This window comes from Trachurus japonicus, chromosome 3 (assembly GCF_045865225.1).
Source record: "Trachurus japonicus isolate A0001 chromosome 3, Traja_1.0".
Classification (NCBI taxonomy): Eukaryota; Metazoa; Chordata; class Actinopteri; order Carangiformes; family Carangidae; genus Trachurus; species Trachurus japonicus.
This window is the reverse complement of record NC_140909.1, coordinates 14,674,674-14,961,196: the sequence shown is the minus strand read 5'-3', so window position 1 is coordinate 14,961,196 and position 286,523 is coordinate 14,674,674. Positions and strand designations below refer to the sequence as shown.

The window sequence follows — 286,523 nt, the reverse complement described above, 5'->3', positions numbered from 1 at the left end:
TTTATACCCTGAGAAATAAAGAATATTTGGTTTAATACAGGCTGTGTTTTGTTGATTTTGGGGCTTGGTGCTCAGTGGTGGGAGTGGGAATGTGTGTGTGTGTGTGTGTGTGTGTGTGTGTGTGTGTGTGTGTGTGTGTGTGTGTGTGTGTGTGTGTGTGTGTGTGTGTGTGTGTGTGTGTGTGTGTGTTGTGTTTGTGTGTGTGTGTGTGTGTGTGTGTGTGTTTGTTTGAATTTAACCAATAGACGTATGTAGCCTTGTACTTTGTCCGTGATGTGACAAAACCAACAAGCTTTCAATGAGGATGTTTTTCAGTATCATACTTGTGTATTTTTGTGTTTATCTAACGTGATTTCATGAATTTCACCAGAGAGGAGAAGTCTGACTCTAAATAATCACCAGCAACGTGTTGCAGGTAAAACAGACGGTTGGATGTTTGGTTTCAGGCCAACATATGCCTTTTTTTTTTTTTTTTTTTTTTTTTTACATGGGCGCCAAATTGGACGTGTTTTTTCATGTTGTTGTGGCTGAAGTCATGTTTTGGAACTGCACAGCGCACTTTGTGATAACCAAGTGCAACAACCATGCTGTGCTCAGCTGATGCACATCAAGAGACTGCGGATAAGATGTGAGCAATGTTTGGGGGCATGGACACACACACACACTCAAACTAACACACACACACACACATACAGCGCCCACAGAAAGTCATGAAGCTTCACACTGTATCATTGTAAACAGACTCTCTGCCGCTTCCAGGCCCTCATGGTTATGCAAGAGCTTTATTTTGAAGGCCGTCATGTGACATTTGGTTAGTGGCATGTCTCTGGTTCTGGAGGCAGCATCTGCAAGAGACAGAGAGAGAGAGGGAGAGAGAGAGAGGTGAGTGAGTGAATGAGTCCCAGCTCTAACTTTGTGCAGGAAACAAACTGTTTTGCTCCGTCCGTTAGTTAATCAACTCCTCTGTGACTTATGCAGCGCCAGGTCCTGTGTGATGACATGATTCTCCTCCATGAGTGGGCTGGACGACGATGACTAATATAAATCTTGGCTTATCCTCCAAGAATGCAATAATCTTGAATTCAATTCTGCTGGGAAAAGACACCAGGAAGACTGTAAATGTTTTTAAATGTGCAGCTACCGCGAGGGATTAGTATCTCAGGATCCAAGAAGAAAAGCGATTATAGGCACAAAAATGTAATTAAATGCCAAAAATAACTTGGAGGAAACATCAGGGGAACTGATTAGAAGTAAAGTTAGAGGGGAAGACAGAGACTTGAATACACGATACACTTGGCTGATTATAGACACAGATGAAATTAATCAGAAAAGTGGGAAACTCGACAAAGACAGGAAGTAAAACAAAAAGTGTGAAATAAAACAGGAAAAAGTCCATATAAATTAATTCAAGAAAATTAAACAGGCTAATATAAACAAAGTCACTGGGGCAGATCATGACAGACTCTAGTCAGCAGATTTCCAGATTTGATGTAATGCTTTTTATTTGTGATCCAAACCTCACAAGGCCTGTAACATCTGATTATGTAATAACAGCATATAATGAAATATTGACCCACAAATGTAATATAAAGCTCCCCTGGATGGGTTTTAAATCTCACTGGCCTGTTAATGACCCATGTCATAACACTTTGAGACGGTGCAGATGTTGAAAACCTTTATCAGCTGTAAACACATGTAGCACAGGGATGAAAGTTGACTGTTTAAGACGTCTGGTTTTCTGTTGCTGCCAACATCATAATGTAAAATTAGTCCCTAAATGCAGTTCCAGTTTAAGTTTGTCATAAATTCACATTGTAACATGAGATATTGCCTAACTTTTTCTTATGTTGAAGTTTAATCAAACACAGTTAATCAGACAATTGTTTTCTTTTTCTTATGGTGCTAATTTACAGTGTAAAAGAGCATGTATTAAAAAAAACACACACACAGAATAGCTCCTTGTTGATTACGCACTAAAGAAAAGCTACCAGTCCTCACGGTACTGGTCTGAAGTTCAGGTCTAGATCATCCTATGATTTCATATCCCCTCTCCTTAATGACTCAGTGTGTGTGTGTGTGTGTGTGTGTGTGTGTGCAGTTGTCCCTCTCAAACAGGCTGGACTTTCCAAGTTGGTTTTAGGGTCAATATTACAGTCAGGTCTCGGTCTGTGGTTTCAGGCTTTCAGCTATGGAGCTAGGGAAGGTCATTTGTCAGCGAGTGTCCTCATAAAGATAGAAGTACAAATGTGTGTGTGTGTGTGTGTGTGTGTGTGTGTGTGTGTGTGCCTTACATAACGTGATGTATGAGGGGCCGGAGTGACATCAGTGCTGACTCTTAATGAGCAGAGTGGAAACACAATCTCCACTCTCCTAACAAGCTATAACCCCAATCACTGCCTGTGTGGACAGCTGCTCTCTCTCTCTCTCTCTCTCTCTCTGTGAAGAAAAGCACGTTGGACAGAGAGACAGATGGGGAGAAGGAGAAGGAGGAGGAGGAGAGAAAAAAACACTAACAGATAAATAATCTTATGGAAAGAGACAGAGTGACAGTTAAAAGCAGAACCGAAACACGTTAAACACCTCCTGCAGCCTTAACCAGACAGGAGGATGGGCTGATTCAGACATTTACAGAAGGAAATGATCTGGAGCTGTAATATGCATCCACAGATCCCACACATTTAACACCAATCAAAGTGAGATGCTCTTCTTCTTTACATTGACACACTCTGAAGTCCATAATAACCACCACCTGCCCAGATCAGCAGCCCGTCTGACTGTGATATGAAAACAAATAGAGTACACTGGAAACTTTATTGACCTAGTGAAGCTGTGTCTTCTTCAATCCTTGCTCTCAAACTCTATTTCCTCCTTGCCTGATCACCCTGTTTGTTTTTCTGTACTTTCCTGGTAAACATGCTCTCTCCTTCCCAGTCTCTCTTTCTCTCATCTTCCTCCACCACTGCCCATTAGGCTGAAATTTACAAGGCTTAGCTACTTGTTACAGGTTGACTAGTTAGCAGTGTGAATGTCACCCATTTGTGATCTTCCTATTATAATGAATCTAGGGGAAACAGTATGTGACTGCCAGATTTCCAGAGATGGACAGAGTACTCGACCCCAGTACTTGAGTAAGAGTACAAATACTACTGGTCAAAATTTACTCTGTTACAAGTAAAAGTAGCTCAGTTGACATGTTACTCGAGTAAGAGTAAAAAAGCACTTGCTCTTAAAGGTACTTAAGTATCCAATAGTACATACATTTACTTTAAGTAAAAGTAAGAGTAAGAGTAAATTTCTTATTTTTCACATCAATGAATTACTATATATTTTTTTCTAAATTAATTTAAGGACCTTTTAACTCTTGTTTCTGAGAATTAACTCTTTGAAACCACCTGCAGTGATGTGCTTTGCTTTCCTTCTTTGACAAACACAGCTTGTGTCCAATAGTATTTTAGAAAAAAAAAAGAAACAAAAGAGAGCAGACCTGAAAGTAATGAGTAGTTTTCAGCCTTCCTAGAAATGATCTCGAATAAAAGTGAAAATATTTGTCTTGGAAATGTATTCAAGTAAGTACCAAAGAAATCTAATACTCAAGTAAAGTACAAATCCTCTGGATATGTACTCAAGTAAATTTACTCCGTTACTGTCGACCACTGCAGATTTCTATATACCAGAATCCTTTCACCCTTCCTCTCTGTTTGTTGTTGTACATCTCATGTTGGGATGAGGTGTGTGGATGTTTGTGTGTGTGTGTGTGTTTGTGCTCTCTTGGCCAATACATGTGTGGTCATAGGTCATCCACGTGTCATGTGGCATTTAGACAGTTGAGAAACAGTGTGACACATACAGTACAGTTCACACCCCCGCAACTCCCTCTTCTCTTCTCCTCTGCACATGCATCTCTCCTCTCTCCTGTGGACTGCTAACAACAGCTGACCACTGCGTTTACATAAGCGCACTGCTGCTGATAACACCACATACTGTACATCACGGTCAAGACGCAGTAGGCTACGTGTTCACAGCTTGATCACATCCATGCATAGTGAACAGCACGCCAGTATTTCGATGTGCTAAAAGGAATGAGTTATAGCGTTAAATCTCTCTTGTGCTGATAATATGGAAAACTCCCCTGTGACTGTACTCGGATCTCTTATTACGTGATTTCATAGCCTATAATAAATTTCACTTATTCAAAATGAGTCCTGTGAGAAACTTTTGGTGAGGATCTTCATTTTGGAGAGGACGGTCGGTGTCCATTTGTTTCTTGGATAATAACTTTATCTGATTTAATTAGTAAGAGTTTGTGTGGGTTTTACTGGAAAAAGCTCTATAATCTCCTCACACAGCCAGTCTCTCAGTCTGCAGCAGCAGCAGCTGACACCGGAGCCGATTCACCACAGAGATGGAAATGTGTTAGATTAAAGCTTCAGTCATCACACCGTGTTAAAATAATGGTGAAAGATAAAGATTCAGATTATTAGTGCTAATAAACTATTGTTATCATACATGTTTCTTCTTCTTTTTCTTCTTCCATGTCGCATTTCCATTAGCTCCTTCCACTTTTTTTTAATGCATTTTAGGTTCAGCTTTGACAATGGCTGCATTTTTCTTGATAAATTTGACCAAAATCAAGTTCCTCAAAAAAGAAATTAGGGGGCAGAGTCAATCCAGTTGAGTTTATGATGAAGAATATTTCTTACGAAGGAAACTACTTATTGACCGTTAAACATGGCATTGACTGAAAGAGGAAAGAGACACAGCTGAACCACTAGGGCTCCAGTCTGACCTTGGTTTAATTTTAAACCTGGATTAATTAATTTTAAACTTTTCACTTTCAATTTCACTAAACTCTACTTTGAGTGTATCTTAGATTGAATGGGCTCTATGCACAGCACTACTACTTGCAGCTCCTTTATTTCCTGTTTTACATTATTGGACATTAATCCAGGTGTGTCTGACCATTGTGACTACTCAGACACACCCGGATTAATCAGTTTGTCCAATAATGTAGTTGCCTTAAGTTCAGGAGGTAGTGGGGCTGTGCATAGAGCCCACTGAACCTTGTTGGTGCTATCCAGCCTCAATGTGCTATAAAGGCAGGAGAGTGAGAGAACTGTCAATCAAATAGTGTGTGTCTTTCTTGCCCATCACGCGGTCCTCAGAGGCAGTGCAGTCGGCCAACATGAGGCTGTGCATTGGTTTTTTTTTTAATTATATTTTTTCATTTTAAACCACAGCCAGGACAGGAACTCAGATCACCAAATCTTATGTAATACAGCACTTCATATCACAGTCATTCAATCCCAAATGGGCCTGGTTCCCTCACAAAACAAACAAAACAAACAAACAAACAACAAAACAACAACAACCAGTCATATACCCTTCAAACACACAGACAATGACAACAAAACAAAACAAACAAGCACCAGCAGCGAAACATAACTAAAATAAAATCAAAAATCGAAAAAAAAAATCAAAAAAGGTGGTTACCCACACACAATACAACATAACAATAACACATATCATTACACACTGATCATGCCATCTCCACTATGCCCTATATTGGCCCAAGACACTCCAAAATCAAAATCAATATGAGATTGCCAAATTTTTAAAAAGTCTGAGGATCTGTTTTTACTCCTGTAATATATACTATCTAAAGTACGATAGCTTGAAAGTTCATTCCACCAATGGACTGTTGATGGGGGTTCAGATGCCTTCCACTTCAAGGTTATACACTTCCTGGCTGCCAACATGGCAAGGTCTATGTACCTGCACTGATGTTTATTCTATTTATCAGATGTATTAGTTCCCAAAAGACACAAACGAGATGACAATGGAATGGACACACATAAACACGGAGATAATAACTGAATGACAGAATTAAAAAAAAAATAAAGTGAGTCACATGACCAAAACATATGTGCATTGGTTTTAAAGGTGAGAGTAAGATTTACAAACAGCTGATGAAAGTCGGTAAAACAACAAGTCGACGCTCTCTCTCATGGCCGAGGAGCACAGGTGTGAGTGATTACACTAACGACCACTCAGGCCAGTGAAGTGACGCAGTGAGTCTGCAACGGGGCAAAAGCACAAAGCACAAAGCAGGACCTGAATCACCCACATAAAATGCACCCATCATCAACTTTATTAATTACACCTGTGCTTTTTTCCACCACCAGCCCCTTGTAGTTGTGTTAATGATGTCCAGAGGTTGGACAAAAACATCACACAATGACAGGATGGCTCATCGTAAAGGCGTCATTTATCATGATAATACAGGCTACATTAAGTCCTGCATTGTTTTTACGACCTTATAAACTAAAACCTTCAAGGAATTCGACCTAAAAAACAAAACAAAACCAAAACCCTTCATTACACAGTTTTTTTTTTGACACCATTACACTGGGCTACTCTGCTCATTTCACTGAGGAGGATGGTTGGTGGCAGCTGAGCCAGTCCAGCTTCTTTGAAACCTAATATACGACTTCAGTGAGTGACCCGACTGTGGAAGAAAGCCCCGTCCTCACAACTTAAAACACTCCTGGTTACACACACTGACCCACATATTAGTGATACCTGGAAAAAAGTTGTGTTTAATATCATCCCACCGAGTGATGGACAAGTTGACTCGTAAGACCAAGACTGACGGAGGATGCAGAGAGTGAACATGAATCTAATTACACACTGAATACACACTAAACAAATAGAAAAGACACTGAGCAAACACACACACACACACACACACACACACACACACACACACACACACACACACACACACACACACACACACACACACACACACGCAAATAGACACTTCTGGGAAACAGAGATTAGTAACTGATATTGAGAGGTGGGAGACAGCAGCCTCCCTCTGTGGCCTCTTAAACCAGATGTAACCAGCTGGCACACACACACACACACACACACACACACACACACACACACACACACACACACACACACACACACACACACACACACACACACACACACACACACACACACACAGAGAGTTCCCAGTCAGCAGGCTCGTGGCCAGAACTTTTGTCCTTTTCTCGACTGGGTGAGTCGGCACATAATGGCGTGAGACTCAGAGAGAGAGAGAGAGGGAGGGAGGGTTTCGTCTTTTTAGGAGTTCAAAGACACTTCTTCAATGCATCTCTGTAGCCAGTGAATCTCAGTTCCTTGAAGGTCTTTAACTGTTCAGCTTGTATTAACTTCAACTCGTGTCACAGCTCAGGTCGGCTGCTTGGATACAACTTCTGAACCTTTTACTTTTAAAACTATACCGACACAGAAAACCAAGTGAATGTACAAAAAAAGCAACCAGAAACAAAAGTCTGTCTGAAATGCAGGGAAAGTGAGAGCACTGTTGAAAACAGGACGACATGTAGCCTATGGGTTTGATTGTGTGTTGTAAGAGACAGAGGTGAGTAAATGTGTTTGTTTACGTAAACTGGATCAGTCAGTGGGGGAGAGAGGGGGAGGTTGAACAAGTAACTGAGTCAAGTTGTCTGTTCAAAAACCCTGGACTGTTTGTAAAATTACGCTCCCTTTCCTAAAGAGGAGCTACTGCAGTGCCCACAATCGGTACATTGATTCAGTAATGTGCTGGAAATTCGCTCTGAAAATAAAAATATTGAGGGATTTTCTGAGGGTGAGTTTCTCCGATGAATTAGAGATTCAATCTGTCGTCCACATTCGTGAAGATCAAAATATAAACAACTATTTTCCATCCATGATCTAAAGGCGGTGAATCCTAAAGGCTTTGGTGATCATCTGACTTCTTCTGCCCCACAGCACAACCACGAGCCACCCGCACGTCTGCAACTCTCAGTGAAATCTCTCATTTCACTGTTTGTCTGAATTGACTTGAAACATGAAATTCGAGATATTCTACATTTAATTTAATGCAAATTTATGAGTGTTACACCAGATAAAATAGACTGATAAATACTGTTAGTTACAGGTGTCTCTGACGTTCAGGGAGTTGTTTGAACTTCCCTTTCATTATCACATCTCTCCTGTTTCCATAGTCTCATCATTACCAATCATAACACATTCAGAAAACATAGCATAAGTTTTTTTTTTTTTAAATGTAATCATAATAATCAACAATGATGCCAGACCAACAGTCATGTATTTTAGATGGGCGTTCATATGGTCGAGTTGTGCTGCATACAGTATGGACCACAGGCCTGCTGCTGCTGTTACTAATGTGGAGGTTTTCAGCCCAGTCACATGATGATACAGCTGTGGGCAGAGGCAAGTTTTTTTTTCAATCACAAGATCTTTCAAGAATGCTCAAAGATATCTATTTCCAGTGACAAAATACTTATTTATTTATTTATTTGTTTTTACGTCACCACAGTCAGTGTGGTAAGGTGAGCTCTTGTTGCAGCGTTTTATAGCTACGTTTCGAGATCATGTCCCACAGTGGACAAAGCTTTGGTTTAACACTGGATTACGGCAGGAAGAAACGGTCCATCGTGCAATAATACATGTGACAACTGAACAACAGCTCTTTCACTGACAGAGCGCAGACATGTAGGTGACAGGAAGCACTATCTCTGTCCATAACAATGCCTCGCACGCTCTCAGGCGGGACATCAAATGTCCTCATCACAGTGTCAAATTAAATAGTATTCAGCATCCAGATGTAATAGTAAACAAGACTACTAACTCTGCTGTATATTCAGGACATTTCAGGACCGTTACTGCAGATTATGAAGAGAAAGTATATTTTCAGGGGGGGAAGTGGAGAATAGAAACTGGCGTCTGTTTTTTCTCTGCGACCCCGTGACCTACTCCATGACTAACTAAATAAAGGAGATATAGAGGAACATGGATGAGAGAGAAAATCCAAGACAGGATCATGTGTCAACAAGATTAAAAGAATGGCAGGAAAGAAAACACTTAAAGAGAAAAAGGAAAGAAGTGTGACAGACCAGACGATTATTTCGATTTTTTTCCTCCTTCCTTCAGTCAAAACTAACATTAAACTGACATGACACATCGCGCTTTAAAGTGAACTCCATCTTCTTAGTGTGAAATTCTCACCTCTTATACAGACTTCAATGTGCCACTGAAAAGCGTTATTTTAGTCATCATGTAGAGACTTTACATCTGAGTCAGAGTCCACTTATTTACGGTTCACAGCTCAATATCTTCTCCTGTTATACTTTGTTAAAACGTGGTTAAACACACTGCTGTCACCTCAGTCCTCACATGTGGGAGTGTGAGTTGTTTTTTGCACACATTATAGCACTTTGACACTTTAAATGTGTCATTGCTGTGACCTCTCATGACTCCAAGTTGAACCACAAAACACACATGGTTTTATACTCATAAAATAGATTTTAGGTGGATTCCTATCACTTTAAAATCCATTAAGCTGAGCTTGGAAGACTGAAAGCATCATTTTAAAAGGCGCATATTCCTTATGTAACACAGCTTCAAAAAACTTGTCAACATTTGACTGCTCAAAAAAAAAAAAAAAACTGATGACAATTTAAAATAGCAACAGCATCTATTTCTGTTACTGCTACTGTATTGATGGCAGGAGAGATCACACAGTACTGTGACTTACTGTTGAAGTGAGGGAGAGGAATTTAGGGAAAAAGAAGATGAAGGAAAAATGGACAAAATGGAGAGGGAGAGGAGAGATAATGATCCATTCTTGTGGGAAAAAAGAGCAAGTACGTAGAATAAACACAGACACAGTGTGTTGGGCAGAGCCAGAGAGGAGGTGAATGTGTCGCTGTGAAAGAATGAAAGTAGAGAGAGGGCGAAAAAAAACTGTTGGTGATGTAAGAGCAACAGTATGTCCGCTGATCAGACAGCTGCTTGTTTCCACTTTCCTCTTATCTCTAACCGCACCCTGTGAGTGCATGTGTGTGTTTGTGTGTGTATCTGTGTGTGCAGGTGTGTTTGTGGATGATCAGGTGTGAGTGTATATTTCAGGTCTAGGAATGTGCTGCCCTGATGAACCCTGTTGTTGTTTATATTTAGTGAGGTGCAGACTCTTCTCCAGTTCACTTTATATTATTATCATGTACAGTAGGGCTATCACATTTCCACCGGGGTGGCTGGCGGCGTGACGGTGGTGGTGGTACAGCGTTCAGCACCGTCACCTTGCAGCAGCCCCAGACCCCGGGGCCTTTGTGGGTCTTTCCAGCTTCCTCTGACGGACCAGAGACGTGCACATTAGGAACATGGGTGACTTTTAAAGAGCAAATCATGCAAATCACGATTTAGGAAATTCCGGTAACACTTTATTTTAAGGGGTCCTTGTTCCTGTGTATCTACCTAATTAATTACAGTGTAATTACCTATGTAACCGTATGTAATAACATGTACTTACATTGTAAATACATAGTGTATTTTGGTGTATTTACAGGTCCTTGTTACACTTGTAATAAGAAATGCCAAAGTGGCCTCTCTCTGCACAAGCATTTCTTATTACAAGTGTAACAAGGACCTGTAAGTACACCAAAATACACTATGTATTTACAATGTAAGTACATGTTATTACATACGGTTACATAGGTAATTACACTGTAATTAATTAGGTAGATACACAGGAACAAGGACCCCTTAAAATAAAGTGTTACCGAAATTCCTGTGTAATTACTGTGTTAATTCTGTGTAATAACAAATGCACATGGCCACATTGTCTCCCGCCCTCTGAGGGGGACTGGGGCATTACACACTTGTCTGTCCAACTGGATGATGTGTTTGTGTTGAGATATACAGTAACTGAAATGTTCAGCTACTCATTACAGCAAATACTTTTCACATCTATTCTTTAGATTAATAGATTTTTAGCAATATAAGAGACATGATTGGGATTCAATCTGTCACTCTCCATATCCAAAGTCAATGGCATCACGACCCGCTGACCTGATGACTATGGACTCCTCTGACTCTCCACGTAGCTGAAACCTGCAATCTTTGTGTTTTGTTTTTTATATTTTTTTAAAACAACTCTCATTGGTAATATTTGTCCCACAATGTCCCATATAAAAATTGTCTTTGTCCCACATTTGTTTTTTGGGATAGGGGTCACCCTGTGAGTCGCCTATAGCTGACGACATCATGCTGATTCACGGTGTAGCCTCTGAAGTCAAATCTCAGGTTAAACTTTGCTTTGATTTTGCCTCTGAGAAGGGAGACAAAATAAAGAAATGGCAGCATTTCTTAACCACGGACATGTGACGACTTTGTCATGTCACAGTTCAAAAGCAAGAATTGAAAAATAAATGCATAATACAGTAACACTTAGTTAATAAGTAAAATATTTCTTAAAGAAAAAGCATTTTCAATTTCTTCAATAACAAGTATTGGCAAAACTATGTAACCTGAATCATTAAAATTGAGAAAAAATGTCTGAAAAGGGATCTATGTTTATATATATACTGTATGTATAGCTAATGCAGGGCAGAATAATCATAATGTGGACGGTCTCCCAAAGTGAGGTGAGGGTAAAAGCTACATGGTGGGATACAGGAAGAGGAAAAGAGAGACTGAGACACGACAAAGTGATCAGGAAACAGAGAGGACAGATCAGAGGACAGAGGAGGCAAGGGGGTAGGAAGTGGAGTGAAGAGGAGGAAGGAAGTTGGAGTGGGTGTCAGAGTAAAAATGGCAAGCAGGGCACAAGAGAGGTGAAAAGGAGAAGAGGGAAAGAAAGAAAGAAGGATGTGGGGAATTTCCCTGTTTTCCTATAACAACAACTATCAGGTTATCTAAGATGCTTAACCTGATGCTGATGAAGCAAACACACACACACACACACACACACACACACACACACACACACACACATGAAGATGCCAGAGTCAGCTGTTCTTCTGCTGGCAGGATGTTTCAGCATGTCAGATCCAGAAACATCCACTGTGTGTGTGTGTGTGTGTGTGTGTGTGTGTGTGTGTGTGTGTGTGTGTGTACAGGTGCGTTTGTCTGGTCCTCGATTCTTCAAAACCTGAAGTGTGTATGGCTTAAAGTTTAGAGGTTTTTGACGTGTGGTTATGACGATGATTTGGTTTACGTGAGTGAAATCCATCATGTCCTGACGAGTGACCTCTTTTCTCGTTAACACAACAATGGCTGCAACGCTTAACAATCAGGAAACGTTGACCTGTGGCAGAGAAACACACACACCAATAGTCCATCAATGACAGAATATCATAACGACATCAACGTCTGTGTCTAAACCTGCCTCCTGTCTTTCTCTATCATGTCTTTTATTACAACTACCAATGCTGCTGCTATGATAACATTAGTTAGAGGAATGCAGTGTAGAGGTATGCAACTCTGCAAAAGACCTTGTAATAAACTATTTCTGTTCTCAGCCCGTATTTAAACAGACATTGTGTGACCACAGGAGTGTGTGTGCGTGTGTGTGTGTGTGTATGTGTGGGACTTTGCTGAACCCTCTGCAATGTGAGGGCAACGGAGCCAATGCAGTTTTCGGGTGCAAGAGGCACAGGATATCAAAAAAGACTGTGCGAGTCGTGATGAATGCTCACTGTGTCTAACTACAACCTGCTATTGTGGTCTAGCTTTCTATATAAGACCTGCTGGCTAGACGACACACACACACACACACACACACACACACACACACACACACACACACACACACACACACACACACACACACACACACACACACACACACACACACACACACACACACACACACACACACGCTGTTCTATATGTACAATTGCAGTCTGGTTGGACTCCTGTGGTTCTACTCCGCTGCCATTCGTCAAGTTTAAGAGACTGGAGACAGAAGCAACTCCCCCCAACACAAACAGCTGGACAAGGCCACTATTGAGCTACATAGTAGTGGCCTTTTAGAAACATTTTTTTTTCCATACAGTTACTGCAGTGAAAAATCTGCCAGGAACAGCTTCCGTAGTATTTGAGAAATATGCAAACATAACGTCCATGAAAATCTAAATGTTGTATGTAGGTCATAAATGTGGCTTCCTCTACCTCAGATAGTAATCTGACCTCAAACAGAACAGAGTAGTTTTATTTATGATAATCATAAGTCCAAGGACAAAACAGTCGTGTTCACACACACAGACGCACGGTGAGTTTTGGCCTTTATTTCTGTCTCTTTGAGCACGAAAACCAACGGTCGGTCTGACAAACTTTGCTCATACTTAACTGTGTCCACACACACACACACACACTGAAACCACTAATCTACACTATGAGAACAAAAAACATCCTGCCTGTTAAAGACAGACAGAAAATGTGTGTATTCTGGTGTGTGTGTGTGTCTGTGATGACATTTTTAGATTCCAAGGACAGTGTGTGTTTCCTCTCGTGCTTTCTATTGTTCCTGCAGCAGCAGTGATCCTCAGGGAACAGACAGAGCAGCCACCAGGACCGTGGAGCAGCGGGCGGCCAATGGCGGGGCAGGACAGAGAGGCCCCCGGGGCTGATGGGAGCTAAGGTCTATCTGTCCTCTTTTACTTTGCGGGTTTCCATGGAGATTTAAAGTATAACTAAGTCATTACCTCTTCATGGGATGCATTGTGATCATCTGCCATGAAGGGCAAACGGCTTTTCACAAGACAACAGGAGGAGTTTGCACTGTTGTACTGTCCAGTCTGGTTGAAGGTGTGAGAGTCCACTGGCGGCACCGTGGTCGGGATCAGACCCTCCCGACTTCCAGCTCTTTAAGACACACGACAGACAACATCTCCCTGCTTTTGGGATCATGATAACACAATAGATCAGAAGCTCAGTGAAGCGGCCACAAGCATTTCTGCTGCCATCTACAGGAACATCTGTGGTGGCTGCATCACTTGAGACGTCTCAACAGCTCTGCTCAGTGATTGCTCTGCCAATTTCAAACAGCACAGCGCCACCGTGAGGTTCACATGATGAGTGGCGTTGAGTGAAATAATTTCACAGTTACTAAATGCATGATCCTTAAATCTCTCCAGCTTCCTCCCACTGTCCAAAGACATGCAGACGAAGACGTGGTGACATGTCCACTAGGGTGTAGGCCTACACATGTCAGATGCGATTAGCTCCAGTGCCCCCATGGATGAATGGATGGTCCTTTAATTTGGTCCATGGTCCATGTCCATTCCCCCGGGTCCAGACTGAACTTGGTAAGTCTGCCTTTTGCTACGATGCAGCTGCCTCCTAGAATGATCTTCAACTCCTCTACCCTATGGACATTACAAAAACATAATGTCAAACCTCCCCACCACAGTCTGTAATTGTTTTAAATTCTTAAATTTTACCGTTTGCAACTGTGTCCCACCCTAATTATGGTTTATTATTTGTGATTTGTCCTAATTGTGCATATGCTTGTATACGTGCTTTTGATTTGAATTCTGTTGTGATCTCAACATCGCAAACGAGGGCAAAACCTCAATGTCCTTTTTGAGAATAAAGGTTTTAATAAATTTGCTATAACATTTAATAATAAGCTCCCAGACTTTTCATCTATTTCTAATATCCAAAAAAAGGACAGTAGCTTATGTTTAAACCCGTGATTAGCCAGATTCCTCTGATTTTCAAAAAATAAAAGCACCCGTTTGAATGTACAAAGTGAACAATACCTCCCAATGGAAAGAGACCCTCAGAAACATGAGTGTTTCTTCCATCAGAGGTGTTCAGTCTTTGTGGAGATGTCTTTTGTTGAACAGATGAACATCACCAGGCTGATTTGCTGTGTGGCCCCTCAAGTCAAATCAAATTTCAGCTTTGATTTGCAACATATTTTGTCCTTGAAAAAAGTGAAAAAAGTAGCAGGCAGCATTTCTTAACCACGAACATGATGTGACAACTTGCTCATGCGACATTACAAAAGTCACAATGGAAAAATATATGCATTACTTAACACAACTTTTTTTTAGGGAAAAATACCTGAGAAATGTTTTGGTCACTTGAGTTTCACAATAAAAGACTTCTCAAACCTTTGTGAATAAAAGCTGACATTGTGGTGGTTGTTTTTAAAGAAACACACAGGAATACCGTTTATCTCCTTATTTAAAAAAATGTATTGTATGTACTTACATACTGGTGTCAAAAGAGTATGCACCAAAATGTCACATTGACTCACAATTACAAAGAAAAAGCCTTTTCTTTTTCTTCAATTACAAGTATTGAAAAAACTATGTACAGAAAAAAGGGCATGGTGACGAGATAGATCACTAGAAACAAACTTACAGTCACACAAGATGGTTTTAAACAAGGTTGCTGCAAGTAAAGAAAATAATCCTCTAAACAGTTACATTGTCTTGGTGCTCTGAACTTCAAATTGTATTTCCACTCAAAAAAAATTACCTTGTGCATCCTCTCCACAGTCCAGTGTCGGGGCGTTTTTTCAGGGTGTGCTCACAAAAAGGTTTTTTTTTTCTCTCTTTTAAAAACTGCCAGAGGACTGATTCATCAAAAATGAAAAATATGACAATCTGAGTGGAAATACTTTTTAAATAAAACACATGGTCAAGAGATAAAGACCTTTCAATGGAGACCTGGGGGACAGACAGGGAAAGTAAACGGGATGGAGGAAGATGAGAGTCCTGAAGACGAGCTGCACGTGGATTGCCAGCCCAGGGCTTCGATCAACACCTCCGTCTGGGTGGACATACGGCGAGAGACACGCGTTGCTTGCCTCCGTTTCCCTGCTATCATCTCCTAAAGATGAAAAGTACACTCGTTCCCAAAACCCTGGCATCTTTTCAGAATCTGGAAATTTACAGATGTTTATCAAGACAAGACACAAAGCAGGAATTAAAAGAAAGGCAGGATCATGGTGAAGTATTTAGGGGGGGGGGGGTGTTGGGACCAACAAGACTAAAAAAAAGAAAACATCCTCACTTCTCAATGGCTGCTATTGAGAAAAAAAAGGCAAAGTAGAGGGACTGGAGTAGTACCCTTATATCATTCAGGTCCTCTCTGTTGAAGTGTGACTTTAACAAACACCAGAGAGGAGTCTGAAACAGGGCATCAACACATTCAGTGCAACACTAGACTAGCATCTGCAGTCTCACGGCATCATAAGGTTTCAGTCTGGGCGACCGATGACGGTTGAATCCTGTCATTCAAGATGTGTTTCCTGATGTTACCTTTACGCAATGCCAAGTTGGACAGTCACAGATACAAGTAGAGTGATGAGCATGCCAGTGAGTGTTGAGTCTACCTGCTCTGAATTTTAAAAAAGTTTAACCGTTACCAGCTTCTTTCCAATGAGACCAAACAAAACAAAAACAAACAAAAAAAAAACAACAACTGGAGGGGCAGTTAAAGTGAGAATCCACCTTAAACAGAGGTCAAAAACTATACCGATGACCACAGATCAGCTGATCTTTGAGCATATGTATAGCATTTACATTTTCTGTCTGAGGGCGAACTGATGTTTGTGAGGTAAGGAATTAATTTTGAACAGAACGCGTCTCTGGGCGAATCTGGGGTAGACTGGGACCGGCTGCTCCCCCTGCGACAGTTTCTCTTTTCCTTTAGTCACTTTTAGCCTTTTTGCTGTTTCCGTTCTCCTCTGGCTCGCCCCCCTCGGCCCCTTCCGGATGCTTCCTCTTCTTTGTGTCGTCCGACTGAGACGAGGACAGGTGTGGCCGGAAGGTGATGATGATGCAGGTCATGTTATCACACCCTGTCCCGTCTCCAGATGTGTCGGGAGCCAAGCAGTGGTCCACCAGCTGTGAGGAGGGAGCACATGGGAGTTGGGATTAAAAAGGCAGCAAACTGTGGAAAATGTCTGGGAGTGAACAGATGATGCAGTGATTACACATTATTGTAAAGTGACTAATACTTTGGAAAGGACCAAGCTTTCAGTCTTTGAAACTGCCCCGTGCCACTCGCAGAAAAGAAAATGGGAACAGGGAATGGGAGAGGATAACCACACACCGAACACGCTTCTACAACAGCTTTTTCCCTGCCACAGTGAGACTCATAGCAAATGCAAAATAAATACAACTGTTACACCACGGACATCTCTGACACTTTTGCGTTTTAAATGGACCTTACATACATTTAAATTTCTGTGTATATAATATATTTTATATATATAAACTTTTTCTGTGTGTTTTATTAATTTCTTAAATGTCATTTATCTATGTTAGTTATTGATGTTTTCTTTGTCTTTTTTGCCTTGACTAATTCCTTTAAAATTCTTTTAAAACTTCTTAACTCTTTTTACTCAGTCTGGCTCCTGGGCGACTCCGCACAAAAATTCATATTGTACCCAGCTTGTCTGTGCAGAAAATGGCAAAATAAAGTTCTTAAATCTATAATCGAGATATAGATCATTTCTTTCTGGGGTCACTGAATGTAAACTACACTACGTTAGTTGTGGTATGTTCTGATTCTTGTGCTCTGGATCCAGCTGCAGTTTCAGTGTCTCACCTCTTCCACTATAGACGAGAGGGGTCTGGCCTGGCCACTCTGGTCTGGTTTGATCCTCTCAGAGATAAAGTCCACAACCTCCTGACTGCTTAACACATTCCTGCACACACACATGGAGACACAGGTTATCAAGAGTGATAAATCAAAGAGGAAAAAAACACAACTTCAAGCTTATAAAGTGTCAAATGATTTCCCAAGATTAAGACAATTAAGAGCTGAAAACATTTGATTAAATTCTTGTGAAACTGTCCATCAGATAATATAAATAATGTCAAATGGGAAGTGAAGAGAATAGCTCTGCTTTTGGTAAAGCAAGTACCAAACAACAAGAAGTTCAACCTGATAAACAGGGAAACTTTGATGCTGATCACCTAAAAGCTAGTGTTAATTTCGTTAACGAAAACTATGACGAAATATATTCGTCAACAAACTTTTTTTTCACTGACGAAGACGAGACGATGACAAGATGGCACCGTCGTCATGCCACTGTGACGGTTACCAACATGTAATATTGTTGATGAAAAAAGACAGCACCGTCCTTACAGGTGACGCACATGCAGACGTCCGTGTAGGAGTTTATCGTCTGACCTTCCTTCACGGGGACTGCACTGCATAACTGGCACATACTTTGGGCTAAGAAGCCGACCCTTATAATTTTTTGCTGTGAAATATGACTGAAGGCACACGTGGAAGTCTGCACGTGTCGACACGCCCCCATGAGTTGATGACATAAGGAGATAATTAAAAAATTAATTACTATTGACTATTAATTGGTCAAAGTTCTTGTAACGGTTTAACAGATAATGTGCATCCCTACTATGCTGTTGAGAACGACATGCCATGTTGAGATGTGTAATTTAATCAGTCAGTGGCTCAAATATAAATTAGCAAATCAGTACATCTTCCATGTCAGGATGCATATATCAGCAGTTTTCATTGTTTGTTTCATTGTAGTTGTTTTCTTTGACTAATACAAGACTAAAATGCTTAGACTTTTAGTCGACTAAAACTTGACTGAATAAAAACAGGATGGGGTAGACTAAATATGACCAAAACTAACAAGGACATTTGATAGCTGCCAAAATTAACACTACTAAAAGCAGCTTGATTGTTTCAAATATCAAAACTACCTGCAGTTAGTAGCCGTCTGTGTGAAAAAGAACTTATGATTCCCTTTGGAAAATGAAATGCGAGGCCACCATTACTCACCAGATGCCGTCACAGGCGATGACCATGAAGTCGTTGTCGTCATTTAGCGTCAGAACTTTGACGTCCGGCATCGCAGAGATCATCTGCTCCTCTGGGGGCAGAGCCTTGTTCCTCTTATAGAAGTGGTCGCCTGAGATAAACAAACGACATTAGTTTTATTCATGCTGCTTCTCTCAGGACTCATCTAAAGATCGTGCATGGGTTCGGTCGTACCAATGGCCCTGGAGAGGTTCAGTCCACCGTTGACCCGTCCGTCCATGGTCACTTTTCCTCCGGCGTTTTTGATGCGAGCTAGCTCCACCTCGTCCTCTGGCTTGTGGTCGTATGACATGTCCACAGCTTTGCCTACGGGAACGCAAGAAAGAATTTCATATAATGCGACAGCTTTCATTGAAATATACGACACTACACATGAAAACAAACACTGGGATTAAATAGAGAGAAAAATGAGGTCTTCAGGATAAAAACAAACAAACTACATATAAGGTAAGGGGACAGAGAAGAGGAGTTCTGTGCACCATGATATATCAACCTGCTGGGGCTGTAAAAATAGCAGGAAAAGCAAACATACAATGATGTGACTTGATTGCAACAGGGCTCACAGACTCCAACTGAAGTTCTTAAATCATATTTAATATACATGTCACAACAGCACATGCATCACAAAAGGTAAACAATGTTTCGGACTTACCGCGTTCAGACACCACGCAGCGAGAGTCTCCAGCGTTGGCCACGATCAGCTGCTTCCCTCGGATCAGAGCCACGACAGCTGTGGTGCCGCTGTCCGAGCCAGGCTGTTAAAATGTGACAACATTGTTTAAATTTCACGACGGCTTTCACCAACAAAATAAATCAAAGCTTGAAGGCATTTTTCAGCCAATTAAAAAAAGGGCAGCCATTAAAACCTCTTCTATTTACATAAACTCATCACAAGTCATTACGTTTGGCTTCTGCAGCTGTGCAGCTGTCCAACTCGTTGGAGAACCGTTTGTTGGATTCATAGCTTGCAATTACAACTGTGCTCTTGAAAAGGCCAACGACAGACAGTGACTGCTCACTCGGCCAATCTGCGGCACTGAAAAGAAACATTTCTGGTTGTTTCTTTTAGCCCCGTGGGGAAACAAAATAATGGTTCATAATGACTAATGAACATTTGCATAATAACGTCTAATTTATGACAAGTCTGTTCAAGCACTTGCAAATGATGAGTGGATAATAATAATAACTTTATGTTCGCTATGAATTTCTTGCATCAGGAATAATGTTCAGTGTTCAGAGCCAAGACTGCAGCGATGAATCGACAGCCTTGAGAACAGAAAGTGTGATTAATCACCGTATTGGGGAGGGAGGTAACGCACACCAACGGTTCATTTGGGAGATGCTAATCACTGAAAGTGTAAACTGAAAATAAATAAGTCTAGCACACTCTTGGCTCCGTATCTTTTAATATGAAAATGACGTTTCGGTACCGGATTAACTGCAGAACATTGGTTTGTTCTTCCCCCTCTCGAGCTGACATGGCCACTAAATGACTGGAACGACCATTACATAAATATTTTTGAACAACTCTCTACAATCCAGCGATTAAAGCAGAAGTAAGTGATATATTTGTGTTAATATAAGTCTTAAATAGTTATATCTTCCGACAGCAATCACTTACATAGAGTGTTTGGACTGAAACACGGGTCTGTCAGTCCCTCTGCTCTGCTCTGAGCCGAGGAGAAAACATTTATCGTATCCTACAGTTTTTATCCAATGAGGAGAGAGAACGGCATGCAGGGCTGTGTGTGCAGCCAAGGGACGCCGTGAATGTGGCGACGTAGGGACGATGACTGTTACGGTGCGTTCAAGGAAACTCATATTTTTCCGACCGTGAAGTCGTACCGTTCGATCTGGTACGACTTCACGGGTCAGAAGTTACGAGTGGCCGTTATAGTGACTTTCACCGGTAAAACAGGTCGGAAAAACACGAGTGGGTTGCCTGGAACGCTACTAAGTCGTAAGTTGTGACTTGAAGCTGTAATTTACGATTTCAAAAGCCGGCCTGGAACGCAGCATTAGCGAAAACGACCGGACCACTTACTTCTGCTTTAACTCAGCTAATCAATTATAGATATTCAGCACAAAAAAAACAAACATGCAACATATGACTGTGCAATGAGGCCTAATATGTTGACTGTACTACATGTAGTTGGTGTTTATACTGTACACACCTCCTCCTTGCCATCCATCCCAGGTAGACACATTTCCTCCTCTTCTTCATCCTCTGAGTCTTCCTCTCCTTCCTCTGTATCCTCCTCTTCTTCCATCTCACTGCTGTCCCCCTCTTCCTCTTCACTGCCATCCTAATAAAAAACAAAACAAACAACAGTTATTACATTGTTTTTCAAAGACACTGAGCTTTCACCGTCATGGATAAATCTATTTTACTCTCCTACTCTCACCTCCTCATCACTGACCTCCTCTTCTTCTCCCTCCTCAGACTCCTCGCTGTCATCGAAGAACCTGGACTTTGAGTCTCCGGCAGCCTTGGAGGACAAGGAGGAGCAGGAAGGACCAGCGTCTCCCTCTGCCTTGCCGGCCTTTTCTTCTCCGTTGGAGCTTCCCGACTCTCCACAGTCCGCGGCTGTCAGGGACAAGAGGGGCAAACAAGAGGGAGAGAAGAAAAAGAAGAGAAGGACCAATAAGGAGAGGGTATTTAGTAGGTGCTCAAATTTTGTGAAGTCACAAGTTCCACACCATCATCATTCATCCATCCATGATCGTTTTATTTTCACTCATTGTTTCCATATTGTAGAACTACATTAATGTAACTCTTTCCATCTCATGTGTTAGCAGAAACAAATGAGTCCCAGCTCTGTACCTGCACCGGCGCTGCCTTCACCTCCTCCTATTCTCCGACAGGCTCTCAGCTTAGACCCACACGCTGCCGCTCCTTCGGCGCCCTTCACCTTCCCGTTGCTCTCCTCCTCCACCTCTCCATTCACTCCCTCTTTCTTCGGTCCTTCCCCACCTTCTCCTTTGTCTCCTGAGGCCTCAGCGTGTTGGCAGGCGGCCTTCTTAGCAGCTGCACTAAGAACAAAAAACAAATAGAAAATAAAGGGGTCAAAAACCTGAGTGTTTGACATGTCGATCCTATCATGAAAAATGACAGAGTCCCAGCAAAGATAGGCGTCTGGTGTGATGGATATGGACGATTTTCACTAAATTCAAACATACATTATCACATACGATCAACAAAATGACCAAAAGTTTTAAGTAAAAAAGGTGTGGTTTGGTTTTCTCATCACTTCCTTTAAGTGATATGAATCCGGTTGCAACAGGTTGGTGTAACAGGATGTTAAACAAGGAGATGATCAATGGACTATAAAACATTTTTTCATCTCAGAGGTTGGACTTACACAAGATGCACTTTCACTGCAAAAGTAACATTTTCAGGAAACTGATGAGACCATTTTTATTAGATGTTTGTTTTCAAGTGCTTCTAGTTTGTCTCCCTATGAGAAAAAAAAATATTGGACAAGAGTTTGCTGATCTACCTGAGGGCAGAAGCATGTTTGACAGCATTGCGGTTCTGGCCGTAGCGCACCAGCAGCTCCTCTATGGTCATTGTAGCCTCCTCGTGGAGCAAAGCTGCCTCCTCTGTTTCCACTGGAAGAAAAACACAAACATGGAGTTACCCTGAAGCAGTTCTTGATCCACTTCAGTGACATTTTCTTGTTGTTTCCTCTGTGGTATGAGGTCATTATTAGTGTTTATAAGAATGCTTTGCAGTCCCTCTAGGATTTTTGTAAGATGTGGCAGCAGGACCCTAAACCTGAAGGTTATTGTGTCTACTCACAGTCATCCTCCTCTGCCACCTTTTCAGCAGGTGGCTCCTCCGTGGGTCGTCCAGCAATCTGCACCAGCTCTTTGATGACATCTTCTGTGGTCATTCTGGTGTCGATGGCCAAGAAGGCGTCCTCCAGTGCCTGGAAACCACATGCGAAAAGGTGTTCTCAGCAAAAGTCAAGTGTCACAAGGCAATACTGGGTTTAAAAGTGATAACAATCATGTTGGAGATCACATCAAAGTACAACTGCAACAATTAATCGAACAATTATCGATTATTAAATTAATCGTCAACTATTTTGATAGTCGAATAATCGGTTTGAGTAGTTTTTGAAGGGAAAAAGAAGTCAAAATTCTCTGATTTCAGCTTCTTAAATGTGAATATTTCTGGTTTCTTTGTTACTTTACGACACTATACTGAGTATCTCTAGGGTTTGTGTACAAAACAAGACATTTGAGGACATAATTTTGTGGTTTGGAAAACACTGATTGATATTTTTTAACATTTTATTGACCAAACAACTAATCGATTAATCGTTTAAATAAGCGACAGATTAATCGATAATGAAAATAATCATAAATTGCAGCCCTACATCAAAGAGAGCTCAGAGTGATAAAGTGACATAATCCTCTGCTCTGTCAGAGTAGTTGAAGATGAGTAGGCCAGATTGTGGCTTCCACGGTGTTTCACCTTTTGCAGTTTGCCATCTTTGTAGGTCTTCTGCTCCTTGATGATGTCAGGAAGGTACTTTGAACAGTACAGAGCCACCTCTTCACCTAAACGGGAACAGCAGGTAATATAAATTCTCAGGATAGGTGTGTAGTATTCAGAGAGGTGTGTAAACAAACTATAAAGTGAGGAGACACTTCACAAATATGGGTGTGTTGTGCTCCTAAAATAAAAAAGGAACAAACATTTCCGTCTCTGCGTGGCGTTTGTGTGGGCAGTACGTGTTGTACACCATCAACGTTAGGAACGGTGTTTAGCAAACAAATGCTGTAAATGGTGCAATATATACTGCACTAACTATAAATAGAGGACTCAGTTTGTAAAGTGTGTATGTTACCTCCATGTCCGTCATACACAGCAAACATGGCAGTCTCCTCATCAAAGTCTAGGATACAATTGTGAGCATCCTGTGGTCCAAAAAAGAAACAGAAAAATATGCATATTAAAATACAGACAGCATTTACCAATTGGTACAGTAGCACAGAAATCAAAGTCCCTCTTCTGGTGAGAAGAGAGAACCTGTATATTCAGGAAAAGCAAGTGGGAGGGGATAAGATGAGAGAAATAATACATCCATCCAATCACTGTCATACAATATAAATACATACTGGGCAAATAACGTTGGCAAACATCAACGTTTCTGCTCTCTAGCTGCAGAAAAGCCTTGTGTCATCATCACTGCACACACCGATGTTCACGTCTTTGGATTTGATTACTGGCATGCAATCACTTGACAACCAATTTAACCATTGTTTTACTGGTGGTATCTGATTAGAAATACATCTACTCAACGCATGTGATTTGTTTCCTCAAAGGTGGTTTAATAAAATTAGATAGAGGGCAGTGTTGTTGTTTTTTTTCCAAATGCTGCCAGCTGCAGTGAAGGACTATTTTCACAAGTGAAGAGACAAGAATCTCAGAGCAGACAACAATTACAGGCTCTTGGCTGCTGTGAGGAAGTGATTACAATGTAACTCAGCATGCAAGGAGCAGCCCTGTGGTTGAATTATGGATTTCAAGTCATCGCTGCAGCTGATGCTGGTTTGGTCGGACTCTCAGTGTAACTCTGGAGACTCAATCACCGCCTGCAATCAAGCAGACGCCTATTACGCCTCATCCGACCATTTATAACTCTAAACTCCTTTTTTCTCCCCTCGCAGGGTTCAGGACACTGAGCGGCAACATGGCTCATCTTTGATCCGGCCCCTCATTTTCCGCTCACCTCCATGGAAACACGCCAGCCCTGCATGGCAGAGATGCCGTAGCTCATGTTGGTGTTGCCGCCATCGGAAGAGGTCTTGGTCGTGTTAGGCTGCGACAGATAAGCCCCCATGGTTGTGTCGGTTTCTATGGCTTTTTACACCTGGAGAAAAAGGGACGACACGGTGGAAACATCACATATTTTATAGCTTCACACGAAGACACAAATACAAGCTAAAACACTGGCGGTGCGTTACTTCGGCTGCGTTCATCATGTCTGGCTAGTTACGGTTGCTAGCTAGCTAACGCTAGCGTCACCACAACAAAAAAAAGTATACGTATCAGCAGCTAGCTAACATCCCCGAGCTAACAGCAGCAAACCCGGCTAAACTTCGAGCCTTTAGTAACCTCTGCCCCCCCTCCCCTCCCCAACCGGGCAAAACGGCCGCGCAGTTGCACAAACAGCACCCGCTCGCCGCCCACAGTGGGTTTACCTATAGTGGTGGAGTAAGGATGAACTCGTAAACGGGGTCCCGAAGAGAGAGATTCACATATGAATGACCACACGTGTGGAAGAAGGAGCCGCTATCAACACAGACCAGGCGAGGAAAAAGGCAGCAGCCGAGGAGGAAGTTAGCGCGCCCGCGCCTGCGCACTTCGTCGCGACGAGGAGGCGTGCCCGCGGCGTGCGTCTGACGTCAGAGCGTCAACGGTTTTTAAACGAGCGGCGGAGAGGGAACGTTCTGAAGAACAGACGAAGCCCAACGGAAACAAACGGTGGTGCAAAAATACTCAGGTATTTTACTTATAAAACAGATCGTGACGAAATTAACATTATGTAGAATCACATGAAGCCACTGCCAATGATTATTATTGTTATCAGATATTTATTCAACACGGATGTCCCAGCATGAACTCCTCAACACAGTTCTATAACTGTTGACAGATCTATCCTACTTTAATTATAATTTTAGTGCGGTAACATATTAGAAGACGTAGTTGAATCAGAGTAGGTCATTATTTTTACTCTATTGTGTCATTTATTATTGATCAATATTGTTTATTCGTCCTGGAGCGGTGCAGTCGGACTCCCTCCGTACCAGGAGGTGGCGCTAACGCTGCGTCTGGTTACGTCCATTACGTCACAAGAGGAGGAGGAAGAAGAGACGTCAGAGATTCAACATGGCGCGGGAAACCCGGGAAGAAAACGAAATGGATGTAGTTGAACAGGGCGACGCAGGGATGGACAGTCCGCCTCCGTCGACGTTAAAGCTGTACGAGGCGCAGTTTTTCGGTTTTACGCCGCAGACCTGCATGTTGCGGGTCTACAGCGCCTTCCAGGACTGTCTGTGCGACATTTTACCCGTCGTGGAGAAGGTGTGTGTGCGGCAGCTGAGTAAAGGCGGGGCGGACGGAGCCGACGAGCTGCTGCGGGCCCGGGCCAGAGAGTGCAGCCAGAAGCTGCAACACTTTCTGGAAGAGCGGTTCAAGCAGCTGGCGGAGCGGATGGAGGCCCTGCTGATGGACCGCTGCTTCACCGTGCCGCCAAACGTCCTGCTGCCCGACGACCAGTCACACAGGAACTGCCCACAAGACTTACAGGTGGGTGGGGGAGGAAGAGAGGGGGCTGTAGTCCACTGGGACAGGCTACTGTTCAATTCATGTGTTTAAATGCTCCTATGTTGTCTTTAAACCAGGAGTCTTCAACGTTTTTCAGGCCAAGGACCCCCAAACTGATGGAGAGATAGAGCAGGGACCCTGCCCCACTGTATACAATTGTGTTTTTAAACATACAGTACCATGTTATTGTGCATTCAATACTAAACTGTTCACATAATACACAGGATCATATTCAAGTTTTATTTTAAACTTGTACAGTGAGTAAGGTGGTCGTGCTGTTTATAAACAGACCTGTGAATGATACCAAGGCCAATATCAACAATTGTCTGTCAATTGCATGGTAATCATGCAGACAAGCTATTCAAATGGAAGTTTTTATTTCAAATATGAATGGAAACTCTCCTATTGTCATAATCTCTATAGTAGGGGTAGGTTCATTACCTTTAATTATCGGTGCATGTTGTTTTGAGATCCGCAGGGGAAAGACGAGAGCTGCTCAGCGAACACAATGGAGGTGAACAGTACAGGTCATCTGTCCCTCATCAAACTCATCAAATGCACAATCCAGCAACTCAAAAACGGTCTCATGGAGAAGTTGTGACCTGCACATTCACCACCCTATGAAATAATAATGTATAAAAATTATGTAACATTACGACACGACATAGCCTATATGAAGTTACCACCCTCATGTATAAACAAGTCTGAACATTACATTATATTACGGTTTATACCCTGTTTATACCCCACATGGATGTAAAAACCTACCCCATAATTACTATATTGTGCTGTACATTGGTTTTGCAACTAATTTTGTTAAGTTAATCTGCAGGTGGCTCTTACAATACACCACCCTGTTTGTATCTGTTGTTAACTTGTTGTTAATAATAATTTGATTGTGTACAGTTTTCTCACGTCTGCACAGTTTGTCATGGAGAACAGTGCAGTAGTAATGTATCTGTGTGTGATTTGACTGTCCCCCGTCCAGGAGGTGCTGAGGCTGGAGTCGTCCATGGCCGACCTCCGGAGTGCGTATGAAGCAGAGGTTTGTGCCAGACAGGCCCTGCTCGCCGAACTGGAGGAGCAGAAGGAGGTGCAGAAGCAGCTGGATGGGGTGATGGCGTGGGTCAGCGAGCTGCAGGCCGCCTGGGTGAAAGAAGGTAACGGCAACTTCCACGAAAGTTTCAGACTGGCGATGGAGTCGGTAAAGAAACTGCAGAAGGCCGTCCGAGAGGTTTACAGCAAAGCGCCTCACTGAACTAACGCTGTGGGAACTCTGCAACAGAGTGAACTCAGACTATCCTCGTGTTTCCAGGAGTGAGTTTTCATCACCAGCTCTCGCCCCCCCCGGGAGCATTTTGCTTTTAATGCAGTGACAGTGATAAAGAAACAGGAAAGTTGGAGAGAGAGAGAGAGACTGGAGCTGGACGCCACGAGTAGGACTCCAACTGAAGCGTGTGCTTTTATGACTTTATGAAGGTAATGATTTAATCCCAATAAACTTTAGTTACCTAAAGACTCAACAGCAAAATCTGCAAACATGAATTACGCTTAACCATAGTATCTATTCTACAGTAATGTAAATGTAAATAATAACAGATAAATGTTTTTCTTTGTCCATTTAACTGATTTATTTGTGATACCCGAGCGCTGTTTGTCACACATAACACCTCCTCATCTTCTTCCCTTCGCTGTGTGGACACGATGTCGGATCTCTGCATTAGACAGTCGATGCAGTTCAGCACCATAAAGTGTTGCCTCAAAAACACAACTTCATTCTCCAAATAACCATATTTTTTAACTTAAAGGCGGTGACATCTGTTTCATTGTCATTTCACTGGACTGCATTAATAAGTTGTTATGGTGTTCATGAATGTGTCCACTGCTTAGGTTTAAATAAAATACAGTGATAAACACCAGAGGGCGCCCTGTGCATGTTCATACCACTAACACAGTCGAGTGATGGACTTCACATTTAATGTCTAAATAAGCAGGAGCACAAGAAACATTTAAATCAATAAAACGTGATGAATAACACTGGGAGATTTTGCAGTTACCTCTAATTATTATAATATTAACCAGTTGGGTGGCCACACTAGACTCAGTATTGATCATTTCACTTAATAGAAAAGGGGGGAAAATACATTTGATGGTTCCAGTTGTCAATTGTGAATATTTGATACTTTACTTTAACATACAGTATATAGTGGTAAACTGAATATCATTGGATTTTTGTATGGCTGTTTGGGATAAAACAAGATATTTGAAGATATTACATTGGGCTGTGGGATATCATTAATGGCATTTTATACTATTTTACGGACACAAATGATTAATTTTTAGTTGACATGCCATGTACACATCACATAATGAATACCTCTAAATTCTCCATTTTTAATTTCAGCATTACATTTTATGTTTAGTGTGTATGAGATGTGCCATTTAGAAACTGGCCAAGAGACGCTCTGTCATCACCAGTAGGGGGCAGCAGATGCATGTCATGCTCATTTTAATGTGTGACATGCTGCAGGACCTGTGTGCAGGACTCATTTGTATTTGTCATCAGTTACACACTGTTATTTCCCTGCTGTTTCATCTGTTAAATCTGTTTTTCTCCTTCTTATAATCCAAATGATGCCTCTAGATTTCCACAGCTTCATAAATCAGATCGCTCGGGGCAATAAATAATTTTGAGAATAATACTTATGTGTTTTGTGATATGATGCCTTGCAGAACGTCCTCCCAGCGTTAATATGAACGCCACAGAGCAACTGCAGCAGAATAACAGGGTGGAGTGATAATTGCTAGGTAATGTCTCCAGATGTAATGATAATAATTTGTTTCGGAAAGTCTTTGACTGGAGTGCATTTGTTTTACTCATAAGACTCAGATCTGGGGTCAGGCTGTGCCAACATGGTGAAGGAGGGAAATATAATCTAATGGTGAGGAATCAAAGGACACTGCTGAAACTGCCTGAACTCTGGAGCAAGTGAAAAGTGAGTTGCAATCAATATTAAATCTAATGAAGGGTAAGAACTGAAGAGCTGAAGTCAGCCTGTGGTTATAGAATATACAACATGACAGTGAAACTGATCCATAAAGTAAAGTACCGTTAGTTTTATGTGCAAGTTTTAATGTTAATCTCCCGGTAGCTGAAGCTGTGAGTGAGTGGTTCTGCTGATGTCAGATTTACAGCCACAACAACAACAACTGAGCTGAAAGAAAGTGCATAAACAATAACAACAGGTCCAGTGTAAACAGTCAACATTTGTTTTAGCATTCCTCAAATCTGTGTGTGTGTGTGTGTGTGATTGACCTGAGGGATGATCCGTCCAGATGGAGAGGTGTGAGAACTATACCTGCTTGCTTCAGTGTGTTTTTATCTGGTCATTAGACCTGTGTGTCTTCAGCTGGGAACATAAATGATGGTAAGTACAGGAAGTGACTGCATTTTGCTTAGAGCATTTTCTTTTTTTTCTTTTTTTTGTGATGAAAATGGGGGGAAAAAACATAAAAATCCTCTCCAATCAACGTTGAATTCAGTTTCAAACAGAATTTGTTTTGTTTTATGCTGTTTTGAAATGAGCTAAAAGGATAAAAGCATTTTATATGTATCATATTTCTTATTTTTCTTGGCTTGGCAGTATCATTTACAAACCTAATCCTGAAGCACCGGTCTGCGGTTTCCATGACAGCACTGTTTTTTACACACGAGGCTTCAAGATGGTGAGTGTTGAATATCCTGCGTTACGCTATCACATTGTTGTGTCTCTCCATGTTTGTAACAATCTTGCCACAAATTAAGAACAGAAGTTAAAGAGTAACACAAAGCGATAAATAAATAAAAGGCCTGATAAAGAAGTGAATTGTTTTGAGGGAAGTTCTGCCGCGTCGACCATCGACACATACTCATTTTCATCCTCAAACTTGGCCTCAAACTGTTGGTTTAACCAGTGTGAGGCATCCTGTCGACTGGTTTTTACTGTAAGTGGATGTGATGAGAACAAAAGGGAGATTACAAAATATTTTCTCTGTTGAGTGGCACCAGTTTGTCTGCTGATCGTGACCCGTGGCGTTGGGAGTAAGTTACGAGTCCGGGAGTCGCAGCAGGTACAACACGGAGGAAACTCTCCACCCGTCACTGTGGGTATTTGGCACCTTGACTTTAAAACCTCCAAGCGTGTTGTCACTTTCTGCTCAGACCCTCCTCCTGTGTTTGTGCAGTAACAAAGTGTGTGTCGGTGTGAACACAGCTGTCCTGAAGGAGACGTACATTTTAAACTACCATCCTACATTTGTTGTAGTCTAAACGCCTGTCTCACTGCCTATAAAAGATGTTATCATCAGACACTACAGGACACAGCTGTATGCAGCTGGCTGAGTATATGTCTGGAGTGGAGGGAGAAAATGATGTGAAGGGAGAAGAAGTGTCTGATCAGCAGGAGGGAGACGGAGAGGGAGCCAAACAAGTGTCAGTGACAGCGTTTAAAAAGTGAAAGTGTTTGTATTTGAGGGGAGGAAGGGGGAGACGAAACAGAGACAGAGGTTCGTGGAGGAGAGTCTCCAGCTTTCACGCTGCTGTCCTAAACAGCTTTGGCACCGAGGCTTCATCCACACTAAGCTGGCGAGCTGAAAGTACTATTTACACGTGAAAACAACATGTATCCATGTTGGCTTTTTCAGGTTGTCGTCGTCTGTCCACAGTAAAACACCACAACAAAAGGAAAAACGTCTTAATCTCTCCTTCTTCCTCTTGTTTCAGTCGACAAACCCTCACATCTGGTTGAGTTTGTTCTTCCCTTTCGCTCTCTTCACATCCATCAGATAAAACCTCAACGTAAGTTCTCGTTCACATGTTCTTCTGCTTCTCTTTTCCAGGTTCTGCTGATTAATTTTGCCTTTGTCTGTAATCTGTAGATATCACCCTGGCCTCTGGATTTTTATTTCATTTTTCTTCAATAGACTAAAGGAATAAATAATATCTGATCCTTAAACAGTGAGTCCAGTTAGACATTATGACTCAAAGTCGTCTTACACAATTTTCTTGTGAATCCAGATGACAGCAGCAGCTGTACTGTGTAATCAGCTTGATCTATTTTAAAATGGATGATCACAACAGAGACAGTCACAAGTTTCATTACTGAATCACAGTCTGATTTGGCTTCAATGTATCTAACTATTTCTCATGAAACGCACTTTACTCAGTGTGTCCATTTTCTTGCTGTTCCCAGAACTTTCTGGAAGCACGTTTCACAACATTTCTCAGTGGATGTAGTTTGTTAAGTTGTGTATAGATGTGTGTAGTTCATTTGTAACATAATAAGACCTTTACATAATGCTTTTCCAGTATTGTCTCCTGTCCTCACCAAAATAAGATTTTTACTGTTCATAAAGTTTGGATGTTTCGAGTGTCAGTGCTGCTTTAATGTGGATCCAACAGTGTGAGGATGAGTGGATCTATACGTGCTGGTGTGTGAAAGTAGGAGTGTGTGTTTAGTGTGTAGTTGTGTGAGCTCATGTGTGTACCTGTCAGAATTTGTGACCACTTGTATATAGTGTGCGAGCGTGTGAATCTATATGTGAGTGAAGACAGCATATGGACAGTGCCCTCCCTTCCTGTTGGGAGGGGAACAACGTGAGTCTCTGTGAACCGCAGCTTGACCTACCGACCTCTTAGGATCACACACACACAAAGAGAGAGAGAGACACACACACACACACACACACACACACACATATATATGAGCCCAGATACCTACACACACATACGTAGATATCGCCTACATCCACTCTCAGGCAGCCAGCTGTCCTCACTGATGGACTGTCCCACACAGAGGACAGAGGAGGTGAGAGTGGCAGTCAGGCAGACAGACAGGCTTGTTTTCTCAGGCTGGATTTCACTCTGACTTTTTTAAGGCCACGTGTCACCCAGCAGGGAAACCAACACACAGCAGCAGCAGCGGCGGTGGTGGTGGTGGTGGTGGACCCTCTTTTTCCCAGTGCAGACATTTCTTCCAACTGTGACATCATGAATTAGGAAACACGAACACGTCCTCACCTTGAACAGCTGGGAGCTGTTTTATCCCGCAGTGAAGCAAACAGTGGTTACCGAAATCGTAAAAATCTGACCTCCTCGCGTCAGTAATGTGTTCTGGCCTCGGCCCTCGTGAGGTTTCTGTCTGAAAGAGCATTTTAAACAGATTTACAACAGGTTTTTTCAGCTGCCTTTCCTCAGGGTGTGACAACACAGTGTCATTGAACTGTGTTACTTTCAGGAATTAGTTTGGTTCTTCAGTCTGGACAGGCTCTGAACCGTTGTCGTGTGCTGCTGGTTTTGGTACTTTTGGTCTAGTGCGTCATCCTACGTCTCTGTTGCCAGGAATAAGACACGAGGAAGCAGCAGTAAAGGAAACTGCACCAAAAATGTTTTTATTACTTTTGTTTTTTAAAGGGATAGTTCATCATAGGTCATAGCAGTAGGTTCGTTACCTTTAATTGTCGGTGCAAGCTGTTTTTAGAACGGCGGAGCAGAGCCGCGAGCTGCTCAGAGCTACGTTACGGAGGCTAATGGGATTTCTTGGTTTCCCTCATCAAACTCATCAAATACACAATCCAACAACTTCAAAACGCTGTCGTGGACAAGTTGTGACCTGCACATTCACCACGCTATGAGATATCCTACTAATGGAGCGCTACGATTTCGAGGTAAATACAAGTCTGCTTGCTGAAAAACTGCCCCCGATGGGAAAGGGCATCAGCCGTTTTGTATGAATTTAGCCAACCTCAAAAACAACTCTGTCTCGTAACATTTCGTTATTATCTCATAGCGTGATGAATGTGCAGGTCACAACTTGTCCATGGCAGCGTTTTGGAGTTGTTGGATTGCGTATTTGATGAGTTTGATGAGGGAAACCAAGAAATCCCATTAGCCTCCGTAGCGTAGCTCCGCTGTTCTAGAAATAGCTTGCACCGACAATTAAAGGTAACGAAGCTACTGCTAAGACTAGAGTGATTAGGGCAATAGGCCAATTTGCCAACATGTTGAACTATCCCTTTAATATTTAACTTTCAGTTTCTTTAGCTTCTGCTCTTTGCTCTTGTGATTATTGATGTTGATTCTAACTATCCAGCTTGTTTACTTCACATACGTCACAGTTTTAAAAGTAAGTCAGTTAAATAATGTTGCATGTGCTGGAGATTGTTACCAATCTCGTCAGACAGAGCACACATCCCTACTGGGCGTGTGCAGGACGACATGTCACTCAACAACTTTGTGAAATCTCTACCGAGCAGGTTTCTGTTGTTTTAGTGGCATTGTTGGTTGTTTACAGACCAAACATTAAAAACACTTAAAATGCCAGGAAGTCAAGATTCTCCAAAAACAGGTCAAATGCTAAAACCTCAGCATTTTTGTATGCCGTCCACTTTGAGGAAGAAATTGTTGCTCAAAAACAGCAGTTTAACGGGTACAGAGAGACAAGAAAAAGGTTTTTAAGATTTCAGATTTAGCTACAGTAGTATGGAAATGATACATTTACAACTGGCTCGCTCTGCATGCCGCGGGCACTGGATCTGCTTTGGTATCATGGTGTTTGAATAACAGCTGGTCATCATGTAGCCAACTGTTAAGTAGCCTGCACTTCATTTCTTTTCTTTTATCCCCACGCTGCAGCTAAAGACATGATGTATGTCATATTGAACACACTGTGTGTTAATGTAATATGAAGTGGTTTGAAGAAATTTAAAGGGATAGTTCAACGTTTTGGCAAGTTGGCCTATTGCCATAATCCCTATAGTTTTAGCAGTAGGTTTGTTACCTTTAATTGTCGGTGCAAGCTATTTCTAGAATGGCGGAGCAGAGCCGCAAGCTGCTCAGAGCTACGCTATGGAGGCTAATGGGATTTATTGGTTTCCCTCATCAAGCTCATCAAATACACAATCCAACAACTCCAAAACGCTCTGGTGGACAAGTTGTGACCTGCACATTCACCACGCTATGAGATAGTTGTTTTCGTCAGATGCAGAGACTGCTTGCCCAAAAACTGCCACCGACGGCAACGCCCTATACTCCTAAAACTATAGGGATTATGGCAATGGGCCAACTTGCCAAAATGTTGAACTATCCCTTTAACATCTAACTAAATGAAACAAGAGCATATGAGGAAAATGTGTGAATATGAACTGGTCCTGTAACACCTGACACCCCGCACTGACCCCCAGGTGTCCCATGGCCGGTGCACCTCCTTCAGTCTTCCTCTAAATGCCTCGTCGAGGGGAAAATCAAAAGGAGGACGGGATGAACGGAGCCGTCCTGCACCAGACGACGAGGAGAACGACGAGAAAAGAGATGAGGTGAGAGGAGAGGAGAAGAAAAGATGTGAAGAGGAGCAGAGCAGCAGCTGGCAGGTGTCAGGAGTCACAAAGGACCATCTGTCCATCCGGTACTACACACACACACACACACACGCTACATTAAACTTTCCTCCTCACAACAACATGCCTCGACGCAGCCGCTTACCCTCATTTCTCCTCGTTTGTCGGTTTTCACAGATTTCATCTTTCATCTTCATTCAAGTTTGTTTTCACAGTTCATTTCTCTTCCCTGACTGTTTGCTATAGCTCATCGTGTCAGCTGCCTGTTTACAGTTAAATACACACTTTGGAGCTCCAGTCTTGTATATTTATTTTCGGCTTAACGTCCTCCACAGGTCTCCACCCCATCAGAGTCCAGTGTGTGTGTGTGTGTGGCATGTTGTTCCTACTTTGAACTCGGCAAACTCAAGTTCCTTAGCTGCTCACCAACACAGGCCTACATACAGGCACGCACACACACACACACACACACTGTGCTGACCCCCCGACCTTTCACCTCGAACAATCCTCCTCTTGGGAGCTGTTAAAAGTGTCAGGGCAGTGGGACGACACTGCTCTCTGAGGACAAGAGCTGACAGAGGAGTGTGAGAGCAACATGTGAACTGGACATGGGGCAACGTTTTTATCTCTGCTTTCTAGTGACTTCACTTCTCACGGCCAAAACTAACAAAGGAAGTATGTGGACATTCAAACATCACACCCAGATGTGATTGATGATGAACATCTCATTCAAAAACCATTAATATTAATTTGATCCTTTCACAGCTTCTACTTTTTTTTTTTTCCAGGTTGAGATTTCTGAATCTGGCTGCAGCTACTTGTTAAAGGATTGAACTGGCAAATAAAACCTGGTTTTCACAACAGCAATGACCCCCCACAACCACTTCTGTTTTAAACATATATGATCCAATTGTTTTTTTCATCTGTTTTGTTTATGTCCTTGAAGAAATAGATCAGTTGCATTGGCGTTTTGCCATACAGTATAACCTATTGACAATTATTGGCTTTCCTATCTGGTCTCTACTGTATGTGTGATATTTGTATTAGACTTTATGTTAAATTAGCTTTCAGGTTGAATGACTGGCAAAGTGAATGCTGATCTACCTCTACTGGCCCAGGGCCGTGTCGTTTTGAGCTGTAATCCAACCATAAGACAATGGATGAGGCACTGGTTATGCTGGTCTTCTATAATAATGTAATACATGTTTATGTCTTCTGAACCGAGGGCCGCAACGAGGCTCGTGCTGCAGTCAGCGCTGAAATCTGTTGTTAGTCTCGGACGGGTCATCTGGATCTCCTTCACACCCACTAACACACACACACACACTCTCTCTTCTTCCTAAAACAACTCTTCTAATTCATTCTCCCTCTCTCTTCCTCCACCCCCTTCCTTCCCCGTCCAGCAGACAGAGGGCGGATGCTGGCAAACACTTCCTCTCTCCACGAAGTTACTTCCTGTCTCTGGGAATCCATTTCCTGCTCGGACCTACTACTGCAGCACTTAGAGCATTCCTCAGGAGTTTCACCATCACACGGCATGTGCACACACACACACACACACACACACACACACACACACATACTTGCACTTGATGACTGTTCCTTATGTTTGACGCTGTGTGATGTGTGATTGTGTTTGACACAGTCGTTAGTGTGTGTGTGTGTGTAATATAGTTTAACACTGAGACAATTTTTAGGTGACAAACATAATTTCATTTCACATTGCATTGTCCATAGGTAGTTTTTTTTTCTCGGTCTTTCCAGATAAAAAGAAAATGAGACTTGGAAAAACACCAATGGAAAAAAAAGTGACTAGGTTGAAAAACAAAGTGTGAGTAATAAAATGAGGAGAAAGAGTGAAGATAAGGACACTAAGACTGAAAAATAAAGAGTTCTTCAGGAAACAGACATGATTTCCTGCAGTGTTACAGTAACACCACGAGCCTGTATGACACATGGGACAGAACACACACACACACACACACACACACACACACACACGTTTCTAATCAGTTGCAACATTATCTAGACTTAGGAGAGGAAATGTTTATATTTGTCTAAAAGGTTGGACCACAAGTCGAAATCACACACACACACACACACACACACACACACACACACACACACAGATGCTTGTGCAGGATGTATATTGCAAAATACAGAAAATATGAATAAGTTAATATTTCTGATTATAAAACTCTACGAAAAACAAGATGTCTCCCGCTAGACTCCACTTTTCTGTGTCTTCTAGTTTCCCCGTCAGTCATGTGATACCACACATCCAGCCCGTCTGAACAGTTGCACATAAACTCAAATTTGATACCAGAAAATGAGAAATTTGAAAAACAAATGAATGTGATAACAACTAAAAACATTAAGATTAAGATTAAGATTAAGATTATACTTTATTATCAGATCACTCTGAAATTTGTCTTGCGTCCCATGACGTCCAAAGTTTCACATAAATAATAACAAAATACAAAAAACATACATGATCAATTACTGATCAAAAATCTGTTATCTACAAATCTACATATACAGTGGTTCAGGTCTTTACAAAGATAGAATAAAGAAAAACATCTTTTCTGCTGAATCTGTCTGCAGATCAACTTACAAATACTAAACAGCTGTAAAACAGGCAAGTTGTTCAAGTTTGGCAAGTTTTTGCTAAGCCATCAATAAAAATTACTTGTGAGGCTATTTTCTAAATTTCTGATAAAAAACAAAGGACACATGCACAGTTAATCATAGTGTGATGGATTTGAATGTTTTACTGAAACTATAAATCTAAATATTAACAACACAGCAGAACAAACTTTGATAGAGTGAAGATGTGACAAGACCAAACTATTGTATGCTGTGCACAGAAGAAAAAAAAAACCCTAAAAATATCAAATGCATGTGTGAAAATGGGAAAAAGAAGCTGTTTATATCAAGTGGAACAATTTGCACAAGCCAAGACTTGTACAGGACGATGATTAAATGTCAAAACACCACAGATATTTTCTTAGATGCAGTTGACACTTAGGTTTTCCTGTGTGTGTTTCCCCACTCTGATTAGCTCCCTGTTTTCCAGGTCACTGGGTTAACTCTGTGTAGGCCAATGGTAAAGTGTATTAACCATACGCTATAGTGTCTGTCTTGCCATTATATATCCCAAAATGCTATGATCTTATCCATGACGGAGGTGAGTGTATTCAGCTCCGACCAACAAGCGGAGAAGTGTAACATCAGAGTATTTGTGTGCGTGTGTGTGTGTGTGAGGAAACACTCCCTACACAGGAAGGTCTGTTTGGTCTTTTCAGGTTGTACGGCTGCTGGTGTGTTTGTTCATTGTTGGTCCAGCCTCCTCTCTCCCATCTGCTGCTACTCATTAGCATGGAAACAGGACCGAGAGCGTTTTCACACATACACACACTGGCCATTAATCAACAAGTCAGACCAGGGTCCATTCCCACACATACACGCCACACAGATGAAAACAAAGACCACGCACACAGACACAGACACAGTGCCCTAATCACAGAAACATCCCAGAGCACACTTTACTGGGTCCTCCTCCCCACCACACCTGTCATCTTGGCGGATCAGACCTGGCAACCCCAAATTTTTTTGCCTTTCAAATCTGGTCGACCTAGTAATGTCTCCTGCGCTTTTTTATTTCACAAGTGACGACTGTTCCCTCGTGGCACAGTCAGTGAACACAGGGAGATTGTTCCCATCAGCTGTTCTCTTTTTTTTTTTTTTTTTTTTGTCTTCATGGGATGAATTGGCAAGTATTATTGTGTGAATTTGCTGTCTAATTTGTCTGGCCGTCATGAATGGGCATATTGAAGAGAAGAGTGTATTCCCATGAACTTGTATAAATGTCAGCGGTGTGTATAGGCCAACCAGCAAACCATGTCGCAGAAGGCAAAGACAAAGCCAAATAGCCTCCATGTTGGAAAGTTCAAATTTGTTCTGACCCTAAATTTGAGGAGAAAAAAAAACAGAATACACATTAAGTGGATTTGTGTGTGAATATTAAGTTGTAGTAGATTTTAAATATATTAGGAGAGTAAAAAACAAAACAAAACAAAAACAAACTAGAGCTTGTGATGTGATTTATTGCATCTGAGGTGAATAATAAGATCTGATTATAATAATGATATAATGATGATATATGATGATGATGGTGACTCCTGGAGTCCAGTCACTTACCATATAATGGATTTTAATCCGACTCACTATTGTTACTTTTACTTCATCTGAGCTCTTCAGTCTTCATGTCATTAAACAATTAAACTGTCACAGCAGTTCATTCATTACACAGACTGTGTTGGAGCCGTTACGGGTGTGAAATGATCGATTATCATTACTCAAAATGTTCCCCCAAAAAAGACCCAACATCACAAACTCACGTTATGTGCCCATGAAAAAATACTGATTACACAGCTACAAAATAAGAAAATCTAAAACTTGCAGGGAACTTTATGCACAAGGTTGTTAAAGTTAAGTTAATAATGCAGCCATACATATGAACAAAAAACACGCATTTTCAATATTGTATGAATCTCATTCACATATTGAAATAAGGCAAGGCAAGGCAAGGAAGGTTTATTTGTATAGCACATTTCTGTAACAAGACAACTCAAGGTGCTTTACATATTAGCAAAATGAGAACATAAAAAGCAAACATTAAGTCGAGTTGAGTTGAATTGAGATTACTTTATTTATCCCATTATTTAAAAACAGACAAGAGAAAGAATTAAAACAGGTATAAAAAGAAGTAAAACAGAAAGGGAGACGGAACAACTAAAGCATAGTAAAAAAGATATAAAATAACAGAATAATGAGCACATAGAAAATACATGCAGATAAAAAACATATGCCTTAGTCAGAGTTTTGATGCTTTCTGGCACAGATCCACTCACCCTGTTGACGTCTGCTGGTTGTAAAGTCACCAGCGGGATGTACGCCGCTCTTCAGAGAGCAGCACTGTCTGCCTGCACGTCATTTAGGCCGTAAATCATTTTCATAACCAGACACATCATTACACCTTTTACAGTAACGTCTCCTTGTGCTTTAACATGGAGGCATCTGCTCGTCCCATGTTTCTCCACTCGTTTATTTCAGTCTTTTCCTTTAAAGTAATGTCTTGCACATCTGACTGCGAATGATGGAAATCAAAAGTTTGGAGGGTCAAGAGGAGATCTGAAGGGGAAGATTGAGGTTGTGTTGTCAAAGGCAGGTAAAACTGTTGGATCTTTTCACCTGCTGCTAAAGAGCTGAAGACAGATACGGAGAGAGGAGAGACATCTGCTTTCTCAGTATCAACCTCTCTCTCTCTTTCTTTCTCTCTCTCTCTCTCCCCTCCTGTGTGTCCTCTGTGGCAACATCTGCTTCCTCCGCTGCTCTTTCCCATCATGCAGTGGGCGTGTCCTTTGTGTTGCCCCCCAACTTCATTGTTCTAGCCAATCATTGTCCTTGCCAAGCTGTTCCCACGATGCACCAGTAATGACCAGAAGGCGCTGATGGTTGCTGGTGTCTCTGAAGGAATGGCTGCCTTTACAACTGCTTTAACCCCCAGGGAGAAACCACAATAAACAAAATAAAAACAAAAACAATGCTGCTAGAGTGAGAAATGAGACACATGTTGTTGTTGTTGTTGTTTTTTAATCGCCTTTGCACCTTAAGCGACTCCCCAGAAAACTGTAATGTAATGAATAATACATGTAGACTGGCGATAGAAAAGGAAAGAGAAAGTTAATATAGTCATGTTTTTGGGGATATGAACAGAGTCGGAGGAGAGAAACAATCAGGCAAAGAGGAAGAAAGAGGTGGAGAGGAGCGAGTGAAAGAGAGATGGAGCTCTGGGAAAAGATCAGAGCCTGGTCCCTGGGGAGCTGCAACAGATGAAGTAGCTGAATAAGCTGTCTGTCATTGTGTGACTCGGGCTGCTGTGGTCACTTTGTTTGTTCAAACTCAACAATGGAGATGGCTGAGAGAGAAATCTCTGTTTTCCCACAAGATTTAGCCCCAAAAATCACTAGTCAGTGATGCTGTGTGTGTGTGTGTGTGTGTGTGTGTGTGTGTGTGTGTGTGTGTGTGTGTGTGTGTGTGTGTGTGTGTGTGTGTGTGTGTGAGAGAGAGAGAGAGAGAGAGACACACACACACAAATTGAGATGCTAATTAAAGGTGTAAAGTCTGTGAGTCACTGTTATGATGCTTTGTTGTGACTGGGACTGCAAATTAGCAAAAAAAAAGGGTTAAATGAAGATGTGAGGAGAAGAAATGACTTCAAATTTACACCCGCTCGTTACACAAAAACATACTATTGTTACTTCTAAAGGCCGTAGTGCACATACACATACACACGCACAGCTTACATCTATATTACATCAGCGAGTGGCATTGGAACAAATCCAGATGTTCAGAATCAGGTTTCCCACAATATGAGAGACAGAAGGAAGAGAAAAAAATCTTACTGAGTTGTGTGAGCCATACACACAGACCTCAATGTGTTACATGTTTTAATATAGATGCTGCTGCTGCAGACACTGTGAACATGATTACAGTATTGTAAGCCTCCACTGACTCTGTTCCACTGGTTCGGCCAAAAAGTAAAGGGAGACTATGAAACTTTGAAATGTGCAAAAAGTATATTCCAGGTGAATTATGTTCAATTTCCAAGCAATGAAAATAATCCACCACTTTGATTTCATCCCCCAAATCTTTCTTTCAGAGTCAGACCAGATGTGCCAGTTGGAAAACACTATCAAATGCATCCATCAGCGACAAGGTGTGGACAGTTTCTGACACATGAAGCAGCAAAGATAACAGAGACATGCTCGGTAGCGGTGGATAATAACGGTGAGTCCCACTACCTACGTATCATTATCTATCGCTAAATCACACAAACTGCCCATTGTCTATTGTGGCCATGGTTATGTAAACATGAATGATAGACGTCAGTTTCCATCTCAGTGTGTCAGCAGCAGAGCTGAGCTACATAAAAGCAGCCGGTTGACTGTATTTTCCATAATGTGAGGAGATGATGTGACTGTAACGTGACTGGATCATTGGTCCTGTTGAGACCAGTTGTTCACAAATTGTAATCTGGATCAAACTTATCCAGATTATTATCCAGACTTGTTTTGCCAACCAATGATCACGTAATCTGTTTAACCTTTATCACAGTTGTTCAAAGCACAGTTGGATTGGATCAGTCTGATCCAGACACAAACTTTTCAAATAGATTTTTTGTATTTAAAGTTATCCCAATACGAAAAAGTTTTGAACAACACAAAATGAGGGTTTGATCCAGATTAAACCCAAGATTGGATCACGTGATCTAATCCAATCTCAGAATCCGTTTTTAGTTTTGAACAACCCATTTTCAACATTTGATTCAATCCATTAAATCCGATCCGATCAGATTACCTTTGAACAACTGGGCCCAGGTGTTAACATCTGTCTCAGTTGATCTGATCACAAGTGAACAGTCCTGAGTGCAGGCTTGAACCCAACTAAGACCACATCTGGAGGTTTTAACCATTTCCCACTGAAGGCCAACAATTCACCTTAAGTCCTCTGTCACAGTCTGATCAGTTTCATAATGACCCGAAAATATTTTACTCAAATGCCTCAAACGACGGAGCTGTGGACAATGGACCCATCTGTCACAGTCAGACCGGTTTAAATTCAGACATGTTTACTAGAATATACAGTGGAGAAGTGAGATCTGATGTGTAACGTCAGGTCTGCGCATAGGGCCGACATGTCGGACTCCCCTGCTGAGGAAAGACCCTTCCCTGTTGCCACTCAGTCATCAGTCAATGTAAATGTAGCTCCTGGCAACTTTCAGCTCGCACTGCTGCCGGTTCACATGTGTCAGCACTTTCTAACTACCAGTCGGGGCCACAGAGGCCACTGGTGCCACTGCTTAGCAGAAGTTACATAATCTTACTTTAAACAAAAATTATCCTCACACAAGTCGCTTAGATGATTTTGGAAAATGGATGTTTTTTAACTTTACATTTGAAGATTGATTTCAAATGCAGTTAAATGCTTCCAGGTACCAACTCGTGGGAAAATGTACATTAAACACTGTTGGAAAAAAACCCCCAAAAAACACATGAGGAGGTGGGAAATAACTTGCAACTTGGAGGCGGCTAGACCCAAACTGCAGACACTGTGGTCCGTTAGGGGCACGTTAACCTGTAGGTCATGAGGGTGCTCCAGTTTGTCCAGTTTCAACCGCTCTCAGCGATGTGTGTGTGTGTGTGTGTGTGTGTGTGTGTGTGTGTGTGTGTGTGACAGGTGACCAGAGTGTGGACAAAGGAAGGGTCAGTGGCCAAGTGTGAGCTCCTTTCTTTCCCTCTTGTTGTCCTCTTCCCAGCAGTCTCTCTCTCTCTCTCTCTCTCTCTCTCTCTCTCTCTCTCTCTCTCTCTCTCTCTCTCTCTTTCACACACACACACACACACACACACACACTGACGTGCATGCTTACACACATGAACACACACTGACACACACATATACATTCAAACAAATCTGTGAGAGGAGAGGAGACGAGCGTATGAATGGACAGATTAATCAGATTATAGCAGAGACACACTTAAACAGCCTGTTCTCTGGATTAGACACGGTCCTGCCTACTCCCTGTCAGAATAAAAAGTGTGTGAGCGGAGAGAGGGGTGGGGGGAGATTGGGGGGGAGAGAGAAAAAGAGACAATATATTTTCATTATACACTCTAAAGGCATACTTAGACTTGGTGTATTTTGTTTTTTATTCCCTTTTTTGACACGTTTTCTCTCTGTGTTATATTGTGCACCCTCAATCCTGTATCATATGTGAATCAAAACAAAAATGTTCAAGGCTATTATAGCTCCATATCAAAAAAAGAAAAACAAGCCCTGTGAAGAATATATTTTCATTATACACTCTAAAGGCATACTTAGACTTGGTGTATTTTGGTTTTTACTCCCTTTTTTTGACACTGTTTCTCCATGTTATATTGTGCACCCTCAATCCTGTATCATATGTGAATCAAAACAAAATGTTCAAGGCTATTACAGCTCCATATCAAAAAAGAAAAAAAACAAGCCCTGTGAAGAATATGTGACTGATTTAAAATACACTCCCCTAATATTTTACCATGAAGAAGTTTCGATTTCCCCCTCAGAAGTTCAAAGAGCGCTGTTCTTTATGTGCAGCGGGGCAGCATATGGCAGCCAGTGACCAGGGCTTTGTCTGACTATTGACACCAGAGAGATGCAGAGAGGGAGGATGCGAGTGTGTGCGACTGTTCGGGGGCCGGAGGACAGCCTGACGACAACAAAGGACCAGCTTTAAGCCTGTCTCCTGTGATTTTCCAACTCAGCGAAAAGCTATTGTGGCCCCTGAAAAAAAGTTAAGTTAAAAAGCTTAGCATGGTATGTGCTAACAACTGCCTGCCGCTTGTGTAATACAAACAAATACTTTTTGAGCAGCGACAGTCGCAGTCTTTGGAAGGGCGACCGTCGCTGTGTCTACAAGCGTCAGGTCAGGTCACTGCTACGACCTGTTGCTGCGCGAAGGCACAGAGCTGCTCATACATAATGTCTGTGTCTGTGTCTGTATCTGAACCAACACGTTCACTACACTTTCTTTCCTTTTTCCCCTTCATCATTTGACACAAACTTCAGTCTGTGTGGCCGTGACCATGACTCGTGTGTGTGTTTGTGTGTCCTTGTGTGTGCGTTCTCCATGTTGACACTTAATACAGTTTGTCCTCTGTAATTGTAGTAAATTTCTGATCATTTGTCATCCAGTTGTTAGTGTGTGTGTTTATATGAGACTGCAAACCATATGAGCTCCTTTGATGACTACTTCTACACTCCCAGTGGTCGCTAACACACACACACACACACACACACACACACAGAGTAGTCAGGCAGGGGCAACCGGGACTAAATCCAGACTGGTGGTTTCTCTCTCCAGCTATAAATACCCCTCTGCTTAAAACAAGATCACACACACACACACACACACACACACACACACACACACACACACACACACACACACACACACACAAAAGCACTGATACTCATGTAACAAGAGAAAAAAACACAAACGTATGAAGACACAGACTCGTATAAATACGCACATATGCAGTCATGCACTTAAAGACACACTTATTCTCTCTCTCTCTCTCTCTCTCTCTAACACACACACACACACACACACACACAAATACTCACACACAAAAGAGATGGCTCCGGCCTCAGAGGAGGCTAGCTAAGCGGTCTATGATTATGGGGTGTGTCTTTGTCTCATTTAGTGGTTCCACAAGGAGACAGTCTTCTGCTGTGTCAGACGAACTCACACACTCACATACACATGCAAATACCAACACACCATCACTTAGCGACAACAAATCCCTGAGATTGAATTGGCCTTTAGAGGAACTTCACTTGTAAAAATGGTCATGTGTAAGAACACATCCAGCCCTCACCTCTAAATAAAGATACAGCATTAGCTAGATATAAACTCCTATTACTGTGTGATGAATCCACTGCCAGTATCACACCACACAGGATGAGCTATTTTTCCTATTCAACAAAAAAACAACAACATATAAATATAAAATCACTCAACACCAGATGTTCCATATTTCATTCCTCTTTTATTTTGGAAAAATATTGCGCTGTTTTCCAGTAATAAAAATGACAGGCTCTGTACATACGACTCTTCTCTTAAATACAACACAGTCACAGTGGTCTCAAGTGCCTAACACATACATGCATACATACATACTTACATACATACATTATCTGCCAAATAAAAACAATCCAACTTAAATTATAACAGGTTTAACAAAAAAACATCACAACAAAATGGAACACAAATAATTACATAATTAAATTAAAAGAATACATCTTTCTTTAGATAACAAATAAAATAAAAACAAATGATCCTAACCAATGGCAGGTAGGGGTGATGGTGTCCTTCTATTGGCTAATAGTGGAAGACTGGGAGTGAAGGGGAGAGGAGTGGGCAGTGCATACATCTGACACCACATAAAGACACACACTCATACACACACACCTCCATAGTGCAATGAGGTCTTGGCAGTTAAGACTAGTCTGTTACAGCTCGGCTCACAATGAAACACGACAGCGTCATCAGAGGTTGGCGCGGCTTTGCACCAAGACAAATTTGGTGATTTTGAGTTGCTGCAACATTGTTGCAACGTAAATTTCACCTAATCTGTTTTTTATAAACAAATAAGGAGCAAATTAAGTTTTGATACAGAACAGAAATTACAGATTAATCCGTGTTTAACTTCATTCATGTTTTGTTTTGATTTGTTTCATTTTGTCTCCCTTTCTTTGCCCTCTAATGCTGAAAGTGTTTCCTGAGTTGCCCTGCCCAAAACATTGCCCTGTGTATCACAACCTTCAGGGGTCAGAGGCCAGTATGGCCCAACTGGATCCATGTTGGATCGATGTGCAGTCACTACTGGAGTCTACAGTTCTCTATTTCCTGCTGAGAGCCAGCTCAGCCAACACCGTCTCTGTCAGTGCTGCAGAGTTAAAGATGTGTAGTTGGTGTAGAAGTCCTGCTGTTTTATCTATTCATTTACTTATTGTGAGGAAAACTCCCAATTGTAAAATTAATTATTAGCTGCTGCAGTTCAAATGTACTTCTAACACTGTTTCAACTCCACCTTCTGCTCTGCAGCACTGCACAGAACATGAACTGTCCAATATCCATGACACTGCATTGTAAAACCACAGCACATAACAGTACTACAACAGTACTTGAAAAGTTCTCAGTACTCCAAAGGTACTACACTGTTCATTCAATCAGTACTCCACGGTACTACAATATCATCGAAGTCAATACTCCACTGTTTTATCGAGAGAGAAGAGTTCATCCTGGCGCGAGCAGTAAACCATCCAGTACTGCACCAGACGTGGAACAAGCTCTTCCGTCAGTTCTCCTCCGTCGTCAGTCGTCGTCCGACTGCACCGGCGCTCGTTCAGCACCGTTTTCTGTACAACTTTTGTACAACTTGCTGGCACTGTCTTTTGGCACTTCGTCCACAGCACTGAGTCAGAGTTAGACCATCATCCAATGAGGATAAAAAAAAAATGTCCAGCAGGATTCATCATCTGTGTACTTCATTAGTACTAAGTCCTCGCCAGTCGGTACTGACTCTGTGCTGGCTCGGCAGCACCTTGGCTCAAAGTCCTCCGGTTAAATCCCAGGGAACAGCAGCAAACAGCAGGAGTAGAACCTCCCGGAGACAAGCTGAGCTCTACTGCTCAGGGCTGGTGTGTGTGTGGGCCGCCCTCAACCAGAGGAAACTGGTCCCATCTCGATCTGGTCTGGACTGGTATCATACCTTTAATACGGAAAGAAAAACATCAGGATTTAGTGTGATTTTAAGGTTAAGTGCTGACGGGTGTAAACGTTTATTATCCATGTAGACAAATCTATTTTTTGTGTGTACTCACCTCTGTAGCAATGATACATTCATCCTTCTGGTCCGACATGACGTAAACGGACTGGTATTTGGTGTCGTTGGTACACTGGTACCTGCTGTCGCTAGGACATTGGTATTCAGCATCGCTGGTTGATTGGTATTTAAAATCGCTCGCTGCGTGATAGTTCAGGTCGCTGGATGACTGGTACTTTGCATCGCTGCAGCTCGGCGACTCTTCCACTTGTTTCTTTTCTGATGCATCACTGCGGCAACAAAGAACAACACGGACTTAGCGACGCCATCCTTCACACAACAAATACCACACCTACTAGATGGACATTTGGGAATCAGGTTAGTAGTCTCATATTTTGAACAGTTATGTACCTGTTTTGTCTCTTCCTGTGGCTTTCCTCTGAGTCGCACTCATCCAGCATTTCACATTTGACCTCTGGCTCCTCTTGTTCCTCCTCTTTGCACAGCAGCAGCTCCTCCGGCCGCAGCTCGTGGACCAGGTTGTACTCCACGCTGGGATAGCGAGTCTTAAAGCCGTTCTTCTCCGATCCGTTGAGCCCGCTGATCCCGCTGAGACCGCCCAGTGACCCGCCGAGGTCCGAGTGGTAATCGGCCTTCTTGTTGGTGTTTTTAATCGACATTGTCATCCCGGCGCCCAGCTCCTTGTCGCTGCGGAGACAATTGTTCGTGGTCGTCAGGTTGTTCATGGTCTCCCGGCTGTCGCTGTGGACGCTGTCGCCGTGGTGACCCTGCCGCTCCTGCAGCTTGACGCGAACGTACACCACCAGCACCGAGCAGCCGATCAGGATCACGAGGACGAGGAAGACGCCGGCGCACACGGCCGTCCACGGGAATCTGTTGTCGTCGTCCTCTTCGTCATCAGCGTCCCCGTTTCCCGAGGGAGAATAGCGGCGGTCCGGTCCATCCACAACCGGCTGATGCCCCGCTTTGTGTGGCAGCAGGAACTGACAGTTGTGACCGCCGTAGCCGGGCACGCAGGCGCACATGTAACGGCCGCTGCGCTCGTGGCAGGTGGCTCCGTTCTGGCATGGGTTGTGGTGGCAGCGGGAGATGGGGGAGCTGCAGTTTTTACCGGTATAGCCTGTAGAGGGAGCAGAGTTTTTAGAGTCTAGAAACAAAACTAATATCGGCTTTAAAAACAAAACTATTTGATAATAATAATAATAATAATAATAAAGAGAGATCTGGTCTGTGCTGTGATACCTGGAGGGCAGGTGCAGGTGTAGCCGTTCGCTCCCTCCTGACACGTCCCACCGTTCTCACACGGGAAGGAGAGACAGAACCCAGAGATGCTGCCGGTGTCTTCACAGTTGGGACCAGAAAACCCCTCGAGACACTGGCAGAGGTAGGAGTTCACCAGGTCCACACATTCTGCACCTGCAGAGAGGAAGAAGACGAAGAAAACGAGTATTAGTCTCCAGATATTTCACTTCTTGGCTCAGGTGAAGGTAAAACGTGTAAACCAATAGTTAAGACAGACAACGTACCGTTTTTACAGGGGTTGGAGGAGCAGTGGTCGATTTTCTTCTCACAGTTGAAGCCAGCGTATCCCATCGGGCACTGACAGAAGTAGCCGCCTTCAGGGTTGTCGACACAGCGGCCGGCGTTGAAGCAAGGCCCGTCCGCACAGGTGTTGGCGCTCAACTCGCAGTTGTTGCCATAAAAACCAGGTGGGCAGGTGCACTTGTAGCCATCGTCAATATCCTGTATTGGGGAAATCAAATGGTCACACAGATGCTCGTTGCCACGAATCAAACGCTTTGATTTCGTGATGAATACACAACTACTCACAGCGCAGCTTCCTCCGTTACGACACGGGTTTCCAGAACATTCATTGACCTGGATCTCACAGCTGGCGCCCGTGTATCCCGGCAGACAGGAGCAGGTGTAGCTGCCCTGGCCGGTGTTGGTGCAGGTGGCTCCGTTCAGGCAGGGCTTATGGTGCGTACAGTAGTTCAGATCTGGAAACATCAAGAATAAAAATACAATTTGTGAGCAATGAGAAAATATAAATATGAAACAAAGGCGGCTGAGTGAGTCCTAATAAAAAAAAAGAGTAGTAAATCTCTCAGTGCACTCACCCTGGTTGCAGAAAAGCCCGCCCCATCCCTCCTGGCAGTTACATTGCCAGGGCTGTTGGCAGGTGCCATGGAGGCAGCCAGGGTAACGGATACAGTCGTCACAGTAACGCCCACTGAAACCCACACGACACCTGGGAACACAACGTTCATTAGATACGTTTAACAACCGGACAAGGAACACAATGATCAAGGGGGGAAAAAAGGGGGGGGGGTTTTCTGAATGAAAATGTCACAATGATCTTTTTTCTTTCTTTTTTTTAAAGCAGCTCCCAGATGTTAAGTTACTTACTTGCACTCTCCTGGTTTATCACAGAAGCCGTGTTCCTCATCACAGCCAGGAAGACAGATCGCTGCAGGGAGAAAACAAACAGCGACAGGTGAATTATGAGAAATACAGTGTTGGAAACATGTTTACTCTCCATCAGTATCCCCATTCATACAGTGGCTTTTCAAACTGCCTGTCTGTCTGCTCAGTCTGTTTACCAGATGTTTACCTGTCTGTCTACAGTATCGTCTCTTCCTTGCTCTAGTTTTACTCTGTCACTTTTCTTTTATCGTCTGCGTCCACTCTGGCTGCCCAAGTGGGAGAGGAGAGGATAAAACCTTGAGGGGAATCGAGGGTCATCGGGTCGCTCCTGACATATATCGGTTTCTTTAATACCGGAAAAGTTACTGGAAATGTTGCGGCTGAGCTCGAGCGGCCCACAGGGGGCTACGACAGCTTTGGTCACCAAACGGGGAGGGGGGGGGGACCAGCCAACAAGCCCTCTTCTTCTTCTTTAACATGGTTGCTCTCCAACACAAAAGCGTCCCACACAAAGCCTCCTTTCTCCCCTTGACTATGGGTCAGAAGTCCCTTTTCTCACCCTTGCCCCCCCTCCCCCCTCTCTGATCCACCTCTCCTCCCTTCCTCTTCAATCCACCTATCCCCTCTCGTCTCCTCATCTCTTCTTGCTCTCCTCTTCCACACTCTCCTTTCCCTCCTCTGTTCCTCCCGTCTCTCTCTCTCCTCACTACCCCCCTCCTCCTCCTCCTCCTCCTCCTCCTCCTCCTCCTCACTCCCCCTCCTCCTCCTCTACCTCCTCCTCCTCCTCCCCCCAGGGCCAGCTGGTCTGTGTGGAGCAAACCACCAGACAGCTGCTCCATTGTCTCCTCTCACCGAGCAGCTGCCCCCTCCACAACAATACACAACCCTGCTTGGCCAATCACCAGCCCGAGCCGCAACAATACAGGACCCCCACTTGGCCAATCGGGGAGGAGGTTTGGGGCGAGGAGGCCCCAGTGGTCTAATGGAAGGCACGCGGCGTGTGAATTACTGAGGAGCCAGTGCGGCTCATTAGAAAGGAGGCCTCTGGTGCTATGGGATAACTAACTGACGCCTGTTGCACACGGGCCCCGCATTAGGAGGTGGAAAAAGTCCCCAAACAATAACGATGGGCGAGTGACTGTTGAGGAAATTAACTGTGAAAAGTAGTTTTAGAAACTTATTAGAAAGTCTTTGCCTCATCACCGTTAATCTAGGGCGCTCTACAGTCGACAGTAAGATGATGATGCTCTTTTAAAAAGCATTTGCTCACTCACTAATATAAAGCATGTGTGGAGGAAGTATTCGCTCTGTGTAAACATCAGCATCTACTGCTGCTGCTGCTTTTCTTTTGGCTCATCTACTCCACCAGCAGGAGTTTGGTGAATTCAAGTGAAGGTGAAGCACTGTTTTCTCTCCTCCACTTATTCCACCTGTGTGATAGCTACTGCTGGGTTAAAAATCAAACCCACTTACGTTCAGTGCAGTACTGTCCCTTCCAGCCAGAGTTGCATATGATCTCTCCACGCTCGCCACAGGTGAAGTGGCCGAATGCGTCGTCTCGTGGCCGACAGAAGACGGAGCAGCCGTCGCCGTAGTAGTGCTCGTCGCACAGGAAGCGGTAAGAGTAACGCAGCTCCGTCCTGCCGGCCGTCTGCATGTCCTTGGACCACTCCTCTCCCACGGTGAGGTGGCGCTGAGTGGTGATCCTGCTGATCAGGTGCTCTGGGTTGTCTGTGGAGGCGAGGGAGGGATGCAGGTTGTTATTGATCAGATGTTATTGCTGAATGCTAAGCAACAAGTTAGGAGCACACCACCCTATTGATGATATGATCAGTTGTGTTATTTATGTTAAAAACAATATTCAAATCTTTTTCTAATCCATGGTTAATGGTTCAAAGATAAACAAAGTGCTGGATGCTGCCATATGAATTAAAACAACCCTTACACTGTGAACCATGCACTTTCATTGAAGAAATAATTGGAGTGATTCAGCAATAAAAACATAAAAAAAATCTTTGAAGTGACAGTGATTTTCTTTTATCTCTAACAGGAGCACATACACAAGCACGATCTCGTGCTTCCAGTTAGTCATCATTAGTGGTAGTGATAAGAGAATGGCATGGAGATAAGAACAGCAAATATCACACCACTGGGCCAAAACACAAGTGGCACCTGCAAAAACCATGGGTGGCCTTTTCCAGGTGTGATGCTGAAGAGACCTGACATTCATAAACCATTAAGACTGTCTCTGAATGAAATAATCACAAACAAGCTTTACTCCAGACAGAGGCTGTTTGGTTTCTTCAGCATCTCACGGATGTTTCACATATAATAATTTGATCAAACACAATGATGACAGCAAGTGCTTTTAATTTAAGGTCATAGCATTTCTTAGAATAGAAAACACATAAAACATGCGTCTGACTGTGTGGAAAAAGGTGCTACTGAAAGAACACAGGGCCACTATTGGCCTTATGTCCTGTCTTTGAATTACACTGCTGCCTTCTCTGGCTGCCACCCACCTGTTGCCAGGTCGTCCAGGGAGTCAGTGTGCAGAGCTTCAATGATTAGTGAAAACGTCCCCTGAGGAGAGAGAAAGAGAGAAAGAGAGAGAGTCAACAGCTGCTTGGCCTGGAGGCCTCCCTCCCTCCGCACAGAGGCAGAGGACCATTAAGGCCTCCCAATAAACTTCACAACCTAATTCCCGTGTTGATTAGGGGCCTAATAAGGGCCACTACCTGCTCCCTTTTCACACCCCTGCTACTATCACACTCTGACACCGCCGTAAAACCAAACGAGGCGGAATTTCACGCTGCGCTGCCAATGATGTGCCAACTCAGAGGATGTTAAATTTCCCACCACGCCTGGTCGGAGGAGAGAAGCGTTTGGTGAAAACACCCCCCACCACACACACACACACACACACACACACACACACACACCCCTCCTCCTCCTCCTCCCTCCACACACACACACACACATACACCCTCCTCCTCCCCTCCCCGTTTTATCCCACCAAAGAGCACAGAAATACTACAATAGCCCCTCTCACACACTGCTGACAAAGACCCTCACAAGTGTTGAGTTTGGGAGCATCTGTTGCGTTTTGCACTCTTCAAAGCTGATATGTCCCACTGGAGCAAGACTCTTAATAACTTCACAGTCTGCCCATGGTTTTCATTACTCCCTCACAATGTGACACAAATTCTAATATAGACCCATGACAGAAATATTGCACTAAAAAAAAACTACACATTAAGTAAAAAATTTTTTAAAAAAGTTGCGTAAAGTTGATGCCCATAGGTTAAATGCAAAAAAATAAATAAATAAATAACACTTTACAGATTAGTATCAGTAAGTGGTGATTAACTGCTGATGAGATGATATCAATAGGCTACTCACTGGCCACGTGAAGCCGAAGGGGAAGCGGACCGGGTTGGTGAAGGTGTCCGCGTTGGTCTCCGGCACCTGGAAGGAGTTGGAGCCGAGGACGGGAGTCACAGCTCCGCCGTAGGTGCAGGGAGGCTCGGGGGAGACGTTGGCCTGGTAGTGCTTCAGACAGATCCGAAAGAAAGTCTTGCACTCGCACTGCTGGTGTCCCTGCGGATGAGCGGAGCCTCCGGAGCAGCAGTTGCCGTTCCCCGTCACCCCTTTCTTGTTGAGAAACTCCTGCAGCTTCAGCTCAAACACCCCGGAGCACAAAACCTACAGAGGTCAACACACAAACACAAACACAACACAGTCAGTCCGGTGCGTCGGAGACAGGTAAAATCAGGTTGTTGAAGAAGAAAAATGTTTAAAATATGTTTAAAACCTATGCAGGCAAACACTCTGCTTTTTTTTCCCACCCTTCTATTTAAAAATATATATCATGAGTTATCAACATTGCACCTACCTGGCAGGTGAGCAGGGAGAGGGTGACAACCAGGAGCAGAGACAGGCGTCCCATTGTGTTGACAGCCCTTCAGCAAGCAGTGAAAGCTCCACAGGTCCGAGTAGCCCGGCTCAAACACTCATGGAGAAAAGTTTTTTAAAAGCTTTCCGATAAGTCACAGTCAAGGTGACGGAAGGAAGGAAGGAAGGAAGGAAGATGAAGGGAAACTTTTCCTTTGGTGCGTCTGTCTTCTTCTGCCTCTCTACTTTCCCATAGGAGGCACGAGTTTTTGGCAGAAAGGGCAAAACAAAAAAATAAATAAAAGTTTTACAGTGTAAATAATCCTTTAGCAGAAGGATCCTCCTGCAGAAGCGTGAATGAAATCCCCGATGGAAATACAATATTAATTCCAATCAGTCGGTGCAGCAGGAGAAAGAGGCAGCTCTCGATGGCCTTGTTTATTTTTCCACTTGATTGATAATGATATGCTGATCCTGAACACAGAAAACAAGTCTCCGTCTCTCTCTGCCTCTCTCTCTCTCTATATAACAGTGTGTTTGTCTGATGGGTCTCCTGCCCTGCACAGGGTTTTATACCGGGCCAGCAGGCGAAGGGTAATAAGATGCAAATGAGCCTCTGCTCCTCTTCTTCCCCTCCCTCCACCACCACCACAAGTCCGCCCCGGGGCCATCACAAAGAAAGGGGAGGGGGGCAGAGGGGGAGAGGAGAGAGAGAGGAGGGGGGTGGGGGGGCACACACACAACTTTTTCTAAACCCGCCCCCACTCCTCTCTTTCTCTCTCAAAGGGACAGACCAAATGGCTACTGAGCTGTTAAATGTGCAACAACCCCTTGCTTCCCCTGATGCCTCCCTCCCTCCCTCCACAACAACACAACACAACAACACACAGGGGCCCATTTACATTCCGACAAATTCTTTAACCAAATCCTCCGCATCGCACCATCAAGTGATTTATATGGGCAGCAGCCAGTCCAGAGGGTGGCTTCACATATCTATGGGGTTATGCTAAAGCCCCTGCTCGTCCCATGGTCCCTGCAGGAGCAGCCAGCCGGCCGGCCGGCCAGCCGTCCCAACTGCGCTACAACGACCATCTGCTCCGCCGCATTCCTATGGTGTTACCCCTGCCGTGGCTTCCACATGTTCACACCCCCGAAACGAGCCGATCTGTTCACATTAGACCTTATCTTCATTTCTTGGATTATAAATTAGGCTGCAACTTTTCACTTGCGCACTGGTCATATGTAGCTATAGGCTACTGTTTCCCCATGTTACATTATACGTGGTAGGTTGTGATGGTATTCAGATTTTCTGATTTAATGTAAAATAAATAAATAAATAAATAAATAAATAAAAGGCACAATATATAGCCTAACTAACTTAATAACATCACTTCCGATTTAACCTAGCCTACTGTCCAATTTGCTCCATATAGCAGCGCAAAATTAAGTTGTGGCAACCACTTTCCAATTTGACTCATATAAAATTATATTTTTAATCCCTTTATACAGAGCCCAGTTTTATGTGTCCCTGAGAAAATCTCAACCAATTGTGGTTTAGATGTGCACACACACACACACACACACACACACACACACACACACACACACACACACACACACACACACACACACACACACACACACACACACACTGGCTGCAGGCCAACACACCTAAACCGTTTTCACCGCATGCCTGCGTGTATTTCCCTTACTTGCTTTTTGGTTCAGGCTGTAAAAAAAAGACTCGGTGGTGTGTCACTCGCGTGGCTGTCATTAAGAGACTTTGTGAGGAGAGGGAGGGGGGAGGAGGAGGAGAAGGAGGAGGAGGAGGAGGAGGAAGGGAGTGTGTGTGTGTGTGTGTGTGTGTGTGGGGGGGGGCATAGAGGGAGTAAAGTTTTTTTTTCCTTTGTGCTTTCAGCTGTATGGTAATTGGGCCGGCAGCACCTGCTCTCCCACAATAATACATCACCAGAGAGAGAGAGAGAGAGAGAGAGAGAGAGAGAGAGAGAGCAGGACCAGTTGCATAAACAATTATCTTACTATATGTTTGATAATAAAAATATCACACGTAGCATAATGCAGAGCCTATACAGTCAAGAGAGATAAAACACCATAGGCCTCGACTATGGGAACGTAACATATGGACTGACTGTCTAATTTACATAACTGTGTGTGTCAACAGAGAGAAGTAGTGGAAGAATTCTCACTCGTTGGCACCATGCTGTTGTTATGACATATCTATCTATCTATCTATCTATCTATCTATCTATCTATCTATCTATCTATCTATCTATCTATCTATCTATCTATCTATCTATCTATCTATCTATCTATCTATCTATCTATCTATCTATCTATCTATCTATCTATCTATCTATCTATCTATCAGAGCTGCCAGCTGACTGGGTTTTGGTGTAACCTGGTGTCACTCAACTCAACTTTCACAACACCCCCCTGCCACAGTGATGCTGGACGAGCCTCAATCTCCTCTCTCTTTTTTTCTGATTGATCTCTTTATTAATGTCGTGGAGCAGGTATAGCACAGCCCTGCGAAGAGCGAGCGAGCAGCTAAACCACAGATTTCTAATGTTTACACATGTGAGCACAAGAGCGTGCAGCATTGTGTGTGTGTGTGTGTGTGTGTGTGTGTGTGTGTGTGTGTGTGTGTGTGTGTGTGTGTGCATGTGTTTGGGGGGGTGGGAGGGGCTCTCGGGATCTATTTTGATGTTCTGCTTCATGCTGTCTCCAACACACATCACACAAGGCCCCTTATTCACACTCCACATCTAACTCACCTTCATTCAGATGTGAACCAGGACCAGTCCATCATGTCACACATGTCACACACGGTGCTGCGAGAGAGCTGGTCCTGCCCATCATGCCTAAGTTTGATCTGTGCCTATATACCCTGGTTATAATTCCCCCTGGGTCAGTGTGTAGATAAATGAGAGGCCTATGTCTAATGTGGTTGCGTGTCCATGATATGCTCTTTACACCCCTTGAGGCTGATTGAAGGGCCTTTAACCTTAAGCTTTAACACTATTATCCTTGCCTGCCACATTCTTTCCAGATACCCGTATGTGTGTTTAGCTATAGGACGCTGCTCCGAGCTGCTCATTTCATTTAACCAGTTGATTTCAGCCCCCCCCCCCCCCATCTCAAAATAGCCTACAATGCTCCTATGTGGCGTGGCGTAAAATCCCTCTCTTGAAGCCCTTTATTTACACTCATCCCGACTTTCAGAGGTCCAGGGTGCTCTTTCTCTCCCTCCCTGTATTAGGCCAATATACTATCAGTCATTCATCACCATGACGTGGCACACATTTTCCGATTACGCCAGCAAACCGTGACTGAAAAGCATGATGGGTAGATGGAAAGTGACCCCCCCCCCCCCTCACCCCCCAGCCCTAAGTTGACCAGCATCAAGACGACATTTTCCCCCAAAACATAATTTATGCCACATTTTCTAATTGTGTCTTAAGGAAACTGCAGGAACTCCTCCCTTCTCATCCTTCTTTGTGCGTGCGTGGCGTGCGTGTGTTTGTGTGTGTGTGTGTGCGCGCGCGCACGTGTGTACGTATGAGGTTAAAAAATTGTTTAACTGGAGGTCGATTGTTTAACTGAAGTGCTTTCCTATTCTCTCTCTCTCTCTCTCACTCCGTGTGTGTGTTTGTGTGTAACTGCGTGCGCGCGCATGTGGGTCCGCGCGTGTGTGTGTGTGTGTGTGTGTGTGTGTGAGAGAGAGAGAGAGAGAGAGAGAGAGAGCAGGAGCTCTGTGACACGCAGGGGGACAACAAAGGAAGAGGTCTCGCGCCCCGCCGCCCATTCATCCCTTTCTCTCGCGGAGTAATTCCCATTGATTCTTATTGAACGGCGAGTCGCGAGCCCCTCGGGGGAGAGCCGTGTGATTTGTGAAGGGTCGCGAGGACAAGGCACGCCCCTCCTCGAGCCCGGCCATCTGCTCACCAAACACCACAGCACCAACCAACCAACCAACCAACAACCAAATGGCTTCCCTCGCCTCTAACTCTCTATAAACTATCCTCATTTCTCTCTTCACTTCCTTTATCTTCTCCTTCCCAACTCTGCCAACCTCTTCCTCACATCTCTCCTTCTTCTCTCCACCTGTAACTCCTTCATTCCTCCCTCCATCCTTGGAGTTACAGGCCAAATGCCTCTAGAGGTGAAGCTACTAGTGGGACTTTGGGCCAAATCACAGTGGAGGCATGCAATGGGTATGAGGTGGCCATATGGCCTCTCTGTGTTTGTGTGTGTGTGTGTGCGTGCCAAGAAATGGATGGATGGCCGTCGTGGGAACCTCCACATCATTGCCATCACACCAAACACACACACACACACACACACTGTTGCACATAGCATGGCAGAATTGGGTCTGGTCAGTTATAGGAAGTTCACAGGGGACTCAGATGTAACTCCTTCTGCACGGGGTTCAAACACGCACAACATGAACACTGGCTTTAATTAAAACAAGGGCTGACCGAGACAATGTGAGCCAAGGCTGACAGGCTTCAAAGATAGATAGATAGATAGATAGATAGTATCATCTGTATTATTATATTATCTGTTTATTTATTTATATTCTATGTGTTATTTTACCATTTTTGTAATGCTTTGGCAATATTGTAGCTAATGACAGTCATGCCAATAAAGCTTGTGAAATTGAATAGATAGATAGATAGATAGATAGATAGATAGATAGATAGATAGATAGATAGATAGATAGATAGATAGATAGATAGATAGATAGATAGATAGACAGACACTCTTTCCTGTGCTGATTATAATAATAACAGCAGAGGCGTGTGGGTGAAGAAACACGACACTCCAGTGACCCCTCCCTCTCTGAGCCGATAAGACCTGAGGCCGCTACCTACCATCCCATTAAGGTATGTAGCAACTAATAACACCTGCTGGCCCGAGTGTGTGCCCACACATTTAAATTACACCTGCAATATAAATATATACTGTATATATATACACTGTATGACACCTGGGCATGTTTGAGTCTCTTTAACTTAAACATTTATCATCACATGTTTTGTAGGCGGTGATGTTTAACATCTGCCTGTTCTTTAGTGTCTTATTTTCTTTGTGTTGCTAAATATCTCTGGATGCTGGATTGTTGGCCGGACTAAAAAAAGAAGAAGCTATTTTAAGTGATCATCTTGTGATTTAGGAAATTATAATATAGCCTAATATAATTATTTGATAATGAAAATAATGGTCAGTTTACAGCCTGATTATTGAGTGGAAACCCAGTTGAATTCCTGCACAGATCCATCTAATGAAAAGTTTTGTGTATCACGTCACATGTTTCATTGCAGTTTGAAACACTTGGTATTTTTTGACTATGATGAATGAAGGTTTGTGATGATGACCCAGCTTTTAAATTCTGACATGACGACTGTACTATTTCTCATTTTGCTTCACCATGATACAGTATTTTGAAGTTTGATTTGGGCTTTAAAACAAGCAAATAAAGCCAGCAAGCAAACAAACAAACAAAAACCTCTTTGCATTTTGAACAAATCACACACTCCCTGCTCCCTGAGCTCCTTGCCCTGTGGCCTCCAGGGGTCCTTGGCCTTTAGTTTGAGAACCAGTGGCCTCCAGCAGCAGGATTAGCCAGACCAGCTGCCCAGAGAGACCCTGGGCCCTGGACGCTGACACCAGGCCTGACCCCAGGGTGGCTACTATCAGGGACACTGAGGGGATCTGGGCAGCATTTGGTGTGTAAATGCGAGTGTGTGTATGTGTATGTGTGTGTGTGTGTGTGTGTGTGTGTGTGTGTGTGTGTGTTGTTCATTCAGTTGGACAACTGTTGAGCCAGTACAGATTTGGGCAGCGGTGCTCTTTGTATGCGTGTGTGCGTGCTTGTATGGTCAATTCTTTCCGGGGGTTAACTGCTGATCCAGTACAAATGGGAGGTGTTGGGGGGTAGGGCTCAGGGCAGTCGTGTGCTCCTGGAACATCTGCCTCAGTTTCTCCTGAGTCAAGCTTTGGTCAGGAGTGGGGAGGAGGAGGAGGAGAGGGAGGCAGCAGCAGCATGGGGGAGGAACTCAAAGAGGAGGACGAGTCAGTGTAGGAGGAGGAGGAGGAAGTTGAAAAGAGCCAAAGTGAATAGGCAACAGGCCCAAACACTGACAACTACAAATGGGATGCAGGATTATGTAAGTCCTGTCTCAGGGGCTGGGTATTGTGTTCACATATAGAAGATAAAGGCATGAAGGCATTGTATAGGTAAACATGTGCACATCCAGGTTTGTGTGCATGGTGTGTATGTTTGAGTGTGTGTAGCAAAAAGAGCAGGATCCAGAAACTGGTTCAGATCAGTCAATTAAGGTAAGTACAAAAAAACAACCATTCAAATGAAGATCAATAAAAACCTATGAAGTATATTCTATCAGAACAATCATGACAATATATTTTCCATTAGCTACCCGCCATTACAAACCCAATGAAAGGTTCTCCATATACTGATAGAGATACCCTCTCTGTCTTCAAACCAGCGCTAGATTGATTAAAACCAAATTATCAATTAGTCAATCAATAATCTGTTAGCAATTTGATAACTGGTCAAAGTTTTGTAACAAAAAACACAAAATCCATTACTACAGCGTTTCACATGTGACCATTTTCAGATTGACTTACTTTTCTATTGTGTGTTTTTGACTGTTGGGTCATTCAAACCAGAAAATGCACATGTAGAAAATAAAAAAGTAGAAAAACTAAGAGGAATCTAACAGGATAACTTCAAACTGTTCAAAGACAGCAAGTTATATATCAGGTTATCATGATCAATAACCTTGAATGGAGTAGCTTGAGTAGATACACAATCTGTGTTTTTCTCTGTAGGTCATTCAATCTGACCATCAGATCAGGCCAGCAACACAGATCTAGTTTGAAGAGGAGAGGGTAGAGCAGCTGTGGATTCAACATCTGGACATGTCCACGGCCTTGTTTCACCAAATCGTCCTCAGAAGAAGAAACAAAGTCATTTTAGCTGTTGGCATTTCAGAGAAAGGGCCCTGAAATAGTTCTGAGCCTGTGGTGTTCATAGATCCAGTGGTCATAACTTTTCACTGCAATCATGGAGGACAGATTTATAACACAGCTCCTCCCGTTTTGAAGATCAGTTGACCGGGAGGGTTGGATTGTCCCTCCAGTCCACAGAGCATCTGGCTGAGGAACGACAGATGCTGACAGCTGGACTGACAGCCAGCATATGTCCCTTTTCTTTATTCCTGCTCCACTCAGACAATAGCGCTGAAGGGACGGGGGTGCTTTGTGTTAAGAAGGTATAGACCTAATAGCTTGTGACTCCAGAGAAGAGCCCCCATTCTCCAGGAGAGCCTGGAGAGCAATTAGCCTGTGTCTGATCCTAGCCTGGAGAGTTATTATGGGAGGACTGAGTCCACGGAAACTTCAATCATCCATTCTTATTCATGGGTGTTTGTTTTTTTCAGTCACAGCAGTATCAGAACTGTGATGACCCGAATTAAACATCCTATTGGTGTTCTGTGCAAGCTATTGCATAAGTAGAAAGGAAATAAATTATTGTCTTTAAATACAGTTTTGAGGCTCATTGTCATGTTTCCAATGTAAGTTTTACACAGTTTAAGGTCCAGAAAAGTGATTAAAAAAAAAGAGAGAATAAAAATATTTCAGATTTTGTTTAATATGAATTGAAAAAAACAAAACAACATGAGGCACAACAACACTACCGTTACCTGAAGCTAAATGTATTTAAATACAGTTGTAGCCGCAGTTTTATGTTTTGTACACATCTCCCAACACTCAGATAGCTGCTCCATGCGCCGAGCACGTGTGCTTTGTTTTGCAACGTAATGACGCCACGCGTAGGGTACAGGAAGTAATTTGCATTTCCACCAACACATTCAGCACATGAAATGCTGCCCCTTGTTCCAAGATTTTAAAGTAAGTCCCGCACATTAAAGCGATTTTAGTGGGGGTAAATGTAAGATTTTTTGCAGATATAACTTGGTATGACACGAGGTTGTTTGGGAGGAGCGTAAAACTTCAAAAACGCTTTGTTTATCGTCTGGAAGCTAAGCTAACGGTTAGCATTCAGGTCCAGGCTGAATGGCCAGGCGAGATGCTGCAAAGTGTTTGTCCTGCAGCGATATGAGGTGGAAACAGGCTCGTCCATAACAATACAGGAAGTTACCAACACTTTCCAATAAACTGGTATGAATGTAATTATCTTCGCTAAGTTACCTCAGAGGTTCACGGTGAAGCCACTTTTCACTCTCTGTCCCTGTGCTTTCTTATCTGAAGAGATGGGTGTAAAAGGTCTCCAGTCCTTCCTGGAGCACTGCTGTCCTGAGGCGTGTGTGACTGTGAACCTCAGAGACATGGCCATGCAACATGCTGCCAGGAGCACAACCACAGATACCAGCACAGGTTAGAGAGAACTTCTACCACCATTTTGGTTTCTTTATACCAGTTTCCACTGCATGCAATATTCGACTTCCACACATCACATGCATGCATTTGTTGAGTGTGTGAGTCTGCTCTGTTACATTTTTCGCTCTTTGTGCAGGTCCCACGCTTGTTGTAGATGGTATGGCCTGTTTGTGCCACTGGTACTCGTGCAAGGACTGGATATGTGGGGGGCAGTGGAAGGAGTATGTGGACGTCCTGAAGAACTGGGTTGGGGCATTTACCTCTGCAGGGATCAGACTAGTCTTCTTCTTCGATGGAGTGGTGGAAGAGAAGAAGAGACATGAGTGGGTAAGGGGGAAAAACACTGTAAACCTCAGGTGTTTGTATATTTGAATACTGGGTAATATGTTTCCTCAATCATCCTCTTCTGTCTGCAGGTGAAGAGGAGACGCAGGGTGAATGGGGAGATTTCAAAAATATTTTATTACATAAAGGTGCACGGAGAGCAGCCTGGTAGAGAGTCCTTTTGCCTTCCCTCTGGTCTGGCGACATTCACACCTTTTGCTCTGAAGTAAGCATTTATTAAAAACAAAAAGCCCTCCTGTGGATAATCAACAGTGCATACAATCATTAGCAAGTTATTTTGTACTTAAAAGACTTTACCTATGATTCTTGTTCATGGTGTTTATAGCAGAGTTACTGTGTCTCTTGTTCTTTGATTTTATTTTCTTAAATATCGTCCTCCCTTGTTTTCAGGTCACTGGATCAGGAAGTGTTTTGCTCAGTGCAAGAGGCTGACTATGAGATTGCCAGCTATGCCCGTCAGCATGGCTGCATGGGAATACTGGGACAAGACTCAGACTTCATGATATATGACAGGTTTGTTAAGATGATGATGTTATTGTGCTAAGTAAAGACCAAGAGTCTCTCTATTTCTGCATCAGAACCACAGGATGTAAAAAATCATATTGAATGTGACCAGTCAAATTATTTAAAGTGGTTTTAATTAAGTCATTTAAAGATACTTAGACATTTCATACATTTCATAATATATGAAGCAATTTGAAAATAGTGTGTTTGATATCAACACATTTGTTTTTTTTTGTTTTTTTTAAAGTGTTCCCTACTTGTCAGTGGCAAAGCTGCGGATCAGCAGCCTCACCACTGTCATGTATGACCAACAGAGGTTCTGTCGAGCCACAGGATTGGCTGTTTCCCAGCTACCATTGCTGGCGTGTCTCCTAGGTAACGATGTGGTGTCAGAGGACAAGATGCAAAACATCAGGAATAATGCTATGGCAACATACAGGTGTTTGGGCTTTTACTTTTGGTGTTTTCACTGTTTAGTATTTCCTCTAATTCACAAATATTGTTTTTTTCTTCCAAATAAATACCAGCACCCTGTCATAATAGTTTTGAATGTTTTTTGTTTTGTTTTTTGGAAAAAAATGCATGGAATAAGTTTGTGTTTCAGACTTTAAACAATGATTTTTCTGCAGAGAAAGAAAAACATCTTGTTTTAGTGTCTGACAGCGAGCCAACTTTGCCAGAGTTCAGATGAGGACATTACATGACAACCCTGTTTTATTGTTTCCCAGGAAACACAATCCTGCACCACGCTCTGGAGCTTCTCGGGGACACATGGTCCTGGCTGTGTCCCAGCTTGTGAGCTCTTTGTGGGGTAGACAGGCAGACGATATTGATATTGAATATATCCTTCAGTCTCTGAAGCTGTCAGCGCCTCACAGAGAGCTGCTCAAGAGGGGGATCAGCTCCTACTCTCTACCTGGACAGGCGGATCTTCAGCGAGGTGACATCTCTGCATATCTTTCCAAACCTGCCTTTGAGAAATATGTTAGTCCAGAAATATTAAAGGTTTGTTATATTTCACACACATACACATTGTGCATCCTGTAGAAGTTTCTTAACCTCTGAGAGTACTAAATACCAGACTGACTAAATATTGTTTACCATGTGGTTTCCCCAGGCATGCAGAGAGAAGCACGTTGCAGCAGAGGGTTTCATGGTTCATAGTGTTGTTTGTGAAGGAGTCACTGAATGTAGCAATACTTTGGAGGATGAAGAGGACGCTGAGCTGCTGCCTCAGGCCCTGCTCTACAAACCCTGCAGACAGCACGTTTATGGACTGCTGCTCGGGCACGATGGTAGGACAGTAAAAGTGTGCATATGCATGTGCCGCCACACACATTTTACATAATAAACACACACATTTGCAGAGAAGGTTCACAGTCAGTCACATAAAAGCAACGACTAGCCAACATGCAGGCTGTGCACATACACAGATACATACACGGGTACACACACCGTACTCGAAATACATGCTCTGCTGTCGAGTTTTTTGCTTTTGCTCTCTGGTGTCATGTGTATGCTGAAGTTTAAAAATAAAAACAAATGTGTTTTTTATTCTCTGCAGACGGTGGTGTGAAGTCAAGCCAAGTCTTATTTTGACCGTTTTGTGTTTTTTTCAGGCAGCAGTGTTGACACTCCAGCAATTAAGGAATGGTTTGTGTACCCTGGAAACCCTCTGAAGGACGCTGACACGGTCCACCCTGTCCCACTCGGCCTCCCAAGTACCGTACCTGCTGGTTTCTCAATAACTTTCTATCTCTCTTCTACTTTTTCTTTTGTTTTGTTTTTTACAGGAATTGACTTTACTTTACAATGCCCAGGAAGCAAACAAGCAACAAAATGAGTCATGTGGTTGTAAAATTGCCTCTGAGAAATCAGTGGCTCTGAAAAGATGCTATTTGTTGGCAAATATATTGACATCAAGCTTAATGGTATTAATACCTAGACGTTTGTTTTAACATATATATATATATTTGCAGGTGATCGTCCCAGTCTGGACTTGCTGTGGTTCGGCACTGGTCCTAATGTTTCTGCCCTTCGTCTGACATCCTTCCTTACAATTTTCGACTGCGAGGAGTTCTCTGAGCTCCATGGAGAGATTGAAGCCTCGCTGCTGGCTGCTCTCTGCCTGGTCACTTACATAGTCCTGAAGGTAAGGCCAGCTTCTTGTTCTATGTTTGATTTGTCAGAGGCTACAAACAACCTAGCCAGATGAAAGAAAGAAAAAACAAAACCAAATTCAAATCAGTGTCTAGATGGGTTATTTTCTAACTGAGATCGAATGAATTAAACAGGAAAAGATGGAAACACTTTGTCTGACTACATATAATCCCCCAGTTTAGGAAAACTGAAACCCTAAATGGAAGATTTATGCATACAGAATAATGATTTCATTATTGGACAAAGCCGTATATCATGAATCAGCCAATATTTACATGTATAGGAACAATCAACAATGGAAAATGTGATTTATTTTACTTCATTGTGATTGAAAAAACGTGTAAATGATATTCTCTGATGTTATACTAATATTTCTTCCACTTTTAAAACCTTCTCTTGAATCACGTTGGGTGTTCTGTTTGCCAAAAAACATGAAAACATCATTAGTGATGGGAGCTTTGAAAATGATGACGTCTCCACTGTGATTGATTGGTCTCTTGGTTTTCATTGGTGTGGGCTGCATGTTTGGCTTCGTCTTTAATGAAGCAGTTGAACACAATAGAGTTCAGTTTGTATTGAGGTATTTCAGCCAAGATAATGTCAGTAATCGGGTAATACAGCTACACCTGGTGATTTATGTAAACAGAAAATGAAAGACCAAACGTATTTGGTGACAAGTAAACACACAAGTCGGCTTTTGATTGGGGATTTACATCTATAAAACATATACAACAATTATTTTTGCTCTTTTGTCAACTTGTGATGTGAAGTCAAACAGAGCTTGTTGACGGTCTGTCTTGTGTGTTTTGTCATGGCTTGATGGTAGCCATTATCACCCACCGAGGGCCCAGTTTAGCCCCAGACACTGGTCTTTGTAACTTAAGCTCTTATGTCAGCAAGAGGTCTGATAAGCACCCAAGGGCTTTGAATATTTCAAGACAAATCTTAATTCACCCCAGTTCTCCTCTGTTCTCATTTTGCGTTGTAAAATTTTAACTATAAACACATGTGCTGTTTGTAATCCCATTGTGATACTGTGTTTTCAAATTTGAATTGATGGTCGTTTTCTCTAGTATGTGAAAAAGAAGCAGAGAATTATGTTTTTTGTTTTGTACTTTGTGCATTGACGTCATCTGAAGGAGCCGTAACACAACAGAGATCACCTGGATGAAGCTGCATGCGTCACTTTGCGGGAGATTAACAAAAAAACTACTGCAGACTCATGAATTAGCTCTGTAGCAAAGTTTAATTTAATTTCAAGTTAAATTTGAAGTAGAAAGCATAAAGGAAAAACACAAATCCAGAGACAGACATAGATAGGATCAGCAAAGTTTGAACAAACTAGCTAATTAAGGTTTTACAAGATCATTTTACCCATCACGCTCTATGCAGACGGAGAGAATCGAACACTTGACACACAAAGATCAGCAGATAGATGTAGATTTTTGTCCGACAGAGACAAGTATACGGTCATTTCAGTGGACGAGGGACCAAGGAACAGTCGGAGGAGCAGCTTGTTAGATGGACCGTTAGACGAGTAGACAATCAAAGCTGGGACAGACAACAGTAGCTGTTGTTGTCTGATCACTGCTGCATTCACATTCCCCCGTCACTCTTCTGTTTAAATAGCTTCAGGGTTTGTTTGTTTTGAACACACAACTGGGCAGCCTTGTTTTTGTATTCAGCATTGTTTCTTTCTGTGTTGAATTGTTGCATAGAGAGCAGACAAAACAAACTGACCCACGCAGAAGACACACTGGGATGTGATTGAATTGGCTAACCGTGTATTTTCTGCGGTGTGAATGTGTGTACATGTATGTGTGTGTGTGTGTTTGTGGATGCGTTTGTGTTTATGGTGTATTCAGGTGCAGACTTTGTCTCAAGAGGACGTGGATGCTTACCTGAGTCAGAGTGTCTGTCTGAGCATTAAGTCCCATCAGGAGCTTCAGCAGATTAAGGTCAGTCACAAGCAAATATACGCAAACGACACCATTCATGATCCAGGTTTTTTTTTTGTCATTTTCATAGAAAAAAGAAAAAACAAACAGCTAAATTTTCAGATTTTTGCCCCAATGTTGTGTCTCTCAGTGCAGCCAAACATGTGTTGTGTTGTGTTTCCTGCAAGAGGACAATGTTCTCTGCAGTTTACAGTAAACAAAGTCCTCTTGTGGCAAACACTGCTCACAAAATGTTTCCAGTAATAGAAAGTCAGGAAAAAATTAGGAGACAACACAAGCACACTACTGATTGAGCATCTTCACACAAAACAAACAAACTAACAAAACCCAAAACAACAACGGTGAACTGTAGTGTGGTTGATTTGTTTTGTAAATGTTGTTTTTCTTCAATCCGATTTTCACGTTTTCCCTCTTAGAAGTTCAATTGTTCTCAATTATTAAAGCTGAATTAATTAGAACATGAATGAACTTTACACGAAAGTAAAGCTAATGGAGAAATCAAGTGTTTCATTACAGATTATTGTAGTAAGTGGTCGTATAAATTCAGATTAATAGGACTACAAGAGAGAACATTTTTCTATAAAATTGGTGTCATTTTTGACGACGTGACGGTTAATTGATGAGCTGTGTCATTTTCACTTGATCAAAAAATAGTTCAAAATAGCCCTAGAACCTAATTGGATTTTTTATATGATTAAAAAAAGCTCATGTCTGATCATACTGTCACCTCACAGCAGCAGGATCTGACGCAACTTGAAGGCAAAAACACTGAACTTATTCATTTCCTGTTTCTCAGATGTGAGGATTTGATTTTATACATTTATTTTAGCCATTTTAAATATGCTTTAAATTTGCATATATCACTTTTTTGTTGCCAGCTTTGGCTTTGTGAACCTGCAATGAGCGCTGTTGTTTTTTTTTTTTAACCATTTCCTGCTGAATGAGTGTTGAACAATAATTTCAATAACACTGATTGATTGATTGATCCTGAAGGTAATCATATTTGACTCTCCAGTCTAGACAGCGCTGTGTTTGAAACCAGAGAGGCTACTTGTCATGTGTGACTTTTGAGCTCCCAGACTGTCAGCTGTGCTTTTCCATTCTCTGGGAAAACGACCAGGCTGTTTGCTGCCTTGTTGTAGCCCCATTTATTTTTACTGCTTAATTACCATACTTATGTCTAGTAATTTGTATTTTTGCTGCTCGTCTGTTTTCTACACAATAATTAGGGCTGGGCGTTGATTTGAATATGCTGTCTGAGTGAAGTTCAGAGCTGCAGGAGGGGGTTAACTGGTGGTGACTAGTATGGATTAACCACACACACACTCACACACACACACACACACACACTCACACACACACACACACACAATCACAGACACACAAGACACGTTTTGATTGTGTGTGCACAATTTACAGAAAGCTACAATTTAACACAAGAGTGACATGCTGCTCTCACCTCAACACATCACACGGCAACACAGCCTGTCTGTCCTGGCTAACGTTCACCACATGGAGCTATTTACACACATCTCCCTGCTGGACACAAGCACACACACACACACACACACACACACACACACACACACTTCTGTCTTTGTCTCTCTCTGTCTTTGTGTGTTCTCATGTTCTTCTTCTTTTTTACTCTCAAGCACTTTCTCTTCTTTCTCGGCCTCTGCTCACCTTTCTCTCTCTCTCTCTCTCTCTCTGTCTCTTTTCTCTCTGTCTTTGTGTCGGTGTGTTTGTGTTCGCTCTCAGGCTTTTGTGTCTCTGTCCAGTGGTTCATTGTTTCTGAAGGTGAAGCTGTGTTTGACTGGAAGCAGGTGGCAGGCATGGCTGTGTGTGCGCGTGTGTGTGCGTGTGTGTGCATACACGTAATCCCTGTTATCAATGCTATCTGCTAGAGGACAGGTGAGAGCAGAAAACAGACGCACACACACAGAGCATCTGCCTGCTGTTAAAGTTGCTGTCCTTTTCTCAGCCTCTTCATCATCTCCTTTTTGTCTTTATTGTCCTTCTCCAGTTTCTTCTTCCCTTTTCTCTCCTTTCTTCACCAGCAGACAACAGCTCCTTTATCATCATATGAATCCACTGTTAAAAAAGACGTGTGTCTGATTCATTACATTAATATCGTCATGCTGATATTGTGTGTTAAATATCTTGATAAATGTATGTATTAGATGTATCGAAATTACTACTTCAGAATTAATTTAAGAAACATCATTCATTTCATGTTCTCAGTGTGTCTTTATTCAAAATGCCTTAACTTTTATCACATATAATTTATATAGGGAAAAGTCACAAAATGCAAAATTTTACTTTCAAATCAATATGAAATTAGTTGCAATGATCAAAGGTGTTTCACTGTCACATACGGTTGTCAGATGAATGGACAGATAGAGTGGCTGCTGGCTGCCAGTGAGCACAGGGAAGCAGAGCAAGGTGACGGTGAAGTGGGTGGTCCGAGTCGTATATAATTGTCTGATCTGTGTGTCGAGATTGGACAGATAAGGTTGTCCAAATTGAGGTTGGGAAGAGGGGCAATTATTTAAGCAACTGTGAGGGGAAATTTTAAGGACTTTCTTCCGGGTGGTGACACTAATTGAAAAAGCAGATGGCTCTTCACAGCAGCGGTGTCTGAATGACGCTGCAGGCCAGGAGGAGACGTGTGGCGTTTAGACTGAGGTTGTTATTGATTCCTCAGCCGCTGGACAGCCAGTAAGTGAAGACAAATGAAGATCCACATTTTGTAATCGTAAAAATAGAAATTAAAGCAGCTATTATTGCAATTATTAATCATGCTAGACAGTGAGATCTGTCTCCAGACACTTGAGTGGCAGGCTGTGTGGTCTGTTGTTGTGTGGGGTTGAGGATCTGTTATTTGGTTTGTTAAACGTTGAGCTGAAGGAATTTACGGTCGTGTCTTGTAAAGTCATTTGTGATCGGACTCGGAGGATCCACTGCAGCTGCCGAGTCATGGCTCCGTCCTTTCGCAGAATGAATGGACTGAAATATTTGGCTTCTTTATAAAGACACCGACCAAATAAAAACAGTTTTTCTTCCTCTGCTCTCAGCTGCCCTTCCTCTCCAGCCGTGCGGTGCAGCTGGGATCTCTCTATGTCCGAGGACTGAGCCACCTGCTGGGTGCTAACTGCGCCAGCGGCTGCCCGCTGCCCAGCGCTGCCCTGATGCCTTGGCACAGCTTCGACGGACGGCTGTTCCACTCAAAATACCTGCTGGCACATAGTGGGGCGGAGAAAACTGTGCTGCTGGACAGCGACGTGAGTGGAGACAGGAAAACAAAAAGGGGAATGTGCATGTGTGTGTGTGTGTAAGCTGCATCTGACAGAGATTTGAGGAGATACCTTTTTTATATTAATGCTTTTTTATTTCCTCTGTCCAGTCATCCTGCCTGTCCCTGTTTCTCCTCTTGAGAGAGAGACTTATAGAAACCTGCAGGAAGAGAGGCAGAGTCCTGCAGTCCAGACCCAGACCCAGTGCACCAGAGCAAGGCCATAAAACCACACCGGGACCTGGGTACAGAGACAGACACGGAGGTGAGACATCATATCTTGTTAGGCATATAGGAGACCTTTCAAACACTTCAGACCTCTGATTTTTAACAGATTTTCCCAGTGCAAAGGATCACTGTCTGTTTGTTAGAGCCGGTGGGCTGATCTCTGTCTGTAAATATGTTGCTGGTGATAACTAAAACAAGTAAAAATGACAGTAAACTACAAAAAAGCTCTCAATGCATGAAATGAAAGTAAAAAGTTAATGCTGAAAAAATGTTTTCATAACCTTAGGTTTGTAGAGATGTTGTAGTTTATGCTCTGTCCTCCTTCACTCTGACTCAACATTCACTTATGTTGTTTTCATGTGGCGTAATCACACAGCCTGGACTCTATGGAAAAATACTTTTTGATCTTGAGACCATCCTGGTTAAATAAAGGTCAGCGAGAGAAAAACGTTTCAAACCTGAATTAAGAAATGTTATTGTGTTTCTGGGGCGTCCTGGTGGCCTGGTGGTTTAGAGGCACGCCACTTAACCACAGTATTCTCCGTGCAAATCCGATGCAGGACCTTAGTCGCATGTCACGTCCCTCGTCCTCTTCCCTCTGTTTCTATATCCACACTGTCAACTTTCCAACGAAGAAGTAAAATTGTTATAAAACGTGATATTATGGTGTTTATATTACTGTAAAGCCCCCAGTAGTTTGGAGCTAGACGTTGTGTCTAATCGCCGTCCAAAGAACACAGACATGAACCGGCCTCCAGAGTCTGAGTCGCTGGAGCTCAGACAGAAAACAGTTTGGCTTCTGGAGCCAAACAGAGAAGCAGCGTTTTAATCTGATAGTTGATCTGTGGTTGTAGTTCTCTGGTGCCCCACACAGAACCACATTACCCAGAGGGCCATGCTGTAATGAGGTCCATGTGTGCTGCGGCCTTAATGCATAACGCAAGCGTGCGTGCACACACACAAATGCACACAAGTGCACGCTTGGGTCCGAGACTTGCTTTGTCAGTGCACTAGTAATAGTAGGTTTCTGTTTATAGGCTGAGAGAGCTCTATTTTAAGACACACAACAAGACTAACTGATTACAGGCTTCTCTCTACTGTCTCCCCCCTCTCCCTGCTCCCCTTCCCCTCAGTTGTTTCTCTCCGTTTCACTCTTCATCCTTTCAGTTTTTTCCCTCCTCTCCTCACTCTTTCTCTGATTCCTTTCCTCAGTTATCGCTGTTGTTTTCCTTCTAGTTTTCGAGACATCTGTCCAACACATTCACCCTCTTGTGCTCCCACTGGTTCATTTTGCAGAAATGTTAATGTGGCCTGTCTGTGTGATGCTCTTTACTGTAATGTGTGGACATGGGGCCAAGTCCGGCTCCCTGTCAGTACAGGAGTCGAGTCGACTGTAATTTACGCGCTCCGTCCCACTCAGTAGTCAATCTCAGAAGACGACTCAGCAGTAGCCTATGAAATTTGAACCCGTCGTTTCTATTCAACCCTGCGACTTATAAACCTTTTGCGACCGTTTCTCTGCGTGCCATGTTGGCGCAGAGTCTCCAATTTGCGCCGAACTGTCTGCTCTTTGCCCAAGTCAACCGCTGTGGGTCTCATGAGGATGTTTCTGGTTTTATAGATGGAAGGCTATACACTCTTTATACCTCAGTGTTTCATTTCTGCTAGACGCAGACACCAATCATTACTACAGAACTGTGGGGATGTGAGTGAGTGTGTATGTGTGTGTGTGAGAGAGAGAGAGAAAGAGGAGGGGTGGGGGGAATGTGTGTGCGTGAGAGTAGTGGTGGCGCTATGTGGTATCGTTGAGGGCCCGGTTTGGTTTTTGTTTGGAATCAGGCCTGATGTTTAGTCTCCTCAGCAAATATCTCCTCTGCCCGCCTGCCCTCGCAATTACACTCCAGCAGTGGATCCAGTGTAGCCGCTTCACCACGTCTCTAAAGCCTATTTTTGGTTTAAAAAAGACAAAAAGTAAATGAAAAACAACCTCATTTTCACATTGGCTCACATTTGCTTTGTGAGAGTACTTAATCTGTGCATGTGAATTTTCAATAACATGTTTCTAATGTCGAAATAACATATTTTTAAATAACATATAATCTTGAATCTCTTTGAATTCATTTGCCTCTTTCTTTTGGTTTTACTCTGAATTTAAATCAGAGAAACTTTTCCAAAAGAACTAACAACCACTAAAATAGACCTTTAAAAAGTTTTGGTACTTGTGGCCTGCCTGACACATTGTTCACTTATGCGTGGCATGCTTTCATGTCCTTTTTTCTGCAGTTTCACACTCTGGCAGCGGGTTGATGATAGCAAACTACCGCTCCCTTTTGGCAAGGGCTAAAATTGGATTTGATGTTTTATTACCAGCACTTTGTAATTGGCTAAAAAATCTGCCACATCTGTCAGCGTATGTGAAAAGCACGTTAAAAGCTTGAAGAGAAGATAGATCATAATGGTTGGTAAAAATGAGCAGGGACATGTTTTCAGAAAGTCAATCATTTTTATCATCCATAACAGAACAAATGTTACCCACTGTGAAGTTTGGAAAAATCCTCCACGGATGGAAAAATCACAAAATCCTATTGCAGTCTACTGTGTTTTCAGTCAGTACGTTTAAATGACACGTGAAAAAACTGAATTATGCCTTAATCCGACTATAACTGGACAACTGAAGTGCATGTAAATGTGTTAGTCTGACTAACTAAAGTTCTCCAACTCCGATTAAGACACCCAGATAATGTGATTGGAAATCGATTTTCTTCAGCATGTATGAATTTATTAAGCTTATTAATAAGTTGTTTATATTCAGTTTTTTACTCGGGGACAGAAAACTCAACAGGACAGGTGGCTGTATTAACCTGCGACGCATATCGCCACCTGAGGAGGCAGACACCATCAGTTATTTGATTTTCTCTGTTGCATGTAAACTGGGACAAGGACAGAAGTCCGATTAGACGCCAAAATCGAATATGAGCATAGCTTGATTAAGCTGTGCATGTAAATGTACTGTGTGATTTGAATGTTATAGTAGTATTGGCTCTGTTTCCTATCTTCAGGTTGGTCGTCGGGTGGCGGTGAGAACTGGAGGGAGACGGGAGAGGTGACAGGAGGTCCACAACACGGAGGGGGATGGAGGGAGAGAAGAGACGGTGGTGAATATCAAAACAGAGAGAGCCAGAGGGAGAGAGGACGACACAGAGGTGGACGGAGAGGAGGCCGACATTTTCATCCTCGTTTCTGTCCTGACTGGCAGAGTGGAGGCCCAGCGAACATGAACCCTCCTCCTGAGCAGCCCAGAAGTCAGTCGTACCACAGAGGGAGATACCAACTGGCTCCCAGGTAACACCGGCATCAAAACCAAAAATGACTTCCCTCTCCTTCTCGGCCGTGTCCTCTGTTCTTATCTGTTCTATAATATCATGTTTCCTCCTCTCCTCTGCTGTCAGATGGTCTCAGCCTCCTGCACCAGGAACATAACTCGACCCTGAACGGAGGGGAGAGGAGCGGAGGATTAGAGGGGAGGACTTGAGGCGTTAAGAGGATGGTAAAGTCGTGATGAAAGGAGAGAGGGAATCAAATTTCTCTGAGCAAACTGATTAGCGAATTACCCGTCAGGAATGTTTGTCTAAAGGATGCAGTAGGTAGAAAAATGGGGATCAAGAGGAGTCAAAAGGGGAGATCGGAAGATACTTACAATAATTTGCCAATTTAAATTAAGGGGGAAAAAAACAACAAAACTCTTTGTGGTGTATTTTAATGCCAATCACAAATGATCTCAGGGAAACCTGCCTGCGTGAAGTTGACAGAAAGTCAACAGCACAAAGGAGAAGTCACCAAACAAACACAGGCATGAGCCACTTCAAACATGAACTGAGAAGTGGATTAATGGTTAATCCTCAATCCTGTTTTTACCTCTTATCTTTGACAATAAAAGGGCAAAGATCTTAAAATCTGTGTGTATCCAGTGCCATAATCCTGTCGGTGGTTTTCACCAGAGAAGCAGTAATCAGCCGGTATCGGCTTTCGGCTGAAAGAGGACATCAAAGAAAAGCGTCATAGATTTATAAACTTTTATAATCTGGAGTCATTTGTATCAACTCAAAAACAAAGTTGGGCAACTGGTTTCTGTTTTTCACACACACAAGAATGTCAGCTGTCTCATTACTGATGGAGAGAGACGGATATATTTTAAACTATTTTACTGTGAATGTCTTGATTACTGAGGAGGACTGTGCACTCACCCTGTACCAAGAAGCTGCAGCGTTGGTGCAGAGGTGTTTGTTGCCATTATTAGATTTTTATCAAATGGTGCCACATGTTTTTTAGTTGAAATTTGGCTGACTCTCTTCCTGTGGCACTATGGACGTTGTAAAACCCACCAGAGGAAAAGGATGCAGAGAAAGTTCCTCTGTGTGTGTGTGTGTGTGTGTGTGTGTGTGTGTGTGTTTCTTTCCACTGTTCAGTTCAGCTCCACTCATCACTCTGACAGGTGCTATAAACTGTAAGAGTAACAATTATGGTAATAGTAACAAGAATAACAACGAAAATATAACTTCATTTATATGCACATTTTACACATAAGGCTGCATAGCACAGATACATGACTGTTAAAACACCTTAAAGCAGTGTTTTTCAACCTTGGGGTCGGGACCTCACGTGGCGTCGCCTGAAGTGTCTAGTAATTGATTTAAGAAAATTACAGAAAAATATTTTTTTAACTAATTATTATTCTTTTTAAAGTTATGATTAAAAACACCACACACAATCTTAAACAACTGTATTCTATACTTTCACTTTCTCGAATATAAATCAAGTTCAAATAAAATGCAGCATATAAAATTATCTGAGCTGGCACATCTTGATTGACGTGCAATCGCGGGGTCGCCTGAAATTTGTGATGTCAAAATGGGGTCACAAGCCAAAAAAGGTTGGGAGCCACTGCCTTAAAGAAACTGTGGATGAGTTTAAATACAGTTAAGGTTTAAAAATGATTTTCTTTGGGTGCTCGCCGGATCGATTCCCGTCTGTGACGAACTGTACTGCGTGTCATTTCCCCAATACTTCCCTGTCATTTTCACTATCCTGGCAATTAATAAATAATTAAATGGTTGGGTTTTGTATGTTCAACATTTAGTCCTCATGCTAATGTTTTGAGTTTCGTGGGTTAAAGTGGTGAGAAGTTGGGCATCTCAAAGACTCGGTTGTATGTAAAACGTTTTCCAGTGGGATGTGACTGAACTGTCCTCTCGCTGTCTCTCCTCTCAGTGCCATGGCAGCAGAAGAAACTGTGTATATGTGTGTGTGTGTGTGTAAAAGTAACTGTGGTGAGTGGAGAGGGTGTGGGTGAATATGTGAGGAGAGGGGACAAGGGTGGGCCGCACAGCACACACACACACACATAACGTGGGTCCAGTCGCCCCTTTGAGATAATAACAATAACAGGAGGAGGGATGTGATTTCTGTGGTGAGGAGGAAGCGAGGGATGGAAGGTTAAAAAGGGAGGAAGAAGGGGGGAAAAAAAGAAAATGGAAGAGGGAAACGAAGGAGAGTGTAATAAGGGAGAGAGGAGAAGTAAACATTAAGAAGAGGAAAGTGAGGGAGACGGAGGAAACGCCAGAGAGGTGGAGGAAGACTAAGAATAGAGAAAACAACAGAAAACAGGAAGAGAGGGGAGAGAGTGGAGAAAAGAGACTAAGTGAATTTAGAGGAGACAGTTTGAATAAAGTCGGTAGTCTTGCCTCCGCCACAGGAAACCCTGTTGGCTGCCCAGCGGATCAGCTTTGTGTGTGTGTGTGTGTGTGTGTGTAGGTCTGGGCGTGGTCCCTCCAGCAGCAGCAGGGCGACAGACAGTCAAACCCCCTCTCCAGGCCTCCGCTCCGCTCCGTCCTCCGTGGGATTGGCTCAGGCCTCTTTCCTCTCTGGTGGCTGTCATTCAACAGGCTGTCTCTGCTCCACTCTGTCTCACACTAACTTAGTCTCTGCGTCTTATCTGAAGTCTCTGAGGCTGAAGTCATCAAGCCAGGCTGCAGGCACCCATTTGTGTGTGACCCAAAATGCAACGGTCGGATTTGAGTGAAACGCTTGCGGTGCCCGGCCAGCGGCGGCCACGGCGGGCAGCACCTACACTGATCCTGGAAGGCGACCACAAAACCACTTTGATAAACTTTAGCTCAAGAAAACAGCCACTTTGCAGCAGAGTTTCATTCTGTTACTACACTTAGCTTTGCACAGGCAACATGATATTACTGTATAGAGGCTGTGTCCTCGGTATTTTGTTATTTTTATGTTGTTTAACATTCAAAGTTAAAGGGATAGTTCACCCAAAATTCAAATTTCACTCATTATCTACTCACCCTCATGTCGACTAAGGGCTGAGTTACAGTGGGGCTCGGCGCAGCACTGCATGTCCATATGACGGTTGCGAATGGGCCTCACTTTTCTTCGTCCAAAAAACATCCAAATACCCCCATAGTGCTCGACTGTAATCCCTCTTGTATTGAAGCCCCAACATGAGAAATTGTTCCGAAAAAAATTAAATAAGTCTATATTTCAAGTTTGTTTGTAGCGGAAGCTCCCAGTGTCTCAGTTCACTGCTCTTCCTGTGACACCAAGTTCACGGCTCCGCAAATCGCGCGAGATTCCGGCAGAGCAACACGGGAGCTTCCGCTACAAACAAGCTTGAAATATAGACTTATTTAATTTTTTCGGAACAATTTCTCATGTTGGGGCTTCAATACAAGAGGGACATTACAGACGAGCGCTATAGAGGTATTTGGATGTTTTTTGGTGTGTCTTTTTGGACGAAGAAAAGTGAGCTCCGTTTGCTACCATCATATGGACATGCAGTGCTGCACGGAGCCCCGCTGTAACTCAGAGAAGGCACGGAGGACTCTGAAACTTCTCCCAACCCTTAGTCGACATGAGGGTGAGTAGATAATGAGTGACATTTGAATTCTGGGTGAACTATCCCTTTAAACATTTTTTTTATAATGAGCATCAGCACAGATGAGATTTTATAGCGAATGTCTTGAATCTTGACAAACTACCATCTGACTATCAACACAATAACTGATGTGTTATGATAATAGGTTTTGAATTTGGGATAGGATAAACTGAACACCATAATCAGGTCAAAAATATAATTTGTCCAACACTTTGGTGTATGATTAAGTATTTATTCTAATTAGCACTCTAAGATTGTGAACATGCTAAACATCACACCTGATGAACATGTAGCATGTTGACATTATATTGTCATTATATTGTGAGCGTGCTTACGTTAGCATTCAGCCCAAGGCACCACTTTGCCACAGAGCCACTCACATGACTATAATCTGTTAGTATGAGATGTTTATCCAATTTAAGTATAGTATTTTTGGGGGGGAAATGTAATTAGCTCAACCGCAGCACCACTTGTTGAGCAAACTGGCAACAAACCTGAAGTTACAGGGGGTAATGTATAGTGTATAGATGATAATGTTCTGCTAAGTTAACAAGTACCCAGAGATACAGTGTTGTCGTGCACATTGTGTCAGTTTTTTTCATATACAGAGTCACTGGCAGGGACACAGATGGGAAATTGGTTTCAATTTTATTACAAATAAATCTTGTAGCTTGTTTCTTTATGAACGTTTTTATACAGTTAAACTGTTGTTGCGTTCAGGCAGCGAAGCAAAGAAGAAGGCCTGTTTGTTTTCTTGGTTGTGTGTGTCTCTGTGCGTGTGTGTCTCTGTGTGTGTGTGTGTGTGTGTGTGTGTTTGCGCACACAAAGAAAGAATCTTGGCGACAGAAGCGGCTCTGTTATTTTGTAGTTGTTTTAGTCGATTTTACAGAGGCATGCACCAAAGTGACACAGGCGTCCAAAAATACACAGAGCCATAGTGGCCAAATATAACCCTTGTGTATTTACAGCAGAGTCTATAAATATAAACGTCTTTCTTTAGCGGAGGCCAAAACACAGAGGGAACAACTCCCAGACTGCAATATGTGTGTGTGTGTGTGTGAGAGAGAGAGTAACCAATCATGGCGTGCTCCAGACTGCTGCCTAATAGCATGTAGTTAGTGGAATTGGACAGAGAGAGAGGAGGTGATGGATAAAAAGGTAATGGAAAAGGAGGAAAAACTTAACAAATACCAACATTTGTGTTTCTTACTGAAATACTAGAAACAGACTTGTATTTTATGATATTTGTTTTCCTTATAATAGGTTTATACATTCAACAAATGCACATTTACAGCATCATATATATACAGTCTGAATGGAGAGAGTGTAAGTATGTTTATAGAAAGCTCCATTATGAATAGTTTCTACCCTCAATGTAGTTTTAATGAGTCCGTCAGCCTTGAAAGTGTTTGGTTCTCCCCCATAAAGACCTTTAATGTGTTTTACTGTCTCGACAGAAGGGACAGTTTTCAATGATGAGATCTTCATTCTCCAAACAATAACTCATCCACTGAACATGTGTGAGAAGATTGGTAACACTTAGCGAGCCTGGCTCTGTTTTAAAACTCTTCAAAACATGCCCACCAGCGCCTCTGTCGCTCACTAATTAGCTTGTTGTATGTGGTTTGTTTTGTCAGTGCACATTGTTTCATCTGTCTCCACTGTATTTTCCAGTTTACTTGGTGTGGTGGAGCTGGAAGAATCAATCAGAGCCTCTACTTGAGCAGAAAGCACAAATACATTTATACAAAAATAGTATTTATGTTCAAGTAGGCTATACATACTTAAATTAAAAGGACTGGTCCTATACTTGTTTCACGGATCGTACTGAATGATTTGTCATCATCAGTTGTTTTTTGGATTCGGTCCTAATTTAGAAATCCTGTCTAACCACAGAGCCGTGAGGTTTTTTTTCATACAACAGCAAAAAAAAAAAAAGGCTGAAGTGTGTAAGTGTGCTTCATGTCGACCTCAGCGCTCCCAGCCAGTGTGTCTGCTGCTCCCTCCACTCCTCCTCCCTTCTTTATCTCCGTTCACCTCCATCCATCCATCCCTTCCTCACTCCTTTTTGCTTTTTCGCATATCTCCCTCTCTTTCTCTCCCCTCCACAGCCCCCTCCTCCTCTCTCTCTCTCTCTCTCTCTCTCTCTCTCTCTCTCTTCCTCCCTCCTCCTTTACTCTCTCTGTCTGTCCTTGAATGAATGCTCTCTGACTAGTGGAACATATGCTGCTGGTTGTTCAATACCCTCCCTCTGAGCGGGGGCGCATCCATGCGAGTGTGTGTGCGTGTGTGTGCACGTGTGTGTGTGTGTGTGTGTGTGTGTGTGTGTGTGAATGAGACAGAGTGCCGTTAGTGTGTGTTTGTGTGTCTGTCCCTGTGTGAATGTGTGTGTGTGTGTGTGTGTTCATTGAAACATATGCCTCCTGTTGCACATCGGCCATCTGTTCCTTGAATGGACTGATGGAGTGCTGCTGTAACCATGGCAATAGGCCATTCTGTCAAATAGCCCGTCAAACAACCCCTGGCTCTGTGTGTGTGTGTGTGTGTGTGTGTGTGTGTGTGTGTGTGTGTGTATGTGTGTTTGTATGTGTTTATGTTTAGGAATTGACTGGCAGAGTGGAGGAATTCCCACATGTTGATGAAATGAGGTTGACCTTCCAGGACGACCTGCTCCTACGTTATCCCACTTCTCCTTTGGTCTCCATTCACACTGGTTGGTTTTTTTTTTGTTTTTTTTTATACTGTAGCTCACTGAAGGACATTGTCACCAGGAGACCTGGAAACTCAACCAGACCATTTACAAACCAAGAAGAAACCATTGTAAGATTTAATCAGCTAACAATACACAGTGTATAAGCTGTGTTTAAACTTACAATACAATAAGGAGTGAAAAAGAAGTTCTTAGTTTGTGAGAAACTTCGTTGTTTCACTTTTTTTTCTCCACATCTTTCACAGAGATTTTTCTTTGTTCTTTGGTTTGTTTATGACCTTTTTATGACTTTTTTCATCCCGTGTATAAATCTATTCAGATATTTATTGGTCTGAGAGGAGCCTAACAAAACAAAAGTTTCCTTTAGCCTACTCTTTACAAATGTTGACACATTTTTTCATTTAACTATTTTGGATTTTTAAATAGCGTTAATAACAAATTAGGATGTTGGAAAGTCTTATTCACATTTATTTGAATCCTCCTCCTTTTTTTGAATAGCTATAAAATGTATCCATAATACACACATGCACATACACACACACACAGATAAAGACACACACTCAAACAGCAGCAGGGCAACAGTGAAAATGAATATTGAGTTTCAACTGTCTCTAACCACTGGCCTATTCATCTGCACCCTCAGTCAGACCATTCAGCAGCCCCACCCTCACACACACACACACACTGGCCCCACCTACCCACTACACACACATACACACACCCTGCTCCACCCAGTGCAGTGGTCTGCTGGCCATATGTCAGCCCATATCCTCTGAGACACCTCTCGTGGGACCCCCACTTCTTTTGTAAAAGCGTGTGTGTGTGTGTGTGTGTGTGTGTGTGTGTTTGCTATCTCCTTTCATTATCCCCCATCTCTCTCCACTGTATTCAGTAAAACAAGCGTTAGTCCAGTTGTAAACATGATATCTGTGTGTCAGTATTTTTCAGTTCTTCGTTCTCTGTTGAAAACAAAAGCTATTTTCTGCCGTGACATCCAGAAGTAACTAATGTGCTTTAATTTGAACCTGCTGAAACCAGTGACGGGTCCCTGTGGCTTGTTTGCCTGTGGGACATTATAGTGACACTGATTTCCTGAGACATGACATTAAACTCTTGCTTTCAGCAAGTTTTCATGGTGGCGTCTGTGTCTGTGTTGGTCTTTTGTCTGTAGACGCATGAACATAAAAAACATTATCAATACTCACAAAGTTAAACTGATCTCCGATGATGGCAAAAATGACAACATTTTAAAGCTCTAAATTATTTGAAAACAATCTTAAAAATGATCTAAAACCTATAATTTACCAGTCTCAAACTTTAAGAAGTACTTTTGAACAATCACTGTATTTATTGGTGTATCGTTTTACTATTGTGTTTAAAGGATACAGCTGGAATTACTCATTATTTTTTAGTATTGACGCTCCATCTTTTTGGGCAGTCCTACTAAATTACAAATACAAACCATAGTTTCATTTCTTAGAAAGGTTCAGTTCTTTCCTCAGACCGCTGGACACTGCAGGTTTAAGCAAATGTGCCTGAAGCAATAGGAGAAATTAAGGACCCATAAGATTAAAAAATAAATTAGGCACATTTAGTGCTGTAAACACCAATAAATATCGGTGATATTTCTCTCCTTCCTGTTTTTACCAGAAAGACATAAACATGTGGAATCAGATAGCACGCTGATATTGTTTCCTAAAGACAAAATATGTGCATGTTTTGATCTTTTAATGGGAGTTTGACAAAAAAAAAAGATAGTAATGAGCCTCACCAAACACGGCAGCATGGTCCAGTCTCATCCATGTTGTAATAGTGGGAACTAACTCTTTTTTTAATATATATATATCTCATCTTAGATACTTCTCAAAGAACCCCTTAAATCATTTAATCAACTTTTTGTCTTCCTCATCAATAGCTTTTAATCCAAATCACTGCTGCTGCTTACACATATAGTTGTTGTTTTCCCCTAGACGATGGAGTTGGGATGTACAATTAATCTTTGGTTGACAAATGTTCCAAAAATCAGTTTTAAGTATATACTACTCCACACGAAGCTAATAAACTATGTTTGTAGTTTTGTGCATGTGCCAGTCGTGTGAAGCTTAAATTACCCACTCCTAACCTGTGTATTTATTGAAAATTAGGACTTTCAGGCTCCGGTCAGTGTCTGTGTATGAGCAGAGAAACCCCCTCACGAACAACAGCATGCATGAGACTCACTGCTGTGTTGTGCTTGTTTGGCAGCTGAGGCTCATTCCATGTTGTGGTGTTTTGTGTTTGAACTCAAATTATTATCTTGGTTTAATGTCAACCACGTGAAATCTTTCCGATTTTGATGGTCTCTCACCACTGTCTCCACTATCTAGTAACTCAGACATGCCTTAAATATACCATTACACTTTCCATCGGTCAAACCTCTGTTGTTGTAGTGTTGTTGTAGTATTAATGCCCATTGAGAAGAGCGGCCTCGTGTTTTTCTGATCCCACAAAGACAAGAGACGATTGTTTGATGAAGCCTTCGACTCAATACAGTGAACCAGACCAAACTGACTGTCTGCTTTCACTTGTCAACAGCAGGGGAAAACAAATAGATGTTTTCAAATTATTATGTGTCATGAAATGTCCATGCCTGTGTGCTTCGCAGTCCATCTGACTGTTGTGTGCCTGTTGTGTGTGTGTGGTTACCAGTAAATATTGTGGTTTAGGAGGATAATACACAAAAGACGAGGCTGATTTCTGGATTAAGTGTTAAGAGTCAGTTCAGATTTTGAACAAATAATTGGTTAATCAATCAACAAATATTAATACAGGGCTCTTACGGATCCTTAAAAAGTCTTAAAAGGCATTGAATTCATTAATCTAAAAACAAGGCCTTAATTGGCATTAAAATGTCTTAAATCAATTTTTCAAAAGTCTTAAAAATGTTAACACATGTTAAGTGGGATTTTATGGTTGTAATTAGTCTCAAATCTCAAAATAATTGGTAGCATTCCGACATAGAGAAGTTTTAGTGGCGGCCGTCAACACTAAATTTCTCACCGCCACCAGCTCCCGAGTCAGTGTTTTTTTTTTTTTTCCTGACTTTTTATGCATTTATTTTGAAAGGACAGCTGGAAAGAGACACAATCCAATGTTCATGTAGCAGTCACTTTACCTTGGATCACATAGGAAAGTGGGTAAAATTGTCCCTAACCCTATGTAATTGATGTGGTGTTTTTTTTTTTTTCTGCATTTGTGTTTATTGTGAAGTCGGTCTTAAATTTCATTTCAAGTGGCTTTAAAAAAGTCTTAAAAAGTCTTAAATTTAACTTGGCTTAAGCTGTAGGAACCCTGTAATATGTAACAATTTTATTAATCAGTATTGGTTATTCTTTAAGAAAAAAATGGTGCTGCTCCCAAGAAAACCACTGGACCATACGCAGCACAACAATACCTGTCGGTGTCTGCAGCCTCACCGTCGTCTCTCTGCAGCTGATCTGATTGTGAGGCTTTTGGTTTTTTGTTTCCTGGCTCTGACTTGAGCTGTTGTGAAGTTACCTCTGTTGACAGATAAAGAAAAACATGCACAAGCAGACACAATATATCTCTGTGCATGTAGGGGGTTGGTGGGTGGGGGGTGGGAGGGGGGGGGGGCAATTTTGTGTAACAATAGGAAATATTTAGCAAATGCAGCATTATTGACCACCAGTATTGTCAACTAGCTTATGGTTAACCAAGACATCTCTCTGTATGTAGCATGCAATCTGGAGTTGTGCAGCACATCTGGTTGTGTATGTATGGCAGCCTCAGACTTTGCTGTTTATCTTTTTTACCTAATCTATTCAGGTCTTTCTTTGTTTTGTTTGCTCTTTTCTGAAATCACTCATGTCACTTTTTTTTCTCTTTGCGCTTCTCCTCATCCTCTTTTTGCTTTGATGCCTCTCTTCTGTCCATATTAAGCAGATGTGTGTGGTGTTTAGAGGAATTTAGTGCAGTCATACACTCCCTGCAGAGACATCTATGCTCCCTCCTTTCAATGATAAATATTCATGTCTTTGGTTCTGCTTTGAGCAAAAAGGTTTTAGATTTTAGATCACTGGGTCAAGAACAGCATGTTTGTCAGTGTGTACCTGTCTGTAGTCGTTATTGGCTGACTGAAGACACAAGATCTTCCTGCAAGCCTGCACACACACAACCAAAACCATACACACAAACACTCAGATGGTGCAGTCCGATCCCGATTGTATTTTAATTTTAACTCGGTGGTTTTACCTGTTGATACTCTTTAAACACAGAGCCACAGCAGTGCGTGCAGTGTGCATTGAAACAGTGAGTGTTCCCATCTGCAGCTACTTTGTGTTCACCTTAATGACGAAAAAAACTTTAAAACATTCATTGTTTTGTCTCTCACTGTGAGACAGTCATCTTCACAATCAACAAATATTAATCTTATGAATCAATATTGGTTATTCTTTAAGAAAAAACTGGTGCTGCTCCTCGGAAAACCACTGGACCATACACGACAACGCAACACAACAATAATGTGCCACTACATAACTCGTGATACTTTTACCTATTGGTCTGTCTGCAGCTACACTGTAGTCACACACACACACACACACACACAACCACAACCATACACACAAACACTCAGATGGTGCAGTCCGATCCTGATTGTATTTTAATGTTAACTCGGTGGTTCTACCTGTTATGGTGATACTCTTTAAACACAGAGCCACAGAAGTGCGTGCAGTGTGCATTGAAACAGTGAGTGCTCCCATCTGCAGCTATTTTGTGTTCATCTTAATGATGAAAAAAACATTCATTGTTTTGTCTCTCATTGTGCGACAGTCATCTTCACAGATGTCTGTGGGTTTTTTGGGGGGGGCTCCCACAATTGTATTTCATAATGTATGCAAGCAAGTAAGAGTGGTGGGTAGTATCGTTTGGCTTTGGTGGAAAAATATGTAACTGAATCAATCAAGCATTGTATACTGATAGCACCAGTATCAAACATAAAAGTCATTTTAAAACATTGGCACTGTAACATGTAATAAGAGTTTATGATATATTCAAAGTAGGTTTATCAGGTCAGTTGAAGAAACCCATAACTGCACTGCAAATGACATAGAATAAAAGTCCCACAAGTAGAAATATGCACGAACCAGTAAAACTTTTATTTTTCCACATCTGCTCTCTGGTTTACTGTCAGTAGCTGTCCACGTTTCCCTCTCTGCTTATCAGAATCAAAAATTAGGAATAGTTGTGTAATATTTGCGTTTCCTTTAGAGAGAGGATTGGTGCCATGCTCGTACTTGTAATCAGTAAGTAGCCTATAGCCTTCATAGCCGCTTCATAGACCTGGAATCAACAAATGATATATAACATGCCAATCAGTGAGATTAGGATGTACAGGTTAGGCCGACTAGATTTTATTTTCTTTGGACAGATTCTGACTAGCTGTTTCCATCCAGTTTCAAATCATTATGCTAAAATAACCTGTGTCACATATTGAATTTCATAGTGCACCGACTCAAAAGTAAATGCTAATAAATAAGAACGTTAAAAAAAGACACTTGAAAGAAAGAGATATAAAAAAAGACACAAACAACAACAATAGATTTAAAAGAGCAACGATACAGTTGGCTCAATTTTCTGGCTCATACTGCTACACTGCTAATAAAGTGCAGAGGTTTGAGGTAGGTGTTAACCAGAGCTGCTGCCGTCCCATAACCTTTATCAAGTTGCCATTAATAAGTGTACTTCCCATATTTGAATTCAGCTACATTTTCACACAGAAATTCGGTCTATGTGAAATAACCATTGCACACCAAGTAAGCCCATACACTGTACTGTACAAGAACATGAAGTCTGGTCGCTTTTCTGCTGTTTTGCTAACCCTGGTCCTGGCCATGTGCATTTGTTTACAACGAAGCCGGTGAGAAATCAATCAATAGAGTGGTAGATAATGTTATATAAGATTTTACAACATGTATATTTGTGTAGTTTAAGGGACACATTTGTTTTGCACAGAGTCAAGAGCTTGGCGGCCCTGATCTTACAAGGTTGGTTTTCAGCCAAATGATGCAACAAGTGACACGCACTGGAAGGCAGAGAGCCTCCGTTCTCCCTCGTAACAAGCTAAGACGTTTATTAAACCATCATAATTACTCCAAAGCGGTTTAATTAAGTTAAAAATGTAGCATAGTTAAGCTACAAATCCTGCATAGTTCCTCTTTAACTATTGCACTTCGCTAATGCATTTTCATTCAGTTTGTTGTTATTGCAGACATGCCAGTGTTTGATTTTGTTTTTAGACACCCAAAAGATCAGAGGATCAGCAGCACACATGGGTTTGGTTTTGCTGTGGATTCTCCCTTTAAGTAGATCATCAGTTGGATCTTCATGCCGTCCCCCCTGCTGCTGGAAACTACCGTGCCTGTTCCACTTCTCAATGGCATTCTTGTGTTAATGCATGAATCATGACACTTTGACTGTGCTCCTCTTTCTTCCTTTCCCTCGCTCTCATTCATATCTCTCTGTCCCTCTCCCTCTCCCTCACCCTCCGTCTCTCGGTAACGGTTTAACCATCCACAGATGACTTGCTTTTGGGACTTCCTCTGAAGTGCTGATGGGTCACACGCATGACGACCAGGTTAACAAGCAGGCAGGTTGGGGAGGTTGGGGATAGAGGGTCATGGTCAAAGGTCAGGATAACAGGGAAATCCCAGAGCTCAATGCAGGGACACTCGTCCTCCTGTGGGGAGATTTCTTCAGAAAACCTGCTTTGATGTGAAGCTCCTATAGAGCACTTTTTCTCCAACAGGTGACAAAGATCTGTTGTTACATATCCTGCTTCCTTTTTTGCCTTACAGTCTTTGTTAGCAATAGGTTCATTTAAATCTACTGTTACAGTGCAACGAGGCCACAGCTCATGATGCAGGGATGCAGCTGTTTACGAGAAAGACTCCATAAGGTGTGGTCGGTAATGTACAGATGATATATCGTATCTGTTTCTTGTAGATTTATGTGTTTCTCAAGTGAAATGATAAAATGCACAGCAGATAATCATAGATTTTTGTTTTGCATTAGTCTGAATCTTGAAGATAATCATCTCTAAGATCTATAAGTGGAAGAAAGATTAACACATATTCAATGGTGACCTTATCTTGGTTTACCTGGACATGTCAGTTTTTACACAAAACTTTAACTGTTTATAGATTTATGTCTGAGAAATTCTGCTTCCTGTGCATGTTGCAACTGAGACGAGACTTGTTTGAAGTGTAGGTTATTTGAGCACACTTCAAAACTTGACAATCTAAATTAGTCATTAAACACAACTTGTTCTTAAATCGACTGTGAAAATGTGAATGAATGGAAAAGCAGCGGTTTAAATGACAATTTAAAGGCCGTCACACCACAGTGGCGTCTTCCTCTCTATAAATCAGAGTCGTGGCTATAAATGCCCGACTGGAAACACTTTGATCACTGGGGAAAAAAATGAGTGAGAGAGAATGAGAAAGAGAGAGAGAGAGAGAGAGAGAGGGAGGGAGGATGTCTGCATTTCTCTGGTGAGGTGAACCCCAGGTGTTACCGGGTCATCTTTTTCCAACTGGACACATGAGCATGTTTGGGTGAATTTAGAGCGTAAGTAAAAAAAGTTGACAAATTGAACAGAACTCCTTGGAAACCTGTCATCTTACCAACACAAAAAACAAACAAAAACCTATATTTATATTGGGACAAATATATAATGTGGCCACCTTCAAACGCACAAACTCATTACACACTGTCGCTGTAGTGGGGGAGCAGCAAGTCAGGAAAAAATGCTGATAGCTGCTCAGCAGGTACGTGTCACCTCATCCTGCTCTTTGATAAGCACAGACACTTCCCTTTAGCATGGGACTGACAAACACACACACAAGCACACACACACATGCACTTTTTTGTGTGGCAGTGACAGTCCACAACAAGATGAGGGTCCGAAGAGATTTTATCTGTCCTGTCACACATTTATTAACCTCTGAAGGCCGTGTCAAAATGAACTTATAAAAAATACATGATTAGTAAAACTGCACAGAAACAAAAGCTCAAGTTCGTTAACAGGTTGAATGTCGCCAATTGATCAGAAACGGGGGGAAACAAAACATGAATGTGTGATCATTGTTTTTGTCTCAAAATGTTTCCTGTGTGTGCAAAAGAGAAAGTGTGTGTTAAAAGGAGAACAAGTAAATGAAAGGGGCAAAATGAGTCAGCGTTGTCATTGTCACACCTAGAGGATGAGTAAGATGATGGGCGAAGCACAAGAAAGGAAGGGAGAAGTCTCACAGAAGCCTTAAATAGTACAAATGAGTCTCAGTCTCTCTTTAGCATGTATTCGTCAAAAGGAACAGGATGTGTGTGTGTGTGTCTGTGTGTGTGTGTGTCGATGTGTGAGAGAGAGGCAGCGAGAGACTTTACAGGATCAGCACACTGGCAGTATAGAGCTTTGTCATCCCCCTGCTGTTTCAGCCGTCTACCTGCCTCCAGAGCTCCTGACCTCTTCCAAGTTGTCCACATCATTATCACACATTTAGTTGTGGTCGTACTGTCGGTGTTGTTCACACAAGGCACTTGTCACTTTGGTCAACTTTAGGACTGAAATGATGTGAGATATTGCACTTTAGAGCAGTGGTTCTCAACTGGTGGGTCGGGACCCAAAAGTGGGTCGCGGACCCGTTCTGGATGGGTCGCGGACAGCTGGTCAAAAAAGTAAATAACATTTAATGCACATCTGATGTTGGACATGGTCTTTTATTTTGAAAAATAACTTATTTTGAAAGGCATGCATCACGTGAACACATGCAGTTGTAATGGTCCTCCTCACTTTCTTATTATTTGCTCCATTTGCTCTGAATGCAAGGATATCCGTTTCTTATTACTGTGGCCTGGATGCAGTGAAAATACCTTGTTTTGTGGGTCTTTATTTTGTGCAATTTGATATTTATTCACTTTTGTGAATATGCTCTGAATGCAGAGATGCATTAGAAGTCAAATATATCGTTTTGTGCAGTTTGATCTTTTTTTATTCACTTCCGTACATGCAGTTGTCATGGTCCTCCTCAGTTTCATTCATGTGCTCTGAAATGCACTTTGCTCAATAAAAAGAAAAATGAGTTTTTAAAGCCTTTAAAAAAAAAATTATTGGTTTGAATTCTATAAAAGTGGGTAGCGACTTAATGACCATGGGAAAATGTGGGTCCCAGAATGAGACTAGTTGAGAACCCCTGCTTTAGAGGACGGTTGAATGTGATGGTGCACACAGCAGAAACCCTACTGGGATGCTGCAGCTCTCTCAGTGGGCATGTGCGTGTGTGTGATGGTGTTTGATCAAAGCTGTCACGCAAACTAGGTTCCGCAGCCGACTGGAAAAATGTCTCAAACAACAGTGAAACAATATGAGAATAAACCACACGACTGAAAACGGTCACATTTTTCCTGCCTCACTGTAAATCACTGTAAAAGGAAAAGTCACATGTCTACAGCAGGACACCAGTTTGACACAACAACGGCTGTCATGACAGTGGAGGGATCATTCCAGTGGTTTCTCATGCTGAAGCCCATAAGTCTCACACAATTTTCCAAAGCATACCATAAGCTTCAAGGCTGATTCCCTATATCTTTTTGAAGATATTTGAAACCTGACTGGCATGGGTAATCCACCACAGAGAGTATTTTATCCTTTTTTTTTTAGTAATCTCTATTAATGTATTAAATCTCTATGATTATTAAAAGTTACATTGCTGTTGCAGGGTAATACAGTCCTTTTCCAGTGCATTTGAGGACACTCTTGTCATCCAACATATGTGTTTAATATATGCTGTATAGCGTTTTAATGCGAGAGAGGGACAAATTCATATTAACCCTTAAAACAGCAATATAAAACCTATTTTTGTGTTTCATCAGATTTCACATGCTGGAGTTGCAATGATTGCTTCACAACTATGTTATTCAATAGTATTTCAGTGAAGGTATTAAAATAGGACAAAAGAAAGTTGTCTACAAACTCATTGTTCACTTAAAGCAGAAGTAAGCGATCCGGTCGTTTTGGCTAATGCTGCGTTCCAGGTAGGCTTTTGAAACCGTAAATTACAGCTTCAAGTCACAACTTACGACTTTGTAGCGTTCCAGGCAACCCACTCGTGTTTTTCCGACCTGTTTTACCTGTGAAAGTGCACTATAACTGCCACTCATAACTTCCGACCCGTGCGAAGATCGAACTGGTACGACTTCACAGGTCGGAAAAACACGAGTTACGAGTTTCCTTGAACGCACCATAACAGTCCTCGTCCCTACGTCACCACATTCAGGCGCGTCCCTTGGCTGCACACACAGCCCTGCATGCCGTTCTCTCTCCTCATTGGATAAAAACTGTAGGATACGATAAATGTTTTCTCTTCGGCTCAGAGCAGAGCAGAGTGACTGAGAGACCCGTGTTTCAGACCAAACACTCTATGTAAGTGATTGCTGTCGGAAGATATAACTATTTAAGACTTATATTAACACAAATATATCACTTACTTCTGCTTTAATTCAAGAAAGTTTTACTGGATGTATGACATGCTTTGAAAATGGTTGATGTAGGCTATAATTAAACGGGCTAAAGTCAGTGCTATGGCCACAGATCTCAGTATGAATGTGAGTGTGCATGCGCGCGTGTGTATTAGGATTACTAACAGGATCATCTCCTACCGTCAATGAGGTGTGAACCCCAGACTTCTCACGCCCCTACCACCGCTGCTGCCACCCCCTTAACACCAGCCCAGGTGTCAAAGCCCCCACTGAGGTGACACTTATCACTGGTCTGGGAAAGAGCAGCTCTGCAACAACACACACACACGCACGCACACACACACACACAGACACACAAACACTCAGATACCAGAGGACGTCTTGGGTTGGAAAATGTCTCTCCCTCTCACCAGATATTAAGGTCTATAGATTATCAGGTCTGGACAAGTACGATAAAAAGACTCACTACAGCAACTGGTTAAAGAACAGTCTTTTTGATTTTCCAACTCTATTAAACTGTCCATTCAAAGATTTTGCCCTTGCACTATTCGCACTAGCTGGCTCAGCATGGCCTCGTACATATAAATAGATAGATATTTTATTGATCCCAAGATGGGAAGTTACAGTGATGACCACAGACAGACACTCACTCGCCCAGAGATTTATCTATGACTACCTGACTGCTGTCTGTTTTTAGGCTGTGTATCTCGCACTGTTCGCCCTCCTCCTTTCCTCTGAAGATAAATATGTCACTCGCACTACAGAGGATGTGTGTCTTGTGTGTGTGTGTGGCTGAGAGAGAAAGTGTGTGCCGTCAATTTGGGATGTTGAGTCTCCCACTGTGGGGCAGATAACGCAGCAGACAGACAAACTGATGAGCATTAAGAACCCAAAAACCTATTCATTTTCATCAGGATTACATCAGAGATTAGTTAAAACATACTTTTCCCCATTGGGCACAGCAGGAACTACTTTGTTATTATAAACTCAATGAAAACATTTAGGTTTATTTTGCAATGAAATACTTCAACAGGACAAACATGTGAGGAGCCGGAGCAGCACAACATAAACAGCTCTGGAGGACAGTAGCCAAATGGTTGCAGAGGTGACCCTGTGACCAGAGGGTCAGTGGTTCAAATTCCTGGACCGCCTGGCAGGGAAAGTGACTGAAACACAACAACTGTCATCAAGACGACGGCATGGAGCAAAGATCCCAATACTCAGTCAGTGCAGTGGATCAGGCCACTTAACAACAGCAGTAAACTGAACTTGGTTTCTACCAGATGCTGCAAAGAGCCTTTCTCCTCCAGTGTTTTGAATTGAATTGAATTGAAATTTGTTTATTTCGGTCATACAACACCAACATCAAAATCAACCATTTTGTGTGAACAGTTTAGCCAAAACATATTATACACAATTGCAACCATACACACACACACACAAAAAAAAGAAAATATCATACAGTGACCGAAAAGGGAATAGGCTGAAGCCCAAGGCTTATATTTGCCTATCCTTTACACTCTATGAAATTAAATTACCTAGAATGTCAACAGTCCAAAATAATAAGATGAAAATAATCATTACTGTATTTTATAATTTTTTCATTATTTCACATTTCAAGGCTTTCTTAAAACTCAACAAAGAACTACATGTCTTCAACTCATCACTGAGCTTATTCCACATTTTAACTCCTAAGACTGAAACACATTTGTATTTTATATTAGTTCTCACTTTACACATTTCAAAAATCAATAACCCTCTTAAATTATAGTTTCCTTTTCTTAATTTAAATAACTGAAGGATACAAGCTGGAAGGCTGTTGTTCTTTACTCGAAAAATGATTTCCATTGTCTTTAGGAACACAATATCTGAAAATTTTAATGCATTAGATCTTAAAAATAGTGGGTTGGTAGGTTCACAATAGCACTTCTCACTTAAACTGTAAGTCACTAGAAGTAAGCTGGATCGTTTTTGTGCAAATTAAACAACTGATATGTGGAAGATGGCAACTAGAAGTTATACAGTTGCAATAGTGAGAATGAGAATCAGTGTAAAATAATATCTTCATGTCAATATTCAAACATACAAGTCAATATAATGTGAAAATATTTGCAGAACTTTAAACCCCACTGATGTGTTGTTTCTCAGTGAAGATTTCCATTTACTGTTTTGTTTTGTTGAGCTGGGCTTCTGCTCAAGTCTCTGTGGCTCCCTCTAGGTAACTGTGTGCACACGTTAGCTTGTCGCTTGTGGGTTTGTTTTGGAGTCAACTTTGTGCCCTCCTGCCTGCAAGATGTAGCCTTGTATCATCTTAGAAACACTCACTACAACAGATGACGCTTAGTATTTCTATTAGATAACCTCAGCTAATATATTTCATTAGGATTCAGTGTGCCTCTTGACGCCCTGCATCACTTCCAAGTGTAATAAAAATGTTTCAGTTATTGTTTTATCCCATGTCCTTATAAACACTATACTTTTCTGTCCACCTGACAAACTGAAATCTGGGTAACCCTTTATTTTACAGGCTGATAATGTCATGAAATGGCCAAGAAATAACAATTAATTGGATAGTAATGTCAAGAAATAGCCTCGAAATAACGGTCAATTTCAAAAAGATTACACATGCTTTTCATGCTTTTAATTTTTTGGGAAAGGCCAGAATTATTCTCCACCAAGTCCTTACAATTGACCGTTATTTCTGGGCTATTTCTACACAATCAAGTGTTATTTCTTGGCTATTTCTTGACATTATCACCTAATTAGCGGCCTGTATCTGCAGTTTTCATTTTCTGACTGCTATTTTTGTGATAAACTCTTAAAAGTGACTGCAGCACCTTCAGAATGATAGAGGCTCAGCTGCTCCCTTGCTCCATTATAGGCACTCTCCTTAGTAAGCTCTCATTTGGTCACATAAAGCACAGTATTTTGATTACAAAATCAAACAAACACATCAACAGGCATTCCCACTGTGATTGTGGCTCCATATAAAGTAATGTTGAACATGTGTATTTAACCCCCCTAAGCATTTTGGACAACAATGGAAGTGGCTGTTTCTTTGTCAACAATCACAACAACTGTTTATCAGTTGTTGTGATTGTGTATATTATTAGTGTTGCCATTTTTAAATGAAGGTGTCTTGACTATTTGGATCCCAGTAACAACAGGTTGCTGCTTCTTGTTGAACCTATGTGGGCAGTCTAGACGGCCGTGCTGTAATTGCCTGTGCGGTCACATGTGACATCCCTATGATAATAGCTGCTGTCCTTATAATTGCTATTATCCATTCTGCTGCCCCTGTAATCTGTGCCGTCCTACATGACCAGTCTTCCAGGTGACACTCAGCCACCAACAGAGACGAAGCTTGAAGTGTCACAACTTGGCAGCCTTCACATGTAAATGATACAGTGATGTAAGTATTCATCACACCTGCCTCGAGTCTTCATGTGGTTACCATTGAAAAACTATTCAAATTAGCACTCTTTTAAATTCTGGCCTTTGATAATCATATGTTATCCTGAACCCAAAGAACCGAATACCAGTGAAAACGGCAGCATAAGTATCTAAATGTGTAACACTATGATTAGTGCAAGAAAATGTTGCTTCATAATTGGTTAACACAACTTTGCATAACGTAAGTGGTATATCAAATCAAATCCACTCATGTTTTTCACAAGAGGGACATTACAGGCAGCAGCTTACACACAGAATAAACCACAAAACGGCACGTTACACTCTAATGATTTACTGTGATGTTTTTTCGAGCAATTTTTCGGGGATAATTTCTTTACTTATACAAAACATACACTTAAGAAGCCATCTGCCACCTGACAGCAATTACGTTAATTATGAAGTTTGTACCATAACCAGCACTTCTAGTGTATGTTTACCATTTCTGTGTTTCAGTAGCATAGATGAGAATATTTTTAAACCCAAATGACACATACAGGGAGGGAAGGAAAGAATAAAATACTATATAATCCCAAAACATCATGGACAATGCAAGCCAAACACACACAGCCACACATGTGATTTCTAGTCCCATTTCTGTGTTTTTTAAGAAGCTCATCAAAATTATTTCTATGTTAAGCTCCCACATGACTAAGGCATCCTGTTCTGTTAAACCAGCTCAACTACTCAGAGTCACTGAGACGTCAATGGGTAAGAAGAGGTGGAAAGAGGAGCAAATACGCCACCTAGTGCATGCAGACAAAAAAACAAAAAATACCACTGCAGAGAAGCATAAGTGGTATCTATCCAATGCCTAACTGATATAGGTGGCTTGTCTCTGTTATTACCTCATGTGTGTGTTGAATTTCTATCATTGCATCTTCAGTTAGGCTACTCAGTTCATTGCATCATCATGACTGAGTGCTATAAGTTTTGCAAGCCCAAATATATACAGTATATATTTGTTATCTCTTCTCTGCAGGATTCACTTTTAAGACTCATGACCTTATTTGATATTATAGCCTCTAAAATAAAATTTAATCCACAGATTGGAGTTTAAAAGATACAACTGAAATCCAGTGGAGATGTTGTGGCTGGGAATTTATCAAGTAGCCCTGCATTATTTATTCATGTATGCATCTTACTTCCTATACAGTAATTAGGTACATCATGGACAGAATAAAATCAACTAATTAGTCAACACAACCTATACTTCTATATTTACAAGTATACTTGTATATATATTTGTAAATTAATGTGTGTCATTAAAAGTCTTTTTTTTTTAAGAAAAGTTTGAGTAAAATATATTCTATTATAACATTAATTATTTCCAGTCCAGACACAGTGTCTTGAAGCCTATTCAATCTGTCAATGAAAATCAAAAACACAACTTTTATTTTGAAAACATGGAGCCCCGCACTTCCTTCTGCCGAGCTCAACCTGACGCGGAAGACGAACCGTGGTCGTCGGATGCCGACGAAAGGACTTCGCGGTGAAGTGAAAATAAAGAAAACAGAAATGAACACAATGGAAAAGAAACTGGCCGACCTGATACGGGAACACCCGAATCTGTACGACCAGTCGCGGCGGGATTACAAAGACACCCTGAAGGGACATCTGTCGTGGAAAGAGATCGCCGTCGCCATGGAGAAGCCGGAGGAAGAGGTGCGCGTGAAGTGGAAAAATTTGCGCGATAAGTTCTGTAAAGCGAAGAAGCGAATGGCGAAGAGAAGCGGCCCTCTGCTGGACGACGAGGAGAACCAGCCGGAGAGGCCGCCGGTCCCGGTGCTCTTCCACCAGCTGGCCTGGCTCAGCGACTTTGTCAAACCCCGAGTGGAGCCCGGGATGGTGGGAGACACAAACGAGGTGTGTGTGCTTGTTCACCGCTCTGCCATTTATTCACGTATTTGTGCAGTGTTGACGCCGTTGTTGTTGTTGTTTTAATAGCTTTAGCAGCTAATATCTAACTACTGATCACTTATTTTGGCCGACGGAATCACGGCTACTGCTACAACAGGTTAACTACACTTACACACGTATAACATAGCTGTGAGTGTGTAGTTACACATCCGTAACGCAAACTAGATGCATGTTTTAACCATTTTAGCACAAGCTAACCGTATGAAAAGTCCGTTACTACCTGGTTACTACCGCTCAGCACTTCCGGGTGTAGTTTTTCAAAATAAGAGCACCGATTGTAATTTAACGTCAGGTGGAACAACACTATACGCTGTGTTTATCTCATAGACTGTCTACGCAGGACTTCACAAAGTAAAGTAATATGATTTTACCTCTTCTAAGGTTAATAATCATCAACTATTTTACATTTTATAATAAAATGTAAAATATAAGAGCCTTGATGTTTTACCAGATTGGTCCTTGTACCTTTAGACATTGGGCTTTTTGATTTTTCTGCAAATGCTGGACGACAGACAAATGAATTTCCCTTTGGAGATGAATAAAGTAATTCGTATTTGTACATAAATGCTGTACTATGGTAGACCTACACATGATTTCACTTATTTGGCTCATTAGTTCAAATCTGAGGATAGTTCATTTTCATTAAGTGCCTTTAGGAAGTAATTCCAGTGAACGAGCCTCTATGATACTGGGAATACCATCTTTAGATAGGATGTTTTAATTTGATTTTTATCTGTTTGTTGCGAGCATGACTGCTTGTGCTCTGTAATGGACAAAATATATTGTACCTAAAGTATCCTAACGTGCCTTTCATAGTTCTGTAGTGGAATTAATTCTCTCATAAGCTAAATTTTATACATTAGTTAGAAGCTAATATTTGCAGATAAATCATTTAAGGTTGAAAATGTGTGTAAAAATCATCAAAACAGTTTATTTTCATCTGTACATTTGCAGAAAAAACTGTTTAGATCTTAGTAGGAGGTTCTTGGACTCTGTCAGGCTGTGATCCACATGAGATGTTTTCACGCCACACAGGTAGCTGGAAGTGGTGACGACGTGGAGCGGGATCAAGACAAAGATGAGAAGGAGCACCACGGTCCTCTGCCTGTCGTTAGCACCAGTTTTCCTGCTTTGGAGTGCTGTCCAACCAACCTGAGGAGGATGGGGCTTTCTCTGAAACGTAAAAGGCAAGCTATCACAGACACTGAGATAACCTCTGCAGACGCCCTCACCAGCGTCAGAGACGAGGATGAACTGTTCCTGCTCAGCCTTCTGCCCTCGCTGAAGAGGCTGACCATGAAAAAAAGGATGGAGGTGCGGATAAAATTCCAGCAGGTTCTTTATACTGCAGAGTTTGAGGACTAACAAGAAAAATGGACATTTTTGGATGGATGGGTGGGTTTTGTTTGCCATATTTACAATACATGATTCATACTTGTAAAACTTCTAAACAGACTTGTTTCATAGTAGCTATGAAACTACAATAAACATAATTATTTTTTAATAATTTACACATATTCAGTGACATAATGAAATAATTTACAACTGCCCCATAATAACTGCCTCTTGTTTGAAGCTAATAGTGTTCATTCATTTAATTTTTGAGGCAATATGTTGTGATATTGTTATATTTAGACTGTAACAGTATCACTGCATTGTGTTGTTAAGGGTTAGGGTTAAGGTTGGGCTGGATAAAATATGTGTGTATATCTGTTTACTTTGCAACAACAGCACGGCACCATCTCTCATTACCTGAAGTTTAACTTTTCAAATTCTAACGTAACATTTTAAATGACTGACTTCAGCAGTTTTCTTGAACTTTTAAGAAACTATTGTGTCCAAAACCTATTTTTTCCAGACGGTTCATTTCAAATACATTTTGTACATTAGACAAAGTTCACACACACACACACACACACAGCATAAGCAGCTCTCCTTTATCTTTCTGTTGTCAGTTTATGTTTGACAATAAATATTCTCCTGCAAAAAAGTTTTGCTTCCTATCATTTTTCCTAGTTTATATATTTCCAAAATAATAGTCACTGACACTAAATTGTGTTGGTGTTACACCTTATAGTCGCAGTCTGTGAACCAGATGTACATGAATGCTTATTCCATTCACAATTTGGCACCTGCTGTTTCTCCCACATTGACTGGCAAATATTTAAAGGGATAGTTCACCCTAGAATGATATTTCGCTCATTATCTACTCACCCTCATGTTGACTAAGGGCTGGAAGAAGTTTCAGATTCCTCCGTCCCTTCTCTGAGTTACAGGGGGTCTTGGCGTAGCAGTGCATGTCCATATAACGGTTGCAAAGGGACACCGGAGCTCTTCGTAAAAAAACACACACAAAAAAACATCCAAATACCTCCATGATGCTCGTATGTAATGTCCGTCTTGTGCTGAAGCCCCAAATTGCGTAATTGTCCCGAAAAAAATTAAATAAGTCTATATTTTAAGCTTGTTTGTAGCGGAAGCTTCTCGAAGCTCCTCTTCCTGGTCCGTCCAAATCTCGCGTGATTCGCAGTAACCGCACTGACGCATGCTGACGCCGGCGCAAATCACGCGAGATTTGGACGGACCAGGAAGAGGAGCTTCGAGAAGCTTCCGCTACAAACAAGCTTAAAATATAGACTTATTTAATTTTTTTCGGGACAATTACGCAATTTGGGGCTTCAGCACAAGACGGACATTACATACGAGCATCATGGAGGTATTTGGATGTTTTTTTGTGTGTGTTTTTTTACGAAGAGCTCCGATGTCCCTTTGCAACCGTTATATGGACATGCACTGCTATGCCGAGACCCCCTGTAACTCAGAGAAGCCACGGAGGAATCTGAAACTTCTTCCAGCCCTTAGTCAACATGAGGGTGAGTAGATAATGAGCGAAATATCATTCTAGGGTGAACTATCCCTTTAATAATGGAAAACAACAAAATTTAAACTCATTTATCTTTTGTTCAGCTGTTGATTGGTTTACAAAAGTGATGTTAGAAACACTGGAGAAAACAGGGAATCTATTTTCAGGTTTAAAAAAAAAAAATTGTTGTGTTTTATATTATTAATGCAACTCTACAAAAATCTTTTTTGTCTTTGATATTGTTGCTCCCGTTTATAGCAAAGTAATGGAAGAATCAACCTCATCTTTTGTTTCACTGAGAGTAATTTCTAGCTGCAGAGATATTATTTCATTCTCTTAGCTGCAAAGTCATTCACTTCCACACAAACACACACGCGCACACACCCCAGTCTCTTTTCTGTCTCAACAATGTCCTCCCTCTCTGTTCAATCCTCAGCCAGGGATTGGCTGGTGAGAGCCTTGCCCTCCTCTCTTCTGTTCTGCTTTCAGAAAAAAAACACACCATTGAGCAACATTTGTATGTTTTCATTCATATCTTCATGTGTTTCATTCACATGTTCTGTGATGTGTGGGCGTGTATGAGCACTCTCCTCCTGCTGTGTTTTCTTTCTACTGCCTCCCCCCATCCTCTCCTCTCCTCTCCTCTCCTCTCCTCTCCTCTCCTCTCCTCTCCTCTCCTCTCCCTTCAAGCCCCCTCCCTCCTCTCCCTTCTCTCTTCTCCTCTTTTTGCTGCGTTACACCCAAACCCCTCCCCCTCTCCCAGGCTCTTTGCTCTCTTGTCATTGGGTGCTGTGTGGGGTGATGGTTGTGGTTTCTGTCGGTGATGTCTCCAGAGCGTGTTACCGGCTTATTGCTTCAGAACTGAATGTAGCCACCTCGCAGTAGCTCTGCTAGATAGATAGATAGATAGATAAACAAATAGGTAGACAGATGGATAGATTGATAGAAATGTGAAAGGGAATACTAGGAAGGTATCTCTTTTCTATGTGTGTTCATTGCTGCAGTAGATGTAATAGTACCCTTTGAAGTGCCTATGATGGGACAACTGGGATTCTGCTACCTGTAGCTGCTACAACTGGACTGGGATCGACACAAACCCTCTGCTTGGCCAGTTTTCACCGAGTCATCGCCGACAATCCATCACAAGACCAGAGCACAGACTTGTCCTGTTTTGAACCAGACTGGTGACTGCTGACAATCTGCATAACCACGAATCATCACTGTGCTTCTTGCTTAGGTAAGATAATAAGATACGATAACTGTATGATAACATACATGTTAATGCACCTTAGAGATGATGGTGTGAAACATGTAGTTGATGTTATTATAGCTGGCAGAAGTATACTGTATGCACAACACATGTTATAATGATCCTACTATGTTTGTCTTTGCTTACAATTAATATTTTATCTCCTCTGATAGCTCCTTTTCTCTTATGCTAACCAAAAGAATAATGTTATATGTGATTCAATAAAACTGTGAACATAGCACCACTCTGACTCCAGCACTGCTGCAGAATGAAAGGCTGGATACTACGATGAAACAGCATCACGCCCTTATTGGTGGAGAGAGGCTCCATTGAGAGATACTGATTGGTTGGTCTAGCAGTCAGTCACGTGGAAGGGCGTGCTCCCACAGATGGTCATATGGTACAAACATACCACCCTGGAAGTGCTGTTGTTGAGGAGTGTGTTTGTTTAGGTGTGGTTCAAAGAAGAAAGAGCGGAGACGGAGGGTTGGAGGAGAGATGGATGAAAGACGAGAGAGAAGATGAGGAACAGACTTTTGAGTCATGAAATCTGATAAATTCACTGGCTGCATGTCTCAGATTATAAAGAGACATTGCCATGGGGATACATCTTTCATCTTCTTCTTCATTTTTTTTCTTCTTTACATCAGGATGAAAGCATTACATTAATTACAGCACTATTGGTGACTTTTGACATGTGGCACATTGTTAATGATCGCTGGCTACAGGTAAAACATATGTCAAAGATAAAACAGGTAGCATGGTAAAAAAAAAGAAAAAGAAAAAAGAAACTCAAATATCAGGGTTCAGGCCAACAGGAAAACAAATACTGATAAAGTAAAGCAGCAGCCTGAATCTTGAATTCTCTGCTGACTGGACACAGCCGTCCAGAGGATTAACTGAAAGTGGTCATATGACCCTGGTCAGCCCAGAGCTATTAGAGAGAGAGAAAGAGAGAGAGAGAGCGTAAGTCGAGCAGAGGGAGAGAAGTACAAGTAGAGAAGCTACAAAAGACTAAAGAAAAGCAATAGTTGTAGTAATGCGGTGTAATGTAGGGTCTGTGTTGCGACAGCTCGTCTCGCTCTGTGTTGTTATTATGGATCTAACGTTGTACAGTCGCTGTGGTTGGAGGCCTTTACATCCATACTGTGGTGAGGTGGAGGCCCAGAAATAAGGTAAAATGAGTTCTGGTTTAAAAAGAAATTAGAAATCAGACCAGTTTTGGTGGGGATGCTACAAGATTCATTAGAGTAGTAGAATATGCTGGTTTATGATAGTGATCATCTGTCTCTTACAGTCTCCACTGTGTCTTATTCTCTCCCAGGTGTCCCTGTCCAGCTCAACAGTGGACCATCACAGCCTGAGGCTGAACCAAAGCAAACTGGAATCAAACTGGTGAATCTGAAATTTGAAGGAAACTTGACTGTATAACACCGGTTCAACAAGGACAAGGAGTGGGCCACTTCAGGGCTCAGGGATCTGCTTGATCTTCTAAACTCCTTTGCAACTTGGCAGTGAACAGAGGAGAGCGGCATTATCATGTACTCCCCTCAGAGTCTTCACCGCTGGGGCATCACACACAGTGAGAGCATGGAGCGGTTAGCCTACAGTCAAGGTGGGTGGATAATAACGACTAAGCTAATCTGTTTTATTGTGATAGTGTAACCTGGTTTCATAGTGTCCCTTATAACAGATAACAGCTTTCCCATGGCCACTCTCTATTTTAAACTTTATAGATATTCACTAATGTATGTGCTTCTCTTATAGGCCCAGGGTCAATGATAATCAATGGGCAGCACCAATGATTAAAGAAAGTGTCCTGCTTATTCTATCACTCTGCAGATTAAATGGCAAATTGATTAATTGAGAGCATTGTTGTAAGATTGATTGATAATTAAATCAATTATTTACAGCCCTGAAATTAACGTAATATGCTTGTTTCTATGAAACCTTTATCATGTTTACATAGCCCACTCAGCCTGTCTGTCTACTTCCTGCTCTTCACTGCTGCCTGTGTGGGTGTTTATTAACTCCACTGCATCTAAAGTCTTCTTAATTCTGTTTTGCATAAATAGTTTCCTCTGTGGTTTCAACATGTTACACTCTACAGCAAAGAGAGCCTTAGCCCTGACAGTGGAAATATTGAGGTTGTGGGTCCAAATTTCCACAGCAGATACCCACCAACCTAATAACCTATGAACAAGCCACCAACCAGAGCCTGAAAATGCACATCCTCTCCCCAAATGTTGTTTCAAAGCTCAGTCTTAACACTGCCAAGTATGTAACAGTTACAGATACTAAATAAAATACCAATTTTGGCCCTAGAACTGTTTAATTGTAACATGTGTAAAACAAATATATTTGAAATTCATATTTTAAACATGCTATTACAGCCATAGGTTGTTGAGAAATATTTGTTTTATTCTTAAATAATAATAATAATAATAAAAAAATTAAAACCATCATATTCAAAGAACACGTTTAAAACTAATATATGTAACATGAAATTATGATACTTTGGTTTAAACTTTAAAGATTTCCCATGTAACTTGCTATTATGCCTATTATGTATAGTCTTTAGTAATAGCCTTTAGTTATCTGCTTACTACTACCAGAGACGTTCTAATATTGAAGGACTTTGCTACTACACTATAAAGTCAAAGTCAGCTTTATTGTCATTTCTACAATAGGCTATGTACAGGAGGACATATAGAGGATCGAAACTGCGTTTCTCACCAACCCTCGGACAGACAATAAACATTTAAAACAATCTACAAATTTAAAATACAAATCTAGATAGGGGCATATGAACTAAACTGGAAAGAAAATAAAACAAAGAAAAAAGTAGAAGGCACAATAGCAGCAATACACGTGCAAATTAATAACACTAGTGTAAGTTTTTGAATTTATTATTTTTTTCCTTTAAAAAAATAATTATGGACTGGTTAAAGTGTACAGTATGTGTGCATGTATAGTTCAGAGTTCAATGTTGATGGGGCAGAGAGGGGAGGGGAGTTTATATACCCGTAGTAGCCTACATATAAAAGCTTAATGGGTGAGTAAGCTGTTGCCGTCACGCTTTGTAAGATTATAAAATGATTTATTGTAATGATTTGTTATAATCTTAGTTAGATAAATCACTATAGAGGAAGTCAAAAACACACTCCCCTGAGCTGTATCGCTGTGGTGCAGCAGTTCTCTCCTCCACCAGCAGGGGGCGGTAGGTCCAAAACTCAGCAGTCACCAAAAATCATTACGTAGTGCTGCTGCCTTTGTGTGTCTTGTGAGCCTCCCTCCCTCCCCTCCTGACAGCGCCCCTCCCTCCGGAGGGTGCAGCGGGACCATCGGGAGCCAACCCTCGGTCTGGTCTCTGGTCTGGTCCGCTCCGCTGGCTGTAAACAAATCTCCACCACACCGCAATGTACGGAGGAAAAGAGCCGTTTGTCGCGCTGTCGCTGTCGCCGTCGCCCGGGCCAACGGTAACCATGTAGACGGCACGAGTGGCTCTGACTGCTGGTTGATTTCTGACACTGTAGCTGGACTTGTCATTGGTTCAACACGGCGGTATTATTACAGGTATTTTTTTTTTTTTTTACGCTGCGGTTGTCACAATGGTCGCCGGGGTGAAGTGCACATCACAGCTAGCTCGTTGACGGTTAGCAAGCCGTGTAAAATCGGTCTGTTTTGTCGCACCTAGCCGCCGCCGCCGCCGCCACCACCGCTGCGCTATCTACGGATTTTTTTTAATTTTCTCCCAGCGGTACGTGAACATGACATCGGCCGCAGAGCACGACCTGGCTCTGTCTGAAGCGGACGGCAGCAAGGAGAAAGCACAGGTGTTTGGGATCCTGAGGCTGCAGGAGGACAAATCTGCTGCTGCTGCTGCTGCTGCTGCTGCTGGAGATAAAGCTAACAGTAGCAGCACAGTGAGAGGAGGAGGAGGAGGAGGAGGAGGTGGAAGTGGTGGAGGAGGAGACGGGCGATGGCAGGCTCCAATTTTTGCTTTAGCCAGAAAAGCATCCGAGACCATTTCAGGGAGCATTCACGTCCTGCCCAAAGTGTCGGAGCACAGAACCTCTCTACCAGGGGACTGGACCGTCCAAGGTTAGAGTTTGGTTTGTGCAATGTGTGTGTGTGTGTGTGTGCGTGCTGATGACACCCAATGTGTGATTGTTTTAGGGACAGATGCTCACATGTGACCTCTGCCCTTTTGCTTATCAGCCTCACCTCACCACACAGAGTGACATGTTCAGGAACAATCAATCAAACAGTCAGCTGATAATGAGAGAGGGTAGCTACAGCCATGGTTTCAGCTGGGGTGGAGGATGTAACAGTGTAACATAACATTACTTGTCCATTGTCTGTGTGTGGCCAATTGATTTTTTTATGGTGCATCCTCATCTGCCTGTGCTGCTGCTCTATTAGACTGAAACACAACTTTACTGCCTGAAGCATCACATGCTGCACTGATGCAAATGTTATAATTGGTTTGTTGTTCCTTGTGTGTTTGTGTGTGTGTGTGTTCTTGGTGATAATCCTGTGAAGCCAGTAAGTGTGTGTTGCAAATCTAAAGAGCTCTGTTGTGAGACTGTCAGTGTCTGCCCATCAGCTAGCATCTCTCTCTTTGTCACCCCCCCACACTCGCAACTATTTTTAGTGTCAGACTCCTTTCAAGTGTACATCACAGACTGGCATTTGAAATAGGATTGAAATGATTAGCCAACTGTGATGAGTGACTCAATCCATTTGAATGTTTTATTAAACATAAACACCACCTATTATCTCGTCCCAGCTATTCAAATGTGCGTATTTTGTTTGTTTTAATCATTTTAATATAATTAAAAAATAGATTTGTTTTGGATGGTGAGCCAACACATACCACATGTTTTTTTTAAATTATAAGTTTTACATCAACATAACTCAGCTTGTATCTCATCATTCACTGGATAATTTTAATGCCCCCAATGAGATGAAATTAGTTTAAATTAAGAATTACATTAAATCTTACATTACAACATTCAGCTTCATGGTGTCAGATGCTTTAGTATAATGATTTATCATAAGGTTCACTTGAAGTATTATATAGGAGAAGTCACACAAAGAAACAGGTTGTGTGTTGCTCCAGGGCACTTAACAGTCATGCACCTCCCAAGAAATGTGTTGACCTGTTGATTTGTCAGCTGCCTCCAGGCTGACATACAGGGCAATTAAAGCTCTTCCACATTGCTAGGAAACATTAAACATTAACCCGGACGTTCATGTGCAGAACATGTAAAAAGCCTGTCTCTGTAGGACTTTACAATCTCTGGCCCTGGAGATTCCCTATAGTCGAACCTATATGCATATGATGTCTTTATTTATTTATGACAGTTCAAAAGCTATTATTGCTATAGTTGTCGCAGCAGTATTGATGTGTTGTGTTTGCTACCACAAGGCATAATTATGTTATTATGTCATCTCAAGAGCTGCAGGCAAGACACATATTTAGAAATGTGTGAACCAAGTGTCAAATTCATTATTTGTAGACTAATTAATATCCAGGTTTAGAAGAGTGATTATACTTCCTTCACAGATTTATTATATAAATCCACAGCTGTTGATGTGCAGGGCGGATTCTGCCCTCGCTGCATTGGCTTTACATTTATTATACCTCCCTATTGTAAATATGTTTAATGAAATACAAGAGTTAATAAAGTGATAATGATATTTCCATATATTTTAATGTTCATCTTTGGCTTTTTTCCTGCAGCCATGCGAGACCCCATGACCATGGAGCGAGCCAACCTTCTAAACATGGCCAAGCTGAGTATTAAAGGACTGATTGAATCGGCTCTGAGCTTCGGACGGACACTGGACTCGGACTACCCACCTCTTCAGCAGTTCTTTGTTGTCATGGAGCACTGTCTCAAACATGGTCTCAGAGGTAATGTGCAGAGAACACCTACTTTAAATGACGTGGCTGTATCTGCAACCCCCTTTCCAAACAGCAGAAGAGTGCGTGTTTGCCTTCACCATATGTGTATCTGACTCTTTTCCTCTCTCTGTGCTCTTTCTTCAGTGAAGAAGTCCTTTCTGGGCTTTAACAAGTCTCTGTGGGGTCCTCTGGAGCTGGTGGAGAAACTGTGTCCTGAAGCAGCGGAGATCTCAGCTTCTGTACGAGACCTGCCTGGACTGAAGTAAGGAAAACATTACTACACATACTACTAAACCTAACGTACTAGTGGAAGAACATGAGCCACAACAACACCACATGCCCAAGTAACATGATAATGTAACCTGAGTGGGATGGAGGAAGTACCTGAGCATGGTTTACTTTCACTTCAGCTTTCCTCTACCTGCCGCCTCACTTCTCTCTTTTCCATATTTATCTTCTTCTTTTATCACGCTTTTTTTTACTAACCCTACTAAAAACAGATATAAACAAATTTTCCAGTGATGTAAAAGTTGAAACTCTTTGATATTTTGCAGCGCTTGTGACCTTTTCTCAGTATAACCTGCTGTGGTGGTCAACATAACATCAAAAACCCCTCACCGCTGCATCCTACATTAATATTCAAGTTGTCCTCTAGTGGCTGCAGTAAGGCTCCCACTCATTCATGCACATGATACATATTAGACTCGCTTTGTTATTCAGGTATCAGTCACAACATAGCAGAGCTTCCAGGCAGGGAATCAAGTGTGTAGCAAAATGGGGAAGAGTTGTGGTGTTTTAGACGGAGAACAGAGTCTGTTTCCTCTGGTGGTGCTGAGTCAGACCAACAGATGTGTAGCAGAGCAGCATTTTTTTCAGACTCAAAGGTTAGTGACAGGCCAGTGCACACTGCATTTCTTCTCTAAAATATCGTTACGCAACATCAACACAGTTGCAGTCATATCAGTGACAATGAGGGTGGAAGTCCTGAAAGGAATGAGCCCAGACAAGTATAGATTATATTAAACATTCAGGCAAGTGGAAAATCTCTTTTGAAAAGGTTATGGTTACAAATTGAATTTATAAATTGAAAGAATTTGAGATGGCGGCGGGCGGCTTGGTGGTGCAGTGGTTAGCGCTGTCGCCTCTCAGGAGTTTCCACGTTCTCCCTGGAAATGTATGAGTTCTCCTCAGGTTCTCCGGCTTCCTCTCACAGTCCAAACACAGACACACACACTCCAGGATGAGAACGTGTCTATCAGTGTGTACCCCACTCCTCACCACATATCAGCTGGGATTGGCCCCCTGCTGTGTCCCTGCACAGAAAAGCAGCATAGCCGATGGATGGATGTTTTGTTATGAAATTCAGACTTTGTCACTGTCTCGCTCAGTTACAGAGAAAGGAACAACAAAGGAAAAACCTCAGACTGATTACTTGTATTGATGTGTGTTTGTGTTTGCGCCTGTGTGTTGTCCAGGACGCCTTTAGGGAGAGCCAGGGCGTGGTTGCGTCTGGCGCTCATGCAGAAACGGCTGGCTGACTATCTGCGACTGCTCATCACCAGAAAAGACCTGCTCAGGTACAACACACACACACGTCACACACACAAACAAGATGTGTATCAGTAGATTTTGAGTTGTAGAATATGTATGTATGTTATGTTTTTGAGAACAAACCCTGGTAGGATAATCTTGTGTATCTTCCTCCACAGTGATTTTTATGAGAATTCAGCGCTGATGCTCGAGGAGGAGGGGGCTGTGATCGTGGGCCTGCTGGTGGGCCTTAATGTCATTGACGCCAACTTGTGTGTCAAAGGCGAGGACTTAGACTCTCAGGTAAACACCTTCCTGAAACACATTACATCATTTGATTAAAATAACCCATCTTATTCTGGGTATGCTACTGCTATCTAGATTAATCCAATCTGATGATGTGGTGTGTAAACAGCTGGTTTGCATTCTTCTGTCAATTCAGATCTCACTATGATTGGATCTAATCGGCTTGTGCCACGTTAACCAGTACTATATTCACGTCTTGTTACTCTACTTCCTGTTCATTGAAATGAAACTGCTCTCAGTCCGGTGTTCAAAAGCAGAAATATTTGTCTGTTTCGTCACATTATCCTGGCATTGGCAGCTGGAGAGCAGATGCTGTGGTGTCATGTTTCTACTCCATGGGTGGAGACTTTGTCCTGAGTGCAAACACGTTGTCTCGCAGTCAACCGCCCTTCACACCTGACTGCATGTGGCAGAGTTAGCTGCAGTAGTAGTAGTGAAGTCATGAGGAGGAGGAGGTGCTTGTTTAGATTAGGTCGTGTCCTGAGCATTAGGTGAGGATTTAAACCTTTGAGAGTTACTGGATCATTTTGATGCCAAATGCCTTCGGATTCTTGAAGATAAATATTTCAGTATCATCAATATTTCTTGATGTATTGATGCATGGTTATACTGATTTCTCTGTACATTTGTAGTTAACTGAAATTATTTCCCCTTAATGCATTAACATGGGTTTTGCTTGTTTCGTCTGTGTTTGTACACACACTTTTTATTTCTTAAGGTCGGGGTGATTGACTTCTCCATGTACTTGAAAAACGACATTGACGATTACAGGAGTGAGGAGAGGTATGATCCGTCATTGTCTCTCCACTTTATCTGAAACACTGGGTCTTTTTGGTTTCATACTGTAAATGTGATGCCGAGCTCTGTTTTATGTCTGTTTCCATGGCAACAGGAATAGCCAGATAGCATCCATCTTGGATCAGAAGAACTATGTAGAGGAGCTGAATCGACAACTCAAGTAAGACATTTGAGTTAAATTGAAAACAGACCTGTCCGTAGGTCTTTCTCCAGAATGGAAACAACAGTGTAACACACTTTTACACTATGTTCCAGGACTTTTTAAGGTCCTAGGTTGTATTCTGTATACGGTATTCTAGTTTATGTGTAGCCTACCTCACACGTTGCTTTATGTCAGATTATGATTCCTTGAATCAGAAGCAGAGGACTGAAAGTTGGACTGAATGTTAAAATAGGTCCAGTCAGTTTTGCTTTGAACCAGTCTGGCGGTTTCAGACATGCAGCTCTGGCTCATCGTTTCCTTCAGTCACATTTCCTCTTTTTCCAGTTTTCCTCTTCTCACAAACTTTGTATTGTCCTCAAGTGAACTTGGATTAATCTGCTGCCCCAAAATGGATCTTGAGATTTAGTGAATCCTTACTGCTGTGAGACAGAAATCAACTTTTTCAGCAATTAGAAAGGTTATTGTAAGCAGACCTCAAAATACCTTCACTCTGAACATGTTAACATTTACATATGAATTTTGGCATGATCAAATTCATTGAGATTAAATGTAATTAATATATTTGTGTGTGTTTTCTAGCTCCACAGTCCATGGTCTTCAGGGCAGAGTTGACAATTTGGAAAAGTCCAACTCTAAACTCATAGAGGAGGTGAGACTCACACTTGAGATATTTCTGTATCAGTGTAAAGATGAAAGTCAGCACTGTAACTTTAAGTCATTGTTTTATATGAAATCTAAACTGTGTGCTTGTGTACAGAGCAAAACCTTTAACTATCCAAACTGTTTCCCACTGTGTCACACAGCTTTACGTCATAACTGAAATGCATTTGTCATGTTGAACTAGCCAGTGAAGGATCACGATATAAGTTGGATTCACCTACTCTTGCTGGCATGATTAACCATCTGACTTTGTTATTGTGTGTTTCTGCATGTATGACTGAGCAGTTAGCCATAGCCAAGAACAACATCATCAAACTACAGGAAGAAAACCAGCAGCTGAGGAGTGAGAACAGTCTCATCCTGCTGAAGGCACAACAACATTTAGAGGTACACAGACAAACACACACACACTGCTGATTTAAAACTGAAAATTAGACCCAGCTTGGACAACAACCTTATAAAACTGATACATGACGCTGCTGAACTGTTGTCTTCTCCAGGTCACCCAAGGCGACGTGTCAGCAGAGAGAGACACATACAAACAGTCTAGTCAAGGTTTGGATGAGATGTACAACGAGGCCCAGAGACAGCTGAAGGAGGAGTGCCAGCTCAGACAGGTCACACTACAGCTGCTTTTTTATAGAAATGAGTGTGATGTACATGCTGACTGCTTAATAACATATATAAATATACAGTATATGTGTATATTTGGTTTATTTTTTAGGACGTGGAGAATGAGTTGGTGGTCCAGGTGTCAATGAAGCAAGAAATGGAGTTGGCCATGAAACTCCTGGAGAAGGATATTCATGAAAAACAGGTAATCAGACATCACTCTGTCCTTCTTGACCACTGGTTTATTTACAGAGACCAAAACAAAGGAGTTCAAAGTAACATTGTTAATGACGAGGCTTGAATCAGTAACATTTCAGACGTATTTACACACAAGCACTTTGAGATTGCTTAAATGTAAAGTGCATTATAAATAAAATTGATTATTATTTATTATTATTACAAACATTTCAAGAAGGTGATCCTAATAATGATGCTGGTGGAAGCTGATGATAACAAGTCCTTTGGGTGCACAGACTAAAAGTACAGCACCTGCCTGCACTTGCTCACGTGGTGCAGTAACAGCGTGCAGGCTCAGGCTCTTGTGCCCATCTTTTTGGCAGCTCTGCCAGCGTTTGGCCTCTTATGACAAAAATGTGAACTCTGCAACATAAACACCACCAGCTGGCACTTGTAGCCAAGCTGTGAGAGACAGGAGCTGCCATGATGGCTTCATTACGGCCGCTTTACCAGGTGGATTCTGGGATCATTAAAACGATACCAACGGGTGAATGAGCTGTCAGACCTGGGGATGTCAGCGTCGTTATCGTGGGAATATTTGTGTCATATGTTGCTACATGTGTTCTGTCCTATTTTTATTTCAGCTTGAAATATAAAATATGAAAACACAATATGCGTATGTAGCGCTGATTTCCAACTTGTACACACATAATTTATCAATAAGGGGATAAATGTATAAATGAAGAAATCCGTGTGATAAATGGATAAAGATATGAATGATAGAAAAGCATGAGGTCATTTCACATTAGTCTGTGTAACTCCTGTGGGAAACCACAAGCAGTCGTATGACAATGGAAACAGAAGGGCGCTAGGGCCACAACACGACTGAAACCTTTTGCTTTTGATTAACAGGACACACTGATCGGACTGAGACAGCAACTGGACGAAGTCAAAGCCATCAATGTAGAAATGTACCAGAAAATGCAGGTACAGGTACAGATAACACAAGCAATGCACTCATCAGTTTCTCACCATGTGTAGTAGAAATGTTCTATTCATTTTCATTACACTTATGACAGCCAGTAACTCTCATTTCATAGTCGTCTGATGAGGAGATGAAGAAGAAGAATGATGTGATCAGCCGTCTGGAGGAGAAGACCAATCAGATCACTGCCACCATGAAGCAGCTGGAGCAAAGGTGAGACAAACTGTCTGTGAAGGGACAGCTTCAGCACAGTAACACTAATCAAAACAGCTAAAATGACTTTGTCCCACATGTCGCCTCATGCATCCAGCAGTCCAAACCAGACTCTCTATTACGTTTAAATCCTTGAAACACTGTATTTCTTTGATTTCCTGAAAATACTCAATGCAGTGCACCTTTGGCAAAATAAGTTTTATTACCTGGAAACCATTAAACCTGCATTGACGATAACAAAATTGTGCTTTTCAGATTAAACCACCATGTTAAAAAACAGGTTTTATTTTTCTAGTAGAATTTGATCTGATTTTATGGTTGTTGTTTTTTTCTTATTTCTATATTGCAGCATGTCTAGTGAGAGTCCTGTGTGGTCTAGGTTGTAGCTGTTGTAGAGGGAAACACATGTGGGGAAAAAAGGATTTTAGCTGCCTTTCCTTTGCTGGTGCTCAGGCTTTCCCCTTGGAAACAAGTTAGGAGACGGAAAACCTTGTTGCCTCCTGTCAGGACTTATTCCTGCGCTACAGTGGATAAAATAAGTATTTGATCCCCTGCTGATTTTTGCCCTTATTTCACTTCACCAAATGTAAATTAATTTATAACCTTCATATGATGATTTTATTTCTGGATGTTTTGTTGATATTCTGTCTCTTTCTGTTAAAATAAATTTGCCATAAAAACTAAATTACATTTCTTTGAGGGGGAGCAAACTTACAAAATCAGCAGGGGATCAAATACTTATTTTCCCCACTGTACTGTATGTGACATCATCTTTTACCTACAGTACATTGCAATGAGAGATGTGATTGTCAAGTGTCTTTCGTGATCTGTTTAGTCACTTGATGAACAATAGTCGCAGTCCTTGTTGTGAACTAACAAATTTGAGGTGATGGCAGATGGATTCAGAAACTGTTCAAACACTTTTGATAAGTTTGCTTTTTTTGTCATCTTGGGTAAGAGCGTAGATTTGTCAGATCTATCAAATTGTCAGTTTTATTCATTTGTTCAACAGAATACTTCTTTATTCAATACAATAATGCGCAAGTAGTAAAGCGATCTGAATACAAAGATACAAAGGTTTGCATTTACCCTGCAGATTTAGTTTTTATCGAGTCTATGAAAAAAATAGCACAAATTAGGTTGAAGTCTCTCTTCCGGCGCAGGCCTTTGCAGGGTGTCACCTCCACCTACATCATAACATTGTTAAGATTTAATATATTTCAGTGAAATAAAATATTAACCTTCAGGGAACAAGCAGACATGCTGTTTCATGCAGCACTGAGTGAAGCTCTTATTTCGGCCGTCACCTACTAACTTCAAGATGAGATATGTCAGGATTTGCTCAACAGTTTCCTTGTGGGAATCCCTGCAGTCCTTAATTCACCATGTCAGTGAAGACACTGCAGATATTTTCATGCATGCTCAGTTCTCCCAGTCGGTGTGTAAGTGCTCCATATCTGCATCAGTCGTCCTAAGATCTGCGGGTTCATCGATCGCCTATGATCCCTCCTCACCCCATCGTCTCCCAGTCAATTCAGTCCATCCCTCCCCTCCCCAGTCCCATTGGTTTGAATCTTTCCCATCCTATTTGTGATTGGCTGTGTATGTTTGTTGCTGCTCTACAGGTTTGAGTAGGCTGCTAGGATACAGACCCTGGTTACACTTGCTATTTTCAATGTGGGTTTTGTGCTGTTGTGGCTGAAAAATCTAATGAAGAAGTGAAAACCGCTCTGATCAGAGTCGCTGTTTAAAACCAGATTAATAAACTCCCCTCTCAAAAGTTTAAGGTGCCATTGAGGTTAGAGAGATCAAACCGTGGATGGCTACTGTTGTGAGAGAAGAGCTTTCTCTCCAGGCTTAACTCTCATGTGGACTGTAAAGCTCTGTGCACATTTCACCAGTTTTTGCCTGCTGTAGTTGTATTCATTTATCCGACCACATTACCTTCCTCTGCATCTCCTCCCCACCTCTAATCATCACTCATACACTTACTGTGAAAGGAAATACTGCATATCCAGACTGGAGAAATCTGATCACAGAGTGTATCTGGCAGTGTGAAATCAGATTTTGATGTTTTAATGCCTTTCATTTACACTTCCTGCTGTGCTTGTGATGTTGAAAGTCACTTAAAGTGTTTAGTGTAACCGGGGCCAAGTAGAATACTGATGTATTGACATCCTTTCTTCCTTCCTTCCTTTCTTTCCTCCTTCTTTCCTCCCGGTGCGTCTCTTTTATACCATCCATCCAATCATCCGTCCATTTTGCTCCCTTTGAAACCTCCATGTTTTGCTTATTTTCCTGATTTTTTTTATCCCTGCTCCTCTGTGCAGTGATAAGGACCTACTAAGTCAGACCAGAACGCTTGCTATGTCATTTGTTAAGTGTGCCAGCACAGACACGGAGCACCAGTACAAGCTAGTCAAGGACATCTCCTTCTGAGGACAGACATATGCACATATATGTACACACATGCAGACACATGATTGCTTATGAATGAATGAACAAATGGACTCAACTTAAAGGAACATTCCTGTTTTTTTGCACATAATATTCAGATGGTTTAATGGCCTGAGTGCAGGCACAGAATCAGGTGAAACTGGAACGCATCGTTTTGGTAATTTAGTTACCGAGACTAGATCATCATCAGCAGAGTGCTGGGATTCCTGCAGACCACCACAACATGTTTCACGGTCTTCAATGAAATTGCATTCGCACAGCTTTAACAGTCGAGTTTGTGCTAAATGAGGATTCATCCTGTCAGTCTCGCACTTAGCATCATCGAAAGCTGTGTTGAGCCGGTCAGAGAACTGTCTGAATATTACCTCAGTTAAACTTTTAATAGGAACTGAAAGAAAAAAAAGATTTTAAATTAACCACACTACTTTATCTATTCACTCACATGCTCAGGCATGCACACACACACACCGACATACACATGCTACACATTCTTCCTGTCTCTGGTAGTCAGTTTATATGCAGTATCACTGACAGTAAGAAAAACTGACTGTTTGGGCTCTGAATTGTAATTAACAAGTCGCCACATTGAGTTAGAATGAGTACAGTGAGCTGTGCCACTCATGTCACAACTTCTAAGTGGTTTTATCTGGTGATCGTTGGAGCCGCTGCTTGACAGAGATGAGTCACTGTAGTGTTTTACAGAAGGGACTGCACAAAAGTTACTGGGGAGAGGTGGTTTACACACGCTGTCTTTGTGCTGGCACAGAGCAGAACACATTGCCGCATGGGTGAACTGGTCTCCTGCTTTTAGGAACTTCCTTCCTCCCGAAGAATCTTTGTCCAGTCCCTCAGTGGCGTCCTCCTTATTGCGTTTGTGCTTTGCTGTCTGTCAGATGGGGGCATTTTGCTTTTAACCTTACTGCAGCCGACACTGTTCAGCTTGAAGTGAGAAACCCATCATACAACCTAGATAAGATGTTTCTACAGCTGCCTGCATTTCATCACAGTCAGTCGGTGGTGTCGGCTACAGATGAGAGTTCAGACAGGAGCGTTGCCACCTCTGCTTTTAATTTGTTGCCAGTTTGCCAGCTCTGCATGTATTGCACCTCCTGGCCTGCTTCTGACCGGCTGTGATGACCCTCGCTGTGCCTGAAATCTGTCCCTCATCCACTCACTCAGTCACTACTTTCTAGATAATATACATTGAATAGTTTACTCAATGGTGAAACAGTAAATTGAGATTTTGGGCGCTCAAAAACCACAAGTTTGTGTCATATCTTGTGTATCACATTATAAGATTATAAAAAAAAACAAATATTCAGGCAGTACATAGAGGATACGTTCTATATATTTGAACAGAGGGTGTATTAGTGCACTGTACCTTTTTAAAAAAGGAAGTGATTTCAGACACAGCTTGTCTGTTTCTTGCTCCTTGTCCTCCTGAATATTCACCTGCGCTGAAAATTGTACGGTTCAGTCAAGTGTTGTAGATGTAAAAAGCTCAGTGGGACCAGCAGCTTCAGCTAAATTCATGTGCTTTGTTTCTGCAGAACAGACAGCTAAGCCCAGTGTAAAGACTTGTAGTTCCACAGCTGTAAAACCTCTGGAGCTTCTGTCAAGGGACCCTGAATGTGTTGTTGTGTCTCGTATTGGCATATTTATTGACCTAAGTGATGAATCAGGAAGTAGTCATTCTACCTATTCTAACTCTATGTTCATAGTACTGTAACTCCTCTGGGTTTGTAGAAGAATTAAAACTCGGTACCGCTGTTGAAAAAAACTCACAACTACTGTCTTTTACCACCGTGACAAATAAAGTTAGATGTTTTGAACGTGGTGTGCTTGAGTTCTTGGCCTTGTTAAGAATGGATTTCTGTTTCATATGGTGTTGTAAACGACAACACAGTGATGCTGTGCTCCCGTTCCCTCTGTCTGAGTGCTCTAATTCAGTCAGTTATTCTCTTTGTTTCTTGTCAGTTAAGTTACTTTAAAAGCAGTTGTTTTATCGTGTGTCTTTATTTTGGGCTCGTCATCCCTTTGTCTTCTTTACTGAGCTCTGTTTTGTTCACCTCGTGTCCCTGCACTCCAGTGAAAATTGCAATGCCGTCCCTCTTCATTCACCCTCAGCCATACCTCCTTCATCCTACCCCGCTAGAAACCTTAGTTCTTAACCTCCCTCCTCGCCCGTTATTGTCCTTCCCATGTTCCTCTGTTCTTTTCTGCCTCATCCTACACCCCCCCCACCACACCCTCACCCCCAGTTTTTTCTCTCCATGGTCCTGAGTTTGTCCCTGGTTATAATGGTGCAGATTACAGGAGGCAGAGAGGCACCGCACCTCGGCCGAGGAGGGAACCAGACGCTTCAAGTTGGACTTTGCCAACAAGGCCGACAGTCTGCAGCGGCAGATCGAACACAGAGAGAGACAACTGTAAGAGAAACACCTCCAAAGACAGACTGACTATCAGCCTCACACACACACACACACACACACACACACACACACACACACACACACACACACACACACACACACAACACTTAATTTAGAGAACCAGTGCAGCATGGTAAAACAGCTGTTCATGTTAATGCTCTTCTCTTTAGTACTCGAAATTGTTGTGGCCTGAAGTCATGAAATAATTAAAACAGTTAAAAACATATCAGAAGTTGTTTACTTGATTGCTCAGGCGACTTCCCCCTCACACAGCTCTTGTTGATTGTGAATTTAAAAAGCAAGACAAACATTTGAATGCAAATATAAATTAGTGTGCTCTAACATGATCTATTACTCTCCTGTTCTCCCGTTGCGTTTGTTTGTGTTGCTCTTGTAGCCAGCAGCTGGAGACGGACCTGAAGATTGAAAGGGAGTGGAGGCACACGTTACAAAACGACCTGGACAGAGAGAGGGAGACGGTATCTCAGCTCAGCACAGAGGCGCTGCAGATCAATGGACTAAAGAAGGTAAGAAGGGAGAAAGGGGGAAACACACTGTACATGACATTAGACCTGATGTGATTCATGTCCTGTCTTGCTTTAATGTTTTTAGGAGTTCCATCGTCTCCAGGACGAAAACATTCAGCTGAAGACGATTTGTGAAGACCAAGAACAAGCCCTCGAGGAACTGGGCTCCAAACTCAGCGAGTATGTTTAAATTAATTATCATTGTGCTGTTTTTACAGACAGTTATGAAGCTGGTAGTTAGACATATATGTTCAAGGTAGGAGTATTACAAATGTAAATTGTTATGTATTCTTTGTTAAAAAAAACAAAATGTATATTATAACTATGATTAAAGTCTTTACTTTGTTTTTGCACATTTTAGTTCATTTACAACATATCACATATATTTTACATTCACCAACTTGCTGTTTTTTCTAATTCCTGTACTGACCCATTTTATTTTGATATCAGATCCAAAATGAAGATTGAAGATATCAAAGAAGCCAACAAAGCTCTTCAGGTAAAGCAGCAACCAAATAAAGAGATGAAAATATTAAAAGAAACTGTAGCTGCACCTTGGTCACGTGTCAGTATCAGTGAGTGTTGATTTTCTGTGATTTTCTTTGTGGTGTTGTTTCAGGGGGGTCAGGTTTGGTTGAAGGACAAGGACGCCAGCCACTGCAAGCTTTGTGAGAAGGAGTTTTCCATCTCAAGACGAAAGGTCAGTTTTACAGATCTGTATGTCCACTTTAAAAATCCCTCAATCACAACTGGAGGCTCCATGTTTGCTGCTGAGATAGCAATCCACAGTCAGTCTCGACATATCTAAATGTCATGTGAATGTGAACAGTTGGGCAGTTTTTCCTTATTTACTTGGAAAAAATAACATGTTAAAGAGCATAATTAATTAATGGTTATTAATTGTCATTAATGTGACTGTTTGAGCACCACTTACCTGGGATTAGGGTGAATTTTGGTAAGTGGGAGGAAGCATTTAAGAACAGAAAGATTAAAGAAAACAGACAATGGTGTCATTTGCTTCTGTAATACAAACACAAACCACTAATGTTTGCGTCCTGTGTCCGTCTCCAGCACCACTGCAGGAACTGTGGGGAGATTTTCTGTAACAGTTGCTCGGACAATGAGCTTCCTCTGCCCGCCTCACCAAAACCAGTCAGGGTCTGCGACACCTGCCACGCCCTCCTCCTCCAGCGCTGCTCGTCCAATCCAACGTGAGCGAGTCCCACACATCCGTCGGGACTGCCTCAAAGTGTTAAAGGACTACACTCGTAAAAGCCCTCCCCCTCAGTCCTGTGTAAGACACATTCCCTAATCTATCTTTGCTGCTAGGAACGGACCACGTGCATGAACATGAAGGCCACTTGATCAGTCTGATTAAAGAAGGTTGAAGAAGGAAGGATCTCACAGAGCCAATCACCTCACAGTCGTTTATACGTCAGGTCCGCCTTTGTTTGACATCACTACTTTGTCTGCACACAACCTGCTGTGCACAACATCCAATCAGTCCACTATACAGGACAACATTTATTACTTGATAACAGATGAGTGGGAGTCCTTGGTCCACTTTAGTGTCATAAACAATCATGTCATGTGTACAAATGCGCACTGGCCTGTCTCAGATAAAAATAACAATTTTTCCCCTAAATTTTCCAAAATTCAGTATATGCCCAACACAAGACAAGAAAGCTAAAACTTAATAAAGGAAACATTGTGACTGGTGGTCACATTAAAAAAAGGAACAGGCTAACAGTGAACTGAAAGTGAAACTGCACTGCCTGTGATTCACACTGCTGCAGATTAATGCAGATGTTTTTCTTAGCCAAACCCACAGTGTTGTGTTATAACAGTGTATGCATCATGCCTCAAACTGTGTACATTAAGTGTATAACCAAACAGATGTGCGTATATCATTTCTACAAACGGTATAGTGGCCTTGTTACAGTTCAGTCTGACTCTGAAGTAGAGTGACACAGACTGTAAGGCAACATTAGCACAGGCACAAAAGACTGAAGATGAACTCAACGGGTTCAATACAACTGTATAAACTGACAAACTGGACATATTCTGTTTAGTTTAGATCAGAAATGTGCCACACAGGGAAATATGTCTCTGTTTTTTGTTCATGTTTGAGGTACAGTTGTTTCACAGAAGCAAGATGAATATATTTTATATGGGTCATCATCAAAGGTCTCAGTACATTAAATCCTGCAGGTCAGATCTCCACCTTCAAACTATGAACTTTGCAATGCAGCATGTATCTGCAAACTAATTCAGTCATTACTCCAAACAGGTTTAGCTCTGCTGACACCCGACCTACACTAGTTCCTCATGAAACTTTCAAAGGAACTGAAATTTGTTTGTCTTCTTCTTTTCCTTTTTCCTTTACGGCGGTGTTGGTGCTATTTGTGCCTGTGTGAATGCAACAAATATCCCAAACTAGGGCTTCTCACGGTGCCAAATGAACCCTGTATTTCTACAGAGAGGATTTCTGTACAGACAAAAGCAGCCTAAAATAATGGCCCGAGATATTTCAAAGTAGCAACACTAGCTTATACTAGCCAAGCAAGCAGTCTAGATTAAAGGCACATTTCACTGTTTGAGACACTAAGGCAGCAGATGCTGCCGAAAGGACCAAGAGAAGCAACAGAAAACATCATTAAATCAAAGTCAGTGTCAAACTGACTCTTGTTGGTGATACAACATGAACACTTCACTGGCTAGTCAGCGGTTGTTCAGAATAGACTTGAGTGTTACACGCTGCTGACAACACATCCACTTGTTTGTAAGGCAGAATGTTTAAACACTTTCTGATACTATATTTCCTGTAATATAGATTAATTTGAAAGTATTTATATTAGATTTTGTGTTTTATGAATATGGATTTTTTTTTTTTTTTACTTTCTGAAGTCCAGGGAACTTGTTGGAGATTTCCCTGTTAATTAGAAGTTAGGGGAAATCTGTGCAGATGATGATGCTGAGAAAGAACCACATTTTCCTGCTGCCCCCAAAACTGAGAGGGAAGGCATGAAAATTTGAAGCGTTTTTAATTTTTTTTTTAAAATCAAGATTGAAAGATTGAGTCGTGGTGTTTGTATTGTCAAACTAATGCTAAAGATCATGCTCTTCATTGATGGAGATGACAATAGCAAGTTCTACTGCACATTCTGGTTTTGTACTTGTATACAATGTTTACAACCTGTGATTTTTTTAAGAACTGGAAGAATTCATTCCCATGGAGACAAAGCAGGACTAAGTTGATTTCAAGATGTGTTTCCCCAGCCAAAATATTTATAAAATATCACAGACCTATTATATAATCATTAAGCACTACAGGCAAATGTTTCTGCACCCAGGCCTGAAACACTGTCCAGTGTCGCTCTTACAAATCTCCCAGGTTTCAGTGGGACTTGTGCGGCGTTGATACAGTTTGTTTATACATCATGTTGATAATCACTGTGGCCCTTTAGCTTACTAAATCCTGCCAGTTTAATATCAGCTCTATTGCCAACAGTATGTTGCCTTCACTGTGTAACAGATTGAGATTAAATCAAGTTACTGACAGATTGGACGGTGTCATTTACTCTTATTTTATTGTTATTGTATGTGACTGAAAGTTTCCTTTGTTCACTTACTTACTGTACTGCAGATGTTTTTCCTGCCCCCTGGCTGACACCAGCTGAATCAACTGTCATTTTGTTTTAATTTACAGTTCACTTCAGATTGTGTGTATATTTTTAATTTTGATGTATTCATAACCATGACACAAACACCTCTTCAAGGAGACAGATAGAGAATTAAATATAAAATTTATTAGGCAAAATGTACAACAGCTGCATAAGCTATTTTACAGCTCAAATATAGAGACTTTATTTTACTTCCATTCTTTGAGAGTGGAATATAATATTCAACTTAGTTTTAAATTCTGTAATGAACTGTGAAAACATTCATAAAAAACACAATGGCTCACATTTATTACACTTTTCAAAGCAGGAAAGCTCATCTAAAAAAATCAGTGTAAAATTGTTACATTTTGGTTCTTTGTTCTGAAAATAAGTTTTTTTTTTCTTTTTTAACAGAATCAACAAAGAATGTTTAAAATATCTGAATATCTTTCTTACTTAGAGTTTCTCTAAGCTGTTTCCCACCGCTCAGCCTCCTAAAGAACATCATTCACCTTTATGCATAATTATTAATAATGCATCTAATCTCTGTCCTAACAATATATTGACAATCAAAATTGTTCTTTCATGTTTTATAACACAAGATCCAACACCTGTTGGTCTGTGTTCAGTGAGGCTCTACCTCTGTGCTGAATCTGCACTGATTCGCATCTCCTGCCAACAAGTGAGATGTGCAACAAGATAAAATTAAAGTGCATCCAAATAAAGTCACTAAAAACTGTAACATTCAGCTTCTGAACTTTCAATCATATTCAGATCAATGAAAAAATAAATAGGCATTTGACTAAATCTATTATAATATCCAATTTTAAAAACAGAAGATGATCAATAAACAATGTCTTATCGACCATGTTCAGCACCTTCAACAGCTCCAATATTTTCATATTGTTAAGTTGTTTTGTTCTTCATATGCTTTTAGGAATGGCAGGAGAATGGTGCTTGTGAAGGTTATATTCGGTCCGTTTGCGGTATCTTAGGGTGAAGTTGTTCTACGACCAACTCCGACAGAACGGCTGAGTGACTTTGTTGCAGCTTTCCTGCTTCAAAATGTTAGTCAAGTAAATGTGGCCCAAGAAGACGTGAGACAAATGCCAGGATGGATTTGAAGAGTGGGATGACTTCATCAGTATGCGCCTCGCAGCCCGCTGCTCCGCGAGCCCCCGCCCCCTCCCGAGTTGCCATAGTAACCACCGCCACCACGACCTTAAAGAAAGTTTGGAGATGATGGGTCAGATTTACCTAAATTAAATAACTATGATCTTGATGGTACTTTGAATTAACTATGACATAAAACAATTAATGCCAACGGCGATTCAACTGTAAAATTAATATACTCACTCATTTCAGCTGCTCCGCTGGCTGTTGAGTTGAGAAACAGCTCAATATAGCGATGCTCTGTGGAGAAAACATCAATTCATCATTCAATCTATTCAAGAACCTGGTACTGACTTAAATCCATCTTGGTGAGTTTCCCAACCACTTAAAGTATCATCTGCAATATCACAAATACAGTCATGAACGATAATTGCACATTAGTATATATGTGACTATTTCTACTAACATTATTAACTTAATTTTGATTTATTAAACATCAAAATCTGCTGAGCTTGAGAATCTGTGAAACTACTCTGCCTCTGAAGATACAACAACTGATCCACACCAATGAATGCTGCTTCATTAAAAGTAAAATGCTATCCATGAGGGAGACAGAGAAGCAGAGGAGGAAAAAAGAGACATACGCATGTGATTCTTGTCTTTGGACATGGCTGCCACAGCGTCTTCGTGGGAACGAAACTCCACGTCTGCCTCTCCGGTTGACTTGCCATTAGGAGCCACATCAATGTGGACCCTCAGCGGATTCAAAGGAGAGAAGAACTGCATGAAGAAATAAGACATATACACACAGATATATACACATGAATAGGCAGACACACAAACAAATCATGTCTCTACCCAAGTTTTTTTCCCGTAACATCAGCATTCAATGTTTATTCAAATGTAGCAGCTGATTTGAATGGGCTTTTTGACCAACGACATTATACAGTATGAATACAACATGAAGAGAAACAGGAAACAGAGACATGGTTCACTGAGTTAATGGCACATTGAATGCAATTTAAAACCTGTTTCACAGCCTGTTATTATAATCAAAGACATATTTCAGCAACTATAATTCCACACAATATAATTAACAACACAAATGCATCAGGACCTGAATAGGAAACTGATGGATCAACATGTGCCCGTTATGAGACAATTAGGTTCCTAGCGTAATAAGCTTCCTGAAAAACTGACTAAACAACCTCCTGTGTGGAAAATCCACTGTCACTACAATCTCCAATTTTTAACATAAGTATAAAAAAGAATAAACATGAATTTACAATCATAACCAAAACTCATCTGCCCCACAGTTTGACGTTTTCCAAGCGTAAAATAATAGATCTAACTGTTGTGTGTGTGTTCTCACCTTAGCAATGTCTCCCTCTGTGGCACGGAAAGGTAGACCCCTCATATGGACAAAATGGCCGCTGTGAAAGCCTGAGCCGCCGTCACTTTGACCACCATAACCATGGCCTCCCATCCCTGAGACAACACACACACACAACCAACAGATAAATTAGACCTCGACTGATATACAAGAGAGGTATTCTAACACAAATAAACCTGTACTTGTATATACCATAATGATGTCTCTATGTATGTACTGTGTATTTTATGTATTGTTACTAAAGGTGTGAAATCTTCAAAGCTTAATACAGTAGGTGGGGTTTTGTGTTAATTTTGGAAATAACAAGTGAAGATCTAACTCCACAGCTTCACCAGGCCTGCTTCTAGTTTTATTTATTCATATCTAAAATGTTAAAATATTTACATGTTCAGTACTTTTGGATTTGCATCATGTCAAAGTGAAAAAACATGAAAAATTAAAACTGATGAACATTTTGGAAAACCTTCTAGCAGAGGTGCTGTATGAGTAAACTGATTTAAAATTTCACCTCTTCCTCCTCTGTCTCCTCTCAGTCGCTCGTCGAACATGCCGTTGCCAAAACAGTAGTTGTTGAAGCCATTGTAGCTGTCAAAGCCACCGTAACCTGGACACAGACACCAGAGGGAAACTCAAACTGTCATTTCACACACACACACAGTAAACACTGTATTAAAAAAAAATCTAAGTGAATACTCAAATGGCTCCATCATGTCTGTTTGATTATATTCCTTTACTGACAGATTCTTAATGGTAACAGCCATAATGACACTGACCTAAGAGACGACCTAATTGAGAAAATCAAAATGTATAAATAAAAAATAAAATATGCGGCAAAGGAACTGTTCAATTTAGTTATTTGAAAATAATAATGACTGCTATTCAAAGTGAGTTCAAAGTTGACATTGTTGTTGTTTGAATCTCATTTTAGGATGTTTTTGTGTTTGCTGCAGTTTGTCCATTTCACATGACTTATTTGGTGCTTGACGTTTCATGTTTTAGATCGCCCTCTGCAGCATCACATGCTCTGATAGTTTTAGCTCTCGCAGGAGCCAAATATCCCTGTGTGAACTCAAAAGCAAAGAGCCGGTTTACCTCCTCCATAACCTCCTCCACTCCTCATGGTGTCCATCAGAGTCCCACCACGACCAGGTCCAGGTCCGAAAAACCCTCCCCTCGGGCCCGCCATCATGGGTCTGTCGTAGGGCCCAGGTCTCTGGCCTCCCATCCCCCGCCGGGGCAGCTCGTAGTAGGCTCTGATCTCATTGCGACTGCTCTTAAAAATCTCTATATACCTGCAATATTAGAGGCCGATTGGGTGTAGGGGGCAGAGGAGAGGGTTACGGTGTAGAACTGGTTCAGCTCAGATTACACACACAGAGATATTAATCACAGAGAGGGAAGATAAACACACAAAAAACAAATATTCTACATAGTGGTCTAAACTGTTTAAATCTGGAGCTGAGTGAATGACTGAACAACTAGCTGGGCTTAGGGCTGTGGTAGATTTCCATACCAACCTCACCTCATGTTACTTACAGTTAAGGAAATCCTTACAGGGCTTTTAGCTGTTGTATTGATCATTTTAATGGTTTAGCACAGCAGAAATAAGTCTGATGCACCGATGGTGGAAGCTGCCTTCACTGTCCTCTGATGTACTTCTACGCTTAATCCCATCTTCCACAGTAAATTATCTATATGGTACATGTATGAAAGGATATAAAGCAAGTGCCAATAATATAATATGTGGCTCTAACACAATTAAACAGAATTCCCGGGTCATTAATGACGGCCTATAAAACTGTCTATGGCATAAAATGATCACACCAGCTGTAATTTAAAGATTAGATACATGACGTTTCATCCCAATTTTCAACATGTCACCATAATTACAATACATAAACCCATTAAACCCCATCCCATTAGCATTTTAATAAATATTACATGGCCCACCCAATTAATTTACATTGTTATCTTAATAATTATTCTAGCACACCAACCCATGCTTATCATTCAACCATAACAGACCCATCCCATTAATACCATAATTATACTAATATGAACCCCCATTAAATACTACAGTAGGAGCCCAACCCAGTCCAGCCCATCCCTTTCCCGTCTGTCCCACCTGTGCCCTATTCTTTCCTTGTGTTTCCCCAGAGCCTTTTCTGCTATCTCCTTTGAGGCAAACTGCACGAAGGCTTCCCCTGTGCTCCTCCCCTGGTAGTCCACTGGCAGAGTAATCCCATTTGGCACGATTCTCAACCCTTCAACCCAAGCACACATAAATACATAGGTCGGTAGGTAGACTGATATAGGATGGATAGAACAACACCCACTGCATCACTGGAGCTTTCAGGATTAATATTGACAGCGAATAGACAACAGCTGTAGCATCTCATAATACTGCATTAGAAAGTAGCGTCTCAGAGGACTGAATTTACACTTGTAAAGTGCCCAGCAAGGGAATAAAAGAACTGGCCTGGAGTCAGCAGATATGCATGCAATAATGGATGCAGGGACGATTTTTTATCTCAACCACACTAATGAATTTACGGGAAAAAAACAAAAACAAAATCATTGTTTAAATTGAGTCACAATGATAAATCCTAGAAAGAGGGTGCCGATGAGCAGAATCACAGTACTGACCCCAGATCAGTGTCTTAGGACTGTCTCCCTCAGCCAAACCAGCCCAGCCCATCCTATCACGATGTCAAGGTCACATAGCACAAATATGCTAAATAACATGTCAACACTATTGTGGTAAACAGCGTAGTAATGATTCACTACAAACAAATTACAGACAAATTAGTCAACACAGTGTTACTATACTACACAAACAAACATACATTCAGCCTTTGGGCCAAGACACACATGCAGATGCATGGGCCTGCCTACCTTTGGGACAGGTGTTTATAAATAGGTCCATTAGGTTTATAAATACAGATTTATACTGAGGGAAATCAATAATGGTAAGTGTTGGCCTTTAACACTGAATGGTGTAGTAGAGTGGCTGTGAGTCTGATCCACTGTGTGCAAAGTGCAGTTGGCACAATTACAGCAACTGCAATTTTTCTTTTTTTACTATCAGTCACACTTCCTAATCTTAGAGTAGTGCTGAAGAAGGAACCTGCAAATGTGAAGTTGATTGATTGTGTTCAATTTTTTAATGAACGTACATTTTCCATTAGAATAATATTAAAAGTTATTATTATTTTTCCTGATTACAGTCCTGTTGTATTTTATATTGCAGTCAATTTCTGATCTTAAGGGCCTCTGAAGCCCATTAAGGCGAGCCATCTAATCAGGGGCCATACATATATATATAAATATTGACTTGTGCACTGCAAGTTAAGTGGTTATTTTGCTTATTAGCTGGTTGTAGTTTGGTGAACAGTGTCTGTAAAAATGGTCAACATAAATGGTGTAATATCAGTACAATAATTCTTTATAGGAAATAGAAGTCTCCATGTACCTGAGAAGAACTGAACAATTTCCTCTTTGCTGCAGCCGAAGGGCAGGCCTCGAAGTCTCAGCATGCAGCCACTGCAGCTGTCATAGTCAGCAGGACCACTACGTTTCAGCACCCAGTCCATTTCACTACGATTTGACTTGAACACTGGTTCAGATACACAGACAGGAGGACATAGAATAAAAAAACATACGTCATGTGTCAACTGAAAAGACAAAGACACTTGAAATGAAGAATTTGTGAAAAGTCTACAGGGAAGCCGGGACACAAGCCTTTATATGAATTGTTAATACAAGGGCAGTGACAGTAAACTGAAACCATGTTATCAACCACAATAATTTGCATAAAGGTCACATGATGCAGCAAATATTCAAAGAGAAAAACAACTCAAGAAGAAAAACACTCACTGTTCATCTGTTTTTTATGCCAGTCTATGATGCTTACCCTCTATGTATCGATGTCCCATGTATTTACGGTCCTTGGCAAGGGCATTCTTGAAATCCTCGGCTGTTTTCAGCTCAATAAATGCCTCTCCACTTGGACGACCTTCTTTAGAGTAGGTGAAACACACTCCGTTTACTTTCCCCACGATGTCACAGTCTGAAAGTAAGTGAGAATGATTGACATATATTAGAAGGATGCCTACTCAGTAAGGAAAACCTGTATCCTAATTTGAACTGTTTGCTCCAGAAAATAAAATCCAACTGTATGCGAACCGATTCCTCTTGAGTCATGGCAGGCTTGAGTCATGTGATAACTGAAAGACTGCGATGGAAAGAGATGGAGCAACTGCTCAGAAGATGTGGAGAAACACTTTGTTGCAAATATATAGCAGCTCAGCTAGATTCAACTTAAACGTGTGCAGTTTTGAGGCAGATTTCTACTGCCTATCTGAGCAGGATGATATTGCAATAGAGCCCTGGGTGGAATGGCTAAAATGCCACTGATTTAGCTGTCAAAATAAAGTTTGTTTTGAGCTTCAACTGTGTAGCTTTTATTTCCCCCCAGATCCTCTTCACACAACGCACATATAAATAGTTTTCTGTCACTTTTATGATAACTTGCGATGGCTCAAAATTATGACACCGTCTGTACAGTGCAAGACTGAGCAGTTAGATGCAATTTCACAATCTTACTTTTAATACTAATACTGATTATGTGTTTTTTTTCTCACCAGAGAAGAAACTGGCCACCTCCTCCTGAGTGCAGGACCATGGTAGTCCTCTGATCCGGACCACGTACCCCTCTTCATTCAAAGACATTCTCACTGCCACAGACAGAGACCACAACACAACAGCAACACGTTAAATTACTGTGTCAGTGGTACTTTAACACGCAGCACTGCACTGCCATCCTCAAATATCGCCATGCCTCCAAAATCCCCTGACCTTGGAGCTCTGGTCATTGTCTCGATCTAAATTAAGACCAAACGCATTTCTGGGTATTAGATGTGCTTTCATAGACTGAGCAACTAACTGCTTGTTTTTCATTTGACTGTCATTTCTATTTGGCTTGTCGGTGCATCTGCTCTTTTCAATTGCAGTGAATAATATTTACTGTGTTATTAATGATTGTACATATATCGATATAAAGATAGCTTTTGTTTACGTGTATATTGTTCACATTAAATAACCCTCATCACACAAACCACCACATCATCACCATTTTACGAAAAGCTTTGATATATGATAAAGAGCAGCACAAACCATTTCACCTGTAGAAAACGAAACAATTACCATGCACAACAACGCTGTTTTCAGAATAATAGATATAGTGAAAATATCTACTAGGTCGTACATGCAAGTTACTGCATTACTTCCTCCTTTAAACTGTCACAAAGTGTTGGCAAAAACAACAACAAAGGATTTCAACTTAGACTCACGAACATCTTTCCAAATATATCCTTAGAAGACGCCATATATTCTCCAGTCAAGTTGTTTCTATGAAGTTTGCCACAGGATGTTATACGTCAACCTGGATACATGGTTAGCTGATGATGCTAACGTTAGCTCGGCTACGTTAGCAGTTAGCAGCTAAGGCTAACGGTAGGACACTGACAGCGGTCAAACGTACGAGACAAACTAGTTCACTCCGTAACGGACGTATGCTGCCACTGGGTAAAGAACTATAACCCCGCATAGAAATGTGTCTGGCGACGGTGAAAAATGTCAGAAAATGGGGAAATTATCTCACAGTCGCCTCTTCTCCCCGGTCTGCTGCTGCCGCTCCTGTCCCGAGCCTCAGGTGACACTACTGACTGCTGCCGACAGACCGACGGCTCAGGTAGGCTATGTTATCGCGAGACTTGGACGTGTAGCCTAAAAGAGACGGCGTTGATTAAGTTAATCAGTTATAATGATTATTATAATGACGATGATGATCATATTCATTATAAACAGAGGCATAATACTTATCAATCACACAGTGTGGCTACACTGGAGATTATACCATGGGCAGTGGTGGCAGATGTTTTTAGCTTTTTTGCCTACAAAAGTATTGACATCAAAAAGTAGCTAACTAAAGCAACAAAACCAATCATTGTGCAGATTGACTTAGGCTACCTGTTGACATTTCAATATGTGACAAATAAAATCTAAACTCTGAACTGAACAGAAAAGGTGTGCAGGTTTTAATTTGCAATTTGTGTAGGCCTACTTTGTTTTTAAATTGCAGGTCAGGTGGTAAAGATGAGCCAAGTATAGAATAGCCTACTTTACCCTGCTGCCATGTGTAATTCAAAAAAGATAATTGTATCAGTAATGTTCTATACTCTTAAAGGCTAGTAGCCTATAGAGGCTATCAAATAAATGTGGAGAAGTAGCCTAAATAGTAAATTTGATTTGTGAAATGTGGTAGAGGGACTTTTTGTCCTGGGTAGATGATGATATTGTATTCATTCTAGACACTAAATTTTGGAAAATCACCATAAGACCAGAAAAAAATTATTAATTTAAAAGACAAAAAAAATAAAGAAGAAGCATTAGTTCTGCAAAAAGGGCCTTGCACTTGCATAAGACCAGAAAAAAATATAGATTTAAAGGACAAAAAAAGAAGACACATTAGTCCTGCATAGGGCCTTGCACTTGCACTTGCAAGCAATGCACTTTGAACGGTCTGGTTACCACAGTAAATTTATGTTTTTGTATGGGCACTGGGCTTAGAGCATTCTCCAGGTATGACAATGAACACACTGAGCACCAGATACAATGCACAAACAGAGAAGAGGTTGAAAATCTGGCAACCCCGACAGGGAGACAGGCTGAAACCAGCAGAAGGGGTCAAAAGTCCACCGTCGGCAATACACAGTAGACATTGTAGATTAGACTCCGCCGTGTTCAGTGCCTTGCTGGTCGCACTTTTCAGTTTGAAGTCCTTGTCACTTTGATCCTCAGCCCTGATGGAGATTCCTGTATTTACGTTGGATGCCTTCACTAATCTGCCCTTCAAAGGAAACCCTGCAGCTATATGTCCACTCATGCATGTGAGTAGGAGCAGTTCATATACCGTATGTTATGTTGTACACTCGCCTGCTGCACTTGGGTTTGAAATAGGCTCTGCACTTAAAAAAAGAAACCGAGACACTTCAACCTGCTGAGTCTCTTCTATGTCACTGATTGTTTGGTTGTTCTCTGAAGTATTTGTCGATCGTGTAGGCTATTGTCAGTGAAGTTGTAGCAGCACATGTGTAACATGATTACAATTTGTTGAGAAATAAGCACACTCTAATCACCCTGACATACTATCTATTCATCTATCTGTATGCTTGGACCATAGATTACAGTTATTATAAGTAACAAAATGTTTATATTTATGTTATTTATGTCTCCAACAGGAGCTGAGTGAGGATTTGTATCAGAAGATAGCAACAGAGATGAACCTTTCAGAAACTGCTTTCATCACCAGGATCAACCCCTCTGATGATTTCACCACAGGTCACATGTCTACTCACAATGTTTCAATTAACAATTAACCCCAGCATTCTTGATATTTATATATGACCTATGTCTTATTATTGAGGCCATTTGAATAGGGATGAAACTGTTGCAAGCAACTCAATGGAGCCATCATAGTGTGACAGTGGGCTATATATACACTGCATCCTAAGGTTGTTTTGAGAGGTTGGGTGAGATTTTAGTTTTTTATTTTGTAATATGAGCACTTTTTATAGTTTTAACTTTGGTTCCACTGTGCAGGAGAGTAATGGTTGATAGAGTTAAGAGTTAACCCTCTCATGACTGCCAATATCCACACATACAACTTTAGACGATGAAGTGGCTGCAGGGATGAAAGGACGCAGCGGTGAGCCTCTGTGCAGTCTAAGGTCATTGTGTGTGCACCAACTAAAACACCTGTCCTCAGCATTCTGACAGGTGACAATGTTAAAAATGCAGTTAAGACTAAAAACAAGGCTTTGAGCTGTCACAGTAAACATACAGTAATGCTGCGTGGAAGCAGTCGGTGGTTGATGGATGGTTCGGGTGCACAGAGAGGATTGTCCATGTCATTTACCGGCAGCTTGAATCTCCTCCTATGTAAACAATTAGAGTCACCATTTATGCTGTAGGAACTTACGTTTTTCTCAGGCTTCAAGTAATTTAGCAAAGAAATTAAAATCACAAATGCACGTCGAGCTAATACAGTAACTGCCTTACAATCCACAACTAAAATATACAGCTTTAAATTTATTTAAATGTATACATTTATTACAATATTGATTTCAACTTTTTAATTGTAAAGTAAAAGAGGAACTCACTTTGTGTCCCAAATACATAGCCTACTACATATTGTTTTTCCATGAGATATAATGATTGTTTCGGTGACTTTTCCCCACCATCCACAATTTTGAATATTTATTCCAACAAGATATTTCAAAATAAATCATATTTAAATTGCTTTCTTCCGCTTAGACTTCACTTCATTTCATCACTTTTCAAAAACAAAGTCAAAACCAGTGCAGAATCAGAAAGCAGTGTGGAACCAGGACAGCAGACATCTCTGTTGTGGTTTAGCTGTTACCCACTGCTCAGATTAATGCAGCTTCTATGTTTTAGTTTCCCATAAAAATTGGAGAGTGTGTCTTCTTTTCCCCATGCAGAGCCAGCTTTTTTGCTGAATTTAATAATTGTGATGATGTATTTTCTTGACATTTCCATGTAGAATACACCAGCATATTGACATCCAGAAAATGTGATGCGATTAACAGGATCGAGGTTTCGTCTGCGATGGTTTACCCCAACCAATGAAGTGAAACTGTGCGGTCATGCTACTCTGGCGTCTGCGGCAGTGCTGTTTGAGCAAAATAGTAAGACACCGAACAAACACACACAGACATGAAAATCAAGGTTAATTTGAGTGTACTCATGGCTTATATGGGTTAGGTAATGCACTGGAAGCAAGGTACAAAGGACAAGGCTACTGAAGCCATGACATAAATATAACTGTTTTTAAACTCCCCCATGTAAAACATATTGCATATTGTGTTTAGGTGAGTCATTTACACATGAACACCTCAATAAATCTAGTTCATTAGTGAGACTGAGTATAATATATGTATTTCTGTTATATTTATTAGAAAATGTGAATCCTGTCCTGGTGTTTGAGACCCTGAGTGGAGATCTGGCTGTTACCAAGCAGGGGGACGGTTACATCATGGACTTTCCTCTCAACCCACCTACCCAGGAGGTAGGCTACAGTATGTGGTCAGATAAATACATCAGGAGAGGACAGTGTCACAGGACATCAGCACCGTGTGACAGTGAGAAATAAAATGCCTGTGAAGGAAAAGTGGTTAAAACATACACAGTCACCCATTTTGTTTTCACAGTCAATGATGTCATGACATGACATTAGCATCACTCTTAAGAAAACCACAGCAACCATTGGATAAAAGTGTAACACACAGCTGCAAGTGGATTACCAGAGATCCTATTTCATTATAAAATCTTACAAGTGAAATTGGTTTGTTTTCTCCCCAGGATCCCAATGAGTTCAGAGACATCATTAAGGTCAGTGACACAACTACTCTAAGGTCAAAGCTTTACAGCACCGACTCCTGCTTTACTGTCCACGTGAACCCATCTGTATTAACAGGTTGAATTCACACTCTAGTTTGTGTGTTTCACTGCGTCATGAAATACAGGCAGCAATTGGAAACCACCCAGTTCAGGACGTTTATCTGAGCTCCAACACTAAGAAACTGCTGGTGCGACTGGCTGACAGCTGTAACAGGTTACAAGCAAAACACACTCACACACACACACAGATGGCAGTAGCTTGCTGATATAATGAAAAAAAAAAAATCATAATTAAGAGCATTTATAAATGGATCAGACACATTCCTGGTGAATTTCTCTATTCAGTCATTTACTGACCCTTGGGTTGCTCCATAGTAGAGCAGTCCCGAGGTCATGGTTTGTTTCCTGAATCCTTCAATGGTGTGTTGTCTACAGGTCGGTGCTGACCAGTCTGAAAGTCGACCCTGTTGCTCTTCAGAGCAGTGAGAAGAGTGGAAGAGTCAAAGGACTGATCGTCACCATGAAAGGCAAGGATCAGATCCTTTAGCGGTGTCGTTGACCATCTTTAGATCTTGTTGGCCCAGACCACAAACAGTCATTTCAATGCACGTCGTCTGCTAACAGGGTCTCCAGACTGTCAACCAGGATACGACTTCTACTCCAGATACTTCGCTCCATGGAACGGTATCCCAGAGGATCCTGTCACTGGTGAGTCAGCTGCTTCAACTAGTCCTGGTACTCGTACCCAACAGTCCCCTGCAACATTCACTCACACACAGACGTCATTTGGAAATCACAGAAAACACACACACATCCAATCAACAGCTATAAGGACATCTTAAGACAAGACTGTTTCAGATGTCAAAGAGCTTACACTTCACTTAGATTAAATTTAATTAATCGGTTTCTGGTCCTAATGAGCTTTCTGTCGTTGCAGGTTCGGCCCACACTGTTCTTGGTTGTTACTGGTCTAAGAAACTAGGAAAGAAGAAAATGATGGGTAATTAATCTGATTCTACGAAATCTCACTTTATAATTTGCTGAGGAACCATTTATATTTTTCACCGTTTAAAAATGAACTGAACCTTGTTGACAATGAGATTATCCTATCTGTGTGTGTGTGTGTAGCTTACCAGTGCTCCAGTCGAGGCGGTGAGCTGGAACTGGAAGTGAGAGACGACGGGAGAATCAACATAGCAGGACAAAGTGTCACTGTGCTGCAGGGAACAATCATGCTGTAGTTACACACATACAAGCAGAAGCTGAAACGCTGAGTCACCATGTACCTGTCCAGAGGAGCAGACACAGGCTTTGTACCATTTAATAAAAATCTGATGAATTAAAAAAAAAGAAAAGACTTGAGTGTAGACTGCTTAATCTAAATAACAAAATTTGCACACTTTGTTAGGATTTGTATTATTTATTCACACAACACAACAATAAAACTTACAATATAAATTAAAAAAAGATCTAAATTCAGAGGTTCTGCAAGTAAAACACTCAATTATTATTATTACAAAAATTATCACTGCTCATGAGTTTATTTCCTACAGCTGTAGTTCTGCCTTGGACAAAGAATGGAGACAAATGGCTTAAAATACAATAACGATAATACTTTAAAATTACTTTCTAAAAGAAAATCAAATTATTTACAGACCCCGTTTGTCAGTTTGTGAGTGTACATTTATCACAGATTATAACAAAGTTCAAGTGTGTATGATGTCAAGTGACCACAAAGAAGTGGTCATACGCGACACACAACCTTAGACTTACTTCTAGTCTAAGGTTTGTTGTTCCTTAAGACTGCAATTCGACTGGCAGACATTTATGAGCTTATCCGACTATTAAAGCCAAGTCACATTAACGATACATAACTCCACCAGTTTGGTCTCCATATTCACATTACTGATTTCTTTCTGTGCTGCATGGAAATACTCTGTCAAAGTACCAAAGGCCAGGCCTGAAATATTGTCAGTGTGTATCAATAGAGGTATTTCATAAATATCAGGCTTTATGAACAGTGCCCAGCTACAGACTCTGTTCAGCACTTCAGCTTTAGTTGTGTGTACAAGTAGGTAGTCAGTTCCTCAGTCATTCACATAAAAGGACAATTAGAGGTACTGTATTCCAGTTTGAAAAATACACTTTTAAAACTAGAATACAAATAAACAAACAATAACAGCAGCAGCCTCTAACTTAAGGCCTCCATAAAGCATGTTAAGGGTTCACTATGTGGATTCGGTCTATGAGGTGAGGAATGTGAGAGGAGATATTTAGTAGAAATCATCTTAACAAGGTGCTTTTCACAATATAAATTGATATCTACAAACATTAGACCTGGTCCAATTAACAAAATGTAAATTGTATGTCATGAAGCCACGTTCATTTCCAAATTCTTTACAAAACAAAAGCTGTGATGTAAAATTGCTCCATTACAAAACTTACATGTTGTTGTTAAGGTGTTAGAGCTAGCCCATTGATCAGTGACACCTCACACTCTAGTTAAACCTCCTAACAGATTGTAGTGCTTTAACACACTGGTACTTGATCGCTGTTGTGCTAAAGTTTCCCACAGTTGATGTCTGCTCCACGGCGAGACAGGCAGTTGATCTGAGACGCCTTCACAGCCTTCTGTCACAGGTGCATGCTGGGTATGGCCTTGTGGGCAGCTGGTGGGAGCTGGATAATGTGAAGCAAAGGTTCAGGAAAAAAAAATAGTGTGCAGAAAAAAAGAAGTGCAAGTTGTTTTGTGACAGATGCTAAATTATTCTAATGTGTTGAAAATGAATAAAACGCTGAGTGGTAGCTTTTCCAAAGGATATCATATTCTCCTGCTGGAGATGGCTGAGCAGTTTCTCCACAGGTGCGTAGCGTCGCAACGTTGTGGCTGAGCCCACCATCAGCAGCTTGTGTTTGGCCCTGGTAATGGCCACATTCAGCCTTCGCCAGTCCTTCAGCAGCTCTCCTAACTGTGGATGGAGGAAGGGTTAGATGGTCTACAGAGAGGGGCACTAGAGAACAGCAGTGACAAAGGCGAGACGGGAAGGAAACCACTTACGTTTCCTTCCTCTGCAGTGCTCCTGACGAAAGAAAGCACGATTACACTTTTGTCTCGTCCTTGGTATCTGTCCACTGTGTTCACCTCCACACCGATGAAGGCCGAGGCCTGCAGCAGAGCAGAGATGCTCTTTAGCTGCTGTCTGTAGGGAGCGATAACGCCGATGTCACTGGGCTTACACCCAGCCTGCAGAGACAAATAAACACAGGTCAGTACCAAATCTACACACACTGTTAGACACACATTTCTGATTTTACACATTTTTTCCACACCCACTTTTAATTTGTAATCTTGAATTTCAACTGTTATCAACTGTTGTACCTTTAACAGCAGTGAAAGCAACAAGTGTACGAGAGCAGCCTCAGTGTGATTGCTCACGCCTCCCTGCTCCACCGACTCCAGCGCTGGCACCTTTAAGAAGCAGCGAAGAGACACAAGATTAAGACCAGAACACCTCGACACTTCACAAAGCTCTCAGACACTACGCTACATGTACTGTGTGTCTGTGCGCTCGCTCTATAATCAACCAACCGTTGAGCAATCAAGGAAGCACACAGGGTTGCTAGGTGACAGAGTGTCCAGTATCCATGCAAGGTTGTGCTGCGGATGAGTCTGAGAGTGGGAACTCAGCTCTGATTGGACAGAGAGCAGGAAGGGCAGGGTGAGCAGGGCCGCGGCCGTCCGCTCTGATCCACACTCCAGCCGCCCCTCGTACATCAGGGAGTTACTGAGAGACATTATCTGTCTGAATAAAGAGAGCACACATACACTGTTTATCATACAATCTAACTAAGTTTTCTCTGCAATGCTAAAGCAACACAGGGCAACTTTACCAGCCTGGAAATCCAAACTCAATTCATCATAAGTCTTTGTAATATTTCTGATATAAGAGGTTTTAGTTTACCTGTTCATACGGTACTGTACATTGAGTTGGACAACTGCTTCACTATGGAGCTCCAGTCGCTTAAATAGACTTTCATCCATCCCACGAGACCTGGAGACAAAAGGAAATGAACAAACTGATATTTCTATGGCTACTCTTTAAACTTTGCATTAACTATCTGAACCCTTCTCATTCCCAACATGCTGCACCCATACGTTAAATCCATTTTTTTAATGTGAAGACTAACAGTGTGAGGTCTTTCACCCTCGTGAAAATGAACTATATGAACTTAGAACAATAGTTTTTCATTTGCACGGCACATATAACTTTACCTAGCTTCCTGGTTTTGCACTATTGGTGGCAGCTGCTGGTGATCTCCGACCAGGACAAATCTCTTGGCATAGAACAGCGGACCCAGACAGATCGGCTGGCTGATCTGCGACGCCTCGTCCACGATGCAGAAGTCAAAACGCCGTCGTGTGAAAATGGGATGCTTGATGCCCATACACGTGGTGCCCACTACCAGCTAGAAAGAGAAAGGAGATTTTAGTATAACATTGTGTTAAGTGTTGTGATTAAAATATTCCACAAACGTATTCGTCACCTCCTTGTTATAAAGCTGCTCTAGGTCTGAGAGAGCGTGAACGCCCTTCTTTCTGACACTCTCCTCTGTGTAAGGCAGGATGTCTGGATGAACCTGGAGGAAGCGTCAGAAAAACGACACAGATGTTATAAAACAATTTGTGCAAGTATTTACTGTATTTAACAGTACTTGAAAACTATGGCCCACCTTCTGTCCTTGCCCCAGACGCAGAAAGCCGACGCGGAAACGCTTCAGCTTCAGCAGGATGTTGTCAACAGCAGAGTGGGTGTAGCTGGTCAGCAACACACTGAACCCACAGGCATGCAGGATACGAACCTGGAAGAAAAAAGAGAAAGAGGCAGAGGATGCCACGTGAAAGAAATTGGAGAGGTTTAGAGCCATGGTCTTACAGAGAGGAGATCATGCTGATTTATAGGTCGTGTTTGTGTTTTGGAGTTTACCAGAGTGCAGATGGTTGTGGTTTTGCCTGTGCCAGGCATGCCAACAATCAGCGTGTAGTCTTTCGATAACAACACTTTCTTCATGGCCTGCTTCTGGGGTTTGTTGAGACCTGCACACAATCGCACAAACAAAACATTAACCAACCCAGGACGCACTCTCCTGCACAGGGTTTTCATTAAGTTACTCCTTTATATCATTGTGACCCAGATTAACAGAGAGACCAAGACTGAATACATAACAAAAGAAAGCACATGAGTTTTCGCTGTTTTTGTTTGTTGATGTTGCTTTCTTGTCTTTCCTTTTTGGTTGCATTTTGCATGTATACCATAATCATATTTATTTGTTTATAACTATGGATTTGTATCAATGAAAGAAAGAAAAAGAAAGAAAGAAAGTACATGAGAGAGGAGGAGCAGCTCAAAGCTTTGTCACCTTTGAGGATGTTAGCCACAGTGTCCTTGGCCTCTCTGGGAAGAACAGAGCTGAGGTTGGAAATAAACTCCGGAGGACGGAGGTCAACAACCAGTTCCCTGAGACGATCGCTGTACATGGACGGACACAGTAACACTTGAGAATTTCTCATGCAAAAGTCAGAAGTCCTATCACACACACAATAATACCAATAACACCACACCATGCTATTACAGCTTGAACATTGTACTGCACCCACCTGTCTTGATGGTTTTCCATCAGTCTTGAGAGATTGGTGAGGTGAGTGCTGAGGCCCACTACACCTTCATCAGCATCCAGTCGAAACAAGACACCACTGAACTTCGATAAGTCTCTGCAAACAACGTCCAACAAAACAGATGCTAATCAGGTTAGTGTGTCTTCCACTAAGCATCTGTTGAAAAAAATGATGTACTTCACAAGACAGTGGATTCATTCTCACCTATCCAGAGTGCAGCTGACGGACGCCCTGCTGACCTCACACAGGTATCCTGTTGCCAAGCCGACGAGGCGACCCTCCTGGTCGCTGACGACGATGCGGTCCCTGCTGGCCAGGCCGCTGTTAGCTAAACCCTGCTGCGCTGCTACAGCGCTCCTCTGGAAGCGATGGAGGAAAACTCCTTCAGGCTGGACGCTCACTGGGCCGCTGAGCTGCAGATTCCCCACGCAGCTCCCACTCTTCTCACTGCAGACACAGGTCAGAGTTTATTGAGCAGGTCATGGGTGGAATTTAAAGGGATACTTCACCCAAAACGTACACTATGAAACATCCAAATACCTCCATACTGCTCATCCGTACTGACCCAAGTGTCCTGAAGCCCTGACATGAAAAGGTTATTCGGAAAAAATTAATTTGATCTCTGTTTTTAGCCTTGTAAGTAGCTCCCAGTGGCTGAGCAAGATGCGCGAGATTTGCTGCGAGATGTTCTTCCGTGTTTAAATCTATACATTCACTGGTTTACAACGACAAACGAACATCTCACAGCCAATCTTGCGCATGCGGCCAAACATCAACAGAGCCACTGGGAGCTACTACTGCAACAAGGCTAAAAACAGAGATAAAATTATTTTTTTCCGAACAACTTTGCGGCTTGAGGACACTTGGGCCAGTACGGACGAGCAGTATGGAGGTATTTGGATGTTTCATAGTGTGTTTTGGACAACTCAAAATTGAGCACAATTCAGCACAAGCGCCATTATATGAAAATCTGTTGCCAGCCGGTCCCCCCCTTGGAACTCCAAAAGCGTTTTGATAACTCTGAAAGTTTTCCAAACTCTTCCTTGGCATGACGGTGAGTAGAAAATTGGTGAATTGTCGATTTTGGGTGAACTATCCCTTTAAGTTCTGCTGTGTTTTACAAAGCATGAAAGGTCTGGTTTTACACTCAGTACTGGCAGTGTTTCTAAATTCAAGAGAACAATTTCTTCTTACCTCTCCTCAACCGTCTGAAGCCACACACGCTTTCGTTTGTTCTTGGTCTCCATGGTGGAGGCTTCAAGGCAGCAGAGCAGCAGCCAGTGGGAGAAGTAGCTCAGATGTGGTGGAGTCAGATGACCCGTCTCCTGCTCCAGGAAGTCACGCACAACATCCTCCGTGGTGTCTGCAGAGCCGCCACCCACCGCTCTGGAGGAGGAATACAGACAGGTGTGAAGCAGAGTAAAAGAGGAACAAGAAAGAGAGGAAGTCGTCAAAAAAAGAGAGAGAATATGACGGACAGAAGGAATCATCCCTCTCCTTTTCTAAACTCTTGCCTTGCTGTGAAATCAGTTTAAAAACGTTTACCTCTCATATAAAGCGCAGTTGATCTTTTGAGGACAATACTGGCAGGTTTGTCTGTTGGTCAGGATGTCAGGAAGTCTGGACAAGCGGCTCTGCTCGGCTTCTTTCTCCACACAGTTGTGAATGTGATGAACCAGTGTGTTCCTCAGCTTCAGCAGCTCTGATGGAAACACAGATTTTTAGCAATAAAAAGGCGACAGAAGAGAGGCTGCTGTCTTCATGTCATTTTATGGAATCAATTTTTTTTTTTTTTTTTTTTTTACAATTTTACGATTTTAAATCCCAACAAATAAGGATGTGACATGATTGTGCATGTGGATATGGTCAGATGTACCTCTGCGGTCCATGTGGCTGGCCAGCACAGGGTGCAGGTTACCGGTCTTGAGGTACAGCAGGAGGCCGGCTTCAGGACTGTACCGCTCCATGCTCATCAGGGTGTACAGAATCACCTACAACACATTTTGAAACATCAACTGTGATCAAATTAAGAGTCACCTGATTAAATCTGCCTACATTGCTGTAAACCTGCCTTTTCACCTGACCCCACCAGTAGGGGTCGGAATCACCAGAGGGCAGAGGCCGTGTGATACTGTTGCAATATTAAAGGGATAGTTCAACATTTTGGCAAATTGGCCCATTGTCATAATACCTATAATCATAGCAGTAGGTCACATTCACCACGCTATGAGATAATAGAGCGTTACAAGATGGAGTTGTTTTCGAGGCAAATGCTTGCTGAAAACCTTCCCCCAACGGGAATGCGCATCAGCGGTTTTGCATGAATTTACACATGAATTTAATGTGCAGGTCACAACTTGTCCACGAGAGTGTTTTGGAGTTGTTGGATTGTGTATTTGATGAGTTTGATGAGGGAAACCAAGAAATCCCATTAGCCTCAGTAGCATAGCTCTGAGCAGCACAACTAAAGGTAACAAACCTATTCTTAAAACTATAGGGATTATGGCAATGGGTCAATTTGCCAAAATGTTGAACTATTCCTTTAAAAATATTGCAATAAGCTGCGATATATTGGGATTTATCAGCTTTTTTCAACTGCAAATAATGTCTCAAAATGAAAAACTTTGTTGACATCTGGTGTTTCTAATGAGATAAACGTCTTAGTCTGTTCAGATCGATACTTGGCATCCGTATTATGATACAATATTGACATGCAAAACATTCCGATACTTTGCTGTATTGATTTTTCCCCCCACCCCTCCCCACCAGGCTGCTTATGTGCGTGTACGCTGCTGCTGAACACACTGTGCTCCACCAACCTGGCTGCGATGCTCGACCGAGTTCGACTCTCTTCCAGTTTTCAGCTCCAGGGGCAGAGTCTTCTCCTCCACACTTCTGTGACTGCCGTTTCGCGGTCTTTGGATTCGAACCCGTGCCGTCACGTCAATTTTCCCCTTCAGACCAAACCTTGGTGACCACACGTTCTCTTCTATATCTGCCAGCTCTGTAACCGTGACAACGGCTGCAGAGTCTTGATCCCTGCTTGGAGCTCTGCTGTTGCTATGGCTGGAGTCATGAAGAGACGTAATATCAGCTCTTTATGTTGACAGAACCTTATTTAATCTGTTAATTACTTTATAAACTGATTGAACGTTGCAAAGATATTCTCAGTATCACAAGTCTCACTTTTCACTGCACTTTAGTCAGAATTCTGGGTAAATAAAAATGTGACAGCACATTTACTACACTGATTAATTTGAGTTATGGCCTCATAACAATCAAGCAGCTACTGCAGCGCTAATAAACCTTAATTAGCAAAGCTGTAACACCGTGTGTGTGTGTGTGTGTGTGTGTGTGTGTGTGTGTGTGTGCATACGTTTTGAGAGTGATGGCTCTAGGTGTTGTGGAGCTGAGGTATTCCTTCGCCCACTGTTCCAGTGAAGGCAGATAATCATGCAGTTCCTGCTTCATCTCCTCCTGAGTGACACCCAAACTGTACCTGGAAACACACAGAATAAAAAACATACACACATATGTTGAAATGTTCAGCAGTTTTTTTTCCATGTCCTCATAATCTTTTCTTCTCTGCTCAACCACTTTAATTGAAAGAGTCTGACGACTTACATGTCTCCCAGGTACTGGGGACTGTGCAGCGCCTGGTCAGCCAGCTTAGACAACGTCTCCAGGGAAAAATCTTTGGCTGTAGCTGCTCTCTGGAAAACTTCATGCACCATGGTGCCGTTTAACATCTGCTTTGAGCCGCCGTCAAAACTCTGGGCCATGAACAGAACGAACAGGAGAAGATAAAGAGTGAGCATTGTGTTATTGAGGTGTGTGTGCACAGAAGAAAATGGACACTACAAAACAGAATGTGATCCAACACAATAACATAAAACTATCAACCACAGAGGCTTTTTACACCCATCATGAGACAGGGAGCCAAACATATCTTTTACAATACTACAATACTTATACTGTGTGTATGATGGTGTAGACAGACTGGCTTTAGGTGAATTCAATCTGTGAAACTAACTTATATTCCCACTGTTCGATGAAAATGTATTGTGTGTTACAACACTATGATGTATTATGGTCAAAGCTGTGCCTTTGTGGTGACAAGGCATCCTATTTGTTATTCGGGTCAAGATAAAATGGGAAATTTAAGAGAGAGAGAAAAAACACATTTGTCATAGTAACAATTAAACACTGACTCAAAGAAAAGAAAGTAATCACAAGTGGATCAGTTTCACAGATAAAAATCTTCTTTTTTTTACCTTAAACATATCACTCAGTACTGCCCGCCTCATGCAGCGGATGGAGCTCGAGATGCTGGTACCCGAGATCAGGCTGTCGGGCAGTAACACCAGAAAGCCCTGCTCCCTGTCCACTACCCAGGACCCACCAGCAGAGTGGCCCTCCAGATGCACCACATCGCCACGACGGACAGGGGTCATCTCCCTGGAAAGACACAGAAATAAGATAGAAATAAGCATTGAATCAGTCCATGTGTTTTCATATTATGCACTTCATATAAAACATTGGACTTATAATAGTAGCCTTTATTTCCTGTGTTACAAACTGATTAATCCAGGTGTGTCTGACCATTGTTGTGACTACTGAGGTCAGACACACCTGGATTAATCAGTTTGTTCAATATAATGTAAGAACAATGTATGTAATGTAATGTAAGACAGGAAATAAAGGAGCTGGTTTAAGTTCAGGAAGTAGTGGAGCTGTGCATAAAGCATATTAGTAGTAATAATGAATCAAGTCAAAATGAATTTTATGAATGAGTCATTTTTTTTAGATTGAAAAGAATAAAAAAATTTGCAAGTTATTATGTGACGATGAGTGTTTGACTTTTAGATTGTTAAAGGTTACAGCAAAACTAAGAAATCTAGACTGTATCTGGAAGCTTTAGGGAAAATGTGATGCACATAATTATTAAAACATAACAGAGTTAAAAGAGTATATGTCTGGCATTACCATCCATCTTTCAGCAGACATGTCTCAGTTGGATGTAAAGACTTGTGGCATGTGATGGTCAGCGTTTTGTGAGACGGCCTCTCCTCCACATCCAAAACCCAGTAGCGGTTGTTGTTGCCTCCAGAAAGGATCACGTGGTCTGGCACCTTGCTGCAGGGACAGAGAGGACGCTTACCATGATGCATTCAAATAATTATGTACAGAAACTGTTCAGGTCAGCAACATAATGCCCACAGAGTCAAGTACTTGAACTCTTGCGCTGTCTAGCAGTCCTGTGCTCTCGCTTCACGGATCAAACTTTACAGTCAACTAATCAGGACAAACTCTGCAGCACGAACACGATGCAGTGAGTTCATGCGTTTCTCACCGAGGGTTTCTGAACCTTTCTTCTGTGACACGAACTTCTTTATCATCCATGTGCTCTGCAAACCAGCTCTCATCCACCATCTCTTCCATAGGACACGCTGAGGCCACTCCTGATTTGAAATGAAAAAAAAAAAGTTATGGATAAATTGATGAGTGCAGTAAACCTGATATTTTATCATATGAAATATGTGAAAAAGCTTGAATCTTGTTTTTTGTTATACATTGCATTCTTGGTAGTAGTTCTTTTTAACTCACAACAACAACCACTCACTTGGAGGAAAAACTTCTGAAACACTTGCTGTTATTAAATCATAGTCAAACATGTCACCTGTCAGTTATATGCAAATCATATAGTTGGGTGCAATTCCAATCACAAATTGTACCTCCAGCTTGCTCTTGATTGGACGATGGCACATCATCTCCGTCTCCGTTCCGCGATGTGATGGCTGCTCTTGTCTCATCTGGGCCGGCCCCTCCCTCCCCTGGACTTCTCTGAGTTGCAGGTGTGATAGTCTGTGCCGTGGGTTTGTGCACATGAGCAGCGAGTGTGTGAGAGTCCACGGCCGGACGAGCGTGTGGGTTTATGACAGTAAAACCAGAATCTTTCTCATCCTCATCTCTCTTTTCTTGATGTTTCTCCAAAGAGCGGCAAGAAACAGACTTCAGTGACGTCGTTGCGGTTTTTCTGTCATTGCTGTGATGCTCCAGCCTCTCAGACTGACCCTCTAACTGGTCACTGGAGACATGAGGTGTTTTTTTCTCATGGCCAATCACAGGCCTTGTTACTTTCAGGCTGCTTCCCGTGGGGCTGATCACAGTCCTCGGTCTCTTGGCATTGTGCGACTCTTCAGGAGGGCTGAAGAGTCTTTTCCGGGAGTCAGTGCATCCTTCTTCCCTCTTGGTTTTTCCTCCCTCGTTGGTGGTCAATGTCCGTACACTCAGCCCCTTGGAGCGGGGACTGAGACAGATGGGGGACAGCTGTCCCACCTTCGCCAGACCCGCCGTCCCTCTGCTGGACTTGGGGCTCTGACAAACTGTCTCTATGGAGGGAGAGGAGGAGGAGGAGACACGCCTGATCTGACTGTTGGGGGTCTCTGGCACAGAGAGGAGAAGATCTGGAGAGGAGGGTGGGAGGTTTTCAAGGTCCTCAAGGACACGCCTCTTCGACGGGGAGTGGAGTCCACGTGGAGCGGTGTCACCATCTTTGATCCGAGGCTCAGTCTTGGCAAATGCAGTGACAGATAACTTTTTTGAAAGCGAACCATCCTAAAAGCAACAGAGTCAGATGAGTTTATCAATATATAAATCAACAATTATACCAGCACCAGTGATAGAAAGATCAAACACACAACTATTGCAATGCAAGAATGCAATAGTAGAAAAAAAAATCCATTTTACCTTTTGGTTTTGAGAGAAGAAGGACGAGATGTTCTTCTGTCCACCCAGAGTCGCCTGTCAGAAACCACACAAACATAAATATACCAAGATTTCATGGGCACCACTTACTTGTTATCCAAAAGACAACAGGCAACAAATACGTAACATTTCAGACTCTAGAAAAAGATCTAAGGAGAAGTTCAAAAGCTTCACATCCACTCATCAGCAGCTGATTATGTAACAGTAATAAACCACCTATGTTTATTCATACCAGCTCCACATTATAACTTTTCTGAAACAGCGACACAGTAATGAACCACCAATAATAATCTGTAAACATAGTAACAGAACAATATAACACCACAGTGAGGCTTTTTCAATTCACTACTTTTGATACTTAGAGTAGCAGTAGTAAGTTAGTAGCAGTATTTTACCAGTATGATGCTGGTACTTTTACTTCCTGGTGTGCATACTTTCCTCACCACATTCAACACCTCCTAACAACTGACTGGCAAACTAATGAAGACTTAGGCTAAGTCGCACGAGACGTTTTGTTGTTTACATATAAATCTCGAAATAACGTCCTCTCTGTTTTTTTCTTTTTTCTTTTTGGTGTCCAGCGTTTTTATTTCTCAGACAGAAACATGAAAAACAGAGAAATGGCTTCAGGCTGCACTTACCTTACTGGTTTTCTTCAGTTTGGTCCTGTTCATGGTGGCTCTGACTGGACCACAGACAGATGTGTGTGTGTGTAACTTAACTGTGTAACTGTGTGTTTCTAATGAGCTGCTAGCACCGGTGTGTTTGGTTTGGACCGAGGCTGATAACAGCGGGCTAACCGACCGCTCAGGCTGCAGCTACAGCGACAGGATCACGGCTTGTTTGTCTTCATTTCTACCGACTCTGGAGAGCTCTCAGTGACCAGCCGCCCTCGGACAGACGATGTGTCCCCAGTGGAAACTAACGAGCTGCTTCGACGTTAGTCCTCGTTTCCTACACCATCTTCCAGCTGCCTGTCCGTCTCCGTCTCTGTGTTTGTAGATGTTTAAAACACCCGGCGCGCCAAATCTTCTGCTTCGCGGAACGGAAATGACGTCAGTTCCGCCGCCAAACACAGCGTTTTTTTTTTTAGTCCCTGAGTTGCTTGAAAGTTTACAGCGACTCTTCATGGCTGTCAGTCAGCAACTCCTTAAATAAACTGGACGTGAATATGTATTTGTTTTAAGAATCAATAATCAATAATAATGTTTAATTCAAGTGCACACTGTCTTTATATCAGAAAAATCCTGCAGCGAAAATCAGAGTGATAGTAGGCTACTTTAAATATTAAAACTAATTGTAGATACATTTAGATTTGCTTGCATTTGGTAATGAAGCAAATCTACTATCTATTCTCCATCATTTCTGTCAAAAAAAAGAGAAACTAATATTCATACAGTTTAAGTGAGGGTTTGAGGTCTGTGTCTTACACTGGCTTCATTACTGTTGAGGTTCAACAAAAGCAACATCCAGACTGGTAGCCTATTATTATTTTAAAAAATTAAGACTATAGAACCATTGAGCTTAGGAAGTCATTTATTAATACAATGATAACTGAAATTGTTTCCTCAGGTTGTTGCAGGGTATGTATGGTTGTAATAAGTTTAGCAACCCTCTAAATTACACCTATTAACAATAAATCCAGTATAGTTTATGATCAAATACAAATATAATGACAGTCACATCTGTCTCAGTTGCTCTTTGTGTTTTGAATATTCACTAAAACAGAGATGGTGGACATGTCGTGCTTGCTAAAGGCCGGTGTTGTCACTTGTGAGTGTGTTTAGCTCATTGTGCTTAAATGCAGCCTCCTGGAGCTGGTATGTGATGTGAACTTGGTCTGTCTGCTAAGATTATTTACTTGAGGGACACTGTAACTCTGACAACATCTTCTTTTTATTACACTGCAAAGGCAATTCATATGTTAAAGGAGTTTTTAAACTTGTGATCATCCAATAAAAGCAGAAAGAGCATCTTTAAACAAAGTGAAGAATTAATACAAGCTGAATGAGACATGATGAATCTAGGGAAAGAGTTTTTTATTTTTCTCTTTACTCCTCTAATGCCAGTTCTTGTTCACTGTAACACTGAGAAATTATTTTATGTGCTGTTCTACACAGAAAATGATCAACTACAACAGAGCAGGTACAATGTTTCATGAGTTTTCTCCTGCATGAGTCTTCATATGAATGATTAAATGAGATCGCCGAATGAATCTTTTCCCACAAGCAGCACAACTGTAAGGCCTCTCTCCTGAATGAGTCTTCATGTGGCGCGTTAGATTGGACTGAGCGCTGAATTTCATGTTACACACAGTGCAACTGTACGGTTTCTCGCCAGTGTGTATTATTGTGTGCTTGAGCAGGTCTGCTTTCTCTCTAAAACTCTTACCACAGTCGGCGCAGCTATGAGGTTTCTCGCCCGTGTGGATTCGCATGTGAGCGTTCATGTTTCCGACCTGCGTGAATCCTCTGCCGCAGAAGTTGCACGTGTACGGTTTCTGTCCAGAGTGAGAGTTCATGTGAGTCTGCAGATAGGAGCGCTGGATGAAGCTTTTGCCACAGACGCTGCAGCTGTAAGGCTTCTCTCCTGTGTGTGTTTTCATGTGGCGAGTCAGGATGGATTTTATCCTGAAATTCTTGTTGCAAATGCTGCAGGTGTACGGTCTGTCTATGGTCTCACCGGCTTGCTGTGGTTTCTTAATACCAGTGTGAGGTCTCCCTTCATCATCACTGTCTCCACTCATCTGACAGTCACTGGTCGGCTCTGATGCACCTTCTCCGTCATTTTCTGCTCTCAGCTGCTCAGATGAGCTGCTGGGCAAAGGCTCTCCATCATCTCCAGCGTCTTGACTTTGATGTGGCGACTGTCCTCCGTCTTCATCGCTTCTCTGCACGTAAATTATATTGAACATAGTCTCTTTGGTGTCACCCGCCGCCTCCTGCTTTTCACCTGCCTGACTTGTCCACAGCTCGTCCTCCTGCTCCTCTTTAATACGCAGCGGCACCTGTTCATCCTCACCCAGGTCAGTCTTCTTCCCACAGGCCTCCTGCTCAGAGGGCACGTCCTCATCCTGGACAGAGAGCCGCACAGGGGCTGCACGGTAAAGCAAAAGAGAAAAATATAATAGGCTTTAGGCTGATCAAAACACATTCTGAAAGCAAAGCTAGACAAAGTGTAAATAGTCTTTATTTTTTTTGACAAGGCAACAGCAGGTGCGATGGTGGTCATGTTATTATGAGAGCTGCTCATTCTTGAAATGAAAGAGTACACAAACACAATGCTGATCAATTGACAGCTGCAATAATATCTGAAATGTACTGCAGCGTTGTTGCAGCACTCACAGCAATATTGTCCTGATACGAATTGAAAAGATGAAGGATAAAGGTGTTAAAAGTGCCTCTGTATTTATACACGTTTATAACCATAAAAAATATTAAAAAGATGGAATAAAAACTCCACATTATAGACTGCATATCCATAGCCAGTGGTAACAACAAGTTAAATACACCTGACATTATAAATTAGATTTTGTCATATGTGAAAATTCACATCACACTCCAAACTCCATTTGAACAACAAAGTGAAGTTAAGAAGCTTTTACATTTCTCTCTCTGTAGAACAGGCACATTTGCCAACATGAGGAATAATCATAATCTAAATCATTCTTCATATTTTCATATTATTTATAATATGAAGAATGATTCTAATGGTGAAGATAGGAAGATCAAAACGAGCTGTAGTCTGCTTTTGCCCTTCCTGTTCATTAATGTGACTCTGTAGGCTACAGCCATTTCGCATCCCCTCCCCCTGCTCCGCTGCTCGGGGATGCAAAATGGCGCTACTTTCTATCTCCTGTGTCCGGGGCTCCAGTGTTTTAGGAGTGGCCTCGACACAGCAGCAGCTTGTTGTATATTTGTTACACATTAACAACAAGGTTAATGTGTCCGGGCTCTGTGGCTCGGTGCAGTGAAGGTTAAAGTTAACCCGGTCTGCTGTTACCTTTCCACCCGGCCGGTCGGTGCTGATGGTCGATGTGCTGCTGCTGCTGCTGCTGCTTTGAGCGGAAAACTTCCTCCTCGTAGTCTTTAATAGTTCTTTCAAATAAACTGAATATTTCCTCAGCGGCTGCCTTCAGTCTCTCGTTGACCAAAGCTTTTAGTAGTTCTGTTTTGAACATTTCCGCGGGAGACACACGGAGCTTCAGTCTGTGTTTTGACGGGCTGATAGACTGGCTGCTGCCCGGGTTGCCAGATATCGCGAGATGATTTATTTGGAAGAGGAAAAAGGTCACAAACTCGTCTTACCCCTCTTTTTAAATGTGGAATTAAACTAGATTAATGGTCAGGCATAAACTTTAATTAACCCAATCAGCTTGTTTTACTGTAGAAAAAATGTTATCATAAATGACCAGGTGCACATTTGAAAATGTGTTTGAAGTAGGCCTAAAGACTAGCCTACTATGTTTTATGTTGGGGTAGATTAAATGAAAATGTATTTCATGTGCTAACAAGCCTGGATTTATTCATGTAATTTAATTTACATACACAAATAATTATTTGTATATCTCAACAATACCCTCTGTTTGTGCTTGTGCAGTCTAGGCAGTAGGGAAAAAGGACATAGTGTGATGGACAGTCTTAGTGATGCTGATGCATTAGCCTATACTATAAATTAAAGCAGAAGTAAGCGATCCGGTCGTTTTGGCTAACTTCCTGTCAGCGGATGGAGTTAGCAGTCCCCGCCCTCGTCCCTATGTCACCACATGCACGCGCATCCCTTGGCTGCACACACAGAGAGGACCGCCCCTTTATGCCATTCTCTCTCCTCATTGGATAAAGGCTGTAGGATACAAGGAAAGTTTTCTCCTCGGCTTACAGCAGAGCAGAGTGACTGACAGACCCGTGTTTCAGACCAAACACTCTATGTAAGTGATTGCTGCCGGGAGATAACTATTTAAGACTTATATTAACACAAACATTCCACTTACTTCTGCTTTACCAGATAGGCTACCAGATTATAATAAGTCAACTTAAAACAATTAATAAGTGTGAAACATGTCCAAGGAAACCAACTAAAGGCAGCTGAAGCAACACTGAGAAAAACCAAAGTATCTGACAGTAAACAGACCTGGCAACACTGGCTGCTGACACAAACCGAGGCACACGATGGACCCAGTGTGGACCCTCGACATGATGGAGCTTTGCTGACACCTACTGGTCAATACACAAAACATCCAGGACCAGAGGGAAGTGAATCTGTAGGCCTTAATAGCTCGTGCCTCGGTTACAGGAAACCATTTCAGTTTGTATTTACAATTGCTGACCAGGAGGGGACAGCAGATACCCTGTAAACCTTGAGCAACCCTTAAACACACCTCAATAGTCACTACCTTTACAATAGCCTATTATATTTTTTCCTCTATTACTTATGCTATTCATACATCAGCTCTTAATGTTATTCTCACAAGCAGTTCATCTTTCCCTAACATTTCTCATTGTATCGGACAGTATTTGATCAAATCACATTAAATCTTAAAAGACACATTCATTCTATATTTTTTCAGCTCTTTTTCTAAAGTCTATCAGGTTTTTATGAAAATATCAAAACGAGGGGCGGTGTGTGGCGCAGTGGGTAGAGCGGCCGCCCCATGTAGAGGCTACAGTCCCCGGTTCGAGTCCCGCGTCGGGCGGACGTTTCCTGTATGTCATTCCCCCTCTCTCTGCCTCCCCATTCTCCTGTCTATCTCTACTGTCATCACTATCAAATAAAGGCAAAAAAAAAAAGCTGAAAATATCAAAACGTTCAAAGCTCTGGTGAAAAGGTTGAATTCATTGACGTGATTGACTGACCCTGCAGGTTTCTACACATGTGAACAAGGTTTGTGATTGTTTTTGCATTGGAGGCCTTTGCACAGGTAAGCTTGTGTTAATGGGAAATACATTAACTGTGCGGATAAGTGCATTAAGAGTTGTGTGAATTATGTTTCTGATGTGAAAATTGCATGGCTGAGGCACCTTTATTTTTGAAATGTCAGTCTTTATCATTATGAGCAGCATTTCTCTCAGCCACAGCTGCAGCCAGAGCAGTGATCCCCCTCAGATTTAAGAGGATATGGTACAAAGGAAAGGCAGAAAGGTTAACTGACACTTTCAGTGAACAGTGCTCATGTTTTTGTCACAATGTTTCAATTTAAGCTTGTTTATTTATAATTTAGCATCATTTTTGTAAAGTATTAACTATCTTTGGACATAAAATATGCAACAGGTTTGGAGAAATTTTAACAAAAGTTTTTTCTTTTAAACTTTTAAAATCGAATTTTAAAAGTAATTTCTATTTATCATTTTCACCACTTTAGATTATTTTTTACTCTGTTCCCCTATGGACTTATTCCTTTGCACCAGCCTGGCAGGCTTTTGAAAAATACCAGAAATACCATTCATGGTATTGTTAGTTGAGTTGTGAGGATTAAAGTTCACCATGTCTGTATGGTCAGACAATAACATACCGGTGGGGGGGCCCCACGCACACACACAGCAGAGCAGAGATTAGGTCAGGCGTCATGTAAACTTTACATGCCAACGTGACAGATACTACCAGCTCACTCTGCACAGACCTCACACCTCTGTCTCTCTGCTCTTAAAGTACAGCTAAAGTTAAAATGCATTTCACATTAAAACAGGACTTTGCATCTGGTTTGAATCCTCAGCTTCAAATGAAAGGGAAAAAAGATGGGGTAAATTGTAGCTTTTAAAGTGAATATGCTCACAGGTGGCACCTGTGAATATTTCTGCTGTGTGCACAACAATACAAACACACTCGGACACTGTGTCCTGTGTGTTTACACTGCTCTGTGAACTGGTACAGAATAAACACTTGCAAAGGAAACTAAGGACTGAGGAGATAATACCTCATTATTTTATTTTTACTGATAGGTAATCAGTGATATGAAATGAATTTTATCATCTGTAGGTTTTGGGACGTATAACAACCTACCAGAACAATATTTTAATGTCACACTTTCCCTCCCTCCAGTGAAACACAACAACAATTTGACCTTTCTTTGCTCCCGTACTTCTTTACCAGTTTATCACCTTACTGTTAACATGAGCAAGAAAACATCCTCAAACCATTTATAACATTTCAAGCGTTTAATCTTCCTCATGCTGCACTCGAGGGATCCTCGGAAAGGTCCGGTCCGGAATTAATTTCATATCAGACCAACCTCTATTATAATCCCTCTAATTGCAGCTGAAACACCCCTGAGATGCAATTTGCCATGGTAATTTCCTTCTTGACAACTACATCAGATGTTTAACACAGAACTTGGATGCCCTTAAAATACTGTTACAAAAATGGACATTGTCCTCTCATTGTACCATACTGGATTTGTACTATATGCTACTGTTGTAGTTTTTCTCCTATATTTCTTTCGTGTTGATCAAGTTGCTCTCACTATTTCCTCTTTGGAACCAATAATCAATACATACTTTTTGCAGTAAGGTTTTGAGTTTATCCCAAAGTCAGATTGACAAAGGGAAACTGAAGTATTTCAAAGCCACTGGAGTTTTAATTGGACTCTTGATGTATGAGCATCTCACAGCTGGAAAACATTAGACCGCATTAGAGATGACTGTGGCGACAGCTTGAGAAAGTGCTCAAAATATGGAGACAAATCAAACCTTTGGAAGAAACATGTTGAGCACAAAGTAGATACATAGTGGCTAGTGGAAGGAAACCAAATGTAATTTCCTATTTGTGCAAAACAGCAAAAAGATTTCCTTCAGAAAATGACGCAGCTTCTGCCCATTCAGCAACAATCTTATCCAGTCACGTCATCAGCCAATAGATGCAACTGAGCAATCAGCTGACACACGTGGTGTTAAACTGTGATGATTGATTTAAGCAAAAACACTGTAAACAAAGGGAAAAGACAATGAAGCTATACTGAAGTCACACAAAGTAACACACACACGAAGTCACACAAACAAATTATTAGGGCCACGGGCAATCGCACCGGGCACTGGTCCCAACAGCTATGAAATAGCTGCAGGGACCAGTGCCCGGGCAAAGCCCGGGCACTACTGTTATTGTGTGGATTTTTTCCTAGTTATTCGGTTCGGCCATTTTCTGCCTTTCTTCGTCATGTAACTAGTCCTTCATACTTTGTGCTATTTCAACAATTCAAATATCAAAATGTTCAGCCTTTTCGGGACAGGTGTGCTATGTCTTTTCTCTTTTCAACTATTCATACTTTTTGCAATATTCAACTATTTCTGATTTTTTTTTCCCCATAGAGAATGCATTGGAACAGTCTTGAAACTCTTCAAATCTTCTTACTTCTTTCAGCCTTTAAAGTGTCCACATACTTTCAGCTAGAGACTTCATTCAAATTCTGAGCTGTAGACAAACTTTTTAAGTATTCCTCTGTGACTCAGCTTATTGATATCTTCAACAGTTTCTGATATTTGGCCGCTTTAAAATCATTAAGTTTTTTGACAAAATCCAGCTTTATAATGGGTGTGTGTTGCGTCTAACGAGCAGGGCTTAGAGTGAGTGACATCATCGCTAGAGTGAGAGGGATCGAAAAAACATTCAGGATTTTTTCTGGATAAATTGCCAGCACGGCCACAAATTAAACTCTAGACACATGATTTCCTCACTGGTTTGTAGCCACACTTGTCGTGTCTCATTTGATGTGTTCAAAACAGCAGACAGACTTACAGAATTGTCTCTATGAGCCTAATTGTGCAGCTAGACCCGCTCCAGTGGCTCATCCACTTCAATATAAAAGTAGGAGCTGATTTTTTTAGAAAAACAGAAATGCCCCCCTTTTCTACCTTGTGACCCTGAGAAAAGTTTTTGCCCTACAAACATTTAATGCACATCAATGTGCTCAGGAAGGTCTCCTTGCCCCAGTAGTCATGGCCACATTCTGATAAGAGGTACGGTTCTCTTTTTCTGGGCTGTTTTCGGAAGCTGCTCAGAGCACAAATCTCTCTGCTCTGCTCTGCTCTGTGTGCAGTGGCCAGCTGTTGGGGCCAGCTCGTTATCAAAGTCTATAAATAGAACAGTGCAGGTGCAGCCTGGCCGCTCGTTAAAATCACCTGTTTGGTTTTTGGTCATTTTCTCCAAAACCACCGGCCCGATTTCAACCAAACCTTCTGCGTTGGACTCCCCTCGGACCCCCAGATGATATATCCGAGTTTGGAGAAATTTAAATTTTTGGTCAAAAAAAAAAAAACGTAAGCCTGTCGTCTTTTTAAAATCGCCTGTTTGGTTTTTGGTCATTTTCTCCAAAACCACCGGCCCGATTTCAACCAAACCTTCTGCGTTGGACTCCCCTCGGACCCCCAGATGATATATCTGAGTTTGGAGATATTTGAAGAAATTTTAATTTTTGGTCAAAAAAAAAAAAACGTAAGCCTCGCGCCTGTCGTCTTTTTAAAATCGCCTGTTTGGTTTTTGGTAATTTTCTCCAAAACCACCGGCCCGTTTTCAACCAAACCTTCTGCGTTGGACTCCCCTCGGACCCCCAGATGATATATCCGAGTTTGGAGACATTTGAAGAAATTTTAATTTTTGGTCAAAAAAAAAAAAACGTAAGCCGCGCGCCTGTCGTCTTTTTAAAATCGCCTGTTTGGTTTTTGGTCATTTTCTCCAAAACCACCGGCCCGATTTCAACCAAACCTTCTGCGTTGGACTCCCCTCGGACCCCCAGATGATATATCCGAGTTTGGAGAAATTTGAAGAAATTTTAATTTTTGGTCAAAAAAAAAAAAACGTAAGCCGGGCGCCTGTCGTCTTTTTAAAATCGCCTGTTTGGTTTTTGGTCATTTTCTCCAAAACCACCGGCCCGATTTCAACCAAACCTTCTGCGTTGGACTCCCCTCGGACCCCCAGATGATATATCCGAGTTTGGAGAAATTTGAAGAAATTTAAATTTTTGGTCAAAAAAAAAAAACGTAAGCCGCGCGCCTGTCGTCTTTTTAAAATCACCTGTTTGGTTTTTGGTCATTTTCTCCAAAACCACCGGCCCGTTTTCAACCAAACCTTCTGCGTTGGACTCCCCTCGGACCCCCAGATGATATATCCGAGTTTGGAGAAATTTTAATTTTTGGTCAAAAAAAAAAAAAAGTAAGCCGCGCGCCTGTCGTCTTTTTAAAATCGCCTGTTTGGTTTTTGGTCATTTTCTCCAAAACCACCGGCCCGATTTCAACCAATCCTTCTGCGTTGGTCTCCCCTCGGACCCCCAGATGATATATCCAAGTTTGGAGAAATTTTAATTTTTGGTCAAAAAAAAAAAAAACGTAAGCCGTGCGCCTGTCGTCTTTTTAAAATCGCCTGTTTGGTTTTTGGTCATTTTCTCCAAAACCACCGGCCCGATTTCAACCAAACCTTCTGCGTTGGACTCCCCTCGGACCCCCAGATGATATATCCGAGTTTGGAGAAATTTGAAGAAATTTTAATTTTTGGTCAAAAAAAAAAAAACGTAAGCCGCGCGCCTGTCGTCTTTTTAAAATCACCTGTTTGGTTTTTGGTCATTTTCTCCAAAACCACCGGCCCGATTTCAACCAGACCTTCTGCGTTGGACTCCCCTCGGACCCCCAGATGATATATCCGAGTTTGGAGAAATTTGAAGAAATTTTAATTTTTGGTCAAAAAAAAAAAAACCTAAGCCGCGCGCCTGTCGTCTTTTTAAAATCGCCTGTTTGGTTTTTGGTCATTTTCTCCAAAACCACCGGCCCGTTTTCAACCAAACCTTCTGCGTTGGACTCCCCTCGGACCCCCAGATGATATATCCGAGTTTGGAGAAATTTTAATTTTTGGTCAAAAAAAAAAAACGTAAGCCGCGCGCCTGTCGTCTTTTTAAAATCGCCTGTTTGGTTTTTGGTCATTTTCTCCAAAACCACCGGCCCGATTTCAACCAAACCTTCTGCGTTGGACTCCCCTCGGACTCCCAGATGATATATCCGAGTTTGGAGAAATTTGAAGAAATTTTAATTTTTGGTCAAAAAAAAAAAAACGTAAGCCGCGCGCCTGTCGTCTTTTTAAAATCGCCTGTTTGGTTTTTGGTCATTTTCTCCAAAACCACCGGCCCGATTTCAACCAATCCTTCTGCGTTGGTCTCCCCTCGGACCCCCAGATGATATATCCAAGTTTGGAGAAATTTTAATTTTTGGTCAAAAAAAAAAAAACGTAAGCCGCGCGCCTGTCGTCTTTTTAAAATCGCCTGTTTGGTTTTTGGTCATTTTCTCCAAAACCACCGGCCCGATTTCAACCAAACCTTCTGCGTTGGACTCCCCTCGGACCCCCAGATGATATATCCGAGTTTGGAGAAATTTTAATTTTTGGTCAAAAAAAAAAAAAAAGTAAGCCGCGCGCCTGTCGTCTTTTTAAAATCGCCTGTTTGGTTTTTGGTCATTTTCTCCAAAACCACCGGCCCGATTTCAACCAATCCTTCTGCGTTGGTCTCCCCTCGGACCCCCAGATGATATATCCAAGTTTGGAGAAATTTTAATTTTTGGTCAAAAAAAAAAAAACGTAAGCCGCGCGCCTGTCGTCTTTTTAAAATCGCCTGTTTGGTTTTTGGTCATTTTCTCCAAAACCACCGGCCCGATTTCAACCAAACCTTCTGCGTTGGACTCCCCTCGGACCCCCAGATGATATATCCGAGTTTGGAGAAATTTGAAGAAATTTTAATTTTTGGTCAAAAAAAAAAAAAACGTAAGCCGCGTGCCTGTCGTCTTTTTAAAATCGCCTGTTTGGTTTTTGGTCATTTTCTCCAAAACCACCGGCCCGATTTCAACCAAACCTTCTGCGTTGGACTCCCCTCGGACCCCCAGATGATATATCCGAGTTTGGAGAAATTTGAAGAAATTTTAATTTTTGGTCAAAAAAAAAAAAACGTAAGCCGCGCGCCTGTCGTCTTTTTAAAATCACCTGTTTGGTTTTTGGTCATTTTCTCCAAAACCACCGGCCCGATTTCAACCAAACCTTCTGCGTTGGACTCCCCTCGGACCCCCAGATGATATATCCGAGTTTGGAGAAATTTGAAGAAATTTTAATTTTTGGTCAAAAAAAAAAAAACCTAAGCCGCGCGCCTGTCGTCTTTTTAAAATCGCCTGTTTGGTTTTTGGTCATTTTCTCCAAAACCACCGGCCCGTTTTCAACCAAACCTTCTGCGTTGGACTCCCCTCGGACCCCCAGATGATATATCCGAGTTTGGAGAAATTTTAATTTTTGGTCAAAAAAAAAAAACGTAAGCCGCGCGCCTGTCGTCTTTTTAAAATCGCCTGTTTGGTTTTTGGTCATTTTCTCCAAAACCACCGGCCCGATTTCAACCAAACCTTCTGCGTTGGACTCCCCTCGGACCCCCAGATGATATATCCGAGTTTGGAGAAATTTTAATTTTTGGTCAAAAAAAAAAAACGTAAGCCGCGCGCCTGTCGTCTTTTTAAAATCGCCTGTTTGGTTTTTGTTCATTTTCTCCAAAACCACCGGCCCGATTTCAACCAAACCTTCTGCGTTGGACTCCCCTCGGACCCCCAGATGATATATCTGAGTTTGGAGAAATTTAAATTTTTGGTCAAAAAAAAAAAAAACGTAAGCCGCGCGCCTGTCGTCTTTTTAAAATCGCCTGTTTGGTTTTTGGTCATTTTCTCCAAAACCACCGGCCCGATTTCAACCAAACCTTCTGCGTTGGACTCCCCTCGGACCCCCAGATGATATATCCGAGTTTGGAGAAATTTTAATTTTTGGTCAAAAAAAAAAAAACGTAAGCCGCGCGCCTGTCGTCTTTTTAAAATCGCCTGTTTGGTTTTTGGTCATTTTCTCCAAAACCACCGGCCCGATTTCAACCAAACCTTCTGCGTTGGACTCCCCTCGGACCCCCAGATGATATATCCGAGTTTGGAGAAATTTTAATTTTTGGTCAAAAAAAAAAAAACGTAAGCCGCGCGCCTGTCGTCTTTTTAAAATCGCCTGTTTGGTTTTTGGTCATTTTCTCCAAAACCACCGGCCCGATTTCAACCAAACCTTCTGCGTTGGTCTCCCCTCGGACCCCCAGATGATATATCCGAGTTTGGAGAAATTGAAGAAATTTTAATTTTTGGTCAAAAAAAAAAAAAACGTAAGCCGCGCGCCTGTCGTCTTTTTAAAATCGCCTGTTTGGTTTTTGGTCATTTTCTCCAAAACCACCGGCCCGTTTTCAACCAAACCTTCTGCGTTGGACTCCCCTCGGACCCCCAGATGATATATCCGAATTTGGTGAAATTTGAAGAAATTTTAATTCTTGGTCAAAAAAAAAAAAACGTAAGCTGCGCGCCTGTCGTCTTTTTAAAATCGCCTGTTTGGTTTTTGGTCATTTTCTCCAAAACCACCGGCCCGATTTCAACCAAACCTTCTGCGTTGGACTCCCCTCGGACCCCCAGATGATATATCCGAGTTTGGAGAAATTGAAGAAATTTTAATTTTTGGTCAAAAAAAAAAAAAACGTAAGCCGCGCGCCTGTCGTCTTTTTAAAATCGCCTGTTTGGTTTTTGGTCATTTTCTCCAAAACCACCGGCCCGTTTTCAACCAAACCTTCTGCGTTGGACTCCCTCGGACCCCCAGATGATATATCCGAATTTGGTGAAATTTGAAGAAATTTTAATTCTTGGTCAAAAAAAAAAAAACGTAAGCTGCGCGCCTGTCGTCTTTTTAAAATCGCCTGTTTGGTTTTTGGTCATTTTCTCCAAAACCACCGGCCCGATTTCAACCAAACCTTCTGCGTTGGACTCCCCTCGGACCCCCAGATGATATATCCGAGTTTGGAGAAATTTGAAGAAATTTTAATTTTTGGTCAAAAAAAAAAAAACGTAAGCCGCGCGCCTGTCGTCTTTTTAAAATCGCCTGTTTGGTTTTTGGTCATTTTCTCCAAAACCACCGGCCCGATTTCAACCAAACCTTCTGCGTTGGACTCCCCTCGGACCCCCAGATGATATATCCTAGTATGGAGAAATTTAAATTTTTGGTCAAAAAAAAAAAAAGTAAGCCGCGCGCCTGTCGTCTTTTTAAAATCGCCTGTTTGGTTTTTGGTCATTTTCTCCAAAACCACCGGCCCGATTTCAACCAAACCTTCTGCGTTGGACTCCCCTCGGACCCCCAGATGATATATCCGAGTTTGGAGAACTTTTCATTTTTGGTCAAAAAAAAAAAAAAAGTAAGCCGCGCGCCTGTCGTCTTTTTAAAATCGCCTGTTTGGTTTTTGGTCATTTTCTCCAAAACCACCGGCCCGATTTCAACCAAACCTTCTGCGTTGGACTCCCCTCGGACCCCCAGATGATATATCCGAGTTTGGAGAAATTTGAAGAAATTTAATTTTTGGTCAAAAAAAAAAAACGTAAGCCGCGCGCCTGTCGTCTTTTTAAAATCACCTGTTTGGTTTTTGGTCATTTTCTCCAAAACCACCGGCCCGTTTTCAACCAAACCTTCTGCGTTGGACTCCCCTCGGACCCCCAGATGATATATCCGAGTTTGGAGAAATTTTAATTTTTGGTCAAAAAAAAAAAAAAGTAAGCCGCGCGCCTGTCGTCTTTTTAAAATCGCCTGTTTGGTTTTTGGTCATTTTCTCCAAAACCACCGGCCCGATTTCAACCAATCCTTCTGCGTTGGTCTCCCCTCGGACCCCCAGATGATATATCCAAGTTTGGAGAAATTTTAATTTTTGGTCAAAAAAAAAAAAACGTAAGCCGTGCGCCTGTCGTCTTTTTAAAATCGCCTGTTTGGTTTTTGGTCATTTTCTCCAAAACCACCGGCCCGATTTCAACCAAACCTTCTGCGTTGGACTCCCCTCGGACCCCCAGATGATATATCCGAGTTTGGAGAAATTTGAAGAAATTTTAATTTTTGGTCAAAAAAAAAAAAACGTAAGCCGCGCGCCTGTCGTCTTTTTAAAATCACCTGTTTGGTTTTTGGTCATTTTCTCCAAAACCACCGGCCCGATTTCAACCAGACCTTCTGCGTTGGACTCCCCTCGGACCCCCAGATGATATATCCGAGTTTGGAGAAATTTGAAGAAATTTTAATTTTTGGTCAAAAAAAAAAAAACCTAAGCCGCGCGCCTGTCGTCTTTTTAAAATCGCCTGTTTGGTTTTTGGTCATTTTCTCCAAAACCACCGGCCCGTTTTCAACCAAACCTTCTGCGTTGGACTCCCCTCGGACCCCCAGATGATATATCCGAGTTTGGAGAAATTTTAATTTTTGGTCAAAAAAAAAAAACGTAAGCCGCGCGCCTGTCGTCTTTTTAAAATCGCCTGTTTGGTTTTTGGTCATTTTCTCCAAAACCACCGGCCCGATTTCAACCAAACCTTCTGCGTTGGACTCCCCTCGGACTCCCAGATGATATATCCGAGTTTGGAGAAATTTGAAGAAATTTTAATTTTTGGTCAAAAAAAAAAAAACGTAAGCCGCGCGCCTGTCGTCTTTTTAAAATCGCCTGTTTGGTTTTTGGTCATTTTCTCCAAAACCACCGGCCCGATTTCAACCAATCCTTCTGCGTTGGTCTCCCCTCGGACCCCCAGATGATATATCCAAGTTTGGAGAAATTTTAATTTTTGGTCAAAAAAAAAAAAACGTAAGCCGCGCGCCTGTCGTCTTTTTAAAATCGCCTGTTTGGTTTTTGGTCATTTTCTCCAAAACCACCGGCCCGATTTCAACCAAACCTTCTGCGTTGGACTCCCCTCGGACCCCCAGATGATATATCCGAGTTTGGAGAAATTTTAATTTTTGGTCAAAAAAAAAAAAAAAGTAAGCCGCGCGCCTGTCGTCTTTTTAAAATCGCCTGTTTGGTTTTTGGTCATTTTCTCCAAAACCACCGGCCCGATTTCAACCAATCCTTCTGCGTTGGTCTCCCCTCGGACCCCCAGATGATATATCCAAGTTTGGAGAAATTTTAATTTTTGGTCAAAAAAAAAAAAACGTAAGCCGCGCGCCTGTCGTCTTTTTAAAATCGCCTGTTTGGTTTTTGGTCATTTTCTCCAAAACCACCGGCCCGATTTCAACCAAACCTTCTGCGTTGGACTCCCCTCGGACCCCCAGATGATATATCCGAGTTTGGAGAAATTTGAAGAAATTTTAATTTTTGGTCAAAAAAAAAAAAAACGTAAGCCGCGTGCCTGTCGTCTTTTTAAAATCGCCTGTTTGGTTTTTGGTCATTTTCTCCAAAACCACCGGCCCGATTTCAACCAAACCTTCTGCGTTGGACTCCCCTCGGACCCCCAGATGATATATCCGAGTTTGGAGAAATTTGAAGAAATTTTAATTTTTGGTCAAAAAAAAAAAAACGTAAGCCGCGCGCCTGTCGTCTTTTTAAAATCACCTGTTTGGTTTTTGGTCATTTTCTCCAAAACCACCGGCCCGATTTCAACCAAACCTTCTGCGTTGGACTCCCCTCGGACCCCCAGATGATATATCCGAGTTTGGAGAAATTTGAAGAAATTTTAATTTTTGGTCAAAAAAAAAAAAAACCTAAGCCGCGCGCCTGTCGTCTTTTTAAAATCGCCTGTTTGGTTTTTGGTCATTTTCTCCAAAACCACCGGCCCGTTTTCAACCAAACCTTCTGCGTTGGACTCCCCTCGGACCCCCAGATGATATATCCGAGTTTGGAGAAATTTTAATTTTTGGTCAAAAAAAAAAAACGTAAGCCGCGCGCCTGTCGTCTTTTTAAAATCGCCTGTTTGGTTTTTGGTCATTTTCTCCAAAACCACCGGCCCGATTTCAACCAAACCTTCTGCGTTGGACTCCCCTCGGACCCCCAGATGATATATCCGAGTTTGGAGAAATTTTAATTTTTGGTCAAAAAAAAAAAACGTAAGCCGCGCGCCTGTCGTCTTTTTAAAATCGCCTGTTTGGTTTTTGTTCATTTTCTCCAAAACCACCGGCCCGATTTCAACCAAACCTTCTGCGTTGGACTCCCCTCGGACCCCCAGATGATATATCTGAGTTTGGAGAAATTTAAATTTTTGGTCAAAAAAAAAAAAAACGTAAGCCGCGCGCCTGTCGTCTTTTTAAAATCGCCTGTTTGGTTTTTGGTCATTTTCTCCAAAACCACCGGCCCGATTTCAACCAAACCTTCTGCGTTGGACTCCCCTCGGACCCCCAGATGATATATCCGAGTTTGGAGAAATTTTAATTTTTGGTCAAAAAAAAAAAAACGTAAGCCGCGCGCCTGTCGTCTTTTTAAAATCGCCTGTTTGGTTTTTGGTCATTTTCTCCAAAACCACCGGCCCGATTTCAACCAAACCTTCTGCGTTGGACTCCCCTCGGACCCCCAGATGATATATCCGAGTTTGGAGAAATTTTAATTTTTGGTCAAAAAAAAAAAAACGTAAGCCGCGCGCCTGTCGTCTTTTTAAAATCGCCTGTTTGGTTTTTGGTCATTTTCTCCAAAACCACCGGCCCGATTTCAACCAAACCTTCTGCGTTGGTCTCCCCTCGGACCCCCAGATGATATATCCGAGTTTGGAGAAATTGAAGAAATTTTAATTTTTGGTCAAAAAAAAAAAAAACGTAAGCCGCGCGCCTGTCGTCTTTTTAAAATCGCCTGTTTGGTTTTTGGTCATTTTCTCCAAAACCACCGGCCCGTTTTCAACCAAACCTTCTGCGTTGGACTCCCCTCGGACCCCCAGATGATATATCCGAATTTGGTGAAATTTGAAGAAATTTTAATTCTTGGTCAAAAAAAAAAAAACGTAAGCTGCGCGCCTGTCGTCTTTTTAAAATCGCCTGTTTGGTTTTTGGTCATTTTCTCCAAAACCACCGGCCCGATTTCAACCAAACCTTCTGCGTTGGACTCCCCTCGGACCCCCAGATGATATATCCGAGTTTGGAGAAATTGAAGAAATTTTAATTTTTGGTCAAAAAAAAAAAAAACGTAAGCCGCGCGCCTGTCGTCTTTTTAAAATCGCCTGTTTGGTTTTTGGTCATTTTCTCCAAAACCACCGGCCCGTTTTCAACCAAACCTTCTGCGTTGGACTCCCCTCGGACCCCCAGATGATATATCCGAATTTGGTGAAATTTGAAGAAATTTTAATTCTTGGTCAAAAAAAAAAAAACGTAAGCTGCGCGCCTGTCGTCTTTTTAAAATCGCCTGTTTGGTTTTTGGTCATTTTCTCCAAAACCACCGGCCCGATTTCAACCAAACCTTCTGCGTTGGACTCCCCTCGGACCCCCAGATGATATATCCGAGTTTGGAGAAATTTGAAGAAATTTTAATTTTTGGTCAAAAAAAAAAAAACGTAAGCCGCGCGCCTGTCGTCTTTTTAAAATCGCCTGTTTGGTTTTTGGTCATTTTCTCCAAAACCACCGGCCCGATTTCAACCAAACCTTCTGCGTTGGACTCCCCTCGGACCCCCAGATGATATATCCTAGTATGGAGAAATTTAAATTTTTGGTCAAAAAAAAAAAAAGTAAGCCGCGCGCCTGTCGTCTTTTTAAAATCGCCTGTTTGGTTTTTGGTCATTTTCTCCAAAACCACCGGCCCGATTTCAACCAAACCTTCTGCGTTGGACTCCCCTCGGACCCCCAGATGATATATCCGAGTTTGGAGAACTTTTCATTTTTGGTCAAAAAAAAAAAAAAAGTAAGCCGCGCGCCTGTCGTCTTTTTAAAATCGCCTGTTTGGTTTTTGGTCATTTTCTCCAAAACCACCGGCCCGATTTCAACCAAACCTTCTGCGTTGGACTCCCCTCGGACCCCCAGATGATATATCCGAGTTTGGAGAAATTTGAAGAAATTTGAATTTTTGGTCAAAAAAAAAAAAAAAAACGTAAGCCGCGCGCCTGTCGTCTTTTTAAAATCGCCTGTTTGGTTTTTGGTCATTTTCTCCAAAACCACCGGCCCGATTTCAACCAAACCTTCTGCGTTGGACTCCCCTCGGACCCCCAGATGATATATCCGAGTTTGGAGAATTTTTAATTTTAACACAAGTCTTGTGTATTGTCGTATTACTCCACGTTTTGATAGGTCATATAGTTTTTGATCAATCCATGATCAATGACCATGATCATTTTTGGAGAAATTATTAGATTATAATGGTTGTGTATTGCACGGAATGTTCGTGTCAGAGTGTGTGACGTCATCGGTTAGAGTGGGAGAGATGCCAGAAAAACTCCAGATTTTTTCTCTATCCAAACTCCAAACGGCCACAATTTACACTCTACACACATAATTTCCGGCACGTTTGTAGACGAGCTCATCCTTGATCTCTTAATCTGCTCAAAATATCAGAGAGACTTACAGAATTTAAACTCTGAGCCTCTAAGTGCGGCCACGTCTGTCTCTGCTCCTCATTGAGTCCAATACAAATATTTTCTGAGAGAAGCAGAACGGCCTGATGTTTTAAAACTGCCAGCGTCGCCAAAATATTTACTGTAGAAACACCAAATCGTACCGAAATTTTCAGTAAGTCCCTAGAGCAACGTTGATCTGTGTTTTGTTCTGATAGGAGTTACCGTTTTCTCACCCTAAGCCTAAATGTGAGACCGGTGCAGAGGCAGAAAATGGCTCTTTTTCTCCACGTTTCTGTCTGTCTCAGCCTGCGGGGGCCCCTATCGCCGTGGTAACCTCTTTGATCCTCAGGCCAGAGCTCGTTAACTTCATAAACAATCCACCTGGCGCTCGTTTAAATGTTTATAAACAGAGACACAGCTAAATCAGACTGACACAGGATGCAGCTACTAACTAACTATGTGTCAAGTCAGTCACACACACACACACAGACTCTAGAGCCAGCTTCATGTGATTACAGTCACACACACACACACAAACACACACACACCTTCATGTGATTAAAACACAGTTAACGTGCAACAGAATTTAAACTTAAACCATGATTTAATCTGGTTTTAAAGTTAAACCTTGTTGGTGTCAAATGCGTCAAATGCCTCTCGTGGGAGCAGCTGATAGAGTCCCCCCCAGCTGAAAGCAGCCCACCCCACCAGCCAGAGGGTCCAGGACCATAGGGACTGCAGTGGAGGAAGGCTGCCTTAACACCCTGCACAATGGCACCCAGTACACAGAAGTTAGACAGGACCAGTCAGCCCATCACCTGGTCCGTTCAACAAATCAGTTTATGCTACTGTGATTTATGTAGCCTAGTTAAATACTACAGTAATCATCATAGTGTATTGGCAGGAAAGACCATTTAAATCTGTATCAAATATCGATTAATGAATTAATCGATAATTTGCATGTTGGTCTTGGTTAAGTACCACCTTGAAAAAAAAAACAATGTTTTGTTGCTTAAGCTATTCAGTCATTCAATGGACTAAAATCCATGTGAAAAAAATGCTTCTCACTGTTCTCAGGTCAAATATTTATATGCGATTAAAATGCAATTAATTGCGATTAATTAATTACAAAGCCTCTAATTAATTAGATTAATTGTTTTAATTGAGTCCTGACCCTATTACACAAGATAAACACACACACACACACACACACACACACACACACACACACACACACACACACACACACACACACACAGTTAACCTAATGTGGTTACAGCTCCTCCATATCAGTGCTTATAGAAAGATGATCATGTGTCTGTCTGATCTCTGTCTTGACCTTAAGATCGTGGGTTTGATTCCCATGTTGACAGAGATGGCACAACCAGCAGTAGCCCCGTGGCCCATTCAAAATTTCCCGAGAGGAAATTTTCTAGTTAGTTTTATTCGTCTTTGACAGGTGATCCGAATTAGGCCAATTACTGTATAACTGAGAAATGCTCGTTGTCTAATCACAGCACACGCTGCAGGTAATCAGATCTGTTTGCTTTTGTTTGGTAATTTCATGGTATTTACTGACTGTAATAAAGAGGCAATGAAATCCAACAGGATGAAACAAAATGACACACAACCCATCTTCTCACCGCTTTACCCTGTGGCACATGAAAAGACTGATATACCCCAAGGGAATCAAATAATACTTTGATTCGAAGCTGTAGCCTGCACAAGGCAAAGATCTAATAAAAAGTTTGACTTTTAGGCGACACCTGTTGTTCATTTGAAATCTATCGTATCGATATGAAATTGTCACGCAGCTGCCGGAGTCACTGCCGCTGAAACCCTGATATATTGTCAAAGCGTGGGGGAGCAGGCTCAGAGGGATAAAAGGTTCAGGGGGCACCGCACGCTCTCAGAGGAACCCCCATGGTGCATTTATCAAGGAGCTGCAGCCCTGGGATAAGGATAAATCATAGTAAGTAGTGGTGTGATGGTCATATATTTTATTTTATATATATTTATATTTCTTTCTTTTATATTTCTTGACTACTTTGCTCTTTAACTTGTACACTTTGAGCAGGAGATGTTGTTGCAACAAAAAGAAATTTCCCCTTGGGGATCAATAAAGTATTCTGATTCTGATTCTGATTCATTCATTCATTCATTCATTCATTCATTCATTCATTCATTCATTCATTCATTCATTCATTCATCCGTCCATTCATTCATTCATTCATTCATTCATTCATTCATTCATTCATTCATTCATTCATTCATTCATTAATGCTATTTTCTCTCTACAATTTGATTTGGTCTTTCTCACAGGCTCCGTTTCACACCAATATTTATATCTTTCTTCTTTTTAAAGGTCATAGCCCAATCAGGTTTGAAAAAAGTACAAAAAATACTCCCAGAAAATGATTGCGAGCCGAGCACTATGATACAGGCAGCTGTGAAATGTGATGAGGGGGAAGTTGAAGTTGTCCTCTTACTGAATAGAAAATATGTAAATATTTGGCAGCAAAACTTCAGTATACTTTGGTGCATGTCTGGTTTTTTTTTTATTAAGGGAAGTGGCTTCATGTGGTTGTAGTTTTAATCACGTAATTGAGAAACTGACGGGCAGGGAGAGATTAAAAGATGAAAAGAGATTCTTTAAAACAGACAAAGGAGGAGAGTAGGGGTGTACAAGGATGTGACATAGATTTGTTATCTTCCCCAGTATGATTATTCTTCGCCAGACTGTGAATCCTTTGATAATGGGGACAAAAGAATGACACACCAGATGAGAGTGGCCGTTGAGTCCTCCTGTTGACCTGACATTGCTAATTAAATCCTGACGGGCTCTTAATGGATGTCCCACCAACCACCAAAAGGATATTAATGGTAATTCTTATCCATTAATTTTCATCACACAGTTATTAACATTAGTGAAATCTGAACACTCTGAACTTCCTCATTTCATCAGGAGCCAGATGAGCCAGTCAGCCTGCATTAGAAATGTCAAGCAGGAAATGTTGATGTGACTCTGACTGCATATTGACAAAATGTCAGACCTGAGTTTGAACACCATATTTTTAGCCTTCAAATATTTTTTGATTTCTTTTAGCTGCAAGATAATGTCATTCCAGTAACACAAGGCCAGACAATACGTGTTTTCTTAGTGAATCAACGACCTCAAATGCACCATCAGAACAAGTTAGTTGTGGAGCAGCAACTTTGAACACAGAGGCAAAGATATTAAACCTGTTGATTTTTTGTAATTTGGTCCCAACCCAATAACTCAGTAATACAACACAGACATCTGTTTTATAAAGGACAGCTGGTGTGTTGTGATATGAATGGTGGAAGTGGCAGGTCTCCATTCAACAGAGGCTGGAGTAGAGACAACACCGAGCTGAAAACATATCTAATTTCACAAACTGATACGGTGAACTGAGCCTGAGCACATGGGATTGTCTGTTGTATCAAAATCTGAGATGGCAGTGGCAGCTGCATCTCTCTGTGTGGCACATTGTTACAGAATTTGAGGAAGAGCTGCCTTGGTAATGACAAAAACACATTCACATTGTACTCCATCCTGTTGGCAGGTGAACACGAGCAGCTGATGATGCCTGTGAACTGGAAGAGACACAATCCAGGTAGTATACAAGTCAGATTGAGCAAAGATTTTCTTCTTGAATGATCAGGTTTCATGAAGTACTACTCAGAATTGTACCATTTTCGGCCATTGTCTAATTTTGAAGGATTTATAACACTTTCATGTCCAGGATAAGCCATATGAGACACCAATATATCCTCCATCAGCTGAGTGACAGGACCAGGGGTCATGATGATCAATATATTCACATATATGTGCTCTGAGCAGTGAATCATGGACGAGTTTGGGAAGCACACGTGTATCCTGAACAGTGTGAAAAGTAAAAGTAAAAATACAAAGTTTGATAAATGGCATATGAACACTGCAATTTCTTGTGTGTGAGCCACTTGAACAGAATGTTGATTTCCACGTCCATCAATTAGAAGTATAAAAGTAAAAGTACAAAGTTGCACAACAACATTTCCTTAAATCTTTATCAAGATTTTAATTAGTTAGCTGGTTTGTTTGTGTTTCAAGGTGGCCAGGTTTATCTGCAGTAACAACGTGCCTCTTCAAAGCATCAGTACATTTACATGCACAGAGAGAAGTTTGTTTTACTGCACAACAGTCGTGTTGTGCAGAAGAATATCACAGTAAACTGTTGTCGCTTTGTTGATACTGTCTCTGTTAGACGTTCTGCTTGTTAACAGGAAATAAATATTAAGCACTCAATCAAATGAACCGCTGCCATGTAACTTGTGTTTGCCCTAGAGTGACTTTCAAACCCCACCACAACATAAATGTAATCTGTTTTTAAGTGTGTATGTTTGGGTTGAAGGATGGTGAATTTGGGACATGTTCAAAATGTATTACATGTTCCAAGAAATGAAAAATGTGTTTTCTGTGTTCATGTTGTGTCACTGGGTGTATTGTTCTGCTATCCATCACTGGAAGTCAAATGCAGTGTATCCGTTTAAAAATCTAGATCCTATGCTTTTCTTTGTCTGGAAACTATTCTGCACTTTTCAATGATGCATTAAATACTCAAGAGAAAATAGTTTATACATTCATGACCTGTAAAACATATTCATAGTTTATGTGCTGATGCCATCAATCCCACCTACCATATGAAAACAGAACAGAATTTCATTTGTGCCACCATGGTTTCATTCCTGTGTTGATAACCTGCAGATACATATTAAGTATATGATGAAACACAAAAATGTACCATAAAAAAAGTGATTAAAAGGCATTGTGTGTGTGTGCGTGCATGTACGTACTGCTGCTCAGACCAATCAGAGCTCTCCTCTGTGGATAGACCAGAGGGAGCCACATGATGACATAAATGTCATTCAGGAAATCTTAATGGTTGGAGGAAGACTAAAAAAATGTCAGACCAATTTAATGTAATATACGTGCATCAACAATTCACCTCTTTCCATTTTTGACATCCTAATTACACTCTACTTTTCTACTTGTTTCCTTCTTCTTCTTTCTTTTTGAATTGATATTCTTGTGTTTTTCCCTAATTGTCTTCATGGTCCTGCCTTTAAGTATTCTGCACAGACCACCGTATTGATTTAAAAATAGCCTCATGATTATTATGCGTGTGTAGTTCATTGTCAATTCTTACCAGCATTTGAAGAAATGTACAAACTAACCCTTTTCTATGAATATATTTTATACAGCAGCCAGTTTCTGTTAATGTATCAGATAATGTTGCTTGCTACAGGTTTTAAATCACACAATCCTCATTATGAAATCAAAACAAACAGCAACACAACACTCAGGAGAAGCTTCAGTCATATAACCCAACAGAACAGCAATTATCAAAGCCAACTGGCAGTGCAGTGCACATAATCACAAACAACATTATTTTCTATTTGTGGAGTCACATCATATGAGAGACCAGAGTGCTTCTCTCGCTTGGGTGAAAAAGACCTACACTTAAAATGCAAATGCATGTAATCGATGTAACATGCTAAGTTGTGTGTACGTAAGGAACTGGGAACTGGCAGATGATCTTAATATCACCTCATTAGAAGAACAAATTTAATTAACCTTAGAGTTACAGGTGAAAGCATCTCATATATGCAGATTTTGCTTTAATCAGCCAGGAAACCAATGAAGCAATGGCAGTGCATGTTGGCATGTGGGGCAGGGGGTAGGAATTAAGTATAATTAATGTGTTGATTTGAATGTCATTGTATTACAATAAGGTACACACACACACACACACACACACAAAGACACAAGCACATGGCACGCACAGAATGGGAATAAACAGTGCACATACAACACAACACAACAACGACTGAATCTTTACACAGGTACTTAAACTGACAATGTTTGAGGTTATTTTGGGTATAGAGCATTTATTTCTACCTCTTCACTTTCACAACCGCAACAATCAGCTATGGGCCGCTGAGAAGCTTCACCAGGGGAGGTCAAAGGTGACAACATTCTTCAAGGGCATCTGGACAGAAGTTATTATAGCAGGAGGGACACTGTTAATTGGTTCATTCATCATATTCTTCCAGGCTTTAAACTTGAACAGGCAACTCTGGAGTAAGGCGCCAACAGTTTTTGCTGTCTCAGTATTTACAATCTGAAGCTGTGTAGGGTACCATGATCCTTTCTGACCTTTGCCAAGCATCTGTAATCACCGTAACGTTCAGAGTCAATTTGTGAAGTACCGTTGTGATACCAAAAAAGTTAATTTGAATTCTGCAGGGTGCAATCTGGTCATAACCTGCGTCAGGACAACGTGCAACTGCAAGCAAAAACAAATCTACCTTTATAAAATCTGCAGCAACATCAAAAATCAAAGTTTGTTTTATTTCTTACTAAACTAAGCAGTTGGCAGCAATTTCATCACAGCACTGCAGATGTTTAAGCAGCGGCAACTGATTACACATCCAGTAACACTGCACCATATTGGTATACACCCACACTGAGGCAACACAGCAGTGCATCACTCTGCTAAATGGGAGTGTGTAACCTCAGATCAAAAATTATGCTGTTTACCAAATTTGGTAACCCTTTGTATCGCTTAGTATTACTAGGTAACACTTTACTTGAATATTATTCATAAGCTTGACATAACACTGTCATAACAGTGTCATAACTCAGTCATGAATGTGTCATAAACATTATGTCAAATGTCATAATCGTTTATGACTGTTGTCATTAAGTGTCATTCGGTTTTTGTAATGACAACTTGACATTAACGGAATATGCACCTATTTTTTGTTTTTTATGGAAAGTTGACATAATGATTATTATAATTAGATGTGCAAGGTTACAGACCAATTCTAGCACTTGGTCAGTGATGTTTGATATGGACAGGATAAATGAAAATAAACTCGATATTTTTGCCGACTTCGAGATATATATATATATATAATTTTTATTTTTTTAAGTATTTTTTGGGGGGCTTTTCATGCCTTTATTTGATAGGACAGTTGAGGGACAGGAAATGGGAGGCAGAGAGCGGGGGAATGACACGCAGGGATTCGAACTGGGGCCGCCTGCAGTGAGGACTGTAGTCTCAACACATGGGGCAGGTGCTCTACCAGATGATCTTAACACCGCCCCTGACTTCGATATATTGCCACGTGCATGCGCACATGTTTGTTTTCCTCATCGTTGGCCTCCAAACAGGCTGGATGACTGGAGGCTTCACTCTGCATCCGTCTCAGCACCTGGGCGCGAAGTGAATCCTCTCATCAGTCATCCAGGATCTTTGTTTCCCAGTAGAGATGGGATTTATGGCTCTTTGAGGGGAGCCGGATCTTGGTGAGCCGTTCCTTTCAAAGAGCCGTTCAAAAAACTGGCTCATTTGACTGATTTTTTAAATATTTAATAAGTTTACCTTGCACATCTAATTATAATAATCATTATGTCAACTTGCCATAAAAAACAAAAATAGGTGCATATTCCGTTAATGTCAAGTTGTCATGACAAAGACATTTTCTGGTAATGTCACTTTGATTAATGTCAAGTTGTCATAATCAAGACAACCCAAACAATTTCAAGTTGTCATTACAAAAACCAAATGACACTTAATGACAACAGTCATAAACGATTATGACATTTGACATAATGTTTATGACACATTCATGACTGAGTTATGATGTTATGATTATGACAGTGTTATGTCAAGCTTATGAATACCTATTCAAGTAAAGTGTTACCCCCAGTAAAAAGCACTTATCATTTTCACAGTGAACAGGTTGCCATGCTACAGTTAACCAGCTAGAGGTAACCTTTTAAAACAGAGTCTCACTGAGGTGAAATCTCAGTTTTCTTCTTCAAAGCCAATGTTATTTATTGGTAAATAGGTTGACGGAGGGTTTCTGGCAACACTGGAGACAACAACAGTTTTGTAAAAGTCATTCACTTACACTTTATACCCTAATGACATCATGACATCAACTAATGGGGATCCTATAAATAAACAAACATCAAATGGTTGAAAATGTCTGAAAAATTTTGATGATTAGTATGAAAAGTTGAAATCTGCTCAAATATAAATACTTTTCACATCGATTCTTTATAAGAAAGTAAGCTCTCCCTTCCACAAATCTTGCTGAACCAATGACTGGAAACCCAACGCTAAGCCCTCCTGATCCAAAGTCAATGTGTTGATCAGGGACTGACTCTCCACTTTCCCTCACACAGAAGGAAATTATTGCTATCCTAAAAAGGATCTGGGCTTTTTTTACAATCATTTATTTCCCCTACCTGACCTTTTTAATTTTCAAGCTCATTGGTTCATGATCTTGAACCCAAAAAGAATCGATATAATACGTCTCCTGAGGCCCAATGTCGTTCTCACGTCCCTTACTGTTCGACCATTTCAATTACTGTAAAGGTTTGGGACAGACAGGTGCGGTGAAGGTCCACTGTTTACTGCATTTTTACCTTCTTGAAGTAAAGCTAATGATTTGTTGTGGCCCTTCTGTTTGTTTTTGCATTTCCTACTCAATCTATCCCAGCTGTTTGTTTATCGAGTGTTAAATGCCATCAGATCAGATTGGACTGATTGTAAGACCAATAAATGAGTCACACATGATATTGGTTGTCATGGTGTGGTAATTTGGTTGATACATTCAAAACAGTGTGGTTGTTTGGTCTGCTCTGCAAAATGAATATCTAATTTCTCCACAGTCACAGTTGGAGGAGCAGTTATATAAATGTGTGTATGAATTCATGACACTAGATTCTTCTGATGTGGTGTGTGGCCTGTACTACATGGATGTGTTGGAACTGACGGAAATTATTCACATCTGTTCACTGCTAAGAGGCATAAAGGGGGGAAAGTAGCTTCGAAATCCGGTTAGTTCATGTGTGTATGTGTAAAAAAAAAAAAAAAAAAAAAAACAGCCACATGGCTCTACAGTACATATTCCCCTCTCCGTCTGTGCTCCTGCTGCTGCCCACACTGAATGATTAGGTTAGTTTGTTACCTTGTGCAGGGCTAAATGTCAGCATCACACCAGACACTGGGCGATGTATCAGGGAAATAAATGACCAGAGTCCTCCCACACATTATTGAACACTGTGACACAGAGTCAGTGTCTATGTGTTGAGAGAGGGAGTTTGTGTCTATAAAGTACGAAGAGTAGAAAAATATATCTGAGCAGACAAAATAGTCTACTTTTAAAAAAAACTGGATCTGCCATGATTTCTGATTCCCTATAAGAAAGACATTCATAGTAAGACCAAGGACAAATGTATTGTGAATTTTAAATGTACGTGTAGATCTTTAACTAGTGAACATTTTGATTAACACTTTTTTCTTGCATGAATATTACAATGTTCAACAAAAATTAATTATTTATTACAAATATTTGTATGAAACCTCTGTAGGGCGCTATTGTAATTTTGGCCTTGGCTATGTGTATTACATGTAAGCTAAATAATAAATAAAGGTTTTGTTGATATTGTGTGTCCTCCCTTGTTAGGTCTCCGCTTTAACTTTATCAGAAACAAGCTAATTGCAAACTGCCTATTTTCGATACTGTATTTAAAAGCAATTAAATCACACCACTGCTGCCATGTGGGTGTCGTCCTTGGGGTTTTGATGGTGGACAGGCAGCCTTTACCTTTGGATCAATCTAATTTACCTGTGTGCAGAGTTTTGTCAGTCATGTCGGGGAACAATATTGCATATATTTGTTACGTGATCAACATCAGTAACAGCTGTGACGCATGATGAACATGAAATTTAATAAAGATAAAGATGTGTTATGTATATTACGTTGGTTATGTTGGTGATTTGCTTTAGGTTTGTTTTATTTCATATTGGTGAACATGGCTGCATTTAGACAAGCAATCAACAACAGTTACCAGAATTGTGAATGCAGTAATAGTTTTCTTTCAACAGTTTAAATTACATCGAGTGAAATGTGATATTACTGATATTACAGTGTTTCCGACCACTTTCGCCAAGTGTATTGATGCACTTGGCAGAGCAACTGCTTTATTTTGATATGTCAGATATGGTGTGCAGTGCTTCATTCCCAGTCCACTGGCTCTAATTTGAATCGGCTTTATTGGTATTGTCAACCAGAGCATGCATTTAATTTTAAAAAATGTTGTAGCTGCAGCAGGACCATTAACTTCTTATAAGTAGACCATTAGTATGGGCTGAATGAGTGGGTAGAAACAACAACAATGCACTCACGCACTGTGTGTGTGTGTGTGTGTGTGTGTGTGTGTGTGTGTGTGTGTGTGGTCAAGCTATTGAAGAAGAAAATAAAACATGATGTCAGGTTTCTGTATGTTCATTTAAAGTTTGACAGTGATGATGAATAACACTGCAGGAGAATTGAAGTTGCACCTGACAGCTGGTGGAGAAAAATCTTGTAGTAATCATAAAGTTGATTTATGATTTTGGGCCATGGCGATCCTGATGTAGGTGCCTCTCAGGTAATATAAACGGACATATATTTCACTATAGGATTTATCCTGTCAGTCACAGCTACTCCTTGGCTTGGACCATCCACTCAAGTCACAAAATGTGCCCTGTAATTTTGAATAGGAGGATTACAGAACCACTCATGAGCATCATTGATAATATTTTAAGAATGAAGATACCAGAAAAAAAAATCTGAATTAAAAGCAGTGCAGTAGTAAGTATGTGAAGTACAGTCATGTGAAGCTGGCAGTCTGCACTCTCTGCTCTCAGTACAGTACATCTGTTTGCTCATGTGGTTAAGTGTGAACAGCTGAAGAGGAGAAATGAAAGTCAAGTGGAAAAACAGCTGGAGTGATGGGAATGAGCAGAGACTACAGACAGTGAAACGAATCACAGATCAAACTCTATCACTGTTGTTCATCATTGTTGTCAGGCCATCATTGTAAATAAGAACTTGTTCTTAATTGATTCTGCCTGGTTAAATAAAGGTTAAATCACAGGAAAAAGAGAAAGAAAGGGAAACAAACACTGTCAGCTACAGAGAGGGTCTATACTTACCGTGGTACTCTGTTCTTCCTGATCTCATTCACTCACACACACTTACGCACTGTATATGTATGTGAATGAATGAGTAAGTGGAATCTGGTCTCCTAGGGGGTTGTGATGTGCCACAGCTTCAGAGGTTTAGGATTTATGAGATGCAATAATATGAAAATATAAGCAACACCCCGAGTAAAGATCGGAGGACATGCTTCAAATCGGACAAACACCTGTGCCAAAGACTTGCTGGAGGAAAAGATGTAATGCTGTCATTGTTCTCATCGGTTTAGACATTTTGCAAAGCAATCGCCCGAGTGAAATTACCCTCAGGGAGACGAATAACAGGTTTTTGTTATAACATGATCAATTTTTAATCTGTATGCATAGCAAATCAACAAAAGATCTGTGGGAGTCGTGCTAACAATGATAGTAATAATCATAATAATATGTTTTCTGATGGTGGCGAAGGAATGAGAATAAGAGCTGTTGGGAAGAAACAAGTTATTTTAAGCCGTGTGTTGGTGGAACAGAACAACATGAGCACTCACAACGGCTTCTTGCGTCCTTGCCCTTCCTTGTTGGTGATGGAGGAAAATAATTTTCTCCTTTGTTGTGGTGGTAGGAGTAAAATATTAATAGGTTCGATTCAGCAGGAAGTCCTCAAAGCAGCAGGAGTTAAGAGCAGGAAACAGAATACAACAGAGAAACACCAAACCACGATGGACGAGACGACAGCAGGGTTCAGTTTTCTGTGCATCACTTTCCACACAAGTTTTTCTAGTGAGTAAAGGAGTTGAACTGGGTCAACCAGGGCCACGTATGTAATAATGAAATGACACAAGTGTCGCAGTATGAGAAGCAAGTATTTTTATTTATTTTATTTTCTTCATTTCTAATAGTTTGTTTGGTGATGTAAAACTGTCACTCACATAATGAGTCACTGGTCAAGCTAATCAAACTCTCATTTCACTTTCATTTGTTTTTAGTGCATGACTAATGGCTTCTCATCGCATTTCATTTTCTCACAGGTGTAGAGAAGATTGTTACTTTCCATATTTTAATCAGACTTCCTATCATTTATCTTTGGCTTTATTACATCTTCACTCTTTTACAAGTGTCAACAACACATAGGCTACTGTATTTTACCATTACAGAAACTTTAAGAAATTCATTAAATTCAGTGTTATTTGTCAATATTGTGTGTTAGTTTAATGACTCTGAATGTCACTGCTTTCACTTCTAACTAATTTGCTTGATATAAGTTATTAGCAGCAGTAACTTTACAATGTCCTCTGGCAGGGTCTTTTTTAGTTTTCCCTCTACTCTGTAGTCAGTTAGACCTTTTACATACTTCATTTGCATAGTTTTGCATGAAAAATTTAGGCTCTGCTTGTGACTCAGGGTGAAGCCTGCCCTTGAAAATACACAGTGTGATATCAGCCATCATTTATTTAACAGCCCCCCCACCTCTAAACCCCCCTCAACCGGAAGAGCCGTTCAGCACTAGAGTCAGCTCAAAGATAAACAAAAGAGCTCATCAAATCAACAGCATCATATCATTTTATTTTCCACCCATGAACAAGCAAAACTTTTTGTCAACACTTTCAATAATTGTGCTTTTGTGCAACTCAATGAACTGACAATGCTACTAAATTTTTCATTGGACTTTCAGTTTACATCTAGGTATTATCTTGTCCTTTCAAAGAGAAAACACTGGCACTTGAACTGTACTGTGATAGTAGACTGTAGTAATGATAGTTACATAGAGATCACCATTACAGTCACTGAAATATACTTTACGTCATGTAATATTTACAACATCTGACATGCAGTACACAGGACAGGCTATAAGTACCGAGCTTCTTTGTTAAGTATCATGTAGTTTGCTTGGGATTCAGAAAAAATTATAACAAAATATACTGTAATTAATAGTTATTTGTTTCTGAGTTGAGTCAATACATTTTTTGTTAAAAAATGTCTTTACAGAAAAATGTCTCAAATGTTTCCTTGATAACTAGGATTGTAAATGTGTCTGTTAAATGAGATGGTATGGTCCCTTTAACTCATCATCATTAGATGTTTGGCTTAATGAGGCAGATAAATGAAGTTACCCGAGTGGAAACAACTGCCTGATAGCACCATTATCTAAAAAGAATATACAGTCTATAAAACTCAGACTTCATATGCTCTTCTTCTGTGTGTTTATATGTCTCCTCATTACTGACAAAAAGAAAAAAAAAATCTAGTTTGTAAATGTAGCATACCTGCAATTGAGCTGCATTGACTGATTCATTCTACAGTTTTTTGTTAAATTTGCAAATATGTTTATAAGAATAAAGTCATGTTAAAAGTCTTTGTCATTCCTAAGTGCAACGTGGACTACAGTGTAAAAACCTTGGTAAATCCTGTTTGGCCTTAAATCATGTTGAATAAAGGCAATAACTTCAAAGAACCCACTTGAAATGCTTGAAAAACAAGAAATCCTTGATGTAAGTCAGTAACGTGTAGCCACACAAACAAAGGCAGCAGGTTTGATATTAAAAAAAAAAAAAAAATCTACTTCCAGAAAGTTTAGTTCTTTGGTCTCTTCACATCAAATCAAAGAAACTTCAGTAGCACAATAACTTCATGTTATTCACATCTGTAAAATGTACAGGTAATACTACACAGGATCATATGTTGCAGGTTGTTCTAAGGCAATTCCATATACTCTGCATCTTGGCCAGCCTAGTGTTATATACGTATATCAGCACTTTGTCCTTGAAATTACACATCTAATTGTCTTTCATCGACCCCTCTTGAGGCAAGTGTAAAAACTACATTATATTCAGTGAAACATTTTTTCAGGTGGAGTAGAAGTATAAAATCATAGGGAAGTGGACTTGAGGGTTGAGGGTGCACAAAGTGCTGGCACGTTGACACTGTCGACTGGAAAATTATTCCTGTGAGTGGTCAGGTCTCAGCAAGAAAACCACTTTGGTTATAGTTTGGGGGAAACTAGCCATTTCAGTTAAATGTTAATGAAGCAAATGTCATACTTTAGATTTAACTTTAAGTTACAATGTTTTTTAGTGTGGCAGGTTTGTTCTTTAAATCATTTTTTTGTGCAAAAAAATATATATAATTGTGTCTCTAACTGTGAGGAAATAAAAAATGAGTAGTACATAAATGTAATTTCTATACTTAGCAATGACCATTAACTATCCTCTTGTTATGGCAAAGTCACTGCATTGACATTCATTTATTAAACCAACTTACAGTTGATAGTGCTTTGCATTTACTCTTCGTGCAGCGGCAGACTTGAGTTGATCAGAGCTTTTTAGATAAGGCCAAGAATGAGAGCTCTATAGACGACAGGACATGGCGTAAAGTTTCACTGAGCACTTGGGATGTATAGTATATGCAGCATATACTTTTTTATTCTTAAGGCTTATATTGAAAATAAATGATTTTCAGTCTCAAACCTCAAGGTAGATATTTCCTGCTTTCACACAACAGAACTGGTCCTACTGTATCTGGTACTGCAGGCTTTTTGGCAAGAGTAGTGGTTGTATGGTGAGACCGGAAAACAAACATAGGTAGGTATGTGAGTCAGTGCTGTGGATTTCATGTAATATATATACAGTATATCATAACACACCAGAAGCAAAAGTGATTGTATTAGTTGTTCCCTGAGAGTGTGTGAGGCACAGTTGAAAGTACACATCTAAATGAGCTCTGATTTCCCACTCGCACATTATAATACACAGTAATTTATAATTATTCCGTTTCTACAGTAATTTCATAGGAAAAATTTAAAAATTAACATTTACTATCAAACCCCTTAAAAAAAACAACCTTCTTCCCAATAAAAACAAAACAAAAAAACAAATCTATTTCCTCCATAGTGGAGCGAGCTTGTCATCAACCTGCCGTTCAAAGGCAGATTCCCACAGTGGCTGCAGCAGTATCTTGATCGACTGGAGTGATATAACCGACTGTGAACGCTGGCAGGAGTCTGTTTTCTGCTCTCAGTTTTTTTTTCTGTCTCCATCAATCAGTCGATCTCTGGCATACACTTAAACCATTTGGACACACGGCCCGGGCTCTTGGTTCGTCTTTGCTGTGCATGTGAGTCCAGCAGTCCATCCGTGGAGTGACCGCACTCAATGATGGCATCTTCTACACGAGTGATATACAGCCAGCTGATTATAACACCGAAGAACTAGAGAGAGAGAGAGAGGAAAAGAGAAATACAATCAGTGTGTATGTGAAATCATTAAGTCAAGTCAGTCTAAGATGACAGCTCTTTTTCTACAATCTACCTGGGTAATATTGCACCTCATATATTGGGGCGAGACAAATATCTTTTAAAAATATTATTAGCAGCTAGTAAGAAAACCGTAACTCGAAGCTGGCTACAGACAACACCTCCAGCAGAGTCAGACTGGATCAATATTGTGACCAATATCCAAAATATGGAAAGGATGACCTTTTTGTTAAATCTACAGACTGATAAATATTTGCACTATCGGGAAAAATGGATTGAAAAAAGAGATGCTCATTGAGCCATCATTGTATTTGTAACTCCACCAGTATAACGTCTGAATGAATGTATGGGTGACCAACTGTTTGTCCTATGTCTCTCTGTATGTTGTCTATGTTCCTTCTATAAAAATAAAGTACAAAAACGTCTAAGATGATTTAGTAGCATATGTGTGCTGAAACCATGACATGAAATGGAAAAACATTTTAGATGAATGATGAAAAATGTTTAACGTTTCCTTCGTTAGTCAGACCTACAGTTGCCACAGATCCAGTGCTTTTTAAACTAGATGGTAATTAAATCAATATCAAACTGCAGCGATGTCATATTGTAAGACTTCTGTCAAAGATGTGTCCTTGCACTGCTGAACAGAACTGAGATGTTTAATTCATGTCGGCCATAGAGTGACGAGTGAGGAGACATGAAATAGGGCAAATGAGAATCACCTCATGTATGGGCTGGATGAGTGACTTACACCTTCTGCCCACTGAAGCTTATCATACTTATTAAAGTCAAGCATCATCTCTATTCATACATTCATAGCTGCCCACGTGTGTGTGTGTGTGTGTGTGTGTGTGCATGCATGTGTGTTTGGACTTGCATCATGTGAGTTATGCGATGTGAGAGGACAGAAATGACAATGTGATGAAAAATAACCTCTATCACTCTCACATCCTCCGCTAGATCTGAGTAAAAAGGAAAATGGGTATGAAGTGAAAATGCAAATGTATGAGCCCATTATGTGTTTCTTCAACATTCAACAAATAACAAAGACAATTTCAAAAGGTTTGTAGTTTTAAACTCAATTCGAATATAATATTGTATTTGTCATTAGTTTGATATATTGGAAACTGTGCCTGTTTCATTTGAACCCTTAATGAAACTAGCCAGTGTGCAAATATTGTCCTGCTTATTTTATCACTGCTAACACATTGGAGTCTTCACATATAGCCGGCGTAGAGGAATTTACATTTCCTCCTGCTCACAGGAGTCATTTCTATTAGACAGGCTGTTGAATGTAGATTAAAATTTGATTTCACGGTGCGTCTGATATTCACACAAACAAACAAACAAACAAACAAACAAACTACAGTAGCACTCGTTAAATCCCTTCGAGCAGGGAGAGGGTTAACCATTTGAGTTAAAAAGAGTTCAGTTAAAAGATTAAACCAGCTATGATGAGATCAACACACACACATACATAAATGGACATTTTCCAGAGAAGGCATTGATGTCATATACTGAACAATGGCTTCATCGTCAATCTTGCGCGTGTGTGTGTACCTGAGGCAGTAGGATCCCTAACAGCAGCCCAGCCATAATCTTATAGTTGTCCATCAGCCAGATGAAGAAAGCGTCAGTGCAGCCTCTGATGTGAATGGTTTCAGTCAGGGACAAACGCTAAGAGAAACATAATAATAACATCCATCAGTTTTCACAATTACACCCAGTTAAACAAGTTATACAATGATTTCAGTCAACACCTGAAAACATGTATTTTACCTTTCACAACACTAATAAACAAATACACAGTAAGCCTCATTATTAAAATGAAAATACACTTTTTTTAAACCATTACGAAGTAAACAACAGTAACTGCAATAAAATGACAAAAATCTGTGTTTGCATTAGTTCCAGGTGAATCTAATTTATAGGATTATGGTAGAGGTGGCAACAAAGGTGAAGACTGAGAGTGACAGAAAACAAGATAAATCAAGGGCGAATTTTCAATGAACATTTTCTTGATGAAGAAAACCATGGTCGCAGTAACAGAAATTCAATCCTGGACTTATCTACCACGACCAGAGAGAGAGAGAGAGGTGCTAAAGACACCGACAGGGCCATTAAAACTTCTAGGATTAGTCCAGTCCTGATGATGACCAGAGCAACTATGGAGAGAGCAGCAAACTCTTTAGTTGGGCCTTACTTCTGCTAGATCTATAAGGAATGAAACCTGCACATTAATGAATACAGCCAAGTGTTTTTCTGTGCTTTCATTTTCATTGTTGTTCTTGCTTTGGACGACAGTCAGGAGCCACAGTATCCATGTTGCAGTGTCTATTGCCACTTCAAGTTCTGTGTTTTAAAGCGGGAATTTCCAGTTGAGAGGAACTGCACTTTAATGGAGGCAAAAGACACGTCGGTCTTTTCTTAATTCAGTCATGTAAGTCAGTCTTCATTATCTTACCTCTGCCTCTAGCACCTTGTAGCCACAGAAAGTATTCACAACTTCATTCGGCTGGAGGGGAGAGAAGCAGAGAGACACAGGAGATAAAAGTTAAAAGGGAGGAATAAAAAGCAGCTGGGAGACCGACAGTAACCTGTGAAAGGCTTTGAGCATCAAGGGGAGTCAACAGCAGAGAAAAGAAGACAAGCTTTCAGTCAAAACTATCCTTAGAGGTTGGATTTGTACAAAAAACAGAGGCGCGCGCACACACACACACACACACACACACACCTAAACTGCCTTAGACTGTGCGGTGTGTGTGTGTATGTGTGTGTGTGCGTGTGTGTGTCTGTGTCTGTGTGTGTGTGTGACCAAGCCTTTTCCATTTTGAAATATTGAAATATATTCATGTATTCAAATAAGATAAGATAAACTGCTAGTCTCATGTGGCCGTCTGCCACAGAAAGAAGAGGAGGAAAGGGGTGATCACAGTTTTTAAGTCATTATACAAGTTTCAGGTATTTTTTAGTGGATATTTCTTATTCATTACTTTGGGATTGGTACGATTAAGTGGAAATGTGGGGGACACTCATTAAACCAAAACCAAACTGTCATTGTATTTTCCATGAGCCGTCTATGAAATATCACAATTAATTATAACTTAAAGGGATAGTTCACCCAAATTTCACCCATTATGCCGACTAAGGGTTGGGAGAAGTTTCAGAGTCCTCCGTGCCTTTTAGGAGTTACAAGGGGGATCCGCGCAGCACTGCACTGCCATATGAGGGTAGCGAACGGGGCTCACTTTTCTTTGTGCAAAAAGACCACCACACACCAAAAAACATCCAAATACCTCCATACTGCTCGTCTGTAATGTCCCTCTTGTATTGAAGCCCCGACATGAGAAATTGTTCCGAAAAAAATTAAATAAGTCTATATTTTAAGCTTGTTTGTAGCGGAAGCTCCCAGTGGCTCTGCCTGTGTCTGTGCAAATCGACACCCAGTTCTGCTCTGCCGGTGTGGACGAAGAAAAGTGAGCCCTGTTCGCAACCGTCATATGGCAATGCAGTGCTGCACGGAGCCCCCCTGTAACTCCAAAAAGGCACGGATGACTCTGAAACTTCTCCCAACCCTTAGTCGACATGAGGGTGAGTAGAAAATGAGTGAAATTTGGGTGAACTATCCCTTTAAGAGGAAAACAAACTACCAAAATTGAAAAAAAAGCAAGTATGATTCACAGATATCAACTTGATAAATAGGAGGTGATGTTGACTCTTCTGTGTTAATTTTATCGGAAAGTTGGGAAAAGTCCACATAGAAACTCGTTGCACACTCAAATGCAGTTAATTGCTCTTCAGCTCCCTGCTCAGATTGCAGTAGATAATTCAACATTTGAATGACTGTCCCCGCACTTACTGGAGCCACTATTCATGAACTGTAATTGATGATTTATAATGTATGGATGTGCAGCTTAATATGGAAACCATGTATCATCTCAATATGAATAATAAACCCTTTTTTCAGAATCTTTAACAAATGACCTTCGAGAAAGACATCAGCTGTATCTATTGTACCAAATAAATGGCATTTTGAAGAATAGAGTGCATATGTATTAAAAAATACCTGATACTTCTCACACAACAGTCACAAGTATTGAAAATAAAGTTGTCAGTCAGTAACATGACCTCCATTCTGCTGCTGAGCTTGTGCATCGTGTGTTGTCATTGTCATCTTTCTTCATCTGTCAACTCCTAAATGTCGAGACCAGATGTGTTCTTGAGCAATTTGATCAACAAACCACATTATTGCAATGTGAGACTTTCAGTATAGAGAGATGATGAATCCTGGAGGCAGTGGCTCAAGTTATTTTAATAGTTATTAAAAAAAATTGATAAAGTGAACAACAAGAGAAAGTATTATTTGTCACTTTTTCATGTCTTAACATTAAATTACAATTTTACACTAACTGCCTTTAGGCTCTATAATAATGTTTCCTTTATTGTTAACAGAAGTGAGCCACACAGCTACAACACTAATAGAGAAAATACTAAAACAATGGCATGAGAAATAAATTAAATGATGAGAGTCGTCATATACTATGCTGTTTCTTAACAGGAAAATAACCAGTTGACATTTTTCTCACCTTGGTATGAGAGCAATAAGTCAAACTTTTGCAATAAGAAATGTTATTGCATAGGTGTGGTAACTGAAGTGAGTATTTACAAGGACCAGTGGTTTCCCTCTCATGAGCTCAGCCATGAGGGAGTGTAATCTTGTTCGTCTGGCTGTCTCTATATAAACTCAGGGAGAGTGTAGGTGTTTAAATTAAAGGTAACAACTGTGATGTTTTGTGTGGGAGAAAATTGCCTGTGAGTGTGTCTAGCATAGAACAAGCTTTAATCACCATCCTAAGGATGAGGAGATGCAGTTTAAATGCAACACCACACTATTACAGCCATTATTATAATGACATATGAACTGAAGCGAATGTTCGGGCGTTCAACAGACCTGTAATAAATAAATTAAGCCATAATGTTACAGATGCTTGTGTCCAACACCGACCTTCAAACGCCCACATATACAGTATAATAACAACAAGTAGAACCAAGAGTGGAAGAAATGGTGGTAGTATTACCTATATAAGGAAGCTTATAACAGACAGTAACAACAGTATTGGTGTCTATATCATCTGGTAAATTGAAGTTGTAAATAATAACCAACAGTTAAAGTGATAGTGATACTAACCTTGGTAGTAACGCAGCAGGTATAAGGGACGCCACAGGCCAACGGACCAGGTGCAGAGCAGTTGTGGTACATGTTGACCGCCCAGTCTTTATACTCTTGACCTCCGCAACACTTAAACTGCCAGAGATGAGAAAAGTGGGGGAGAAAGAAAGAGGAGACATGAGGGCAGAAATTTCATTGGAAGAAGGGAGGAAGGAGGACAGACGAGCGATAAAGAGGGAGATTGAAGACGAAGAATGAGAGACAGAGGCAGGGAGGAGAGAGGGGAGATGAAAAGTAAACAACTCTGGAAACATTATCGCTGCTGTGCTCATGCAACGCCAGTAACACTTTGCAATGAAATGAACCATAATTAATGACAATCTGCATCTGATTATGAGTCTGTTTTCATACTGGGTGTTTGTCTCTCTTTTGCTTTGCCAAGATCTGCACACAGGTGGTGGTAAGGTAGAGCAACATGGTTTCAATCAATTACGATATTACAATATAACATCGAACAGTATCATAGCTTCTTTTTGAATTAATATTGTATCTCAATCACAAACATTTTTATCATTTTCTCTGAATCATTAATTTGGACAAGAGACATTTGTAAATGATCAGTACAATCAATTGACCCTTCGCGTAAGCCCCGCCCCCTTGGTTACTGTTGCTACGGCGGGCAAGCTTTCACTCCCAGCCATGCTCCTGGCAGTATTTGGTATCGATTTCAAAGGAAATATCAGCAAATTTCTGGATAAACTGTTCTGAGATAATAGAGAGAAGAAGTCACAAAGATCATTCATAGTTTTCAGTGACGTGACTCGCGCAGGAGGATAAAACATCTGTTCAACGACACGACTGGACAATGTACAGAGCAGCAGTAAGGACTGGTAATTTTACCGTCTATCAACCCACGAAGACTTACGTCATCTCACTGGTCATGAAACGTTGTCAAACTGCAAGTTTTTGGGCGATTGTGAACCACATACAGCTTTCGCTGCTGTTTTTTTTTCTCCCACCGCTGTATCAGTCAGTGAAAGCAGTCCCTGCCTGGAGGATCCCTCGCCTAAAAGCCCAGGTAAACGCGGTAAAAATACAGCTGTCATTTCGGAGGTGAACATATGGTTATCCCCATATTTACACTTGCTCAAGTCGAAAAAAAAGTCAGCTCGTATCTGAACATCTCTATATTGCTGCTGCCGCCGCCGCCACCGCCATAGTAGCAGCAGCAACAACAACATCCTTCTCTACAAACAAATGTTTTTCGTCCTAGTCTCAAAATGTGTCCACAAAAGCAAACGTAATGACTCACTGCGGAAAGCTTGCCAGGCCTATAGTTACGGTTGCTAACGTAGGATTGGACAATAGCCGTTGGTGGGAGGAGTTGGCGAAGGGTCAATTAGCAATGATCCAGTAAAATGAATCGTTTTCCCTCATTTCTTCATATCTCAATACATATAATAACAACAAATAACAAAATAAATCCTCTTTAAATCCTCGATGTTCTCCAGATGTGTCCTATTGTTCACAACAGAGAAAACTTAAATCCAAAGTCAAAATAACATCTCACTCACTCTACAACAAACCCAGCCACTATTTGAAAGCAGCAGCCTCAAAGACTGAAGTGTTTCCCCTTCAATCAATAACACTAACAGCCCCACACAGCAAATTGATACCTGACAACCTCCTGCTGTTGGTTCACAGACACAAAATAGTGTGACACCAACCAATTATATTTTATTGCTCTCTATTTCAGCCATTACTGACAAAACCCTCAGGAAAACATCTGTACTTCATGGGAACAATGAATAAGGTTTGATAAGCATTGATTATTGCTTTAGGCTGTGAGCCTTTGAATAACATTGAAACTCTTTCATTATTTGGTTTGATTAAGTGTTACTATGTAATATTGTTTGAAGGCTGTGAAGACAAATGGTCTGTCCATGTGTAAAAACCATATAATTTTGACGACAACAGAGCATTTGTCAATGTGGACATTTTGACTTGTCGTGGCAGTAAAGTCATAATATTAATAGAATGCAGCAAGAAGAGCACAACCTCAAATTATAACTCTCAATCCACATCATACCTATCCTCTAATGTCACTTTTTACTGTAGATATGAGACACACAGCTGCTGCAGAGAGCGCACACGCAGAGAAACTCAAGAGCCATTATCATCTGTGCTATGTAGTCATTTAGTAAGACAAATGCTTTTTTTGAGAAAGAGAAAGTGAGTCAGAGAGGCAGTGAGAGCCAAGAAGAGGACAAATAACATGAAGGGTCAGACAGAAAGAGAGTAAGAGGGTGAGACGAGAAATAAAGAGAGAAGATGAATAAATGAATGAAAATGAAGCTGCTCTTTGCCAGGCGGTGCGATCAGTATGCTGACATGATGCCGGTGTGCCAGGAAGTTACTACTCCTTCTCACTGGCGGGACGCCACGGGACGCCCATCACTGGGTCAGGGCCCAAACAAAAGTCAAAGGAAAGTAAAGCAGTTATGACGAGATTAATGTCTGCAAATAAATCCAAAAGTAAAGTTGACACTTAAGTTTCCAATTTATTAGCAGCAGCTGTACAGGAAACAATCTGGTCCAACAGTTGTGCAGTAAACCCTTTCTCCGTGAAGATTGATATCGAGTGCGGCTCAGGGGGTTTTGCATCCTCACGGGAGCAACGTGAAGCACCAATCCCTCAAAACACTTGTCAACACCAACGAGACGGCAGGAAAAGGTGAAGTCCCTCCATCCTCTCAGACTATAAAGAGACTCTCCACAGTCACTTTCAGATCGATGGCTGGATTACACAACAATTTGCTGGCTATACAGCAAAACACAAAGTCAAGTGAAATGGGACTAGTTTTTCATGGGTTTCCTCCTCTTTTCATCCCTGTTTCAATCACACACTGTTTCTATTAGACCCTGAAACAAAGACTTCTCTACTGGTGTCACAAATTGACCCTTCTTTACTGTTTTCTTTTTCTGTTTTTTATTGTCTTCTTCACTGTTGGATGGGAAATATTCTTCAGATGTCAATAACTGGGAGAAAATCCTTCAGAGTTGGCTGTGTTTTGCAGAACATACAGAGGGGATGAGTGATTTTGTAGCCAACTGCTTGAGTGACTGATGACCAGCTGTTCACTGGCAGACTGGCTGAATGCATAACTAACTGGATGGCTAATTGGTTTCTCAAATGGTGTGCTGCAAAGATGCAAGTCAGTCCATTCTGTGCTCCCTGCCTTCATGATTACATGGAACCTATGCATGCTGTGGCACGCATGAGTGCTGACTGAAAATTATACAATTTATTTTTTTATTTTTATATTTTTGCTAAACTTGGTGGCTCACCCTCTCGCCCTCCATCTCAAATTATTTATAGTTGGTGCCATAAGGTACTAAAACATCTCAACAGAATTTGGAAGCAGTGTATAATTACAAAACCATTAAATACAAATTGGGTTCAGGGTCATGGATGGGGTTAACTCAGGGTGACAAGGAACCCAGTAGACCGCACACGCAAACCTATGATTTTTTCCTGATATACCTAGATCATTTGAACATTAATAAGATGTATGAGATTAATCATGCGGCAAGTTAATAGGGAGAGATCACTCTTTGGTGAAGCTGTTAAAGGGGAACTATATGCAAGATTTTTACCATTATTAAAACAGCTTCGGAGTAATTGTGATCGTTAAATGACTTGTTACAGGGAGAATGGAGGCTCTCTGCCTTCCCTAGCATCTCTTGAAAACCAACCTGGCAAGATCAGCGCCTCTGACCCAGTACGCCAGATCTTATCCTGCAAGAAACTGCTTTACGGCACTACAACACAAACCCGGTAATCTGTAATCTCTTGTTTATGACAGTTAAAACGACACAAAGAACAGCAAAACATGCACTGCAGAAAATGTTTTTGCCAAAACAGTGAAAAAGCGACTGGACTTGAATAGTTCCCCCTTTTAAAACCCAAAATGTGACCCAATTTACCAACTTCTTGTTTAAACCCACAATTTTTAACAGAGATTGTGTAAAATCTCCATCTTAACAGCACTTAGCTACTAAAGCTGTAAGATGTAGTGAAGTGGAATATAAAGTAGCATAAAATTGAATTAGAAAAGTACAAACACCTAAAATTGCATTCCTATTTAATTACAGTACCTTCTCTCCATTGCTAACTCTTATCATCATTCAGCCTTCAGGACACATGGATTTTAACAATTATGTGTGAGAACAAAGGCATACGTCTTACAGAGCTAATAACAAAAAGGTAAAAGACTAAACCACCACGGCAACACAGGAAACTTCTAAAATGAAACAAAAAACTTTTTCTGATTTCAAAACTAATCCCTACCACAACTAATCATCCAGTGTCTCACTCCCCGCGACTGAGCACATGTGTTTACTAATAATAATGTGACATTTCATATTGGTACTGAAATGCTAAGTCGGCATCGGAAATTAAATCACACACAATCGGTTGCTTCTTACTTTCTCTCTGTGTTGAGAAATGAAATGAAATGAAATGAAATAGGTTGTGCAGTCTACGTCTTAAATTTAGGCTTGGTGGTTTTGTCAGACAAGGTTGATGTAAAAACAAATCAGGATTTTAGCGGAACAGCACCTTGGATATTGCTTAGAAGGGACTGTCGGTATGTTGTGTTACTCGGGTGTCTGATATCAACATGTAAATGAGAAGAGCTTTATTGGAAATTAGGAGGAACTAAACTACTGTGTATGTGAGCGAGTAGGACAGAAACAGACAGAATGCAAATGTGATGCCATGATGGTTTAACAACTGTTTTCAACTATGTACTCAATTTTGCACATCAACCTCTACAAAGCGTTGGTCTAGTCTTGTTTACTTGGGTCTGTTTTCTCAGAGGATGTTTAGATGCCTTTGAATCAGTATTGGTAGTTTGTACAGTCATGGTAGATGTTAGTGGGGAAAAAATAGCACTTTCCATCAGCACAGTAGCAGCTCAAAATATTTTTTTTTTTAACATTTTTCAACTTAAATTCAATGTAGTGTGAGAGCTGGTTAGATTATATATAGCCTCCTGCTTATAGATGCAAAAGCTGGTGGAAAACAAGTCATGTGTTTTGAAAAGCACACAAAAACAAGTACTAGTATGTATGCAATCTATCAGTCAAAACAACTGCAACATAATATAAAGGAGGAGGTCGTATGTTATGGAGACGCTCCGCTGGAGCAGCAGAGGATCTACAGTGACACAACCTGAACAAACAATCTATTCGCCTATGAATAATGGACTGTTTCTGCCAATGTTAAGCCAGCCTCCTATTTAATGGATGGACACAGTCTGTGGACCCAACTGATCAATCGGGGCTTCTCCAGGTCTAACAGATGAGACCAGGTGTGACAAATGGACAGGTGGAGTTACAGATTGGTTCTTGAGAGAGCAACACTATCCTATGCATTTTAAATAATTTAAATATAACACTTTAATCCTCCTCATTTCATCATTTATCATTTATTTTTTCCCTTTTGGTGGAACAATTCCACCAATAAATGTTCAATACTCAAGGTAAAAGGTCAACGAACTAGTTATTTATCCAGTATATTCGGATTATCCAGAGATTTTTTAAGAAAAAAACTACTTAATTAATATTTAACCTCGATGATAAAATCTTGACTAAAAAAGCAGCAGTCTGCAGCACCTTGGGGCAAATTTCTTATATGTGACATTGAGCTATATGAATTAAATAGACTGGCCTTGATTTACATCTTCATCACGTTGAAGAAAATGAGTGACATCACATCACTAAAGATACAGTGTGTGACACAATGTACAGACTAAGGTGCTGTGTGTGCACAGTAAGCACGTATGTGTGCAAAGACTCACACGCACACACAGACATTTCAATATTAAGATATATTATTATTTTGTTCAAATATTTAAGTTTGCATGGTACAGTTAATGTGTGCTTTGTAAAATAAGAACACATTAAACTGTACAACTGCCTTGACTTGTCTTTGCCAAAATGCCAACAACGATGCCTGTGATGAATCAGAAATGAACTCATAAATATGCATGTTCGCTTTTATGTCAAACAACCACACAGCACTTGGGAAATGAAGTCAGTGTCTGTCTGAATGACTGAATAGTTCTGTTGTTTGTGCTACTGCTGTAAGACTTCTAGATATGAACACACTCCAGCTACAGCACTACAGCAGCAGCTATGAGAACACAGAAAAACGTTCCCAACTATTTGAGCTATGAAGTGGACGAGTGCTGAAGAGAGAAATGAAAATTGGCAACTTATTACATTAAGACTTTTCATTCATCAACATTATGATTAGTGCCATGATTAACTATGCAATGTAACATGTGGGATAGAGCAGTACTGGTGTCTCCCTCAGTGTGTAAGACACCAACGGCCATCTCTGGTGTAATAAATGTCACATTTGCATCAGGTGCAGCGGATAGACCTAGATTAACTCAGGATATGATATGAAATGCCACTAATCTATGGATTTATGTTATAGATCCAAGATAATATTTTTCTCATTTCCTATTGCAGATCTGATACAATGTAGTCGGTGGGACACACTGGGTTAGAGGGATAACAATGCTTCAAACAATTTAGTTACAACTGCAACTAACAATTATTTTCATTGCCACTCAGTTGGGTTTCTTTTTCATACTTGTAAATTGATCCCTTGAGAGAATAATCTTGTCCAAAACAGTCTAATTTCCTATCAATGAAGATGAGCCCAAAATTTTTACAATTGAAAATGTGGAACCGGAACATGTCCAATATCTCTGATTGAACGATGATGTTCTGATTATCAGACTATCTTCTACTGTTATCCTGTTAATCAGGTAATAATTTCCACTCTGATGAAGCGTAATATGACTGCACCTAAGGTCAAGCCCGATCTGGACATGTGGTACAACAGTGTCAAGTCTGACACTTAAATATCTCACAGGAAATCTACCAGACTCAGACAACAGCAGTTCTACACAAAAACAATGTGGGGTTTGTTTTTAGTTGACACTGAACTTTATATTTTCAAGGAAAGTCCCATCTGACCTTTAGAAAACATAGTTGACATTCCTGAGATGAAATTCCATGAAATGTTTTCCACTTGCTGGACATGAGGCTGTCAGCATGTGACAGGAATGAAATATTTACTACTATGAAGAACTGGGAAAAAACAAACAAACAAAAATTCATCCAATCCAACACCACCTATAATTCGCATGCAATCTTTAGCTCATCTTTTTTGCTACTGATGTGTCACCATCATTAGTCTATGGTCACCACTGACTCAACAGAAGCACACGAGGCAAAGCACAATTCAGTCCACTGTCCTCACAAACACAGATAAATCCACAAGTCCCATTATGTGTGGAAACAGGCTCAGTCCGCACAAACTTCCATGTCCTCCAGGAAAACACTTAAATCTCTCCTGCTGCAGGACCCTTGATCCAACCATTAGTTTTAGTCCATGACGGGACAATACTTATAGAGAAGGAGCTTTACAGCACTGCTGCCAAATGGCTCCCTACCATTACTGAAGCACTGTTTGTTGCTATCACGGCGGGCACATCACAGCACCAGTCAGTTAAGCTCTTCACAGAGCACATCACAGGATAAAATATGAAAAATTTGCTGCCAAAGGAAAACTGGCCTCCGTTTGTTTGGAACGACGGTAAAGTGGATCAGCTTTTGAAGTGAATAACCAAGTACAGGTTCATCTACGCTGTGGAGTAATGCCCAAACTTAAAAAGCCAAGGTCATATTTTGACCCAAACAAACTGAACAACCACTTTCTGAAGTCTCTCCAGCAGCAACGACTCCTCCTGACAGCGCGGCAACAGCCGACACTGATTATAGACTCTTTAAATCGATGGAGAATGGATGGACAGATTCATGAATGTCTTAATCTCGCAACCTGACAAGATAAGGACACTTAATGTAACTTGTGACAAACTGCTGACTGATCAATATTAGCATCATGGAGTCAAGTATGAAGAATTATAGTGCAATTTCATTATTTTCTTCTCCTTCCTCCTGAATGTCTCCAACATTGTGCGTCTGCTGTTTGGTGCCGAGTAGTTTGTGCACACTGGTGCTTTTTTCTTTTTCAATGAAAAACTGTTGAAAGTTGAACAAGTTGGACCAGACAAACAAACAATGAGCTGAAACTAGGTGTACATGCTGAGAGGATTATACTGAAGTAAGAGTTTGACAGTAAACTAATTAGAGCTTTGTCAGTGTGGCTTGATCAGTCTGACTCACACCTCCACAACTGTCATCACATTTAGATTTGAATGTGAATCATTTCCAAATAATCCCACTTCTTCAAACCAATGCGAAAAAGCCTCCACAAAAAACATGCAAAAATCATCATGACTGCCTAAACTGAAAAACAGACAGTAAGAGATGTGAATTTGAATAGTAAATTGTTATGGGAAGGCACCTGCTGAGTCTGCCAATGTGCTAAAGTGAAAGTTCAGACTCGTGGATTCAAGTTTTTACAAGCTGACCAGGCCGACAGCGGCGGGATGTGCAGGTGCTTCAGCTCCCATTTGCCTAACCACCAACTCAGCTGCCACACAACCAGGTAAGTAACCACTTACAGTACGAGCCTTCAAGCATCTAGGATATCATTTAATAAAGACACGATCTTGCTGCACTGGCTAAACGCTTACACAGTCCCTCATGGCATGAGGCTGTGGAGACCTGCAGACTGAAGGAACATTTGTCTTTTCTCTTCTGTTAACAAGTGGAGTTTGTTGCAGGCTGCTTGTGAATCTCAATGGGTGATCGTTCTCCTGCCCCCTGACACAGCATCCCAGTGTGCTTGACAAAAGTTGGTAATGAGATTTGAGCTTCAGGCAGCTTGATGTACTCCGGGAGCAGGTGCACTGTGTTGGCTCGGAAATGCTCTCTCATTATTTTGGACATGACTTGCTGTGATCATCCTAGTTCACTCGTGGATCTTTAATCAGCTGTCTGAGCTGCGTTCACTGCCTGTGCATGATATCATATCTAAAAAGCAAATACATACCTTTCAGTTATGTCTTTTGCAGACAGGCAACATTTGATTGAAACTTATTGTGTGACCAATATATATAGTATATGTGGACATGTATTGACATTATGATGTGTAAATTCTACGTGCCGCTGCTGACCTTTTTGTGTGTGTTTTATGTTGTATTTGAACATGGATTGTATTGTATAGGACATAAATTGCATTGATACACTGCAAATATGTTGAATGGACCCCAGGAAGAATAGCTTTGGCATTGCCATAGCTAATAGGGATCCGAATAAATCAAATCAAATCAAAGGCATGTTGCTCAGTGTGAGTGACGTGAGTTTACCTTCTTCTGAACAAAGTCCATGATGTTTTTGAAGTCCAGGTCGTCATAGTAGTTCACTATTCCTCTTCGGATGTTCTTGTTCAGTAACTCCACCGTCTGTATGGATGAAAATAACCAAAACAGTTTCGGGTGTGTTAACGATAATGGAGGGTTGTCATGATGTGACCATGTTGCTTTTGTCAGCGACACAGCTGATCTACCATTACTGTGTCAGAGAGACAGGCAGCTCTGGAGAGGAAATGCTGTGATTAGTCAAGGTGACTGATCCAATGAACTGGAATATTAAAATATGACAGTCTGACAGCTCACATCTGTCAGTCACAATCTGGTGCAGTGGGGTCAAATTAGGTTAATGTATCAATCTATGCACAGACTGAGAATACATATTTGAAATTTGTGACTCCATTAAAAGTCCACACATAAAGTGCTTTTCATTGAATGTTTTCATTAAGCGAGTCGTTCATTTATTCCACTAATTTGTCATTGTGGCTGTCAAGGCATTCATGACCAAGACACATTTCCCTGAGCGGGACAATAAAGTTTATCGTATTGTATCGTATCGTAATTTCACTCCTGTTTCTGTTGTATTACCTTCATTTATAGTTTATTAGGCTTCGGGCTTTTTTCCCTCATTCAAGCCCATTGATGCTCCGTCATGTCTCTCTTGTTTCCACCAATAATAATAATAATGAACTGAGACCACTACCCTCACGAGAGTCAGAGATTAAGGGGACTGAGCTTTTCATTTAATTTGTTTTCGTCCCCCTCAGAATATCACGTCCTCACAGTGAATCTTTAGGGCCAAGGCAGCAACGTTTAAACTGCATTACAATGAGCAGATTTATAGATTTGGAGTTTGTCCACTGAGGCATTTCACTCTGAGAAAGACGACACTGGACCATTATTAAAGAGCTCACTATTAGCTCACACAGCATTACCATTTTAAACATGTCATTCATGGAGACAGCAGCGAAAATCCATCTTTGTAAAAATATACTTATACAGCTAAAATCTTATTAATACTGTATGCATCCATTTCTCATTCACAGCCAAATTATTTAAATCTCAATGTAAATGAGATGACAGTAAGATGAAAAAATGACACATGAATAGCTGGGACTTAATTGTATTTAAAATAAAACTGCTGTTAATATATGAAATATGAAATGTAAAAACATAATGTAGATAATTCAGCTTTTCAATGCATTACATGGCAGTGCTGGAAAAGTTAATCAAAGACAGGCCATTATTGTGTTCAAAGTCACTGTCATGTAAATTAGATGATTGAAGAGTATTAAAAAGACACAAACTCAGAAACTCAAGCTGGTCCCCACAGAGCCACATTAAAACATTCATGAATGAGAGAGCGTTTTATCAAGAAAGCTGATGTAATGAATATCTCAATCGAGGACCCTCAATATCAAACCACTCCGCCTCGATGAATCATGGGCACATTAGCAGTAATCCTTTATCAGTGTCTCTAAAATGAAAGCCTCAGTTCTCAAGGTGCAAACCTCACAAAGACATTCATTTTTGAATTTCAACATGTTTTCCGGTTTCCAAAATGCTGAATATATGTAAATGACATAACAAGAATGACATGAGGCGTATTAATGCCTCACATGCCGTCACATGATCGTCAGGTAAATGAGATTGAAATAAAACCAAAACAAGGCAGAGCTCATGATGACATGATGAATCTACTTTGGATTACTTGTACACTGGCTTGACCACAAAGTGTATTTTGGTCACTAAATGCAAAGGCAGGACAGTTTTATTCCTATTCCTATTCATATTATACACATTTTTATTTGCATACAGTAGGCACAGTAGGCTACATATAATAAACACATGATACCGCATAAAACAATCAATCTAATGAATTTGGACAAAAAATGTAAAATAGGGAGTTTTAAGTCAGTTCTCTAGATTGCTCAAAATTAATTTTCATAAGGCTTGTTGCACTAATGTTTATACCATGCACAAACATGGTCTGAGCCTGTGGTGTGGTCGTCATTGTGGGTTTCCAGTGTCAGCATGGTAACGGTGTGGTTTACTCTGAGGAAGTTCACCTAAACTGAAACAACCTCTGGCCTCCTGCAGTTTTGCATCCTTCAATTTACTGTTTCTGTTACCATTTCTGCATTTTAATATTTAAACTGAAACTCCCATGGGAAAAAAAACACCCTAAAACACACAGAAAAATGTCTGGATGCTTTCAGTTACCAGAGACCGAACACCGTCACTAAACCTGATGGCTTAAGATTCGCTCTCTGCAGCCGTCTCTCAATAAAGAATGATTTTGTGTGCATTGATGGCAGCTTGAGATCAGTTCATTATAACAGCCGCAGCAAATGAAATGTTCACTTGCGCAATGGGGGTTTGTTGGGAGATGGTCCGGACTCCTGGGCTGGTTTCCTCAGTGGTGGAGAAAACACAGCATTTTAAATCACCCACCTGCAGTGAACCACTGAACAACAAGAATTGATGGAGCTCATTGGATTAATTTAAATTAATTATTATCTAATTAACAAAAAAACAATTAATAACCCCCAGTGTTTACATGTTGTATTTCCTTTTCTTCCTCTGTCTTAACACAAAGTGCTGCTCATGATCACAAACAGAAGCTGCTTGCTGTGGCCATGACTGCATAAAAACAAATGATCATGCTGTTTTAGTATGCACCGCAACATACTGTAAATGGATGTCATTGTAAGAAGCTAAATGAGATTTTTAAAAAAAGAGAGCACAAGAAAGAAAGAGAGAATCCGGGTAAGGATTAGGAGTGACTGAGAGAAACAGACAAAAGTGAGATTTATACAGAAAACACAAAAACCGGTCAAGGAAGCAGAACGTGCCATCAGCACAGTGATATCACCACAAACGATAATCCTATCTGCTTTATAAAGAGATCAATTCTGATTATACTGCCCCAGTACATTTCCTGGGTAGAAATGTAAGCAAATAAGGTTTGGGTGTGTTAGTGAAGCCTTTGGATAAGATACTAAACCACTTGCATGGTTTAGTTCATGGTTTGTCCACAATATGCCATTTGGTGACAATTGGTTTTGAAAAATTAGAGTTACAATGGCATTAACATTTTCTTTAACTTGGTGTATCCAACTATATGTGCTATTTTATAATGTACAGTAATGTAAGTTTTCATATTTTTACAGTGCTGGGTGGGTGCACACCAGTGATACAGTACTAATACAGTACCCAACCTTTTCAGCTTTGTTTTTTGTTTTTAGTCATCTCCTGATGATCAACAGCTGGCAAATATCAGTTCACTGATGTATAAAGCTTTGGTTGTTATCGCATTGCTCTGCTGTAAAGATGAACAGCATGTGTAGTATATAAATAAAACTGACTTGACTTAAAACATCTCTGACAAATGCTCCGGTGGGAAAGTTGAACAGATTCTTGATCAGAACCTAAACAGCTCACCTGGTTGCGAAACACCAGCGCCAAGATCCCTCCCAGCAGCTCCAGAAACAGACACAGTGCCAGAGTGTACATGAACTGTGATCAAACAGACAACAGAGAAGAGGCATTACATACTTACAGATGTGGACATTAATAATTTATAACTTACTACTGGACACAATGTTAGATTGGCACTGAGTTACACGCTGCAACCATACACCCATCAAGGTTTTTAATGGAAACACAATGTACACTACACCTGCTTGTTGACCGGTGTGTTTGGTGGCAGCGTGAGTGCAGTGCATGAAATCATGCAGATGCAGGTCAAGAGCTTAGTTTATGTTCACATCAAGCGCCCAGAGTGAGGAAAAAATGTGATCTCAGTGACTTCGACTGTGGCGTGATTGTTGGTGCCAGACAGGCTGGTTTGAGTTTTTCTCAAACTGATGATCTCCTGGGATTTTCACACATAACAGTCTGCAGATATTCTACTCAGAAAGGCGTGAAAAAAAACAAACAAACAAACACACACACAGAGACAGTGAGCAGCAGTTCTGTGGATGGAAAACTCCTCTCTGAAGAGAGCGGTCAGCGGAGAATGGTTGGACTGGCTGGAGCTGACGGAAAGGTTACAGTTTCTCAGATATCCATTCATTACAAACGTGGTCGGCAGAAATACATCCCAGAATGAACAAAACACCCAACTTGGAGGTGGATGAGCTACAATAACAGAGGATTAGAAATCTGAGGCTGCAGTGGCCACAGGCTCACAAACACTGGACAGATGGAGACTGGCAAAACAGCCGGTTTGATGCATCTGGATTCATGCTGAGACTGGAAAGAGTATGGTCAAAATTTAGCATTGATGGCACGAGTCAATGGACCCACCGTTAACAGTCTAGGCCGCTGCTGGTGGTACAGTATAATGGTGTGAAGGATGTTTTTTGTACATTTTAGGTCCATTAATACCAATAAATAATGGTTTAACTGCCATAATCTCTGTCTGAGTGTTGTTGCTGACCATGTGCATCCCTCTGTTGCCACAGGTTACCATCTTCTAGTAGCCGTTTTCAGCATCATAATGCACCATGTCACAAAGTAAGGGTCAAACTGGTTTCATGAACTTGAAATTGAGTTCACTGTACAGCAGTGGCCTCTCCAGTCACCAGATCGAAATTAGCAGCATGAAAGTGGAAATGAAAAATCTGCAGAAATGATGATGGACCAGAGTCTCATGGTAGTGTCTCTACTGTAGCACCCTGTGGTATCAGTGCCACAAAGATCCAAGGACATGTACAGATTTTATAGCTTTTGAACTGATTCACTGGTACAAATGAGTGGAAGTATTGTTCTTTTAGTGCACAATTATGCCAGCAAAACAAAGAAAAAACAAAGACTTAATAGAATATTTACAGACTTTCTGAATCCTTTCAGGTATTTTAATGTTTTAAAAAAAATCGTCCTGTAAGGGAAAAACTCACCACTTTCAATAGAGTCAGATTATCCCTGAGAGAAGCCAGGACTCCAATGAATGAAACAATAAACATGATGATTCCCAGGACGATGAGGATTATAGCTGGGGCCAGAAACATCCCCTCCAGGGTCTTGTAGCGTTGTCTCTCCACCTCAGCATAGATGCCAATGGCCAGGATAAATCCACCAATTAACTGGAAACACAAAGGACAGGTAGATAGCATGGGTTAGTCATCAACTTGAACATAATAGAAATTTCATTCTGAATTCAGATTTCATATAAATTAAGCAGCGTTAAATATGACTAAAAGATGAAAACACGAAGGGGGCCAAAGACAAACACTCAAAATTGTTTCCACACACATACAGACATAATCTTCAAATCCCTTACTGATTCTACTCAGTGAGCTAAAATAACTAATACAGTATATATGAGCCAGAAGCACATGCTTATTTACTGCTATATGGCTACTGCGACCATTATGAGTAAGATATGATATGACCAGGAAGTGTTGAATAATGGAAAACATGTTAATCTTGTTGCCTAACTGGAATAAATAATGCAATTATTGTGTCATGTGAAGAATACTGTTTAGTTTATATATGTCATTACTCACTGGCAGATTAATACATTCATTATAATTTTGTTGTATACAATTAAAATAAAGCCACTTCAGAACATGCAACAGGGTTCATACAAGCATGGACAATGTATATATACGATCTGTTGGAGGGTTATGGTGCTTACCACAGACTCCAATTAGATGTGAAGTGGTATATAGCGAGACTCAAAGATTATTCCCTCTGTTGTAGCACTCAGCCAATGAGGTACTTGTTCTGTTTGTCTTAATCTTACTTTGGTAAATTGCTAACACATGCTACATGCTGGGGTAATGTAAATGTTCAGCTGACATACTTATCATGAGTCAATTTTCATGGTGAGAAGTCTCCAAATCTATCACAGCAAGCAAGAAAAGCCACTTGTGTATGCATGTGCTTCAAGGGAATTATACTAATTATAATCTGCATTTTCACCAGACTGAAGTGGACTGCAGTCACAGACAATTCAGTGTTGTTATTGTAAATGACAGCTTTCTTTAATTAGGTTCTCTGAAGCACTTCAGCTGGGGATACAGTGAATCTACTGAGAACAATCAGTGTGTCTGAAGTACACACACACAATCACACATGCTCTCTGCATTTTAGCCTTGCTGGCCTTCTCTCACTCAATTACTCCAACATAATTCGATCATCAATTCAGAACTGACTTTAGGATTTTGAAAAACTATCATTGCTGTGAAGCCGATAATCAGTCTAGACTGTGAACAGAAACACACAACCACACACTCCGTCTCTATATCACCGTCTTTGTGATACTTTCTCTTTCAGTCCTCAGGTTTTAGGATTTCAGGCATCTAGCCAACTGTTCTTCTGCACCGATTACTTATCTTGGTCAGGTTTCTAAAAGGCAGGATTTTATCAGATGAGAGATGGCCACATACACTCTTTATCACTGTATCACAGAATCACAGACTGATGACCGCAGACTGAGACTCAGGACATTCCTCCTGTGAGCGCATTGATTCAGACACTAAAGCATATCTCTAGTTCAGAGACTTTACACAGACTCTGCAGGCTGAAGCTTTTGTAAACCATAAAAACAAGACTAGATAATTATGCTGCTCACATAAATTCTATAATGATATTCACATTTTCTTGTTCTCTTGTTCCAACTGTAGCATACACCGACAAACTTTCTGAGTGGTTTCAAACAACCATTACTGGTTGCTGATTGTAGCCTTACGTGTCTAACATATGCAAACAGGTCAGCCACAACAGATTCCTCCATTTGATAAGGGTGCTTAAGAAGACTGGGCTGCATGGTGGGACATTCACTTTATGGCCAATTTGCCCCTTCTTTAAAAGGTCAATTAAATGAACAAACCTTCTAGTAAATGTAATGATGTTTCACACTGATCTGGTTAACACTGACAAGAGTTTAGACAACCCTGAGCTCATTGCACAACAGACAGAAGTTGATCAATAAGTTGATCGTGTTAATGATTTTAACACCATCTTCTCTGAGGATAAAAGCCTATAATCCACATACTGTGTCCCTAAAAAAATACACAGCAGCCTTCTGGTTCCAGGTCTTTACTCGTCTCATTAAAGCCACTACAAGGAACTTTCATTTTGTGTTGATTTTGCTGACCCCTTTGGACAAAAGCAGTAGTGTTTTGCTGAAATGAAGAATGCATTTCCCATGAGCTCTAGCGCGTATTGTCGAAAAGACACTTATCTGGCTCGTGCGTCAGGGCTCCAGACTACCTAGCGCGTGCTGTCTCCGGTCTGAGTGCCGCAAATCGTTTCGTCCGTGGACCGACCCGACCACTGCCTCCCGGTTGCACTATTACCGATGGGCTCATTTGCTGTTGTGGGTCACACAGAGACATTAGCAGAAACAAGAGACTTTAGCATATCCAGTTAAAAGTTCCTTGTAGGGGCTTTAATGTAGGGGCAAACTGGGCTATTCCCACATGGATGAAAAATGCTTTGGTAATGCACATTTTAAAATCCGGGGGTCACTGAAGAGATTAGCAACTACAGACCAATTAGTCTTCTTCAGGAGAAGACTGTCTCAGAACGACTGCTCGATTACATGGACACAAACCATTATCTGCCCCAGATATAACCACTGCAGAGTCAGACATTTGTTTAATATTAGAAAATATCTGACAGTCTCATGATAAAGGGAAATGTAGTAGGCACAGTGGTCCTGGATTTTATAACGACATTTCACACCATAAATAAGAACAAATCATTTCAAAACTCTCAATTGTCAATTTATCAAACCGGTCTCTGACTCTTATTTAAAAAGGTCACAAACAATGTGTTGACAAAAAGTCTGTTTATAACAAAACTGAAACAGGAAACCACCATGGGACTGACTTTACTCAAGTTTGATTTTCTGTAGCTAATGTACTCTATGTTACTATTAAATATGTGTCTGATATTGTTTTGCTGTGCTCACTTTACCTTATTTTCATGCCACTAATCTAGTTTACTGCAGCTATGTTGCTACTGAATGTCTTTTACTAAATCTTGCTGTAATCAGTTTACTTCTCCACAAACGCTCCTCTATTGAGACAAGTTTTACAAATTAGCATCCACAATAAACACCATGACACTTGCATCACATAGACATTTTCAGTTTATCTGTGTCTATACTCTATATGTCCCCATCAATAAACCATAAATAAGAAATACTGATGATGATAATAATTCTGACGCAGACACAGTTGCTGGAAAGTGACAGTAAGGAGGCACTGAGCAGGATTTAATGCAGTATTTTCTCAATTTGATGCTCAGCTGATCACTGCGGAAAGTGTCAAAATTGAAATAAAGCAGTGAATAGACAAAAAATATATAAGATAAGAGTTGAATACTGCCTACGAGAATTCAAGAACACATTCATATACAGTATGACTACTCTAAGAGGCTTAGGAGCTGACGTATTATCTGGTAAAAAGAAAAAAAATTCAGGGGACTGTAGGAAATATATAGATATCAACAACACTGAATGAGAAAAGTCTGTTCTTTCAGTGTGCTCAGAAGAAAATCTAAAATTAAAAAGGCTCTTTGTACAGATTGAATGACTGCCAAGTAGCACATGGGCACATGCAGCCCTGTAATGTGAGCAGGCCATGATGTAATAACCTGCCAAACACCAGTGACCCATTTATCCTGACATCAATTACCTTGATGTCTTTTATGTACTCACCAAAGTGTCAGTGAATGTGCCTACACATTACCTGTACGCTGCCGAAAACAATAAACAAACACAATGCAGTGGTTCCCCAATACAGTAAAGTTATGCTGCACAAGGCATCGGAGGAAAAGCTTTTGATTTAAAGAAAAACGTATTACAACTTGGTTTGTTTTTGCAGCACAGACCAGACAACTTTACAAGACACAATTGAATCACTTAAAACACTTTCCAGTGGAAAGTCGATTGCATTTTGTTTGTCTTCACATTTCACACTTGCTTGTTGGTGGTTATTACTCTCCACACCAGCAGTCACTCAACAAAACACACACACACACACACATACACTCACATACTGTACATAGTGTGTGTGTTTAAATGTTGAAGTGAAACAGCTTATTCTTTGACACATTTTCTGCTAATTGCTGCCAGCCTCCTCACAATCTATCTTCAGCCTTTCCAAATTACAATGAACATCATGTCAGAGTAAAGGAGCAGAGGGGGAAGCAAAGAAAGGCAAGAAAATTAGTGCTCATCTCTGAGCTCTGAAGGTCAGATCACTGTTTACATTCGACCACAATGTCTTCTCCTTACATGTCCCTGCTTGCTCTCTGTTATGGTATCTTGCTGCTGGCTGGTCGCCCACCCACTTAATACAGTACTCACTCCCATCCAGCTGAGAGCATTTTAAAACAGAGAAACTCTTAATTTCTGGCAAACAATCAAATATGTCAACATCTATGAGTGATCATCTTTACAGTCGTGATGGTTTGTGAATCACTCACGGTTCATGCAAACAAATCCTGACTAAAATATCCATGATAATATAATCACACATGCAGTACTGCATTTACCCCGCAGCAGACGACTCAGTGACAATATCAGAGCTTCAGTCCACGTTGAAGTTGGATAATGAAACCTGTTACACTCTGCTAAAACTACTTAATGGAAACGTGTGGCTAAAACTCATGGTTTTGAAACCAGGATGGATGCTGCAAGCCTCACAGCCACTAAAAGGCCACAGCCAGCACAGTAGCCATGAGAGGCTGAAGACCTTTGTTCTGGTTTCACATCGGCAAGTTAATAAAACTGTTCAATGTATTTTCAAAATTGTGCAGTAGTGGGTTTTACACAAAAAATTATATAAGAGATTATATTGTCTTGTGTGCTGGACTATGATTTATACATGATTTTCACAAAGCAAAGAGGAACATTTTTATTTGATAGGTGTGTGATGCCAGTAAAGGTTGCTGGTATATAGAGGATTGATTGAAATGATTCCAGTAAGGCGCACAGTCCCAAATCACAATGCAATTAAAACTGCTAAGAGGTCACAAGTCAAAGACTGATATTACACTGGTTAGTCCCAATGTCTGTGTGTGTTATCTGTATGAGCCAGTGTTAAATAAACCTTCTGTGAGTAAATAAAAGTTAAAAGCAGATAAACTCATACAGCAGAACAAAGTGAAACGAACAAAACGTTCAGAGCTGGAATCACAGTTCGGATGGTTATCTTTAAAAAGAAAATAAAACTTCAGTTGTTTTAGTATTAGTCTAAGATAAAACTGACAGGAACAAACTGATTGTGAAAGAACAACATAGGCAATCATAACTGCCAACTGAAAAAGGTATTAAATAGTGACCTTTGTTTAGCAAATCCACTGTTTGGAATAACAATTAATCTCAGAGCAGCTTTAAAAGACTGTAAAACACCCTTTTGTGTTCTCATACACATGAATTTGTTTTGGTTTTGGTTTTAGTCTTTCTCAGCCATGACAAACACTGATCCAACACAATAAAACTGAATGGATAAAGGTCACATCATGGGGGCATATTGTCCCTTCATGACTTCATAAATCATTTTCAAAATAAGCAGGAAATAACTCACCATCTCCTGTACATTGTTCCTGAAACTTACCGTATGCTACAGTATGTTTTGCTTGGCTGTCAACAACCTCTCTGCCACACGGATGTCCTGTCCTCTGGGACACCGAGACAATGTGAAGAACAGGTCACTAAACTAAAACCAAGACATACAGTATATTCCCTCAATCATCTTTATACATACTCAAGTCCAGATGAGTTTTATAAGAAAGCAAAAGTCTGAAGGTCTGAGGTCAAAAACATCCCATAAACTTCCCACTAAATCACTACTAGAATATTCAGCCAATGCTGCCAGTAAATCACTATCGTAATCCATAAATCTATCAGCATTTGTTGTTTCCACTATTACAAGAAATGTGGATGCGTCACTGAGAGCACCGGCGTGCAGTCAGCTAAAAATAAGGCCCTCACACCTGTCTCATGATACATTTTGGCAGAATCTCTGTTGGTGCCCATTATAATACATGAGTACCACTTCAAGCGCTCAGCCTGGGAACATTAGCTGCTCTATACGTTTTCCTAGAGGATGTGATAATGTGACCAAAACAGCTCTTTGTTCCTGGCAGTTATCACACTGAGCCATATTCTTCAGGAACAGAGCATTGTGAGAATATCTCTTTAGTGCGACTGAATCAACGAGCTGTGGGAGCAAAGTAAATATAACTTGTTAATCTGTTTCACCCCCTTCTATCAAGACAGCATTCATTCCCCATAATACACCCATTACCCACTCCTTTGCTTCCCCCTGTCGCACCATCCCACTCTTTCTCTCCCTCCCCGTGCATGAATAAACGTTTCAGAAAAAGTGATTCTCTTCGTTTGCACCAAGTGTCTCAATCAGCCATCTGTCTGCACAAATACACAATCTGTCATTTCGTCCATGACAGGGAGCGGTTGCCTGGTTTGGCGTGGCTGCACTAAATCTTTATTCTTAAAAACACTGGCATACTGTGACTGTGAGCCATCAGAGTGACGGTTTTTAGGAAGATAAAAGTTATTTCAATGGATTTGCTAAAACAAATGGTGATTTAAACAACTGTCTGTGTGTATTTACACAAGTTCTTATCATTAAAGCGTTCCTTCCTTGTTATGACAGATCACAGCATCTAAGAATGTATTTAAGCACCAAGTCAGACAAGGACAAAGACTCAGATAATCATCGCTTGCAGCTGAATATGTGGCTCTTCGATCGCTGAGAGTTATCACTTTTTCCACTAAAATGATGAATGTTTTTAGTTTGCTTTTTATCCACTTACAGTTCATCTTGCAAGTGGGAGGACAAAGTGCTCTCCTGCCAGTTCTTCACTTCACTTGACGTCTCCACTGAAAACACTGTCTCAGAAATAAAAAGCAACCTCTCATTGCTGTGTAGGTGTTTGTATATATCTGTCACACACAGTCCTAATTCCTCTGTGAAGGCAGACACTGGATATTTATCCTAACTAACCACTGTGGCCTCTAATGATCCCCTTTGGTCCCTGTGCATCTGCCCACTGCCCCTGTGAGTAATCCAGACATGTGGAGGCAGCACACTGCCATCATCAGTTGTTCGTCATGAGGCCCATTCATACACTCAGTAACCTTCTGCTGTACATTTCACAAGCCGTGTATAAAATGTGTTTAATTAGTAAAGAACAATGTGATTGTACAAAACTAACAAAAAGTTAGGGATATTCAACTTCCGGGTGAAATTTATGGAAAATGTAAAAAGTTGATGCTACAGTGATATTATATCATGAAACTAGGGCATTTAAGTATAAGTATATAATGGTAATTTCTTCATTATAAACAATGTATTGAAAGAAAAGCTAACAACAGTGGTAGGTATACCACAACAAAAAAATGTCAATGTCTCAATAAGTTGTCATGTGGCCAAAGGACGTCCACTTCTCTGCCTTTCTGTGACTCTCCCAGTCTCTCTGTGTCACTGTTCAACCTGCTGATGACACTCGGTGACACTCTGTCATCTTGGTTTCATGATGTCAAAATGTGAACAGCGCAATGAATGGGACTGTTTCAATACAAATTGTCGCTGAACCAGAACATTTATTGGTGGATTCGTGGATCAGACACCTGTTGTGATTTTTGCTGTTGATCACCTTGTTAGACAACTGTTGACTACTGTTGTTGGACATGTATTCAAAAGTTTGAAAAGGTCAAATTAAGGTCACCTGTAATTACGCATTCTGAAATTTCAATCCGAAAGCTGAATATCCCTAACTTTTTGTGAGTTGTCGGTGTATGTCAAAAACAAAGCAACCAATTATACAGAAATGACAGGTTTGAACACTGAGACCAGAGACAGAAGACATGGTAATGAGTCTCAAATCAGTAGACTGTGGTGTACCTGTCAGACGCTAAGAAGCCAGTTCAAGTTTATAACCACACAGAGCTGTCTTCTCATAGCCTACCATTTGTTTTGTTTTTTAGGCTGCCTGTCTGTGTTGACTTCCTGTTGTTCAGCCACGCATCTCTTCCACTCCTGTGTGTTTGACTTAATAGTTTCCTATTGTGGTAAAAATAAGTATGAGTAGGCTACTGTCAATATCTGTGAAACCTTTAATAGGTCAACACCTAATTTCAACCATTTTATTATGTTAGTAAGTCTAAACAAATAAACCATTACTGGACCACCTTTCATCTGGAGCAGGTCATTTTTGTCCACTTATCATATTTTCATTTCCTCAAAACATTTTTTTTTCTGCTGATTTGTCATGTGGTGGCACGCACACATGATGCACGCACCACAGCAGGAGTCATCAAAACATACAGTTTATATGTCAAAGACTGGAACTGTTGCTCCTTTTCCTCCCCCTCTCTCTTTCTCTGTATTTACACAGCAGTTATCAGGCAGGTATGGCTACAGGGTAAAGGTGTACAGGGGGAGGGTGTGGCCACCTCGCAGCAGGCAGACGGTTGTGTTGTGTAATTCAACGTTGCAGAATATTAGAGTAGAGCAACAGGTAGACTACTGCAACACCTGTCGCTTCACAAATATGGAGCACAAACTCAAAGCTGTTATTAAACAATGGCACAGTTTTGACTCGGTTTCTCTCTCTCTCTCAGCAGGTCTACTCGTACTAGATTTCCCATGGAGCTGGGCAACACACGCTATCCCCGGCTGAAACACAGTCTACACACACACACACACACACACGCACCCTGTCCGTCAGTCTGTCCTCCTGCAGCCGGGTATGTCGGTCCAAACAAAACGCACGCTGCTGTTTAACGAAAGATAAACGCGCTGCTACTCACCCACCAACCGATGGCGTAGGAGAAGAGGAGGAATTTGAGGCAAATGTAGGAAAAGCTGTGACAGTATCGTATCTCCTCGTTGTTGGACATTGTGTCTCCCTGAAGACAGTTAACTTCGGCGGCTTCCTGCGCTGCTGTTGACACACACAACACTTCCGCGTTGTCCTCGTCACCACACCTGGAAGCGCGGAGCAGTGATGGATGGATGGACGGATGCGCGGTCGGATGGGAGGGATATGGACTGGGAGAGCGGGATAGGACGATTAGACCGTTTATTATTATCATAATCATTATTATTATTATTTATGTTTGTTATGTTTTGTTGAATTTATTTTGACATTCTGACCAATAAATCTCTACGTGGATTATCTCTCAAACATCTTGTGTTTAGGGGCGTTGCCAGGAATTATAATCCCTCTTTTCCTTTATTTAACCCAATGTGCAACCAAATACCCACCGTCCGGTATTTTCAGGAAGTGGCCTATCTTTTTGTCATTAAAATATTTTCTATTACTAATAATAGACCAGACAAGTATCAGGGGACACGAGTCTCAAATAGATGTAGTGAAGTAGGACAAAAACATTAAAAGCAGAGAGAAATTCAGGGTAAACTTTAAATAATCTGTTTTTTTAAGCATAGTGTTCTTGTAACAAATTTAGCCACCAAAAGTGTAACATTCATGGATTAAACAGTAAATTAAAATCATATAGCCTAGTTTATGATGAAAACATGTAATTTTGCCCCCTAGTGGTGAAGTGTGGTAAAGAGACACAGAATGTATGACCCAAAGAGGAGAGCAGCCAATGAATCCTCCTGAAAACTGAAAATAAGCACACAAACAGGATGAATGAAACATATGCAAAGCAGACTCCATACACATTACACGGCATTACACAGTTGCCGACGATTTGATCTCACTTTTATTGAAGCTCACATCTCAAATGATGCTGCCTGATATATTTTTTTCAAAGGTTTCATATGACTGCTGCATAATGAAATCATCTGAAGATGAGATCCAAACCCTGAGTGTGTAATGTAGTGAATACAGCCAAGGACCACAAAGGCGTTTTACACCCAAACAACAGGCAGCATCACCAACGATTTCCCTCGGCGTTTGCAGTGTCTGCATCAGCTCTAGTCGATTCTTATCAGCAACTGAGAAAAAGTGTCTAAGTGGCTGTCCAGTCAAGTGAATCATTTAATCTGGTTAGTGTTGTGAAAAACCTTATTTATCCCTTCCACCTCTTCTTATCTTCTTCAACAGGCAAAGGAGAAGCAAACCAGACTTATCCTTCATTTGTATTCAAGATTGTTATGTCAGATTCACCGTTTTCCTCAACTTCCCACTTGCAAAATGTCCTCAATCAACAGTCTGATGTGCTCCCTGTTGTGCATTCAGGTGCAGTTATGAAGAAGTGTGAGATGCTGCTGCCATTTGTCTCTGTTGGTGCAAGTCAGGGTTAGACAGGAAACATCATCCCCTCCTTATAAGGCCTCAGACAGTCACCACGGTAACCCCCTTCACCCACAATGCCTTGGGCTAAGAGACCACACTTTTAAATTCAGTTACACCACCACCACCTGTGTAGAAACTTTGCAGTCCCTCTGCCTGAAGCTGTCCACACACCCGGCCCCAGAGAGAGAATGAGCTGAATTCAGCTGAATGACTCTACCTTTACTATGCAAATATATGGGAACGCTGCACATACAGTTGACTTCATCTGAGACGGAGGGAGACTCACACAGAGCGGGAGATAGGAGAGGCACAGAAAGAGCATAAATGTGAGGAATAACAGCAAAGTGGTGGCTAAGTGAGAGGAAAAGCACTGCAGAGTGAGTGTAGCCTATGTGTCCTATATAGTGGCACCTTATGGCTAGTGATAAGTAAAAGGATAGAAAGTGCAGGCCAACTAACGCCCCCTTCACAGTACACAACATGCACAACCCCCCCCCACACATATTTAATACTTATTTATGTCTATATTCACATAAACACTGACTCATTCGGTGTCTGGGAGGACATCTAAGTGTTTTATCATGTTTCAGATGCCACAGCTCTCACTAACAGTAGCCGTGACTGCCAGTCTGCAGACACAGCCCTGTAGTTTGCAAGTGCTTCAGCCTTTGTGATCAATCCTTTCAATACTGCAATCAGTTCTCCTCAGATACACGTTCAGCCTGTGAGAAACATTGCAATTAATTTAGATATCAAAGCATTCAATGGAAGACCTCTGTTTCTTTCACAGGGCAACAGAGCTCATTAAATTGGAGTGTGATCAACAGAAAAATTATGATGAATGAGAGGCTGAGAGGAACAAGAAATAAACATCAAGCACAACCTTAAAAGCAGAGATCTTGTTGGCTGGAGGGTTATCTCACTCACCCCTGGATGTTTGCAGATGATAATTACAATGATGATGTGAATGATGATGGTGGATTATCAAACCTACAGTACAGTACAACATACTGGGAGCATCTAGGCTGAACACAATGCTACCACCAGAATGAACCCCAAGAACTTTTAGTACAAAAAATAGATTATTTAATATTCATGGAATGAACTCTAAACACTATTAAAGAAGCATTTTACTGGGAAAGTGATTCTGTAGTTCCCCCATACAATGAAATAATGCAATCTCCAACTCTCTACTCTATCTGTTCTCAGCTCAACCAACGATACAGATCTCAGATGAGAGATATAGAGGTCTAACCCTGTACATGTAGCATATCAGCCCTCTCTGTCTGTCTCCTGTACTGGGTGGCAATCAGACACAGGGGAAAATGCCCAGTGGCTAGTTTAAAGGCAATTTCACATCAAACCATCACAAGAGTGATTCAGATTTCAGATTCCAGGGGAGCAGGGAGCTGATGGCTGCAGACATTAGAGGTAGCAATAGGCCCCTCATTACATTTCTTTCCCCATAATGCTCGCTTAGTCTTTATTTCACTCATGCTCCAATCGTTTCCCTTCTGTTTTGGATGGAGCCATGCACAGAAAACACAGTCTTCAGTTGCTCCCATTCTCACCTCGTTCGTTTTTAAGATTTCCAGTTTCACTAGCAGCTGTTTTTGCAACCTTTTTACTGCTGAAATTAAATGCAGAATGAGTAGCAGAGCTATTCTCATTCTCTCTGTCTTTCTTCCGCTCGTTGTACATGGAATTGGCACAGCTCCACGCGCACAGTCGCGTGCCTCCTTGTCTGTGCGCCTCCGTCATTCTCAGCAGCTTGTGCTGTGATAAGCAAGTTACACATTTGGGGAGAAACAGAGAGAGAGAGAAGGAGAGAGAGAAAGAGAGAGAGAGAGAGAGAGTTTGTGTGTGGGAGGGAGATAGTGAGAGAGCAGCGATGTCTTGATGGATTATTGGATGGACCCGGTTGTCCATTACGCAGAAGGAGTCTAATCTTCTCTGAGGAATAACGATGGATTGGACAAAATGCTATTAAAAGTGACCATTCAGCAGCGTAAATAGAGAGGTAAGAAGAAAGAAATTAATAATCAGACAGAAATCTCTTCTTATTTTTGAGGAGAACATCCCCGGGGGTCGTTTCAATGCCTCAATGCATCTTACGCTGTATGGCTGTTGCGCTCTGCAGCCAAATTACCCTGTTCTTGTGAGTGCGTGCCAAACGCCTGGTTTATGTATATGTTAGTTCGTGAATTCATTTTTTTTTTTGCTTCAGAAAGGGTTGTTTAAAAAAATATTTTCGCTCAAATGTGCATAAAAAAACAGGGGCTTTTAGCTTTATTAGACGCACAAGGGCATTGGTTATTGAAAGTAACACATGCTACAGTAAGATTGGGTTATCAGGCGATTGTGAAACTTGCCACCAAGAGTGATATGATGCGTGATTATTAACTCGACTGCTGATTCTGGGGGAGCCAAATGCTTTCACTCACTGCGAAACTGGACAATTAACATTACTATAGCCTACCTCTAATCTGAAATGTATCGTTGTTTCATTGTGCAGAAACTTTAAAATGAAACAGATATTAAAGCACCTCTGACAACAATTGGTCAGAAAGAAATAAGCAGCACAGCTGTACTACCTATGGGTAGGATATTTGTCCATAGGTGCGCGCAGATGAAAAGCAAAGAGAGGTAAGCCTATTCAAAATATGTGAAACATGTTTTATGTTGTTTGCCACTGAGAAATACACACTGCATAGTAATCTCCATACATTTATAAGCATCTTTCAAGAGACTGCAATTAGTCAGTCCCTCATTAAGGCTCATTAGTACCTGCGCATGACGCACAACCTCCATACAGTGAAGAAGATAAAGTTTCTGTCACCAGGTAAACGGGAAGAGAAAATGGACGCAGAGAGTCTGATTCAACACGTTGAGCGGGACATGGAGGCCACTTTGTTTCCCTTATCTGTGACCGAGGACTGGCTGGAGGACGGAAACGAGACGACTGGGAATCAGTTCCAACAGCCCGACTGGCAGGTGGGAGAAATACAGCGAGATTAGAAATGAAACTGGCTAAAAGTCAGAGACAGCTCTGCCTCTCTGGGAGAGTTACATCCAGCAGAGCCAGCAAGTTCTTAGAGGAAAGTCTGATCAAAGACAAGACAGACTGAACAGAGAACTTGAAACTCAGTAAAAGATGAGACAAACAAGTAGCCTTTGTCTTTAGAAATAAGATGTTTGACAAGTAAAGTCTTGGAAATAAACAAATGAGGTTTGCTCTGATATAGGCTACCACTGTTGAATGCATTTTTCAGATTTTTGCAGATACTTGCAGACTGATGCCTGAAAGAAAAGTTTCTTTGGAGATGTTATCTATTGATGTTTAATTCAGTATAATCCTCTCCTCTCCTCTCCTCTCCTCTCCTCTCCTCTCCTCTCCTCTCCTCTCTTCTCCTCTCCTCTCCTCTCCTCCTCTCCTCTCCTCTCCTCTCCTCTCCCCTCTTCTCTTCTCCTTACTTCCCTTCCCCACTCCTCTCCTCCTCTCCTCTCCTCTCCTCTCTTCTCTCCCCTCTTCTCTTCTCCTCCCTTCCCTTCTCCTCTCCTCTCCTCCCCTCACCTCTCCTCTCCTCTCCTCTCCTCTCTTCTCTTCTCCTCCCTTCCCTTCCCCACTCCTCTCCTCTCTTCTCTCCCCTCTTCTCTTCTCCTCCCTTCCCTTCTCCTCTCCTCCCCTAACCTCCTCTCCTACCTTCCCTTCTCCTCTCCTCTCCTCTCCTCTCCTCTCTCCCCTCTTCTCTTCTCCTCCCTTCCCTTCCCCATTCCTCTCCTCTCCTCCTTTCCCTTCCCCATTCCTCTCCTCTCTTCTCTTTTCCTCCCTTCCCTTCCCTCTCCTCTCCTCTCCTCTCCTCTCCTCTCCTCTCCTCTCCTCTCCTCCCCTCTCTCCCCTTCCATTCCCCACTCCTCTCCTCTCCTCTCTCCCCTCTTCTCTTCTCCTCCCTTCCCTTCCCCATTCCTCTCCTCTCTTCTCTTTTCCCCCCTTCCCTTCTCCTCTCCTCTCCTCTCCTCTCCTCTCCTCTCCTCTCCTCTCCTCTCCTCTCCTCCCCTCTCTCCCCTTCCATTCCCCACTCCTCTCCTCTCCTCTCTCCCCTCTTCTCTTCTCCTCCCTTCCCTTCCCCATTCCTCTCCTCTCTTCTCTTTTCCCCCCTTCCCTTCTCCTCTCCTCTCCTCTCCTCTCCTCTCCTCTCCTCTCCTCTCAGGTGGCTCTGTGGGCTATAGCTTACTCCCTCATCATCCTGGTGTCCATCACTGGGAACGTCACAGTGATCTGGATTATCCTCGCCCACAGGCGCATGAGGACCGTAACCAACTACTTTATTGTTAACTTGGCCTTCTCTGACGTCTCCATGGCAACCTTCAACACCCTTTTCAACTTTGTGTATGCGGTTCACAACGACTGGTACTTCGGCCTGGGCTACTGCCGATTTCAGAACTTCTTCCCCATCACTGCCATGTTTTCATCAATATACTCCATGGCTGCCATCGCAGTGGACAGGTATGAAAGCTCTCTTTAGCTCTATATTACATCTATCTAAAACTATTACAGTAATGTGTTTCTATGTTGCAGCTACACTAGTGCTCTCATCCAAAATGCCATTACGTAACACAAACAAGTCAATGCCTAAGAGACCAGCACTGAAACAGCAATTAGACATGGATGTAGTGAACTGTCTTCAACTCCAGTAACACCCCATTTAGGGGATGCATTATGCAGACAGTCAAAAGGGGATGGATCACCAGTTACTGAAACAGTCAATTCAGCAGCACAGTATCCATAGATCCATGGGGAGTATAGTAGACCATTTAACTGCTACTAACTGTAAATGTGGTTGATGAGTACAACATACCCTGAAAACTACATCATCCGACTTATGCATTATGGTCTTTACTGTAATGGTGGATGTGGGGGTCAGGGATTTTGTGCTTTGAGATTACACAGCAACAGATTTTGAAAGGGCCAGTCGGTTTAGACACATGCGCATCACTTGATAACGTCATCATTTGCAGAAACTGTTCACCCGATACAGATGAAAATGCTGCATGAAGGGGATATGGGTCAACAGGGAGCAGAGATACAGCTGTCATTAATGCTCACTGGATCATGAATGGCCAGTCTGTTCTTACTACTGTGCTTAATAGGCTGAGTTTTTTTTTTGGATAAACGTGCACAGTCTAATGCAGTAAAGCTGAAAGACAACAGATCTATGATTACAGTAATATTCTACATATGTAACTTATGGTCATTTTTTGAGGCTGTGGTTAGTGTTGCATCAGACTGCAGGTGTCGCCAGTGTTTTGCACACCCCTATTTACATACAAGAGGGGGACTGAATACTAATGTATTTCAGTCCTGTACAACACCTCTCTCTGATGAAAACTGTATCATGAACTTCAGAGGCAGTTGTATGAGATTGCATTTCATGGCAGATGTGCAATGCAGTGCAATTGCTACAGAGGAGAATTTCATGCAGCATTTAATTACTCTCTAAATTTTCTATTCTCTGGACACAACATATGATTCATGGCTCCCTGTGGCACAGGACAGGTGTAGTGATGGATGAGCCATATGCAGGGATCAGAACAGGTGTAAAATATGCTTATAATTTCACAATTCCTCCTCACTAGCCTACATTGTGTGAAGTCATCAGTTTACGTGACTGAATTCAAGGTTCTTCTTACTGTATGAGTCATCGGCTGCAGCAGCAAACAGAAACTCAGTGAAGTTAAACAGATAATTTATGAAACATAATCCACCTTCATAAATGGGCACAAGGTGTGCTCATCATGGCCACCGACACACTCCGAAGCAACAGCTCTACAAAAACTTTTCAGTCTTGTGGAGGCTGGGTCTGATGTAAAATGTCACTGATGCCGGCTGAAACAGGTTAAAGAGTGAGGCCAGTGGAAATATGAATGAAAAAAGGAAGTTAGAGTTAATGTTAATGTAAAAGCAAAAGACCCAGAGTGGTCATTGTTTTTACACAGCAGAGCTACAAAAAATGATTTCATATCTTTTTCTGTCATTTGCAGAATGTATGATTTTCTATTTCTGCTTTTTATTTCAGTTTCTTTCAGTTCCTAATTGCTCTAACAGCAGAATGATGTAGGCAATTTGTATGAAATTTCTATCTATAAGACTACAATCTGAGAGTATAAAAGAGGCACAGACATTCAGACACATTCACATTGTCAGTCCTGAATAATTTAGATTAATGATTCATAGCCGTAGTTGAATCATTTAACTGTAATGGTGACATTACAGAGTAATGACTCTAAGCAAATGACTTAAATACATTGTATAACATTCATGATGGGTTACTCTGCCCGGCAGGATTATTGATATTCATTATTATTATTTCACATATATTAGTATTATTTCACCCTCTCAATAACAAGGCATGCAGCTGTCATCAGTGAACTACAATGGGTGATGCAGCAGGTGGCACTATTTCTTTTAAATGTGCTTTTCACCTCATTATGCATAAATATTCTTGTTCCTGCACAGTAGATATGCAAATACTTACAATTGCTGTTGTCCATTATCATTTACGTTTCACAATTTCATGTAAATAGTCAGTGTGTCTTGGCAGTTACTTGATTATTTAGTCTTCCCCTCTTCTCTCTTTTCCTCAATTACTATACGTTCTGTCAGTAATTTGTTTTCTATCATACAAGCAAGTAGGCAGGAATAAAATATTGTGATTATGAGGTTATGTCATGACAGATGGCCAGAACACAATCACAGACACACAGTGACAAGCATACAGGCATAGTATACATCTTCTTGATGTTTATACAAATGTAGATTTATAGACAAATGTGTCTCTGCCTATTGTCTATATGACTTTCAAAGTGTATTTAAATATAATTAAGATCATTCTGAACACCACACAAAATGTAGAGCTGCTGATCTTTTTGCAGTGTGGTATCTCTGCAGTGTAGACTTGTTTTTTATTAAGCTGATCTCCCACTTGAAAAATCAATGTTGTCATTTTATTTCACAGAGCAAATGGTGACATTTTTGTTAATCTTCCATGTCACAATACTCAATGAATCAACAGTAAAAGAGCCTTCACGTGTCATCTTTAGCTTAAAACCTATTAGGTTGAAGATGACCTGTTCAGGTTGATGGCTGAAGTACTTTTCTCCCTTTTCTCTCCTTTCTCCAGTCTTCTGTATAATCACTATGTTTTTATATCAGTAATTCAAAATTCAGACACTTTAACAACCTGAGGTAGTGAATAAGTGGTTATATTCTTGTTAAGAAAACAGAACTCATCCTTCAACCCTCTGTGGCACAGGTGTACTTAAAGAGCTTGTCATAGATAGTTGAAAATCAGATATTCATACATATTCATACAACCTTTTCTCCCTTTTGTAGGTACATGGCCATCATCCATCCTCTGAAGCCCCGTCTGTCCTCCACCTCTACAAAGGTCGTGATCGCCCTCATTTGGATTGTAGCGATTTTATTGGCTTTCCCTCAGTGCTACTACAGCGTGACAAGATTTTATTACCCTAGAACTGTGTGCATGGTTGACTGGCCAGACGATTATGGAGGAAAACATCAACTAAGGTGAAAGGAGAATCCAATTGATTAAAAAAAAGAAAGAAAAAACATGAATGTAATGAGACAGTGACATTTACAGCGAGGCAGATCAATAATATAGTGCAACAGGTGGTTGACTACATACACATTCATCCATCCATTGTCTATACCACTCACCCATGCAGGGGTCACATGGGGCTGGAGCCAATCCCAGGGCGAAGGCAGGGGTAGTCTACACCCTGGACAGGTTGCTAGTTTACCACAGACATACATACATACATATATGTATAATTTCATACTCACAAAAAGGGCATATTTACTGTAAAAACCCTTGTTGTAACATGACACCAGTGGCTCGCAGATCAGTATACAACAATTTTGTTAAAGATCTCTGAGACTACATTTATGTGAGGGATCCATAAGTTTAGTTCATTTCATCGGTAACCCTTTAATTTACAGTCCACTTATTACGTGATAATGTCAAGAAAAAGCCAAGTAATAACAATTCATTTTGTCATAATGTGTAGAAATAGCCTAGAAATAACAGTCAATTTCATAGTAATGTCAAGAAACACAGTATAGCCAAGAAATAACGATTGACTGCGTTGAAATAGCCCAGAAATAGTCAGTTGCAAAGACTTGGTGGAGAAAAGTTATGGCCTTTTCCAAAAAACTCAAAGCATAAAAAGCACGTGCAATCTTTGACCTTTATGAAAAACATGACATTTCTATGAAATTGACCGTTATCTCTGGGTATATTAGTGGTGTAAATTAAAGGGTTACCCTTATATTTATTAATGATTTACTAACATCCGTAATTGCAGGCTTAAAGGTGTTTGAGGTAACCCTAACCCTAACCCTTCAATAGAGAACCTCCCTCTCCTTTTTTCTGTGCAGTTACCAATTTGCGGTGATATTGCTGAGCTACTTGCTCCCCCTGTTGGTGATGCTGGTGACCTACAGCTTGGTTGGACGGTCGCTGTGGGGCGGACACATCCCTGGAGAGGCCACAGAACATTACCACAGCCAGATAACAGCCAAGAGAAAGGTCACACTACATCTACACCATCATACACAGCTCTGGTCGTTTCATGTGTCAGGCGCAGTATTATCAGAGTGGTCGAACTGTCTGTGATTTCCCATAGGTGGTAAAGATGATGGTTGTCGTGGTGGTGACCTTTGCCCTCTGCTGGCTGCCTTACCACATCTACTTCATACTGGGATCGTTTAACAGTGACATTTATAAACAGCATTACATTCAACAGGTGAGCAGCTCCCTCTGTATGTAATTTATTATTGGTCTGAATTATCTACTCACATCACGTTTCCTTTCTCTTTCAGGTGTACCTGACCATATTCTGGTTAGCAATGAGTTCAACCATGCACAATCCCATCATTTACTGCTGTCTAAACCAAAGGTAAGAACAAAAAAAACATCCTCACCTCCTCATGTTCCAAAACATGAAGCGAAAAACCAACTCTCTCTTCGCTCTGCAGGTTTCGTGCTGGTTTCCGTCATGCATTTTCTTGGTGTCCTTTCATTAAAGTGTCGGAGGAGGACAAGATGGAACTGCAGCACACGCACACCTTCAGAGTCACCATGACACGCAGCCACCGCAATGACGCCCCGTACGCACACACCTCCATCAAAACAAACAACACCTGCTACGACTCAAGCCTGGCTGTCAAAAACGAGCTAAACACCTGCATCCAGCTGAAAGGCTGCACGCCGTCAAAAACACACATGGTGAGGAGGCCAGATGATACAAAATTACAAGCTGCCAAACTCATGGAGCACAGCCACTGACAACTGAAACAATTCATGGTGAGCATGTCATCCTGTATGGGAAGGAGACAGGTGACTAAAATAAAGACTGCAGTTAATTTTATTTTTTATTTATTTAAAGGTTTAAGGATCAGGGACATTGCACATTAATAAAAACATTTAAACAAATGTAAACATGCCAGAATTAGCCAAAAGGCTATTTTGCATCTGTTGTCCCTGGACTGATGTTAAAAGTCACCCTAAAAGAAAAAGAAAATTTTTTGGATGAAGACAAAGATAAATGAGCCAACAGCCAATCAGAGATGGTCAAACAACGTTGACGTTCATCCATGTGGAAAGGGAAGGAAATCTGCATTAGACCTGACTTGGGACCTTGAACCTTCTTTGTGACAGTGAATGAATGAATGTGTCTATAAAGCTGATGGATGTTTTTCTGCCAACACCAAAACTGGTCAAAAGTGACCACATAAAAAAATACTACAGCTATAAATGCAAGAAAATGCATCTGCACACGAAACAACAACTTGCTCTGGCATTATTAGCATTTGCTCCCTGGGGGAAAGTCTGAAGATGAAGCTACTTATCTTTCTCCATATTGTAAATCCTTTCTGTTTTAATGTAATTGTGGAGTCTCTAATCTGTGGATTTCAAGTGCATAAAATGGATGAACTGTCCACTGGCATCAGCACTGAGCCTTAACGCTTTTTCCCCCCTTCGTCTGCTACAGGACACAGGACTTCAAACTTAATGGGACATTTTAATAATTAAAATCATTACTACTCTTTTCATTTATTTTTAAAGTATATTTTTGGCCTTTTTTGCCTTTATTTGTGCAGTTGTGCCCCCAACCTTGGCATCATTCATAATTAGACCCATAGTGCAAATTACAGTAACTTTATAGCTACTCTGGGATTGGCTGTTTTGGAGACCACATAACAAATGCCATACTAGCAAAAAGTAGGAAGTGACTGAAACAGCATGAGTGTTTAAATTAATATGTAGCGACAGGAGCAACCTCAGCGTTTTCTAATCATAAGACAGGACATCCTGTGTGACAGTGGAAGCAGTGGAGGAAGCACTTCCTGTTTCTATACAACATCAACACTAATGAAGAATCATCATCCTTGAGTTGACCTCATTTCACAGAACCTGCTGAATATCTCTAACATGAACTATATTGTTAGCATATCTCTATTGCTGTATAGTATGGTTTTCTTTGAAATGTCTGTCACATGGTGTGCAGTCATGTGGTCTGTCATTTGTTGTGATCTCACTGGTTCATGCAACTGTAATAATTTTTCATGGTCAGTGTGTACAGTAGAGTCCAGATTAAAGAAAAGTCAAAGTGCTGCTATACTTAGAAGAATCTGATGTAAAATTAAACTTGAACATCTATTGAGTAGTTTCATGTAAAATGTTCTCATGAAGTTCAAATGTAAATAGCTTGTGTGATGGTTTCACATTTACAGTTGAGTCGACATAGTGTTGTACAAATTGGAGCATGTAGCGTTAACATTTCAGAATGTAGTAAAAAAACAACAACAACAAAACAGACTTTTGATTCATTGTAACAAACTTTTCACTTTAAAACACACACAGTGATGCTGTGAAAAGTACTAAGCTTAATAAATGTGATAGCAGTGATACAAATGCAGTGGAGTTAGTGCGTTGGGAATAATGATAACAGACATTTGGGTCTGAGCTTCTTCCTCTTCTTCTGCAAAGTCTGTGGTGTAAAGAACTACAACGTCAGATTGACACAGGTTTGGTTTTATTTAGTCACTAGTTGATTGACAGTGTTGGACAGATACAGTCTGGGTTTCGTGAACAGAGGCAAAGAGATTAAGTGTTTCGTGTGATGGGGACGGCTTTTTGACTGATATGACCTCTGAGGGCAGGGTAGCTGAGGACCTGCTGGAGAGGCTGGCCTTCTTTAGCTTGGCAGTAAGTGGGAATGGACATTAAACTAGTTTGCACTTTGATTGCTTCAGGTTTAACTGGTGGTAATCTGTATGTATACATATATTACATGTTAAAAATATAGTCAGGGGTATCTTTATGTGAGATTAAAAAGGCCAGCCTAAAATAAAAATATCTCAGAGACCTGAATGATCAAATAAATCTTTATAAATACAAATCCTTCAGTGAGTATCAAGAGTAGCAGTCATCAATATGATCATTTCTCTTCAAAAAAAGAGCAAAAATAAATATTGAATTTGTAAGAATTGTGCTGCTAGTCATACAGTAGTTCACTTCTGAGCCTTTAGGAGCACATGGAGAACAGGGAGTGTGGGAAGGAGCTTTATTTCCGGAGGGTTTAAATACCCCGTAACGTTTTTAGCTACTGTAACACTCTGCTTACACACAGTTTGGCCATTGTTGTTCCACTGGCATCAATGTTAGCACCACATTCATGTTCATGACTGTTACTATAGGTGATAGGTATAGGCCCCCTGTGGTGATGAGGGCAGCCAACACCTCTTAAGACAACAAACTATCAGCAGCTGTGATCAGTACCAACAACAGGATTTCTACTTGGTAAAATACAAGTGCTCTTTGGACGTATTTTACAGTAGAGTACATTAGAGCAGAGTAGGATTGTTGTCTCAAATTAGAACCAATCTGCACATTCGATGAACATGTGACACGGTTTTTCCCTGTAGATCAAGTCCCTCTTCCGTCATTGTGTCATGGCCTCGTTTACAGCGCAGGTGCCGTCTGAGGGCATTTTGGACGACGGCTTCGTCTGAGTGCATCATTATTGCAACAGTAACATTTTTCAACATCTCCCGATATAAAAATAAAATAAATAGCATCATTGTATGTATAACATATTGTATTATATCTGGGTAAGATATTAAAAACTTAAAACAAAAATATTCCCATTCATGTCATTACACACACATATATGTACTATTATATGCCTATCACTTAATTCCCTTTTAAAATATGTGAGTAGCCTACAGCAGACACACTTTGGTGACTTTGGACTGGACCAGTGTTTTTCTTTATGTCCCTGCCTCTACTAAACATGTTGCAAGGATCCAAGTTTTGTTTTTTTGTTTGGTACTGCAATGTTTTGTTAAAATGGCCCTGAAGCAGCCGTATTTGCTGTTTTTCAACAGACTTCAGTTATCAGAGGAGTCCTCCAGATGGCGACATTGAAGCATTGTGTATGGTCTTTGTGTGTGAAGTTTTTTTTTCTTTTTCTGACTTGCACAGTTTCTCAGGAGCTGAGTGTGCATGCTTTATCACTAAGATGAGTTTAACCTCAGAAATCATAAAAATACAAAGACAATAAGAATTTTGGCTATTGTTACAATGGTTAATCAATCATGATCTAACTACAACACAGTGCCTGACTCTCTGCTACTTAACAAAGCAGAGAAAGCTATCTCTTTCTCACTCTGTCACATAGTCAGACTAAAGCAGCTACTGGAGCATGGCGCATTGACTGGACTGGTTTGATTTGATTTAGGAGGAAAAGGAGACAATGGGTGAGCAGATAGTGAAAGACAAGAGTACGAGGGGAACCCAGAAAAGTGGGGAGGTAAGAGTGAGACAGGAGATATGTTCTATTTATTGTTCAGCTCTTCTCTCAGCCGACAGCCCACGGCTGTGATGAGTGCAGCTCCTTTCCCGCTGCCGTCTTCTGACAGCAAGAAGTTGACATTACACTGAGGAGCCAGTTCATTGACTGTTTGATGCATGATCCGGGAGAAGCTATAGAGAGAGAGAAAAGATTTGACACAGTGTTATTGCACTGAACCAAATTTGAAAAACAGAGAGAGTCTAAATGTATGTTTTTAGGTGAAGCAGTGTACGGCACCAACGCCTCGGTAAGAGCGATCCTGTTTTACCAGAGTTGGCCTGAATCAGCCTGCAGGTCAGAGGCCTGAAAACGTGCCTGTTTAACAAGTTTAACAGCATTTTGGAAACTGAGGTGCTGGTGCCAAACAGCCAGAGCTCTCCTGTCTGGCTAAAGGAGGAATTAAGACTTTGTTTATGTTACTGTAAGCTAACATGGCCAGGACAGGCAGTTTCTTGTTCACTGACTGCAAACTGAAAGGATTAAGAACTTTGCCCATGACACGTGATCAATTGACATGACCCATAACAATAACCTCATAAATAATTGTGTTTAATTATGTGAGAGAATCCACCTGAACTCAGGCGTCTCTCTTGTATAGTGCAAACGGCAAAATGTGTTTTATTTGATTATGATTCAACATGACCTGAGTGCAATAAAGCATGAGACATGAGTCTGCTAAATTAATGTAACCCACTGACTTGTACTCTGCGTGCCATGAACTGGCTCATTGTTACTAAAATGATCACAAGGCCTTTGGTTTGTCATTATATTAGCTGTGCACCACTTCAGTGTATCAGAGCAGTGAACAGTATGTTACCACTGTTCCCAAAGTGTAGTAAGAAGCCACATGGTTAAATACAATTCAGCTTCCAGTTAAAGTTGTTAAAATAGCAAACAAGGACGTGTTTGTGACGTTATAGCCTGTAGCTCTTCTTGTCATCGCCCACAACAGGTGGAGCCTGTCCTTGTTTCTATTTGTATTTGTCTCCTGCGTACTGTAGTCCTTTCCACCCCAGTACTCAAACACAAATGAAATGTAAATAAGGTGAATGTGTCCGTACTGAGTAGCACATGGCCTGGTCGTCATAGGTCACATCTCACCTTGATTTTTTAATGCACTTCAGTAGACTTCAGTAAATAAGTTTGTCTGATCAGTTATTGATGAAATAAACTCACTGTGGGTGCAGCTTGTAGAGTGTCCCATCCACCCCCACGGTGATGTTGAGGTGGTCCAGTCCTCGGTTCTCTCTGATCTTATCGACCACAGCCGCCATTCCTGCCCCACACAGCTGAGCAGCACGATGTGACACCGCTCCACAAACCTAAAAAAGAAAACCGTTATCATCATTATTGCAACAGTTAACTAACTGTAAATGCAACAGTTTGCCCAGTCAGAGCTCCACAAATATAACAAATGTAACTCAACCTTTGCTTAATGTTGACTCCTGTATCGCCTCATATGCCTGGCTCTTTCACAAAACAAGCCTGATAACAATGTATTATGTGTCTTAGACTCTTTCACTGTGTTCACTGTGCAGTATTTACACTCAGCTGCTATTTTATTAGGTACACAACTGATGTAGCTTTGCATATAAATGCTGTATTCTCTGCAAATACCATGTGTGGTGAAACAAGGGACAAGGGTTTGTGTTGATACTGTAGCTGCTTTTGTGGTATTATCAAGGGTTGACCGTAATGCAAGACAAGGTGAGGCAAGGCAGCTTTGTTTATATAGTGCACTTCACACCAAGGGGCAACTCAATGTGCTTTACATAAAAACAAAACATTTAACAGTAAAAAATTGGAAAAAGAAAAAAAACACACAAACATAAACATATAGCATATTTAAATATTAAAATAAACCCCAAAAAAGTAAAAATTGGAAACATTATTAAACATACAATTAAAAGAAAGTAAAAAAGAATAAAAAGTCAGGGAAAATAATAATTGTTCTGCATGGTTTCTTACCTCTTTGACTATGATACTGTCATCACAGGTGCTGTCTAGTCCTAAGTGTTGCAGGATGGATCTGACCTGCAGCAAAGCCAGTCTGTCACTGGAAACACACACACAGACTGAGTCAGCAGCAGAAGGGAAATTAACTCAACAAAATGCAAATACAAGTTTAAAGGATAAGACCATCAGAAGCCTGGTAGTGAAATAAATAGTGATAATTTGATGCAGATGCTGTTATACAACAGATGCTAATTGAGAGCAGTGTACAGGCCACGTTCACAGGAGATGATGTTACTGTTCATCTCCTTGACTAATGCATTTTATATTTATGCAAATAAACAAAAACAAAACCAGTGCTCTTTTTTTTTACCTCTCTATCTGTGAGAGGAACTTTGTCTCAAAGATGCCTCTAGTCTTCAGTGTCTCAGAAATCTGTCCTCTGAACAGGAATCCTCTCTTGGTCATGTCTATGAGGATGTTTCGCACGATTTCACCGAGGTACATACCGCTGCACATTTTCTCGTATCTGTAAAATCCATACAAGGCCAAAGATTTAACAGACATAAACACACACAACTACAGATATGATACAATATGATATATGAATAATGTGTGTATGTGTGTGTGCGAGAGAGGGAGATTTCGACCTTTGTTTGCCCGGATTGAGCGAGAAGTCATCCACAGAGCGGTCGTACTCTGTCCTAATGTCGTCAAGGCATCCATTGTCTCCGAAAGCCCCCCACTCCATGTTGACACACATCTGTCCCTCGTCTCCCTCGACCAGATCGATGTTCTTCATCTCCTCCATGTAACAGGCGTTGCTGCCAGTGCCTGTGATCAGACGGACGCATTAGATGGACGGAGCAACGAAAACTGGACATTTATCAAAAAGAGTAATAATTCAGGTAAACTAACCGGCGATCAGTCCAATCTCACAGGTGGGTTCCTCATAGGCACAAGTCATCATTGTTCCCACTGTATCGTTGACCACAGCCACCACATCCAGGTCAAACTCCTAAAGAGGAAACAAACAAGTTAATGTTGTATCACTATATCGGGGTTTTTTTGTACATCATCATGCCTATCTCAAACCTTCCATTCATTTCAATAGTTATTGAACGTACAGTGGCCTGCCAACTTCAAGATTATCTATCAAAACTAACCTCTTTGAGCCTTTCCAGTCTGGTTTCCATCCCAATCACAGTACAGAAACAGCTCTCACTCAAATAACATGACCTTCTATTAGCAGCGGATTCTGGCCTAATCACTCATACTCCTAGACCTCAGTTCCACCTTTGGCACAATGTCTCTCATGCTATCCTCTTATATCATTTGGCCAGCACTGGGGTTTCTGGCATTCCTCTTCAGTGGTTCCATTCTTACCTGTCTGACCGTTCTCAGTTCATCCAAGGAGAAAACACCAGATCGTCACCCTCACCACTCCATCGTGGTGTCCCACAAGGTTCTGTCCTCGGTCCCCTACTCTTTATCATCTATATCCTCCCTCCTGGCAATATTTTCCGTAATTTTGGTATCAACTGTTATGCTGACGACACTCAAATCTACATCACCACCAAACCGGACATTACATTATTATGTTTCACTGAATGACGCTGCCTCTCCTACCTCTCTCCTCTTAATGGCATCCCTCAGCAGTCCCACCACATCTTCTCCTTCACAGTCTGTTGCCTTGAAGCCTTTCGTCCATGTCACCAGGATGCCCTGCACAGACAAATGATCATTGTCATATCTTGCATACAGTAGGGTCGGTGCCTTTCTGTGGGCTCATGAAACACAATGCTGTCAAGGTAACACCATCAATGCTGCTTGAAAGTTCACATTATCTCAGTGAGAGTGAGTGACACCACAGTGCAACTCAAAGGAAGGAGAAGGATTGCACTCACAGCGTCCAGGCTGGTCTGTCGACAGGGGAACGAGAAGGTGAAGCCCAAAGGCAGACGGGCGTTCTTCATCCCCATGTAGTCCAGGAAGTCACTGATGCACTGTACAATGTGATCAAACAACTGGAGGCAGAGAGAAGAATCAGATACATCAATGTGTGATACCACAGCAGCATATAGTTCATGTGCACATTTTCATTTTCATTGCTCATTTTTCCAGCCTCCAGTGATCAATCTAGTACTTGAGCAACCTTAAATATTAGATGTTATGTAACTTCACTGAACTGCACTTGTGAATAAATCTGATAAAAGAAGAAAGTTGTGCAATAGGAGAGTAAGCAGAAGTCAAACTAGGCAAAACAAGATTAAAACACCTGTTACACGTTACAAAAAGACAGTGACAGGAAGAGAAGTGGTGGCAGAGGGTGAAAAGGCCAAAAGGTGACAGACAGGATTAACCTAAACCAAGGGGGTTATGTCTATGTTTTAAAAGACTGTCAACTCAGTGCTAATCTTGACCAGTCAACCTTTCTATCCGTCTTCCTCCAACCTATCAACCCTCTCTGCTTCTATCCTATTTTCTTTACTCTAAGCCATAACAACCGTCACTGCACCAACCTCCTAGCTGTGCCACCATGGCAACAGGCGGTTAAGTTCAAAGCCTTTAACCCACGCTTGTGTCTCTCCAGTGCTCTGTCTGTGTTAATTATGTCAGTCTGACATGGATTATTGGGTCAAATGACCGATAGACCTCACCTCCTCTCCTGTGCCTTGCATCACTTCTAAAGGAATGGCGTAGATCTTGTTGTGCATCTCCACTGTCCTCCTCTTGCCAGAACGAATCTTGACTAACAAGACTCTGAAGTTGGTTCCTCCTAAATCCAAAGCTAGGAAGTCTCCATTCTCTGGCAGACAAAAAGATGAAGATCAATTAAACAGTTAAAGACCCACTCCCGTGAAAATCGTGTTTTTTGAGCTTTTCACATGTTCCTGTGGCATTTTTCTTGTGTTAGAGCACTTATCAGCAGAGAAGGAAGTGCAAAATTGCATTTCAGAGTTTTTCTGCCTTCAAACTGCTGTGAACCAATGGCAGACTCAAACTGGCAGTTTCAGGAAGACTGGAGTTGAGGGTGTCACAGCTCCAGGGGAGGGCACTAGTGCTACAAGCTCCCGCCCCGCTCTGCATCTGGCTCAGAGGTGAAAGCCTTCACAGCTCGGTGTAGCTGTCAAGGTATAATAGGTATAGCTCACCTGGTAGAGCAGCTTGCACTGTGAGCAAGGACTATGCACCAGTCTGGGATCGAATCCCAGTGTGGAGTTTTACGTTAAACGCGCTGAATCTGTAATTGTACAATGTCCAGCTATCAGCAAGCGGGGGGGTGGGGTGCGAGGAGGTGGCTGGGCGGGTGCAGAGCAGCGCAGTCTCCGCCCACCCCCCAGAGGTGCATTGCTAATGTGCATGGCTAATGAGCTGGTTTTAAAATGGCCGAAAAGGGTCGCGGGAGTGGGACTTTAAGGATTGTTTTTTCCTACAACAGACCAGATATAACCAGCTTGAGTATGTACGAGTGTGTTACCTGTGCCATCGGGAGTGCTTCGTACAAATGTTGGCAGCATTTTAACAGTAGCAGAATCCTGAGTGCTCTTCGAAAGGCCATTTTGGATCTCTATCCTCATTCGCTTCTTCACCTGCAGAAATAAATGATATTTGAATTAATTAAAATACACATAGTCAAAGACTCAAAGACACAAACATGCGCACACACACACTACAGTTTCATCTCTGTCCTCACCTCCAGCAGCTGTTCCGTCGTCAGGCGGAACTCAGTCAGTGTTTGGGCGATTTGTCGCGATTGGTCGGCGAGTCTGTAGGCCACAGCTGTCACCATGGCAGCGCCCTTGCCACTGCCGCTCTCTGACAGGAGGAATCGAACATCGGAGTCCGGGACCAAACGACGGACGGCCTTGTGAAGGCGACGGGCATATCTGAAATAGTTGAAGTGATGAAATCTTAATTTTGCCATCTTCAGATAGTAAATAGACTCATGAAACACAAGTTTGTAACCCACTCCCGAGCCTATACAAATGCATAGATGTTGATATTGTAGGCTACTCTAACTCACTGTGGGTGCATCTTGTAGAGGGATCCATCGATGCCCACGGTGGTTCGAAGTCGTGAGACGCCTTTGTTCTCCTTTAGCCTCAGCAAGATGGCAGCCAGGGTGGCAGCTATAAGGTTGGCAGAGCGGAAAGACACGATGGTGCAAACCTGAGGGAAAAGCAGGGGTGAGAGGAGACAGACATCAAGCAGCAGATCCAACCTTAATGAATGACAGAACAAGATGAACACAGCATCTCATGCTATGAAGTGTTTTTTAACATGTTATGTTGTTAAACATCTGTTGCATTTTACATGGTTTTTAATGCATCTAAGTGTAAATGCTGTGATTGTTTGAAAGTTTTTAGAAATAAACATTTTAAATTCCTTTTGTGGCGAAAGAATTCAGATGATTCAAGTGTTATTTCAACATCAGTACGCTACACACATGCTGCACAGCAATGCAGTCATCAGTTGAGGGCTCCACACCAAGTCTGGTTAAAATCTCTCTGCATTTGGACAGTCCTTCCTTACTCCTAAAAAGGACAGAAGCACAGAGAGAAGGAAGAGACGCAATGACTGACCAGAAAAGAACACGACTGAGCAATTCAGTTTTGGATCCACTTCAATGAGATAATACATCTACTGTTTGTGACTATGTTGTTTGACTTACTTCTCTATGGCTGAGATGTGTTTGGTCTCGAACTTTCCTTTGGTGAGCAGCTCAGGAGTGATCCTCCCCTCAAACAGCATGCCCTCTCTGGCCATTTTCACCAGAATGAGACGCACCAGCTCACCCATGTACATACCACTGACCATCTTCTCAAATCTATGACACGGTGAAAGAAAAGAGAAGTTAGTAAAACAGTCCTCCCCAACATCCTGAGTCTTTTTCCAAACAGATGAATCTTCTAGAGTAGCTAAAGATGCCGCTATTTGTGTTTCTGGCAACTTATTTCTTCTACTTCATAATTCAGAGGAAGCTTTCAATGTGCAGATGCCACTCGCCTCATGGTGGGGCTAAAGGCATCTCACATTGTTAGTACAGTACTCTCATGTTACAAGGGCAGGGCAGTGTGCCAACACAGAGCGCCGCCTCTTTCTCTGAGTTGTCTGTGGCAACTTGTTTAAATAACAGACATGCAGGATAACTTAGATCTTAAAGCACTGCATCATAAGTCAGCTACACTAGTCTAAAGATAAAAAAAAGTTTCTACTCATTACTTTAAAAACATTACTTAAATGCAATTCTGATTCAGATTTTTTTTACATATATACATATATGTATATACATATTATATATACAATAAATGAATACATTTTTCTGAAATGATGTTTCTCTCAAACCAAAATAGAACAAACTTCAGCGTTATTTAAGTGCAGTATTATTAGTAACTGACAGCTAATCATCATATGATTCTGTGTTTCCCCTGCGATTGAGTAGTGGCTCATCTAGCTTCTCTTAGGGATGAATAAGGATGTGGTGGTTTTGTTTTGACATACAGCTGTTTGCCGGGGTTCAGAGAGCCTCGGTCTATCTCTCTGTCAAACTCTGTCCTGATGTCCTCCAGTCTGCCGTCGTCTCCGAAGGCTCCCCACTCGGTGTTCACACACATCCGGCCCTCATCTCCCTCCACCAGGTCGATGTGACGCAGCTCCTCCATGTAGCACGCATTGGTGCCTGTGCCTAAACACACAGACATATACACTCTTTAAGCTTGATCTCATTTCTCTTCTACATGTTTGATTTATCTTTAAAATGTATTATTTATTTATTTAAAGGTGTAATAATGGCAGAGACTATCTAAAGTCACACACCGATGATGATGCCGACTTCACAGCGCTGATCATCAAAACCGCAGGTCATCATTGTTCCAACTGTATCATTTACCACAGCCATGATGTCAGCTTCATAGTCCTGAAATAATCAACACACATGAAGAGGAAAACCAAATTCAATTTTCTGTCATCTGTGCCATTTTGCATCCCTGCCAAATCCATTAGGACAAACCAACTGATAACCTAGAAATGCAGGAGTGAAGTGCTGCATCAAATGGGAGCAAATGAGAAAAAAATATGAGACTCACTCCTCGTTTCTTAATAGCTTTGTTGAGCAGCTTGACGACATCCATCCCCTCCACTCCACTGGCCTTGAAACGTTTTGTCCATGTTATCAGATAGCTCTGGAGACACAGACACAACCAGACGGAAAATGAGAAACCACACAGGAAGGTTTAAAACTTAATGGTTAACTTGGTTTTGCTGGACACAGCCTGAATCATGTATTAACTGTGGACCTCCATCACAGCTACGGCAACGTAAATGACTTGTATGGTAATCTGCATGTATTTGAATGAAAGATAATACCTGGAAAGAGTTGTGCGTCACAGGGAAGTCAGCTAGACAGTAAATTACATAAGCAAGAAAAGTACTGGTTGATTGATCTGATTTTGTTTTACCTCATCTAGTTTGGTCTGCTGGCAGGGGAAGGAGAAGGTAAAACCAACTGGGAGTTTCTTGTCTTTGATGCTGTGTTTTTCCATGAAGTCCCCAAGACACTCCGCCACATGGTCGAACAGCTGGAACAGAGGTGGAAAGAGGGAGCGGTTGTTTCAGGTTGAGCTGAGGAGAGTGTGAGTGTGTGAGTGTGTGTGTGTGCTTGTGTTGGGTTTTTCAGTATAGATTTACCCTGGTTCCGCTGCCGTGTATTATGTCCTCTGGTGTGTCGTAGATTTGACTCTCCATCTGAACCGTCTGTTTCTTCTCACTGCTCACTTTGACATGGAGGATCCTGAAGTTACTGCCTCCCAGATCCAATGCAATGAAGTCTCCTTTCTCTATTGGGACAGAAAGAGAAAAGAGGGAGAGAAATGTCATTTTGCGGTACATGCACTTATACACTTATGTTTTCATAAAGCTCCTTTCCAGCATTAGTCCTTTGGTTTCCTCTATAAATTGCTGACATCACTTATGAACACACAGCTAATAAAGACAGCTCTGAAATAGATATTTACACAACAGGAAGACATGCAATATCACATCTTTCCTCTGTCAGCTTCGCAAACTGACACACTTCTCACTTTTACTCTGCATTGAATTAATGTCACACAATGTGAAACTTACACTCAACATGAGGAATAAGTAGTGTATGGAAAGAAAGCTTTTATCTGAAGTTATGTTTTCTCTTTGGGCCAAAACAGACATAAAGTCAAACTTGCATACTTATTGCATACATATATGTAACTATCATCATATGTGTATATGGTGTAAAAAAATCTACTTCCTGTATGTTCGTTACTGATTAGAAAACACTACCAGTGGTAGCTGTCGAGAGATTTTACCAGAGGTGATGCTTCGTCGGTTAATTATCATGAGTAAACTTGTTATTATCCAGCAGGGAAACAAGCAAATTCAAACTGACACTGTTGTGTAAACAACAAAGAGTGAGAAGCTGTTTTGTTCAGTAAATAATACCAGTGTGTTAAATGTAAGAGCACTACGTATTTAGCCCATTAAACCCAATGGAAATCAGATGCACATTAAGTCAGTAGTCACTTGGCGATAAGTGATGATAGTAGTTTATTCTGTTGCATGTTGGCTTTGGTTGGTTATAGCTTTAGCTTTAGATGAACTCGTTGTAATTAAGTGGGTAGCGAAAGCCTTCAAAGAGCCAAGTCAGAGAGCGTACTGACCACTGATAAAAGCGGATAATTCAGGCAGTGCCACCTAACTCGATAGAGATATAGTCTACTCCCTTCTTGTTACTCCGTGATTCAGTACAAACTGTAAAGCTTCATCTCACGGTACGCACATAAAGCACGAACGAGACGTGCTGCTACTTGTCAGAAAGTTCCTGGTGCAGCTGCAAACAGAGTTTAGAGTAAAGAAGCTCTATTGATTATTTTGTAGTGCTCCATCTTTACCTGCTTTCTGAGCAGTGTAACTTCACATTACTACTGTCTTGTGGTGCAACTTTTTGCACAGATCAGAATGCAAGGTCAGGTCAGTGCAGTTTACGTTTGGCAGAGGGACTGATAATTTATCAGGAAGGAATGTAAATGCAGCAGAGAAGAGCAGGAACCTGTTTTCAAACTAGGAAACACAACACCATAGCAGATAGTTACAAGATAATGAGAAAAGATAGGTCTTCGATATTCGAGTCTTAAAGTGAACATGCTGTTCAGCTTCATGTGTGCACATCTAATGATGGCGAAACATTAAATGTTGCCACAACTCATAGGTTAACTCCGGCTCTCTCTTACTAGACACTAAACACTGCTGCTGTTGCTTCAACAAATTCACTTTTATCCATGAATGTGTGCAGTAGCATTAAAAAAGCCATTGTAATACTTAGTTCTACATTTGCCCAGAGAAGGACACAAGCAGTATCAGCAGAACAGCAGCAGCATTAAGTCTACATGAAGTCAGGTACATATAGTATTTAGAAAAACACAGTGTAGTACAACTGTATGTGCATTGGTGTAACTTTAGGACTTTCACTGTCACTGTCCTCACTAACAATGGTGGCAAGATTAGTGCTAATCTTTTAAGTGTATGTGTGTGTGTCTGGACGTGCTGTTATGTTGTGGACTAAAGTAGATTTAAGATTCCCTTTGTATCGACCTGTGTTTGCTTGTGGGCAAGGGAGAGGGAAAAACAGAGAGAGACAGAGAGAGAGGAAATAGCTTTTGTTTCAATGATGTTTAGGTAATAGAATCTGCTTCTCTGTTCAAGAGGAGGACAGACCGACACACACACACACACACACACTCTCTTCCCCAAGTACATCACGTACATTATGTGACAAACTCTGAGTCACTTTCACGTGCATCACAAGGGCAGCGGGACTGCAGTAAATTAGGATTAGACAGCATACGCATAGTGACGTATAGACAGGGAGAGAGAGGGGAGCAAGCATTACAAGAGGAAACATTTTGATCTCAAATTCATGTTATATTAATGTACACAAGAGAGCGGATGTGCCGGATGAGGAGTGGAAAGTGTCATGAATGATCATTTCTCTGTACGACAGATTTAACAATCAGCACAGTTTCCAGGATTGTATAGTTATTCAATCAGATAAACACCTTCAATTGTCGTCATCGCCAACTGTCGTGAGTGGTTCTCCTACTAATCTAATCTATCTACAAACACTCTATTTGTTATAGCACTGTTGACTCACAGCTAGAACAACCTTGGCTAACATCACAGCACATTTCCTGTCTTTATGGTTATAGCTCATTTCCTCCCCTTATGCCAAACACGTGTAGATCTGGACACACCTCATGGTTGTCAGGCCTCTTCCTCATCACAATACACAGTCTTGGTGAATGAACGACTGTAACTTTACAGAGCTGAGTGGTGTTGGTCAAAATATACTTTTCAATTTCAGTTTCTTCCTTCTTTATAGGATTCTCCAAATGTGGGCTTCACATTCACAAACACTGTGGGCGGCCTTTGTGGATACCCATTCAGTGAGGGTCAGAGGAACTCACCTGAGCCATCGGGGATCGATCGCACAAACGTTGGCAGCATCTTTAGTGTAGCGGTGGGGTTAGTGTCCCGTCCCAGTCCTTTGGACAGCTCCCTCCGAAACCGTTGCATGATGTCCAGTAACGTCTCATCAGAGAAACGCATAGAGTACAAGTACTTATCGATCTGAAATGAAACATTAAACAAACAAACAAAACAAAAGCATCAGTCTCCTTAATCTTGACAATCAATCAACCACAAATCCAGTATACGCAACATCTTCCTGTCACACTTCTGCTAATTAACTTATGAGTTCCAACTGAAGTAACAGAGATTTACTGGCTTTGCTAATCACAGTTACTGTAAGCACAATGATGCAGTAAACATCTCCATAAACAAACTCCTCATCCCATAACGTTTTAGTCACCCGTGAAGATAATCCACTCCCTGATTGATTGAAATCTTTAATCATAGCTTGCTTAACCCTTACATGAATCACAGCCATATAACATAAAAAATACTTTTATATTTCTTTATTGCAGGATCGTTAAGTTTTTAAATGCATCTGTGCAGTCAGTGTATAATAAAAAACACAGCGCCATCAGTGTAACACAAAGTAAGATAAGGAAAAACGCATTGAAACAACAACAAACTTCAAATTGATGACATTTTATGACTTTATGAAAACGTTTGAATAGTTCATGTCAGAAATACAATATCTGCAGATAGAGCACAGGTCTGGGAATCACACATCTTGAGCAGTTTCATTACCCGTTGAAACCCAGTGTGTAAAATGTCACAGACACAACAGCTGTAGGCTATGGCCTTTCAGGGAACAGGATGTTTAACAATGCTGGTGAAATCGACTGTTGCATCACACAGTGTGGTGAAGCAAAGACCTGCTCTATGATCTGACAGTGTGGCAAACCACGAGCACAATATTAGTCACACATAACTCTGGTTAAGTGTCATGTTCATTGTGACCTGCTCTGTAAAATGACGGTGAAGCTAAGCAGGATTAACTCTTCCAGTTGTCAGTAGGACTCATAACTGGATTATCACCAGTCTGTTTCATAACTCACTCCCAGAATCTTTGCAACAGAGGCAAGAAAAAAAAATCAATTAACCCTTTACATTAAGTCCATCTGCATATCAATACAGTCAGATACAGTCATAATTATAAACAAACACTATCTTATCAACTCCCAAATTAGAGTACTGTCCTTGTCCAACACTAAAAATATAATTCCACCATTCATAGTGTAGTACATGTAGTATGTGTAGTAGGCTCCGTGTAGTACGCGTAGTACGTGAAGCCCTCAGCTAATGACATTAAAAAGAGCTAATTAGAGTCAGGGGTTTTCTTTCGTGGAGAGGAGGTGTGGGTTACAGCTGCACCGACTCATAAATAACACTGAAAAGATTATAAAATCACCTCAAAGAGTTTAAATATTCATCAATCGACCATTAGACTAGAGTATGGAGATGATTTATGACTCCAACTAGCCTCATTGTAACTGTATTTAGTCTCTGTTCATGTGTCTACCCTACACAAGTCATGGAGGATGGTATCCTGCCATCAACATCACGGAAGAACCAGCAGCTCGCCGAAAAAACACCAGAGAGCAGCTTGACCGTCTACAACACAACTGGGGAAGTGTTTTATGGGCTGATGAAACTAAGGTTGAATTATTCACGAAGAACATGCATGGTCTCCATATGTCTCCATATTTATCAAGGTATCTTATAGGATGACATCAGTGTGACTGTCCACCTGCTGAAGCGCAGTAGATGGGTGTGGGTGTTGCTGTTGGATAATGAGACTAAAAATATAAATAAATCTACAACAGAAAGAATGCAAACAAAGAAAATCCACGTTTCTGGCCTAGACCATTATTTAGTAGAGATTATGTGGACTGTCCCAAAGAGTTCAACACTATATGAATCTCTGAATTATCATTATAAATATCTCATCAGAAGCTTCTAAAGGAGCTGGTCTGAGGTATCTGATGCCAAAGGAGGTTTGACCCATGATTAAATATGTATTAAACACTACTTAAATACTACACTTACTCAGCTGAGGATATGTTCAATAAAGACACAAGATATTTTAATTGTTTGTGTGATATTAGTTTAAAGACACCGTGATTCTCTGTATTTGTGGTTTATATTAAAATCATTTCACATTTCATGATCAATCAGTGCAGAAAACCAGGTGATTCCCAGTGGTTTTTATGATATTTTGTATGAAATACATAACAATCACAGGGTCAGACTAGTGCACACACATGCTCACATGATTCAGTATTCACAAACCAACTATTCCATATGTACTATGACGTTTGTTATGGCTCTGTGTATAATTTACTAGTATTACGCATTGTAACAGGCATTGAGTAGGAAAGGAATTGAGTAACTTCCTGTTTAAGGAGTCACACATTAACTGCATTTCCTGTATAGCGCTGGTCTTTAGTAACTGGAGCAGAACAATTTCCAGTTTTGGGGGTGAGAGGACAGATATTGACTTTTCAGTAGAAACAATCCAGTTCAACAGATATTACTTATAAATATAGTTTGATTTTGATGATTTGAAAAGGACAATAAAAGACAGTTTACAGGGTGACATAGAATATGATAACAGAATCAGCTGTGATGAGATTTGAGATTTTAAGTGGTCAGCCTAGCTTTTGTCACACAACAGATGGACGTTAACGGGTTTTGAATAATACAAACAGGCTGTGAGCCAACAAGGCTGGAGAGTCACCTACATGGGGCCAGTATTGTCCAACTTTAACAACTCTGTAGGTGTTACATTCCCTATAATGTGTCTAAATGTGGAGTCTCTGGGATGAAAGCTCATTAGCACATGCTCTTGTCAGACACAGCTGAGAAAATGTAACCTCTCAATTTTATAATTATACATCAGTGCTGTTAAGCTTCTGGACAGCACTGTTATATTTTACACTGAGGTCTACTCTGAATTTTGACAAGACATTTTCACAGCAGTGACATGTTGGTGCCTGTCAACGCCCTCCCCTCAAGACCTCGCTGCAGGCCCTCAGCATCTGTTATACCAATTACACAGTAAACAACAAACCCCCCACTGGCTTTTTGTGACTACACACAAATACTACACTCTTCAGCTGTCACAACCACAGAGACACCTAGAAAAATTAACAATGCACATGCAAACTTAATGCCACTATAGTTGCTATATAATAAACATACTGTATATAGGCCTATTCCAGCAGAATTACCAAATCACTCATGTGACAAATCAACAATCCAACTCAGATTGAACAGTTTAAAGGAGAGCAATTAAAAGTCAACTACACTGACAACCTGCTAATTCATTCTCATGTCACGATGGGTATTTGTCCTTATGATAAGACATTAAAACTGTTTAAAAATATCTGTTACTAAGAGTTTGTTGTTGTGTACATGTTCATGTATATTTGCATTCAGTCTGTTTGACCCAGGTTCTCTGTTGAACATGAGGAAAGCAGATGTAGAAAGAGCCACTGCACCAAAAATGTCTGGAGTTTCCTACGACAGCATGTACAGAAACATCCTATATTAATTTGGACTCAGGGAAAATAAAGTTGTTGTTTTTTTACCTTCACAGCGCAGACAGCCTGTTACTGAAGAACTGTTCGGACTACTATATGATTAATCACTGAAAGAGTATATTGCACTTTTATTACACTTTTATTGCACCCATAACTCCAACACTCCCTTCATTTTGCACAGTTTAATGCATTGTTGTACATTAATATTTGCTCTTTTTATGTATTTATTTTTACTGATGATTTACACAAGAAACATACAATAAGCAACATTCAAAATAATGTTGTTTATTGTATGTTTCTTGTGTTTGGATGTTGTTTATTGATGATTTTATCTTATGCACTCCTCTGTAAAGTGTCATTGAGTGGCTTGAAAGGTGCTTTCTAAATACAATTTATTATTATTAGATTCAGATTCAGATTCATAATTTATTGTCCCCGAGGGGAAATTCATTTTCACAGTTCTGTTCCAGATAAAAACACATTATACATAATGCATACAGTTGTCCAGTGGTGTTCAATTCAGTCCTGTCCAAGTTTTGGGCTACACATGGATCAGCAAAGCATGAGTTAACCAAGTGTTCAAATATTTTCCATTCAATGTTAGAGGAACACATACAGTACTAAGTTGTGGTACGACTCTGTTGAACATGCTGGAAAACACGTGTGCATTTGTTTCTGTGAATGAAGAAATTAAGCCTGTACAAGTTTAGTGTAGATCATGTGCACTATTCTAGGTGTCAGCTGATGTAAACAGATCCATTCATGTTTGGCACTTCAACACGTCGATCTACTGCCAGATCATTCTGCTCATGCCAGCTGCTGCTAAACACTGCTACTGCACTTACTGTTATATTACTCTTATCACTATGTCGCCTCTTCCTCTTCTGGTTCCACATTGATCATTGCCAATGATACAAATTGCACATACAGAATATAATGTTTAATATTTCATAAATGGTGTTTTTGGCTGGGTTCTCAGTAACTCACATAATATATAATATTATAATATATGTGAAGTGGCGGTTAGGCATGTGTTCCTAATCAGCTAATTGAATGAGAATGCATTCTTAGCCGGTCCACATAAATAACAATGTGTTCCTAGCTTGAGCCGCCAGGTCGTTGTTGCAAAAGAGAGGATTAAAAGCAGGCATTGTCCACATTGTCTCCACATGAAACTAAGAGACATCGGTTGAACTACAGGTTAAATTCAGTTCATGCTGCAGGAAAGACATTAGCATCACTGTACTATGACTCAGCACTCTGCAGCTGGAAACCATGTCTAAGCACTTTATTTGGTAGCAGTGGGGCATCATCTGATCTCACTCAATTCAGATAAACATCTTTAGTGTGGGCTTTACACCAAGCACGAATAAAAGACACCACTGTCTTCATCACAATTACACACCCTCTTAGTTTATCAGTGAAATTTCTGACTAAAAAAGGAGTGTCTGTTTTTTTCACCACTGTCGAGTAAAGTGACACCCCCCCGGTGAGGTTGCACGAGGCCTCTGTGGTTTGCACGCATGAGGCTGTAAAGGCCATGTTTCCCCTTAAACACACCTCTGACACACAACTTTCTCTCAAACTGTTTGAGTTTCAGGAAGGAAGAGATTACTCTCTCCACCTCTCCCTCCCTTCCCTCCCTTTTTCTTCTCCAGTCTCACTCCTTCTCTGTCTCCTTTCTGTTTGCATTCCTCCAAACAATGCCCCGTTCTCCTTGTCACTGTGAGGTGCTTCAGGGAGCCACTGAAACCTGACTCCATTGTGCATGTGCGTGTCCGCGGTGTTGTGCACGCACAGCCTCGCCATGTGGAAAAATACCGTCCTCTACGTTGCCCTCTCCTGCACCAAACCTTCTTCAACCTCACCCAGACACACATACACACACATCAAAACACTGCTGACAGTGTATCAGGGATTAAAGTCAAGGACAGTGCAGTGGGCTGAGCGGAGTGGAGATGCACTCAGCTGATTGGGCCTCTTTGACAACCACAGACACAACCCAGTCAACGGGAGATTTGAAATTATCTTCACACTTTCACTTCTTTACGGCCATTTAAATCCCGAGCTGTGGTTGAGGCCTATAGACTAACCCTGCTCTTTGAAAAAGCCACACAATAGCAACACACCTGGCACTGTGTGTGAGCGTGTGGGTGTATTTGTGTGTAAGCCTTCTCCTCCCGTCACCTGTGGTCACATGGTTCAAAGCTGGCCTATTTTAGGGAGGCAGGGAGAGGAAGAGAGCAGGAGTAAAGCAGGAGGGAGATGTGTTGTATTACAGCAGATCCTTGCTGCTGATGAATGTATTTTAACCTAACAGACTGTGATCTGACGCCGGCGCAGCAGGCACACCTGGGTATGACAGCTTTGTGTCTTGTCTTAGATGAATAAAGAATGCACAATTTAACTCAACTGAGAAAAACAAAAGAGAAAATGTGGCTCTTTTTTTTTCCATCGACACAGAAAAAAACCCGCAGCATTTGGTTTTATGCATAATCTGCAGTCGGTAATCACGTGTGACATCATCAGCAGGAGACCTTAAAGGGCCCTTGCGCAATATGTGAATTAAAAGCACATGTTGGGCCGGTATTTCAAATTCGGACGAAATGTGAGGATCACATTCCCAAAGAGTCAGAAGGCATTGTAACGTCCTGACTCAGTTTTAAGTTAAGGGACTATGTTTGATTACAGAATACAAATAAATGAGGTTGTTTCCTGGCAACGTGGTATTATATGGCACAGTTGATCAGTGGGACTGGGAAGTGTGGAGACTGGAAAAAGCTGCGCTCACACACTCACCACTCTGAGTGGTCCAGTCAGTGTTGTCCCTGGAGTCTTACAGTGGGGGCCGCTCAGCTGAAGAGTTATGAAAGAGGCACATTCATGGACTTCACCTCATGTCATTCTCCTCCTCTCTCAAGCTACATTTCATAATCAATCATGCTTTAAAACTTCCTTAAAGAAGTTAATTTTTTCTCAGTTGTATAAAAATCTTGCTTCTTCTTGCTTGTTATGGATGATGTGTAAGTGCAGATATGGTGAAAGATTGGTCTCTTTCTACACTGGCAAAGAAAAGAGTATCATAACAGGATCAGAAAGGAAAGTCAGTGACCCCCCAAATGTCTTTGCTCCTTCATGTCAAGTTCCTCGACCGTCATCCTTCTGCCCCTCTGTCTTATCATGCTTGCCTCTGACTTCCTCCTCTCCTCTTTGCCACACCTCTTAAAACTTACATCATGGCATCAGCCAGCCACACACGCGTGTCATGTCTACTTTCACATCTTACTACACAAACCCACGCCTGTGCAGTTAGTCACGTCCCACTGGACCAGGCTGATTCGGATCCATCACCCATTACTATAAGAACATCTCAGTCATGTCTCACACCGCTCTCTGCACATGACCAGTGTTTTATTCACTTCCTGAAAAAAGATCTGTGAACACTTCTCAACACAACTACAGCTTTACAGCAAAGTTTTCATGATGGCATGTGAATGAACTCAATGACCTCTACGAAACATGCTCCTCTCTCTTCACTACTTGTAACTTTTTCTTCACTTCAGTCTCTTTCTCTGTGTCTCACACACATACACACACAGACAAAAAGAGCAGCTAAGACAGATGCGGAAGAAACAGAAGGCACTCACCTTTTTAACCTGATCATCCTTCAGTTCAGTGAAGTAATATGCTAGAAGCTGGGCCGCAATCATCCTGGTCCTTCTTGTCTCTCACACACACATGCAGACTCACTTGAACACACACACACACTCTCTCTCTTTCTCCCTCTCTGTCACACACGTTCACCTACAGCCAGATGGATAAAAATCCAAAAATAAAAAGGTAACAAAAAGACAGAGAAACTCTGCTCTGGCTCTGCTTTGAACATAAACTCTCTCACACGCTGCAAGAGATATAAAAATATCCCGAGTTCAATCCGGTGTGGTTTAAAATAGACAGAGCTTCTCCATGTGCCGCTAAGACTCTACAGCTCTTCTTTCTCTGTGCATGTGAGTGAAGCCAGGAAGCATGAGTGAGACAGCAAGTTTAGCGCAGGAGGCAGAGAGGAGGAGAGAGAGAGAGAAGGTGCAGGGAGGAGCCGAGCGTGAGCCCTGCCCCCTTTGTGTAAATTCATTGGTTGGAGTGTGAGTGATCTAGGCGGGGGTTAGTGCCACATCCTCTTTTCTACCATTGGCTGGTATGCTGATGCCTTGAAGGCCAACTCAGGGATGGAGGAGGAAAGGGGGGGGCGCTAATGAGGGTGGAGGACAGGCAGGCAGGGAGGGGGAGGGATAAAGGAAGAGGGAAGTACAGTGAGGAGGAGGGCGTTTGGGTTTTACTGTTTCAAGGAAGTAATAAACTTAGATTCCATTCAGTACGCGTTCAGTGAGAAAATGAGTCACACCCTCAACATTTTAAAGCTTTTGAGTAAGTTGTAGAATGGCTTAGGAGGCAGAGAGGATCCAAAGCCATTCAGTTCTTTGAGCCTGTGGGGGGAACTTCACAAGGTGGAAACACAAAGCTCTGGTAAAGTTCAGGAACATGACTATAAGGAGGTCAGGGAGCATCAGTGGATGTTTTACCTAGGGGGCAGTGTTCAGGAGGAGGATATTGTGCAAACCCCCTCTGTCTGAGAAGTCAGGGAAACTCCACTGGTGATTAAAGCAGAAGTAAGCGGAATATTTGTGTTAATATAAGTCTTAAATAGTTATATCTTCCGACAGCAATCACTTATATAGAGTGTTTGCTCTGAAACACGGGTCTGTCAGTCACTCTGCTCTGCTGTAAGCCGAGGAGAAAACTTTCCTTGTATCCTACAACCTTTATCCAATGAGGAGAGAGAACGGCATGAAGGGGCGGTCCTCTCTGTGTGTGCAGCCAAGGGATGCGCATGAATGTGGTGACGTAGGGACGAGGGCGGGGACTGCTAACTCCATCGACTGACAGGAAGTTAGCCAAAACGACCAGATCGCTTACTTCTGCTTTAATATCTTAAAATATACAAATTTAAAAAGCATATTTCCATATAATAATAGACAAATAGTGACTGAAAGCTAACTATGAGCTAAAAGGTGCAGATAGTGTGACTTCCTTACATTTCCTTCCTGCTTCTTGAAATCCTGACTAGTCCAACAGTGCAGCATTTACCTGTCACTTTTAATGTTCACTCCACCTACTCTTCCATAACTTAAGTAGGAAGAAGCAAAGACAGTCAGCCCATCAGACAGTCGCTCTCTCTGGCTCCAGTGTCCTTTCAGACAGGCGTGACCTCATCATCACAACAACAGCTGTCTGTTGTCTGGACTCTGTGGAGAACAACGGGCACAGAGGAGCTGTAACCCTTCATATACTTACTGTGGAACACACTGAGGTTAATTTCCACTATAATAATGTATCTAAAAGCTGTCAGTGAGAGCAACCAGTGGAAGTGTCCTATGAAGCTTTGTACTGTCTGACTTCTAGATCCACAGTGAAAAGGTTTAAGTAAATATAAGGTTCAGTAGAAATACTCAAATGGAAACTGTTGTGAAATGCAGCAGATTGAACTTCAATGTATCACCCAGTGCTGCCAGAGCACAATAAAAAACATTGCCACATCCAAATCTGCAATATCTGCTGCTCAGTCTAAAACACACACATTTTCTAGTGCAACGATCTCCTCCTTTACTACGATGCCTGTCTGCCAACCTGCCTGGACTTGTTGCCTTCATGTGCAGTGAGCGGTGAATATTTGTGCTGCTTAAACAAAACATAAGCTGGCTTGGCAGCAATGAAAGCAGTTACCACATCATCATCTACATTTGGCCAATTATCAGCACTAATTCGACGAATGTAGGTTCATCACTGACTCCAGTTTTTCATACGTTTTTGTGGTTAAACAATTTATAGGTGTGTATGACGCATGCTCTTAATTCTTAGACTGGTCACTTGTCTTTGTTAATAATTATAATGGTCCCAGTTTGTTTTCTGGTGTCGGCCTATGCACCATTTGCATATTGCTTTACCACAAACTTCTGTGAGAACACCTTGTAGCATGTCGGTCAGCCATCGTAAAGATCATATTAATTTGACCACAGTCATCTGTGCCAGAAAAGTTAATAAGGCAGATCAGTCCACAGCAGCTATGTTTAGCCCCACAGCTACAGGCTAAGACATGACAGGAAGTAAACACAAGTGCAAGACAGTACAGAAAAACCAGCTGCCACATAATTGTCACGTGACAGCCCCCCAGTATTTCCAATTTCTAATTAGTTCAAGTTTACATACTCATTTATTATTTCCTCATCACTCCACTATCCATTTCTGTATCCTTTGATTTTCTAACACTACTCCATCACAACACAACGTTTTTTGTGTATAATGGGTCATTGACGTGATGCAACCCAATGTCAAGTAGTATAACTGGTATTCTTTCATAAAAATCTGAAAATATACAGGAAAATAAATCTGTACTCAAATGTGGAATGAATGTAATTCATTTTTGTAAACGCAAAACTATGGTTCTTGTCAAATTTTACATAATTTGTCGCACTTCATACAGAAAACAGTGGTGATATTTGGATAAGTCCTGCTCAGTATTGCCAAAATGCATAAAAATCTAAATATAGAAATACAACAAAAGATATTTCTGACTGCTTATCTTGCCAACCCTTATTTGTCATTGACCCTAATACTAGTCTCAGTTGTATTAGCTTCATCAAATGCTGTCTAAATAATTCTGTTACCTTCACTGATAAAGTTTTCCCATCATCTCCAGGAGCGGCCATCCAACAGTTGTCACCACAGTGATGTTTTGGGGCATTGCGGTGTTTCACTCTCCTACTGTCCAGCCCACACAGAGGTTCAGTTCCCAGCTTCAAGTTTTGATTCATTGTACCATTGGAGATACTATACGGGTGTCAAATAAAATGGAAAACCTGAATCTTCGCCCCTTTTGTAGGTCCTGAGGAACCAGCGTCTCATCTCTGCCCGTCTACTGGCGACCATTTCTGTGTTTGTGTATGCATGTGTGTGTGTCAAAGCTCTTATTGTTGCTTCGTAGGGAAGACAAAGACACACACTCACACATTCATGAAGACTCGAAGCCACACACACAGAAAAAGTGAATATATAATAACACTCACACACCTTGCTCCCTGAGGAATGTCCATTCAGGGAAAATCTGTAAGATGTGAGGGGTATTTGAGGTCAGTGATATTAAAATTAAAGCTACAAGGACAGTAAGATTGGGAGAAAATTCAGATTATAGAGGATCTGACGCAGAATTAAAGAATAAAGCAGAAAGAGGACATAGAAGAACGTGGGGGGAAAAGAAAGCATGTCAGCCTCCGCGTCATTGTGCTGCAGGAGCTGCAGATTCAGCAGTCCAGCTGTGTGAGTGTGTGTTGCTGCATCGAAGCCGCAGCGTTAGTGCATGTGTGGTGAAGCTATTAGCTCGCTACTAGGACAGTGTGGGATTACTGTGCCGTGTGTGTGTGTGTGTGTGTGGGTGTGTTTGTGTGGGTGGGTGGGACTGTCTACATGTGTGACGTAGCCCTCATCTGGTCGTATTCTAACATGTTAATCCCTGACAGATTAGCTACTGTTTCACTCCTGTTGGCACGCCGCCCTTCCTGGCAGATTCTCTTGCGTCCTTCCTCTATACTAATACATTTGTTCCCTTTCTTTATTTTCCTTTCCTTTATGCTTTGGTTTCATTTACTTTTAAGTTTCTTTATTCCCTGCAATTTGCTGCTTCCCTCCTATCTGCCTTCATTTTCAACACATCATCTAATCTGTCATGAATGGATTATGATAAGTACACTGATCATTGCACTGCTCATTCCCTCCCCTGTATTGTTAGATCAGTAGTTCGAGATTACAATGCAACTAAATGCAAACACAAGTTATAATTCTTTTTGTGCAAGCAAACATAGCTAAAAACATCTAACCAGTCACAAAGACATCCTATTCTACACCTGACCAGGCAATTCAGGTTGTATGATTCAACATCCTATTTTCATCTAACTTGTGACAGACAACAACTCAAACTTTGAGGTCTCTCAGTGGGTGTCCCCATGTTTCTGCCTGTATGGATGTTTCAGTGTGTAGGCCTACCATGCAGACCAACAGATAAAGACACAGGCAGATAGATGGGCAATGATCCAGCCAGACCGATAAAGCGCACGGCCGGCCAGAATGACCAAAATGGCACAGACAGACTGGCAAACAGACAGAGCCGAGAGACAGACAGATTGGCGATCACAAGGACACAGAGTCAGTCCAAAATGACTGAACAGAGCAGCAGTTGTTGTTATTGTTGGGAAATATGGTCAGCAGCATTCCTCTCCTCCTCCTGCCTTTCATCAATACTGAAGTGCTGATGACTAACACACACACTTGGCCTTTCACACATATAGCATAATTTATATCGCATCAAATATAGAAAAAAACTATAATTTATTAAATCAATGTAATTTTGCTCACAGAAAAACTCAACTAAAAAACTCAACAAAACCCCCAATCACTGATACAAATTACGACAGTAAAAATAGACTTCAACACAGTAAAACACACATCGAAGGATAACAAACATTCAGCTGATGGGAACACAGTGAATAGATGAACAGAAGGAAAGAAACTGTTCAGTTCTTATCTTCACAGACTCACATCATGAGCACAGCACAATCACATTTTAGCAACTAAAGTTTGTCTGCTTGTCTGGGGGAGTGTAAGAAGCGTGTGACCTTGGTTGCATGGTGACATTAACCTGTCACCATGCAACAGTGGGTGTGTGACACACACAACAAGTCAAAGGTTGAGGTTTAACATGTTCAAGTACTGATATATGGCTGAAGAACTACATATATTTGCTATATCAAGCATGTGTAGGCTAATAGAGCCAACAACAGAGGAAGAGCTCTGATGGACAGGCAGAAGCAGGTTGGCCAGCTTTGGTGCCATTATGGAGAAAAAATTAGTTCATTAATTCGAATTTGGACCTTTAAATGTTATTAGGAGCAACAATTTAATCCCTTTGCTTGATGCACATTGAAGCACTGATAGTTTGGGAAAGCCTGTTTGAGATCTAGAACATCACGATGAAGCTCTTTGCTGCCAGGTTAAAAGTTTTGGCTGTTGAGTCCATCAGTATGTTTTTAATTTTCATGTCAAGTTACATCTCCTCCTTCTGTCTGGCCACAGCTGTGATGAGTGCTGCACCTTTCCCGCTGCCCTCCTCTGATGGGAGGAAAGTCACGTTACACTGGGGAGCCAAGCGTCTCGCAGTCTCTTGGAGCACTCCGGCGAAACTAGGAACAAAATAAAGAGTAAAAATTAGTTGTTGAATTACAGACAGCAACATTTTAAATTCAACCGAATCATGTCCACAACAAATAACTCACTGTGGATGCAGTTTGTAAAGTGCCCCATCTACCCCCACGGTGATGTTGAGGTGGTCCAGTCCTCGGTTTTCTCTGATCTTATCGACCACAGCCGCCATTCCTGCCCCACACAGCTGAGCGGCACGACGTGACACCGCTCCACAGACCTAACAATGGAAACCGTTATCATTATTGCAACAGTTAACAGCCTGTTGGTGCCACAGTTTGCTGAGCCAGACAAAATCAAATCAACTTCACAAAACAATGGTTGGTAAAACTCTTACTCAAGCCCAAACTGGTGTTGCAACAGAGAGAACATGATTTTTTAAGGATTGCAGCAGGTCATACTTTTAACTCTTAACCTCTCCCTGGAATTTAGGACGAACCTGAGACAGTTACAGTATTGTGCTATTTTTTTTTATTAATTAATTGATATTTTGACATGTCATATTATCAAAGATTTCATTTTTATGTGTGGTTGTTTCAAGGACTTCCTTGTTGCACCTCCTGCAGTCTCTCCTTCGCCCCTGTTCTTCCTGTGTGTCTATGTGAGTGTGTTTAAGTGGAGACAGGTGTGCCGGCGTTTAAGCAGAGCCCCACCAGCTGCATCGAATCCTGCTATAGTATCGAGACATCTACAAATACCCAGAGCTTTGCCTCTACTGCCCTACCAGGTTGTTTGACAGTGCACAAGTCTGTCTGCTCAGCTCCGGCCCCTTCCTCCAGCCCCCTGTGGCCCTGGACCCCATCTCAGCTACTTACAGTACAGCCAGGACATTCATCAGCTCAGCCCCAGTTTCCTCCCTGCTCCGCTGACAAGTCACCAGACCAATCTCTGCTTCCGTCTTTCCCTCTGCATGCTCAATCCCCCGATTCAGATCCTGTCTTCCTGACCCGCTGTATTTGCACTTGGGTTCATCTGCCTTGCTGTTACATCGTCAGTGTGTGTTGGCTTACCAGCAACTCTTCACCAATGAGATAAAGAATCATAGCTAACGAGTATAATCTGTTTTTCTGCTCGCCCTCTATATTGTGTATGTCGGGTAATTAATTTAGATTTGATGTCATTTGACTTTGTGGGGAAGGTAACAATAAAATTGATGACTATTAATAGAATATCAAAGCTAATAATTATCATGTAAATGTCAATGTTTGTGATTCTACTTCAAAAACACAGTGGCCTAACAAACATCCATGGCACTGGCACAGCTGATCACTAATAAATAAGACATCTGGCGTCTGTTAGTGTCTGGGCTCCAGCTCCTGCTCATCGTTTTCTATCCTTTACCTCTTTTACAATGATGCTGTCATCACAGGTGCTGTCGAGGCCCAGGCCCTGGAGAATAGATCTGACCTGCAGTAGAGCCAGGCGGTCACTAGAGGGAGACAACACAGTTACACACAATAATGTAGCAAGATACTGTCCACACAAGCCTACAGGCACATACCGTCACAAAGGTGTGTGTGTGTGTGTGTCCTACCTCTCTATTTGTGACAGGTATTTGGTTTCAAATATCCCAGTTTTTTTCAAAGGTTCAGTGACGTGTCCTCTGAACAGCAAGCTCCCACGTGTTAAATCCAGTAATACCTGTCGGACGATTTCACCCAGATACATCCCACTGGTCAGCTTTTCAAACCTGAACAAAACAAACACAGCATTTGTTAAATCCAGTAGGACTGGGAGAGCACGTAACCATATTAAAGGTTAGATACTGAGAATGCAAGTATGAACACATGAGCACACAACCACATAGTCAACACAAAAGTGACAGTGCTGTCCTTATATAGCTACATATTCTTATACACACACACACACAGTGAGAGTTTCTAACCTTTGTTTTCCGTTGTTGACAGAGTTTTTGTCGACCTCCACATCATACGGTGTGATGATATCATCCAGACATCCATCATCACCTAGACCTCCCCATTCTGTGTTTATACACATCTTCTCTATGTTGGCATCCCCCACCTTTTTCTCTCCATTCATCCTATCACCCTGCTGAGTGCAGATACAAGTAATGAGTAGGTATATTATATAAATATTAAAAAATAACATCATTGCAGGTCACTGACAAACTAAACACTGATATACTGAAGAGTTCATCTACCTCATTTTCCTTTTCTCCTGTCTGTTGTTGTTGTGTCTTCTCAATGTTCTTCAGTTCCTCCATGTAACAAAGATTAGTGCCAGTTCCTGTGAAACAGCATCGCATGGTTGATTCCTGAACATCACATTTACAATACAGCAGAAATCCAAAATACATATAATGTCAAACCCAGTGTTTAATGAGAAAATTCAGTAAACTGAGCAACAAGTCTGGTGAAAATGCAGCAAACAAGAATTACACAGTGATTGTTATTAGTGAATACCTAAAAAATCTAAAAAATCAAAAAAAACATTTTTTTAGCGTTAACGTCAAAGCAAGTGTCAGTCAAGAGTGCAGACCCACCACAGTGTAAATATATCCCCACTCTTAAGGTCACATACCAGCGATCAGCCCTATTTCACACTGAGGGTCTTCATAGGCGCAGCTCATCATGGTCCCAACTGTGTCATTGATTACAGCTGCTATGTCCAGGTCAAACTCCTGAATATGCACAATATGTGTCAAAACACAAACAGAAACAGAAATATATACAATGAGTATGTCATTTGCACAGATCCCACAGACTTGTGTTTAAGGGAATGTCCTATCATATATCAATTTATTCAGAGGTGAAAAACTGTTCTGTGCATCTTACAGATTCATTGTTTTTTCACCTGATCTGATAATAATAATGATCATCTGTAACTGAAAAGATCTTCTGTGTTGTGTTAGGACTCACGTTGCGTCTCTTGATGGCGTCCCGCAGCAAGCTGACAACATCCTGACCTTCACAGTCTGTGGCCTTGTAGCCTTTGGTCCAGCTCACCAATGTGCCCTACAGAACACACCAAGGTAGGAAAAGGTTACAGATATGTATCTTTTGATACATATTATAAAGCTGCTCATTTGATCACTCAGTGTTATTCCATAACTGAACTGAAGCCACTCTTTGATTTCCACACTCACTGTGTCAATGGCCGTCTGCTCACAGGGGAAAGAGAAGGTGAAGCCCGCAGGAAGATGAGCGTTTTTCAACCCCATGTAGTCCAGGAAGTCACTGATACATTCCACTATGTGATCAAACAACTGAAAGCAGAGAGAGTGGGAGAAAGAAATACAACTTTTTGATGAAAATCTTTCAAATCTGTGGGTGTACTGGTAATTTGACTTCTCTTTTTCAACAATCCTGCATCTAATGTGTTGATTTAGTGAATAAAACATTGACTTGCTGACTCATCAGTCTTACATCTTCTCCAGTTCCCTGCATTATCTCCAGAGGGATGGTGTAGATCTTATGATAGAGTCTTGGGGTGCTATGTTGAAGACCTCTCTTAAACTTCACCAGCAGAGCTCGGAAGTTGGTTCCTCCCAGATCAAGGGCGAGGTATTTTCCACTCTCTTAAATAAAAAAATAAAATGAAATTTAAAAAAATATGGAAAGTAAGCTTGCTGATTATCTCATTCAGTTTGATTCAGTTAAATGACGTTGATCAGCTTTTCTTTAACCAACAGAGGTGTAAATGTAATTTTAGTTTTGGGAAAAGACACTGGAGCCTCTCTGACCTCTGCCGTCAGGTATACGGTACACAAACGAAGGCAGCATCTTGATTTCTGAGGGGCCTCTCGCCTTCAGCCCCGCCTCCAGCCCTGTCCTCATCCTCGCCTTCACCAACTGCAGCTGTTCATGTGTCAGTCTGAAGGGAGATAGTGTCTCATCCACCTGCACCACAAGTAAGAGAAACTTTATATCAGCTGAGAACACAAAAGTGAGGTATAAAGCAAACACATCCAAACGTGTAAAAGGTGCAGGACTAAAAACCAAAATTAACTAAGAAGAAAAGAGTGAAGTCCGTGTGTCCACTGGGATCGAAACGTTGATCTAATATAATAAACACTCACTGCTTTACACAGTGTGCGGACTTCACTTTTTTCCTCTTAGTCAAACTGTATATCAGACCCTGAGGTACACACACACACACACACACACACACACACACACACACACACACACACACCCTAACCTTTCGTTTCTGCGATGCCAGTCTTTGGGCGACTGCTGTTACCAAGGCAGCTCCTTTGCTGCTGCCGCTGTCGGACAAAACGAATCTGACATGGCAGTCAGGGAGCAACCGGCGCACCACTTTGTGGAGACGTTTAGGATACCTGAAATGGAAGAAGTCTAACGTTTAACATTTGTGACCTCTATTGGCTATCTGTAGCAGCTGCATCAATATCACTGCTACTGTACAAGTATGGAGGTCTGGCACATAAAGGCAGAATTCAAGGTATTTACAATGAGACCTGTGAAGTTGTGAAATTCCCAAGTGTGCTTTAATGGGTCTTATTTAGATTGCTAGATTTGATGAATTTATGATACAAATAACTCATTTCAGTATTTAAGATATCTCTAATTACATTGAGTAAAACTATTTTCTAGCAGCATATGATCTCTGTATGTGAAGTTTTCTATTAGTTTTCCAATAGGCCTTTTTCATAGCAGACTTTTCTACCAACTGTAATAAAAGCATAGGTAAATAAATAATGATACTTTCTCAGTAAGTCATGCCAGTGTGACACAAACTGAGGCAACAGAATTCAGACGTCATTCATTTCATTTTTTATACCAGTGCTTTTCCTATAGCGACAGGTCAAAATAACCTCCCATGAAACAGACTTTCCATAGTAACTTACTGCGGGTGGGTCCTGTACACTGTTCCATCCACACCTACAGTGATCCTTAATGACCTCAAATTCCTATTTTGCTTTATTCGAGTCAAGATGGCGACCAGTGCTGCAGTAACCAGATTTGAGGACCTGAAGGAAACAATGGTGCTGACATGCTGGACAGCGATGCAGTCATCAGGTGAGGGGGTCAAGCCAAGGCCCGTGAGAATTTTATTGGTGTTCTCCAGACCATTTTTGTACCTGTGAAATAAAAGATCAACATTTGTAATATCTGATTGTTTTCAGGCAGCGGCGGTGTGACTCAGGATGACATGACTTACTGCTCCATGGCAGCCACATCTGCTGTGGTTATTTGTCCTTTGGTCCTTAGGGCATTTGACACTTGCCCATCAAACAGCAGTCCCTGTTTAGCCATCTTTAACACAACCAGCCTCACCAACTCACCCAGATACATCCCACTGACCATCTTCTCAAAACTGCAACAAGGACATGATGGAACAGATGAAACAAACAAACAACACTTTGATATTGTGTCATTCAGGCTGGGCGGCCATTACATGTCGTAGAAAAGCTTTTTTCCTTACATTTGTTTCCCAGGGTTGTTGGAGGCTGCATCAACATCCTTGTCAAATTCAGTTATATAATCATTCAGAGCCCCGTCATCTCCAAAGCCTCCCCACTCGGTGTTCACACACATCCTGCCCTCATCTCCCTCCACCAGGTCAACGTGACGCAGCTCCTCCATGTAGCACGCATTGGTGCCCGTACCTGAACACAAAATCACACAGGAATTGAAATAAACTTGTGCTGGCATGTTTTTTCTTGTAATTTTCTATTTGATATCCTCTCTTAAGAAGATACTATCTAATGTAAGATTTCCTTAAAATGAAAAGGCTTAATCCTGAGCTAATACTACATTAGATCTAACCTAAACACTGATACCAAATCCCATTTTAAATTGGTTACTCTTCACCCAGTTTGTGGATGTTTTGCTGGTATGGTAGTGGTATAGCACAGGGAACAAGTCTATACACACTGAACACACAAACTCCCACATGTGCAATAACACAGTGAACCACTAGAGAGAGCAACAACTTAACTAACAGCCCATAATAACTTTCAAAGTGAAGTAATTAAGGTAATTGTAACTACATTACAAAGATGGGAGGCCTACATATGTAATACATTTTGCTCCTTAATTTAGATTTGAAAACAATATTATTTCATTTGCCTGTATGTAACTGTAATTGTAACAAGCACGCTACCCTGTTTAAGTTTAGGTACTAACAGTTAGTTGATGTAAAGTAGTGATATTAAAAATTGAATTAGTCATGACAAAAAAAACAGAAATATTGCACAGAAGTTTATCTTTTTTTTCAGACACACACAATCATTTTACGAGGCAAATGACTGAATGTCGGTTCTTGTTACCATTATGTAGAACAAACAGAAGACATTGAACCACAGGGCAATGGCGGCATGGAACAAATTACCACTTTTTTTGGTCTTGGATAATAACATTGCATGCTTTAAGAAGAAGCTAAAATTGTTTTTGTTTACCCAGGAAGGATAAATCTGTATGGTTGAACTACTGCTCCTTGAGTATGAAGAGGTGCCATAATGTTGGCTGTAGTGCCTTTCTTTGTTTTTGTCTTTAGAACTGTCTTTTGAGCAAGTGTCTTTGTGTTCTTGTGTTTTCGTAGTCTAGAGTGTCTATGTCAGTGTATTTTGAATTGTGTTGTGAGATTGTTTTTGTCTTGTGTTGAGATGTTTGTGTGTGTGTGTGTACTGTATGTAATGTATTTTAATGGGTGTGAATATGTATGTCAATGTATTAATGAAAATGTATTATAATTTCAGTGATCAAGACCCCAGGGAGAGTAGCTGCTGGAAAGTCCAGCAGCTAATGGGAGTCTTTAATAAACACATAAACACATAAACATATGATGTATCTGTATCTCAAATGTCGATGGTCAGTTGTCCCATGTTGCAAGAGGACTTGTGGATTATGTCACTGTCATTAACTTGGTAATAACTATGATGTTTATAGTAGTTGTATAGTTACGTAACAATGCAATGTTATGGTATGTGGATTTTACTCTCTCACTATTTTTTTTTACACTTCAGAAGTTGTCAGATCAATTTTATTTACATTATCAAATAAATGTAGTGAAAAGTAAATTATTTCACTCTGTGTTAAAGCATAAAGTAGCAGGAAATTAAACATGCACTCAAATTCAGCACTAGAGTAAATTAACTTACTATAGATAAACAGTATGATTCATCTGAGTTTACTCACCAATGATGAGTCCTACTTCACAGTAATCGTCATCAAAACCACAGGTCATCATGGTCGCTACGGTGTCATTAACCATAGCTAAGACCTCCATGTCCATCCCCTGCAGAGTGATGCAACAGGTTAGAAACAGAGCAGTTACATTTTTTGTAATATTTCTATAGGGCTAATGTACATTACACTCACTAAAACACAAAGTACACAATCTGGCACAAATTCTTCTTCTGATTTCAGTCTGTTATTGGTGGCATCTGTTTTGATAATGTCAGCTATGAGTGGTAAATGTGTGAAATAAACCCGTTATGAGTCATATCTCAGTTCCTTTGAAAGCCTCATGACTGAAAAATAGTTCATACCCCAGTTCTGTCAATAGCCTCTCTGAGGGCCTGGACCACATCCTTCCCCTGGAAGCCTCGAACCCGGTAGTTCTTACTCCAGTTTAACAGCTTTCCCTGCAGAGAAGAGAGAAAAGGTTGGGAGGCTTTTAGGAATTTAAATGTAAAAAAAAAAAAGAAAAAAGAAGGATTTACTGCAGATAAACAGATATTACCTGATCCAGTGTGGCCTGTTCACAGGGGAAAGAGAAAGTGAAGGCCAGAGGGTGTTTCTTCTCTAAGCTGATGTTCTTCTCATGCATGAAGTCCTTTAGAGACTCTGACACATGGTCGAATAACTACACACAATCAGAAAGACAAGCCAAGTTGATATTATTGATCCTTCTCCTTGTGCTGTTTCCCTTTTCACTTTGCATTTCTGCTTCACCCTCTTACCTCTGCTCCTTTCCCCATAAGCAGCTCTCTAGGTATCGGGTAAGTCTTCTCCTCCAGCTCCACTCCTCCCCTCCTGATCCCCATTCCCTCTCTCACTTTAACTTGGAGCACCTTAAACTTGGAGCCTCCGAGATCCAATGCCAGAAACTGTCCTTTCTCTGCAGAAGTGAATGAGAGGGGCAAATATATTATGATCTGAACTGTAGCCTACTGTACTGTAGCTATGCATTTGTTTGTATTTATAGATATGAAAAGTGTGTGTGGGGAGGGGGAACTCTTAATGTGAGTGACCTGATCCAACAGGAGTGGAGCGGACATGTGTCGGCAGCATCTTCACTGCTGCAGCTGCGTTACTTTCAGATGAGAGCCCCTTCTTCATCTCAGCCTGGAAACGAGCCGAGATGTCCCTTAGCTGGTCGTCATGGAGACGCATTGCATACAGAAACCTGTCCACCTAAGAAAGATTATAGGACAGAGAAAACAATAACAAAGCCATACTGATTTATCCACCACTGACTGGACTTGGAAGAAGGAGCGGGAGACTATTTTCAACATCATTCATTACTATAACACACTATCTGGGGCTCTAGCAACCGCATTTGTCACTGTTTTTCTATAATGTTGCAAATGTAAAAATTCATATCTGATCTGGCATCATGTTGGTTTGCATGTGTGAAAAAGAGTCGTTCTAGACAAGTCTGAGCAAATCCAATCAGATTCACCTCTGTACTATCAAAGGTAACTTAATCCAGGGAGTGTCACATGAATGTAGAGCTATAAATAAATAAATAAATAAATAAATAAATAAATACATCCTTCCCACCCAGTCCCACCCTGATCACTCAGCCAGTGTCACCGAGGCAACAAGTTCACAGGACAAGGTCCCTCTGGCTGCGCGCTGTCTGTGTGAGGCTGTGCAACATTGTTAATGGGAGTGTCAATACTTTGTCCCAGTGAGAGTGTGTTGATCTCATTTGCACTATGAGAGGATAGTGACGCTGCCTGGAGATGATGTTAATCATTTCTTAGGAAAAGACAAACGGTCACACATTAACTATCGATAACAGCACACTGATCCACTTATTACAGTATCAATACTACTACAGTAATACTGAATTATCTTTTAGACTTTGTAAAGGTCCAGTATGGTAGTGTCAGTTACACCAGGCACTGTCAGTGACAGAACAATGAAGTTGAATAAATCTTTGACAAAGTATTTACAATTATTTGCATTCATAGGGAGATTTCATACTTTCAACAGCTGCTAAGCTTAAGATACTGTGTGGTGACTTCTTTGTATTTGATACAGTGCAAACTGAACAAGACTGTCCTCAGTGGTCAGAAGAGATTACTTCAAGCAGAAAATAGTGCATTATTACAAATACTTCAACAAGCAACACATTCCTTTTACCTGAACTGTTTAGATAATCACCCTTTCCTCCACCAAAAAGTCTTTGTCAGCCTCACAACACCTGAGCTGTAGTGACTGAGATACTGAAAGTATTCTGTGTCAAGCTGAGCATTACAGCTACTGCAACACAGGCTTGGGTAAATCTGCATGTAACGCAAAGTTAACACAATTAGTTTGTCTTACCTTCTTTGTGGGGTCCTCCTGGAGTTTGGAGAAGAAGAAGGAAACAAGATGAACAGCAAACATCTTGATGTGTCTTAATGACTGTCTACCACCATGAAAACACCTGTGAGGTTTGGTTTGTTTCTAGGTTGGTTTCTGAGTTTAAGTTCAAGGAAAACGTCATAAAAACAAGAACATGTTCAGATTTTCCCTTCTTGTCTGATGGTCTTGTGTCCTCTCAGTCCACTGAACAGAGATCAGCCTCCACACTATCTCAATGATTAACAAAAAGCCAAACCCCCTTTCTACTATCACACCCTCCTCTCTCTCCTTTTGTCTTGTTCGATTGAAATTTTTACATGAAGGTTTGGGTTTGTACAAACCATTCAATAATTTGCACCACCTCTAAACATAGATTTTTGCTTTTACTTTGAAGTAGTTTTTTTTTTTCAAAATTGTTTAATTTGGGGTGTGTGACACATAAAAACCAAAAATCGATACCATTAAAAACAGTAGTTCAGGTCTTTTTTTATTGACTGATGTCAACAGTTTATATACAAATAAGAAAAATATGACATCTCATCTGTATACAGACACTTACAGGGCGGCATTCAAATCAATCTATTCAAAATGTTGACTGTACTCTCACAGGAAATACTACTCATTTGAGAAAATTTAAACGAATGCTAATGTATTCCCAAATAAGCAGCTCTGAAGCGCTACGTTTGACTTCACTGCAAGATCTGACCAAAGCTTTCTCCAGACGTGCTTATCTCGCACGCAGTGCGTTTTAAACTATTTCCTGGTCATAACGTGGTCACAAGTGTTTGACCTTTAGCATCATAATGTTTCAGCTAAGAGAGTTGGTCAGTGGTTACTCCACCACCTGGCGTCTCCCACAATGATAGGTCTGTTTCTTATAAGGGATCATTAAATTGTTGGGCTAACTTGTCTCTTTTGAATTAGTTTCCATGGTGATTCTGTGAGTAAGGGAGTCTCCGACCGGGTACCTGTTGAGTTAGATGAATGAACTCTGGTGCTACCAAGTACTTCACAGGATCCTGAACTGGAGACATTTTCCATCACTAGTTACAGTTTATATATCTGTAGGTTGAAGGAACAGAGAGAACGTGAAGCACAGTTAAAAAAAAAGAAGAGTTTTCTGGAGAACATGTCAGACCATACAACACAGGTCCTGTGTTTCAGCTACACGTCAGTGTTTATTTGTACAGCTCACGCTGTATGAGGCTCATAGATCCCCTTTAAATGACTAAAATCATGATTCACCAGATATTGTTCAAGGCTTGTATCAGTCATTGATCTCAGTGGGAACAATCATGACCTAGAGCGACCGTTAGCACACAGTTGTCTTCCACTTCATTTCTTCTTCTTTTTCTTTTTCCCTTTGTTGTTGTTGTTGTGGGGTTCTGTGTCGAGCGGGTGCTGTTTGGTGAGATCCTGCTTCTGATTTTTGGACCACTCCCTCTGCAGCTGCCGCAGCAGGTCGGGGGTCAGCAGCCCGTCTCTCACCAGCCGACTGGCCAGAGTGCTGTCAATCATCTGTCCTGGGCCTTTCTGTCCCCGCTGACCGCCGCTGCCAGTCAAATTATTACTATCAGCGGTTCCACTGCTACCACCGGTCTGTCCGCGCCTGTTGAACGGTGTCTGTGGTGGGTTAGTGATGGTCGGGTCGGTGGCTCTGATGAGACGGGTGATGTTTAGGACGCCCTGTTGGATGATGTCATCAAGCTCCCGCTGTATTTCTCGGACGGCGGCAGTGTCTGGGAACATGTCCATGAAGCGGTAGCTACAGACGGACCGACATCAACAGACAGAAGGATTAGTGTGATAAGCAGTCATTACCTGAGCTGCCTTTAAAAATAAAACTGTTGTATAAAGACGAAGATAATAATAAATCCTGTTTTATCAATCCAGGTCTCACTGAATTTACTGTAGTATGTCTCTGTACACAAAAGGATCCAATTTAAAGGAGATAAAATGAGATGTACCTTAACCAGAGGTAAAGATCCAACACATCATGAACAGCTTCTAAGTGAACCAGGTCTTTAATGTTTTTGGGCTGAGCCAGAGGCCAGCTGATATGGCGACAGACCCAGTCAAAAGTCAGCGGTTCATCCCGACTGAACTGACGAGCAAACTGAAAGAGAAACAAGAACACAATGCTGCAAGAACGGGACAGAACGAAAAGCATAACAATCAAGAAAATAGAAAGAGAAAAGATGAATCAGTGTCTTGAACATTAAATTACTACCATTATCATTAACCTAATACTAAGAAATACATGATCATCATTGCAAAATAATAAACCATCACATCTATTACCATTTTTAAGTGTATTATTACTGTGTTGGACTAATGAAAAACTTTACTTCATACTGAACAAACAGAAAGAGTTTATCTTGAATCTCAAAGGTCTCTCTTTTTTTTCTTCTTAAGTACCGGTATATTTTTTGGGGCTTTTTCGCCTTTAATGGACAGGAGAGTTGAGAGAGAGACAGGAAATAGGGAGGCAGAGAGGGGGGGATGACATGCAGGATAGGGCCGCTTGACGCGAGATTTGAACCGGGGCCGGCTGCAGTGAGGACTGTAGCCTCAACCAACTGAGCTAAACACCGCTCCAATCTCAAAGGTCTCTTGAGAATTTTATTCTGGAGCAAATCTAGTTTTATCAGTGTGGCACAGTGATAACGTGAGTTTATAGTACAGTGATTTTACAGTTGTTTTTTATTCTTTTACAATATTGACTCACTGAATTGGTCTCTGTTGTCTGAAGTGTCTGTTTTATTATTATGGCCCCAATAAATCCAGTCACTGATGTTAAAAATGAATTATTGTCATATTTCCACAACAGTGTTTGTCCACATCAGTGTTTGTCATCAGCCCACTCTTACGTGCTGTTCTCTCTCCATTTATCTCCTTAAATCTCACGCCTCCATCCCTGGTTTCCTTCTACTCATCCTTACCTTCAGGAAGGAGGTGCAGACAAAAGGTTGTTTCTTGTTGATGGGAGCCGTGCAGAAGACGTAGCGTGACCTCAGGTTCAGTGGGATGTGCTGAATCATATCAGCCAGAAACTTGAAGTCGTCGATGTTGCAGACGAAGTAGAGACCATCCACCTGAGAGAGGCTGACAAATATGTCCTGAGGAGAAAAGAGGGAGTGATAGGATTCACAAAGTTTAACAGGATGAGAGGATGAGGAAGAAAAGTATTGAATATTTATCAGGACTCACTGTGGATGAAACCATCAAAACTTAGTAGCATTTCCTCAACTGTCTAGTCCAACAGTTCTGCTAAACTCGCACAGTAATCTTGCTAAAACCTCTGGAAGACATCTGCTCAGGAGGAACCGAACTTAACTTTTTAACAAACTATATCTGCAACCCTCACTGACAGATGAAGCTCAGAGTAACGTCTTCCTCAGTCTATTACTATTATGCTTTACAAAAGGTGAAAATGTGAATTATAATAAAATGCTAATAATAATAATAATAATAATAATCTTAACTGTATAGCACCTGGCTTTCATATAAGAAAGTGATTTACAACAAAGTAATGACCGGCACCTAGTGCTTCACATGAAAAGACACAAAATGAACATAAAGACATGTTAAGCGCTGATGTAAAATGAAAAACACTAAATAAAGGAAAATGAGATGGAATAATAATGGAATAACAAAATACAGCAATAAAATAAAATAAGTGATTATATACAAAGCATAAATTGATAAGATACAGCTTGACTCACAACAAGGTTGGACAGAGTAGCATCAGGGAGGTGATAGGCGAACATCTCTATCTGCTCCGCTGTGGGATGGAGACCTGCAGTCTGAGACAGAGGAGGACAGATCAACATCCAGTGCTGAGAGCTGTGTGTGTGCACTTTGTACAAAAACAGCTCTACATTGGATGATCTAACCTCCATATGAGCGCGATCAGCTGAGACAGAGCACAGTGGATGTGGCACTGATCAGCTGTTGCGGCGCACGTGTGTATTTAACGGCAAAAAATAAATAAAAATGGAGCGATCTTTTTTTTTTGCCGTTAAATACACACGTGCGCCACCAGCGTCGTAATCTTATCGGTTAACGGTTAATAATCGGTTAACGAGCGTCAGTTATCGGTCAGAAAAAAAAAATCAAAATGTGCATCCCTAGTATGTGTGTGTGTGTTCACCTCTATAGGCTCCACTGCTTGGCTGAGTATTTCCTTCAAGATGGGCAGATCATCTCTGTGCAAGGTGGTAACTTCTCCCTCTTTAAATTTGGAGGAGAACCTGAGAGGAGGAGACAGAGGAGACAGGTTATGAGTGTTGCATCTTTTCTCCCTCATGATGTCAGCAGAAATGAGACCGACCTTCCAGCTCGGCCTGAGATCTGCAGAGCCTGGGATGTGCTGATGGTCTCCATCTGTTTCTCCCCCTTCTCATTAACATTCGGCTTCACCAGACTGTTGAAGATGATACGTTTTATACTCCTACAGAGAGAAATACAGACAAATGGAGAGATGTGAGCTCAGTTGATGGAAGCTTATTAAGGTCTCTGTGCCTTTTAACATTTATAATATACATTGGTATTATTACAGTGTATAATGGTACTTACAGGTTGAGGCCCATTCCAATAGCATCTGTAGCAACCAGGATCTTACAGGGGTCATCGGGGTCATTGAACTTCTTGGCCTGTGACAGTTTGGTCCCTGTAAACCACACACACAACCACTAGGCTTGGTCTTTGTAAACACAGTGATAAGCAGAGCACAAACCTCATTTGCAATAGTTTCTATTTCAAAAAAAGTCATATAAAGGTTTGTTTTTCATTTAATGTGTGTTTATGTTTTGTTAAGATATATGCAAGTTGAGCTCACAAAGATGTTGATGATTTTCTGCACATTACGCACACGTGTAGATACTTCATTGACAATAAAAACATTCACAGAGGGTTGGACAAAATGATCTTCTTATACCTTAGCTCACTTTTTATCATCATTATGACTAAACTGACTCTTCTTTAAAAAACAAATTTCCACACTCACCTGGAGGTAAGCTCCCATAAATGACAGCACACTCTTGTCCTCTGGCCTCTATCTGTCTGCTTATGGAGTAAATGTCATTTTTACTGAAGCAGACGATGCAGTCTCCTGGTCTCAGGTTGTCCAACGACTCCACAGCCTGATCCAGTATTGAGAATGGAGTTAAACGCTGGTAGCTGTGCACCTGACGAGGAATGAAGGGACATGATGAAAGTTAAGAGGAATGTGAGCGGTGCTCAAAAATAATTTTTTACATGTGATACATTGACATGCTACGGCCTCACCTCCACCTCCTCTCCAGTGGTGTACATCAGCTCTCTGACAAAGTCTATAGCTGCAGGTTCTCCACACAAATGGATCTCCTCTGCACAGAGACCTACACAGTGACAAAGACAATGTCAGCTGTTGAGCGGCCATCATTCAAAATAACAGACAGAAAGTTTCATCAGGTGACGTGTTCGTAAATAAGAGAATCAGAAAATAAATGTTCATCATTATTAGTTACCATAACAAGTAATAACTGCACGTTTTTTATTGGTTTTTGAAGATTATTTTAGCTTTAGGCCACGTGAATCACAGGGTGCAGATGTCGTCTGTGTGTGTATGAAGCTGACTGTGTTACAAACCCAGCAGTGCTCTGGTCCAGGCCCAGCCTCTGGAAGGATCTCTGATCATCTGAATTTCATCAATTACAGCCACCTCATCTACAGACAAAAAACAATCCTATGTTAAATATGACTGAAAGAACATCTTGTTCAGTAGTTTTGTGTTTCGTCTGATGAGTCCTCTGCAGGGAGACCATTCATCTAAAAGGCGACAGAACTGAGGCAGTGACTTGAAATAACACAGAAATTAACAAATTAGTCTGTGAATATCACTAAAACAACAAGACAAGCATCTGAGCACTGGTGATTTCAGCCATAACACAAATACACCTTATTGTATTTCCACATGTAAGAATAATTTCATTCATTTTTGTGACACCAAATTTTGAATTTAAAAAGAGTCTAATGACAACTGTGTTTGAACAGAGCAAATGTCATGTACTGTAATTACACCACAATTCAATATAATGTCCACCAGAGCAATGGACTTTTGTTATCCTATTCATGCTACTGTGCAGAAATATGTGTGTGTGTGTGTCTGTGTGTTAACTCACAGGGCGTATTGACACTGCACATCTCAATTGTGCAGGCCACATGATCAGCTGCCCGACCATCCAAGTCCACAAACGTCCTCTCCTCCCCTGTAACCAGGTCGCATGGCACACCCTGCGAGGAACACAAAGTGACACAGTTGTCAGATTTTGTGCAGTTCCCTCTCACGTCGCTCAAGGCTTTATGCATTTGTTTTGCATCTTAAGAGTCAGAAAAAGACTTGATGTGTAAAATCAGAGGGCATCGATCAGTGGAGACTCACAGCAGTGTTGCTCTTCTCGAAGATCTCATGGGCCAGTAGCTTCAAAGGGCCACAATAGACTCCAGACTTTGCAGCCAGGTAGCGTTGGATGGCGTGGTAGGTTTTACCGCTGTTAGTGGGACCAGCGTGGAAAATCACTTTCCTCTGGATGGCACGAGCCTCCGGATACCTGATAAACACACAACCAGAGATATACTATAGGTGCAAGTTATGACACATACAGACAGACAGTGACTGAAACCTGAATCTGATTATATGGAAGTTAACGTGTAAATAACTGTGGGAGCCAGAGAGTTACATCCAATAGGACATGTACTGTATCAACAACACCTAAATTCCTGGTTGAGGTTTTATGAGACGCACCAGTTGGCAGGGACTCTGAGGTCTGAGATCTTTCTCAGGTCATCTATACAGTCCAGCATGGGAAAGATGTGCTTGGCATGACGCATGAAGTATGGGTAGACGTCATCTATGTGACCTTGAGAGCAGCACAAAGGAGGGTTAGTTAAGTCATCCTTTGTTTCATTAATCGCCACTGATACAGGCTATCTTGAGGAGGTGACGAACCTGCTCCACAGCAGATGTCGCTGAGGATGATGTGCAGATCAGCAGGAAGGGAGGTCGATTCCAGCGCGTACTTCCTGAAGCTGATGAAGGCCTGGTGGAACAGACGAGCTGTACGGACAAAAAGACACATGAGGGCGGCAACACAGATCACTGTAAAATGAACGTTGGTTAGATTTCCATCCAACTTGTTTGGATGATCAAGACGGCTGCACAAAACAAAACTTGGTAACAGGTCTTAAATATAATAATATATATCTTATGTAGCTAGGATATTTGTTATATTTCTATGTTAAATATGAACTTGTGATCTCATGACTCTCACTGACTGACTGATTACTAAATGTAATGATAGAGCATTAATTCAAACCCTGTGGTCTTTCACAATTAACATATCTGAAATGACCATTTTTGTTGATGGTGTTGAATGCTGACAGACATTAGATAAATAACATATATATATTGGCAATGTGTTGACAAGTGAATAAAGATGGACAGGTGATTTGACAGTTTATTGTCTCACCATCCAGGCCTTGATCTGCTGCCAGCTTCTGCATCTCCTTCCTCTTATAAAACCGGTTCAAAACTTTCAGGAGTTCCTCTGCCAGAGAACAAACATGAATGAACACATGAGAAAGTTACTATACTGTAATACTGTGAGTCATTCAGCGATGACACAGCACCAGAAACACAGAGCAACAGTGTGACTGCAGTGGAGCAGCACCTGAAGGAAGCAGCAGCAGCAGCATAAATGAAAGATAAGACGCTGTTTGTGAAGCTAAAAGTGAATTTCCTGACCTCTATCGAGGGGCTGGCTGAGCTCCAGCCCCACAGTCCCATCCACCGGGGCGTCCGCCTTCAGGGACACGGGGACGAACAGGGAGGTGTCCGGGGCTTTGGGGGGAGAGCTACTAGAGGAAGCATTTCTGCTGCAAACAGTCTGGTGTTGTTTTCGTAACGAACCAGGTCCAGTAGCGTTAGCAGAGACGTGAAGGCTGCCGGCGGCGGCGGAGCGAGCAGCCCGGCTGTTGATGTGGCGCTGGAGCCGAGAAAACGCCGACACACACCGGTTCACGGACATGGCGAGACCCCGCGGTGTCAGCTCCTCCTGTGGGCTGCGAACAAAACAAAACCCGCGTTATTAGCGTCGCTCCATGACGGTCAGCAGGTGTAAATATGTGGATTACAGCCTCAGCGGCCAGAGGACGGTCACTCCTCTTCCTGGCTGACACAACGTGGGACAGGACCCCCGTCTCCGTGTAGCTGCCTGAAAATGTGCCTGTAGTAAAATTACACACAACATTATTCACGCTCAAAAACGCATCAAGAGCTACTCAGTTACACATCAAGACTGTAACACGATCAAGTCTTTGACAAACATGTTAATATGACAGATAATTTATTTTTGTCTTGAACAAATTATAATCAGGCAGAAATTAGGACTTCTATGTAGCCGAACCCGAAGATCGTGTATACTGTAAAGATGATCACTTTGCCATTTATGAAAAAGAGAATTGAAGTGAACACCACCAGATAAAAGACAGGAGGGAAGCTGGGATCATCAATGTTCAGTCTGTGGCAGAACTATGCAATAATAATTTTTCAAAATAATAATAATAAGAGTCATTTTTATCCATTATGAGGGTCTAGTAAATAAACCTGTGTCTCTCCTGATTTTTTCTCCGGAGAAAGAGAATCTGAAGAAGCTGCCACAGACTGTGAATTCACTTTTTCAATAAAAAAATTAAACATAAATACATTAGTCTATAATTTGAGCATATGGATGTTTTGGGCATTTCCAGCCTCTGCCGAAGAGTATTGGTAAATAATAATTCAACAGATTGAACCAATGCATTGAGTGGTTTTGAATGTCCACTGTGAAGAAAACATATTTCAGACTGATGGCATCATCTGAATTGATATTAAAGTTGAGCTTCCAACTGTCTTGTTGTCTTTTACTAACATACAGTGAAATGTACTCGTTCACAATAGGGAATCAAACTGAACTCTTCCGACATTGTTTTTAAAGAGTGTTGCTCACAAGATTTTCAGTATAAATTTGCTTTATTCACTATTCATTTAAGCTATATATTTGGGTTTGGTGTATATACACACACATCATACACATATCATATCATACACACACCCGCACACAAACGCACACACACACACATTGATGACATGATTAAACATTGTGTGGAGATTAACATGCAGTAGATAAGACAAGGGCAGAGAGTTTTGGCATTTAAGTGTTTCTTCATTACCTTGACAGGTATTTAAAGTACACCAAACACACCCTACCTGTACAGTGTTCAGAAAGACAGAAAATATATCCGACAGGCAGAGAGAAACAAAGCGTTACTTGCAAATAAATTACATTGTTCCCAGACAAAGAGGGAGACCAAAATGCAAGTTCAACACTTGTGTGAAGGAACAAAGAAAAAAAAAAAAGAGGAGTAGTAGAGCTGGGTATTCAGACATATGGGGAAAGAAACATTATATGGCAGCATGACTTGCACATTAAAGAGACAAAAAGCAATATAATATTGTACTTGGCAAGTCCAATTAAAATAGGTAGTGATATATATAAATGACAGTATAATTTCCATTACAGACAGAGGAGATCTCTGAGGTGAACTTGTCCTTGAGTGATGTTTCATTTCAGCTTCCATGCCCCTTTGAACAAAGTTAAGCATTGGAGGGAAAAGTGCAAAACTGGCCACAGACCTTACACACAGGACTGGCAAGGTCACCAAACTGTGTGTGTGTGTATGAGATTGTGTTTTTAAAGCAGGGTCTGAGCATCACAGTGGAACATTGTACTGCATTACTTCCAGTGCTTACAACAGCAGACATGAGCCGTTCATTACATCAGGTTCCTTAAACCAAAACAAGAGGAACAGAAAAAAAAAAGAAAAACAACAGACACACCCTCTGAAAAATCGAATGAAAGTGACAAGAACAGTGGCTCTAACCATCTGCAGACCACGAATAGCATTGCTTCATTATTCCACTGAATCATTCAATCAGTCATGTGGTGATGACAGAAAAAAAAGTAACCTTTGAATTTCAGAGATTGACCGTTGTGTATGTGTTACGCTGACTGACCGATGTGGTCATAGTGAGCTCTGTACAGAAACTTCAAGGTTCAATTCACTTAAATTACCAATAAACATATTTACTATAAGCCAAATTAAATGTGCAGACATTTTAACAGATCTCTGTAAGGTTTCCTCCTCTACCACGATAAAATAGAAGTTAGTGAATTTTCACCAGTTCAGCCCAAAGCACTGAAATTCAATTCTGCTGTTCGACCATCGTAACGTTTGAATTTTGGTGAGCTGGCCCTTAAAATGATTGTGAACAACAAACAACAACTGGTTTCCATTCTTCAATGTTAGTCTTAAATAAACAGCACCATAAAATTCAAACAAAATGCAGCATGCTAGAGAGACACATGTTGAAATTCGGAGGCAAACCTGTAACAAAGTCCCAAACCCCATCAGTGAAAACTGCATCAAATATTCATCTTAACAAGAGATTAAAAAGTTGTACTGAGCTCATGAACCTTTAACAAGAAGAGAACCTGAACATATGATGCTTTTAGAGCTGAAATAACTAGTCAAGAAGCAGTCGGTTAAATCACCTGGCAACCGTTTTGATGATTGATAAACTGTTTTGTTTTTTTTCTGTTGCGTAATTTTTGGGATTGTAGACTGATGGCTGTGGATGTCACTTTGAGCACAAGTACCAAGGTGACATTTTATAGACTAAACTAATTAAATTAAATGAAAATGAAAAGAATGATTAGCTGCAGCCTTATATGATTTTAAATTATTCTAATAATTGTATGGAATAAATTACATTGTCCATGTTGAATCAGATCTTTTTCCTTGTATGAAATGAAAAGTTGACTGGAACAGGAAACATGTAGTCGAACAATCCAGCCACATTTGAGGGTGAATTACAGGATTAGATTTATGTTAAATTCAGTAAAGTAAAGACATTTTACAGCATTCTGTGGACTGTTGAAACGTATCTAACAAAAACAGCAAGATGGATGAAGGAGAGCACAGTGGCGTAACCGTATCTCAAACTCAAGTATTGTATATAAACCTCTCATCAACTCATATCTCAGCATCTTAAATACCTGCAAGCCTATCCAAATTTTGAGAAACGGTCATTTTGTAGGAGGTTCGGGATGGAGGATGTCAGAGAATGTCCTGGGGAAGTGGAAGTGCTGGCAACATTATGCAACCAAAAGAAGCTGCGGTGGAGATCAGTGATGTGGTGATCGTGTGTCGCCATCTCCTCTTTTCCATCGTTTTTTCCTGTCTCAATACGCACTCGACAAACTGTATGGTTTCACTTGTGTGTGCGTTCTCAGTCTGAGGCGTCATGATCAAAGAGACCACCTCACCGTTCTTTACTTGGGTTGGTTTGTTTTGCACTCTTGCTTCGACAATAAGCATTCAGCAGCAGGCCTGTGCACCTGTATGTGAGTGTGTTTCAGTCCTGGGGGGAGACAGTGATGGTGGTAGGACAGCTCGCATGGGGAGGAGGGGGGGGGGCCTGAAAATATGTTATGTGTAGTCATGTATACAGACATTTCTGAGTCCAGGGAGATAGTGGGGCAGCCTGTGTCTGTCTGTGGGGCAGTCTGTGTGTATATTCAGTTCATAGCGTTGTCCTCACATCTCCGGCTGCTCCGCACTAACTGGCTGGTTTCGGGGCTCGGGCGACTCGTAGCGTTGATGGAAGTTTCTTTTCCTCATCTTCTCGGGGGCTTTTCTCCACAAAACAATCTCCTACACACGGAGGCAAAGGGATTAATGCAGGGAAACAATACATAAGATACAATACGCTCAAGGTTGCAACATTAATTTTTATAAATATTGTAAATCATATGTTGTTAACATTCAAGTTTGCTTATAAGTAAATTTCCCTTTCCCTTTACTATCTTCCTTATTTATTACTATCTACTGCCACCAACTGTTGATCAACAGAACAGCGTAAAACCAACAAAAGCTGCCCATGTGGTGTGGATCCTTGTGCACATGTACTTAATAAAACACCACTGTAATCAACTCTGAGCTCTATCTCAGAAAACACATGGCAAGCACAGAAATGAATGCTACAAATTACAGAATATAAAAATATGTAAGTAAGTAGCAAGCAATATATCCACATATAATTTTTATATCTATAAATATAGTTTTATTTACAGCCTAACTGAAAGAGTGATCCATTTAAGTGATCTGTGTGTTATCTCATTGTAATCAACAACTTTAATGGAGACTAAATAGACTAAACTAAATCAGTGCCATTACAATTACGGTATGAATTTGTATGGAAATAAAAATTAACCATATTTCAGTCTTTACTTGGAAAGATCAGAGGCAAGATATGATGTAAACAAGACTTAAAGCCCAGTTTGATACAGACACAACTTGGCTCAGTGTGCTGCAGAAACATACAGATATTACTTCACTGATGTAGGATGCTACTGCTCAGTGTGCAAGTGTGTTTACCTGCTGTTTAAAGTATCTTCTGTCCTCCTCATCCACAAGAACCAGATTAAGGAAGTAGCGCACAGAGAACTTCTTGTTGACATCCCTCATGGTGGGCGTCAGGTCATATCCTGTAAGATAAGACAGGATCATGTCATTCACACTCAGTGAAAATAAATGTCTAATGTAGTGATATGAGGTTATATCACGTCAGCTGGTGAGAGGGAGGAGCTCTCACCTGCCAGGAACAGTCTGATGGGGATCGATTCTCCTTTAACTGGAGCTCCATCCATGATCTCATACTTTGCAACCGTCTCTGTCTCAGTGGTAGTGCTGGGACCTAAAAATGAGGACAAACAGCTTTAGTAAGTGAGCAGGTTAGAATAAGTGGAGCACGGCCGACAGAAGTGTCTCTGCTCTTACCGGTGCCAAACTAGTCTTATGAAGAGTAAACTGCAGCAATTTACTGCTACAAAACCTCAAATGTAAGCTACAGGTCCATACACACTCATTACTCACATGTCTGGCATTTAATTTAGTTTATTTTTAAGACACGGTTACTCTGGATACTTACCAATGCCTGTCATCTCCTTCTTGATGAGCTGTAATTCCATGTGTTGGATCTTGATCCTGACCAGCAGGAAGTAGATCTTCCCAACAATCACATCCTTCAGGTGGTACCTGGCAGAGAGACACATAAAGAAGAAGCTGCTCAGACTCACAAAGTCTTCCTTGAAATTGAGGTTTTCTATGGCAGCAAAAACAGCTTCAGCAGAAAAGTTAAAACAATATTGATCTCACTTGGATTTATTGTATTCAAACTCGATGTGGAGACAGTCTTCTATTCCAACTTCCATCTTGATCGAGTTGTTGACATCTGGGTAGGTGGCTAACTGGTGGACAATTAACTCGTATTCCTTCACTAAGTCAGACAGTCGACGAACTATTGTCACCCTGAGGAAATACCTACAGGAAAAACACACAGACACAGCAAGCTGAGAACAGAGAAGCTTTAAGACCAAGGCCAAAACAATGCAGAACATGCTGTTCTAATTAACCACTGCATTGGTCTACATGAAAACAGGCCTAAAGTTCTGCTGGTATTATTATTTTTTTGTATATAGTATTATTTCACAAGTATTAGTACATTTTTTCCCCATACCATTCATTCAACTTTTGTCAGAATTTCACTGTTTTTAAGATATGCTATTGATAATAAGGTCGCAACTAACAATTACTGTAGTTGTCTATCAATAAATAAATAAATACATTATAAGTAATAAAATAATAAAAATAATGCATCCTTTTGTTATCAATATAGTCCCTATAAATCAAATAATAATACTATGATATTGATATTATAATTGTAATCTCACCACAATTGATACCTGTACCAGTAACAGCAGTATATTAATTGATCTTCCTACCCCCCAGTGTATTAATGGACAGACAGAACTAGAAAAGGCTGCATGTGGTTTGCGGTCCGAAGGCTGAACCTGGATACTTAATATCAAAGTTCCTGCCTGTCCAAAAGCTAATGAGTTCACGGTCACATGCAAGACACACACATTAATAATACAACAGATGCTCCACATTGCCTCATGTCAAAGTGCACTGTGTGTGTATACCTTAGCCTGACATTCGCTCCAGTGTAGGACTCGTAGGGCTTCTCCACCTGCATGAACTCAAAGTCGTAGCTTCTGTTCTGGGTGAGTTCTCCGGGCAAAGCCAACTCTTTCACCAAGTCCACAAACTCATGGGTGTTACTCTTATCAGAGAACAGCTCTGAAATACAGCAGAGTGGAGTTGTTTAGGGCTGGGGGAGGTCTGGCTGGTGCCAATGGCGTAGGTTTATCATTTTATTATAGACATATGTACCCTTGAGGAAGCAAACCTATCTTTGTCATGGTTTCCCAATTGGTGACATAGTTAGGCCAAATGTATTCTAAAGTTATGTCAACCTATCTGTACCATACGGCAGTAACGGACTCATAGAGGTCCAATGGTTGGAACATAATCATTGCAATGATGCCCCTCCATTAGCCAAATGTTTTCCAGGGGGTTTGGGGTAGCTCAAACCTAAATAATTTGACTGTGGTGGGCTGCCCTGACCCTTCCCTGTTTGGACCTGTTTCACGCGAGGCCTGTGTTTTTTTTTTCTTTTTTTTTTTTTTTTTTTTCGGAGAGCCTGTGTGTTTATTCCATGTTATTTTTTTTTTTTTTTTAACTTTCTTTTTAATTTTTAATTTACATTGACAGCAAGACAAGCTCATCAGAAAAACAACACAAATGTACAGCCTTCCGCTGTCGCGAACACAACATACACCACAAAATAATACTACATAATATAATAAGAACCAAAAACACAAAAGACAGGAAAAAGAAAGGAAAAGAAAAAAGAAAAAAAAAAAAAAAAAAAGGGGTGTGTGTGTGGGGGTGTTGTCTTAATTTACACCAACACTTATTATTGAAGGCCACTCGCATCCAAAAAACATACTCAGGGGGGTCCACTCTTTAACAAATTCATCTAAGGTTCCTTGCACCACATGAGATAGTCTTTCATAAGGAACAATTGATAACAGTTTCTCATACCACATTGCTAACGTAGGCGGGTGCTCGTCAAGCCAAGCATGCAAAATTGACAGACGTGCGGCATACAACATAATATTCAACAATTTACCCGTTTGACCAGACAAAGACAAAAGATCGATACCAAGAATACACTGTTTAGGATCCATTACCATTTTTATGCCAAGAAACTTCTCTATCTCTGTTTGGACAGTAGACCAGAATATTTTAATCAATGGACATGACCACATTAAATGAAAATAAGTGCCTGGTTGTTTTTGACACTTCTTGCATGCTACCGAACATGAGTCATCATATTTACTACGTATTTCAGGAGTCACATGCAGTTTGTTAATTATCTTATATTGTACTTCATGTGATTTGTCTGATCTAGTAATTTTCTTGGCATTATTTAACACCTTACGCCAGGTCTGGTCATCTAGGTGAGCACCAAAGTCTTTTTCCCAACTATTTTTGATATTAATTATAGTCCCATCATTCGTAAGCAGCTGATCGTATATATAAGTAATCACTTTTTTATTAATTGTTGCTGCTTTCATGATGAGACTATCAAGAATATTCAGCTTACTACCACTTTTGTAATATGAAATTGAGTTTAAATAACTCCTCATTTGTAAGTAACGATAAAATTGAGTTCGAGAAAGCTTAAACTCTTCTTTTTTTTTTCTTATGTGGCTGTGACTGGGTGAAGAAACTATGAGAGAAGAGAAGTCAGGTGTTGTGGAGGGGTAGAAAAGCAGCTTACGTTGCTCTGACGCTATGAATGATATAGATATGTGGTGACTTTTTTCTTTTGGCTTTCTGATGTGACCACAATCCACACAGTTCTCTGCAGGCAAGCTAGAAGCCTTTTCAAATATTTGTAGCGTAGTTTCGTTTCATTTTATGTAGTAAGCCGTATGTGGCAGAAGTAAGGCTGATTGATGTGTGAGCAGTGAAATCTTTTGATGGGATTTATGTGAGTAACTTATTTTTTTCTTGGTCATGTCTGGAATAACACAGTTGCTGAAGAATTTATTTGCCATTTTGCTCTGTGGCAGAAAAAATGTAGCTGAAGAACGTCTTTCCAATATTTCTATTTGGTCAGAAAATCTCTAAATAAAGTGTAAAAAAACAACAACAGCTCTCTTCTGTCTTGTCATGTAGTGCTATAGGCTTCATTTTTATCATCATCTCTCCTCTTGCCATAAGGCTTATATCAAGTAGGAGTGCACTCGTGAGTTTGCAAGAAAAATTATTTTGTAGTCATTTCAGCACCACCATAGATTAGACAGCTCCTCCCCTACAGTCTGATGCAATGCTGATTGTTACACACACTGACCTGCGGGCTGTTGTTCAGAGAGTCAGAGCTGTGGTCTTGACTCTAAGTATTCTTGATCTCTTTACTTTTCCAATACAATAGCCCAAGTCATTTCATTGTAAAATCCAACACACTGTTGGTAAAAGTTTATATAGACCACATAGTGTGGGTGTGCGTGTGCGACGCCTTATAACTAGTAACATGCGTGTAGGGCCCGTCATTATATCTCACAATGGGGACCGTGATTCGGTTGCTACACTGCTGGATGAGCTAAAAAAAAACAGTGTAGACTTTTAAAAAAAAAGGAAACTTTGTCCTAAACTTCAAACAGATTTCCGTCATCTGGATTCACTTGTCCTTCAGCACACTGCTCTCACCCCCTCCCTCCCTCCCTCCCTCCCTCCCTCCCTCCTTAGCGTCAATACAGTTGGATGAGGTTCAGCTCTACTACTGCAGGCTGCGCATGACGACCACATGCTCCGTTAAACCTTTGAGTCACGTGAGGAAATCCTATTGTTGAAAAGTAGGTTTCCAGCAATAAAACACGATGCATTCAATGAGCACCTCTGATTTTTCACAGAGCTAATTTCATAAGGAAATTTTGATGTTTGGACTGTTTAACAGAATATACACATCTGTAGTATCCTATTTACAACAAACAAAATAAATGGTTATTTTAGCAAAGTATCATATTTATAAATATTTGTCATCAGCAAGATAGAGTGAGAACAGAGGAAATATGATAAATGCACCATGCTCACCTATCTGTCCAACAAACTCGATGCGGATGCCCTGATGCTCAAGTCGCTTTCCTCCCTGCTTCACATTTAGATTCACCTGGAAAAGAAAGAGTTGATGAACCAAAAAGCATGACAGCACAGTCATACTTTTAACATTGTCACCAATTTACATCTATATTTTACTATACGTTTCTTTGACAAAGAAAGACTGGGGTATATTCTCTTTGTAGGCCATAAAGAATATGTATCTCTACCGGGGCCTATTGCTTCTCACATTACATATCGCTCGTACTAAAATACACATTTTTGCCCAGCCCATCAGTTGAAAATTACCAGTATAATATTAAATACACAGTGTTACTTAATAAAGCTGACAGATCTCTACATTCATACAAATTCAGAGCACAAACATCAAAACAATGTTAGTTTCCCACAGAACCCAGGTAAAGAGAAAATCCCAAAATAGACAGCGCATATTATGTAAACAGAGTTAATACATAAAAAAAAAAATCATACTCTAGGCTATGTGTGCAGAATTCCCTTATTAAAACAGGTCTGCTCTCTGCTTTACCTTTCCAGACACAGACTCTCCATCGTAGAACATGTAGTGTTTTTCCACTTTCCCATCTTCTGTCTTCAGCTCAGCTGTCTTTCTGCTCTCTGCATCGTTCAGCAGTACGTCTATTTCACATACCGGCCCAAACAAACCTCCTAGGAAACTCTGAAAAAACAATGCACATGATAGACGACATGGTTTTACATACTAGCTGGTGGATCTGTATAATAATTTGGCAAAGCGTTTATTAACAGTACATGTGATGGAAGAAAAGGTCCCTTTTTATATTAATCATTAAGTGCATGAACTGTATGACGCTGAATGACAGTTAAAACTTTTGCATTTCCAACACTGAAAATTAAGATTTATAGGACAACTGGGGCTAAAAATGGCACATGACTCTCAGGATCTAAGCTGCTGAAATACGAAATCACAGTTTTTAATTACTGGGTAGATTTTGCAAACTGCCACTGCAGTGAAGCGGATACTTATATCATTTATAACCACATGAATCCATTAGAAACAGAGTTGAATTCAACTACGTTTGTTGACACACAACACCACTGACACTGGTGTTACTTGGGTGTGTCCTTGACACAGTCATATTCTGTGGTTTTCATCATATAAATCTCATTCACTTCACTTCCTAGTCCTACTCTGTGTCCATTACCCAGTGAGAAAGAAAAACAACATCTGCAGTGCTATGTCCATACTAACACAACCATGCATCTCAGCTACAAGGCGGCCACATTATTTCCCAATGAGCTGGCAGCAAAGTCACAAACACATGCTCCAACAAGCAGCAGCAGCAGCAGCAGCAGATCCGGAGAAACGAGCCCAATCATCAAGATGTCAGGTGAGACCAGTCACTGGCTGGAAACGACTGGGATGCTTCAATTCATCACGTCCCAAGAAGCAGCAGAGGCACTTACACTTAAAGAAATACATCATAGTACCACAATAACACTATATCAAAGTCAGTAGCAGTTCGATAGTTAGGACATTCATTAACAAATTAAACTGTGTCCAACTTGAATATCTTTGAAAACAACAACATAAATAGATTTATACAAGTTTAAGATGTTGTTGCTGCAATTGAACAGCAACAATACAACTTTAACTAAGCAGCAACATAAGCTAACGCCCGCATGTAGTTTAGCCCACTTATAGCTCTAAATCGTTAAAATAAATAAGCTAATTTTGACGCAGCTATAAGCAAATTTCCACTTTTAGTAAGTAGCTACTGTTATTAGCCACAAGCAGAGCTGCTGCCAACCAACTGGGGCCTCGTACGTTACTGATGCTAACACAGCTACGTTACCCTTCCTGTCAGCTTTACATGATTAACCAGCTGCTGTCAGCCCAAACTGCAGGCCCGTGTTAATATCAGACTTTTTCTTTTTCTTTTTTTCTAAGGGATAAACACTCCAGTTCACTTCGGTGTAGTCTGTACACACGATGCTTGTTTTAACAACTCACCATCTCGGCCGTGTAGACAGTCCAAGCTAACAGCTAGCCTCGCTCCGTGTAGCCAGTCCGCCTGAACCAGGAGGTAGAACCGAGCAGAGCCGTCATGTGACCCGGGTCATGTGTGCGTGTGGCCCGGGGTGGGGTGGGGAGGGAGACACTGTACACCGATTAGTACAGGATCATGGGACACAGGCACACTTATTATCACTTTTTATCTTTATCTTTTATCTTTAAAAAAAATGCTTTAGTTAGTATAGTTTCCCCACCCCCCATTATTTCATAATAACCTGAAATTATATTGACTTTTGTGTTGCTGTTGCCCTACAGTAAAACCAGTAGGCTATTCCAATCTATCTAAACGTTTTAAAGTAATAGAGGAAGTCCATGTATTATTATTATTTATTTATTTAGCCCAAGAGTTCTGGTTTAAACATTAAACTATACAATTCTTCGGTGCAATAAACCAGCTCACTATGGCCTGTACAATGAAGCAGCTTATTTTATCACCTCAACAGAGATTTATTTATTGTATGCTTATATTTTCTTTTGTATATAGCCCACTGTTAAGATGGGGAGAGGGGGAGGGGCAAATTTTTGGGTTTATTCTTGTAGTTTTTAATTTTTGTAATTTGGTAATATTTAACTTTGTACATTTTGTAATATTTAATTTGTAATTTATCTTACATTGTTGTATTGTATTATTCTGCTATAATATTCTTCACCTTTGTACACTGGAGCGCTGTGACGAAAGAATTTCCCGCAAGCTATTAATAAAGTAGCCTATTCTATTCTATTCTATTCTATTTTTCTAGAAAATTATATATTATCAATCAAAAACATACAATAGGCCTATGTGTTGTACTTGTTAGCACTCAAGTATGGTTTACAGAAAAGACATGATATTCAGTAGCAGAACAGAAAACAGAGTAGTCAGGATACAGTAAACGGAAAACACTCCTGAATACTGTTGTTATAAATCCTTTATTAATATAAGTATATCAAATGCAAATTAGACAACACAGAGCATGTTGAAATGTATGCATGTGCATAATACATGTTGTATATGTTCCAGCTCACAGTGGTTAAGATTGCATTAATCTATTCCTGAGGGGTTTGGGCGAGCAAGAGTCTCTTGTTCAACCTTGCAGACCAGAAGTTCCCAAGATTGGCTGCACGACCCTCCTGGGTAAGTGTAAAGTGTCATAACATTTGAGACAAATGGGATCAAATAATATAAATAAGTCTTTGTTTGTTTGTGTGTGTGCCCTTAAGGAGCACATGGCCCAAAACACAACACAATGTCCACAATCCCCACAATGAGTAATGCATGGACAACAGCATCATTTTATTGCACTTGTATTTACAAATGTTTGAAAGCAAATTTCAAATTTTATATTAAACAGCATCTCAGGGAAACAAAAAAAAGTCACTATGTATATGAACTGAATTACAGTGTATGCGTTTGTGTTATATGTGTGGACTGTTTGACAGATACTTTTACATTGTTTACAGTTGTTGAGGATTTTTTATTTTTTATTCCCATCTAACAATACAATATGACCTTTATCGGTCTCTGAGTAAGCACATTTTTCCACCACCAGGTGGTGATGCAATGTTGGCTTTACTATTGAGTGGGCAAGGTGGAAATAAAATAGATTTTAGCCGTGTGTGTGTGTGTGTGTGTGTGTGTGTGTGTGTGTGTGTGTGTGTGTGTGTGTGTGTGTGTGTGTGTGTGTGTGTGTGTGTGTGTCTCTTTCAGTGAGAGGGTGTTGGGTCTACAGCTGCAGAAGGTGGTCGTCTCTCAGGTCCTGCTCTGCTGGTTTTGCAGACCTGCTGGGGAACAACCGCCTCAGACCTCTCAGATCTTCACCTAAAAATAAGGACAGGTCAGTTCACATAGGGAATAAAAAAGGGGGGTGGGTTACATTAAGTTGGGAGTTAGAAACTAAAATTACCAGTCTTTAGGTCCATGTCTGTCTCTCCAGAGCCTGTCTCACTTGCAGCTGCAGTGGCCTGGTCCTCCATGAATCCAAATCCAGATCCCTCATAAGCACCAGAACCTTCTTCGGCTGGGAAAAGCTCTGGGGACATCGTCTCTTCACCGTTCTCCTCCTCCATATCCTCCTCCATCTCTTCCTCCTCCATCGGTGGACTGTCATCCTCCACAGGCTCTGCCTCTCTGGAAACAGGAAAAGAGTCAGGCATTGAGAAATGTTGTGGGGTTTGGCAGATTAACTGTTTGTGTTAACTCATGTGACATTTTCATTTGCATGATATACAACAACAAATTAATGCACCTTCTCAAACTTAGCTATTTGCTGTATTTAAACTGGGATTTCAGCTCTGAAGATCTCACCAAAATTACTTGAAATAAAAATTCATCTGAATTAAGTTTTTCCTCAAAAAGTAACAACATACCATACTATACTACTACTGCTACAACTACTACTTCATCATTTAAAACCAAGAACAAGCTGCAAGATGCCTCCTGCTTCACAAGCGTACAGTCCATTCTTAGCAGTACAAAGTTTCCACATTGCACTTGTGTAAGCTTTTAGTTCCTCTGTGTGTTAACCTTGTTTAAGGTGGCACAGAGAAACTTTCACCATTAAGTCACATCACTCCGCACACTTTCAGAAACAATTAGCCACGATAACACATTAGTGGGTGAAGGTGGACTTTATGGGTGTTGTTATGTTCATGTTTTTCCAGGCTAATGCTTCTATTCATGTTGAAGCTATCGCTGCGAAACAGGGCTTTTTTTCTCTTTTCTTTTTGACTTTGAAACAGTTAGCAGAGGCAGGTAGCGGTGATATAAAAAAGAAAATACATGACTAGGACGATGTCTAGAAAGATGGTGTCACTAGGTTAAAGATAAAGACTGTGCGAAAACGTATGTGGGAGGACAACAGGTGTGATTGTTTTCACACTTCTCTTTCTACATCTGTCTGACGATTCACATTCATTTAACATGTTTATTGGTTCATAGTTTTATTTCAATATAGCTCAGTTTAACTTCAACAAGCAATAGTCACCCATTAATAGTTTTTAGGATAACATGTTAACTTATCAATCTCTGAGGCTCCTCTGATAAAGCCTCATGACCTGCAACTAGTTTTAAAATAAAGAAACAAAAGTCAAAGAAGCCAAGTGAATGTCTTAGTTTTTAAGGTATTCAGCACTTTCAGAAACAGCTTAAACTTAACCTGAGTCGTTGACAATATTTAGACAGACTTTCTTTTGAAGGTTGTTGAAATAATTGTAAAGGAAGAAATCCCATTTTAACTACTCAGATACAGTGTCCTTACATGTAATCTGGTACTTCTCAAACTCGTGTGCTGCATTTGCAGACATAAAACAATAGACCAGAAGCAGCGGCCCACCAGGCGTCACAGCCCACTTCCTCTCAACACTTCCCTCTGACTTCCTGTACAAGGCGCGCTACAAAAAATAGGGCTTGTACTGAGGCCCTGGTGTTTCCAAACTAGCTCAAAGTGATAAAGGAGGCCGAAAAAGAGTCGCATACTAACAACACAGACCTTCTATAAAACAAATATCCACTTTCTTTTACTCTGTCTCTAACCATCCAGACTTGTCACCTGCTCGTGTCGGCATTTTGTGGCTTTCAGGCTCAACAATCCTTGTTCATTTACAGCATTATCTGTTCAAGTCTCACAAACATCTCAGTACGTTTTCAGATGGACTTCATCTTTTTGGTCAAATCAAATACGGGGAGGCTCAGGGGAGATATGTACGTATTTCAACACACCCAAGACACTGTGTGATTTCCTCGGATCTGATTGAGAAAGAACTGAATATGATTTGAGGAATTCATTTCTGAAAACTTTCCCTCTTTGAAAATAAAACATCATTAACTGATATGATCAAAATCAGTTAAGAGGAACTCTAAAAGAGGAAACTGAGGGCTAAGACCTAGACTGTGATACCGTCTCGGCAGTCACATGCATTAAAACATCTTTTACACAAACCATATGCCACACGCACACACACAAACCCATGAACACACACGCTTCCTAACCAGCTCATTACTTCCAGAAGTTCACTGTTTTGAAGTTCATCTAAATGGAACGATCTGGACCAAGAGTCTAAATAAACAGGATGATCTGAATTCCTCTTTGATTCAGCATGACAATATGTCTCCTATACCTTCACAACTTGTACGTCTTCTTAAAGAAGACATAGATGAGTTTTGTTTTTATGCAGTAATTGAAACTGACGAAGTTGGGAAATAAAACATTTTGTCTATGGTGGCTGTGAGATGTGTATGTTCCCTTAAGACACAGAGTAACTTCTGAGCTCCTTCCTACTAGATATCAAAAGAACAGAAATATGGTCAGCTTTAACAACAGGAAATCGCAGGCTGCTGCTTTGACACACAAACAAATGAACTGAAATGGTTAGAAGTGTCTAAGAATGCTTTACTATTTAAGGCAGAAAGATGAAAATATGTGTCTCTGAACAAAATAGTAATGGAGATTTATTTATGATGTCAAACTACTGTAGCATGAAGCTTGTGTTGACAGCTCCATGGTCCTGAAAGATACGAGTTGTGCTGAATGCAATCTATTTCCTTCAGTTTCTATGAAAACTTACCATGAAAAATAGACTTAATTTTTAAAATATGAAGTGAATGTGACTCACTCCCTCAAGCATTTGCCTAAGGATACTCCTATTGGGATTAAAGTTAAGATCTCTGCAACTATTTATTAAAATTAATTAAGAACTGTCTTCATTCACAATCTTTTTTCTTCTTTTAAAACACAAAGGAGGCAACTTTTGCATGTTAGAGCTAAGTCACCAGCAGAAACAATGTAAAGCACCGTATAAGTCTGGTCATGTTAAAACTTAGATGCCATCTTTGCATGAACTACTGAGCTAGCATTAATTTCAAAAGTAAAACTGCATAGGTGCTTTATCTGCACGTCGTGAAGCAGAGTAAGAATGAACCCTGCAAGAGACATAAAAGTGAGTCATGCAGCGAGTGAATTTGCACCCACATCGTTCACATACCATCACATCATGGTATCTCTGGCTGTCTCTGCAAGATGCCTCGAAACAAATACACTCCCTCTTTACTTTAGTTTACAGTACACAGCGCGTCAGTATGCCTCCACAAAGCACTCTAAACTGACCAGTCCCTTTCCCACAGACCAGCATTAAGAGGAAATATATGTGAGTTCATATATTGATATTCATGGCCAAAAGTAAGTTTTCATTATCATTTCTCTTTACAGCTTATTTAATTTCAAAAATGTTGAAAGTATAGTTCAGATTTCAGCACATTACCACTCTAATTTCATCATCTTTCTCATTATACATCTTTTCATGACATCCATATAAAAATCGAGTTTAAATAATTTAATGATAATAAAATCAGAATGAACTGACATAATCTGGATGATATCATCCCTTTTTTGCTGAGAAACTATCAACATTTCTCAGTGTCATTCCTAACTACTAGGGAGTGAAGCAAAACTGGCCACAGATCAACGTTTACTGCTTTAACTTTTAGAAACCTCTAACTCTGTGTTCTGGGACAATGTGAAATAGACAAAGAGCTCCTCTGGTCTATTCCAGCTCTAACTACCCTGCTCTCTTTCTTTTTCTCTTTCCTTCTCTTTCTCTCGCTTCCTCTCTCTGTTGTCCCCTCTGTCTCCCTCCACGCTGACTCCTATTTTGGCTTTTCTTGGCCATCTACCTCACACTTACACATTCTCTCTCAAACACAGAGGTACACCCAGATAGAGGCCGTGCTGCTGGAGTTGTGTTGACCAAAAGTGAGAGATCCAAAGCAGAATCGGCATTTCTATATTTAAAGTCTGCATTTATCTGACAGTTAGTATACTACACTATCACAGAGTTGGTTGATTTGCTTTGTTTTGCCTTTCTGGGCTCAATTCAACATTGAAGTGAACATGCTGCCACTGTAAGACACACTCATCTTTCTTACTCTGAGCAACTCACAGAGAAAATAAACCATTACTTCCCAAGCTTAATGTGCACTCTCTTAGAAATATCCACAACACATGGGTACATACAGATACTGTGCAGCTGATGCAGGCAGTTTGGCTGGTAAGTCTGGATTCCACTCCATCTCTGGACCTTGGTGAGTCACACAGTTGGCCTGGTCACCCACAGGGTTACATCTCACAAACTTGTACGAAGCAGTCCTCGGTGCGCCTGGGGGGAGAGAAACAGGGTCATTGATGTTCACTTTTTTTTGTCGTGTTGTTTTTTTTTACGCAACAATTCACTTCAGTCAGTTTTCTTGAGCAACATCTGGTTGCTCATCTGGATCAGTTCAGAGCCATAATTAAGGTTTACTAGTTCCATGTTTGGAGAGTTACAGGAGATTACAACATTATTCTGCAACAGGTTAATGTAACAGGCGGTCAGAGCTTCTCATTCTCCTCAGTAATGTGTTACAATATCAAAACTTTTTCAAGAGACTGCAAAGGAAATTGATTATGGAGGGTATCTGGTGCTGTGTAAAGAAACTAAACTGCAAAAGGAAACTAAATCAATAAATATCATGACAGTCAAAAACAACAAGTAAAAATTAACAATAGGAATATTGCACTTATTAAGGAGGCTAATGGAGCACTTTAATGCCAACGAAAATAACTTTCGCTAGTTGCATTAGTCGCACATCACACATTTGTACAAATCCTTTATCAAGTTCTATTTCCTGTTTTGTCTACACTGTGTACTGTTGCTTTCGCCTTCTGTCTCCTTCATCACAAAACCAGCTTCAAGTGTAGAGTCTGTGCTGCTCTTCCATCATGTGAAGCGGCCATCTGGTTGTTTTCTTCTACTGGTTTTGGCTCATTGTCTCACTGTAGAATGAACCCTGACCAACCGCTTTGCCTTCCTTTGCTGCTTGTGTTTTTCTCATCATTCTGATTGCAATATACAATACGCCACAGTAGCAACAACTTCCTGCTGTGCATTATTGTCTTAAAAATGAGTGCGTACTAGAGACAGACCCCAGACAGACAATTTTGTAAGTGATGTAAGTGATGAAAAATCTAATTCAGGGCAACTTGTTTGAACTGTTTGCATTACAGTAACTTTAAAGGCATCCACTTCCATTAGCGCATAAAAAGTGCAAGTCGACCAAATTCTTATTGATTGAAAATTATGATTTTTCAGTTTTTGGTGATCCTATCTTTATTATCCCCTGATGGTAGCCTGTTGCAAAAGAAACTGAAAAAAGGGTGTTTTCTAAAACTTCAAAAATATTGTTGTTATTCTTTTAACCTGTACCAAAGTTTCCCTTCGTCATCTCCTCCCACTACATCAACAAAAGGACATTAACCTCCCTATGTCATGGTTGAGAGTCCAAAAAACCCCTTTACATGTACAAAGCTTTCAACAAGGCACATCGAAACTTAATTCGGAACTGAAACGCCTTTGCTCTTTCTGGTTCAATCTGAAAGAAGGCAGGACTTTTTCCAGATATTTCCCCCCCTTGAGAAGCTGAACCTTCAGTCAACCTCAGAAGAAAGAACAATGACCTGCTGTGTGATTTTAGATGTTTTGAAGGTTTGGGTTTTTGACAATCTGTTCCAGGAGTATAGCTACAGGTGTGAGGATGTTGAGCTGCCATCAGCCCAACTAAACTACTAGGACACACAGTTCTGAGGTTGGAGTTGTATGAGTCAGAAGCTGTCGGGAATAACTATATGATGACACAAGAGTCAAATAGGCATACAATAACAACCCCTGGTTACTACTGGTCATTCAGATGGGTGGAGTCTATAGGAGCACAGTTTGACTTTTGTGTCAGCTATTCTGTATGAAATAATAACCTGAGTAAAAAGTAATCTACTACTACCTGTACCTCAAAAACACACACTACCATGAACAGTCCGGACTTACCCTTTCCGTTATGTAAGGCGAGGCAGGAGATGGCGAGGAGCAGAAGCAGCTTCATCCTCAAAATGCGTCTCTGATAATAAAAATATATATAGATAATACCGTGAATATGAAGGATCTCCTTTCACAAAGCGTGCACGTCTTTACGCGGGGAAGAAGATACTGACTGTGAAGTATCTGAGAGTCAAACTCCCCCTAGAAGAGCTCAGCCCTCAGAGTGCGTCACGGTTTCCTGAAGTCTTCTGGTGTAGAAAGTGCTGAACATCCTCAGTGGAAACTTTTGCGTTAGCTGACTCTAAATATCCGATATCAACTCCCGAGTTTGCGTAACAGCGCATTTGGGCCGAGGAAATACCAGAAGATAGCGGTTTAAGATTCAATCTGTATGTTTTTTTTATATAATGAAGGAAGAGGAAATTTGTTTTAATTGGCCGCGAAAAGAAAACGACAGTGTTTTTCAGAGTTTGTCTGCTTGCAGCTAAATTCACTTCAGACCTATTCACTTTATTCAGCTCGTGCATAAAGCTGATTCCCCGCTGAAAAAAAGCAGGTAATTCACTGAGGCTGTGGATGAACCCGGTGTGGGCGTCACTGCAGCCCCCTCTCCTGAGATACCTGCTGTATAACAAATTATAGCTCAGTGACCTCACTCAGTTGTTTCTCTCATCATAAGCCACTGGACTGCATGCTTTTGTGTGTCTGTGCCTATTTTTCATTGTATGTTTCATTTGTGTTTTTTCATATTCCTGTAAATTATAGGCTATAGCTCATATGACTGTGTTTGTTGGCCCTTTAATGTAATAAAACATTTATATTGTAGGTACCTTGAATATTCTCCAATACATTGCACTTGCTTGCATTTATTTGGCAGCCACAGCTTAGTTAGCCTATGTGTCATTTTGAAAATATGCTTTATACATGGAATATTTGGCCAACTTTGATAAACTTCCTAAATCGTTTTTTTTTTGTCCTGAAATGATGAACTCCAATCAATGATATAGATTAATATAAAACTCTAAATTTTGACTTTTAAATATTTAAATATTCACATACTGTAAAGATCTAAATAGCTCCTCCATTGTTAGTGTTTGTACTTCTGCCTGTGATGTCAGACTCTGCCAGTAAACACAAGTCCAGACATTTCAAGTGTGGACACCTGGTACGGCGCCTCAGGCAGTTAAAGCATATTTATAAGATTAACTGCATTGATCATTGCTCAGAAGTAAGTTGCCCCTGGGCTGATATGAGCTGGCAAAAGTAGGACTTTAAAGAGGTGTGGTGTTTTGACAAATTTTGCAAATGTGATGTAATATGTGCCTGTAGTTTTAGGGAAGCGTTCAAGGGTGGGACTGATATCAGGATAGAGTAAGAAGAAGCATTTACGGTGTATAGAGGAGTTGCAAATAGTCACTGAATAGTAATCAGTGAGCACTAGAAAACACGTGCAAGGCTGGGCCTGTTGGTCAAGTTCTTCTCAGTCATCAATAATGTTATGCTGCATTTATTTATGTAGTCTATCACAGTCTTGCATAAACTGTGAGCTGCAGTGATAAGGTGTATCACAAGGTTTGCTTGTGTTAAATGCAAAAAGTGCATAGAAAATATCACAGTATAGCCTATTGGGTATTTTCTTTCCCAAAAAAATTATTGATTGAAATTATTGTAACATTTCTAAATTGAATGAACCAGTTTTTTGTTTTCAAGTTTGACCTTGACATTTTTATTTACACATTTTAAAACGAATTTCTCTCTATTTTCTCAAAGGAGGTTGAAAAAAAAAACAGATTAAATGTGAAAAAAAGTTCTGCTGTTTCATTGGCCTTTTATGTCGATACATCAACAGCCATGATAGCGTGAGTTTTGTGGTTCGATGTGCATTTCACTGGTATCCGTTAGTAGTGATGAGAGCAACTTAGCTGATAAAGTCTGAGGTTTTTGTGACTGTGAGTTTATTCTTGCATCACAGCATCTGACTGCACCTCTTAACGTTTATCAGAGGTTATAGTGATAATCTTTCCCTACACACCACACCCTAACACGTTTGAATAGAAACATTGATTAAAGGCTGGATTCTCATCACTTATAAATTATCATTAAATATTGGGCTATTTCTCCATCGTTCATCATGTCAGTACTTTCTGTGTCGTGTGGAACTTGAAAAAGTAGTACAACCACAGTATGTCAGCTAACAAACTGTGGTCTGTGATGTTTAGGTGTTTTTTTTAACAGTTTGACCCATTCACACTGTGTGTGTGTGTCCTTATACGTGTGTGTGTGGTTTTTTTTTTGGTTTTTTTGTAGGTGTGTGTGCCCATGTGTGTGTGCGTGCGTGTGTACATGTTACCGTCAGCACTCTGACAAATATTTGTTGAGTTCTTGTCCTATTGTGAACTGAATAGTGCATTCCTCCCTTTCACTGTTTAGTTGCTGTGATGGTGTGTCCTCTTCTTCTGCCAACATGTGACTTTTTCATGCCTATTCCTTGTCTGTCAGACAAGAAGAGAAGAAGACAGACAGAGAGAGAGAGAGAGAGAGAGGACTATTTATTTCAGCTGACACATCAGTACGATGCTGTGAAGGAAGTGGTGAGATCAGTTGCTATCATTTTCCTGCAGGAAATGACACACTAGCCTGCCCAACCTCGCCTCCACACACACACACACACATACACACACACACACATACACACACATACTGGAAGTGACATATTTATGAAGCAATACCCACTTACATACACCACTGCACTCGTAGCTCTTCTCCAGCTGATGCTCCTACTGTCTCCTCCACAGTACTCAATACTTGAGCAATTAAAAGGCCTATACCACTTTCACAATCACTGATATATCCCATTATGTCTGATATAAACATGTTTACCTGCTGCAGCTATGTTCCCGCCTCTATAAAAGTCTGTTTTTATAGCCAGCTTGGTTTCTATTCCCACGCCTGTCACATTATGTGGGATTCAAGTCTATTGTCTGAGCAACCAGAGTTTATGGGAGTAGAGACAGCACTTCGCCGCTCTCAGAAACACAGTCGACACACACACACACACACACACACAGTCGTTAACATATATGCAAACACTATCACCAATCACCAGTCTGGGCAAAGAACTAGTTGGTACTCCACAGGGAACATTGGCAGTGACTGATAACCACAATAAACTAACGTCAGCAGTGTTTCTGTAAAGAAGTAAATGTAAGAGTTGATGTATTTGGGCTATAGATGCATCTACTCATTGGATTTTCTCAGAACTGTGGATCAGAAAGTTTTTTTGCCTGACCATACTTTTTGGTTATACTTCCCGTTTATTGAAACATCACAATTTCATGTGAAACTGTGCAGAGAACCACAATATGAACTTGAGTTATTATTGGTAATTGATATACACATATGCACAATATATGAATATGAACTAAATATGTTGCAGTAGGCTGTCTCTGACCAGTTCTCATTAGTTTGTGTGGTGAGCAGCTATGTCCATACACATTTCAACAAGCGTCGGGAAAGTTACTCGGAACATTAATTGAGATTAAAACAGGAATTTTAGGTTTCTCTTCTCTGAAATAGTTCCTGTTGCAATATAGCCCATAGTTTTTCTATAGTTTTTATAACAATTTATGTCACAGTCAGTATGTTGAATTGTGTATGTATGTGTAATGTGAGTCCACTTGAATATACGTGTAATGTTTTAAGAAGAACCTATTGAAGTCTAAATTCTTAACAAGGTGTTGGAACAACATTCATCCAAACTATATAT

General features: G+C 41.1%; 17 protein-coding genes across 21 annotated transcripts; 6 read left to right on the top strand and 11 right to left on the bottom strand.

The window, feature by feature from the left end:
- Nucleotides 1–15,020: 15,020 nt before the first annotated feature.
- Nucleotides 15,021–24,990, bottom strand: ppm1g (protein phosphatase, Mg2+/Mn2+ dependent, 1G). 2 transcript variants are annotated; one of them, XM_085763591.1, is made up of 14 exons: nucleotides 24,874–24,990; nucleotides 24,402–24,542; nucleotides 23,517–23,586; nucleotides 23,141–23,226; nucleotides 22,460–22,589; nucleotides 22,158–22,269; nucleotides 21,482–21,690; nucleotides 21,063–21,244; nucleotides 20,832–20,963; nucleotides 19,310–19,412; nucleotides 18,832–18,963; nucleotides 18,619–18,748; nucleotides 17,410–17,509; nucleotides 15,021–16,703 (listed from the first exon to the last, which is right to left on the bottom strand). In XM_085763591.1, exons 2-14 carry the CDS (start codon nucleotides 24,510–24,512, stop codon nucleotides 16,506–16,508), a joined length of 1,695 nt encoding a protein of 564 aa, XP_085619717.1. In that variant the 5' UTR covers nucleotides 24,513–24,542; nucleotides 24,874–24,990; the 3' UTR covers nucleotides 15,021–16,505. The 2 variants fall into 2 exon arrangements, with proteins under 2 accessions (XP_085619717.1, XP_085619727.1); XM_085763601.1 differs by having other exon boundaries at nucleotides 21,078–21,244.
- A 166-nt stretch (nucleotides 24,991–25,156) lies between these two features.
- On the top strand, nucleotides 25,157–27,412 carry mis12 (MIS12 kinetochore complex component). Its single transcript, XM_085763612.1, has 3 exons — nucleotides 25,157–25,175; nucleotides 25,483–25,981; nucleotides 26,988–27,412. Exons 2-3 carry the CDS (start codon nucleotides 25,562–25,564, stop codon nucleotides 27,255–27,257), a joined length of 690 nt encoding a protein of 229 aa, XP_085619738.1. The 5' UTR covers nucleotides 25,157–25,175; nucleotides 25,483–25,561; the 3' UTR covers nucleotides 27,258–27,412.
- A 17,592-nt stretch (nucleotides 27,413–45,004) lies between these two features.
- On the bottom strand, nucleotides 45,005–53,689 carry dldh (dihydrolipoamide dehydrogenase). Its single transcript, XM_085763579.1, has 12 exons — nucleotides 53,147–53,689; nucleotides 52,654–52,956; nucleotides 51,774–51,834; nucleotides 50,725–50,982; nucleotides 49,234–49,294; nucleotides 48,945–49,075; nucleotides 48,655–48,824; nucleotides 48,351–48,567; nucleotides 48,067–48,240; nucleotides 47,215–47,944; nucleotides 46,862–47,093; nucleotides 45,005–46,749 (listed from the first exon to the last, which is right to left on the bottom strand). The coding sequence occupies exons 1-12, from the start codon at nucleotides 53,198–53,200 to the stop codon at nucleotides 46,744–46,746; spliced, it is 2,397 nt and encodes a 798-aa protein (XP_085619705.1). The 5' UTR covers nucleotides 53,201–53,689; the 3' UTR covers nucleotides 45,005–46,743.
- A 7,396-nt stretch (nucleotides 53,690–61,085) lies between these two features.
- On the top strand, nucleotides 61,086–73,801 carry fam120b (family with sequence similarity 120 member B). Its single transcript, XM_085763567.1, has 15 exons — nucleotides 61,086–61,104; nucleotides 61,467–61,590; nucleotides 61,730–61,920; nucleotides 62,010–62,143; nucleotides 62,329–62,451; nucleotides 62,690–62,881; nucleotides 63,171–63,447; nucleotides 63,560–63,737; nucleotides 64,062–64,163; nucleotides 64,422–64,594; nucleotides 66,468–66,560; nucleotides 69,635–69,841; nucleotides 69,964–70,117; nucleotides 73,140–73,422; nucleotides 73,530–73,801. The coding sequence occupies exons 2-15, from the start codon at nucleotides 61,467–61,469 to the stop codon at nucleotides 73,558–73,560; spliced, it is 2,262 nt and encodes a 753-aa protein (XP_085619693.1). The 5' UTR covers nucleotides 61,086–61,104; the 3' UTR covers nucleotides 73,561–73,801.
- Nucleotides 73,802–95,110: 21,309 nt separating this feature from the next.
- Nucleotides 95,111–97,620, top strand: LOC146989752 (uncharacterized). The gene is made up of 2 exons (XM_085763552.1): nucleotides 95,111–95,582; nucleotides 96,672–97,620. The coding sequence occupies exons 1-2, from the start codon at nucleotides 95,187–95,189 to the stop codon at nucleotides 96,999–97,001; spliced, it is 726 nt and encodes a 241-aa protein (XP_085619678.1). The 5' UTR covers nucleotides 95,111–95,186; the 3' UTR covers nucleotides 97,002–97,620.
- A 1,886-nt stretch (nucleotides 97,621–99,506) lies between these two features.
- Nucleotides 99,507–118,035, top strand: rufy2 (RUN and FYVE domain containing 2). 2 transcript variants are annotated; one of them, XM_085763537.1, is made up of 20 exons: nucleotides 99,507–99,736; nucleotides 101,073–101,363; nucleotides 105,498–105,671; nucleotides 105,807–105,924; nucleotides 107,138–107,239; nucleotides 107,372–107,495; nucleotides 108,217–108,281; nucleotides 108,391–108,456; nucleotides 109,039–109,108; nucleotides 109,405–109,506; nucleotides 109,620–109,736; nucleotides 109,844–109,936; nucleotides 110,821–110,895; nucleotides 111,009–111,106; nucleotides 115,873–115,992; nucleotides 116,393–116,522; nucleotides 116,608–116,702; nucleotides 116,973–117,021; nucleotides 117,142–117,222; nucleotides 117,594–118,035. In XM_085763537.1, exons 2-20 carry the CDS (start codon nucleotides 101,288–101,290, stop codon nucleotides 117,735–117,737), a joined length of 1,899 nt encoding a protein of 632 aa, XP_085619663.1. In that variant the 5' UTR covers nucleotides 99,507–99,736; nucleotides 101,073–101,287; the 3' UTR covers nucleotides 117,738–118,035. The 2 variants fall into 2 exon arrangements, with proteins under 2 accessions (XP_085619663.1, XP_085619653.1); XM_085763527.1 differs by lacking the exons at nucleotides 99,507–99,736; nucleotides 101,073–101,363 and adding an exon at nucleotides 103,068–103,852.
- A 2,276-nt stretch (nucleotides 118,036–120,311) lies between these two features.
- On the bottom strand, nucleotides 120,312–128,411 carry hnrnph3 (heterogeneous nuclear ribonucleoprotein H3 (2H9)). Its single transcript, XM_085763514.1, has 11 exons — nucleotides 128,353–128,411; nucleotides 127,334–127,426; nucleotides 126,604–126,759; nucleotides 126,163–126,306; nucleotides 124,816–124,954; nucleotides 123,783–123,982; nucleotides 123,199–123,294; nucleotides 122,670–122,785; nucleotides 121,942–122,077; nucleotides 121,541–121,597; nucleotides 120,312–121,405 (listed from the first exon to the last, which is right to left on the bottom strand). Exons 2-11 carry the CDS (start codon nucleotides 127,419–127,421, stop codon nucleotides 121,326–121,328), a joined length of 1,212 nt encoding a protein of 403 aa, XP_085619640.1. The 5' UTR covers nucleotides 127,422–127,426; nucleotides 128,353–128,411; the 3' UTR covers nucleotides 120,312–121,325.
- Nucleotides 128,412–129,407: 996 nt separating this feature from the next.
- LOC146989749 (phenazine biosynthesis-like domain-containing protein 1) lies at nucleotides 129,408–133,528 on the top strand. The gene is made up of 10 exons (XM_085763503.1): nucleotides 129,408–129,640; nucleotides 129,992–130,091; nucleotides 131,363–131,461; nucleotides 131,732–131,841; nucleotides 132,135–132,164; nucleotides 132,299–132,387; nucleotides 132,609–132,700; nucleotides 132,798–132,881; nucleotides 133,111–133,173; nucleotides 133,302–133,528. The coding sequence occupies exons 1-10, from the start codon at nucleotides 129,557–129,559 to the stop codon at nucleotides 133,412–133,414; spliced, it is 864 nt and encodes a 287-aa protein (XP_085619629.1). The 5' UTR covers nucleotides 129,408–129,556; the 3' UTR covers nucleotides 133,415–133,528.
- A 558-nt stretch (nucleotides 133,529–134,086) lies between these two features.
- On the bottom strand, nucleotides 134,087–145,481 carry dna2 (DNA replication helicase/nuclease 2). Its single transcript, XM_085763481.1, has 25 exons — nucleotides 145,257–145,481; nucleotides 144,598–144,651; nucleotides 143,583–144,465; nucleotides 143,201–143,309; nucleotides 142,834–142,983; nucleotides 142,122–142,305; nucleotides 141,472–141,620; nucleotides 141,224–141,346; nucleotides 140,667–140,913; nucleotides 139,724–139,838; nucleotides 139,393–139,549; nucleotides 139,042–139,233; nucleotides 138,052–138,294; nucleotides 137,830–137,943; nucleotides 137,592–137,701; nucleotides 137,159–137,268; nucleotides 136,905–137,033; nucleotides 136,719–136,811; nucleotides 136,447–136,640; nucleotides 136,136–136,225; nucleotides 135,763–135,976; nucleotides 135,553–135,642; nucleotides 135,232–135,417; nucleotides 134,996–135,142; nucleotides 134,087–134,861 (listed from the first exon to the last, which is right to left on the bottom strand). The coding sequence occupies exons 1-25, from the start codon at nucleotides 145,287–145,289 to the stop codon at nucleotides 134,808–134,810; spliced, it is 4,170 nt and encodes a 1,389-aa protein (XP_085619607.1). The 5' UTR covers nucleotides 145,290–145,481; the 3' UTR covers nucleotides 134,087–134,807.
- A 1,227-nt stretch (nucleotides 145,482–146,708) lies between these two features.
- On the bottom strand, nucleotides 146,709–148,853 carry LOC146989747 (uncharacterized). The gene is made up of 2 exons (XM_085773105.1): nucleotides 148,618–148,853; nucleotides 146,709–147,711 (listed from the first exon to the last, which is right to left on the bottom strand). The coding sequence occupies exons 1-2, from the start codon at nucleotides 148,793–148,795 to the stop codon at nucleotides 146,771–146,773; spliced, it is 1,119 nt and encodes a 372-aa protein (XP_085629231.1). The 5' UTR covers nucleotides 148,796–148,853; the 3' UTR covers nucleotides 146,709–146,770.
- A 30,107-nt stretch (nucleotides 148,854–178,960) lies between these two features.
- tspan15 (tetraspanin 15) lies at nucleotides 178,961–207,713 on the bottom strand. 2 transcript variants are annotated; one of them, XM_085763470.1, is made up of 8 exons: nucleotides 207,508–207,713; nucleotides 198,611–198,796; nucleotides 197,151–197,225; nucleotides 193,704–193,799; nucleotides 184,366–184,482; nucleotides 181,642–181,692; nucleotides 180,738–180,854; nucleotides 178,961–179,132 (listed from the first exon to the last, which is right to left on the bottom strand). In XM_085763470.1, exons 1-8 carry the CDS (start codon nucleotides 207,595–207,597, stop codon nucleotides 178,965–178,967), a joined length of 900 nt encoding a protein of 299 aa, XP_085619596.1. In that variant the 5' UTR covers nucleotides 207,598–207,713; the 3' UTR covers nucleotides 178,961–178,964. The 2 variants fall into 2 exon arrangements, with proteins under 2 accessions (XP_085619596.1, XP_085619588.1); XM_085763462.1 differs by having other exon boundaries at nucleotides 207,512–207,631.
- Nucleotides 207,714–210,789: 3,076 nt separating this feature from the next.
- On the top strand, nucleotides 210,790–218,354 carry tacr2 (tachykinin receptor 2). The gene is made up of 8 exons (XM_085763451.1): nucleotides 210,790–210,984; nucleotides 211,807–211,958; nucleotides 213,176–213,471; nucleotides 216,358–216,552; nucleotides 217,423–217,573; nucleotides 217,671–217,790; nucleotides 217,867–217,943; nucleotides 218,023–218,354. The coding sequence occupies exons 2-8, from the start codon at nucleotides 211,824–211,826 to the stop codon at nucleotides 218,330–218,332; spliced, it is 1,284 nt and encodes a 427-aa protein (XP_085619577.1). The 5' UTR covers nucleotides 210,790–210,984; nucleotides 211,807–211,823; the 3' UTR covers nucleotides 218,333–218,354.
- Nucleotides 218,355–221,877: 3,523 nt separating this feature from the next.
- On the bottom strand, nucleotides 221,878–240,918 carry LOC146989744 (hexokinase-1). Its single transcript, XM_085763428.1, has 21 exons — nucleotides 240,547–240,918; nucleotides 233,354–233,516; nucleotides 230,547–230,695; nucleotides 230,318–230,437; nucleotides 229,946–230,041; nucleotides 229,677–229,776; nucleotides 229,362–229,545; nucleotides 228,532–228,687; nucleotides 228,307–228,394; nucleotides 227,884–228,029; nucleotides 227,554–227,746; nucleotides 227,338–227,449; nucleotides 226,517–226,665; nucleotides 225,764–225,883; nucleotides 225,486–225,581; nucleotides 224,775–224,874; nucleotides 224,507–224,690; nucleotides 224,230–224,385; nucleotides 223,872–223,959; nucleotides 223,080–223,225; nucleotides 221,878–222,034 (listed from the first exon to the last, which is right to left on the bottom strand). Exons 1-21 carry the CDS (start codon nucleotides 240,607–240,609, stop codon nucleotides 221,887–221,889), a joined length of 2,757 nt encoding a protein of 918 aa, XP_085619554.1. The 5' UTR covers nucleotides 240,610–240,918; the 3' UTR covers nucleotides 221,878–221,886.
- Nucleotides 240,919–245,276: 4,358 nt separating this feature from the next.
- On the bottom strand, nucleotides 245,277–255,909 carry LOC146989743 (hexokinase HKDC1-like). Of its 2 annotated transcripts, none has more exons than XM_085763407.1 (21): nucleotides 255,691–255,909; nucleotides 254,388–254,550; nucleotides 254,097–254,254; nucleotides 253,877–253,999; nucleotides 253,683–253,778; nucleotides 253,330–253,429; nucleotides 251,615–251,798; nucleotides 251,351–251,506; nucleotides 251,037–251,270; nucleotides 250,367–250,508; nucleotides 249,909–250,065; nucleotides 249,592–249,743; nucleotides 249,312–249,431; nucleotides 249,085–249,180; nucleotides 248,747–248,846; nucleotides 248,367–248,452; nucleotides 248,091–248,257; nucleotides 247,740–247,895; nucleotides 247,547–247,634; nucleotides 246,280–246,425; nucleotides 245,277–246,186 (listed from the first exon to the last, which is right to left on the bottom strand). In XM_085763407.1, exons 1-21 carry the CDS (start codon nucleotides 255,751–255,753, stop codon nucleotides 246,051–246,053), a joined length of 2,823 nt encoding a protein of 940 aa, XP_085619533.1. In that variant the 5' UTR covers nucleotides 255,754–255,909; the 3' UTR covers nucleotides 245,277–246,050. The 2 variants fall into 2 exon arrangements, with proteins under 2 accessions (XP_085619533.1, XP_085619542.1); XM_085763416.1 differs by having other exon boundaries at nucleotides 245,287–246,186; nucleotides 248,091–248,254.
- Nucleotides 255,910–256,122: 213 nt separating this feature from the next.
- On the bottom strand, nucleotides 256,123–263,911 carry supv3l1 (SUV3-like helicase). Its single transcript, XM_085763440.1, has 16 exons — nucleotides 263,498–263,911; nucleotides 263,223–263,300; nucleotides 262,703–262,810; nucleotides 262,499–262,613; nucleotides 262,136–262,304; nucleotides 261,876–261,987; nucleotides 261,343–261,420; nucleotides 261,001–261,092; nucleotides 260,720–260,900; nucleotides 260,290–260,383; nucleotides 260,045–260,164; nucleotides 259,865–259,964; nucleotides 259,437–259,517; nucleotides 258,654–258,830; nucleotides 257,679–257,827; nucleotides 256,123–257,476 (listed from the first exon to the last, which is right to left on the bottom strand). The coding sequence occupies exons 1-16, from the start codon at nucleotides 263,778–263,780 to the stop codon at nucleotides 257,047–257,049; spliced, it is 2,367 nt and encodes a 788-aa protein (XP_085619566.1). The 5' UTR covers nucleotides 263,781–263,911; the 3' UTR covers nucleotides 256,123–257,046.
- Nucleotides 263,912–264,935: 1,024 nt separating this feature from the next.
- Nucleotides 264,936–274,949, bottom strand: vps26a (VPS26, retromer complex component A). Its single transcript, XM_085763492.1, has 9 exons — nucleotides 274,874–274,949; nucleotides 273,410–273,559; nucleotides 272,860–272,935; nucleotides 269,838–269,994; nucleotides 269,011–269,175; nucleotides 268,784–268,890; nucleotides 268,448–268,549; nucleotides 268,231–268,340; nucleotides 264,936–267,507 (listed from the first exon to the last, which is right to left on the bottom strand). Exons 1-9 carry the CDS (start codon nucleotides 274,874–274,876, stop codon nucleotides 267,391–267,393), a joined length of 987 nt encoding a protein of 328 aa, XP_085619618.1. The 5' UTR covers nucleotides 274,877–274,949; the 3' UTR covers nucleotides 264,936–267,390.
- Nucleotides 274,950–275,828: 879 nt separating this feature from the next.
- srgn (serglycin) lies at nucleotides 275,829–282,927 on the bottom strand. The gene is made up of 4 exons (XM_085763396.1): nucleotides 282,767–282,927; nucleotides 280,924–281,065; nucleotides 276,820–277,043; nucleotides 275,829–276,734 (listed from the first exon to the last, which is right to left on the bottom strand). Exons 1-4 carry the CDS (start codon nucleotides 282,819–282,821, stop codon nucleotides 276,640–276,642), a joined length of 516 nt encoding a protein of 171 aa, XP_085619522.1. The 5' UTR covers nucleotides 282,822–282,927; the 3' UTR covers nucleotides 275,829–276,639.
- Nucleotides 282,928–286,523: the final 3,596 nt, after the last annotated feature.

Excerpts from the sequence above, each read along its gene's own strand:
- LOC146989744 (XM_085763428.1), bottom strand. The coding sequence starts at position 240,609 with ATGATTGCGGCCCAGCTTCTAGCATATTACTTCACTGAACTGAAGGAT. Across the intron at positions 228,395-228,531 it reads CACATCTCAGCCATAGAGAA|GAGTAAGGAAGGACTGTCCA; the intron begins GTAAGTCAAACA and ends TGTCCTTTTTAG. Across the intron at positions 222,035-223,079 it reads CTCTACAAGCTGCACCCACA|CTTCTCCCGGATCATGCATC; the intron begins GTGAGTTTATTT and ends CTCTCTCTATAG.
- LOC146989752 (XM_085763552.1), top strand. The coding sequence starts at position 95,187 with ATGCCGACGAAAGGACTTCGCGGTGAAGTGAAAATAAAGAAAACAGAA. Across the intron at positions 95,583-96,671 it reads TGGTGGGAGACACAAACGAG|GTAGCTGGAAGTGGTGACGA; the intron begins GTGTGTGTGCTT and ends CACGCCACACAG.
- mis12 (XM_085763612.1), top strand. The coding sequence starts at position 25,562 with ATGGCGCGGGAAACCCGGGAAGAAAACGAAATGGATGTAGTTGAACAG. Across the intron at positions 25,982-26,987 it reads ACTGCCCACAAGACTTACAG|GAGGTGCTGAGGCTGGAGTC; the intron begins GTGGGTGGGGGA and ends TCCCCCGTCCAG.
- ppm1g (XM_085763591.1), bottom strand. The coding sequence starts at position 24,512 with ATGGGGGCTTATCTGTCGCAGCCTAACACGACCAAGACCTCTTCCGAT. Across the intron at positions 22,270-22,459 it reads GGTGGCAGAGGAGGATGACT|TGGAAACAGAGGAGGCAGCT; the intron begins GTGAGTAGACAC and ends TTTTTCTTCCAG. Across the intron at positions 19,413-20,831 it reads GGATGGATGGCAAGGAGGAG|CCTGGCTCGGACAGCGGCAC; the intron begins GTGTGTACAGTA and ends ACATTTTAACAG.
- hnrnph3 (XM_085763514.1), bottom strand. The coding sequence starts at position 127,421 with ATGTCTTTGAATGAAGAGGGGTACGTGGTCCGGATCAGAGGACTACCA. Across the intron at positions 123,295-123,782 it reads TGGAGGAGGTTATGGAGGAG|GTTACGGTGGCTTTGACAGC; the intron begins GTAAACCGGCTC and ends GTCTGTGTCCAG. Across the intron at positions 121,598-121,941 it reads CAAAGACAAGAATCACATGC|AGCATCGCTATATTGAGCTG; the intron begins GTATGTCTCTTT and ends TTTTCTCCACAG.
- LOC146989749 (XM_085763503.1), top strand. The coding sequence starts at position 129,557 with ATGGAGATTCCTGTATTTACGTTGGATGCCTTCACTAATCTGCCCTTC. Across the intron at positions 129,641-129,991 it reads CTATATGTCCACTCATGCAT|GAGCTGAGTGAGGATTTGTA; the intron begins GTGAGTAGGAGC and ends TGTCTCCAACAG. Across the intron at positions 132,388-132,608 it reads CTGGCTGACAGCTGTAACAG|GTCGGTGCTGACCAGTCTGA; the intron begins GTTACAAGCAAA and ends TGTTGTCTACAG.
- srgn (XM_085763396.1), bottom strand. The coding sequence starts at position 282,821 with ATGAAGCTGCTTCTGCTCCTCGCCATCTCCTGCCTCGCCTTACATAAC. Across the intron at positions 281,066-282,766 it reads CGCCTTACATAACGGAAAGG|GCGCACCGAGGACTGCTTCG; the intron begins GTAAGTCCGGAC and ends CTCTCCCCCCAG. Across the intron at positions 277,044-280,923 it reads GCATCAGCTGCACAGTATCT|AGAGGCAGAGCCTGTGGAGG; the intron begins GTATGTACCCAT and ends TCCTGTTTCCAG.
- tspan15 (XM_085763470.1), bottom strand. The coding sequence starts at position 207,597 with ATGTCCAACAACGAGGAGATACGATACTGTCACAGCTTTTCCTACATT. Across the intron at positions 181,693-184,365 it reads CCTGCTGCGTTACTACCAAG|CCGAATGAAGTTGTGAATAC; the intron begins GTTAGTATCACT and ends TCTCCCCTCCAG. Across the intron at positions 180,855-181,641 it reads ACAAGGTGCTAGAGGCAGAG|CGTTTGTCCCTGACTGAAAC; the intron begins GTAAGATAATGA and ends TGTTTCTCTTAG.
- LOC146989747 (XM_085773105.1), bottom strand. The coding sequence starts at position 148,795 with ATGTTCAAAACAGAACTACTAAAAGCTTTGGTCAACGAGAGACTGAAG. Across the intron at positions 147,712-148,617 it reads CCGACCGGCCGGGTGGAAAG|CCCCTGTGCGGCTCTCTGTC; the intron begins GTAACAGCAGAC and ends TTTACCGTGCAG.
- supv3l1 (XM_085763440.1), bottom strand. The coding sequence starts at position 263,780 with ATGTCCGTGAACCGGTGTGTGTCGGCGTTTTCTCGGCTCCAGCGCCAC. Across the intron at positions 261,421-261,875 it reads GTGCAGTGTCAATACGCCCT|ATGAGGTGGCTGTAATTGAT; the intron begins GTGAGTTAACAC and ends TTTTGTCTGTAG. Across the intron at positions 259,965-260,044 it reads ATCTCAGGCCGAGCTGGAAG|GTTCTCCTCCAAATTTAAAG; the intron begins GTCGGTCTCATT and ends TCCTCCTCTCAG.
- vps26a (XM_085763492.1), bottom strand. Across the intron at positions 269,176-269,837 it reads GGAGCGAATGTCAGGCTAAG|GTATTTCCTCAGGGTGACAA; the intron begins GTATACACACAC and ends TTTTTCCTGTAG. Across the intron at positions 268,891-269,010 it reads TTTGAATACAATAAATCCAA|GTACCACCTGAAGGATGTGA; the intron begins GTGAGATCAATA and ends TCTCTCTGCCAG.
- LOC146989743 (XM_085763407.1), bottom strand. The coding sequence starts at position 255,753 with ATGTTTGCTGTTCATCTTGTTTCCTTCTTCTTCTCCAAACTCCAGGAG. Across the intron at positions 253,779-253,876 it reads AACAGGCCACACTGGATCAG|GGAAAGCTGTTAAACTGGAG; the intron begins GTAATATCTGTT and ends TCTTCTCTGCAG. Across the intron at positions 246,187-246,279 it reads CTTTACAAACTGCATCCACA|TTTCGCCGGAGTGCTCCAAG; the intron begins GTGAGTTATTTG and ends TTTTGTTCCTAG.
- fam120b (XM_085763567.1), top strand. The coding sequence starts at position 61,467 with ATGGGTGTAAAAGGTCTCCAGTCCTTCCTGGAGCACTGCTGTCCTGAG. Across the intron at positions 62,144-62,328 it reads TTCACACCTTTTGCTCTGAA|GTCACTGGATCAGGAAGTGT; the intron begins GTAAGCATTTAT and ends CCTTGTTTTCAG. Across the intron at positions 73,423-73,529 it reads AGATACCAACTGGCTCCCAG|ATGGTCTCAGCCTCCTGCAC; the intron begins GTAACACCGGCA and ends CTCTGCTGTCAG.
- dldh (XM_085763579.1), bottom strand. The coding sequence starts at position 53,200 with ATGGGACGCCTGTCTCTGCTCCTGGTTGTCACCCTCTCCCTGCTCACC. Across the intron at positions 52,957-53,146 it reads TCTCCCTGCTCACCTGCCAG|GTTTTGTGCTCCGGGGTGTT; the intron begins GTAGGTGCAATG and ends TGACCTCTGTAG. Across the intron at positions 47,945-48,066 it reads CACCTGCACCTGCCCTCCAG|GCTATACCGGTAAAAACTGC; the intron begins GTATCACAGCAC and ends CTCCCTCTACAG.
- dna2 (XM_085763481.1), bottom strand. The coding sequence starts at position 145,289 with ATGAACAGGACCAAACTGAAGAAAACCAGTAAG. Across the intron at positions 137,269-137,591 it reads TGTGGCTAACATCCTCAAAG|GTCTCAACAAACCCCAGAAG; the intron begins GTGACAAAGCTT and ends GATTGTGTGCAG. Across the intron at positions 136,641-136,718 it reads AGCAGCTTTATAACAAGGAG|CTGGTAGTGGGCACCACGTG; the intron begins GTGACGAATACG and ends TTCTCTTTCTAG.
- rufy2 (XM_085763527.1), top strand. The coding sequence starts at position 103,519 with ATGACATCGGCCGCAGAGCACGACCTGGCTCTGTCTGAAGCGGACGGC. Across the intron at positions 109,737-109,843 it reads AGGAGTGCCAGCTCAGACAG|GACGTGGAGAATGAGTTGGT; the intron begins GTCACACTACAG and ends TTTATTTTTTAG. Across the intron at positions 109,937-110,820 it reads AGGATATTCATGAAAAACAG|GACACACTGATCGGACTGAG; the intron begins GTAATCAGACAT and ends TTTGATTAACAG.
- tacr2 (XM_085763451.1), top strand. The coding sequence starts at position 211,824 with ATGGACGCAGAGAGTCTGATTCAACACGTTGAGCGGGACATGGAGGCC. Across the intron at positions 216,553-217,422 it reads GGAGGAAAACATCAACTAAG|TTACCAATTTGCGGTGATAT; the intron begins GTGAAAGGAGAA and ends TTTTCTGTGCAG. Across the intron at positions 217,574-217,670 it reads AGATAACAGCCAAGAGAAAG|GTGGTAAAGATGATGGTTGT; the intron begins GTCACACTACAT and ends GATTTCCCATAG.